A 288,358-nucleotide genomic window follows, 5' to 3' on the forward strand; every position below is an offset into this window, starting at 1 on the left:
CAGGAAGATCCCCTGGAGAAGGAAATGGCAACCCACTCCAGTATTCTTGCCTGGAGAATCCCATGGACAGAGCAGCCTGGTGGGCTACAGTCCATGGCGTCACAAGAGCTGGATGCAACTTAGTGACTAAACCACCACCAGATCTTATTTAATTATGATGCTATTATCATTTAACTTCTTATATATTTATAACCTATTTTGGGGACTTTCATTCATTGGTATGTCAACTCTTGAACTATTACCACAGTATTTTATAATTTGATTTTTATTTAGTGGAATAAATCCTTCCAGTTGTGCACAGAGCATCCCCAATCCCCAATGCACCAGGAATTTTCATTTTGCAACATTATCTTGGCTGATCTCATTTATTGTTTCTAGTCATCTTTAAGATCTTTCTCATTCTTAAAACGTTTATTGAGATAATTTTGAAAAACATAAAATACTACCTGTTTATTTTATAAAAATTAGGAAACAGAAAGTTAATAACATTTCATTTTATTGCCTCATGGTTTCATTCTTTGTGAATATGAGTAATCCAGTTGAACTCATATTGTAGCACATCTTGGTATCCTGCTTCCCTGCCACCCAGCAAGTTACTGTGTAAACATTTTCATATCCTATGCGAATTTGAAATCATAGGTTCTGCTATTGTTCAGTCACTGAGTCATGTCCAGCTCTTTGCAACACCGTGGACTGCAGCACCTCAGGCTTCCCTGTAACTATTGTCACATCCAATTCAATTTTGAAACCATAGGTTTTAATCATATGTAATTTTCACTGATATAAAAGCCTGAACCTATATTTAGGAATTCTCCTATTGGTGGATATCTAGGTTACAATTTTTTTTTGTTTTCTTTACGTAGTCACAATAAAAATTTATACAAACACGTTTTTGGTCACATTTGATCATTTCCTTAAGGTATCTTTCTAGATCTGGGTCAACAGTTATGAGCATTTTTAAGGCTCTAAATTGCTTTTTAAAAATATTGTGCAAATTTAAATTCCCACCAGCTTATGAAATGCCTGTTTCCACAGTATTCTTGCCAACACTTGAATATTATCTCATTGAGATTTTCATTGGGGTTATTTTAAATCTATAAATCAATTTAGAAAGAACTGTCTTCTTTACAATATTTATTCTTTTCCTTCAGGAAGATAGTGTGCATACATTTAATTAAATCTTGATATCTCTCAGAAAAGTTTTGCTGTTTTCTTAATGTAAATCCAACTGCTACTGCTGCTGCTAAGTCACTTCAGTTGTGTCTGACTCTGTGCGACCCCGTCCCTGGGATTCTCCAGGCAAGAACACTGGAGTGGGCTGCCATTTCCTTCCAGCGCATAAAAGTGAAAAGTGAAAGTGAAGTCGCTCAGTCGTGTCCGACTCTCAGCGACCCCATGGACTGCAGCCTACCAGGCTCCTCCGTCCATAGGATTTTCCAAGCAAGAGTACTGGAGTGGGTGCCATACATCCTACAGATTTATTATTAGAATTATTTTATTATTGTTGTTTTATTATTTTTGTTTTGTTATGTGAGTGCCACTTAAAAGTTTATATACACTTTCTAAGTTGAAGTAGAGTTGATTTACAATTTTTCAGGTGTAAATCAAAGTGAGTCAGTTACTTATATAATATATATATATAACATGTATATATCTGCACATACACACTCATATGTTCTCATGTACATCCTTCTCCATCATAGGTTATTGCAAGACGCTGAGCAGGCCCCCTGTGCCATGTGGTAGGCCCCTGCTGGTCCGCTGTTTTGTATAGAGTAGTGTGTATCTGTTTTGTACACAGTACTGAGTGTCTGTTAACCCCAGATTCTAATGTGCCCTCCCTGCTGCCCTTTTGGTAACCATGAGTTTGTTTTCTATGTCTTTGAGCCTATTTGTTTTGTAAAAAGTTCACTTGTATCATTTTCTTTAGGTTACAAATATAAATGATATCATGTGGTATTTGTCTTTCTCTTTCTGACATTCCACTTAGTGTGATAATCTACAGGCCCATCCTTGCTGCTGCAAAGGGCATTATTTCATTCTTTTTATGGTTGAGTAATATTTTATTGTATGTTCATTGTATGTATGTCCCCAGATCTTCATCATCTATTCATCTGTTGATAGACATTTAGGGTGTTTCCAGGTCTTGGTCATTGGAAATAGTGTTTCTATGAATATTGGGGTGTAAGCATCTTTCTGAATTAGAGTTTTGTCCAGATATATGTCCAGGAGGGGGATTGCTGGATCATATGGTAGCTCTATTTTTAGTTTTTTAAGGAACATTCATACTGTTCTCCATAGTGGCTGTCCCAGTATACATTCCCACCCGCAGTGTAAGGAGGGTTTCCTTTTCTCCCCACTTTCTCCAACATTTATTATTTGCAGCCATGCAGACTAGTATGAAGAGATACCTCATTGTTATATCTTCTTTTTTTCCCAAAGTGTGTCCTATAAGTATTTGATCCTCCTGATGCTCTGTGAAAAACAAAAGATTCTATATTCAAATTGGTGTGGGAAGGGCTATGAACTTAACTTGGAAATTTTCATGACACATCCAGGAAAGCTTAACACATCCTGTTGTAAAGAAACTTGTTTAACATTATTTATTACTCCACCCAGAACATCTCAGAATTTATTTGATTAGGGACTATCTTTTTATGTAAAAATAAAAATTTTAACACTAATTCTATTATCACTCAGTAGAGCTGATCTTCTGAGAAGCCTAATGTTGTAGAATGACAAATGGCCTCAGTTCTTCATTCCTCCCTGTAGCTATGCCCTTTGCCATGTAACTCTGGGGTACACTTCTACCCTGACCCTTAACTTGGCTGTGTGACTTGGCCCTTGGGACGTGAGCTAACACAGAGCACATAGAAGCTTTAAAAGGGTGGCTGGTAACTGTTTCATCTTCCGTATTTGTGATAAAGACACGACAAGTGTACCCAGGTAGAAAATGATATACTTGTGGCACAGCTGAGTTACACCATTTATCCCAGTTGAAACAACACAAGGTCACTCAAAAAACAGCCAGTTCTCTTTATGAAAGTGAGCCCAGGCAAGACCAGAAGAACCACTCAGTAAGACTTCAGACTTATCAGTTAAGTAATTTCTGGTTGTCTGAAAGCACTGAGATTTGGGGTTCCTTGTTACATAACATTATTATGGCAATAGATAACTGATCCATCAATCTTAAAGCAGGTATGATGAAGGCAGTTAGTTTAAGCTTGATAGTCTTTATTAAGAAATTCCCTTTCATTTCTATTTTTCTAAATGCTTCTAGTCAAAATTGTTGTTGAAAAACTTTTGGGCAGTCATTGAGATTATTTTAAGCTTTTCTAATTGAGCCTACTGATGTAGTTTTTATATTAATAGGCTTCCTATTAATAAGCTGTCCTGGCCTTCCTAGGATGAGTCATTCTTGGTAGCAGTTGATCATTCTTTAAATGTACTATTGAATTCCATATGCTAATATTCTCCTCAGGGATTTAGCATCTCTATTCATAAATGAAATTAGTTTGTAGTTTCCTATTTTGGCCCATCCTTTTCAGTTTTGGTATAAAGCATAAGCCAACTTTATAAAATGACTCAGTTAGTTTTTAGTCTTTGCCTATGTTCTGAATCAATTTGTATAATAGTCTGCCTAAGAATTCACCACTAAAGCCATCTGGTCATTGAATCTTTTTGATAATTTGTCATTTCTATGATAGCTTTTAATTTTAAGTTTTCCCCCTTATTATTGGTCTTTTCTTACTTATTTTTAATTACACTTTGGGAAATTCAAATTACTTTAATAATAGCCAATAATATACTGCCCACCTACAACTGCAGGAGACATAAGAGACATGGGTTCGATCCCTGAGTCAAGAAAATCCCCTGGAGGAGAGCATGGCAACACACTCCAGTGTTCTTGCCTGGAGAATCCCATGGACAAAGGAGCCTGGCAGGCTACAGACCATTGGGTTGCAGAGAAGATACTCAAGTATGCTTGCAATATATATCCTGTACTTTGTCTGTTTTTGGAAGCTGCCTTTCAATCATCTGGGAACACAGTCTGATATAATTAACTAAATAAATAAACACAGATCAGGCCATTTGTCTAAGTAGCTACAACTTAATATCAGACTTTAAGTGAGTTTGTATCTTAATGCAACCTAGTATTTCTGCATGCAATGGTATGGTTACATACATGTGTGGCCACCATATTTTCTAATTTTTTTTTGGTGGGGAGAACCTTTTGTCTACAGTTTGATGTACTTTTTTCTGGCTGGGAAAGCGGGGTTAGAAAAGTAATCTGGATTTATCAGTGTTAAAATTTTGAATGCTTGTCCATGATTTGTGTTCATCATGTTAGAAAATACCTGAAATTAGAACTCTTTGGAAAATCCTAGAATTTCACCATCATGTAGATTGGCCTAAGTTATTCATGGTTATTTGAGATTTAATAGACAATGTGTGGGAATACCTCTTGCTGACTTGGCCTATGTCCTCAATGGCCTCATGAGAAGATGAGGCAGGGCAGGCACTTACTAGCCACAGAGCATGATTGGCTCTGTGTTCTGGTTTCTCTGGATTCTGTTGTCTCTATGACATGCTCAACTCCCAGGTTTCAGGCACCTTATTTTATTAGCATCAAGAATAAATATTTATACAGTGCTTATTATGCACCAGGCACTCCTGATAACATTTGCCATCCCCATTTTGCAGTTTAGGAAAGGAAGGCACAAAAAGATTGCAAAATTTGCCCAGACTTGCCAGCATGTGAGTATTCATGTTCAGATTCAAACCCAGGTGGTACGTCTCCCTGGGCTGCACTGTAAGCCTCTATGCAATTCCCCCCACCCCGCCACCATTCTTTCTCATTTTGTCTTATTTTTCTACCTGTTCACCAGAGTGTTTGGCTCCATTGGACTTAATTAGTGTTGATCCTATAGATTTATTTCTAGATGAGGATAGAAAAGACAAACAGAAAAAAAAGTCAAAGTGGAAAGAGTAAATGGATGACAGAAAACAATTCATGGATCCTGATTTGAGACTGTGACTAACCCCAGCTCTAAAAACTGGACATAACAAAGTATCTATCTTAAGGTGTGATTCTGAAGATTTTCTGAGCAAAGGCTCTGATATATCACTAACATTCAATGGATACTAGTTAATCATAGAAAAGGATGATGATGGTGGTGATGAATGATGACCATAAAATCAAGCTTCTGGCACCATCTCTGTGACCTTGCTCAAGTCACTTTGCTTCTCTGGGTCCCTGTTTCTTCATTTGTTCTTTGGAAGATGGGACTTCTTGGTGGAGAAGCTGAGTGAGATTAAGAGTGGGAATGGTGTCCATAGTGACTTATACATACTGGTAAGTATAATCAGGGCCATCAGGGCTACGGTTGACAGATGGAACAATGAGAAAACAAAGCAAAATAAAATAGAATGTCTAGTCAAATCTGAATTTCAGATAAGCTATGAATGCTTACTTATCATAAGCATGTCCCAAACATTGAATAGGACATACTTACACTAAACAATTAACTGTTATTCGAACTCAGTTCTCCAGGTTTCCTGCCTGGTCTAGTGTCCAGATTTTCCAGATTAGAAAGTTGATGTAAATTGGTGCCAGGCCAAGTTGTTCCCTTAAGTCAAGGATCTGAGTTTGAGAATCTCCTTCTTCCCTACCCTATCTTCTTTCTTCTTTGGGCAAATGGGATAGAGCAACTAAATGGGGAAATTTGTTTGTCATAAATTAGCAAGAGAAGAACTTCTCCAGATTCAATAAGACAATTATTATATCTTGAGGAAAGAACAATCGATTGTTCCAAACAAATGCTCCAGTTTGTGATTTCACGGAAATCTGTGTCTCTAACCTGCTGTAGTTGTTAAGTCAGAAGTAAATATGTTCTTAATAACTAACTGGTATTTATTGAATGTACAATACCTTGCCTGCTAAGCTTAAATGGAATGCACTGTTAATTAAAACTATCTCTGTACCAAGTCCTCTTGGGAAAATACATTACAAACACTTTGACTTGAGAGTTTTTTTTCACCCTCACTTCCCAACTGAGCCCCTCTTGGTAAATTTTAATATGATCTGTTTGGAGGCCTGCAGGTGTTTTTACTGGGCAGTTTTCATCCTGCTTAGGGCTATGAAAACCTCACTTACTGATTCAGACTTGAGAACTCATCAGAGAGACCCCAAGCTGAAGCTATGCGCTTGATGCTTCAAAGCTTGCTCTGGCCACTTGGAATAGTTGGGGTTGCATCTGAATTTGCCAACTGGTTGGCTGTTCAGACCAAACCTTTCACTTTGCCTCTTGGAGTTTGAAGAATTTTCCAAACTGTGACATAAATGTCACCAATCAGATCTTTGGTGATAGGTCAGAAAAGAGGCTGGGCAAGATTCAGAAGCACAGGCTGACCTTGACTTGTTCAGTGGGTCTCAACAGGTGCCAGTCCTACTGCTGTATGAACCCCCAATTTGGTGCTGCTTAGAGACAGCTTTTGTTTATTTATCTGCTTATTTGTTTTCTCATTATTCCACAAGTATTTGGTGTCTGTGTGTCTAGTGGACCTGAAATCTCATGAATACCGTGACTGGGGAGATAAAGTCCCAGTCCCAGCTGTGTCACTTGCAGACGCACAAATTCACATTTATGCAATTCAAGCAGTCATTTCACTCCCTTGAGTTTGTTTCCTTTTCTGCAAAGTGAGGATAGTGTCTTCCCTACAAATCACTGAATGGTTGTGAAGTTCAAATGAGACGATGTATGCACAAACCCTTTCAAAGTCAAAAGAATCATCATAGAGATGTGTATTTTCCCCGATGGCTGGTCACCATGGTTCCTGCGAGTTCCCCAGCACCCATCAGATGTGCAGCGCTGCAGGGCACTGAGGACCAGGGAGTGAAAGCCTGTGAGGACCTGGGCAAGGTGGGTGGGCCACGAGGACGGGCAGCTCAGCCTCCCATAGTCCCCTCAGGGGGAGAGCCAGCCGAATAATTAATAAAGCCGGATTGTCTTTAGGGATATAGAGACTAGGAAACACTTGCAAAGACCTCAGCTCATTTGATTTGTGCAGCATTCCTAGGAGGATGGCAGGCAGGTTTTCCTTCTCATATTATGGCTCAGGAACTGAACTGCAGGAGAGGAACGTGACCAGTCCAAGGTCACGCTGTGTACAAGTACCCTGACCACGGCTAGCTGCACGTATTTCCTGTATATTCAAGACAGCAGTCTGTTCTCCAGGCTGAGAACCCTAGCATCTGTCTCACCCAGACTCTGGGGAATGTGTTTACTGGGGGTCAGGAGCCTCCGAACCAATCAGTCAGACCTGTTTTGTGGTGCGGAGCTTAGTGAGTGAGCCTGGCTGCATTTCAGCACCCGCAGGCCTTGGTGGGATGCTCTTGTGCAGGACATAAAGAGAATAAGAGTAAGTGGTGGTCTTAGGTGGGTGGGGACTGGCTAGGCTTGGTTGTCCCTGAGGCAGATCACTGGGGCCACTGACCTTCTTAGGACAATCTGAGATTTCCCTGATGGCATGTTTGTCTCCACAGTGCTCTCAGAGGGTGCAATAAAAAGTCAATAAACGATTGCAGTGGGAAGCTGTAAGCCAGCTCTAATGACTTGGGTGTGTGTATATTAAGGGTCAATGTAATTATAATTCCAAGATAATGGCAGGGGGGGAACACTCAGCAAGGTTTTGTGCTAATGTTGCTGATTTTCCCATTCATCACATAGATTCATCACTGCTGGACTCAAGAATACAACTTTCTCCACATTCCTCCTTACAGTAATGGGTGTTCCGAGGTAGGGCTGGAGGGTGGGGCTGGAGCATCTAAGTCTGCCCTGCATGTTACCAGGACCGCTGAGTTTTGCCTTTCCTGTCCCTGACCCTTCTTCTCCAGTGCTAGCTCTGTCACTACCAACACCAGGTCTCTGGCTGCCCTGCACTCTCTGGCCCTCAAATTCTCCATCTTGAAAATGAAATGGATAAGAGTGATTTCCAAGGGTCCCTGTAACTCTGAGCTTCTTAGAACTACTGTAGCATCCAAGAAATGCCAGATCCAGGCCTACAGGGTGGCCTAAGAGACAAAGACGAGATGCAAATTGAATGAAGAGTGTGGTTTTCAGTTTCGCTAGTTGCCTTTGCTTCAAGGGCTCAGTGGTGGTATCAGACTCCTGGCTCCTACATGGGGGAGCACTGACATGGAACATTTCTGTCATTGCAGAAAGTTCTACTGGGCAGCTCTCAGGATAGTCCTGGGAGGAAGCTAGCAGGTGACAGGGTGCCTGGGCACAGGATGGGGGAGAGCAAGGAGGTCTGACATCTGGTGAAGACTGGTTTATCATCCTGGAATTACCTTTTAAAGTTTGATGTTAGTTGCTCAGTTGTGTTCAACTGTCTGCGACCCCATGAACTTTAGCCCGCCAGGCTCCTCTGTCCATGGGATTCTCCAGGCAAGAATATGGGAGTGGGTTACCGTTTCCTTCTCCAGGGGATCTTCACGACCCAGGGATAGAACCCAGGACTCCTGCATTGCAGGCGGATTCTTATCCACTGAGACGCCAGGGAAAATGTTGCATGTTAGCAACAAACCAAAGTATTGTCTAAGTTCCTCTTTTTTCTCAAAGGGAGTTATGGATGGCCTATTTCTTCCTGCCCTCCCCTCCCCTTCCCACTCCCAAGCCTCTTACTCTACATAGGGATTGCCAAATTCAGCAAATAAAAATACAGGATTCCCATTTAAGTTGGAACTTTAGATAAGCAGTAAATCCTTTTCTTTATTATTATTAATTTTCATCAGAGTACAGTTGCTCATTGGTATCTGGCTACAGCAAAGTGACTCAGCCATACATGTACATATACCCCCGCTTTTTTGAATTTCCTTCCTATTTAGGTCACCCCAAAGCACTGAGTAGAGTTCCCTGTACTATACAGTCAGTTCTCATTAGTTATCTACTTAATACAGAGCAGTGTATATATATCAATCCCAGTCTCCCAGTTCATCCCACCCTTTTTCTCCCTTCGTTTCCATATGTTTGTTCTCTACATCTGTTTCTCTGTTTCTGCTTTGTAAATAAGTTCATCAGTACTATTTTTTCTAGATTCCAATAGAAGTTACATTATATGATTGAATCCTTTTTTTTTTTTTTTTTAGTATAAGTATGTTCCAGGTAATATTTAAGGCATACTAACACTAAAAATTTATTTGTTGTCTATCTGAAATTCTAATTTAATTGGTTGTCCTCCTGTGTGTATCTGGCCACCCAGCCCTCATCACTTCCCATGTGAGGCCTCATGGGATGTCAGGCCTAGGGTCACAGGCCTGGGGACAGGTGTGGATGTGCATCCACATTTTGCATATGTATTGGTGGGTGCCAATCATGTGACAGGGAGGGGTGTGAGCAGAGGAAACACAGACACCCGCCCAGGCCTAAAGGCTCTGCATCTGCGTACACTGGGTGGGCGGGGATAAGGGGCCAGCGCTGCGGGTCTCCTGCTGTGCTTCTGCCAGGGACCATGTGTCTTGATTCCCCCAAAGTGAGCAGAGGAGATTTACTGCTTGATTTGTCGGTTACGGAAGGTTTGACTGGATTGTTTTCCCCATGAGTGTGCCCAGCTGGCATATACATATATCTCACCATCCCTGAGGGCACACGGGAGGGTGTGGGAGGGTGCTCACCACTCAGGAAAAGCCGCCTCGGGGGCCCCTCTTCCTCCTTGAGTCCCCTGGGGGTCCTGCCACTGGAATCATCCAGCCCGGCTCCGTATGTTCTACTCTGATCTCCGTTCAGTCTCCTGGCTTTGCCTCGGGCTGTGTGTATGGGTCCACTTCCCAGGTGGCTCAGTGGTGAAGACTCTGCCTGCCAATGCAGCAGACACCAGAAATGTGGATTCGATCTCAGGGTGGGAAAGATCCCCTGGAGGAGGGCATAGCAAACCACTGCAGTATCCTTGCCTGGAGAGTCCCGTGGACAGAGGAGCCTGGAAGGCTACCAGTCCACGGGGTCCTGAAGAGTTGACATGACTGAGCATCTGAGCATGCGCATGCACGTGGTTATAGGGGCCGGGGGCTGCAGGCTGGAAAGCAGTAGACCAGGCTGAGCTGCCAGCAGCCACTCCTGGTCCTGAGTGTTCCCCTCTCCCTCTCCCCGACTCCCTTTTCTTCTCTCTGCCCCAGTCTGACGTTGGAAGGAGGTTGGGAACAGTTCAGTCCAACCTCGGTCACTCTTTCAGGTCCATCTGTCCTGCCTTCTGGTTTCCTTTGGCCCCATGGATGTTGAACTGACCCTGAAAATGATTCTCCCCGTGGTGCCCCACCACCCCTTTACTCCATTACAGGAATCTCTGCTTCCGCTTTCTGTATGTACTGCAGCCCAGATACCTGATATCCATCTTAGCCTTGCCTCCTTTCCTAGACACTGTCCCTTCCTGCCGTCACTTTCTCACTTGCCTTTCCACTTCCCTGATCACTTCCTGTTTGGTAGTTTCTGCTGCAGCCCCACAGCCTCCAGGAAGCCCTTGCTGGCCATGCGGCTGTCATATCCCTCCCGCCTCTGGACACCAGGAGCCCCTAAGACCTGAACCATGTCCACATGGTCAGCATTGGCTGCTTCAGCCTTCGCTACCAGTGTCAGCCTGCCCCCTCCTCAGCCACCTCAAGGACCCTGAAAGGACTCGTCTGATACCTTCCATATTTCTGGTACCAGGTCTAGTGTGCCTTCTGCCCAGAATTGGGTGGTGAAATAACCAAAGTCTGGGAAGACCCACACAGGGCCTTCTAGTCGTGCCAGGAAGATGGCTCTGCCCTCCCCTCCTGGGCCAGGGTGGGCAGGATGCTGCCACACTGGATCATCTCATAGGTCACAATTTTATTCAAGTCTGTTTAGTTGCTAAGTCGTGTCCGACTCTTTTGAAACCCCATGGACTGTAGCCTGCCGGGGTCCTCTGTTCATGGGATTCTCTAGACAAGAACACTGGAGTGGGTTGCTCTTTCCTTCTCCAGGGGATCGTCCCGATCCAGTGATTGAACCCACATATCCTGCATTGCAGGCTGACTCTTTAACACTGAGCCACCAATTTTAATTATCAATGTGTATACTTGTAGCTGAAGAGCATCATTTCCAGGTGAAACAATAGGCAGAACCGTGTCACTGACCAGCCGTCACTGGCACAGAGAAGAGGGAGGAGGACTGAGAGCCGGTCTGCCTCATCCCCTGCCTCCAAAAGGGTCCTGCAGAAGGGGGTTAGAGCCGCCTGTGGAGACAGCCAGTGCCCCTCTACCCTGTAATATTCGGGGATTTGTTCCTTGCCATCCTGGAAGTTTCTTTGTGCATGCTTGACAGTTTAGTTAAAATATGACATTGCCTGTTTGTGCTCTATTTCCCTTTCAGTGTCTTGTCCTAAATGATAATGTGGGGGTACTTATGACAACTCACGGGGGGCCCACCTCTCCTCTTCTTTCTTTCTCAGAGCCCCAGCTGCTGCCTCGGTGGAGGCTCCGGCCGTGACTGCGGCTGTCTTGTTTCATGTCGGCCCTGGGCCTCATCCTGGACTGTAAACATCAAACTCATCCTTGACAGGCTGTGACATCCTCCAAGGCTGGAGACATTTTTTAGCTGTCAGGGAGGACTGGCTGACAGGTCTGCATCTCAGAATGTTTGCTGGGCTCTGGCACATCTTTCTAGGGGCTGAGGAGACACCCCACCCACTCCAGGCCGTTGGTACCTGTGAATCTCTGCTTCACTGTTCTTTACTGGAGGCTGGGCTGTTCCCTGAAAGAGCTGGAGTTTGCAGGAGCCTTTGGGTAAAGCATAGCTAACAGCTCCCTTTCTCTCGGTGGCCTAATATATGCTTGTCCTCTGCAGAAAGTCTGAGAGCAGAATCTGGTCAGCAGCATGACCACATCAGATCCATCCCACCTGGGAACCAGTTCACAGTGCTTGGCAGCATGCAAAGCCTTTCTTGATGCATCAGTCTCTCTGTGTCTGCAGGAGGGTCTGGTGCCCTGCTAGATCTAGGCTGTATATAAAAGTTGGGACCAGGGACTTCCCTGATGGTCCATTGGTTAAGAATCCACCTGCCAATGCAGGGGACGGAGGTTTGATCCCTGGTCCAGGATAATCCTACATGCTACGGAGCGACTAAACCTGGTGCCATAACTACTGAAGCCCGCAGGCTCTAGAGCCCATGCTCCTCGACAGGGGAAGCCACTGCAGTGAGAAGCCCCTGCCCTGCAACTAGGGAGTGACCCCTGCTCTCTGCAGCTAGAGAAAGTCTAGAGCAGCAACAGAGACCCTGTGCAGTCAAAAAGAAATCAATAACTGCTACAAAACAGGGCTCCCCTGGTAACTCAGACAGTTGAGAATCTGCCTGCGAGGCAGGAGACCTGGGTTCAATCCCTGGTGTGGGAAGATCCCCTGGAGAAGGAAATGGCAACCCACTCCAGTATACTTGCCTAGAGAATTCCATGGACAGAGGGGCCTGGCGGGCTCCAGTCCATGGGTTACAAAAAGTCAGACATGGCTGAACGACTAATACTTTCAACTTTCAAGAATCAATAATACTGAAAATGATATTTTTTTCAGTTCTTGCAATCCAACAGGCTTGTAACTGTTTTCCACATGTCAACTCGTTTATTCCTGACAATAAACTGACAGTGCGGGCACTATATTGTGCCCATTTTAAGAGGAGGAATTGAAGGCACAGAGAAGTCAGCCCTTTGCCCAAGATCACTAGCTGGGAAGAGGCAGGACAGGGCTTTGAACTCAGGCAGCCTGGCTCCGGTGTATTCTATGGCCACCCCAGCAATTCTTGCCCCGTTATTTTGCCAAGTTGTCATGAAGTTCAAATGAGCTGATGGATGATAAAGCACTTGGAAAAGCATAGAATTATTATGCAAGCACAAGGTGTTTTATGAACAGCTGGCTCCTTCACCAGATACTGGAATGACAGTTGGATTTGACTTTTTAATTAATTTGAAGGCAAGTTTGTCAGGTGGAGGCAGAGAATACAGGTTCAATCAGACTTTAAGAACATCCTTGTCTTTCCCGATGCCTCCCGACTGCTTTGATTTCCTCCCTGCTAAATTCCTGAGCCCTGATCTATTAAGAATTTCCATTGGGTATAGAGTTAAACAGTGATGTGGAGTCATAGAATCATAGAGAGAAACAGCCTTTCAGACCACTGATCCATTCAGTCTAGGAAACAGCTAACCTGCCTTAAGAACTCTCTGTGCATCTGTCCTTCATGACTTTTCCTAAACTCTAGCAAAGTTTATTTTAGATGTATTATTTGTATAATATATATGTATATGTATATATCTTCCAGCAAAGATTGTCTACCCCCAAGCTCTCAGGGAGAACTAACAAGCAACTTCAGCATGAAAGTGGGTGAGTCAGGGGGTAGATCTGGTCTTCTTACTTTTTCAACAGTCCCATACTTTTCTTGAGTGCCTCCTGGATTCTGCTCCCAGGACGAAAGATGAAATATCCAGCAGTGTACACAAACTTTATCTTAGAATCATATCCTCTTTTGCAGGGGGAAAGAGGGTATGGTTGGCAGAATTAGAGATTGGCTTTCCTTGACTCCCTGGTTAACTTGACTTGTCCTTGGTCTGTTCTCACTGACTTTTGGATTTCTACACCTTGTCTGTTTCACTTTTCAAGAGCATCCTTTAAGTTTCACCTTAAGGGTGTTGCTCTGGGACCCTGTTCCTGCTTGCCTTTCTTCAGATTTATCATGTCTACTTGTCGAGTTTTCTTTGCTGTCCAAAAGTTGGTAATATGATGCTTTGCAAAAGACAGCAACAACAGCATGCGTGAATCAGCCAGAATGACCTTAAAGACAATATATTTGGCTCTATCTGTGATTTGTGATCATTCTTATCACCCACATGTTCTAAAATCTAAACACTTTGCTGGAAACCTGTGAGGTCATAGATATCTATTTTGCAAAAAAACATCTGTTCTTTTCCTTTTCAGCTCTGGAAAACTATGCTAAAGGCCACAAGGGAATATAAATCTTAAAATATATAAAGAGTCTTTTAATGTTTATAATAAATATATAAATATAATTTTGAAATGAAGACTACAAGCTGAGTTTCTACCATGTGCCAGACAGTGCTGGACATGTTATAGATTTCATTTAGTTTCATAACATAGAATTGATCAGAATGTAAGGATTACACAGATGTGCAGCTTAACAATCAAGAGTCAGTACTTTGGGTAAAATGACCATTCAGTGTTTGTCTGAGGACCACTGGCTTTGGCTTTTCTAGGAGTCATGTGTGGCTGTGAGAGTTGGGTCATAGAGGAGACTGAGTGCTGAAGAACTGATGCTTTCAAATCAATTCTGGAGAAGACTCTTGAGAGTCCCTTGGACATCAAGGAGATCAAACTGGTCAATCCCAAAGGATATCAGCCCTGAATATTCATTGGTAGGACTGATGCTGAAGCTGAAGCTCCAATACTTTGGCCACCTGATGTGAAGAGCTGACTCATTAGAAAAGCCCGTGATGCTGGGAAAGATTGAGGGCTGGAGGAGAAAGGAGTGACAGAAGATGAGATGGTTGGATGGCTTCACCAACTCAATGGACATGAGCTTGAGCAAACTCTGGGAAATAGTGAAGAACAGGGAAGCCTGGTGTGCTGTAATTCACGGGTTGCAAGGAGTTGGACGTGACTGAGTGACTGAACATCGGCTCCTTCTGATCAAACAGTGAACACAGACACGTCATCACACTGAAGGTGACGGAATCAGTGGGGTGTTGACATGTCTTACACAGTACCTGCCACTGATATGAAGTAGAACAAGCAATAAGAGGAGACCTGGAGCCTTGGAGAATCACATGTGTAATCCACACTTTCATTCAGCCCTAAACATTGTTTCAGGTCAGCAAGCATGATTGGAGAACTAGTGATTTGCTTGATTCTGTTTCAGCTACTAGAGAGACAGAGAAGGATCTAGAGTAAAGCAGAAGTCTTCATATCCCCGCTAAAGGGTTCTATAAGTATAGAAGAAACAATAGAAATATACATAAATTTTTAAATGTAGACAAGCAGAAGGGACAGATAAGTAGGACATAGAAAAAATGCTTTAGAATATGGACCATTCAAGAATATAAATAAAATTCAATGGATCAAGGTGGCCACATTTCAATGAATCAATGAATCAATGTTTCTAGCACTGTACTAAGTGCTATTGGAATTGCCAAAGCTATAACAGGAGGCCTTGTTCCTAAAAGAATTTGCATCTGGAGAGAGGGACAAAATGCACAGTGGACATCAAGTTGCAATCACCTGTGCAAGTGCTGGACTTGGGAGCACAGGCTGTAAAAGGCAAAAGGGCGTTATTTCAGGGTTGATGTCCCTTTAAATTCCTCCTCTGCTCCATTTCTGTGCATAGCTCCTTGACTGGCATGATATGCTCCTCCTGAGCACAACCAGGAAGTCATGGTAGGAGGCGTGCTCTCAGAGCCACCTGCCACATCCTAGGGGGACTCAGGGTGGCTGACGAGCTCCACCGCTCATCCTTAGTTAGAAAAGCCACTAAAAACGCCAGCAGAGAGCCCTGCCCCAGGGCTGCACTGCGCCTGTTTGCTAATGCGACTTGCTTGGGTTGATTGATACTTGTTTCGCAGTTCCTTCCGTCAGCTTTCTCTGGTACAGCCATCTGTTTTCTACCCAACGAGAGACACACTGGCTCTGATCCTTGCCTGATGTGCAGTGAAGATGACTTAATGGTGGGTTGGGGGTTTGAACTGGGGCTTGGAAGTGATGTACTTTTGGCATTGAGTCGCCCCCAGGGAGAAAGCAGCCATCATGGGCTGGCAAGACTTCTTGGACTTTGGGTTATATTATCTGAGATTCAGGGCTAAGGTTAGCAGAAACTGATCCAGAATCTCTCTTGATGCTCCTACAGCTTCTGGGATGCTCATCTTCTTTCCTTAGATATATTCATCAGGGCTTTTCACCCCATAGCCCATCTACCTGGGTGTTTTGATGTCTGTCCACTGGGAAAATTCACCCCTTTCTTCTTTGGCAATAATTGTGTAAAGAACATTATCCTGGGAAGAGGAAACAAGAAACTAAGGTATAACTGCATTCATAGAGCTTATAGTCTTGATTGGAAACATACACAAACATACTGTGTGTATGTATATGTATATAAGATCTGAGGAAAATGCAGGAAAGTTTATGATGAAATTAAGGTTTAAATTGTGTTACCAATAGTAGCCCCAGGAAAGAAAGCATTTAAAATGGTCAATAGAGTTTGAAATCGTCAGGAAAGTCTTTAAAAGGGAAGCAGCTCATGATGTGAGTCTTCAGGCCTGAATCGTATTTGGATAAACTAAGCCACAAGGGATGAGTGGAGAAAAATCAATTTAACACATACATTATTGTTGTTCAGTTGGTAAGTCATGCCTGACTCTTCTGTGAACCCATGGACTATAGCCTGCCAGGCTCCTCCTCTGTTCATGGGACTTACCAGGCAAGAATACTGGAGTGGGTTGTCATTTCCTTCTTCAGGGGTTCTTCCTGACTCAGGAATCGAACCCATGTCTTTTGCTTGGTTGGCAGATTATTTACCACTGAGCCACCAGGGAAACCCATTGAACACTTGTATACATAGGTAAACTACACATATGGGCAAAACTCTGCTTTGCAGTAACAGTCCAGGTATAAAAGAACGTCAGGCCAGAAAAACACTAAGTTTCTCATGTGTTTTTGCTAAGGTGTCTCCCCAGCATCAGTCTGAGGATGTTGCTAAATTCCACGGAGGGGGAGGACTCAGTCTCAGAGGGAAAGTGCAGAGCAGGGTGGGCAGGGTCAGCTGCAGGAGAGAAGCTGGGCTGGCTGAGCCTGGAGCCGCGAGTGGAGGGCGGCTGGGCAGGGGGCGGTCCAGGGGCGGCCGTGACCAGCGTCCTGAACTCTGGCTCCGTTCAACAGGATCCGACGTCCACGGGAGAGTCCAGCCACTGAAGGTCTGGGATGCCCTACAGCCGCCCACATCCAGCCACTGGCAGGGAATGTAGGAAGTTACAGGCTCTCAAGAATTGAGGTCCCTGAGATCCCAAGTAAGCCAGCTGGGGACCTTGCATGTCACTGGTGGTGGTAAGAAGTACGATTGATAAGGAAGGAGAGAGGGGGGCAGAAGGGCGGCCGTACACAGAGGATGGTTTGGGAGTGATGTGCATGGAGGAATCTGGCTTTGAGGAGCAGAGGGTTCCCCCCGGTGCTTGGCACATGGTCTCACGGCTGGGGACAGGTTTCAGGGCATCAGGGGCTGAGGCCTGGACACCTCACCCCTGCTCAGTAAGGCCTTGGCTACTTGGGCTACCAGTGTGTCCTGGGCTTCCCCAGTGGTTTCGTGGGAAGGAGTCCATCTGTCAATGCCGAAGACCCAGGAGACATGGGTTAGAACCCAGGGTCAGGAAGATCCCCTGGAGAAGGAAATGGCAGCCCACTCCAGTATTCTTGCCTGGAGAATCCCATGGACAGAAAAGCCTGGTGGGCTACAGTCCATGGGGTCACAAAGAGAGGACACGACTGAGCGACTAATCACACAGGCGCGCGCGCGCGCACACACACACACACACACACACACACACACACAAGCATACCAGTGCTTCCTGGTTTTGGGTAGGACTGGGCAGAAAAAGAGATGCAGGCAGAGACAGCAGTCAATTTCTCCTCTGGGGTTGGGGTAGGTAAAGCAAGAAGAGAGGTGGCTGAACAGAGTATTTCTTCATGTTTTTTCAGAAAGAAAACACACACGTACATAATTCATTCCATAGGCCAAGTGAGGTATACATGAAAACTTGTGACTTTGCAGGACTGAAATGTAAGGGGTATTGGCAGGAATTACCACTTGGAATTTATCTGCTTAAAAATGCTGACAATAGTAAAAGAAGAAAAATATTCTAGTGACACTCTAAGTTCAGTACTTAAAAGTCAAGAAAGAAAATGGCACTTTTTGAGTCCCCTTTGCTGTTGACCTGAAACTATCACAGCATTGATACACCCCAATACAAAATAAAAAGTAAAAAAAAGAAAAAAGAAAACAGTACTTTAAAAAACATTTTGTTGACTTATTTATTTCTGGCTGCACTGGATTATCATTTCTCTGCGGGCTTCCTGCGGGTGTGGCAAGGGGCTGCTCTCAAGTCCTGGGGCTCGGGCTGCTCATCGTGGTGGCTCCTGCCGTGGAGAACGGGCTCTCGTGTGCTCAGGCTGTGGCGCACGGGCTCCGTAGTCGTGGTCCCCAGGCTCTAGAGAACAGGCTCAATAGTTGCGGTGGCTCAGGCTTAGCTTCTCCGAGGAAGGTAGGATCTCCTTGAACTAGGAATTGAACCCATGTCTCCTGCATCGGCTCACAGATTCTTTACCACTGAGCCACCAGGGAATCCAGAAACACATCACTTTTCTTTCGTTTTTATTGATTTGTGTGGTTTTTTTTTTTTTTGCCGAAGATTTAATATTTCACTTACAAGTGAAAAAGTGTATTAACTGCTTTTAAAAGTTTAATACTAGTTAAATGATAGCTAACAAATTAACTACTAATTTATTTTAATATGAATGGTACAATCTATGTATCTATATATGCATGTGTACATATATGCATATTTATGTTATACACATATGATTTCTGTATTTAAATATGCAGGTCACGTATTTCCAGATCCTCTAGTCTTGGCTCACCCTTTCGTTTGTTTTGTAAATTAAATTATCTGAAGCTCCCATCCCTTGAACTGTTGGATATTTTGCATCAAACCTGCTGTTTCACATGGGGATGAGTGTGTATGAAAGGGAAGGAGGTGAAGTTTCTTCCGGTCAGCTTACACTCCAGGGGTCTGCTCTGCTGTGTTCTCAGTCTCTACCCGTATCCTGCCCAGTGCTGCTGCTCTTTAATTCACCCAGCCGTGTTGGTGGGAGGGGCTGTCAGCGTCCTTCCTTCATGGCCCCAGGGAGCAGCGTTGGTGTGAACACCTTAAGGCTCTTACTGAAGCCTTGCAGTTGACTCCAAGAGACTGACTGCAGACAAGCCCAACACAGGAAACACCCCTGAATTGAATATTATAATTCTTTCCCCAAAGTTCTTTTTGACTATTCCTGCCACTTTGCTATAACCTACTACCACCCTCACTCTCCTGCAGAGTGTGTATGCCCCCGACAGTGTTATTAGTGCTAAACACAATCTCCTCCCATTTTATCTATCAGAACAAATCAGATTGCCTTTTAAAAATTTCAAATTTATTTTTGGCTGCGTCGAGTCTTGGCTGCAGTGCATGAGATCTTTATTGTGGCTTCTGTCTGGCTGCCTCACTTGGATTCCAGAGAGTGTGGACAGGCTTACTTGCTTCACAGCATGTGGGGTTTTAGTTCCCTGACCAGGGATCAAACCTGAGTCTCCTGCAATGGGAGGTAGATTCCTAGATACTGAACTACTAGGGAAGTCCCTAAATTAGGTGTCTTTGTTTCAACATTTTTCTGCCCATTCTGGCCTGATCCTTATTATTTATTAGCAAAGATGCTGATTTTTTAAAAAATAGTCATAAAACTATTTACCCTATGTCCAATTTTGTATCATAAAGGACTAGCATAAGCTTTGAGATGCACTTTTCTTTAACTTGTCCTATTTCAAATTCTTAGGCCTGATTCTCTTTCTTGATAATAATTTTTATGTGCCCAAATGGGGGTAGTGAAGTAAGTATCTAGACCCAGATGGGAGGCATGTTTTGTTTTATTTCCTCATGGTAAGTATTTGCATGTGCTTGTCAGCTATGGAGTTCACATTTCAGATCAATCTATTTATTGAGGACCTACTATGTTCCAGGTAGTATGTCAGGTTCCAGGTATGCAGAAATGAGTAAGTAACAGTTCTTGCCCCATTTAAGGAGTGTAGCATCTGGGGATGAGACTGACTCAAACAGAAATGTTTAATATTATGCGGTCAATGCCATGCTCTAGATATGCAGAGGGTACAGTGGAAGCCCAGAATGGATTTAGAATATTTTCCACATTCAGGAAAGTCTTTTAGGAGGAAATGAGGCCTGAGCTGAATCTGGAAAAGGCATTAGTATCAGCCAGATGCAGAAGGAAGAAACAACCTTCTAGGCAAAGGAAGTTGTGTACGAAAGAGTGTGGAGACCTGGGACAGCCAAATGCTGCGGTCAAGTTTGCTGTCTTTAGAGCATAAATGGCAAAGCAGAATCTTGTGGGAGACAAGACTGGAAACGAGGCCTGGAACTAGTCCTTGTGATGTTCTTTATCCTGAAAAGGAGCTTGAACTATACCCTGTCTCCAGTGGGGGAGCTATTAAGCAGGAGACAGGCTGTGGCGAGCTGTGGGCCTTGGTTCGCTCTCATGGCAGTGAAATCAACAAAGCTGAGTTGGGGCAAGACTTGTAGGAAGATGATTAGCAAGCAATACAATCAATGTAATCCAAGCAAGAACAGTGTGACCCGGATGGGAAGATATTGAAAACAACTGAAGAGACTACTTGGCTTTGGCAATCCATGGGATGCTGGGTCTCCCATGAAAGGCAGTGCCCCCTCCTCCCCTGAGAACATTGGCATATCTATGGCAGCACATCTGATGTGGTATCAGCAAGTCTTCCCCCAGATTGATGAGCCTACAACCAGGGACTGAGGACACTCCATGGAAAATGGTGAAAGTTGGTGCATCTCGTTGAGCATTTCAGGCTACAGGTAAGAGGATATCCCAACTCCAAGGGATATAAACACTGATGCCATTATATCCCCATTGCTCTGGTGACTCAGTCAGTGAAGAATCTGCTTGCAGTGCAGGAGACCCAGGTTCAATCTCTGGGTCAGAAAGATCCCCTGGGGAAGGAAATGGCAACCCACTTCAGTATTCTTGCCTGGAGAATTCCATGGAGGGAGGAGCTTGGCAGGCTACAGACCATGGGAGCTGCAAAGAATCAAAGGTGACTGAGCATGCATGCATACAGATGTCCTCATGGCTGGGCATTATGTTCAAACCTGAAGACTTCCAAGGGCAGCTGGTCTCCTTACGTCTCTTTTTCAAAGTGAGAAAATGTTTCCCGGAGTCCATCAACAAATATCCTTCCATCTCTTGCTGGCCAGAATTTATATGTCTATGGTTCAACACTTAGAAAGGGGACTGGGACCACCATGATTGGCTTAAACCCATCAAGACAAACCCTGTGTACCTGAAGAACGTAACAGGTTTTTTATTTTTCCTCCTGAATCACCTGACTGAATGAAGGTGAGTGGAAAATCTAACCGCATCCTGACTTCTGTTAGGAAGGAGACAGGAAGACATCAAGTGTTGAGTAGACATCTAATTTGGTGGGGAAAGTTACAAAAGTGAAAGTGTTAGTCCCTAAGTTATGTCCGACTCTTTGTGACCCCATGGACTCTAGCCTGCTGGGCTCCTCTGTCCACGGGATTTCCCAGGCAAGAATGCTGGAGTAGGTGCTGTTCCCTTCTTCAGGGAATCTTCTCCACCCAGGGATCAAACCCTGGTCTCCTGCACTGCAGGAAGATTCTTTACCATTTGAGCTACCAGTGAAGCCTGGGGAAGGTAAGTAGGCGATTAATGCATGAAGAAACAGATCCCTCCATTTCAGAAGTTTTAGAGTTCAAAGCCTCATAATGCTTGAGGTTTGGAGGTACACAGTCAGCGGAGTGTGGAGATGGGAGATGTGGGAAGTGTACTTCTAGGAACCCATGGCACTTCTTCCTGAGATCTAGGGGAGCTTGGAGACAAGCAGCTGGTGAGTGGGCTCAGGAGAAGATCTCAAGCTTGCCAAAGTGAGAGCAAAAGGAAGTTGGATATGCTTTGTAGGTTTGTATCACAGTGACAACAAAAGACAAGGAAAATGCATTTCCTTACTATTCTAAAAACAGAAGCTCAGCAGGAAGGATGAAAGGATGTTAGTTATCAGTCCAGAGTTTTCCAAAGTCCTTTGGTTCCATCACCACCAGGGCTTCACCAGCCTAAAGTCATTTGAGTAAAGGGAACTGTGGAAAAGTTTTTAGGGCTACTGGAATTCTATGGAAATCCTTTATGTGTTATCTGACTTACTTCTAATGTCTCACTCGTACTTCTTGAAGAGGGAATACCTCAGACTCCCTCTTCCTCCTCCAGGTAAGGATTTGAGTCTTAGGAAGCAGCAGATGACTTTGCTAAAATCACACCACTGATAAATGGGCAGACAAGAGCTGGACTCAGGAGCCCTGGTGCATTTCTCTGCTGCTTCTGCTCATAGTATGACCATCTGTCCAAGAGCTCAGAAAAGTGCCAGAAATGGGTTTATTCACAAGGGAAAAAAAGAGAAGGAAGCGCTCAATCAGATGCATCAACTTCCACCATGTTCCATGGAGAGTGTCCTCAGTCCCCGATGGAAGGCTCTCTTTCCCTCTCCCCCCCAGAAATAGAGAGAAAGGGCGAACTGATCTACCTGTCTTCCAAAGACTCTCCTCTGTGCCCTGCCTTTCACACCACCTGCCTTGCCTCAGGTGTTCTGAGTGTTGAGCCCCTGTTCACCAGGGAATAAAGAGCTGGTCTGCACAGGGTAGAGGGGTGAATGCACAGCTGTCCGTCTCTTGGCTGTCCGTCCTAGAGACACTTTCACATTGCCGTTTGTTCTCCTTTTTCTCTGAAGAGGAAACACACAGCTCTAGTGTCTCTCTCTCCCAGCATCCCACCCCTGGGCTGCTTCCCCCCATTGCCTAGTCTCTTTCTTTATCCCTTCACACCAAACACTTTCAAAGTTAATTTCAAAAAGCTGGGTACACTTGATAGTTTTAATTAATCCTATGCCTGGGGAAATATGATTTTGTGCATGTGAGGCCTCTTAGCTTCTCTGGATAGATAGGTTGTTCTGGGGAATGCCAGCATTTTCAATTTAGTTGTGATTATACCAAAGACTATGTTTGTTTGTTACCTAAAAGAGAAGTTAATGTGGGTGCGTGTGTCCTCAGGAAGAAATTTCTAGCTTCCCTAATAATGCTACCTAGTAGAGCACCACTTCAGGGCTTGCCTGGTTCAGCATGAAGGACCACCATCCCCCAGGTGGACAGGGAGGAATAGAGGCACAGAGGGATTTGTCAGTTTGTACACAGGGGAGTGAGATCCAAACCAAAGCTAACTTACGGATGAGAATGTTTTCCATGACAACTCGTTTTCCTTTCTGTGAGAACTCCCGTGAGATAATATGCTGCCCGTTGCTAGGAGGACCAGTTGGAAAGGTGGCTTGTGGTCACCATGATGCTAACGGGTCTTTTACTGTTGGGGAAACACCCACTGCTGCCATGCTGAGCCTGTGAGGCTCAAACTGACGAGGCGCGAGGCCTTTGTCACAGATTCCATGCCCTCACCCATCCTCTCCAACCCTGGACACAGCAGGAAGGCATATGGCATTTTATTAAAGCATAAGAGATTCTTGGAATGTCACAAACACCAGTAAGTCAGTCTTAGATGGTTCTGTGCTCCTGGGAAGGTTATCAGTTTTAGTTACCCTTTGTGATGTGTGTGTGTGTTTGTGTGTGTGTGCTCAGTCATGTCCGACTCTTTACGACCTCATGAACTGTAGCCCACCAGGTTCCTCTGTCCATGGAATTTTCTAGACAAGAATACTGGAGTGAGTTGCCATTTCCTACTCCAGGGGATCTTCCAATAGGGTATTCAATTATTGTATATGAGCTAGGTCTCATTTAGTTTAAAGTGGTGGAAATCCAACTCAAACTGCTTTCACTAGAACCACAAAGTCCCATTTCTAAGTCTGGCATCAGATATAGTCATATCTGATATCTAGATGCAAGAGATCAATGTCAGCACAATTCAGTTTTTCTTCATCACGTGGCTTTCTTTGATGCTGACTCACTTCTCAGGTAAGGTCTCCCCCTGTGGATTAAAGATGACTGCAGTGGCTTCCATCAACTTCCAACTTTTGAGAATGAAGAAAGGCTATTCCTAATGTTTCCTATAGAAGCCCTGAAAATATTGCTGGTGGACTTGGTAAGGTCATATAACCATTCCGTACCAGTCTGTGATGAGCTGATTGGTCAAGTTATGGTCATGTGCTTCACACCTAGTGCTGAGGATGAACTTAACCCCAACCAATAGCTCATGGACCTAGAATGGAAAAGGGATGAGCCAGAAAAAAATCAGAATAAAGTCATCAGTGAAGGAGGAATGGGCAGAACCACCACCTCTCCCCAAAATAGTACACCCCACTTTCTGTTGTCATTTTTACATTTAAGCTAATGTGACTAGAATTCTTATACTCACCTCCTTTAATAATAGAGGGAGAAAAGTATTTTCTGATTGAGTCTTCAGTCCACAGGTGGCTTTAGATTCCCATTGTTAGTCTTTTTCCTGGATTCTTGCCACAGAATTTTTGTAAACTAAACATCCATTTTCTCCAGCTCTAGGATTAGAATTCTAAATTCTTCAGTTAAAAAGAAATTCTCATTCTCTAAAAACCTGTTCACCTATGATGTAGACTCTTCCTCCCCCACCATTTCCCCTGCTCCAAGCATCACAGGCTGCAGTGTTGCATCTTCCAACCTGTTTCAACTTGCTCTTGATTTCTTGGAAAGACTATTACATTAGAGTGGACATCTTTTGACCTTTCCTTCCCCAGGGAGTCAGTTTTTCCCTTCTTTCTCCATTGCTCCATACACGCATGCTGTCTTGGAAATAGAGACACATCCTAGGGCAATTAGAACAGGTCATTTTCAGCTTCTGCTGGAATGGAAAATAAACACAGAATGTCACCCACTCAACCAGTATGAATAGTGCATGCAATTATTATTGGGACTATGCCAACTACTTCAAATAAAATGAGTCTCAATCTTCCCTGTTTATGAAACCAGAAAATCAAAAGCCTGTTTAAGACTTCTTGGGAGATATGCCACTTTACTTTCCTGTCCATTTTGATTGACCAGTGGCAGGATTATGAAGGCGCCAGAATCCTGAGACATCCTCTGTAATGAGGACAGGCTTGTGAAGCCCATCCTGTAGGTCCTTTTTTTAATGACTTTTGTTGGAGAATAATTGTTTTGCGGTGCTGGGTTAGTTTCTGCTGAGCAGCAAAGTGACCCAGCCATGCACACATTCCCTATTTTTTGGATTTCCTCCACATTCAGGTCACCACAGGGAACTGGTTAGGGTTTCCTGAGCTACACAGTAGGTTCTTATTAGTTATCTATATTATGGAGTGAAAAAGTGAAAGTTTTATTATTTGCTCAGTTATGTCTGACTCTTTGTGATCCCATGGACTGTAGCCCACCAGGCTCCTCTGTACATGGGATTTTTAGGCAAGAATTCTGGAGGGAGTTACCATTTCCTTCTCCAGGGGATTTTCCTGACCCAGGAATTGAACCTGGATCTCCTGCATTGGCAGGCTGGTTCTTTACTGTCTGAGCCGCCAGGGAAGCCTATCTATTTTATACATAGCATTAGTAGTGTATATGTGTAATTTCTTAACAAGTAGAGAAATGAGTCCTCACTTATTTACTCATACATTCCTATGTCTAAACTTTATTAACTGACAGTGCTCTTTCTCATTGTTTTGATTATTTTCTCCTTGACTGAGGGGATCCTCTGACAGTAGGGAGGGTGTAGGTATGCATGGATTTGGCAAAAAATTTTAATAAAACCTCTTACTATAATGTGATTAAATGAAAAGTGAAAGTTTGTGGGCAAAGGCCAAGAGTAAAGGCAAGACAGTGATGAACCTATGTCCAATTGAAACAGGGGCCAGAATGTAGATTGACTGGAACAGAAGGGCTCTGGCTTTTGCATTATTGTTCTTGGTAAATGGACTGTAAATTTCATGATGGCAGGAACACCATCTTCTCCATCTTTGTATTTTCCCAAAGGACCACACACACATTGAGAGTTCAGCCGGTATTGATTCACGAATGAATGCTTTTACTGAATGCAGGGAAGAACAAATAAACAAGTGAATGTATAAACAAGTTACTGGAAAAATCTGGTGAGTGTGATAATTCACTGAATCTAGCCTGACTCCTGTTTTATTGATTACTTGTAAGTTAGGGACCTACGGACACTAGGAACCTTAATAGTTTCATGACACTTGAGTGTGTGCATGCTCAGTCACTTCAGTCATGTCCAGCTCTTTGTGACCTCATGGACTGTAGCCCACTAGGCACCTCTGTCTGTTCTCCAGGCAAGAATACTGGAGTGGGGTTTCCATGCCCTCCTCCAGTCATGACACTTAAAAGTAGTCAAATGTTACTTCCGGGAGTCTAAGGAAAGTGGGACCAGGTGCTGTGACTCTTTGCAGAATGATCCTGCCTTGATTCAGAGACCAAAGTGGCCATGACTGTGTTGTCAGCCAGTGGCTAATCTTCAGGAATTCTCTTATACCCATTTATGAGATGTCTGGTGGAAAACTGAGGATATGGTTCTGCTTGATGGCATATTCAGGAGTCCACTGTGTTACTCACTGAGTTAACAAGAACTTGCTTTTAACTGGAGCCACACTAGAATCTGGCCCAGGGGCCCTGACTTCTCAGACCCAGAGCCAGCCCCCAGCTGGCTTGGGGTTGTGCTGGGTGTTGTGCTGGGCCCTGCTCTGGGTCTTGAGCCTCCTCTTCATAAGAAAACAGGGGAAAGTGAGACATCCCCACAGTGCTCAGTGATTATAGTCTCGTAGTGTGATGTCTCTGGAGAGAGGGTCTCCCCTCACCCATTCCTCCTACTCTTCCTGCAGGCAGTTCACTCTGACAAACACATGGAGGCAGGGTAATGGGAAATGAAACCTTCAGGCAGTAGAACAGGAGGATGCTAATTGATAAATAAGTAATTGTTGAATGAAACCAGTGACTCGGGAAAACCATCAGGGGGCATGGAGTAATCATAAGTTCCAGACCATTCCTTGCCTGCAAATAGGTTCAAGGCCTGGTGCTCTGTGATGATCTAGAGGCGTGGGATGGGGGAAGGGAGGGAACCTCTAGAGGTAGGAGATTTACATATAATTATCGCTGATGCTCATTGCTGTACGGCTGAAACCAATGCAACATTATAAAACATACATTAAAAATAAATAAATAAAAGAACTTAAAAAACAAAAGTTCCAGACCTATTCTTGATGATGGAAGAGAGAAGGAGTGAGGCACGGGGACAGGGCAGGCTGGACCACTGGAAACTGTTCTAGAATCGGGAAAACCTAGATTTGAATTCTGGCTTTGCTTCTTATTAGCTATGTGACCCTAGACCACTCAGTCGACTTAACAGAGTGTGTGTTTCTTTATCTTAATGTAAGGATGATGCCTACCTTGCAGAGTAACTGAAACACCCCATCATTCATTCATTCATTTAGTAAAAGTATGTGTAGGGATACAAGATACTGAGAATAGTCAAATTCACAGTCAGAAAGTACATTGGTAGATGCCTGGGGATGAGGGGAGTTGGGAGGGGAGTGGAGAGTTACCGTTTAATGGGGAACAGAGTTTAGGTTTAGGAAGGTGAGAAATTCAGGAAACCGATGATGGTGAGAGTTGTATAACAATGTGAATTTACTCAGTGCCACTGAACTGTACAGTTAAATATGGTTGAAATAGTATGTTTTATCTTATGTGACTTTACCACAATAAAACATTTAATAAAGCAAATATAGGGTGAGCCGAGTACCTAGCAGATTTCCTGGCAGATTATTAGGCTCTCAAAATTATATATTTGACCTCTTTCTTGAGACTTCGGCTTTGTCCCAGAAACTACAAAGGATGGTGGTTTCTAAGGACCCTTCCAGCTCTAACATTTAATAGTACAGACATCCCCTTCCCAGTATAGTGACAGCCTGGCCATGGGAACCCGGGGTTTCAGGCTGAGTGCAAGCCATGTGCCTACTCCACACACAGACCTGTCCCCAGCAGCCAGCTATCCGTCCTTTGGGCCTGAGTGCTGCCATCAGCTGCTTTTGGGAAAACCACGCCTGTGCAGAGATTTGGAGCCAGTTAGCATCGGCTGGCATTTACCAGCGACATTTAAAGGTCACCTCCACCCTCCTGCCGGGCAATCGGGGAGGGAAGGTGCAGCAGAGAGTGTGGACTGGGGTTCAATCTAATGAGCTTGGACAAGAAGCTAGGAGGCTGCAAGCAGAGGAGCAGGATTCGGGGAGGGCTTCCTTCGCAGGAGTCATGGGAGAAGTTCAGAGGGTGAGAGATGCCCAGTAGGGGGGACATCTATTCAGCTCAGAGAAGAGAGGCGCCCTTGAACTCGTTGACTTCATCCCGACCAGCGGGGGAATATTCAGTGTCCTCTGAGAAGTGTGGTTGGAGAGGAAAAGGTTGGTGGAAAATGCGTGGACAAAATACCTCTAGGTCATTCCTTAGTAATCCTGTATTCTGCCCAGAGGACAAATCCACCATATGGCTGGAGAGGTTCATTAAGCATATTCTCTGAACCAACAATTAGGACATATTAGCATACAATCTGACCGGCTATACTCTATCACGTAATGCAAAGGTAATGGGCTTCCTCTTGGAAATTAGGCTGCCTTGGAAAATAGGAGACATTCAGAACCGGTGTAAACAGGTTATAGAATAAGAGTGTTGCCGTTCTGAGTCAGAGGGGACAATGCTAGAACGGCGGAAGCCGGAAGGACAAGGCCGTGAGAGAGCTCTTTGGCGTCCGGTGTGATGTGGCATCCAGGCCCTGTTGCCATTCTGCCGGCAGCTGACTGGCCACCAGCTTCTCTTCTCCTTATGCGTGCTCAGTTCTGTCCACCTCTTGTGACTCCACAGACTAGCTCGCCAGGCTCCTCTGTCCAAGGGATTTTTTTCAAGCAAGAATACTGGAGTGGATTGCCATTTTCTCCTCCAAGGGGTCCTCCCAACCCAAGGATCGAACTCTCATCTCCTGCATTGGCAGGTGGGTTCTTCACCACTGAGTCACCAGAGAAGCTCCCATGTACTTCCCACTTACTGTCAATCTCTGGTCTGCCACATAAACGTAGATGAATGTTGAGTATTAAATCAAAGACTACAAATCTTTCCCAGCTTTCCCTCTTTCCCCAATCTTCCAGTGCTTAGCAGATTGCCCAGTGGAGAGTGATGTCTTACTACATGTTTGAGGAAAGCTCAGAAATGGGTAGGTACCCAGCTGGGTGGTAGGATCTACGGAAGCCATGCTTCCCTCAAGCTTTTCCCTTGCTGTCTCCACGGCACACAAGCCTGCACCATTTCCATCTTTGAGGAACATCCTGCTGTGTCTGAAGGAATACCCTGATAAAAGGCTAGCATCCCGGGGAGGGCCTCAAACGCATTAAGCTAAAAGCACATTAAACTGCTGTCAGTTTTAGCCGGGACATTTTAGCGGGGATTAATTTATCAGGCCTCTTTCAGATGTGACACCTAGTTGAGAGGGATTTGGATTTAGGAGAGAAGGACTTTGATGGCAGGAAACACAAGGAAAGACAGACAGAAAAGTCCTAAGAGGAGAAGCAAGCTGTCTTGGGAAGCCAGCCTGCGTGGGGAGCTGATGAGATGATGGTGATGTGGCTGTGGGGCTGGATCTGACCACAGAGGAGGGAGCTGGATGTGCTCAGTCGCTCAGTCGTGTCCAACTCCCTGCGACCCCATGGACTGTAGTCCGCCAGGCTCCCCTGTCCATGGAATTCTTCAGGCTAGAATACTGGAGTGGGTTGCCATTTCCTTCTCCACAGTCTCTTCCTGACCCAGTGATCAAACCTGCATCTCTTACATCTCCTGCCCTGGCAGGCAAGTTCTTTACTGCTAGTGCCACCTGGGAAACCACCCCCCCCCCCAGGAGGGAAGATGAGTGAAATACACACCTGGAAGGACTTCCCTGGTGGCTCAGATGGTAAAGAATCTTCCTGCTATGTGGAAGACCGGGGTTTGATCCCTGGGTCAGGAAGATCCCCTGGAGGAGACAGGGCAACCCACTCCTGTATTCTTGCCTGGAGAATTTCATGGATATAGGAGCCTGGTGGGCTGTAGTCCATGAGATCGCAAACGGTCGGACATGACTGAGTGGCAAGCATACCCAGGAGAGAGGATGGAGGGTGGAGGAAGGAGCGTAGAAGTGCAGAGGCTGGGCTGACCCACAGTGGTGCGGCAGGCAGCCCTCCCACCCGTGTGAGTGGCCATGACACCTCCTACCTGGTGTCGTAGGGCCCAGAAGCCAGGGCAGCTCCAGGACTCTCAGGAGCCGCACCAACGGGCACTGATGGCAGTGGCAGGGAGTCCCCAGAGGCAGCCAGTTGCTTCGTGCACCATTATTTTTACGGGCTGCTCCCTAGAGGAACCTCAGCATCGTTTCCTGTTCACCTCCCTAATGCATGTCCCAATCCTCAGGTGGTAACCTCAGAGGAGAGATTTTTCAAAAACAGAAAGAGGCTTGAGCCTGTCTCTAGGTTCAGCCTCCTCGGGGCATAACAAGGCATCTGCAGCACTGGCACCATTGTGCTACTCAGAGCATCCGAGGCTGGAAACAGGCAGGTCTGTGCTTCAAAGAAAAGCCTTGTGTTTTTCTTTTTTTTTTTTTTTAAATGTAGGTGAGGGAGCCCAAAGACTGAGGTTGATGGAAAGGAAGGGAGAAAAGGAAAGTGGGTTTATGGACCATCTGCAAGATGCCACCCTTTACACACATCTCACTCCTGCCACACACATGAGGTAACATGAGTGTTCTAACTCACCAGCAGAGGTGACCTTCAGAGAGGTGACATGATGGGTCCAGCTGGGGAATGATGGACACCTGATTCAAAACCACACCTGTCTGACTTCAGAGGGAAGGGAATGCTGGGAAGAACAAAGAGGAAGGAGAAGAGACAGAAAGGATTCTCTTCCAGAGTTTAGTCCCTTGGTCACAGTCGCGATTCTGGCTGTGTTTACATGACAGTGTAGACAGGATGGTGTGGAGAGGATGGGGAGCCTCCAGATGAATGAATGGATCACTCCAGCCTGCAATCATGAGTCTGGACCTGGGCTTTGGTGAACTATCAATCAGTGGCTCTGACATTGACCAGAAATCAAATCAGGAGACCTGGACCATGTCTTCACATAGGAAGCCTGAAAGTCTACATGCAATATGGAATGGGGAGGCTGAAGATAATGGGGCGTGGGTCCCTCAGAGAGGTTCAGAGAGGGGTCTGGATTTGCTGATTGGATGAACCTTAGCACCAGCTTCATCCTTGGGCCCCTCCCAACTCTGATCCGTGGCTTTGTCAAATTTCTTCCTGATAGGCAAGATGAAGGCCTGTTAGGATGTCTGCTTAGAGAGATCTTTCTCTCTGGGTGGAGAAGCAGGAACCCCACTGCTCTGGTTGTCAAGTGATACAGAGTGGTCATACTGGAATCTGGAAGCAGAAATATATCTTGCTGGCCCCAGATGTCATCTACCTCCAGGATTTTGTAGTCTACCACATATGCCCATTTCTTCTCCCTTATTATTTCTGGAAAAAAAAAAAAAAGAAAATATTTTAAAATGGCAGTTTGCTGGGTCAAATTTAGCAATGGCTTGTTGAATTCAGTTGATGCTCTCAAGCATCTATACCACTGGAAGCCTGGGGTAACATGTAAGTATTCCCAGTAGAGGAAATAAAGGTGTGAGGAAGATAAAGCTATGCTAGAGAAACACGTCAACGGAGTCATAAGAACAGGGATCACCCTGCCTCCACCAGGTTGATTATTAACACTCAGATCCTTATCCCTTCATTAGGTTGACAAGCACTGTCTAGTGACAGGTTAATTATCAGTCCTGGGTAATTAGAAAGTAAATATATGTTAAGAGGACACCACTGTCGAGATAAAAACTGTCTACTAGAAAGCCCTCTTGCATGGCAAACTCCACCTCCATCTCCTCAACCTGGGGAGATTTTTTTCCTTTGTTGTTGCTTTGAGAAAAACCTCTGCTCTTCCCGAAGCTAAGACGTCTTTAGTTCCGGCTCTTGGCCTCCTCCTCTGCCCCCCGCGGGTAATGCGCCTTGCTGGCCCAGTTTGGAGCTCTGCTTCTATTCTTGGTAAATGTCTCTAGCGTCAAACCTCTTGCCTGTGAGGTTTCTATGGAGTGGCTTGGGAGAGATTCCTGATTTTCTGGGCCTGTTTGAGGCAGAGGGTAAAAATGTCACCTTTTCTGTAGCTGAGGGGCTGGGTAGAAATGGAAGACTCTCCGACACTGCTTTACTGGAAAGTGTGAAAGCTATTGAACCAGAGTGACCCCCTGGAGGGCCGGGAGCCACGCAGTCTGTCCCTCAAGTCAGTTGATCTCTGCAGGGTTTTTCTCCCACTTTCTCTCTGGAGGGTGGGAGAGGAACCCCCTTGCAGCCTCACAGGGAAAGACCCACGATGCAATCACAGGCTGTGGTTCTGCCCTCTTGCATCACCCCAGTCCCATCAATCCTGCCTGAGTATTTTGAGCAACAACAACAAAAATGGAAATTAGATTTATTTGCTATGGTATGTAATGAATGACCATCCAAGAGAAAACGGCATGTTATTTTTGCCCAGACATCCCTTGGCAGAAAATTGCTCCCAGTAGTGAAGATTTCTGTGTGGTTTTAAGTGATTTGGTTTGAGTTTTAGAATCAAGGTCTAGACTGACTAAAGTACCTTTCCTAGTGTGATGTAGAATAGGGAATACTTAGTAAGTTCTGCTAAGCTCTCAAATCTCCTCTATGAACTATAAATTGGAAACATGGACCCTTAGCTCTAAACATAAGTTTTCAGGAATTTCTGTGTCAACCTCCACCTTAACCTAGCAAGCACTGGAGAAGTAGCTGAAAACTCAAGTGATGTTAATCTTTATCTCCCTTTTTCTTGAACTCATTCATATGTTCAACCCATGCCTACTGAGCATCAATATATGCCAAGTGCTAAGCTAGACATTGGGGCTCCCCTGGTGGTTTGGTTGGTAAAGAATCTGCCTGCACTGCAGGAGACCCAGGTTTGATACCTGGGATCGATCCCAGGTTTGACTGGGTTGGGAAGATTAAAAAACAGAAAAAAACAGCTAGGCATTGGGTACACAACACTAAACTGACCAATACATTTGCTCAGAAGACTCATAACTGGGATGGAGAGAAAGATAGAGGTATAGGGAGCACTGCAGACTTATAGAAATAATGAGTGTTGAAGGGGCAGAGATGAAGGAGCACCTAATACCTCAAGGTCTGTGAAAGAGGTAGGGGCTGAGAACGCTTAAATGAGGAGATGATGTTTGTCTTGAGCCAATATCTGATCTGCTTAAGGTCACGATGACCTGTGGAACCCAGGTCTTCTGGTTGATTGGAACATGACACGTGGCACTTGGAGCAATGCTGGATCCCAGCAGGCACTGCACAGCTGGGAGGTAAACCCAAGTCTGAATTACGCATCGTGACCATCAGAGTGGTGAGCAGGTGACCAGAGCTCTACTGGGAGTGACGCCAGCTGGCAGTGAGAAGTGAGGGACAAGCAGGGAGAAGAAAAACCCGGGTACACTGGGAGATTGGGGTGGTTAGGGAGTGTGCAGTGAATCTAGGTCAGTGTACGGGGCATAAAGTGGGGAAACTAGACAGACTGAAGTTAGCCCCATGGCTGCTCTCCGAGGCCATCTGGTCAACCTCACTCAGTAAAACTTAAGTTTTGTTTTGTTTTCCCCTGAGATTTACCTACTTTTCAAAACAAACTTGGACAGAATGAGGGAGGGGTGGATCTGTGTTAGCTAACCCCTGGCACAGACATGGCCCCTACTTGGGGAGACCACTGCCCACTCTCACCGTGGGACAGCCCCCTGCCTCCCTTCCTCTGAGCCTGGTTCTTCTGTCAGCAAAAGTGACAGAGCTTAGCAGGCCCACTGTCTAACCCCAATAGCATCCTCCCAGTGGGACTCTCTTCTCCAGTCTCATCTGCCTGAGGACTGTCATGGGCCTTTCCAAATGGGAACTGATGCTCTGTTCGGCAGCCTGGCTTCCTGGTGACATCTCCTGACATGACATTAACAGAGAAAGCAGCAAAATGGGTCCCCCAGGCCATCAGACATTGATTTCTAGTTTAGACCCCTCAGTTGGGCTGTAGCAAGAGGTTTGATTAACTTCCTCCATGAGGGGATTGGGTGAGGGAGAAAGGAGTGCTCAGACTCAAGGGAACCAGGGAATCAGGGCAGAGTGGTTCTAATTCCCCAATTCATAGTTTTGAAATGGAAATGGGAGGTGAGCGAAGAAAAGAGGCTATAAAGATCTGATGAGAAGCCAGTTCTTTTCTCGATTTCCCATCGGGGAAAAACAAGGATTGAGGTCTCCTTCTGAAAGGCAAATACCTGTCAAAGCTTTGGTGAAGCCCAAGACCTAGAAGATCCGCCCCCAAAAGAGTTCCATAAACTCTTTTTTTGAGAAACTGATAAAATGTGTCTCTCTGGAGCTGCCCTCCCAAACTCCGTTGTTCTCATAGTCTGCAGTGCATGAAGGAGGTCAGGATGCTGATCCCCAATCTTCAGAGTCAATCCTTTATAAACAGCCAGGGCTAAATTCTCCTTTAACAAAAATTTTCCCTTTAAAAAAGAAAAGAAGATAACTAGGAAATATCCATTGGAGACTTCTACCCAATTAAAACTTTTTCTGCAGTTGGGCAGAGCTCAACTTGCTCTCTATCAAAAAACATCAATTACCATGAAATGCATTCCTTGCTCTGGCACCATAAATAAAGCATTTTCACAAAAGAATAATATTTATGTTATCACCAGGAATAAAAAGAGAAACACACCAAATGAAAGATGCTGGTAGTAATCAGCAATGCCATTTTCACTGTAGTCCTCAGACCTTTTAATGCTGCAGCACACCAGCCCCAGCCCCTAAGCTTGACTCTATTTAAATATATATATCTCGATGTGTGCATATATCTTACTCCCTGAATATATAGAGATAGATAGATATATATTATCTCTTTAAAATATTAAAATAAATTACATCTTTGCACAGAATACAGACATTAATTCTGTTTCCAGGAGATTTGTCAAATCAGTGGCCTGTGTTTGCATAACAAGCTCTTTGGTTACGCTGTGCAGAATATAAATTACCATGTTGTCAGCTCCAGATGAAAATCACCAGATTTTCAGCAATGTCGCTCCCATTGATTAAGATGAGCTTTATGCTATGTGTTCAGGTAACGTCTGCAGGCAGCTGATTCTTCCCGGAAGTGGTTGCAAGTGTACCTCCACCACCACCCTCCTATTTTTAGAGAGCACAGGATTCTTTTCTTTTATCTCTTTGATTGCATTTCACATACACGCCCCCCCACACACACACACTCTCTCTCACCCCTTCTGATATGGGTTTTGAATTATTTGGTGGAACTGTGGACTATTTCCTGCCAGACTGGGGACAAACTGTGGGGTTGCAGAAAAAACATTTTAATTCATCTGAATTATTCTGAGGTTTAAGGCATAGAAAACTCACAGGCAGGCTCACAAACTTTAGATTTCCAGGGAGCAGTATTTGTTCTGTCTCTAAGTGTTGTAAGTAAAGTTTCTATAATAATAGTTAATATTGGATGAATGCTTAGTAAGTGCCAGACACTGGGCTAGGAGCCCTAATTGCATCATGTCATTCATTTTAACAGCATCCCTATGATAGGTGGCATTATGATCTCCACTTTAGAGATCAGGAAATTAAAAGAAAGGTTAAGAATATTTCTGGGACTTCCCTAGTGGCTCAGGTGGTAAATAATCTGCCTCCAAGGCAGGAGATCGGGTTGATCTCTGGGTTGGAAAGATCCCTTGAAGAGAATGGCTACCCACTCCAGTATTCTTCCCTGGAGAAATCCATGGACAGAGAAGCCTGGTGGGCTACAGTCCAAGGGGTAGCAGAGAGTCAACAAGACCGCGCACACAAGGGACCACAGACAGGAAGCTGCTGATCTGGAATTTGAATTTAGGTCTGAGTCAAGAGTTCAGGCTTTTAGCAGGCTCAGAGCACTGTGCTGCCTTGATCCCCCAGGCATCTCTGGAGACTGCAAAAATCTCCTTACCTGGGGCCCCAGGGCAGAGAACTGAAACAATAGCTGTGCTTGTTTTTTCTTGTGAGATTGAATGAAGCTCTGGAGGACAGTTCTCAAACCCCGTCCCCCCTCCCACCTCCCTCTCCACCCGATCCCTCTGGGTCTTCCCAGTGCACCAGGCCCGAGCACTTGTCTCATGTCCCCAACCTGAGCTGGTTATCCGTTTCACCCTAGATAATATACATGCACCCCAATGTTCATCGCAGCACTGTTTATAATAGCCAGGACATGGAAGCAACCCAGATGCCCATCAGCAGACGAATGGATGAGGAAGCTGTGGTACATATACACCATGGAATACTACTCAGCCATTAAAAAGAATTCATTTGAATCAGTTCTAATGAGATGGATGAAACTGGAGCCCATTATACAGAGCGAAGTAAGCCAGAAAGATAAAGACCATTACAGTATACTAACACATATATATGGACTTTAGAAAGATGGTAACGATAACCCTATATGCAAAACAGAAAAAGAGACTCAGATGTATGGAACAGACTTGTGGACTCTGGGAGAAGGAGAGGGTGGGATGTTTCAGGAGAACAGCATTCAAACAGACTTACCTTTGTAGCGTTTGAATTTTAAAAGAACTAGAATGGCTCCCAGATAGCGCGAGTGGTAAAGAAAACCCCTTCCAATGCAAGAGAAGTAAGAGACATGGGTTTGATCTCCGGGTTGTGAAGATCCCCTGGAGGAGGGCATGGCAACCCACTCCAGTATTTTTGCCTGGAGAATCCCATGGACAGAGGAGCCTAGCGGGCCCCAGTCCATAGGGTTGCAAAGAGTCAGACACAGATGGAAGCAACTCAGCACACGCGCACAGAATGGTTATCACTTCCTGGTTCCCCCACCAAAGCTTATGCTACGACACAATTCAGTGTTCGTGAAATCTGGTGCTAATGGGACCTCTGGTTAACCGGTCTACTTGTCCATTTTATACACGAGGACATCTAGGTCCAGACAGGAGAAGGAACCTGTCCAGAGTGAGATGACTTGATTTGAGGTAGTTGGAAACGTCCCTAGTTTTCTGCCTCCTCATCTAACATCCAGAAAGAGCTCATCTAGATTGGCTTTGGAATGAAGGAAAATGGGGCAGAAGAAGCTTCTAGAGCCATGTGGAGGGATGCTGTGGGGGCTGGGCTGGACAAAACACCACCGTCCCAGACCCAACTGGATGCTGCAGCTCTGGAAATGATGCAGTGAGTGAACACAATGGGCATTATATTTTTTCGGTCTGGTTTCCAGAATGCTGGCCCCTTGTGATTGTAAGATGCTTTGTTGCAATTGTGGTATTTCTTCGTGATCATTTATATCTGCAAAATACACCTAGACCTGTTTTTGCAAAATGATAAAATTTGTCTGCTCTGTTTCCTTTTTGAAATGTTCACTTCAGCAAGCTTGAAAGCCAACAGATAGAACAAAATTTAACTTAGATTTTAGCCATTCTCTTTCCAGTCTTGGTATTTCTCTCTCCAAATTACATTTATATTGGAAGCATTTCTGACCATAATTTTCATGACCATACGTAAAAGTTGTATCTCGGTTGAACAGGCACAAGATAACTTCCTGGATTTCTCTTCAGTGTTCGCTGCACCCTTTGTTCCACTGAGGCCAATTGTCCCTTAAATAATAGCAATAGTAACAGCTATCAAGATATGCTGCTTTTATTTTCCCATCTAGCAGCAGGACTAGATTGAGCTGACACCACTAGTGTTCAAATGGGTCTGAGAATTCCTCAAATAGATACATTTTAGGGGTTTCCAAGCAGCACGCAGAGAAGGAGATGGCAAGACATTCCAGTGTTCTTGCCTGGGAAATCCCATGGACAGAGAAGCCTGGCTCCAGGAGGTTGCAAAACAGTTAGACGTTACATAGTGACTAAACAACAAGAAAAAACACAGGCTTTGGAATTAGGAAACTGTAGCATGGCAGATATTTCTAGTTGCATCCTGATATTCATAATCCCCTTTGTCTGGTAGAAGAACCAAATTTAATTGGACATATTGCTTCTCAGATAAAAGACTATGTTTTCCAGAATCCCCTGTGACTTAGAAGGCTATGTAGCTAAGTTCTAGTCAATGAAATGCAAGAGGACATCTAGTGTGGGACTTTCAAGAAGTCACTTAGAAAAGGAAGGAGAGTGTCTTTTTTCTCCGTTTTGTTCCTTGGATCATGGAGGTGATGGCCGAAGCTCTGGTAATCTTTTAGGACCATGAAGATGAGGATTATACCTTAGAGATAGTGAAGCAGAGACAGTAAGAGCCTGGTCCTTGATGACTGGATCTACCCTGACACTTCTTTTGCTATCTCTGGGTTTCTTTTATGTAAGAGAGAAATAAACCTTTATCATGAAACATCACTATTTTTCAAGTCTTTTTATTCTAGGGAAGGGAAGTATCAGCAGGCACTTGTTACAGGCTGTTGGCTATGAGTGTGTGCTAAGTTGCTGCAGTCAGGTCTGACTCTGTGGGTCCCTATGGACTGTAGCCCACCAGCCTCACTCATGGGATTCTCCAGGCAAGAATACCGGAGTGGGTTGCCATGCTCTCCTCCAGGGGATCCTCCCTACCCAGGGATTGAACCGACATCTCTTATGTCTCTTTCATTGGCAGGCAAGTTCTTTACCACTAGTGCCACCTGTTAGGTTGGGCCTAATTCTGGATTTAATTATCACATTTTATTGAGATATTACCCTCTGAGCTTTAGTTTCCTTAATTGTAAGACTCACAGGTTTCCAGTTTTATAATTTTCTAAGTTGTTCTGAGAACTGAACAACTTTTAATAGATGTCTAGTGATACAAAGCACACAGGACAATTCTTACTACTTTCTCCCCCTTAATATTTTCAAGGTGTTATATATACAAATAGTTGGGAATAAAAATCATGTAACAAGAATATTTAGAGCAACCAAGGGATGAACTACATGGATAGGTGACCAAATTACAAATACAATCTCATTGCTCAGTTCAGATTGACAAAGGTAAAACAATTAATTAGATTTTTAGGTTCTGTCTCACTCCAAGGTTTTTAGCTTCTATCCACAGTGTGAATATTTTTTCTCGGTTGCCCTGTTTACTGAGGAAATATGGGTCTGAATGTTTTTATTCAGGTATTATACCCGAAAAAAGGCTTAGCTTTGCTCCAGTCAAGTTCCCAATATTGTAATTCTGAAAGTCACACGGTCTTTACCTGTTGATGTCTGGCTGAATTTACATTTTCTCTCTTGGTTGGTCTACTTCTGCTTATCTAGATAATTCTTTACTTCCAAGCCCTTTCTAATACTCTATAACTGACTTTCTCATCAGAGTACCCTATGGGCAGACATGTAGTATCTCCAGCTAGAATCTTCCTAACTCAATTTCTTCCCTAACACTCAGCTCCTGTCCCACTCAGTCTGTTTAACATGTTATTCTTTTAAATCCAGGCACGTGCATGTGTGTGCACATGTGTGTGTATATGCAATCTTACTTGATTTTTACAGTAACCTCGTTTGGAAGACAACGTGATTATTATCCTCATGTTCGACATGAGAAACTTAGCCTCAGAGGAATTAGGGGCTTATATGAGACCACATGCATTGTTCCTGCTGGGGCTAGGATTTCTAGTCTCATTTTTTTCATTACACACCACAGTTCCCTTTCCAAATTTGAAAGCCACTCATGTAGACTGGCCATCAATCAGGACTCACATTTCTATTATGACTGCTGCTGCCTCCTCCAGACAGAGATTCATTCTGATCCACATATATTCCTGAGGATGAAGGATTTGTCACATTTCATATTTGAATAACATTTTTATACTTTTCCAAGTGCTTTCCTGTACATTATCTTATTTGATATTCACTGTGTGTCTGTAAGGTAGGTGAGGCAGGCTTTTCTTTTCCCCTCATTCTCCACATGGAAAAATGAATGCATGAATAATCTAAGTGATGGATTCAAGATCACAGAGAAAATTAGTGACAGAATTGGGACTGTGTCCTCTGATTGAGGAATTGCATTTTCAAAGGATGGATATGGAGAGTGGCCCCTTTTGAATACTTAGACCCAATTATATGGTGAGCACAAGGTCAGAACCTGTTAGTGATTCAGTATCTCTGGTTCTTCTTTTTAGGAGTCTTGTGAATCTTGTGATCCTCCATCTCTTTTTCTATCTGTCCCTCTTCCTATACCCAGATTAATCAATCAGTTACTGATTGAAACACAAGCGCTCCCTCTAAGTGATACAGGAACAGGAGTCAGTAGGGAAGGGCAGATGACTGCTAGACCAATTGACACTGTTCAGTGCTGAACACAGGCTTCAGTTAATTAGTGTTACAGAGTCTCAGAGGACTGAGGTACCAGGATGACTTCACCAGGCCTACGGGAGAGTGCCCTTCATGGAGAGTTGAAGCTGGTCTGGCTTTCTGGTCCCTAAACACAACATAGGATCTTAGAATGAGCCCTGGGATACACATTGGTACATAGAGGTTTGAGCCTCAGCTGACTTTTAACTAGTTCGGTGGCCTTGGGTAAGTCAATTGACTTTTCTTAGACCTCAGTTTCTGTATCTGTATCAGAAGGCTAAGCTATCTTTGAAATGCTTGTGTTGGTTTATCAGGGCTGCCACAAACAAGTGCAACAGACTGGTGGCTTAAATAACAGAAATGTATTTCCTCCCAGCTCTGGAAGCTGAAAGTCCAAGATCCAGGGTCAGCAGGTTGGTTTCTTCTGAGGCCTCTCTCCTTAACTTGTGGACAGCCATTTCTTCTTCCTCTGTCCTCACATGGTCTTTCCTCTGTATATGTGTGTCCTAATCTCTTCTTCTACTAAGAACATCAATTGTATTGGCCCACCAGGGCTTCCCCAATGCTCAGCAGGTAAAGAGCCCACCTGTAATGCGGGAGATACCAGAGACTCAGGTTTGATCCCTGGGTTGGGAAGATCTCCTGGAGAAGAAAATGGGATGCATGCATGCATGCTAAGTCGCTTCAGTCGTGTCTGACTCTATGCGGAGTGGGTTGCACTCCAGTATTCTTGCCTGAAAAATTCCATGGGCAGAAGAGCTTGGCAGGCTACAGCCCAATGGGTCTCAAAGAGTTGGACATGACTACAAATGACCTCATTTTAACTCAGTTATCTTTTAAAAGACATCATCTCTCAATATAGTCACATCTTCAGGTACTGGGGTTAAGACTTCAATATATGAATCTAGTGGGGACACAGTGCAGCCTATAACCACTGAATCTGCATAACCACCCAGCTCCTCTGATATTGTTGTCCCTAATATATTAAAGAGGAAACAAAGCCTCTGAAATACCAAGTGCCCCACCCTGTATCCCACGGTTGGTGAGTTGTAGAAAATAGGTCCGAATCAACTCAGCTTGCCTGAGAAGTCCAAGCTCTTTTTAACATACAGTGTTAGGTATGGTACATACCTAGTGGCTCCGTGGTAAAGAATCCACCTGCCAATTCCAGAGACCTGGGTTCAGTCTCTGAGTCAGGAAGATGCCCTGGAGGAGGAAATGGCAACCCACTCCAATATTCTTGCTGGGAAATTCCGTGGACACGGCTCAGTCAGACACGACTGAGCGACAATAGCAAGAAACCTTTTGCTCTCAAGGCTCTTGCTTTGTCAGAAGTCTGAACTCTTAGTAAGAATCTCCGCCTGTTGAACTCTGGTGTCTCTTCTCATCATTTCTGGGAATTTTCCCTGTGTTCAGTCATGTCCACCTCTTCATGACTCCATGGACTGTAGCTCACCAGGCTCCTCTGTCCATGGGATTCTCCAGGCAAGAATACTGGAGTGGGTTGCCATTTCCCCCTCCAGGGGATCTTCCTGACTCAGAGATTGAACCCAGGTCTCTGGAATTGGCAGGCAGATTCTTTATCACTAGCGCCATCTGGGAGGCCAAGCTAAGAATTTTTCGCCCAAATAATACTTGGGAGTGTCAGTCACTCTACGCAGGGAGGTTATGCAGACTCAGATCATGGTTATAAAATGCTTCATTCAATGTCTGGTTGTTAGGAGGCCTGATAATCAACCATGATTTGCTCTCCTAATTCTGGGCTTCCTCCTCTTTTTACTAGTTTGTATGTCCAGCTGATCACACAGTTAGAGAGAGAAAGAGAGAGAGAGACAGAGAAATATAGAGAGGCAAAGACAGAAAGAGACACGCACAGGTGGAGAGAGAGCGAGAGTGAGAGGGACACCCAGAGACACAGAGAGACAGACAGAGACACGGAGAGACACAGAGACACAGAGAGACAGACAGACACTCAGATACATGAAGAAACAAAGAAAGAGACGCCCAGAGAGAGACAGAGGAAGACACAGACAGAAAAGGACAGAGGCAGAGAAAGAAACTGATGCAGAGACAGAGCGAGGAGGAGGAAAGAATGCGGAGGAGCAGAGGAGAGCCCCCAGGCCTGCACCGCCTGCCGGGTCTGTAAGAGCGAGCCCGATTGAAGAGAGAGGAGTAAAGCCGAGCTGCTAGGGGCTCAGAGTCATTTTCTGGTTGTTAAGCCAAAGGTTTCTCCCTCAAAGAGTACATTTCACTTGGTATTAAGCACAAATATCAGGAATGGCCCAGTAGTCCAATTTCCACTCCACTTTTGATGTCACCTCTGACCCACCAATGCTAACAGCTAATATTTGCATTTCCAAAATCACTTTTAAAAGCCAATGAGTGATTTATTTGCAGAGTTAACTTGCAACGTGAAGAGCTGGGTTTCATGGGCATCTCCACTTTTTACATCAATCCTATTTTCCAGCTGGGAAACCCAGAGCCCTGAGGTTGCCACATGCCTTGCAAATATGGGCATCTCGCTGAGGATCCCTGAAATCAGGAGGAGATGGGGAAGGGAGTGAAGCAGGTTGTAGGGCTCAGGGAGAGTGCTCTGAATGGGTCTAAAAGTGGTTCTTGGGTAGTTTCCCACATCAGTCTTTTTCCTGTAACTGGGTCATCGGTTCCTTGAGGGCAGGCACCCTGCTGGGGACATCTGCACACCCGGGGGCACAGAGCACGTGACTGCATGTGCGAGTGTGTACTTGCCAGGCTGATCGGAAAGGAGGCAGCCGGGGGAGGAGCCGAGAGATGCCCGCAGCTTGGAGGCTGTGCCTGGGGTCCAGGTGGGCGGTCCGTCAGAGCCCTGCATCTGAGGGATGCGGATCCTTGCTAACCCTGTAACTTGGTCTTCTCTGCTACATAGAGCAGCGAACAATGGGATGAAGGAACCTAACGTGCTTCCTTCCCCCAGTCCTCTCCCTGCCACGTGAGCACTTCCAAGGAGCCCCAGGGAGCTGGTTACAGTTGAATTTTATTTCTTTTAATTTTATGAGCGAGAACCCCTGGGTTGATCAACATGAGAGAAAATGATAATTTGCAAAGCTTCTTTCCCTCCCTGCGCTTTCTTGCCAGTTGTTTACCCGAGGAGACAGTGTCTTCCTGGCAAGGTGCATTTTCCATTCAGCATGTCTTCTTCTGTTATTAATTTTGCTTTATTTATTTATTAACCTCTCTCCTTTAGGGTTTGTGCTTGGCTCTGAGATTGTGCTCTTCCTTGTCTCTCTATGGATTTAATCTCACTGTGAGCCATTGATTTTAGGGTGGGCTCATATCTGCTGGTAAATGGTGTCTTGCATTTATTTGTTCAGGCTCTGGCTGGAGTCACAAGCCTGACTCTCTAGCCCTAGTTTGTCGCAGATGGTGGTTTGTGTGTTTCCCTTTCTCACCCCAAGCCTGAAGCCTCCTCAGTGCCTTGTTCTGTTGACAGTCATGTGTTCAGGAAATGTGATGCCCTGGTGCCTTGCAGAAGGCCTCCACCCCCTCAGCATCTCCTTAGAAACAGTGCTCCCCTTTCCTTCTGTCCTCCTTATCCACCAAGGAAGAGAAAACAAGGGAAATGGGCTTTAGAATCAAGCAAACTTGAGACCCAACTCTGACTCCAAGGCACCTTTCCAGCCAAACTCTGTGCATTCCTTTGCAAAATAGGACATGTTTTTTGTGTGTTGTCATGGAGAAAGAACCAGAGAACATGGCAGACTTTCCTAGAACGTTGCATAACAAGTCTCAGAAATGTCACTTTTTTGCTCCCAGGCTTAGCATCCCATCCTTGCATTCTCTTTCTTCTCTTTCAGCACTCAGCCAGATGATCTCTTTTTTGTTTCCTCGCTTCCACTTGTGACCCAAAATATGGACCAGCTCACAGCAAAGGTACACACCTCGGATACAGTGCTAAGAATGGCACAACTCAACATGTAGGGGGGACACAGTGTCACCAACTCAATATGGGAACATCTGAGTCTGGAAGATGCTCCCAAAGCACCGCAGAACCTTATTCCTATCCCCCTCCTCTCTAATTAAATCCATTTTTGTTAAGTACTAGCATTTGAGATGAATCAGAAACACCACTCCTTATTCCATGGTATTGTTTTTGTTTTAATTACTGGTACTGCAACAGTATTTTTCCTGCCTTTTTTCTTTTCATGTTTGTGTTATTTCAGTTACATTGTGGTGTAAATGAGCTTTTGAGTGGGAGCCAGGGAACCTAACCATCATTTTCAATATGGTTTCTCTGGGAAAATGTAATACCCACTTCCAAACACCCTCTGAAACATGACACAGGCTGCTTTTGAGTTGAAGGGGGTCTATTTGGCTTTTGTTTTTACAAAACAGTTTCATATTATTTGCTATGTTCCCTTGAACTGATGTATTAGGCTGGCACGGCATTCTCCTGTCCCCCAGAGAAGTTAGGTCAGTTGAAATAGGTCACACAGCAGAGCAGGGCCTGGTCTTCAGTCTCTTGACTCCTAGGCTATTTGACCTGGGAATTTTCTAGATTAGTCCCATTGGAAAGGACTGTGCACTGTGCATACGAGTACATGCCTAGATTCAGGAGAAGATGACCACCTGTGTCTGATTCTAAGAGTGTCTCCTCCCCCAGGTTATCACCACTTCTCTGTTCCATCCACATTTCCTCTTTGGGGGATGTATGCCTGTTGGTCATGCCAAGGGGACCACCGGATCTGACGGCTGTATCTGGTGGAGAGAGGTGGTTAATCCTACCTCTCCTGCCAGGTCACATTAATGCACATGCCAATGATCTTGGTTCATTTCTTCCACAGATATTTGCCTAGGGCCTATCCCATTATTGTGCTAGGTGCTGAACAGATGCAGCCGGGAGTAAACACAGAAGGGAGCCCTCTGCTTTTGCAGAGTTTTCAGTCTGATGGGGAAGACACTTATACAAAACAGCCACAGAAAATGTGATATGTGTTTTCACAGGGGAAGAACCTGGCTGGTAGTGCAGGAGACCTGGGTTCGATCCTTGGATAGGGAAGATGCCCTGGAGGAGGGCATGGAAACCCATTCTTGCCTGGAGAATCCCATGGACAGAGGAGCCTGGCAGGCTGCAGTACTTGGAGTTGCAAAGAGTTGGACATGACTAAACGACTCAGCACAAACCACCTGATACATGGAGCTCACTCCTTGTAAAGGGCCCTGATGCTGGGAAGGATTGAGAGCAGGAGGAGAAGGGGCGACAGTGAGTGGAATGGTTGGATGGCATCACTGCATCAGTGGACATAAGTCTGAGTAAACTCCGGGAGACAGTGAAGGACAGGGAAGCCTGGTTTGTCCGTGAGGTTGCAAAGAGTTGGACACGACTTAGCAACTGAACAGTAACAACAAGGTTAAAGTTGAAATCACTGCTTTTGATTCCATCATGGTTTTCATCTTAAAAATACTAATCAGGAAGACTTTATGTGACCAGCATGGTGCTAGGCCCTGTACTCAGTGAATAAGGCATTGAAGTCACAACTGAGCAAGGACAGTGAACTTTTACTGTGTAGCAAACTATGCCAAAACTTTATGACTTCAAACAACAAGCATTTGTTATTTTTCACAATTCTGTAGGTTGGCTAGGGGATTCTTCTGCTCTGAGTTGGCTTGGCTGATCTCTGTGGTCAGCTGGGCGTTTGAATGGAACTGCATGATGGAGAATGAGCTCATCATGCATCAGGCAGGCTGGCTGGTGGAGGGAACTCAGGCAGGTGGCTTGTTGCTGATCCTCACAGACTTCTCAACCCCTAGTATGATAGAGTCTTCACAGGGTTGTCTCTGTGAACCTAAAGAACAGGAGACACTGCAAACTCCAATATACAAGCACTTTCTAAAACCTCTGCTTACAGAACATCGTGATTGAACATTTGCCAAATCATGCTCCACGTCCAAGCCCAGAGTCAGGAAGAGTTTGGACCACGCTAGGGTGAGTGTGCATGGAGTATGTGAATGTATTGGGGGCAGTCCTTCTGTGATCCAGTACTTCTGTAATCTACCTCAAACATAGCAATCAGAGCGTTAATATGCTGTGATAAGTGTAAGGGAATAAACAGAGCCCATGGGTAGAGGTGGGAGCAAGTAGCACAGGGAAAGTTTCTAAGCAGAGGCAGATTTCTGTCCAGTGGGTGAGAGTTTGGTAAAGAGATAAGAGGACACAGTGTTGCTGTTGTTCAGACACTCAGTCCTGTCAAACTCCTGTGACCCAGGCCAGGCTTCCCTGTCCTTCACGACTGAGCAACTACGCACACTCACAAACGTCCTTAAGGAAAGAAGCCTAACAGTCCAAGCCAAACGTGAGAAAAGACTATGACGCATTCATAAATGATATTTTTTTCTCTTTCCAACTTGCTTTGTGTGACAGACTCTAGGTCCATCCGCATCTCTACAAACGACCCCATTTCACTCCTTTTAGTGGCTGAGTATCATTGTACCACGTCTTCTCTACCATTTATCTGTCGCTGGACATTCAGGCTGTTTCCGTGACCTGGCTATTGTTAATAGTGCTGCAATGAACACTGGGGTACATGGGTCCCCTTATGGTTTCCTCAGGGTATATGCCCAGTAGTGGGATTAATACATATATGTGGAATCTAGAAAAATGGTACAGATGAACCTATTTCCAAGGCAAGAACAGAGATGCAGACATGGAGAACGGACATGTGGACACAGTGGGGGAAGGAGGGGGACACGCTTGGAGACCAGGCACACGGACATACATACACTAGCATGTGTGAAATACACAGCGAACGCAGCTTCTGCCGAGAAGCCGCTGTGCGGCGCTGGGAGCTTCGCCCAGTGCTCAGCGGCTGCGACCCAGAGGTGGGGATGGGGGTGCAGGGGAAGGAGGGCCAGGAGGGAAAGGCTATATGTATGCATACAGCTGATTTACTTCATTGTTTGGGAGAAACTAACACAACATTGCAAACCAATTTTACTCCAAAAAAAAAAAAAAGAACATGAAGCATTCACATAAAAAGAAATGCAAATATCCCTAGGTATGAAAATATGTCAAATCCTACATATTAAGAGAGAAAACCAAATGAGTTATAAGATGCCTATCGGACTGACAAAAGATGACACATATATTGGGTAGGTTTGGAGTGAAAGGAATTCTTAATCCTTATAGGTGGGAACTTGATTCAAACGCTCTCTACCAAAATTCCCTGTATATAACCTCCGATTCTTCAGTTCCACTTCTAGGAATTTATCCTGCAGCTGCATGTGTTCCTGCATTTCACTTGCACTTTGGCCTGCATCTGCATATGTTTTTTAAATGTATTTTGCGTGTATTAAGGAAAAATACTCAAATAACTTGAATGTCCATTGATAGGGGTCTAGTTAAAAATGATGATCATCATATAGTGAAACGGTCTGGGTATGTTCAGAGGGATGTGGAAATGCTCAGGGAATGACAAGAGATGAAATATCGAAATATAGTGGGTATAGTATGCCCACCACATATACGAGGGAACACTGTAGCTAATACTGTAGGTATTACACACTTTAAAATATGTTGAGAAGATGGCTCTCATGTGAATTGTTCTTACCAAAAATTACACAGAAGAGCACAAGGAAATTTTTGGAGGTGAAGCATAACTTTAGTGCCTTGGTTATGGTGATGGTATGGTGGGTGTAGGTATATGTCCAAACTCATCAAGTGATGTATATAAAATGTACCTAATTTTGCATATCAACTATATTTCAATACAGCTAAAAATAGAAAAATTTCCTAATGACATGTTATAAGTTGAAAAAATTAACAGATGGCCTTAAGTAAAACAGGAATAACCATCTAAGACAAAATGTAAACCGTCCCGGTGGGGAGAGTGTGTGCTCACATTGCAAGAGAGAGAGCCTTGTTCCTCCTGTGCGTGTGTGCACACTAGGAGATAACGGATGCGAAACGCTTCACGTGGCACCTATTTACTACACGAACCCACTAACCCAAGTAGAGTGCAGATTCAGTTTACAAAGAATTTTAAATTCCCCCTCATAGCTCCCTCTGAATTAGGGATTACCTCTTCTGGTTCACCATCGAGAATATTGAGACTGGTGTTTCATGGCCTAAGCTGCTTGGCATGTTGCTGGGCTGTTGTTAGACTCAGGGCTTCAACTCCACACCCTGTGCTCTTTCTCTCATTATTTTTTTTTAAACACATAAGGAAGCATTTATCTGAGGTTTAACATGAAGTCATACAAATAAACTTTGTAAAAACACAAAAATCCATTGAGTCATGGCACAGCTAGCAAACGGCAAAGTAAAAACAAAGAAAATGCATTGGTGGCTATATATAACTGGGCATAGTTGTGTCTTGTACACTGGAAAGTCTTTTTCAAGGTTGATCTTGGATCAACAGAGGACCAATCTCCAAAGGTGTTTTGCAAGATAGGCTGGGGATGGGTGGGCAGTAGTGGATCATGTTCAACTCAGTGAATGTCCCGTTGAATACGCCTGGCTCCTTGGATCTCTAGGTTAGGGAAATTTTGGTGGTGGTGGTTTAGTTGCTAAGTTGTGTCTGACTCTTCCGGCCCCATGGACTGTCAGGGGGCCTGCCAGCCCCCTTTGTCCATGGGATTTCCCAGGTAAAATACTGGAGTGTGTTGCCATGTCCTTCTCCAGGGGGTCTTCCCGACCCAGGGATCAAACTCAGGTCTCCTACATTGCAGGTGGATTCTTTACCAACTGAGCCACCAGGGAATCCCTGGGGAATTTTATTTCTACTAATTAACACAGTGAGAGAAAAGCAGGAGGAAGCTGAGGAGGGGGGTTGGGATCTCTCAAGTTCACAACACAAAGAGGATAAAAGCTTGTCAGACACTTAATCACTGTTTCTAAACAGTTGCCAAACACCTACACCATTAGACTAGGTTTCCTCAGGTCTGACAGGCACAATAAGTGCCTCGGCAAACATTCCTTGGACTAATCACTTTACATGGATTAGTTCAATTTATCCTCACGACAATCCTATGAAGCAGGTGTTCATATTAGCTACACTTCACCCAGGGAGAAAAACTCCCTGCTTTTATCCTTGTCATTGTTCTTTAATCACTTAGGGTTTACCTTGGTGAAAAGAAAGCTGGTTGTGCACATCTGCTCACATTCAACTCAGTGAATTTGAGTAATGCAAAGAATAGTGAATTTGGTAATGCAGAGATCACTTCTATTCAGCTTTGGGATGTGGTCCTTCAGTTCAGTTCAGTCGCTCAGTCGTGTCTGACTCTTTGTGATCCCATGGACTGCAGCATGCTAGGCCTCCCTGTCCATCACCAACTCCCAAAGCTTGCTCAAACTCTTGTCCATTGAGTCGGTGATGCCATCCAACCATCTCATCCTCTGTCTTCCCCTTCTCCTCCCGCCTTTAATCTTTCCCAGCATCAGGGTCTTTTCTAATGAGTCAGTTCTTTGCATCAAGTGGTCGTTGGCCTTGCTGTATGTGACATCTGGGGAATTTCCAGAGCAGTTCCTGGAAGCCGAATGAGCAAGCCACCTTGTGATGTTCTGATACCGAAGGGTAAGGGGTCACTAGCCTTCTTCCATGTAAACTTCCCTGATGAAGATGGTCCCAAGTGCCAACTTCTTCGGATTTCTCTGGTGACTGAGCTGGTAAAGAATCTGTCTGAGGATCCCCTGGAGATGGGAATGGCAACCCACTCCAGTACTCTTCCCTGCGAAATCCCCTGGACAGAGGAGCCCGGCGGGCTATAGTCCGTGGTGTTGCAAAGAGTCAGACACAACTGAGCGACTAACACTTTCACTTTCACCAACTTCTTTTTTCTCCTCCCTCCCACTTCCCCTTATTCTTCTTAATGTGGATAACTATCCGCAAAGCAGAGATTCCTCAGTGTCAGGCTTTGGTTGCACATGAGTCGTGACTTAATCTTCAAGACCACACTCTGTGAGACTTGCGGGTGTCCCGGAGTCGCCTCCTTCCTGCCAGTGCCTGAGAGCTAAATTGTTCCATTTTCAGAAATCCAGGGAGACTGTTGTTAAACAGAGCTGTTCCTAAAAATAAAATGATATAAACTTACAATTAAATAAATTACATTAAAAACAAAGGTAATAAACGCACTAAAGTAATTAAATATTTATCAGCACATTCTTGGAAGTACCATTCTCCCCAACAACAGTGCTGCAGATGACTGAGGTTTTGAAGGAAGCAGCAAAGTTGAGAGACGGACCCGAGGAGTGGGACACCTCAGAGATGTTAGCTCAAGCTGGGTTGCCTTTTTCCCAGAACGAAGCTACATTTTGGCTCCATACTGCATTGGAGATGGGGGCATTAAGGACGGTTCCTTGGTGGCTCAGACTGTAAAGAATCTACCTGCAGTAGAGGAGACCAGGGTTCGATCCCTGGGTTGGGAGAAGGGGATAGCAACCCACTCCAGTATTCCTGCCTGGAGAATTCCACAGACAGAGGAGCTGGTGGGCTAAAATCCATGGGGTCGCAAAGTGTTGGACATGACTGAGTGAGTAACACGTGCACTTTCACTGAGAAAGTTTGTAGAAACTCTTGCCTGATGGGAGAAGAACCACGACAACAATGAAAGGGGATCATGGCCACAGAGGGTCTACTTTCTGTACCTGATGCTATAAAAATGTGGCTAGATTTAAAAATGTACCTGATGCTATCAACTGCCCTGCCAAGAGAGAGAGCGATGGTCTGGTTCTCCTGTTTAGCATAAGCATCCGCTCGTTTCCTCTCACTGGGTAGTAAAATCCCAGAAAGGGTTGGGACCACAACGCCTCACTCCCAGAAAGGAGACTGATCCATGATGATGAAGGTGCCACACCCCAACTCTCCTATAAAGCACATGAACAAAAGATGACTGTCTCCAGAGGCCACAGACAACAGAGTTGGTACGTGGTGCTTCTTCACAGAAAGGCTCACGATCCATAAATATATCCACTGGAATGCAGGACAAAACATAATGTATAAAAGATTGAATAGAAGATATATTATGCTAGTGCATGGCAATCCTGTCGGCAGGAATTTATAGCTTCGATATATTCCCCATTAAAAGTGGTTCAGCTAGCTGGTAGAGAAGCTCAATTCATCTTGCATCTGTTGCGAACCATCAATATTATGGTTTACTCATTTAAACTGGAAATGGGACCAAATATTTGGGCTATTAATAATAAAAAAATATGAAAATCTTTGTATTGGTGTTCATCACCTGACTCCTTCACTTTAATCAGAAGTCTGTTTACGTAGGGTTCAGATAACATTCCTCACCTGTGATGATGCAAGTCCATGAGAGGCAGAAATGAGGAGGAAAATGATCGAATGTCCCTTTTCTCAAAGAGACAGGCGTGTGCCCCTCCCTTGCTGAGGCCGTCTGCCCACAGGAAAGGCAGAGTGGCACATGCAAGTCTTGTGCATTGTATGTAAAAAAGGAAGGGGGAGGTTGGAAAGTTGGAAACTGGTAAGAGTGTGAAGGTTGCTTGGGGCTTCTCAGGTGGTGCTAGTGGCAAAGAACCCACCTACCAACAGAAGCCGAGAAGGGAAAGGAACCCAAATCTTCCTGGGAGCCTCCAGGGAGAACAAGGGTCTGCTGACTCCTTGATTTATTCTGTGGCTTCCAGGACTGTGGGAGAATAAAATTCTATTATTTAAAAAAAAAAAAAGAACCCACTTACCAATGCAGGAGACACAAGAGGCAGAGGTTCAGTCCCCGGGTCAGAAAGATCCCCTGGAGGAGGGCAAGGCAACCCACTCCAGTATTCTTGCCTGGAGAATCCCACAGACAGAGAAGCCTGGCAGGCCACTGTCGTCGGGTTGAGAGAAGCCTGGCAGGCCACCGTCTGTGGGGTCACAAAGAGTCAGACATAACTGAAGCGACTTTGCTCAGAAAACAGGATAAGAGTCTGAAAAGCCATGGACTTCCTGGTAGTCCAGTGGTTGAGAGTTCACCTTCCAGTGTTGGGGGAGCAGGTTTGATCCCTGGCTGGGGAGCTAAGATCCCACAGTGCCTTGTGACCAAAGAACCAAAACGTAAAATAGAAGTCATAAAAAATTCAATAAAAACTTTAAAAATGATCAACATTTTTTTTAAAATCTAAAAAAAAAAAAAAAAAAAGAATGGAAGGCCAGCAAGCATTCAAGTGCAACCAGTGATGCTCGTGGATGCATCACAAGCTGGTTTGTGTTCCCAGGGAAAATGCCAACCCCAAGCTCTCCGTCAGTGGGGTTGACCTCACTGTCGTGAGGTGTGGTCATTCTATTGTCAGATTGCCCATGGCTTACACTGTGGATCCTCAGAGGAGGCCCTACTCTCCTCTAGAAATAATTTCTAAATGTGTCTGATGGATTTGCTTATGACAAGGCACCCAAAGGTGCAAGGCCAGAGACAGCCCACACAAACAGCAGGGCTCACCCCTGGTGGTTTCCTCGAAATATCTCTCCTCCTTGCTCACACCACCTGCAGCTCCCCACTCCCTCCTCCCCCGCTCTCCCACCTCCAGCCTTAGCCTCAGTCTCTAGTATCTGTCTTAGACTCACCTCCTTGATTTTGAGTCCCTTTGATGTATCCCATTTGACCCCTGTTCTCAGCTTGAGGGTCCTGAGTCTGGGCGCCTGGGTGCCTGCACACCTACAGCTCCCAGAGAGCATCCCGCTCAGCTGGTCTGGGCTTCACAGTGGCCCTGAGAGTCCCAGGCCCCGGGAGGGGATGGAAATAGAGGCTGATCTCTTTACTCACTGTGGCTTGGGTTAACTCCCCAGTGGAAACTCTGCCCTCCCTTGCTCTATCATCATTCTCCATGTCCTCCTGTGCCAAGTCAGTGGGCCTTCTTTCAGGGGCGGTGCCCAGGCCCCTCAGTGTCTGTTCGTCCAGGGCGGCCCCCTACGGGCACTGCACGCAGGACCTCTTGTCAGACGAGTGTTGGCGGAGGACCGCTTTGAGACCTCGAGCTCCACACTGTGGCCCTGGCGCTCCGGCAGCACCAGCGGGTGGGGGCGGGCCGCCCTGGCTCAGCCGTCTCCCTCTCCCAGACACGCAGAGTGGCGTTCTGCCCTCCCCATGTGTGCCTGGGGCTTTCCGGGCTGCTTTTAAAAACCTATAGCACTTCCTGTCTCTATCACTCATTTGGGCGGTTAATCATGACACTCTAGAAATGTCACCTCTGGACAGTGTGGTGTGTGTGTGTGGAGAAGTGTTGCAGGCAAGTGAAGGGACAGGACCGTCAGAGGGCCTGGGTGGAGGGACTTAGGCCGTGGGACCAGCACCTGGGACAGCAGAAGGAGCCCGGACTGGCCTGTTCCCCCAGGGCCGTGACCCAGGACGCGCGGTGCGGCGTGGCTGGGAGCGGGGTGTTGTAGCTGGGCAGCTGGGTTTTAGCAGTGACCTGGCCAGCATCGGCGTTGGACAACTGCCACGGCCCCTCTGAGTATCCCTCTCCACACCTTCAACACGGGGTCTATAGCTGCGCTTTCAGAGCAGAAGCCACTTATCAGCTCTCATGTTCCCTGGGAGGGAGCAGGACTGAAAGCGCACCTTGATTTTTTCTGTTTACACTGTCTGTTTCTTGGCTGGTGAGGTGAGGATAAAGATTCCTGATTCATGTGTGACTGACCTTCCTCTTCTGAGTCTAGCTTTCTCAGAAGGGGGGCCCTCTTTCATTTTTTAAAAAATTATTCTTTTATTTATTTTTGACTGTGCTGGGTCTTCATGGCTGCACGGGCTTTTCTCTAGTTGCAGTGAAGGGGGGCTGCTCTCCACTTGTGGTATTTAGGCTTCTCATTGCAGTGGCTTCTTTGTTGACGAGCATGAGTTCTAGGGCATGCAGGCTTCAGTAGATGGCTCCTGGGCTCAACTGTTAAATAAGGGTGATGCACGGGCTTAGTTGCTCTGAGACATCTGGGATCTTGTTGGGTCATGGATAGAACCTGTGCCCTTGCATTGGCAGGCAGATTCTTTACCACTGACCCAACAGGGAAGCCCCACTCTCATTTTTTTAAATTAATTAATTTTTATTGAAGGGTAATTGCTTTACAGAGGTTTGCTGTTTTCTGTCAAACCTCAACATGAATCAGCCATAGGTATACATATATCCCCTCCCTTTTGAAACTCTCTCCCATCTCCCTCCCCATCTCACCGCTCTAGGTTGATACAGAACCTCTGTTTGAGTTTCTTGAGCCATACAGCAAATCCCCATTGGCTGTCTATTTTACAAATGATAATGTAGGTTTCCATGTTACTCTTTCCATACGTCTCACCCTCTCCTCCCCTCTCCCCACGTCCATAAGTCTGTTCTCCATGTCTGTTTCTCCACTGTTGCCCTGTAAATAAATTCTTCAATACCATTTTTCTAGATTCCATATATATTTGTTAGAATATGGCATTTATCTTTCTCTTTCTGACTCACTTCACTCTGTATAATAGGTTCTAGGTTCATCCACCTCATTAGAAGTGACTCAAATGTGTTCCTTTTTATGGCTGAGTAATATTCCATTGTGTATATGTGCCACAACTTCTCTATCCATTCATCTGTCGGCGGACATCCAGGTTGCTTCCATGTTCTAGCTATTGTAAATAGTGCTGCAGTGAATAATGTCATACATGCATCTCTTTCAATCTTTGTTTCCTCAGGGTATATGCCTATAAGTGGGATTGCTGGTCATATGGTGGTTTTATTCCTAGTTTTTAAAGGAATCTCCATACTGTCTTCCATAGTGGCTGTACCAATTTGCATTCCCACCAACAATGCAAGTATGTTCCCTTTCCTCCACACCCTCTCCAGTATTTATTGTTTGTAGACTTTTTGATGAGGGCCATTCTGACCCGTGTGAGTTGATATCTTATTGTAGTTTCCATTTGCATTTCTCTAATAATGAGTGACAATATACAGCATTGACATACTCCTTTTCCTATTTGGAGCCAGTCTGTTGGCCCATGTCCAGTTCTAACTGTTGCTTCCTGACCTGCATACAGGTTTCTCAAGAGGCAGGTCAGGTGGTCTGGTATTCCCATCTCTTTCAGAATTTTCCAGTTTACTGTGATCCACACAGTCGAAGGTTTTGGCATAGTCGATGAAGCAGAAATAGATGTTTTTCTGGAAGTCTCTTGCTTTTTCGATGATCGAGTGGGTATTGGCAATTTGATCTCTGCTTCCTCTGCCTTTTCTAAAACCAGGTTGAACACCTGGAAGTTCACGGTTCACGTACTGTTGAAGCCTGGCTTGGAGAATTTTGAGCATTACTCTACTAGCATGTGAGATAAGTGCAATTGTGCGGTAGTTTGTTTCCAGTGGTCATGTATAGATGTGAGAGTGGGACTGTGAAGAAAGCTGAGTGCTGAAAAATTGATGCTTTTGAACTGTGGTGTTGGAGAAGACTCTTGAGAGTCCCTTGGACTGCAAGAAGATCCTAAAGGAGATCAGTCCTGGGTGTTCATTGGAAGGACTGATGCTGAAGCTGAAACTCCAGTACTTTGGCCAACTCGTGCGAAGAGTTGACTCATTGGAAAAGACCCTGATGCTGGGAGGGATTGGGGGCAGGAGAAGGGGATGACACAGGATGATATGGCTGGATGGCATCACTGACTCGATGGGCATGGGTTTGGGTAAACTCCGGGAGTTGGTGATGGACAGGGAGGCCTGGCGTGCTGTGATTCATGGGGTAGCAAAGAGTTGGACACGACTGAGCAACTGAACTGAAGTGAACTGAATAATGAGTGATGTTGAGCATCTTTTCATGTGTTAGCCATCTGTATGTCTTCTTTGGAGAAATGTCTGTTTAGGTCTTTTCCCCACATTTTTGTTGGGTTGTTTGTTATTCTGGTATTGAATTGTATGAGCTGCTTATATATTTTGAAAATTAATCCTTTGTCAGATGTTTCATTTGCTATTATTTTCTCCCTTTCTGAGGGTTGTCTTTTCACCTTGCTTATAGTTTTCTTTGCTGTGCAAAAGCTTTTAAGTTTAATCAGTTCCCCCTTGTTTACTTCTGTTTTTATTTCTGTTACTCTGGGGGTGGGTCATAGAGGATCTTGCTTTGATTTATATCATCAAGTGTTCTGCCTATGTTTTCCTCTAAGAGTTTTATAGTTCCTGGTCTTACATTTAGGCTTTAATCCACTTTGAGTTTATCTTTGTGTGTGGTGTTAGGAAGGGTTCTAATTTCATTCTTTTACATGTAGCTGTCTAGTTTTCCCAGCACTATTTATTGAAAAGGCTGTCTTTGCCCCATTGTATATTCTCCTTTGTGAAAAATAAGGTACCCATAGGTGCATGGGTTTATTTCTTAACTTTCTGTCTTGTTCCATTGGTCTATATTTCTGTTTTTGTGCCAGTACCATACTGTCTTGATGACTGCAGCTTTGTAGTATAACCTGAACTCAGGAAGTTTGATTCCTCCAGCTCCATTCTGCTTTCTCAAGACTGCTTTGGCTATTTGGGGTCTTTTGTGTTTCCATATGAATTGTGAAATTTTTTGTTCTAGTTCTGTGAAAGATGCCATTGGTAATTTGATAGGAATCACATCGAATCTGTAGACTGCATTTGGTAGTATAGTCATTTTCACAATATTGATTCCTCTTACCCAGGAACATGGAACATGGAATATCTCTCCATCTATTTATGTCATATTTGATTTCTTTCATCAGTGTCTTATAATTTTTGTATACAGTTCTTTCATATACTTAGGTAAGTTTATTCCTATTTAATTCTGTTTGTTGCAATAGTAAATGAGACTGATTCCTTAATTTCTCTTTCTTATTTTTCATTGTTAGTATATAGAAATGCAAGTGATTTCTGTGTACTGATTTTGCATTCTGCAACTTTGCTAAATTCACTGATTAGCTATAGTAATTTTCTGATACTATCTTTAGGGTTTTCTATGTACAGTATCATGTCATCTGCAAACAGTGAGGGCTTTACTTCTTTTCCAATCTGTATTCCTTTCATTTCTTTTTCTTCCCTGATTGCTGTAGCTAGGACTTCCAGAACTATATTGAATAATAGTGATTGAATAATAATAATTGTCTTGTTCCTGATCTTAGGGGGAATGCTTTCAGTTTTCACCATTGAGAATAATGTTTGTTGTAAGCTTATCATATATGGCCTTTATTTATGTTGAGGTAGGTTCCTTCTATGCCCATTTTTTGAAGAGTTTTAATCATAAATATGTGCTGAATTTTGTCAAAGGCTTTTTCTGCATCTATTGAGATGTTCATATGGTTTTTATTTGTTAATATGGTGTATCACATTGACTGATTTCCATATATTGAAGAATCCTGCATCTGTGGAATAAACACAACTTGATTATGGTGTTGCTGAATTCTGTTTGCTAAAATTTTGTTGAGAATTTTCGCATCTATGTTCATGAGTGATACTGGCCTGTGATTTTCTTTTTCTGTGTTGTCTTTGTCTGGTTTTGGTATCAGGGTGATGGTGGCCTTGTAGAATGAGTTTGGAAGTGTTTTTTCCTTTGCAATTTTTTGAGAGAGTTTTAGAAGGATAGGCTCTTCTCTAAATGTTTGATAGAATTAGCCTCTGAAGCTAAATGTTTGATAGAATTCTCCTGTGAAGCCATCTGGTCCTGGGCTTTTGTTTTTTGGGAGATTTTTGACCACAACTTCAATTTCAGTGTTTGTAATTGGGTTGTTAATAATTTCTATTTCTTCCTGGTTCAGTCTTGGAATATTGAACATTTCTAAGAATCTGTCCATTTTTTCCAGGTTATCTATTTTATTGCCATATAGTTGTTCATAATAGTCTCTTATAATCCTTCGTATTTCTACACTGTCTGTTATAACCTCTCTTTTTTCATTTCTAATTTTGTTGATTTGATTCTTCTCTCTTTTTTTCTTGATTAGTCTGGCTAAGGATTTGTCAATTTTGTTTATCTCCTCAAATAACCAGCTTTTAGTTTTATTAATCTTTACTATTATTTCCTTCATTTTTTTCATTTATTTCTGCTCAAATCTTTATGATTTCTTTCCTTCTACTAATTTTGGGGTTTTTTTCTTATTCTTTTTCCAGTTGCTTTAGGTGTGAAGTTAGGTAGCCTATTTGATGTTTTTCTTGTTTCTTGAGGTAGGATTGTATTGCTAAAAACTTCCCTCTTAGAATGGCTTTTGCCGCATCCCATAGGTTTTGAGTTGTGTTTTCATTGTCATTTTTTCTATAAGTTTTTGATTTCCTTTTGTATTTCTTCAGTAACCTGTTGGTTATTTAGAAACGTATTGTTTAATCTCCATGTGTTTGTGTTTCTTATAGTTTTTTCTTGTAATTGATATCTAGTCTCATAGTGCTGTAGTTGGAGAAAATGCCTGATACAATTTCATTTTTCTTAAATTTACTGAGGTTTGATTTGTGACCCAAGATGTGGTCTATCCTGGAGAATGTTCCATGTGCACTTGAGAAGGTGTGTTCTTCTGCATTTGGATGGAATGTCCTGAAGATATCAATGAGATCCATCTCATCTAATGTATCATTTAAGACTTGTGTTTCCTTATTAGTTTTCTGTTTTGATGATCTGTCCATTGGTTTGAGTGGGGTGTTAATGTCTCCTCCTACTATTGTGCTACTGTAAATGTCTTCTTTTACGTTTGTTAGTGTTCGTCTTATGTACTGAGGTGCTCCTATGTTGGGTGCATAGATATTTACAATTGCTTTGTCTTCCTCTTGGATTGATCCCTTGATCATTATGTAGTATCCTTCCTTATCTCTTGTAATCTTCTTTATTTTAAGGTCTATTTTTTCTTATATGAGGATTGCTACTCCAGCTTTCTTTTGCTTTCCATTTGCATGGAATATGTTTTTCCATTCTCTCACTTTGAGTCTATATGTGTCTTGAGGTCTGAAGTGGGTTTCTTGTAGACAGCATATATACAGGTCTTATTTTTTTATCCATTCAGCTAGTCTGTGTCTTTTGGTTGGAGCATTTAATCCATTTACATTTAAAGTAATTATTGATATATATGTTCTATTGCCATTTTCTAATTGCTTGGGGTTGATTTTGTAGATTTTATTTTCTGTTGTATTTCTTGACTGTATAAGTCTATTTAGCATTTGTTGTAAAGCTGGCTTGGTGGTACTGAATTCTCTAAAGTTTTGCTTGTCTGAAAAGCGTTTGCTTTCTCCATCAGTTATGAATGAGATCCTTGCTGGGTACAGTAAACTTGGTTGTAGATTTTTCGCTGTCAGTACTTTAAATATATCCTGCCATTCCCTTCTGGCCTGCAGTTGACTGCAGAGTTCCTGCTGAAAGATCAGCTGTTAAGAGTATGGGGTTTCCCTTGTATGTTACTTGTTGCTTCTCCCTTGCTGCTTTTGATATTCTTTGTGTTTAGTTTTGTTAGTTTGATTAGTATGTGTCTTGGCATGTTTCTCCTTCAGTTTATCCTGTATGGGACTCTGCACCTCTTGGACTTGACTGGCTATTTCCTTTTCCATGTTGGGGAGATTTTCAACTTTAATCTCTTCAATATTATTCTCATACCCTTTCTTTTTCTCTTCTTCTGGGACCCCTATAATTCAAATGTTGATGCATTTGATATGGTCCCAGAGGTCTCTGAGACTGTCCTCCGCTCTTTTCATTCTTTTTACTTTATTCTGCTCTTCAGAAGTTATTTCCACCATTTTAGCTTCCAGTTCACTGATTCATTTTTTTGCTTCAGATATTCTGCTATTGATTCCTTCTAGAGTATTTTTACTTTCAGTAATTGTATTGTTTGTCTCTGTATGTTTATTATTTAATTCTTCTAGGTCTTTGTTAATTGATTCCTGCATTTTCTCCATTTTATTTTCAAGGTTTTTGATCATCTTTACTAACATTATTCTGAATTCTTTTTCAGGTAATTTTCCTATTTTCTCTTCATTTATTTGGACTTCTGTGTTTCTAGTTTGTTGCTTCATTTGTGCAATATTTCTCTGCCTTTTCATTTTTTTAAAAAAAAGTTATTGTGTTTGAGGTCTCCTTTTCCCAAGCTTCAAGGAAAGTTGAATTCTTTCCTTGAAGCAGGTTGAGTTATTTCTTCCTTTTGGTTTTCTACGCTCCTAAAGTTGGTCCAGTGGTTTGTGTGAGTTTTGTATAGGGTGAGATTTGTGCTGAGTTTTTGTTTGTTGGTTTGTTTTTCCTCTGATGGGCAAAGTTGTGTGAGGTGGTACTCCTGTCTGATGATGATTGGGTTTGTATTTTTGTTTTGTTTGTTGTTTCAATGAGGCATCCTGCACAGGGTGCTACTGGTGGTTGAGTGATGCCGGGTCTTGTATTCAAGTGGTTTCCTTTATGCGTGTTCTCACTATTTGATACTCCCTAGGGTTAGTTCTCTGGTAGTCTACAGTCTTGGTTTCAGTGTCACCATTCCTAAGGCTCACTGTTTGATCTCTGTTCAGAAACAAAGATTCCACAAGTGGTTTGTTATGGCATGAAGGGACAGTAAAACAAATATCCCAAAACAAGAAACCAAAGATGAACCCCAGACAAATGGCAGTTACAAATCAGGCAAATAATAATTTAAATAATGGAATATACATATATACATGTACACCCATGAGCAAAGTGAAAACTGTCCAACAAAAATACAGTAGATTGATCCAGTGAATGAAGGAAGTCAAAAATTATATTTACAAGTTAAGAACAAAACTAACTTAAGCACAAACTGGAAAACAAAACTAAACCAAGGTGCCAAGTGGGGAATAAAGCAATGAAAACAAAAGTAGCAAATATGTTGAGAGGAAAGGAAAGGAGAAAAGAAACAAAGAATAGATATGCAAAGTTAAATAGAAATAGATACAGAATATTTATATACATTAAAGATTAACTGCAAGCAGAAAAGAACAGTAGGAAAGGCAAACAAAGGAATGAGTGTAGAAAAAATATAATAGGTTTAAAAAAATTAAAAATTAAAATTATAAAAAAAAGAGGAAAGGAAAAAAAATGGAAGAAGAAAGAAAAAAGAAAAACAAACAACAACACCACAAACAGGAAAACTCCTCAGAACTGCAAAAGCCCAACATAGAGGCAGAGGTTTATAGCAACAATTAAAAAATGTGGCTGAATATAAACACATACTTGTACACCCATAAGAAAAATCAAAGCAGTCCAACAAAAATAAAGTACAATGTGGATTTAATCTGCAGCTTGTACAGCTGGTGGGAAGGTTTTGGGTCTTCTTCCTTAGCCACATTGGCCCTGGGTTTCAACTGTGGTTTTCTTTCCACCTCTGCATGTGGGTCACCCCCTGGGGTTTGCTCCTGAGGCTGCCCTGGAGGATTTGGGTCTGCCCCTGTGAGGGCCAGGGGTGGAGGTGGGGCAGCTGCTTGGGTTGTAGGCGTTCTGGCAGCACCAGGTACTCAGGGGAGTTGGCAGCTAGGGCAGCAGGAAATACAGTGCTCTAGAAGGGTATCACAACCAGTATTGGCCAATACAGCCCAATACGGTCCAGTACTCTTGCCTGGAGAATCCCCCTCCCTGACAGGGAAGCCTGGCAGGCCACGGTCTACAGGGTCTCAGAGTTGGACAGGACTGAAGCGACCTGCGCTTATAGGTCCAAGACGTTTTTTGCCTGTGGCAGCTCTACCCCAGTGAGAGCTGAGCGTGAAGATAGCACAGCTTCTTGGCTTGTGGGGACCCTGGAAGCGCCCGGTGTGCAGGGACAAGGCCTGCCTCCGCTACAGGAGTTATGGCCCTGTTAGAGTCTTTTTGAGCCTCCTGTAGCTGGCGATCAGAAGGCCTCTTTGGCCAGTCTTTCTCCATAGCTCTGCCCATTCAGGCACATAGAGGGGCCCCCTTGGCTGGGGTCCTACTCTGTAGATTGGCGCGTCAGGCCCTTAAAGGGGTACTCTGGGTGGGGTCATAGTCTGTAGTTCAGCACATCAGTCACTTAACGGAGCACCCTGGGTGAGGTCTTATTCTGTAGCTCAGTGCATCAGGCATTTCATGGGCCAGCCTTCCTATTGTTCAGCTGGCGATGCTGGTGTGTGAGGAGTGAGAGGCTATGGTGATGGCTCCGCCCACTACTCATGACTCAGCAGTATCGTCTTGCTTCCATGGTAGCCTGGCTTTCCTCCACCGTCATTTCCCACTACGATCTCCTCCTTCACATCCCCTCAATCTGTCTCACTGCAGTCAACAGCAGCGCTTGCCCTGGGATTGCTCCACAATCCCTAAACTCCAACTCCCAGCTGCTGCGCCTTCCAGGGTACCAGCGTTCCTGTCTGAGGTATGTATGGCTGTGGCAAGGACTGATTCTCATTTCAATTAGTCTGCCACAATTCATTTATTTCACTCTCAGCCTTATATGTTTCTCCTTTGACTCAGACAATTGCCCCAATGTGGGGATCAGACCCCTTCTTCAGTTCCCCTACCTGCCTAAGGCAGGTCCAGTCTTACTAACATTTCTGTTTTCCTCCCTAGTTCCTTCATCCTACTGAGTTTTGCATGGGTCTGTATATTCTTTTCCACTGGTCAGGTACTCCTGTCTGCTTTCAGCTGGTGTTCTGCGTGCACTTCCGTGTCTGAAGGTGTATTCCTGATGTATCCCTGGAGAGAGATGTACTCCACATCCACCTACTCCTCCACCATCTTGCTCTCCCTATTCTGCAACTTTTTATTTAGGCATAAATGGAAAAGTCTCATACCCTTAAAAAGAACCTTGAGAACAGGCTGTCCTGTATATTTCAGGCTATAGGCAACATTCTTAACTGAAAGCAATAGAATACAAAAGTTAAACAAAAGAAACAGATCTAATATGGAGTCAGATTTGCTCTTCCCTGTTACAGTAAGGCTGACATTCTTATCTGTCACGACTACTCTTCAGCGTGTTCAGAGCCTAGGCCAATATGAAACTCAGTACATATCAACCTGGCAAGTGAATGGAACAATTCCTTCATAAGTAGTGTCCATTATTCAAGCATACAGACGTCAGGGTCCTGTGGTAGTCCCCACTTCCAAAAGGCAGGTGATCCCTCGAGTACCCGTGATCTGAGTTTAAGTAGCTACCATTCTTTTTTTTTTTTTTTGCCTAAATCTGCTCTCCTTACAGGATACACAATTTATTTATTTAAGCTGTGCTGACCTTCATTCTGGGGCATAGGCCTAGCTGCCCCACAGCATTCCCTAACCAGGGATCGAACCCACATCCTCTGCATTGGAAAGGGAATTCTTAACCACTGGACCACCAGAGAAGTCCCTAGAATTTATTATGTTATACATAATAAGTAGGTAGCCTTTACTGAGTGATTATTTCATGCCAGACATTTTCCAGATGATAAAACTGAAACCCAGAGAGAGTGTGCCACCAACCTAGAAAGAGGACTTTTCTCAAACCCAGATGAGTAGACCTCAATGTTAACAATCCTGCTGTCCCACCTACCAAGTCCTAAAGATTCTGAGGTTCAGAGAGATTATTGAAGATGCCCAAAATCTACAAAGGGGCTTCCCTGGTGGCTCAGTGGTAAAGAATCCACTTGCAATTCAGGAGATGCAGGAGACTCAGGTTCAATTCATGGGTCGGGAAGATTCGTTGGAGGAGGGAACGGCAGTCCACTCCAGTATTCTTGTATTCTTGCCTGAAAAATCCCATAGACAGAGGAGACTGTCAGGCTACAATCCCCAGGGTTGCAAAGAGTTGGACACAACTGAATATGCGTGCAGCACGTGTGCAAGATCTACAAAGTGATGAATGGTATAGACAGGCTTTGAACTCCAAAGCTTGCCAGTTCCTGGATATAGCCGGCTCCTTCCATCTCAGGCTGTGTCCATCTTGGTCCACAGTGATGGTCTCTCACTTCTGCCTGCCCTGGCATATACCCTGAGGCCTGCTGGGGCTCCTGTCCCCTCTCCTTGGAGACTGTAAGACTCTGCTTTTCTGTACACCAGGACAGAGGAAAGAGGAATGGGCTTTCATTTTTTTAAAACCAACATCTCCCACCCTCCAGCAGTCCCCGTGCCCTCCTCCTACATGGATGGAAATGAACTAGAAACTCAGTTTCTGGAGACTACAAGCTGCACATTTCTCCCCATAAACTGGTTATCAGCACTTTGAGCCAGCCAGAGATTAAGTATTTACTGGCTTTCTCTTCTGTACCTTCCCTCAAGAAAACCTGCACTGTAGTCCAGTCCCCAGGCTTGGCCCATCTGGGGGTAGTCAAACAGCTGATGGAGCTGGAGATGCAGGAAATGAAGATGAATAGACTTGTCTACTCTAGCCACGGGGGCTGAGCTGGCACGGAGGGGGGTGGGTGCCAAGTCTCCTCAGAGTGGCTGGCAGGGGTCTTCAGGGTTGGGTCATCAGCTTTAATAGTCTGTGGCTTGTGCAGTGAGCCTAGATCAGCGTGCAGATGTGCACGTGCATCTGAGCGCTGAGAGGGAAGGTCGGCTCTTGCCTCTGCACGACGTGTCTGTAAACCCAGGGACGCAGTCAGGGTGGCCAGACCTGTGAACCTGCAAATGTGCAAACAGGAGGCACGGGGTTGGATGCACTTTGACTTTCCTTTTCACCTGTCACTGCTGCTATAAGATCCTTGCATGCTGATCCTCCTGCTGCCTTGAGGAAGCTGGGGTGTGGGCTGAGGGTCTGGGGTGGAATCTCTTGGGGGGGGCACAGTGTGTAGAGAGGGGCTCAGCCCTGGAGCTCCTTATGTTCTCCTGTTTATTCATCTCTTTTCAGCTCTGCTCCCCTGCAAATCACAAAGTGACAGTGTTAGTCATTCAGTCATATCTGACTCTTTGTGACCCCAAGGACTGTAGCCCATCAGGCTCCTCTGTCCATGGAATTCTCCAGTAAGAATACTGAAGTGGGTAGCCATGTCCTTCTCCAGGGGATCTTCCCCACCCAGGGATCAAACCTGGATCTTATGCATTGCAAGCAGATTCTTTACATATGAGCCACCGGGGAAGCCCAAGTCTCAAAGAACATTTCAGAAGAAATACCATTCTTCAGGGCATGCAGACATCTACCCCGATCTGGCCATTCCCTGACTGTCCACTACAGTTCTGACTGTTCACAGGATGCCACTGGGTTCTGACCCTAGATATGTGAGCTCAGTCATGGTCCCTGCCTTGCTCCTGTCATTTCCCACTCCTGGAACCTTTTCTCTGTTCCTATCCTCAAGGCCATCTTGCAAAAGGAGAAGGGGGCAGCAGAAGATGAGATGGTTAGATGGCATCACTGACTCAATGGATGAGTTTGAGCAAACTCCAGGAGATAGTGAAGAACAGGGAAGCCTGACGGGCTGCATTTCATGGGGTCACAAAGAGTCGGACATGACTTAGCAACTAAACAATAACAACAACAGCATGGATGTCGGCCAATCAGAACAGTGGTCTAAACAACGGATGGAGAAGTTTCAGTGGCTGCTAGCTGAGTGCCAGCCCCAGGTTAGCTGAGGTTATCTGGGTGCCCAGAAGCTGGGACTGGGAGGGGTCTTCGAGCCTGAGAGAGCCATGGCCACCTTCACCTTGTAGGACAGGAAAGCAATAGCAAGGCACCGTGGCGGGGAAGGGAGGGGGACGAAAACAGCTTCATTTTTAAAGTCGGGCAGATGCAGCTGGAGCTCCTTTAGTGAAATACTGGATGGCTCCCAAAGATCACAGTGCTAACTGGTCATCAGCTGTTACACAGACCAGTGATTTAATAACAGTTTCTTTACTACATTGTCGACTGGAGAGAAAAAAGATTACAAGGTGGAAAAGCATCCCGTCGAACCATAATGATATGTATTCTCCGTGAATTCCATACGTCTCAGTTTCCTTGCCTGTGAGATGGGGCAATGATATCTCAAATGGGTGTGATGAGAGTTAACCAAGAGATTGCAAAATAATTGCCTATACATAGAATGGAAGTGAAAAGCTCGACACGGTGTGCTGTGATGGTGTGGGGTCCACCACAGCCATCTCGCCACTTCAGAACACCAGGAGCCCTTCCCGGGGGCAGCCCTCCACTCTCCATGGAGCGGATGCCCCCTTCCCCACTTTCCTAATGCATAAGAGTTTAGACAAGGAAATTTGAGGAAGGACAATAGTGGTCTCTTAGCAGAGAAGGGTAGGTGCTGGAAAGTGAAGACACCACTTCTAACTCTTAAAGCTCCACATGCTGGATTCCTGGGTGCCCTCAGCTATCTTCCCTTCCCCATCCCAGAGGGAGTGTGCAATGACAGTAACACCACAAGTTCCTAAAGAGACAACCTGAGCCAGCCCCTCATCTAACAGAGGGTGACACTGGGACCAGGAAGGAGAGCATCTTGCTCATGGTCAGACAGGGATGGTCAGGGCAAAGACCCTCTGACCTTTCAGGCAGAGACCCGACCTCCCATCCAGCACCTTCTGCACTGGGCTGGACCTCTGTCCTCCCCCAGCATGAGACTTGGGTTGATCCAATAGTAACGCGAAGTCAAATGAGCTCTCCCGTTGTCCAGAAACCGTGGCTCAGACCCAGAGCCGATGTAAAAGGCACCAAGCCCCCGCCTCTGAGCACAGAGAGCCCCTCATGGGCCAGCAGGATCCCCAACGGTGAGGATGCCATCACCCCCACTTTCCCCGTGAATTTAAGGGGAGGACCAGCCTAAAGGAAGCTAGTTTGGGGTGGGGAGGAGAACCCTTTCTCCCCTCCAAACCAAGAGAGGAAGCTCCAAGAGAGTCAGTCTTAAGACTGGGGTCTCTGCAAGACGGGAAGATGGGCACTTTGTTTCCGGTTGGTGCTCTGCCTGTCCAATAGGCTGGCTGATTGCCCCCATGTGATTGTCCTGAAGAGGCAGAAATAGAATGAGAGATGGACAGTGAAGGGCCAGCACTCTTCCTTTTGATAAGGATGAAGGATTCTCTGTGATGACCCACCTCAATGCATGTGGTTGGGGATGGGGACCTGTGGCAGGAAGAAAAAGTCTGATGCTCACCACACAGAGGGCAACAAAGCCAGGCAGTGATTGCCAGGGAAGCAACGGCAACTGTGGAAAAAGGCCTGGTGCCTATGTAGGTCACCAGGCAAAGGTGTGTCTGCCTTGCAGCTCTCCCTTCTCCTGCCTCACTCTGAAGGAGAGGACAGGGGCCCGAGCCACACCATGTACTCCAGGGCTGTCAGACAAAATATAGGACTCTCAGTTCTGCTAGCATTTCAGATGAACAGCAAATATTTTTCAGGATAAGTATGTCCCAAATATTGCATGGGAAATACTTAGACAATAGAACAGGAAAGACTAACTATCTCTTCAAGAAAATTAGAGATACCAAGGGAACATTTCATGCAAAGATGGGCTCAATAAAGGACAGAAATGGTATGGACCTAACAGAAGCAGAAGAAATTAAGAAGAGGTGGCAAGAATACACAGAAGAACTGTACAAAAAAGATCTTCGTGACCTAGATAATCACGGTGGTGTGATCACTAACCTAGAGCCAGACATCGTGGAATGTGAAGTCAAGTGGACTTAGGAAGTATCCCTATGAACAAAGCTAGTGGAGGTGATGGAATTCCAGTTGAGGTATTTCAAATCCTGAAAGATGATGCTATGAAAGTGCTGCACTCAATATGCCAGAAAATTTGGAAATTTAGCAGTGGCCACAGGACTGGAAAAGGTCAGTTATCATTCCAATTCCAAAGAAAGGCAATGCCAAAGAATGCTCAAACTACCTCACAATTGCACTCATCTCACACACTAGTAAAGTAATGCTCAAAATTCTTCAAGCCAGGATTCAGCAATACGTGAACTGTGAACTTCCAGATGTTCAAGCTGGTTTTAGAAAAGGCAGAGGAATCAGAGATTAAATTGCCAACATCTGCTGGATCATCGAAGAAGCAAGAGACTTCCAGAAAAACATCTATTTCTGCTTTATTGACTATACCAAAGTCTTTGACTGTGTGGATCACAATAAACTGTGGAAAATTCTGAAAGAGATGGGAATACCAAACCACCTGACCTGCCTCTTGAGAAACCTATATGCAGGTCAGGAAGCAACAGCTAGAACTGGACATGGAACAACAGAAATGGTTCCAAATAGGAAAAGGAGTACGTCAAGGCTGTATATTGTCACCCTGCTTATTTAACTGATATGCAGAGTACACCATGAGAAATGCTGGGCTGGAGGAAGCACAAGCTGGAATCAAGATTGCTGGGAGAAATATCAATATCATGCAGATGACACCACCCTTATGGCAGAAAGTGAAGAAGAACTAAGGAGCCTTTTGATGAAAGTGAAAGAGGAAAGTGAAAAAGTTGGCTTAAAGCTCAACATTCAGAAAGCTAAGATCATGGCATCCGGTTCCATCACTTCATGGCAAATAGATGGGGAAACAATGGAAACAGTGGCTGGCTTTATTGTTTGGGGCTCCAAAATCACTGCAGATGGTGATTGCAGCCATGAAATTAAAAGATGCTTACTCCTTGGAAGGAAATTTATGACCAACCTAGACAGCATATTACAAAGCAGAGACATTACTTTGTCAACAAAGGTCCATCTGGTCAAGGCTATGGTTTTTCCAGTGGTTATGTATGGATGTGAGAGTTGGACTAGAAAGCTGAGTGAAGAATAATTGATGCTTTTGAACTGTGGTGTTGCAGAAGACTCTTGAGATTCCCTTGGACTGCAAGGAGATCCATCCAGTCCATCCTAAAGGAAATCAGTCTCGGGTGTTCATTGGAAGGACTGATGTTGAAGCTGAAACTCCAATATTTTGGCCACCTGATTTGAAGAGCTGACTCATTTGAATAGACCCTGATGGTGGGAAAGATTGTAGGCAGGAGGAGAAGGGGATGACAGAGGATGAGATGGTTGGATGGCATCAGCGACTCAATGGACATGAGTTTGGGTAAACTCTGGGAACTGGTCACGGACAGGGAGGCCTGGCGTGCTGCGGATCATGGGGTGAAAAGTCGGACATGATTGAGTGACTGAACTGAACTGAATACTTAGACTTAAAAATATATTTACATATTTTCATTCAACATTCAAGATGAATATTCATCTGAAATTCAAATTGAAGCCTGCATTTTTCATTTGTTAAATCTGGTGACACAACCCTTTCTATACCCCACATGCTTGCACAGTTACACACACACACACACACACACACACACACACCCCTGGCTTTTATAGCCACAGGAGGGAAGCTTTGATGTGAGTTGGAGACTGAGGTTTTAAAATGAGCCGTACCGAGACTGAAGGACCAGGATGAAACTGTTGTAATAAATGAAAGTGCTTGGCAAGTGATAGAACTGGGTCAAGATGCCATTCAGGATACAGCTGCCCAGTGAGAATGTTGGGGCTCTGAGTGAGCTCAGCTGGGGGGCCCTTATTAGAAAGAGCTGTTCCCCTAGTTACACCCCAAAGTGGGGACTGGCTCCCCTATCCTGGGGTCGGTGCTGCTCCTCTCCATCCTCGTGGCTTCTCTGCAGCGCTCTCTTCTCTGGATCTGGGGTGTCTCTGCTGTCCTGCCGTTCCTGGTTCCCTTGAAGGATTGAGTCTCTAATGGTGGAGCTGGAGGGAGCAGGAAGGCTCACCCTAGGCCAACCAACGAAAAGGCAAACTTGCTGGTGGCAGAACATTCTTCCCTGGGAACAGCCACAGGCTTGGTGGTTTGAACTGAGGGTGGTGGCAGGAGAAGTAAGAGGTAGCGTCTCGGGGCTCTGATTCAGCTTGGGAGCCACAATGGGATTCCAGCTGCATGGGAATGCCCAGTGCCCAGGACTGGACCGGATCCTCCAGTTCCCCTGCTCCCCCTGCACAGCCAACATGACCCACACTTACCTTAGAACAGGGGCTGATGCTGTAGAAGAGGGACTGGAGGCTGTTAATGGCACAGGTGCTTGTCTTGACTATCATGCTCATGATGAACCTCACTCAAGGTTTAGATAGGAAAAATATGAAACTCACATGTGTCTCCTGATCCTAGACCAGAGAATTCAGCTGAGCCTCTTCTCTTCTCCTCTCTCCCCTTTGCCAGCTCTTCAGCCAGCCCTGCACTCTCTCTACACCCCCACTGACATCGCCCACAGCGTCCTGGTCCCATCATCATCTATGTCCTCCTTGCTCTGCTGGGCTGGCTCTCTTATTGCCGCTGATCCTCTCTACTGGAGCTCCTGTCGGGGCCCCTCCCCATTTCTTCTCACCTTTTTGCCCCAGCGCATAGGTGCACGCTCGTGCCTCTGCTTGGCCCCTGGACTTGGAACCGCTTCTCAGCCATTCCTTTTGCTGTGCCCCTGGTCACATCAGTGAGACCACAGTGCTGGTGGAATTGGCATATAGAAGGCAACCCCCTGGGAGGGCAGTCACCCAGAGCTGGACAGGGAGGCGCTGAGGGGACTGAGGGCTGGCTCCTCCTGGGCTGGAGTGGGTGTGAGCCTGGGGACCAGGGCTGGCAAGGAGCTCAGCAGGAAGAAGGATTCCCACAGAGAGAGAGGAGAAGGCATCCAGGAGGGGCTGTGGGTGGCACTGCATGGCCAGGAAGCATGCAACACAGAGGGGAGGAACTGGGTGTTTATGGAGGATGGAGGGAGCCTGAGAAAGAGGAATAAGCAGAGGGAGCGGACGGAGAAAACCCAGCTAGAAAAACTTCATTTTCAGAAAGCAGAGGTAATTTAGTCTGGGGCATTTTGAAGGGAGAACATTCTGGAAATGACTCCAGACTGGGCTTGAATGCATGCAGCGCGGCTATCAAGCCTGCATGCTTGACTGACTTCCACATCCGGAACCATCTCAGGGGGCAAGCGCTATTCGTCTGGCTCTCCACGCCCCAAACCCATCAGACGGCAGCATATGGACTTCCTGGTGTTCCCTGCCTGATGTTCCGGATGAGAAAGCACAGAGAATCTGCTCAATCCAGCTCCTCCTCATTACTTGTTTTCCCTGGGCCAGTTCTGGGGCTTCAGGCAGATCACCTGCAGGTGCCTTCCCTTCCCCTAGTGTGGATTCGGGCAGGACCAGCCCCACAGCCTGGCAGCCTCAGTGGGCGGAGCAGTGGAGGGGCGGGAAGGCAGGTGCCAGATCACGAAGGAGTCACTCTGCGCGTGTGTCTGGTGGGGGGCGGGGCACTTGTGGGTGCGGGGGGTGGTGGATTGGCATGATTAATGTGGTGATGCTAATTATCCACCTCTCGACTGCATCCTTTTCCCATGGCGACTGTGGAGCCGACAAAGTGCAACATTCCAAGGAATTACTGAGTTGTTCCCACTCTGGGGCTGTTTCTCCTCCCAGTCATGGAGTGTCTACAAAAAAAATGTGTCCGTCTCCTCCATTCCCAGCAGTTCAGCTGTCTCCCAGTGCTGGGGACTGAATCCTACTGGGATTCCTTCTACACTCTTGTGTGGATGTCCACTTTTGGATCAGGAGTCTGTATTGATGGTATAATTATGTATGATTATATACATAAAATCACAGGCTTCTTGGGGGCTCAGATGGTAAATAATCTGCCTGCCAATGCAGGAGATGCAGGAGACAGGTTCGATCCCTGGGTTGGGAAGATCCCCTGGAGAAGGCAATGGCAATCCAACCAGGATTCTTGCCTGGAGAAATCCATGGACAGAGGAGCCCGGTGGGCTACAGTCCGTGGGGTCACAAAGGGCTGGACAAGGCTGTGTGACTAACACTTCATATGTATATCATACAATGATGATGATGGTGGTGGCGGTGGGTGTGATGATGAGATCCCGTTTGATGAGAGCCACTGGGTATTAAGGCTCGCTGGGGGCACAGACGGTAAAGCGTCTGTCTGCAGTGCAGGAGACGGGGTTCAATCCCTGGGTCGGGAAGATCCCCTGGAGAAGGAAATGGCAGCCCACTTCAGTACTCTTGCCTGGAAAATCCCAGGGACGAAGGAGTCTGGTAGGCTACTGTCCATGGGGTCGCAAAGAGTCTGACATGACTGAGCGACTTGATTTTCACTGGGTACTAACTGCTTTATGTGTGACCTGCTGGGCCTCAGATATTCCTATAAGGTTAGTATTATCACGTGTGTGTGTGTGTGTGTGTGTGTGTGTGTTAGTTGCTCAGTCATGTCCGACTCTTTGTGACCCCATAGACTGTAGCCTGCCAGGCTCCTCTGTCCATGGGATTTCCCAGTCAAGAATGCTGAAGTGGGTTGCCATTCCCTTCTCTAGGGCATCTTCCCAACCCAGGGTTCGAACCCAAGTCTCCGGTGTTTTCTGCATTGGCAGGTAGGTTCTTTACCACTTAGCCACCTGGGATGCCTACTAGGGGAGGCAGCTAAATAAAATATCTACATCTTGAGCATCCTGGATGTGGCAGAGGGTTAGAGACAAAGACAAGATACCCTGGCCCTTGTGAGGTTGTAGAGCTGTTGGGTTTCTTGCTAACCGAGGTTGTGACATTTCCTCTTCTTTAAATCAGTTGAGGTGTATGACTGTTTTGTTGGTACTGAATTGATCTATAACTAGCTGCTTGATGTCTTTCAAAGAGTCATCACCCAAGTCCTGGGGAATCCTCATTGCTCTCAGGGCTTGACTTGGGAGCAAGTGGATGGGGGGAGGACTGAGCCACCTGCCTGGGGTCCCGCTCTTCAATGTTCACACACGGAAGCTCCCACCCCCACGTCAGAGTTTGAAGAGTTCTGCTGCTCAAACAAAGAAACAGCCTGAAAACCAGTGCAGTGGGTCATCCTGGCTCCTCCCGGGAGGCTGAAGAAACAACATCTGTGATTTCCTGAATACAGGTGTCTGCGCCTTCTTGAAAGAGAAATGGCAGCCAGGCTTTCTCATGGGAAGATGGACAGAAGGACTGCTTGCACTCCCAGACTGCAGGGAACTGCCCCTGGAGGAACTACTCCCCATCTTTCACCAGGATTTGACTCATTACCATCTTCCCAAGGCCACTGTCAGTTTTTCCTTCTTTCTCACCTCCATTCCCACATCTTAAGCAGGCAGCCCAAGCAAGTCCCTAGGAGTCTGCAGGAGATATGTGCAGACCCAACCTCTCACCTGCTACCCAGCAATGATGTTGGAGGTTCTCTAGGACCCTGTCTTAAAAACCCCATGCATCTACGTCTCTACAAGTGACCCAGTTTGTCCTCTTTTATGGCTGACTAATATTCCATGATATATATGTACCACATCTTCTTTATCCTTTCCTCTGTCAGTGGACATTTAGGTTGCTTCCATGTCTTTGCTATTGTAAACAGTGCTGCAATGAATATTGGGGTGCACTTCCATGTATAAAACAGATAGCTAGTGGGAACCTACTGTATAACAGAGATCTCAACGCAGTGCTCTGTGCTGACCTGGAGGGGTGGGCTGGGGAGGTGGGAGGGAGATCCCAGAGAGAGGAGATGTGTGGATGCATACAGCTGACTCACCTCACGTACAGCAGAAACTGACACAGCCGTGTAAAGCAGCTGTACCCCGGTTAACAATGAGAAAATCCCCGTGCATTGTAGCGCTCGGTGGGTGAGATGCCTGGGCAGCTGGGGAGGGTACAGGCAGGTTGCTTCCCCGTGGGCAGACCTGTGGTCTCTTAGGAATGTGTCAGGCATTCTCCTACAGCTGAGGTGGCTTCCCAGAGTCTCCTGTTTTATGCGGGAGAGAAAAGGAACTGGAATGTTCTCTGGGGCCTTTTAGTCCAACTCTCCAAAACTTGAATGAGAAAACAGAGGACAAAAGGGGAAACATTTTTCCAACCACTAGTATTGCCACCCTACACCCTTGCTGGGCAGAACTCACTCTTCCAGACTCAAACCCCCACTGTCGGCTTCTTCATCTCTTCTCTGCTTTTTCCACATCTGTGAAATGGGTGCTTTGATACTTGCTTAGAAGACTTGCTATGAAGATGAACTGAGATACATGCCCAGTTCAAAATCCTGTGCTTTACTGGGTTGGGAAGTTCCCTGGAAGAGGGCATGGCAACCCACTCCAGTTTTCCCGCCTGGAGAATCCCATGGACAGAGGAACCTGGTGGGCTACAGTTCATCAGGTCGCACAGAGTCAGACACAACTGCAGCGATTTAACACACACATACATGCTGCATATTTGACAGTTGCAAAGAGTAAATCTTAAAAATTCTCATCATAAAAAAATAAAATTTGGGGACTGTGTGATGATGGATAGCAACTAAACTTATTGTGGTAATCATTTCATAATATATTCATATTTCATTATGTTGTACACCTAAAACTAATACAGTGTTATCTGTCAATTAAATCACTTTAAATAAATAATAAAAAGAATTTCCTTTTTAAAGAAAAAAAGCTTGGGACAGGGAAGTTCTGTCTCCAACTTGTCCTGTCCCTCATCTAGACCACTGAGCAACTACTGTGTCTTTATTACTCAGCCATTAAAAAGAATTCATTTGAATCAGTTCTAATGAGATGGATGAAACTGGAGCCCATTATACAGAGCGAAGTAAGCCAGAAAGATAAAGACCATTACAGTATACTAACACATATATATGGACTTTAGAAAGATGGTAATGATAACCCTATATGCAAAACAGAAAAAGAGACTCAGATGTATGGAACAGACTTGTGGACTCTGGGAGAAGGCGAGGGTGGGATGTTTCAAGAGAACAGCATCAAAACATGTATATTATCTAGGGTTAAACAGATCACCAGCCCAGGTTGGGTGCATGAGACAAGTGCTCGGGCCTGGTGCACTGGGAAGACCCAGAGGGATCGGGTGGAGAGGGAGGTGGGAGGGGGGACTGGGATGGGGAATACATGTAAATCCATGGCTAATTCATTTCAATGTATGACAGAAACCACTGCAATGATGTAAAGTAATTAGCCTCCAACTAATAAAAATAAATGAAAAAAAAAAATAAGTGACTGCTATGTACTCAGGCAGTATTATGGGAACTATCTCGCAACAGATAAAAATAGGCAAAGACTTGTATGAGAGGAAGATGGGTGTATACTATCGTATCCAGAGTCTAGGGGCTTATGCTGGAGTAGACACAGGTCAGTTGCAATAGAGGCAGGCAGAAAGAAGCCTGACATCTGCCCCCTAGATTTTCTCTTGGAAAGAACAGGGTGAGGGAGTTCAACCTCACTGCCAAGCCTAGCATTCACTGACAAGTTTGTGTCTAGTTATTGACCAAGCAAGCAAACTTCTCCGGAGCATCTTTACCAAAGGAGGAAACTTAGAAACACTTTTCCGGGAAGGATGAAGCCTAGATAACCAACCTGCAGGCAAATAAACTCAGATACCCTCCTGAGTTGCCTGCAGGATATAGGGCTCTAGTCACCAGATGGGGGCTCAGACCTGGACCTCAGAGCCAGGATTAGATGAGGCACAAGGTACTTGGAGTCTTAAGAATCTGCAGAGACAAGTCAGTGTATCAGACGGCAACTGGTACAAGGATTGATGCAGGCATGGTGGTCAGGTCTAGGGCATGGTGGGGATGCGGTCAGGGACCAGGAAGGACTTGTCTTTCAGCAATGGGACCCGGCTTCCTCCCAGTAGTGAGAGTGAACGGATGTTCTGTGTAAGGTGGGAAGGAGGTGAAAGTCTTAGTCACTCAGTCGTGTCTGACTCTTGGTGACCCCATGGACTGCAGCCCGCCAGGCTCCGCTGTCCATGGGATTTCCCAGGTGAGGATACTGGAGTGGGTTGTCATTACTCCTCCAGGGGATCTTCGCATCCCAGGGATCTAACCTGCATCTCCTGCAACTGCTGCATTGGCAGGTGGATTCTTTAGTGCTGCACAACCTGGGAATCCCAAGGCAGGAGGAGGGACAGATACATTAAGAGTTTGGGATTAACAGATACATACTACTTAGTTACTGTAAAACTGTTTTCTATGTCTGTGCGTCTGTTTGCCTTGAGATGTTAAGTCTCCTAACAACTAACTTGTGTATGTTTTGCTCCTCTGCTTTTCCCAACCTCCCATAAATTTTCTTAAGATTCAGAAGTCCATTCAGACATCACTTCCAGTGGTGAGCCTTCCTCGCCTCTCTCAGCAGAGAGTGACACCCCTGAAAAGTGTTAGCCACTCAGTCGCCTATGGACATGACAGAAACTGTGTCCTCTATGCGTCATGCTCAAGCTGAGGCATGTCTGACTCTGTGTGACCCCATGGATGTAGCCCACCTCTGGCCATGGAATTCTCTACGTAAAGCTCCCCACTATCAGAGACACTTACAGCATGGATTTCACTCTTGTCCTTTGTCTGTTTTCCTGCAAGTCTGTGCTATTTATCTCTGCACCTGGGGCCTCACGCAGTGCCTGGAACTGGGAGGTCCTTAGCCAAAAGCAGATGAGTGAATATAAGAGTTCCCTGGGCATACTTTCATTCTGATGGCTCTGCTTGTCCTTGGCGGGCAAACAGGGAGGAGGATTCCCAGGTGTCTCCCTCGAGGAGGGTCCTAAGCACCAGGCATACCCTCCTTCCCCTGTGTTCCATGTACTGCTGCCCCTGGGGGGAAGGCATGGGGAACCTCATGCTGACTCCTCAGCCAGCTCACTCAGAGCACACACCTCCATCAGGCTCTGCTTGGGGAAAGGAATGGATTCTGGTCCCCGCCACTGCAGAAGAGGAGTGGGGAGGCAGGTCATACAGCTCCACAGGGAAAAAAGGTCAGCTTGTTGCTTCCAGATAAGAATTAATAGGTGCAACCCATAATCCTGTCTTGAAGGAGATGAAGGGGAAAGAAGCAAGGGGGACTCTGATGGTCAGTCCCCTCATCTTGCTGCCTGAGCGCCTCTTTGGTGTTTGAAGTTCAATGCATAGAGAATGAGCAGAAACGGAGTCTCAGGAGTCAGGGCTCTTGGGGGCTCCAGGTCTAGACTGACCTGCCTGCATATGGATGACCTCCCAGGAAGCACCATCTCACCCCTGCCAGCCAGTACAGGCCCAGCGGATGTTCTCAGCCTTTCTCTCATCTCACCCACTGGGCAGGCTGCCACTTGGGGTATTTTGCATGTTCTGGTACCTCTAACCAGAGGAAGCAGAAAGACAGCATTTCGGATCTGGAGGAAAAATATTAGAATGCTGAAGTGCAATCTCCATTTTCATAGATGAAGAAACAGAGGCCAAGAGAGGGGATGTGCTTGTCCTCTGGGGGGCACACAAGGAAGGATTGTTGGGTGGTGGGAGTGGGGTGACGGAGGAGGTCCAGGCATACAACTGAAACACTCTCCTCCCCATGTATCCACAGCCTGAAAAGGACCCCTCCCTGCTCACTACATCCCTGCCAGGGGTTTGCCCCTCTCTGAGAATGGAGCCAAGACTCTCACCCAGCTCCGTGGAGAGCACCTGGGGCAGGTGGGCTGTGCCTCTCACTTAATTAGAGGCTGATTCTGTGGCCCTTTTCCATGAAGGCTTCTTGTCTCCATCCAGCCCAGCAATCAGCCCTCTCATGCTCAGCATAGGGCTGGCCACAGGGAAAGTGCTCAGTAGGTGAGCAGAGATTATGTAGTTTCTGTTGATAATGATAGCTATTGTCACCATTTTTTTGGTTATTTACTATGAGCCTTTCCTTTGCATGGGCTTCCCTGGTATCTCAGCTGGTAAAAAATCTGCCTGCAATGCAGGAGATCCTGGTTTGATTCCTGGGTCAGGAAGATCCCCCGGAGAAGGGAATGGCTACCCACTCTAGTATTGTCACCTGGAGAATTCCATGGACAGAGGAGCCTGGCAAGCTAGAGTCCCTGGGTTCGCAAAGAGTTGGACATGACTACCAGACTTTCACTTCACTTTCCTTTGCACACATCATCTCATGTATTCTTCCTAGCAACTCACAACAGACTCCCATTCTTATATCACAGGGATTACAAAAGTACTTGCCTCAGTCAGCGTGAAGACCAGAGGAGTTAATTCATGCTGAGTGCTTACACAGTGCCTGACACCTCTCAGATGCTTAGTAAATACCTCTCATCCATCCATCCATTCAGCAAAGGCTCAATGTGTACTACCATATGCAAGACACTATTCTGATCTTTGGGGATACATTAATAAACACCACAAACTAAAACTGATACCCTCATTGAGATTAACTCAAGCAGAGAGAGACAGACAATGAACAAATAATTAACTTTAAACACGTTAAATGTCAGTAAGGGCCATGGACAGAGACAAAGTCAAGAAGACAGAGAGGAGTCCCAGGGCCTGGGGTTTAGGAAGGGTCTGGCTGAAAAAGTAACACTGATTGGGGCTATATTTTCCATATGTCTGCCTGGTGAAAAGTATTTCCAGGGAGAAGGTACAACAAACGCGAAAGCCTTGAGCCTGGGGTTGTTGTTCTGTCACCCAGTCATGTCCATCTTTGCAGCCCCACGGATTGCAGCACACCAGGCTTCCCTGTCTTTCACCATCTCCTGGAGTTGGTTCAGACTCATGTCCATTGAGTCAATGATGCCATCCAACCATCTCATCCTCTGTCGCCCCTTCTCCTTCTGCCCTCAATCTTGCCCAGCATCAGGGCCTTTTCCAATGAGATGACTCTTTGTGTCAGGTGGCCAAAGTATTGGAGCTTCAGCTTCAGCACCAGTCCTTCCAATGAATATTGAGTTGACTTTCTTTAGAATTGTTATTATTATTTTTAGGATTGACTGGTTTGATCTCCTTGCTGTCCAAGGGACTCTCAAGAGTCTTCTCTAGAACCACAGTTCGAAAGCATCAGAAGTGACTGGCAGTTTCCAGGAGCAGCAAGGAAGTTGGTAGATTCCCTCCTCCAGGGATCTTCCCGACCCAGGGCCTGAACGTCTTCCTCACTGACAGGTAGGTTCTTTACCACCAGCACTGCCTGGGAAGACCACTGACCTGGGAGAAGATCCCAGTTAGTCCATGTGCCTGACTTTGCCCTGAATCACTATCATCTTAAGACACACTTATTCTATGGAATGTCAGGGGATGGAGGGAATGCCTTTCTGATGTCTGGAGTCTCTCGCCTTGTGAGGCCACCAGAGATGCCCCTCTGGTGGATTCAGCATGGATGGGTCCACCCTCGTACAACTGATGGTTTCCTCTTCCAAGAGTCTGAACACTCTAAAGGGATGTCCAGTGAAGTCACCCCCTCAAAGTCCAAGCTCATGTTCCATGGGATTCTTGGTATGATTTGAAAGGGAGAGATTCACTCACATCCAGTTTTCCTAGGAACCTCGGCACCAGCCTGCTTCTGAGGCCTGTTAGTCCCCTATCACTGCTGCAGCCTGGGCCTTGAGCCTGGACCACACCAAAGTTCAGATCTCACCAACATGCACTGCATAAGATGCTGCTATTACTCTTTACTGCCTTGGCTTAAGGGGATTAGTTTAAGCAGCTGAGGGCAGGTGCTGTGAGGATGAAAGTGGAGAAGTTCCAGAGCAAGGCCAGTGGGGAGAAACTTGACTAAGTCCAAGGCTTAGGGCTTGCAGGAAGCAGGAGCAGCCTGGCCCAGTGATGGGTGATCTTTGGAGAAAGGACGTGTCCTAGGCTCCAGGGAAGGAATATCACAGAAGCTGCCGATGATCACATTTGCACAAATAAACTTGTCAGGTCTGACTCCGTGTGTGTGTGTTTGTGTGTGTGTGTATGTGGAGAGTGGGTGCATGGGTGGGAATGGGTGTGAGTATATGACTGTGTGTACATGAATGTGAATATGGGTGTGGATGAGTGAGTGTGCATGTGTTTGGAGAATGTGGATGGAAAGAGAGGCAAGTCTCCCTACCAGCGCATTACCAGTGGATCTAAACAATGCTCTTTAGGGATGGGTGGGAGGGATAACTGTTATCTCTTCAATCATTTTAAAGACTTGCATGGGCTTCTCTGGTGGCTCAGTGGTAAAGAACCTACCTGCCAAAGCAGGAGACGTAACAGATGTAAGAGTTTGATCCCTGGGTTGGGAAGATCCCCTGGAGAAGGAAATGGCAACCCACTCCAGTATTCTTGCCTGGGAGAGTCCATGGATGGAGAAGCCTGGTGGGCAACTGTCCATGGGGACATAGAGGGCTGGATACAACTTAGTCACTGAACAACAACAACAAAATGCTTACAGCCTCACTTCCCTTCCTCAGCCGCTTCACTCCACACCCTGGCAGAGGACTCCTCTGGCCCCAACAATGAAATAAAGACACCACAGAAGGTAAAAGCCTGTGCGGGGAGATCAAAGCTGCCCTCCTAGCCCAGACCGCCCCTCCCTCCCCCTCACCTCCTGCCAGCCCCTCCCTCCAGGGTCCCTGTCTTTATTCTGATCACTCGCCTTTTCTTCAAAGGCCTCCTTTCTGGAAGAGGGATTGCACACACTTTGTCTCAAACAAGTTACATTTTTTTTTGTTAACAGCAGCACTGCACCAGAACAGATCAAAAGAGGGGCAAGAAGAAAAGCGAAAAGAAGCCACCTCCCAAATGAATAATGGAGCCCTCGGAAGAGGAGAGGGCACGGAGCTCCTGTTCAGACCCCCTGGTGCCCTGGACACTGGCTGGATGAACCAGTGAGATTTTCTCTCCATCAGGAAGCCCAACCTTGTCCCCCTGTTATTTCACTGATGCTTTCTCATCTTCTCTGTCATCTCATTGTCAGTTTTTTGTAAGTCTGCTTTGAGATGGCAGAGGGGATAGTGATTAAGAAAGGAAAGGCATTACACCCAACCAGACTGCCAGACCTGGGTTCCCAGCCTTCAAACCCTGCTGTCTCCACACTCTTGATCTGGTAGAAATTGCATTTTGTTGTTCAAACTAACCTGTCAGATCTGGTTATACTGCTGGGCATGCATTGTTTTCTCCCATCTCTCCTCTGAATTCCCTTAAGTCCTGGAGGCTGAGAGTGGTGTATCTGGGATGCAGAGTAAAGGCACCAGAAGGGGTGATTTCCAGTTCTTATGGGGTGCAGAGCCTGAGCGACTGGGCTTCGTGGGATTCCTGGCTGAAGGAGGACAGGCGACATGGGTCCTGGAATGGGTCTTTGGAGCCATAAGAGGGGTCAGGCTGGAAGACACAGTTGACTTGCCAGTCAGCCCACTGGTCAAGTATGTTAAAGTGAGTCTTATGGTCCCTGTAGCATCTGGATCGTACCAGATCCTCAGAACTGTTGGCTGAGTGAGATGATCAGTGAGGGCAGTAGGAGCAAGCCATCAATCTCCTCTCTTTGGTTGAACACCTACTGCTTCTAAGTCACTGTGGGGCTACAGAGACAAGTAGGATAGGTCTGTGCTCTCAGGGCACCATGTAAAGTCAGGCAGGTGTAATTGGCGGCAGGAAAGATGGCAGGACGGGGTTATGGGTTCAGTAGAGGGATGTGTCCTGGAGCGTGAGGAGGGAGAGCCCCAGCGAGGCGGTGTGACTGTGTTTGGTGTTGAAGCTTGTGGCATTTGAAGGTGTGTGGGTAGGAGGGGAGATTTTCGAGGTCAAGGATTAGAACACCAGAGAAGGAACAGGATGGGGAAGAGACAAGGTGTGGAAGAAGCAGTGAACAGAGAGCTCTGTTTAGAGTGAGGTCCATGAAGATGAGCCATGGAACCACAAGGCTGATTACCAGTGCAGATGACATAGGCGAATGTTACACAAATGAATGCTCATCTGGGCAAAGGGAATCTATGGGCATTTAGTACTCTGAATCAAGGATACATGATTTGTTTGTATTCAATATATACATTGTATTCATTCAATACATACATTGTATTCATTCAATACATACATTGTATGTATTCAGTGCATCAACTGTTTGTATTCAATACTAGGATGTTCAAAACATAGAAGATGGTAGGAGGGAGATAGTGAATCCCATGTGAACCCTGTCTCCCCACGGCAAGCTTCCTCTCTCTAATGGGAACCTCTTTCACATTTCTTATGTGACTTAGAGCAACTTTGTGCATCTACAAGAACTTATAGACATTTGTCCTTTTTTTGTTTTTTGTAAATAAGTGGATGGAGCAGGTGGGTTGCTATGACCTTCTCCAGGGGATCTTCCCAACTCAGGGATCAAACCCAGGTCTCCCGCATTGCAGGCTGATTCTTTACCATCTGAACCACCAGGGAAGCCCAAGAATACTGGAGTGGGGAGCCTATCCCTTCTCCAGCGGGTCTTCCTGACCCAGGAATTGAACTGGGGTCTCCTGCATTTCAGGCAGATTCTTTACCAACTGAGCTATCAGGGAAGCCCTGAAAGTACGCTAATCATCTTGCTCTGCACCTTGGTTTTTAATTTTTTTTTTAATTAATTTTTATTGCAGTAGTGTTGCTTTGCAATGCTGTGTTAGTTTCTACTGGACTGAAAAGTGAGCCAGCCACACGTGTTCATACCTGCCTCCCTTCTGGGCTTCCTCCCCTTTCAGGCCGCCTCAGTGCATTGAGGAGCCTTCCCTGTGCTCCACAGTATGTTCTCACTAGTATCTGTTTTACACACAGCAGTGTATATGTGTTCATCCCAATCTCTCAGTTCCTCCTACCCTCGCTTCTACCCCTGGCATCCATATTTCGTTCTCTATGTCTGTGTCTCTATTTCTGCTTTGCAAGTAGGATGATCCATACCATTTTTCTAGATTCCACATATATACTTAAATATACAGTATATGTTTTTCTTTTTCTGAGTTACTTCACTCTGTATGACACTCTCTAAATCCATCCATGTCCCTAAAAATGACCCAATTTCATTCCTTTTTATGGCTGAGTAATATTCCATTGTATATATGTACCACATCTTCTTTATTCATTTTTTGTTGATGGACAGCATCTTTGAGTTTACTTTTCATATTAGTGTCTAGAAAGCTGCTTTATTCTTTTATGACTGCATATCTTCTACTGTAAATATATGGTATTATTTAATTAACCAGTACCCCTCTGATTAACATTTAGATTTCTTTCCCTGTTGCAAAAGATGCTGTAATGAATACCTTCTACATACATGTTGATTTTACATGAGCATGTTTATCTGCAGAAAGGTCTTAGTAAATGTATCGTTGGTTCAAAGGGTATATACATTTTGATTTCAACAGATATATAAAATTGCCCTTAAACCAAGTTATACAATGACTCACAATGAGTGGAAATAGCTGGTTTCTTATAGTCTTGTCAAATAGTATTGCTTGATGTTCCATTTATTGGCAATATGATATGTAAAACAGGATATGTTATTGAGATTCATTCCATCATATTGACATGGAGGTTGACATCTTTTTAAATGTCTAGAAGCCATTTGTACTTTTTCTCTGTGAATTGATTGCTCATGACCTTTGTTCATTTTTAAATTGACTTTTTGGTCTTTTTCTTACAACCCTGTAAGAATTCTTTAGATATTTGTTAGGATAAATATTGAAAATATTTTGTAGTTTTTCTTTAATTTTTATTTGAATTTTTATGACACTTTTATTATTGAGAAAAAATGGAAATTTCTGTAGCAAACTTTATCTTGATGAATAATAATAAATAAAAGTAATGAAGGTAATGAACAAAGGTAATGAAGTTTCAAAAATAGACTCTCAAAATTAAAATTATTAAAACAAAAAAAATTCTCATGTTTTCTTCTAGTACATTAGTGTTTCCATGTTACATATTTAAGGAGTCAATTAATCTATACAGTAGAAGGTACACATTTTAATTTCAAATTTCTCTTGATAGCTATCCTATCAGTACAATTTATTGAATATCATGTTTTTCCCACTGATACACAAAACCATATTTACCACCCACTAAATTTTATGTAGTAAATTTTTATATACTACATTTTTTATAGTATTTGGTTATATTTCTGGATAATCCACTCCATTTCATTGACATACTTTCTCTTGATTCAGTATGATACTCTATTAATTACTATATCCTTATAATATGTTCTAGTATCTGACAAAGTTCAGTTCAGTTCAATTCAGTTGCTCAGTTGTGTCCAACTCTTTGTGACCCCATGGACTGCAGCACGCCAGGCCTCCCAGTCCATCACCAACTCCCCTAGTTTACTCAAACTCATGTCCATTGAGTCAGTGATGCCATCCAACCATCTCATCTTCTGTCATTCCCTTCTCCTCCTGCCCTCAATCTTTCCCAGCATCGGGGTCCTTTCAAATGAGTCAGCTCTTTGCATCAGGTGGCCAAAGCATTGGAGTTTCAGCTTCAACATGAGTCCTTCCAATGAACAACCAGGACTGATCTCCTTTAGGATGGACTGGTTGGATCTCCTTGCAATTACATATATATAATTTGATTAAAAGACATATAGCATGCATATATATATATATATATGTATACATATATATATAAATATATATATTTAAACAAACTTTTTTCTTTGGTAATTGATCTATTCAAGTTGTCAATCTCTACTATGGTCAATTTCGGTAATTTACATTTTCCTAGAAAATTAGGTATTTTTTCAGATTTTCAAATATATATGATTGAGCAAAATTATATAATTTTTTCATGTATATGAGTTTTTCATAAAAGTAACTTTAAGAAATATTTTAAATGATTCATTAGGACATGTTTTGTGCAAAAAAGAAGAAAAGCTAGGATGTGGGGTATTTGGTAATCAAAAAGTCTGTGATTACAAAATGAAAGCCGTTGGATAGATCAGTAATACCACTTTTGGCAGGTTTGTGGGAGTCCATCAGGTTGAAGACTGAGAGTAAGGGGCAATGGTTTGTTTTACTATTTTAGGGAAATTCCCATCGACTTCAGGTTACCTCATTCCCCTTCTGTAGATGGTCAGGGAGTTAAATAAGGAAGTATTATGCCTTACCACTCAGACTCTCTTTTGAATGTTACTTACCCCTATGCCCAGTCTAGATTCTACCCAGTCCTTTATGGCTTTGGCCTAGTTATCCAGTCCTTCAAACTCAGTCCCAGGTATGAATACGAGAAATTCTATTCATAGGCTCTTTTCTTCTCCCCACTGTTGCCCAGTGACTCCAGGATGACCAGGTATGTCTGTATCAAAGAGCATCCATTCTAATTCCATCAAGGGAAGAGAAATGTGGAATGGCAGAGAATTCTTGTGTTCTTAGAATATACTAGGACCTTCTGGAAAACACAGCTGGACTCACTGTGAATTTTCTGAGTGGGGAGGCATTTCCTTCCCTGGCAGATTCATCTTCTCACACCATCAGGGACAATGCACAGAATGTCGTCCTGAATTCAAGTAGCATTTTGCCTGTGAGCTCCCAGGCAGACAGGACCAGACTTTCTACCTCTGTGGCTTGGCATAGTGAATTGAATATAATTGTGTCTGTTCTAATGTTTGGGCAGTCCTATATGTAAATATAATGTCTGTGCAGTGAGGAGTACTGAAGACAGAAGGTAACAGTTTCTAGGGAAATGAAACCCTCTCTTACCTGTACGTGGTGAATACATGATTATGATAAATAGTCTTAATAGCAATTGAGACCCTATTACATGCCAGACATTATACAAGGTGCTTTACCACTTGTTAGGTGTCCCTGACGTGAAAACATGTGAAGACTGTTAGGAGACCATTCATCTAGGAGGAGATGACAATTAGAAGTCAGAAGATTTTTAGGAAACTTGGGGTGGTTCCCAGACTGAAGCACTCTGGAGAAGGGCATGAGAGGCTGAAAAGGCATCATCACCAAGACTAGGTATTATATCTATTCAGGGTCCTTAGTTTCCTTCATCCTTAGTGACTAAAGCAAACAATGTTTCTAAAGCACTCGAGGAGCTTGAGTAGGCATTGGGTTAAAGTCCAAACATTGCAAATAACACAATGGGTATAAGACTGCTCCAGATTCAGTTGGTGACTAGAAAATAAGAGTTTCACCACTCCCACCATATAGCTATATACTAGAAATATACAGGAGAAGGTATAATGTATCTCAAGCCAGGCTTTCCCCTGAGATTTCATAATGGTTCCCCCAGTCGTATCCTTTGAGATTGCTATATGGTGGAAACTTTTTTGATTCCTTATCCTTTCTCTCTTCATTGAGGTGGTCATGCCCTCACTCAATTCTTACAAGCAACAGGCAAATGACCTCTGTTCTAGTGCCTACCCCAAGCTAGGCACAGCGTAGAGAGTAAAAGTTTGCTCAAGAAATGAATTAAACGACTTCACAATTAATTCTACATCTGAACACAGCTCTACCTGCAGGACTATCTCAGTGGTTTAGGCCATATCTTCAACACAGACCCCATTTGCAGAAATGTGATAAGTTCATAAAGGGTTAGCATTGCCTCTGTCTGTCCTACTTTCCTAGGATATGTTGAAGATCTCTGATAAAAACAGATGTGCCTGGCAGCTCCACCTCATGCTTTATTAGGGAAGCTGCTGTGTGAATCGGCTTGCAGATCAGGGAGTTTATTTTATGCGTGTCCGGGAGCTCTAGTCAGTTGCCTGGAATCCTTAATCAGGCTACAGGGAGAGAGATGGAGTGAGTGAGGCACGCCCTGAGCAGGTGACTCCAATTTGTAAATTAGATGAGCAACGTGGATTTAATTGTTTCAACATTCTCCGTCAGATATTTCCTTTTCCTCTAAGCTCTGGACACACATTCTTGGCTTTTGTTTTACAGCTGATGAAAACTTCTCTTTTAAATATGTTATGCCAAAAGACAAGAGCTGAGATGCTACAGACCTCAGGATTTATAACCTTCCTACAAGCCACTGGACTCATGGAGATCACCAAGCAGATTTAAAGAGTGTCTATTAGGTTATTATGCCGAGGTTGTGTATGTGTGTGTGGGGTGTCATCATGCTTTCTCTGTGGCTCCTCACACGGCTCACAGAGATCTCTGACCCCTGGAATCACTGACCCAGCTCTCCCTTCACTGGAGGAGTGGAGGAAGGCATCTCAATCATGGCTTTCTCCAGCACACAACGACCAGTGACAACCAACCACTGGGAAGATGGATGAAGCCAAAGTAACAGGGCTCGGGCATATCCTGATTATGAGAGCTGTTCCCATGGGCATTCAACGGGGCAAGGTGCTTGTCAAAATCAGTGAGCAGAGCTAGAGTGATGGGGACATTTAAAAAGCAGTGGGTGCATCGGGATGATCATGAAAACAACATACTGAGCAGCGGTACACTTGCATATGTTTTGGGGCATATTTCAGCTCAGTTCAGTCGCTCAGTCGTGTCTGACTCTTTTCTACCCCATGGGCCGCAGCACGACAGGCCTCCCTGTCCATCACCAACTCTTGGGGCTTACTCAAACTCATCTCCATTAAGTCAGTGATGCCATCCAAACATCTCATCATCTGTCATCCTCTTCTCCTCCTGCTTCAATCTTTTCCAGCATCAGGGTCTTTTCAAACGAGTCCGTTCCTCACATCAGATGGCCAAAGTATTGGAGTTTCAGCTTCAACATCAGTCCTTCCAATGAACACCCAGGACTGATCTCCTTTAGGATGGACTGGCTGGATCTCCTTGCAGTGCAAGGGACTTTCAAGAGTCTTCTCCAACACCACAGCTCAAAAGCATCAATTCTTAGACACTCAGATTTCTTTATAGTCCAACTCTCAAATCCATACATGACCACTGGAAAAACCATAGCCTTGACTAGATGGACCTTTGTTGACAAAGTAATGTCTCTGTTTTATAATATGCTGTCTAGGTTGGTCAGAGCTTTTCTTCCAAAGAGCAAACATCTTTTAATTTCATGACTGCAGTCACCACCTGCAGTGATTTTGGAGACCCCCAAAATAAAGTCAGCCACTATTTCCACTGTTTCCCCATCTATTTGCCATGAAGTGATGGGACTGGATGCCATGATCTTAGTTTTCTGAATGTTGAGCTTTAAGCCAACTTTTTCACTCTCCTCTTTCACTTTCATCAAAAGGCTCCTTAGTTCTTCTTCACTTTCTGCCATAAGGGTGGTGTCATCTGCTTATCTGAGGTTATTGATATTTTCCCCAGCAATCTTGATTCCAGCTTGCGCTTCTTCCAGCCCAGCGTTTCTCATGATGTACTCTGTATGTAAATTAAATAAGCAGGGTGACAATATACAGCCCTGATGTACTCCTTTTCCTATTTGGAACCAGTCTGTTGTTCCATGTCCAGTTCTAACTGTTGCTTCCTGACCTGCATACAGGTTTCTCCAGAGGCAGGTCAGATGGTCTGGTATTCTCATCTCTTTCAGAATTTTCTACACTATATTGTGATCCACACAATCAAAGGCTTTGGCATAGTCAATAAAGCAGAAATATATGTTTTACTGGAACTCTCTTGCTTTTTTGATGATCCAGCAGATGTTGGCAATTTGATCTCTGGTTCCTCTGCCTTTTCTAGAACCAGATTGAACATCTGGAAGTTCACGGCTCATGTATTGCTGAAGCCTGGCTTGGAGAATTTACTTTACTAGCTTTACTAGCATGTGAGATGAGTGCAATTGTGCGGTAGTTTGAGCATTCTTTGGCATTGCCTTTTTAGGGATTGGGATGAAAACTGACCTTTTCCATTCCTGTGGCCACTGCTGAATTTTACAAATTGGCTGGCATATTGAATGCAGCACTTTCACAACATCATCTTTTAGGATTTGAAATAGCTCAACTGGAATTCCATCACCTCCACTAGCTTTGTTCATAGTGATGCTTTCTAAGGCCCACTTGACTTCACATTCCAGGATATCTTGCTCTAGGTGAGTGATCACATCATCATGATTATCTAGGTCATGAAGATCTTTTTTGTACAGTTCTTCTGTGTATTCTTGCCACCTCTTCTTAATATCTTCTGCTTCTGTTAGGTCCAAACCATTTCTGTCCTTTATTGAGCCCATCTTTGCATGAAATGTTCCCTTGGTATCTCTAATTTTCTTGAAGAGATCTCTAGTCTTTCCCCTTCTATTGTTTTCCTCTTTTTCTTTGCACTGATCACAGAGGAAGGCTTTCTTATCTCTCCTTGCTATTCCTTGGAACTCTGCATTCAGATGGGTGTATTTTTCCTTTTCTCCTTTGCTTTTCTCTTCTCTTCTTTTCACAGCAATTTATAAGGCTTCCTCAGACATCCATTTTGCTTTTTTACATTTCTTTTTCTTGGGGATGGTGTTGATTCCTGTCTCTTGTACAATGTCACGAACCTCCATCCATCGTTCATCAGGAAGTCTATCTATCAGATCTAGTCCCTTAAATCTATTTCTCACTTCCACTGTATAGTCATAAGGGATTTGATTTAGTTCATACCTGAATGGTCTAGTGGTTTTCCCTACTTCCTTCAATTTTAGTCTGAATTTGGCAATAAGGAGTTCATGATCTGAGCCACAGTCAGTTCCCAGTCTTGTTTTTGCTGACTGTATAGAGCTTCTCCATCTTTGGCTGAAAAGAATATAATCAATCTGATTTTGGTGTTGGCCATCTGGTGATGTCCATGTGTGGAATCTTCTCTTGTGTTGTTGGAAGAGGGTTTGCTATAACCAGTGCCTTCTCTTGGCAAAACCCTATTAGCCTTTGCCCTGCTTCATTCTGTACTCCAAAGCCACATTTACCTGTTACTCCAGGTGTTTCTTGACTTCCTACTTTTGCATTCCAGTCCCCTAGAATGAAAAGGACATCTTTTTTGGGTGTTAGTTCTAAAAGGTCTTGTAGGTCTTCATAGAACCATTCAACTTCAGCATTACTAGTCAGGGCATAGAGTTGGATTACCATGATATTGAATGATTTGCCTTGGAAACGAACAGAGATCATTCTGTCATTTTTGAGATTGCATCCAAGTACTGCATTTTGGACTCTTTTGTTGACTATGATGGCTACTCCAATTCTTCTAAGGAATTCTTGTCCACAGTAGTAGATATAATGGTCATCTGAGTTAAATTCACCTACTCCAGTCCATGTTAGTTCTCTAATTCCTAAAACGTCGACGTTCACTCTTGCCATCTCCTATTTGACCACTTCCAATTTGCCTTGATTCATGAACGTAACATTCCAGGTTCCTATGCAATATTGCTCTTTACAGCATTGGACCTTGCTTCCATCACCAGTCACACCCACAACTGGGTGCTGTTTTTGCTTTGACTCTGTCTCTTCATTCTTTCTGGAGTTATTTCTCCACTGATCTCCAGTAGCATATTGGGCATCTACTGACCTGGGGAGTTCCTCTTTCAGTGTTCTATATTTTTGCCTTTTCATACTGTTCATGGGGCTCTCAAGGCAAGAATACCGGAGTGGTTTGCAATTCCCTTCTCCAGTGGACCATGTTTTGTCAGAAATCTCCACCATGACCCATCCATCTTGTGTGGCCCCCCATGGCATGGCTTAGTTTCATTGAGTTAGACAAGGCTGTGGTCCATGTGACTAGATTGGTTAGTTTTCTGTGATTGTGGTTTCAGTCTGTCTGCCCTCTGATGCTAGTAACTTAAGTGTGGGCAAAAATTTCCAAGATGGGAATGCAAGTATATGTTATCCTATTATGTATGGAGGCTAGGAGGAAGCAGGAGGCTTGAAAAACAAGACCCATCTCTGCCTAAATAAACAAGAGGTCTCTCTGAAAGGACTCTCAGAATCTTATTAATAGACACCTGAAAAGGGATGTGAAGAGGTGTCTTTGTCCTGTCTTCTCTCTCTAAGGAGATGATTGGCAAAGGGCTGAAGCCCAACAGAAATCAATAAAGAAAAGCTTCAAACGTGGACACTAATGACCCAAGAGCCAAGGTCTTTGCTCATTCTGGTAGAAGGAGTGAGTAACACTTTCTGAGAAACTCTGCCCAATGGACAGAGACCCCGGGTTTTACTTTCTTTATGTTTCTCTTCCTCTCAAAGTTAGAACACCTCCAGGAAACCACCCTGGTAAATCCTAACAATGTCAGGCTGCAAACCAAAGGTCTAGATGTGGAAAGCACAGATGTCAGCCTCTCCCAAGCTTAGACAGTCTCTGAGGTGAAAATTCTATCACTCATTATTAGGTAAATGACTTGTTCACTGGGGATAGTTCCCGTGATTATTTTGAGAAAATGTTATCTTCAGTAGCACGTTGCTCCGTCTAACACCCATGTTTTCTTTCATGTGCTGTGCTGTGCTTAGCCACTCAGTCACTCCACTCTCTGTGACCTCAGGGACTGTAGCCCTCCAGGCTTGTCTGTCCATGTGGATTCTCCAGGCAAAAATACTGGAGTGGGTTGCCAGCCCTCCTCCAGGGGATCTTCCCAACCCAGGGATTGAACCCAGGTCTCCCGCAGTTCAGGTGGATTCTTCACCATCTGAGCCACCACGGAAGCCCAAGAATACTGGAGTGGGTAGCTTATCCGTTCTCCAGGGGAACTCCCTGACTCAGGAATCAAACCGGAATCTCCAGTACTGCAGGCAGATTCTTTACCTGCTGAGCTACCAGGGAAGCCTATTCTTTTATATAGATATGTATGGGTTTCCCTGGGCTTCCCTGGTGGCTCAGAGGTTAAAAGCGTCTGCCTGCAATGTGGGAGACCCAGGTTTGATCCCAGGGTCGGGAAGATCCCCTAGAGAAGGAAATGGCAACCCACTCCAGTACTCTCACCTGGAGAATACCATGGATGGAGGAGCCTGGTGGGCTACAGTCCATGGGATTGCAAAGAGTCAGACACAACTGAAGTGACTGAGCGCACACGCATGTCTGACTTGCCAAGATGGTGCCCCCAATTTTATGTCTGTCAGCCTGGAATCCTCTCCAAGGTGGTAGCACTTCCTTCCACTCTTAAAGTTATTTCCATTTAGATGATAATTTTATGGTCCCCCCACCTACAGAGAGATGAAGGGGAAAAGGAGGGTGAGCAGTGTAGTTCTTTGACAAAACCCTCCTGGAGAAAGAGTCAGGCTTTGGGTCAGCTGTGATGATCAGTATCACCTTGGGCTAAAGATGTAACAACAGCTTTTTCTCAAAAATAAGGATGACTGAATGACAACCCAGTTGACTGCCTAAGGCCCTCAAACCCTTCTTCCTTTCCCTGGGTCAGGTGTACCCATCCCAGAGGTGGCCAGTGTGGGTCTGGAGAGCACTGAGGACTCTCTGGGCATGATGTGCCAACAGCAGTCACCAGCACGCTCTGCCCAGGCCAAGGCAGACCCTACCAGGTGGCCATGCATCGCAGCCATGGCTATTACAACCATGCACCTCTGTTGCCCTCCATCTCCTGCTAGGACACACCAGGAACCAAATGAAAGGCAAGGTGAGATGAGACCAACAGTTAGATGATTTGTATGTGTGCTCTGAATCTTTGTGACCCTATGGACTATAGCATGCCAGGCTCCCCTGTCCATGGGATGCTTCAGGCAAGAATACCGGAGCGGGTTGCCATTTCTCCTTCCAGGGGATCTTTATGACCCAGGGATTAAACTCGAATTTCTTGCGTCTCCAGAACTGGAGGCAGATTCTTTACTGCTGAGCTACCTGGGAAGCTCTCTAGATGGTTTGGTTGCCTGCTATTAGGGAAAGTCACTTACCTCCTAAAGACCTCAACTTCCTTCTCATCAATAAAATGGGATAACGTTACTAGTCCAGGTACTTTTGACAGTTGTTTGTAATGTTTGTGAAATTTTCTTTTTCAGTAGTCATGTACCTTTAAGAGTTAAGGGCTTGTTGTGGATGGGTTTCTACTAGGAGGCTTGGTGAATCCTGCCATGGCCTTGGACAGCTTGCTAATCACCTCCCTCCACCCGTGCTTCAGGTCAGCTTGGGAAAAGGATTCTATCAACAACCTCCCATGGGGCTGGGGCGGTCCTCTGCTTAGAAGTTGGGCTGACACCAGGCAGATCGGAAAAACCTGAAGCTCAACTTTCAAGCCTCAGTCTCAAAGGAGACCTGAGCAACATGAACATTTACTTTACTTGCTTTTATTTTTTGTTGTTTTGTGTTTTAAGCTAGTGTTTATTGTCCATGTCCACATGCCAGGCTGTGCTAAGAACTTGGCATGGCTTAGTGCATGGCATCCTCCTGTTTTTATCCCTAATTTACAGATGAAGGGCCACACCTCTAATGAGTGAAGCCAGGGTTCCAGCCCAGGTCCATCTGCTTAGCAAAACTGGCCTGCTTTTGAGGCCAGATAGTATTTTCAGGGGCATTTCTATAGCAGAGGGCTCCCTTCCCTGGTTCTTTTATGAACTTACTGCCCTTTCAAGCCCTGTGTCTCACCATTATGTGTAATTTTCCCCTGAGCACCTCTTGTGCCGGGCACATGGTCCGGAGGTCACCAGGAGCACACACCCAAATGGAAGATTCGGTTGCAGCCCCAGGGTCTAAATTCAGCTTGGAAAACCAGAAATGTAGCCTAAGGCAGTGCTCAACTGAAGCAATTTAGCATGCACGAGGAAGATGCTGAAGGTCCTAGTGATGGTGATGGGTCCTCACTCTCTTGCCTAGAACACTGAAGGCTGACCTTTCATCTGTGTGAGCTTAACTGTATACTGTAGTAAACTCCTGTTTAGCCTACCACCATGTGTAGTCATGATTGTTCCAAGAGTCCCTTACTTCCCCACCTGCCTGTCGAGTCTTTCTCATCCTTCAGATGTGAGTGACCAATGGCCGCCTCTCTGGAGGCCAGTCCACAGTGCGCTTGTCCCCTCTGTCAGCACGGTGAGTTTTCTCCTGTGTTACCGTCATTTGTGTCACCATGCAGAAGGAAAGCCCTTATTAGAAGGAATGTGTGTCTTTTATATATATATATTGTTGTGTATAGATACATCTTAACATTTTAGTTATTTTGAGTGTTTATTCTTTGCCAAGCACTGGGATGAAGGTTTTACATGCATATCTCACCTAATCCACAGAGCAACACTCAAATCCAGTTGTTAGAATCTCCTTTCCAGTGATGAAGTGCAGTGGTTGAAATAAGACAGGGGTCACAGAGCTGGGGCCATCTGTGCAACTCCACAGTTTATGACAGTACACCGTTAAGCTCACACAGATGAAAGGTCAGCCTTCGGTGTTCCAGGCAGGAGAGTGAGGACCCATCACCATCACTAGGTGGTGATCTAGTGCGTGCTAGATCATCGTCTTTCTTGTGCGTGCTAAATTGCTTCAGTTGTGTCTGACTGTTTGAGACTCTATCGGCCATACCCCCCAGGCCCCTTTCTCTCCCATGAGATTCTTCTGAAAAGACTACTGGAGTTCATTGCCATGCCCTCCTCCAGGTAATCTTCCCAACCCAGGGCTCGAAACTGCATCTCTTATGTCTCCTGCATTGGTAGGCAGGTTCTTTACTAGTAGCGCCATCTGGGAAGCCTACATCTTCTTCAAAATATCTAGGGAGTCACTAACCACCTTCGGGTGAATCACCTAGAGGTGACCCCTGTAATTATTTCAACCCTTGGAGAAAACCTGTTCAAAAGAGCAAGACTCTGATCCATTCAGTTTGAGACAGAAAAGTAGGGGCTATTTTGAAATTCAAAGGCTTTCTAGGGAAAGAAGAACCTGCAAACTGTCCTAGACTGCAGAAGATCTTTTCTCAAACCCTGAAAATTCAGTTATTAAGTCAGACTGAGTCCTGACTTGTCTTAACCTCTCCCACCGTATTTTGCTTTTTAAAATGTGTATGGGACGATAGTTGGTTTACAATGTTGTGTTATTTCTACTGTAGAGCAAAGTGAGTCAATCATACATACATCCCCTCTTTGTTGGATCTCCTTTCCGTTTGGGTCACCATGGAGCCCTGAGTCGAGCTTCTGTACCGTACAGTCAGTCCTCATTAGTTGTCTAATTTATACACAGTAGTGTATATATATCAATCCCAGTCTCCCAATTTATCCCATCTCCTTGCCCCTTGGTATCCATAAGTTTATTCTCTACATCTGTGTCTCTGTTTCTGTTTTGCAAATAAGTTCATCTGTACCATAATTCTCTCCTTCTCTACATACCAATTCCAGTCTCACCACTCACAGCTCCGGGTTCAGCTTCCAGCAGTTCTATGTCTAGCAGCCTCCTTGATTTCGGAGATGCTCTTCTTCCTCCCTCCCGCTTTTCACCAAATCTTACCTTTCCTTCAAGCCTCACTGCAGAGCTCCATTTCCTTTAAGTAGTGGAACTGACTCTGCTCCCCCTGATTACCCCCATCTCATCACTCCTCCCTTGGTGCTTGGCACCTGGAACTGTAACTTTCTCCTTTGTTAAACCGCGGGTTCTGCAAGGTTGCATTGTGCCCACATGTTTTGCTCAGGGTTTGGCAGCCGCTGGGTGCTGAGTCCATATCTGAAAGTGCATGGTTTCCTCCAGGGCCCCCACCCCACTGATTCCCCCAGGAGTACCCTCACTGCTATGGTATGAAGAGTTTTACTTCTCTTGGAAATACCTGCTTCTTCAAGAAGAGAATGAGGGAGAGAGCCCAATGTGACACAGAAGTTGTATTGCAAAGACTAATCTAATGGCGGCATTTTGGAAAATAATAGAGTAGGGGAATGGGTTGGGAGTTTGGAGGGCTCTGGAGAGACTGAGGCGGTGGATGAGGGATCCCTGCTCTGAACCTCTGACCCTTCATAGACCAGGCCCATGGCGAACGCACCCCCATCCTGTGTGCCCATCTCCCGTTCTGCAGATGAGGACATGGAGCTTCACTGTGCAGAGAGCTGAGGCTCGCCCTGCAGGCACGGCTTGGGTCTCAGACTCCCCCTCCCACACTCCCTCCCTGGGAGCCCATTTTTGCCCAGCTGGGACTCCTGCCTACTCTGCGTCCAGCCCTCCAGCCTCCTGCCTGCTTGCTTTGTCGTTGTTTAATCACTCAGTTGTGCCCTACTATTTGGTGATCCCATGGATTAGATCCTTCAAGTCTCCTCTGTCCGTGGAATTTCCCAGGCAAGAATACTTGAGTGGGTTGCCATCTCCTTCTCCAGGGGATCTTCCTGACCAAGGGATCAAACCCATATCTCCTGCATTGGCAGGCAGATTCTTTATGATCGAATCATCTGGGATGCCTGCCTCCTTGGCCCCTCTTTATTTATCCTTCCTTCCTCTCGCTCTCTCCCTGTCCTCTGAGGTTTAATTTCCATTTTGGGCATAGGGATGGGGGAGAATTTAGTGAAGAAAGTGGGCCTGAATAAGGGGTAGCCCTTTACTTGTGAGCCCAGCTTCTCCCCCTGAAACTCCGACTGCCCCTGTCTTGCCGCCCTGCCTCCAGGGCTGCCGGCTCGCCTGGGAGCAGTGTGTCTCCTGTTGGCCCCTGATTAGGTGGCGTGATCCAACCCTGCACCGCTGAGCCACTTCTTAAATCAGATGCTCACTTAGCACAATCACCTTATTACAAGATGTTTAGCGCTATTATAGTTTTACATACACTTTTACAATTGATTTTAGGTAGAGAAGAATTCAATTGTTGTGGGGTTGAGCTTGCATGCATATTCCATTTTTAGAAAATCAATTGCCAGCCATGGAGGCATTTATGAAGCCAGAGCTTTAATAAGAAACCCACAGTTGGTTCAGCAAGGTGGGAGGTTACGGAGGAGAACCAGAAGAGAGAGATTGGAGAAAGCACTAGAAAAGGAGTCCCCCTATTCCCCTTCTGTTTCTATCCCTGGGGTCTGATGCAAGGTTCCTAAGTGTGGGAAAGAATATTAGAGTTTTCATATGTCCCCATTTTACAGATGAAGCCAGGGAGGCTAAGCAAGTTGTGCTCAACCCTGCTGGGAGATATTTCCTCAAAATAAACAGAGGCTGACCCTTCCTGGATAAATTTCTTGGTTACTATTACTAGGATTTCCCTGGCAGGGATCTGTCTGGTGACAAGACCATGCTGACTTGCTACAGTAATGGATTTTAGAGCTGAGGACTCAGCCACACTCATCATGGTCTTTCTTTCCTCTCAGCACTTGCTCAGGGTTTTGATGGGAGCTCAGTTGTGTCCCACCTAGCTAGGCTCCATCACCACCACGCCAGTCCGTGCCCTATATAGGCAGCTGTCATTGACTCTCTTGGCCCATTTTTCTAATATCAGCCCCTGAGAGATGTTCCCCGTTGATTTTTACCTAGCACTGCTATTTCTTTGCAGGGCTCATCCTCCCCTCTGTCCCAGCCTGCCTTTCTGAGACCTCCTCCAGTTCCTCCCCTTCTCCTACTATCCCCGCCACTTACATTTTACCCACTCCAGGCCCCTAAGAAGTTTTACATACTATCCTAACTTTCACATGCATGGTAACTGGGGCAACCTTCTAATATAAGTGACCATGAGGTTTCTGGAGGGCTTCCCAAGTGGCGCTAGTGGTAAAGAATCAGCCTGCCAGTGCAGGAGAAAAAAGAGATGCAGTTTTGGTCCCTGGGTTGGGAAGATCCCCTGGAGAAGGGGATGGCAACCCACTGCAGTAATCTTGTCTGGACAATTCCATGGATAGAGGAGCCTGGTGGGCTGCCGTCCACGGGGTCGCAAAGAGTTGGAGATGACTGAAGCGACTTAGCACACAGGTGCATGGGGTTTCTGGAAGGCCAAGGACATAACAACAGCACGTCGTGATACCAGAAGAAAGGGTACATTTTCTTTTAGGATCTTATTATCCAACCAAACAAAACCATTTTCATGACCTCAGATGGAACCTGCTGTTCTTGTCAAGATTCTACAAATGCAGATCGTGAGTGCTTACAAGGGGTTTTGGGGAGGAGGGATGAATGGGGCGGTGGAAAATACCCATGATACTGTATGAAAACAACTTTAAAGCTATGGCAGGGTAGCAGCAAAATCCTGTGGTTACAATTGGCTGCAAGAGATGGTATCCTCTATGTGGTTCTAGGATTATAGAAGACTGATCACTTTTAGTCCCATTCCTTCAGGGATCAAATGGATAAAGGTACATAAAGAGGATAGATTGGACGGAATAGTGTATGCTAATCGCTCAGTTGTGTCCAACTCTTTGTGACCCCAAGGACTGTAGCCTGCCAGGTTCCTCTGTCCCTGAAATTCTCCAGGCAAGAATACTGGAGTAACATTGATGGAGTAGATGTCATTCCAAAGTGGGTCTCACATGATAGGTTATTGTTATGGGTTTAATTGTATTCCCCCAAAAGATACATTGAAGTTCTAATCTCTAGTGCCTCAGAAAGTGAACTTGTTTGGAAATAGGGCCGTTGAAAAATAATTTGTTAAGATGAAGTTATAGTGGAGTACTGTGCTATGCTTAGTTGCTCAGCCATGTCCGACTCTTTGCAGCCCCATGGACCGTAACCCTCCAGGCTCCTCTGTCCATGGGGATTCTTCAGGGAAGAATACTGGACTGGGTTGCCATGCCCTTCTTCAGGGAATTTTCCCATCCCAGGGATTGAACTCAGGTCTCCCACATTGCATGTGGATTCTTTGCCATCTGAGCCACTCGGGAATCCCAAGCATACTGGACTGGTTAGCCTACCCCTTCTCCAGGGGTTCTTCCTGACCCAGGAATCTCCCACATTGCAGGCAAATTCTCTACCAGCTGAGCTACCGGGGAAGTCCTAAAGTGGAGCAGGATGGCCTTTTAATCCAATGTGATTACAATGTGTCCTTCTAAGAGGAGAGAAGCAACAGTGAAAACACATGAAGATGAGACAGAGATTGAAGTGATGTACCTGAAATCTAAGGGACAATGCCAAGGCTCTGCCAGCCAATCACTAAAGCTAAGAAGGAGGCCTAGGGCAGATTTTTCTTCAGGGTGCTCAGAAAAAAGCAACCTGCTGACTCCTTGATTTCAGGCTTCCAGCTTCCAGAACTGTGAGAGAATACATTCCTATCATCTGAAGCCATCCAGTTTGTGGTATTTTGTCATGGCAGACCTAGAAATCTAATACAGTTATCAAAGGGAATTTGGATCTTATAAATCAGCACATGTTTCTTCCCCCCATGTTAAGGGAAGCCAGAAATATGAGGCAATGGATGAGACTGAAGACTGTATCCAAACAAGGCAGCTGTCAACCAAATGCCAGTTCTCATTCTGGTGCCAAACCGTATTGCCAGCATCACTGTTTCTGCTAAAACCAGAATAATAACTTTGATAACCACCGTGTGAGGAGTATGTTGCAAATATAGAGGAAAATACCAGAATAAGTTGGTCTTTCCTGCCTCATTTTCTCTTGTATGGTAAATAAAGATGTACAGTTGATGCCACTTTATGAAGTAAACACACACAATATAGTTTACATCCAATCAGAGTCTATAAATTTCCTATTTTAACTTTTCACACATATTTTGTAGAATATTAGTATAAAATTGCCAGTAATGCTTTCTTAGAAAGGACTGTTGTTTTTTTTTTTCTTCTCTGAAATGGTCTCTCTTAATGTTTAATTTTTATGTGTTTATTGATCCTTGAAATTCACACCTGGGGATTGCTATGTATATTCTTATCTGGACATTTTGAAGTCTACCTTCTATTTGCAACCTTCCCTGAGATCCCCAAACAGTGGTTCTCAGTGTGGGGTGACTGTGCCCTTCAGGGGATATTTGACAATGTTGTAATCACTTGGGGAGAAGGCTGTATTGACATCTAGTGGGTAGAGGTCAGGGATGCTTGTAACATCATCCTGCAACACACAGGACAGATTATCCCAAACGAAGAATTGTTGATGTTGTTGTTTAGCCCCTTAGTTGTGTCTGACTTTGTGACCCCAGGGCCTGTAGCCCACCAGGTTCCTCTTTCCATGTGATTCTCCAGGCAAGAAGACTGGAGTGGGTAGCCATCTCCTTCTCCAGGGGATTTCCCAACTCAGGGATTGAACCCATACCCCCTGCATTGGCAGGAGGATTCTTTACTACCATGCCACCTGGGAGTTATCCAGCCTCAAATGTCAGTGGTGCCAAGTTTGAGAAACCCTGCTCCAGACCAATCTGAGTTTTCTCCCTTATGGTATTTCCAGCATTTTCTGTGTGTTGTAATTCTGGACATGTACTTATCTTGCATCTGGTTTTGTATTGTTCTCTTGATTGTTTCCATCGCTGAGCAAATGTGAATTTTGATCCCAGGTCTTTCATTTATCCAGTTGTATAATTTTGGCTAAGTCTAATTTGGCTAAGGCTAAACTATTCTATGCTTCAACATCCCTATCTGTAACATGAGATAATAATATTTAATTTAGGGGTGGTTTTAATGATCAAAGTCAATGCACATAGATAATGCTAGTTGACATTTACTCAGTGTTTGCTGCAGGCCAAAGACTGTGCCAAATACTTTAGGTTTCTTATTTTTCACTTCTTCAATGCAACTCTGTAAGGTTAGTGTAACTATTACCCTTTTTCATTTCATATACATTTGGTAAACTCTAGCCATCTCTGTTATTACTGTTTCTTCTAGGTCGGGTGTTCTGTGCTGGGCTGAGGGTGGAAGGAAGACTGTCCTCTAGACCAGGGTGTCCAAAATCGCTGGGCAACTGACTAGTACCAGTCCATGGCCTGTTAGGAACCAGGCCACACAGCAGAAGGTGAACAATGAGCAAGCGAAGCTTCATCTATATTTAAAGCTGCCGCACATTGTTCTCATTACCTCTTGCCAGAGCAGCAGGGGCATTAGATTCTCATAGGAACATGGACCTGAACCCTAAAGTGAAGGCAGAATATCCTGAGATTGCCACAAAATAGAAATAAAGTGTAAAATAAATGTAATGCACTTAAATTATCTCAAAATCACAACCCATCTTGCAACCCCATCCCCACAATCCCATCCAAGGAAAAATTGTCTTCCATGAAACTGGTCCCTGGTGCCAAAAAGTTGGTGACTGCTTCTCTAGACTCTTGACCATGGGCATGTCAAGAGTCAAGGCATGTCAAGAGTTAAGAGTCTTGCATGTTAAGATTTGCCTTTCTTGGCCCATGTCTAGTTAGCAGGGAACTGGCTCCACTCCACATGTCTCCTCTACCTCCTAGAACCATCAAACTTGCCCAGGCATGTCCTTCTCATGAAGCAAGAGAACCAGCAAGTGCATTTAAAGCCTTTGCTTGCCTCCGGTCTGCTAACATCTCATTGGCCAAAGCAAGTCACATGGTCAAGTACTGAGTCAAGGCGTGGCGAAAGAGATGCCATCTGAGATGGGAGCCCACTGCAGAGAGAGATGGCAAAGGAAAGGCTGAAACCTCCAAGGCATCCTTGCATCTACTGCAGCTTTGCAATTATAAATCATTCTATCAGTCCCACTTGGAAGGAGCCCTGGGGCTCTCACCCCACCATAAAAATTGGTGTCAGCTTTGCAAGAAGTTCTCCTTCCCTCCTTCCTTCCATGGACTGTGCCACACACACTCCAGGACATCAGATGGTGAAGGTTCCCACCAGGGCCTGGTGATGCTGTCCTGCTCATGGGCTCTTGGCTGCAGGAGGCAGGCCTTCCAATTGTTTCCTGGGGAGCCAGAGAAAGGACAGTGCAGGTTTCCCCCTCACCCCCAACTATTAAAGCATTTGTAGACATAGCAAGAGATGTTAAACCAGGAGTGGGGAAAAGAGGCCACTTTGAAAAACCTTTAGAAAGCCTTCTCGCCCATCTGTTCAGCTCGTGGGAAGGCTCTGTTTCCCGTACTTAAAGGATTTGTAAATTCATTACCAACAAGTGAAATGTACAAAGCACACACAGAGACATCGAGGTCTGATTCACCATCTGCTGGGGAGTCGCATCCATGCAAACATAGCGGGGCTGTTCCCAGCCGGGCCCCAGACACTCCATGGGGCAGGGCAGGGCCCTTCCGTGTAGATCACTGCACCTGGGGAAGGGCTGCACTCTGGAGCAACTCTGCTGTCAACTCTGGAGCAACCGCCTCTTCCTCCCATTCAACCCTCTGGAGCTGGAGAAAACCAAAGGTTTGCCATAAAATGTAGAAAAACCTCATCATGGCTTTCCCAGACTCTTAGCAGAGATGGAGCAGAAAGTGAAAGTGTTAGTCGCTCAGTCGTGTCCAACTCTGCAGTCCCAAGGACTGTAAGCCTCCAGGCTCCTCTGTCCATGGGATTCTCTAGGCACAAATACTGGAGTGGGTAGCCAATTCCATTCTCCAGGGGATCTTCCCAATGCAAGGACTGAACCCAGGTCTCCTGAATTGCAGGCGGATTCTTTATTGTCTGAGCCACAGGGAAGCCCAAGAGATGGAGCAGAGTTTGCTGCATTTCCCTGGCCTCAGTGGGGCCAGCTTGGCTGGATGTCAGTGGGAAGAACCATTGGCATGGCTCTCTCTCTTGCTGAAGAGATCTTCCAAAGCCCTATCCCACCCTCTGTTATCGCTGGTTCCAGTGAAATCCATTCAGAGTTGGCCTTGGCAAAAGTGTGAAGGAGCAGAGTCTGTGCCTGGCCATTTCCCAGCTCCCTGCACCCCAGTGCTGCCTCCTAGCATCTACAGCTGTGACCTCATGACTACTTCATACAGGCTCCTACTTCCTCTCCCTCTGAGCCCAACAGGGGCTTCATGCTAAGCCCTCTTTGCTCTTTACCCTCCTCCCACCCCCCACCATCATGTCCTAGCTCGAACACCCCAGGTGCCCCATCCATGTGATTATACCAACTGCACTCCATGCAGATGGAGGCTTCTGCAGTGTTTCTCTGCTTGGGGGCCCCTGTTTCTTCAGGGTCAACCCTGACTCTCTCACCAGTCTTCCCAGGGAGAGGAGTGCTGACCCTAAGTCCAGGCTAGCTTCTCTGCACAGCTACCACCCCTGACATGGCCTGTCAGCCTCAGTCTTCCCCTTGTCGCCTTCCTCCCTTGTCAATAAGAAAGTCCTGTTAACCAGGATACACCTTCTGACCACCTGTCTGGACTCCACAATGATCCTGTCTTCTTCGTTGTAAGGCTGTTTGCTGAGCTTGCCTCCTTGGGCTCCCGCACACTGCCTGTAGGTGGACTATCCTCAGACACCTTTTCTGCCCCCTACATGTGCAGCGGGTCTCAGGGCCCACCATCCTGCCGTCCACTGGCTGCCTGGGTTTTCTTTCTGTGATGCATTTCCCAGGCATCCCCCTGTGGGAGTGCTCTGCATTTTCTGTGCCTGAGCAAAGATGCAAGACAGGGCTTAGGACCCCATAAATGCCCCAGCCTAATCACATACTAGCTGAGTCACCATTCACTCTTTCCACAAATATTTGTTGAGTACAGTGCCAGGCATATTTTAAACTGCTGGCTAAGTGAGCTAGGCAGGGTTCCTGCCATCTGGGAATTTATAATGAAATTGAAGGGAGACAGATGATAAAATCTAAATAAGAAAAAAATCCAAGTTGCAGTAAGTAGTTATATAAAGAGAAGGATGCAATAACCACATAGTAAGTCATTGAGATGGGGTGGTATTGACAGGGGAACATAGAGAATCTTGGTGAGTTCTATCTAAAGAGGTGCTTCTCACCAGGGACCTGTGTCAGAAGGATCCAAGAACCTAGTGAGCAGGGAAAAAAGAGTTCCAGGCAGAGGGAATGGCATGTGCAAATGTCCTGAGGCAAGAACGGGCCTGATGTGTCCCAGGAACAAGAAAGAAGACAAAGGTGAGTGTAGCCTAGCGAATAGCATGGGGAGTGATGCCTGGAGGGTGGAGAGGTAGGCAAGGGTCTGGACTACTGGGACATTAGGCTGTGGTAGATTTTATACCAAATGCAATGATAAACGTGTGTGAGGTTTTAGGCAGGAGAGAACTACAATCTGATTTACATTTTAGAAGAATGTTCTGGCTGCTGTAGGGAAAGTGGGAGAGAGATGCTGATGACTTGGGCTCCAGCAATAGCTGTGCAGATGATGAGAAACAGTCTGCTTGGGGGTGCACTTGAAGGTGGAGACAAGAGGATTCACTGACATATTAGATGTGAGCTAATGGAAGGAAGCATCAAAGCTAAGCATGAGAAAGTCTCCTCCCTGTGATGAACTCTGGTGTCCTCCCTATAAAAAGGCTACATATTTCAATGGGCATTAGACAGTAAAAAGACTGTATGATTAAATGTGAACCTGGCTCTGATTGAGATCTTATTTTGGCAACAAAACAAATAAGCAGAAACATACCACAATGCCCTAGCCTGCCAAGGACAGTACTTTGATGGAGATTGTTGGACTCACCATGTTCTTCTTCTCCTTTTCCCCTCTGTATGCGCAACCCTGGGACATCATTGTCCTTCTCACCCTCCTTGAGCTGGCTCACTCCTTACTGGTCCTTCAGGTCCCAGCTAGCTCTGGATGATCAGGACTTCTCAGACAAGACTGTTCCTCTCATCCTGCTACTGATACTGCTGGGCTGTTCGTCTATTTCCCTTTTTAGTTTATAGCTCTTTCATGACTGATCTAAATCCCCACTGTCTGGCAGAGTTTCCAGCTCCTGGTGGTTACCCCAGTTTGTCGACTTGGTTAAGAAGCTTTTTCCCTCCATTTCCCAACTTCCTAGCCACCTTGCTGCTGTCTCCTGGGATACGAGTCCTCTCTGCCTGCTCAAATCCCAATCAACCTTCAAGACCCAGAGCAACTGCCTTCTGCTCCATTGAGATGCCCAGCTCATGTTCATGCTTCTCTCCCTGGCACTGCTCACTTTTCCTCACTGCTCCGTACAGACGAGTTGACAGAGTAGATCTGATGCTGCTATTCTTAGAAAAGCCTGCTTGTAAGGTTGGCCCTTGGCTAGTAAGCAGGTCTCTATAGTCACAGAACCTTGCCCAAATGGTAAAAGTGGCTTGCTGTGTCTAGACTGTTTGTGCTGAATATGTGCTTTCCTTCCAGAAGACTGGAGTTTTGGTCCAGTCCACACGCATAGACATGTGCCTATGTGACCAGCCCCCATTAATAATCTCAGGTGCTGTGTTTCTGATGGGTTTCTCTGGGCAGAAAGGTCACAAATGTGTCTAGACTGTTTGTGCTGAATATGTGACTTCCTTCCAGAAGACTGGAGTTTTGGTCCAGTCCACATGCATAGACATGTGCCTATGTGACCAGCCCCCATTAATAATCTCAGGCTCTGTGTTTCTGTTGGGTTTCTCTGGGCAGAAAGGTCACAAATGTGTCATTGCAATTTTATTGCTGAGGGAAAAGTGTGTGCTGTGTGTTCAGTCTTGGGAAGGAGAGAACAAGAGGAAGCCTGCACATGGGTTCCCCCAGAAGCCCACTGAGCCCTTTTGCCTTATGATCCAGCTGCGTGTCTTTACGGTGTATGCATGCTAACTTGCTTCAGTTGTATCTGACTCTTCGTGACCCCGTGGGCTGTAGCCCACCAGGTTCCTCTGTCCATGGGATCCTCCAGAGAAGAATACTGAAGTGGGTTGCTGTGCCCCCCTCCAGGGGATCTTCCAAACCTAGGGTTTGAACATGCATCTCTTGTTTCTCCTGCATTGGCAGCTGCGTTCTTTACCAGTAGCACCACCATCATTGTAATAAACATTAGCCATGAGTACAATTATATGCTGTGTCCTGTAACTCCCTCTCGTGAACATCCAAACATAGTCCTGTGGGCCCCTGACACCTACTCATTTGGAATCTCAGCGTTACTGTACCATTATGTGACTGCTTTTTATTGTGACATAATGAATTCTTTGTATGTAGGCCTTGTATCCCCTCCCACAGGATCCTGAAAGACAGAAATATGCCTTATATGTACTTCTATCTTATACAAATCATTGCACAAAACACCCAGAAGAAACCCAAGAAATACCTGCTGAGATAATGAATGAATAAATGAAAGAAACATCAAGGCCACCAGTGGTTGGGGACATGGTTTCATGGCAGACTACGGGCAGGTAGCAGAGATGCTTTAATGCAGGTAGCGTTCAGTGTCCTAACTCCTGGGGCCACAGAAAACTGAATTGATTTGACTCCAGTAGAGTTTCCAGGTAATTCCTGGAATCATAAGGCAGCCAAGGAAGGTATTGCTACAACTCCAGGGAGATAGAGACTGCTTGGCACAGATGCAAGAAGAAATATCGATGCAGACCCAGAGCTGTTTGCAAACTGTATGTCTAGAGCCCAGAGACTCACGTCCTCAGCATTGTACCTTGTACCAGACGGTTTCAGAGCCTCTGTTTGTTTGTGTATTTGTAGCTCCAGAAGTATAGGGAGGTGGTCACGTTTGCATGTAAACATAGATGTGTGTTCAAGCATGCATGCTAAGTCGCTTCAGTCGTGTCTGACTCTGCGACTCTATGGACTATGGCACACCAGGCTCTTCTATCCAAGGGATTCTCCAGGCAAGAACACTGGAGAGGGTTGCCATGCCTTCCTCTAGGGGACTTTCCCAGTCCAGGGATTAAATCCAGGTCTCTTATGCCTCCTGCACTGGCAGGCTTTTTTTTTTTAACCACTAGTGTCACCTGGGAAGCCCTGTAAACATAGACACTTCACCACATTTACTTGCAAAATTATGTGAATAGGCATATGTGCTCATATATGCATGAACAGACATGTTTCATATATGCTTGTGTGTGTGAGCTCAAATGAGTTTGCACAGGTTTGCAAGCATAACAACATGAGTTCATGCACTTGGAGTATGTGGGCATGTATTTTTGCATGCACCCAGGCACGCTGGAGTGAGTCTGTGGACATGTGTGCACGTGCATACTGATCTTTTCTTATCTTTAATAACAGCTGCTTTAATAACATCTGCAGCTGAGCGACCACACTAACTGCTGCGGCCCCACCATGCTATCAGGATTGCTTCAGCCCTTTCAGGATTACCAGCGCGCAGTGCAGTTTAAATATATCTCCAGGCTTAATCCCTAAACAAAGATGCAATGATTTCTGCTAAATGTGTTGGATTATTTATTAAGATAAAGTCAAGGATACGAGAAGCCACATCTAGTGGGATGGTGATTACCATTCAAGATGGGAGGTCATCAAAGATGTACCCCCATCCTTCCCCACCTCCCCACCCAGGGAGGGAGGGAAGGAGGGAGGGAGGATGGGAGGAGGTCAAAAGAAAGGAAAAGTCAGTGAATGATTAAAATAGCCTGATTGCGAGAGGCAGAGGGGCCATCATCCTGGGCGACAGCAGGTCATGTACACACAAGCGCCAGCACACTCAGTAGCCGTGGGATAAGGCTCAGGCCACTTAGCAAGGGTCACGGACCAGGACTGGACCCTGAGTGAGAATCCACTGTGAGTGTACGAAGGACAATTAAGCAGCTTCTACTTTCAAGGAATTTCCAGCTGAGTGGTGGGCCAGGGGAATAGAGAGAGCCATCACTGACCCAGAGGAAACTTCTGGGCAAATTGGGAAGCTGCTCCCAACCCCATCTTCCAGGTGCACACAGTCATGGACCAGGAAGCATAGCTGGGTGGGTGAGCTAGGGGGGATTTCAGCTCATCAGGTACCCTTGCATACTGAGCCTGAATGATTCAGATATAGCACCTTGAGCCCATTGAGAGAAGGCCAGAGGGATGAATGTGGATGAAGCCTGGCCTGCTCCAGGGAGCAGGTGGGCCTAAGGAAGGATAATCAAAGAAACTGCTTCTCACCTTGATTCTGCCACATCTGGAGTCAGCGTGCTCCCTTCTCCTCTGACCCATATCCCCAGACTTCCTGCTGCTTTCAACAGGCAGTTCTTGGTGTACAGAAACAGCTCAGATTTGGAATCTGGAAATGGAGTTAAAGTCAGAAATAGCCACAGCTTTCTGTGTGAGCTTGGATGAGTAACTGAACTTCACACTTCAATCTCTTCAGTAAAATGGGATGACATGATTTTTTTTTAATGTGTTGAGGTACAACTGAGACAGAAATTATTCCACAAGCCAACGTGTGTAACCCATGTTACATGTCATACGGTGAAATGAGAAGTCACAGTCCTAACCTGAATGAAAAGGCAATTCATGTGTTTACTGATATGGTTGGATTAAATCTATCATTCTATTTTTTGTACTTACCTTCTCTGTTCTTTTTATAATTTCTTTTGTATTGACTGATTTTTAAAAAATTGTATTCCCCCTTTCTCTTTGGTAGCCATAAATTTATTTTCTGTCAGTTCGTCCATTTCTGCTTTGTTAAAAAGTTCATTTGCATCATTTTTTAGATTCCACATATAAGTGATATCATAGGATATTTTCTCTACCTGACTTCACTTAGTGTGATAATCTCTGGGTCCATCTATTTTACTGCAGATGGCATTGTTTCATTCTTTTTAATGGCTTAGTAGTATTCCATTGTATATATGTACCATTTCTTCTTTATTCGTCTTTTGGTGGACACTTACATTGTCTCCATATCTTGGCTGTTGTAAATAGTGTTGCTGTGAACATTGGGGTGCCTGTAGCTTTTCAAATTAGGATTTTCATCTTCGCCAGACATATGTTCAGGAGTGAAATTGCTAGGTTGTCTTGTAGCTCTGCTGTTAGTTTTCTAAGGAACCTCTATGCAGTTCTCCATAGAGAACATTAGTGGCTGCACTAGTTCATGTTCCCACCAGCAGTGTGGGAGAATTCCCTTTCTCTTCACATCCTCTCCATCATTCATTACTTGTAGACTTTTCAGTGATGGCCTTTCTGACTGGGGTGAGATGATACCTTGCTGTGGTCGGACTGATGAATTTTTATTATACTTTTTTATCCCTTTTGTTGACTTATTAACTACAATTCTTTGTTGTATTATTTTGATAATTTTTTTCAGGATTATAGGACACATTTTAACTTATCAGTCTACCTTCAAAGAACGTTGTGTCACTTCATGTACAGTATAAAACCTTACAATGATATATGTCCACTTGTTCTTCGTTCAATTGTTGTCAGACAATTTCCTTCTCTACATATGATAGAAACAACACCACACTTTTCTTTGAACAATGAATTACCTTTCAAAGAGATTTAAATAAAAAAGAAAAAATATATATATACATATACTTACTCACATAGTTATCATTTTCTACACTGTTCACTCCTGGATGTTGATATGTATTTTTATTTAGTTTCACTTTCTTTTTGCATTTCTTGTAGTGCCAGTTTGCTGGCACCTAATTCTTTCAGATTTTGCATGTCTTTATTGCCTTTGTTTTAAAAGGTATTTTTACTTGGTATAGAATGGGAGGTTGGGAGTGTTACTCTTTCAGTAATTAAAAGATGTTTTCCTACTATCTTCTTGTTTACATTGTTTCTGTTATCTTTTTTCAGAACTATGCTGTTATATTTATTCCTCTGTACATAATGTGTCTTTTCCTCTAGCTATCTAAAAGATAGGATTTTAACATTTATCACTCATTTTAAACAACTACGATAATGTTTTATTTAGCAAAATCCAATACACATTACTGAGAAAATATTTTAGCAAGTTAAAAAAAACTTTTTAATCTGATAATGGTAATCCACAAAATTCTACAGCTAACATTGTACTTAATGATTTTCCCTAAGATCAGGAATGTCCACCCAACTCCTTCTATTCAATATTGTGCTAGAGATGATAGCCAGTGCAATAAAATATGATAAAGAAAAGAATAAGTGAAATGTCTTTATATACGAACAATGTGTCTATATCAACATGAATATCTTTGTAGAAAATTCTATGAGATATTATATAAATAAAATATATAACATATGGTTTGGTTTAGTGGTGGTTTAGTTGCTAAGTCATGCCCAACTCTTTGTGACCCCATGGACTGTAGTCTGCCAGGCTCCTCTGTCCATGGGATTCTTCAGGCAAGAATAGTAGAGTGGGTTGCCATTTCCTTCTCCATATTATTTCTACCAGAACTAGTAAGTTTGACAAATTGCAAGATGAGATCTATGTATAAAGTCAATTTCATTTCTATATATTAACAAGAATCAAAAATTGAAATTTTAAAAAATAGCTCTTATAATATCTTTAAAGATAGAAAATACTTGACAAAAGATTTCCTGTTCACCGAAAACTAAAAAAAAAAAAAAATTGCTGACAAACTACGTAAGTCCTAAATAAATGAGAGTTAAACACCATGTTGGTAAATTGGCAGATTAATGTTGTTAGGTGACAAATCTTCACAAATAGATCTATAGATTCAGTGCAATCCCAATTAAAATCTTAATAAGATTTTAGGTAGAAATTGAAAAGTCAGTTCTAAGATTCACATGGACATATAGAGAATCTAGACTCCACAAAATAACTTTAATAAAGGTGAAGAACTAACACTGCTTAACTTAAAAACTTACTATAAAGCTGCAATAATCAACAAACAAGTATGATTTTGACATAAAGTTAGACAAATAATACAATTGCATAGAATTGAGAGTCCAGAAATAAACCCACACAAATATGCAGTACTGATTTTTTACAAAATTTCAGAGGACATTCTGTGTAACAAGAATTAAAAAAAAATTGCTGGAACAGTTGAATATTTATATGCAAGATCTATACTCCTCATCTGTTAATAAAGTAATTCAAATTGGATCATAGACCTAAGTATAAAGCTCTAATAAACTTCTATGGGAAAATTCTCATTGAACTCTAGGGAAAATTCTCGTTGACTTAGAGTTGAGCCAAGGTTTCTTAGGTATGACACCAAAAAGTTGTTCCATTAATAAACAAGAAAACAAAATAAATGATCAGTTGGACTTCATAAAAATGAAAGCTTCTGTTCTTTTCAAGTCTCTATTCAAGTAGTGAAAAGACAAACCATACTCTGAGAGAAAATATTTGCAAAGTATTTGTCTCACAAAGGATTTGTATTCAGATTATATTAAGTAATTCTCCAAACTCAATAGTAAGAAAACAAATAGCCAAATTTTAAAAAATGGGCAAGAGATTTGAACAGACACCTTCCAGTACTTGGATGCAATCTCAAAAATGACAGAATGATTTTTGTTCATTTCCAAGGCAAACCATTCAATATCACAGTAATCCAAGTCTATGCCCCAACCAGTAATGCTGAAGAAGCTGAACAGTTCTATGAAGACCTACAAGACCTTCTAGAACTAACACTGAAAAAAGATGTCCTTTTCATTATAGGGGACTAGAATGCAAAAATAGGAAGTCAAGAAACACCTGGAGTAACAGGCAAAGGTGGCCTTGGAATATGGAATGAAGCAGGGCAAAGGCTAATAGAGTTTTGCCAAGAGAACGCACTGGTCATAGCAAACACCCTCTTCCAACAACACAAGAGAAGACTCTATACACGGACATCACCAGATGTTTGACACAGAAATCAAATTGATTATATTCTTTTCAGCCAAAGATGGAGAAGCTCTATACAGTCAGCAAAAACAAGACCGGGAGCTGACTGTGGCTCAGATCATGAACTCTTTTTTTTTTTTTTTCATTTATTTTTATTAGTTGGAGGCTAATTACCTTACAATATTGTAGTGGGTTTTGCCATACATTGACATGAATCAGCCATGGAGTTACATGTATTCCCCATCCCAATCCCCCCTCCCACCTCCCTCTCCACCCAATTCCTCTGGGTCTTCCCAGTGCACCAGGCCCGAGCACTTGTCGCATGCATCCAACCTGGGCTGGTGATCTGTTTCACTATAGATAATATACATGTTTCGATGCTGTTCTCTCGATATATCCCACCCTCGCCTTCTCCCACATAGTCCAAAAGTCTGTTCTGTAGATCATGAACTCTTTATTGCCAAATTCAGACTTAAATTGAAGAAAGTGGAAAAAACCACTAGACCATTCAGGTATGACCTAAATCAAATCCCTTATGACTATATAGTGGAAGTGAGAAATACATTTAAGGGACTAGATCTGATAGACAGAGTGCCTGATGAACTATGGATGGAGGTACATTGTGCAGGAGACAGAACTAAACACCAATCCCAAGAAAAACAAATGCAAAAAATCAAAATGACTGTCCGAGGAGGACTTACAAATAACTGTGAAAACAAGGGAAGTGAAAAGCAAAGGAGAAAAGGAAAGATATATCCATTTCAATGCAGAGTTCCAAAGAATAGCAAGGAGAGATAAGAAAGCCTTCCTCTGTGATCAGTACAAAGAAATAGAGGAAAATGATAGAATGGGAAAAGACTAGAGATCTCTTCAAGAAAATTAGAGATACCAAGGGAACATTTCATGCAAAGATGGGCTCAATAAAAGACAGAAATGGTATGGGCCTAACAGAAGCAGAACATATTAAGAAGAGGTGGCAAGAATACACAGAAAAACTGTACGAAAAAGATCTTCATGACCCAGATAATCACGATGGTGTGATCATTCACCTAGAGCCAGACATCCTGGAATGTGAAGTCAAGTGGGCCTTAGAAAGCATCACTATGAACAAAGCTAGTGGAGGTGATGGAATTTCAGTTGAGCTATTTCAAATCCTAAAAGATGATGTTGTGAAAGTGCTGCACTCAATATGCCAGCAAATTTGGAAAATTCAGCAGTGGCCACAGGACTGGAAAAGGTCAGTTTTCATTCCAATCCCAAAGAAAGGCAATGCCAAAGAATACTCAAACTACCGCACAATTGCACTCATCTCACACGCTAGTAAATGATGTTTAAAATTCTCCAAGCCAGGCTTCAGCAATACGTGAACCACAAACTTCCATATGTTCAAGCTGGTTTTAGAAAAGGCAGAGGAACCAGAGATCAAATTGCCAACATTCTCTGGATCATTGAAAAATCAAGAGACAGAAAAACATCTATTTCTGCTTCATTGACTATGCCAAAGCCTTTGACTGGGTGGATCACAATAAACTGTGGAAAATTCTGAAAGAGATGTGAATACCAGACCACCTGACCTGCCTCCTGAGAAACCTGTAGGCAGGTCAGGAAGCAACAGTTAGAACTGGACATGGAACAACAGACTGGTTCCAAATAGGAAAAGGAGTACATCAAGGCTGTATATTGTCACCCTGCTTATTTAACTTATATGCAGAGTACATCATGAGAAATGCTGGGCTAGTGGAAGCACAAGCTGAAATCAAGATTGCAGGGAGAAATATCAATAACCTCAGATATGCAGATGACACCACCCTTATGACAGAAAGTGAAGAAGAACTAAAGAGCCTCTTGATGAAAGTGAAAGAGGAGAGTAAAAAAGTTGGCTTAAAGCTCAACATTCAGAAAACTAAGATCATGGCATCCAGTCCCATCACTTTTTGGCAGATAGATGGGTAAATAGTGGAAACAGTGACTGACTTTATTTTTCTGGGCTCCAAAATCACTGCAGATGGTGATTGCAGCCATGAGATTAAAAGATGCTTACTCCTTGGAAGGAAAGTTATGATGAACCTAGATAGCATATTACAAAGCGGAGACATTACTTTGTCAACAAAGGTCCATCTGGTCAAGGCTATGGTTTTTCCAGTGGTCATGTATGGATGTGAGAGTGGGACTGTGAAGAAAGCTGAGTGCCGAAAATTGATGCTTTTGAACTGTGGTGTTGGAGAAGACTCTTGAGAGTCCCTTGGACTGCAAGGAGATTCAACCAGTCCATCCTAAAGGAGATCAGTCCTGGGTGTTCATTGGAAGGACTGATGTTGAAGCTGAAACTCCAATACTTGGGCCACCTGAAATGAAGAGCTGACTCATCGGAAAAGACCCTAATAATGGGAAAGATTGAGGGCAGGAAAAGAAGGGGACGACAGAGGATGAGATGGTTGGATGGCAACACCGACTCATTGGACATGGGTTTGGGTGGACTCCGGGCGTTGGTGAAGGACAGAGAGGCCTGGCGTGCTGCGGTTCATGGGGTTGCAACGAGTCGGACACGACTGAGCGACTGAACTGAACTTACCAAAGAAATATGCAGATGGCAAAATAAGAAGGCAACTAAAAAGTTGTTGAGCAATATTAGCTTTTAGGAAATGCAAATTAAAGCAATAGAAAGCCACTACATGTCTACTGAAATGGCTAAAATTAAAAAGATTGATATTATGATGTATTGGAGGGGGTTATGGCAAAGCTGGAACTCTCATAACTTTTGTTGGGTTTGATGTTACAACTACTTGGGAAAACATTTGAATCTTTTTTTTTTGTTGTTCTCTTTTCTTTTTTTTTTCATTTATTTTATTAGTTGGAAGCTAATTACTTTACAATATTGTAGTGGTTTTTGCCATACATTGACATGAATCAGCCATGGATTTACACGTGTTCCCCATCCTGAACCCCCCCCCTTCCCTCCCCATCCCATCCCTCTGGTTTTAAATTAAACACAGAGATTTCCCTTGTGGGCCAGTGGTTGATAATCCATCTTCCAATACAAGGGCCATGGCTTCAATCCCTGATCAGGGAACTAAGATCCCACATGCTGTGAAGCAACTAAGCCTGAATACCATCAGCACTGAGTCCACGCACTCTAGAGCCCATGTGCCGCAGAAAGACAAGGCTGTGCCACAACTAAAGAAGCCCATACGCTGCCACCAAAAGAGCATGCATGCCAAGGCAAAGACCCAGTGCCGCCAAAAATAAAATAAAGTAAATTTTAAAAAATTATAAAAACAGAAAAAAGAAAAATTTTAAAAATTAAAAAATAAAAATACACATGTCATATGATCTAGTCATTTTATCCTTAAGTATGTAACCTATAAGAAAGGAAAGCTTAAGTCCATATAGAGGTTGTACTTCAGTGCTCCTAGCAGCTCTATTTGTAATACCCCCAAACTAGCAACTATATAAACATCCATCAACAGGTGAATGGTCAACTGTGGCATATCCATACAGTGGGATATGCCAGGATATAAAAGGGAATGATTTCTTGACTTTTTGCCATCTATGTTGACATTTATCAACATGGATGAATCTGAAAATAATTATGTTGAATAAAAATTTAAAAAACAGACCAAAAGAGGATGCATTCTGTCCAGTCCCATCTATGCAAGTTCATAGATTACACAATCACAATCTAGTATATAATGACAGATCATGAATTTCTTGGCAAGAGTAGGGTGGAGTGAGGAGAGCAGAAAGGAGGCCAAGCCGCAGGAGGAAAATTTGGGAGATGGAGCTTTATATTCATTATCTTGATTATGGTGATGGTTTCATGGGTATACCAGATGTCAAAACTTACCAAATGGTTCCTTTAAATATGTATAGTTTACCTTTCAATTGTCTTCATCCAATTACCCCTTCTAAGATAAAGAAATACTAAATATGTCATATACAACATGGTAAATGTAGTTAACACTGCTGTATATTATATATGCAAGTTAGAGTAAATCCTGAGTTCTCATCACAGGGATATTTTTTGTTCCATTTCTTTAATTGTATATCTATATAAGATGATGGATATTCACTAAATTTATTGTGATAATCACTTCAAGATGTATATAAGTCAGATTATTCTGCTATATCCATTAAATTTACACAGTGCTGCATGTCAATTGTATCTCAAAAAAAAAAACTGGAAGAAAAAAATATGGGTGGTTTATGGTATGTCAGTTATACTTCAATTAGACTGTTGAAGAAATTCAAAATAAAATAATAGATAGGTTTTGATTAATTGATGACAAAGACGGGGGCTTCATAATGGATATCTGGAGAAACATGCTATTCAGGTAAATCCATATTTGTTGATTCAATCCATATGATATTTATATAATTATCATTAAGCATGTAACAATAGCCTGATGCTAAAAAAAATTCATTGATCTGAACCACAGAGTGAATGCATTTATTGTCCATAAATTAAACATCTTGTGGGGCAAAAAGACAACCAGAAAGCTTTTAAGGTGAGATACAAGGATAACCGGAGCCATGGATGCTCATTGTAAGTCTAAGTAGATTTGACACATTGAAGACTTGCAAAAAATGATAAATTCACTCTTTGAAGAGACATCAAATACCTGTTCCAGTTACTCCTCTGCATTGAGCAAGGGCTGAACCCTGCCTTGCTCTCTCTGAATGGTCCATTATTCACAAGATGGACACAGGGAAACATGCATAATGAAAGGGCTATGAAGATCCACCTTTGTTGACGAAGGTCCATATAGTCAAAGCGATGTTTTATCCAGTACTCAGGTATGGATGTGAGAGTTGGATCATAAAGAAGGCTGAGGACCAAAGAATTGATCCTTTCAAAGTGTGGTACTGGAGAAGACTCTTGAGAGCCCCCTGGACAGCAAGATCAAACCAGTCCTTCCTAAAGGAAATCAGTGTTGAATTTTCATTGGAAGGACTGATGCTGAAGATGAAGCTCCAATAATTTGGCCACCTGATGTGAACAGCTGACTCATTGGAAGATTGATGCTGGGTAAGGTTGAGGGCAGGAGGAGAAGGGGATGACAGAGGATGAGATAGTTGAATAGCATCACAGACTTGATGCACAGGAGTTTGAGCAAATTCTGGGAGACAGTGAAGGACAGGGAAGCCTGGTGTGTTGCAGTCCATAAGGTCACAAAGAGTCTGACATGACTTAGTGACAGAACAGCAACAAAAATCACACCATTTGCCCACTCCACTGATTTTTCCAGGATCTCCAAGGTTTGGCTCTGGTCACCACTGCATCTCACTTCCTGGTCCTATTCTAGCAATTCTAACCTAAGCATGAATAATTCCCCTTTATTTTGGTTTATTGTATACAATTTTGGGGGTTTTGAGAAGGAACTTTACTAAAGGATGCAGAGAAAAATAGAATAAGCCAGACAGAAGTGTGAACAAAAAGAAATGATGAAATAACAGAGCAAAGAGTTTTTTCTTATAATCAGACTGGCTACTGTACTTTAATGGGCACTCAGGGTTCAACTCCTTCATTCAGTGGCACTGAACCCCAAAGCCTGGTCCAGCTTCTTAAACTCCAGACACAAGGCCAGTTTCTATTGGTGGTGACCGAGTCTGGAATGACCTCTTGAGATGTGAGCCCTGCAGCATCTCTATGAGCCCGAGGCTGAGGATGCTTCCTTTTAGAGCTCTCCAAAGGGCCTCCTAGAACTTTAGTGCTTATGTGCTAAGTCACTTCAGTTGTGTCTGACTCTTTGCAACCCCATGCCTGTAGCCTCGCAGGCTCCTCTGTCCATGGGATTCTCTAGGCAAGAATACTGGAGTGGGTTGTTGTGTCCTCTTCCAGCGGATTTTCCTGACTCAGGGATTGAAGCCAAGTCTCTTTCATCTCCTGTATTGGCAGGTGGGCTTTTTACCACTAGCTCCATCTAGGAAGCCCCCTAGAATTCTAGACATTTCTCTATTCCACCCTAGCTCTCCAAGGCAGAAATCACGTCTGTCTTGTCTGCAGCTCTGTTCCCAGCGCACCTCACAGCATTCAGCATCAGTAGGTTTAAGTATCTGTTAAATGAAAGTGTATTCTCTAGCCTTCAGCTACCTTCACTGACCTAGTCAGTCTGCCTGTTCACTTCTCTTGTAGTTATTAACAATTCTGGGTGCAAGAATGTCTGACCTGACTGTTTGTTACATTTTTTGAAACCCACTTTCAAAAATTGGTCAGAAATTTGTTTTGGATCCCAGTTCTATCATGTTGGGACCTGGTGACTGAGGTCAATTTACCTGCTATTTGTTGTTGTTCAGTTACTCAGTCCTGTCCAACTCTTGGCAACCCATGGACTGCAGCAGGCCAGGCTTCCTTGTCCTTCATCATTTCCTGGAGCTTGGTCAGAATCATGCCCGTTGGGTTGGCGATGCCGTCCAACTATCTCATCCTCTGTCATCCCCTTCTCCTCCTGCCTTCAATCTTTCCTAGCATCAGGGTCTTTTCTAATGAGTCAGCTGTTCTCATCAGGTGGCCAAAGTATTGGCGCTTCAGCTTCAGCATCAGTCCTTCCAATGAATATTCAGGACTGATTTTCTATAGGATGGACTGGTTTGATCTCCTTGTTGTCCAATGGACCCTCAAGAGTCTTCTTCAACACCACAGTTTAAAAGCATCAATTCTTCGGTGCTCAGCTTTCTTTATAGTCCAACTCTCACATCCATACATGACTACTGGAAAAACCATAGCTTTGACTATATGGACCTGCTATTTAGAACCCCATTTTTCTCATTGATAGAGCAGGTATGAAAATCATCATCTGGACCATGTGGAGGATTGCTATAATAAACTGTCTTCAGAATGGGCTGCAGTACTTTAATCTGTGAAGGACACATGCATGTTGGGAGTTGGGGGATGGGAGGCCTACTCCCTACATGTCCCTATCGTCTGTTCCAGGCACAGACCCTTCCTCCGGGAGAGCACTCTGGGCCTCTGTCCCTGTTCTCTGTCTGCTTTGATTAGTGAGCTTGAGAGAAAGAGCATAGACCACATGGATCCTTACTTTCCTCTTGCTTCCCTCTGTCTCTAGCCAGCCTGCCTGTAGGAAGGACATACTTTCAGCTCTTCCCCTCCGTGCATCTACAGGGGAAGGTCTGACTTTCAGAGCTCTCTGAGGCTGGGAGGATAATCAATATCAAGTGTGTCTAAGTCGCCCAGTTGTGTCCGACTCTGTGACCCCATGGACTGACTGTAGCCCATGAGACTCCTCTGTCCATGGGATTCTCCAGGCAAGAAACTGGAGTGGGTTGCCATTCCCTCCTCCAGGGAGTCTTCCTGACTCAGGGATCAGACCATATCTCCTGCATTGCAGACAGATTCTTTACTGTCTGAGACACCAGAGAAGCCCCAATCAACACTAAGGGTAGAGTTATATCAAGCCAACTGGTCTGACCCAGTTAAAATACAGTCTCCATCCTGGTCTTTATCGGGAATAACATCACTGCTCTGATACATCTCTCTGATAGGGCTTCCGCAGTGGCTCAGCTGTAAAGACTCTGCCTGCTATGCTGGAGACACAGGAGACATAGATTTGATCTCAGGGTGACCCATCTCAGGGTTCAACCACTGTCCTCTCTCTCATTCCAACATTACCCCTCCCTTCTCCTGCTCTCACCACATTGCAGACCTTGAGTTTAAGCTTCTCTTTAAATCTCCCCCAGGGAACCTTCCCTTTCTCTTGGCAACTGGAGATTGACTCTCTGGGTAAAGTGCACAGTGTTGATGTGTATGAAGGACGTTCTGGAGAAATAAATTTTGCAGAAGATGAGTGAAGGCTTAGAGAAGAAACGCTGGCTCTGGCAAAAGACAGGAACCCTGGAGGCTGTGCCACCCCCTCTGTGAGTGATGGACCTGTTCAGTCTGAGTTACTGCCACATGCCAGATTATCATTTTGAATTGTTCAATATGGCTGCAGGAGGAGCAGGCAGGAACTCACCGCAGCCATTTTAATCATCATCGGGGTTCGATTTTGACACGGGGTGCTTGCTGGCAGATAGATACCAGGAGACAGTTTTTTGCACCTGGGTGTCAGAAGTCCACAAAGTTTAGTAAAATTAATCATGTCTTGAGCCTGTTTGAGACCTTGTCAGTTGAGAGACCAAGGAGAAGCAGAGGAAGAAGGTCTCCAGGTCTGAAAGAGTCCCCCTTTAGGTCCCCAGACCTGGTAACCAGTTAATGGAATGCTGGTTAGACGCTAGATTTACAAGTCTAGATTTATGCTAGACTCACTTTGCCAGTGGAAAAACACATTCAGAGGCAGGATGTTGTGGAAATAAGACCATTAAGGGGTCAGAAGACTGGTTTGAAATCCTGGATTAGCTCCTAAAAAGCTGATTGACCCAAAGTAAGTTACCAGACATCCCTGAATCTAGATTTCCATATCTATGAAATGAAAGAAAATTGTACCTGCTTTCTCTTAACCCATAGTGGCATTATGAGAATCAAAAGGAAGAGTGCACTTCAGGTGACTTTATAAGCTGTGATACTATTTAACAAACACGAGACACTGCTGGCCTCTGGGGCAGTTTCTTACTTCCCTTCCCTCATCCTCCTGTCTCTTCAGCCTTTACTTCCTAAATCCTTCTTGCAGCTACTTACATTCTCCTAGCACGCCTTATAGAGGAGTCCTCTATACTCTGCTCATATCCTCTGTGCCCAAATTAAAATATTTCTATTCTGTTAATTTCCCCAGGGGCTGTAGTGTCCTCAGTCATCCAAAGTAGAGATTGTCTCTGGGCATGGCAGTAATAACATGATAGTCATCGTTGGAGGAAATGGATCTGTAGCAGGGGCATTTGAGGCAGGCAGCCTGAAAGGTCGTTACTCCTCAAGGCCTCTAAGCCTGCAGGTCAGGTTAGCTGAGAGGCAACAGATGGATGGAGAATCCACAAAGCTCACCTGTGCTGAAGCCTGTCTCCCAGCACTGACCCGCTGTGGGGATCCAAGGGAGTTGCCATGTGCATTATGCATTTTGATCCAGGAGCGTAGTCTTAGAGCAGCCTTCTAAATATTGCATTCAGGTTTGGTCTGCTTTTGAACTTGCTAGTGTTTCTTCGTACCTGGAATGCCAAACTGAAGGCTCAGAGCACAGTGCTAAAGCCCAAATGCAGCTTCTTTTACATGCCCCAAGCGGAAGTGCCTACAACAAAAACTAGTCAAATCCTATAGTTAACTGGTGCCTCATTCATACGTTAGTAGGTGTTGTGGATCGATCAGAACAGACAGGCTCTGGGGAAGCTCAGCCTGGACAGGAAAAAATGGCTTGGAATGCAAGAGAATCCGTCAAAGACTGCAAGAATTCCATCTTTTATTAATCTCTTTTTTCATTGATTGATTGAATCATTCATCTCTCACCAAAATACATTATGGTTTTCAGTGTTCTAGGCACATCCTAGCTGGGGGGAATCCAATATGTTTTCAAAGAAGAGGATGAAATACTTGAATGAGCCTAAAAGGAACAACAATATCTCAGTAGGGAGAGATGGGGAAGATAACACACACAAAGCAGCTATAAGATCACCACTAGTAAAGGTTAAGGAAATTGATGGAGTGGTAAGTTACTTGTAGGGAAGAAGTGAGGGATGAGACCAGAACTGTGGATAGAGTCAGAATTCAATTGTCCAGATATAGTGCATCAAGGAATCTAGACATCATGCTGAAGGCAATGAGAATCCACATGGTTTTTTTTAAACAAAAGACGTGCCCTGGAGAGGGGCTTCCCAGGTGGTGCTAGTGGTGAAGAACTCATCTGCCAGTGCAGGTAGACTTAAGAGATGTGGTTTCCATCTCTGTGTCGGGAAGATCCCCTGGAGGAGGGCACGGCAACCCACTCCAATATTCTTGCCTGGGAAATTCCACGGATGGAGAAGCCTGGTGGGCTACAGTCCATGTAGAGTCAGACATGACTTAGCAACTAAACCATACCCTGGAGAAGGAAACGGTAACCCACTCCAGTGTTCTTGCCTGGGAAATCCCATGGACAGATGAGCCTGGCAGGCTATAGTCCATGGGGTTGCAAAGAGTTGGATCCAACTTAGTGACTAAACAACAACAAAATGACTTGACAGTACTTTTGACATTAGGAAGCCTACCCTAGCCATAGCATCAAAGAAGTGGTAAAGGTGGTAGAGATGAGGATGAGGATGAATACAGGGAGAATAGTTAAGAGATAACTATCATAGACATAACAAGGGACCAAAATGGGCAATGATAGTGGGAGTGAAAACAATGGAATAAAATCAGGAGAAGCTCTGGAGTTAAGATTACTGCCAGATTAACCTGGCAGCAGCTTGGATTTGGGACTTGAGGTAGAAAAGGGGGACCAGCTTGAGTAACTGGAAGGATGGAAGTGAGAAAAAGCACACAGGAGCAGGAGCAGGAGCAGATGATGGGAAAGAAGATGGACTCCATTATGGCATTGGTGAGCTTGATGCTTAATCTTATGAGATAAGGGAAACTACAAAAGTAGGCAGTTGGATAGACAAGCTTGGATCCCAGAAGGGCAGCAAGGCTTCAGGATATATGTGTGCATCAAACATACAGTTGGATGATGCTCAAGTTTTCTGTCAACAACTGAAAACCCCAAGGTGTGGGGAAAAGAGAAGGACCAATTTCTTCCTTCTTTCTTTTCCTTTTCCTATTTGGCTTTTTCCTTCTGCATGCCAGTGTCTCCTTACTCTGATCAACCATGCCCATGCTGCTCACCCAGCTCCATCTATCTTCCTATCTTGGTGGAGTAAAAGATGAGAGGGAATGAGTTGGCTCAGTGGCCACGAGCTAGGAAGAAACCCTAAGGTAGGGGAGAAGAAAGAAAGATGATTCCTTACAGAAAACTGGCTGTGACTGAATGCAGAATCCTATCAATTAGTACCTATTTCAGATGACTTATATCATGGTTCCATGTGGGATTATGGACTGTAGATCTCTCGATCTTATTGTTGTTCCCAGTTCAACAACTTTCTGCTCCCTCTAAAAATCACGTGTTTCCCACCCCTGGGTCCAGAGACTGACATGCCCTGCCCACCTCTGCACTTTGTTAATGGCATCTGTCTCATGGCACTTGCTCCTTCTCCCTGTCACTTACATAAGTCTTATCTTCTTTGGGAGTTCAGCCAAAGCCCCAACTTCTCCATGCCCCCATACCCAGTTATTCCAGCCCACTCATTTGCTCACCTTTCTTTATTGGATGAACAGCACACACATTTGAGGACTTAATTATATACCTCCTGTATCATTTCTTAATGATTTCAGTAAATTGCAGTCTCCTTGCTGGAGAGCATGGGCTTCCCTGGTGGTTCAAATGATAAAGAAACTGTCCTCAATGCAGGAGACCTGGGTTTGATTCCTAGATCTGGAAGACCCTCTGGAGAAGGGAATGGCTACCCACTCCAGTATTCTTGCCTGGAGAATCCTATGCAGAGAGGAGCCTGGCGGGCTACAGTCCATGGGGTTACAAAGAGTCAGACATGGTTGAGTGACTAATGCTTTCATTTTTGGGAGAGCATAGTGCTAACCAGAGTTGAGAGCTGTAAAAGCTCTGAGAAACCATTGGCCATTGTTCCTGAGCATCCACAGTTCTCTCCTTGCATCTGCACCACCAGGTCTGTCCTTCTACGGGGTTAATCTAGGTAACTGGTAGAAAGAAGGATGACAAATCTTAGAAAGCTCAACATTGTTTTCAGTAGAAAAGACAAAGTGCTATTTGAGACAGAGAAAGAAGAAAAAATAACTCCAGAAATGTGGAGAAAGGGATGAGAGAACCAGAAAAGCCTGGGTTGACTTTGGTCAGAGGTTTAGGAAATTTGGGAAAACATGTCTGGTGAGTGACTGCTGTCCTGTGATGAGAAGGACTGGGGTGAAGAATGGGTCTAGATGACTTAGATATTTTTGCTCGTCATAAAATGCAAAGTGTTGGGGGATCTTAAACTATATAAACTGTTTTCTTTCTTTCCTTGTTATTACAAAGGAAATCAGTTTTAATTCTACTGCAATTAATAAAATATGAAAGAAGTTGCAAGTATCTGTGTGTCAAGAATATCTTAAAATCTTACTGCCTTTGAGAACAGTGAACACCCCCTGGGAAATTTTAGGAAAAACGTATCAATAAAACTTCTGATGAACATGGATTGTGTGCCTGCCTTGCTTATGCTATGTACTATGGGCAATTTCAAAAAACAAATCACTAAAGTATTATTTAAATTATTGGTTAAAAATTAGGGACATTTAAAAATATATAAAAGTACAAGGAAGAAGGTGACAGTCACCCGTATGCAACCCCTAAAGTTAATGCCTTAACATTTTCCCAAATTAAAATACACTCATACAGATGGTCAGCTGGCACATGACAAGATGATCAATATCACTAATCATCAGGGAAATGAAAATCAAAACCACAATGAGATATCACCTCACACCTATGGGAATGGCTATTATCAAAAATAACAAATAACAAGAGTTGGTGAGGATGTGGGGAAAAAAGAACTCTCCTGCACTGTTGGTGGGTAGTTAAATTGGTACAGCCACTATGGAAAACAATATAGAGATTCCTCAAAAAAATTAAAAATAGAACTACCATATGATCCAGCTCTTCTACTCCTGAGTATTTAACCAAAGAAAACAAAAAGACTAATTAAAAAAGATATGTGCACCCCAATATTCACTGTGGACTTCTCTGGTAGCTCAGTCAGTAAAGAATCTGCCTGCAGTGCAGGAGACCCAGGTTCAAACCCTGGGTCGGGAAGATCCTCTGAAGAAGGAAATGGCAAACTACTCCAGTATCTTTGCCTGGAGAATCCCGTGGACAGAGGAGCCTGGTGGGCTGCAGTCCATGGGGTCTCAAAGAGTCGGGCACGACTGAGAGACCAACACACATATACTCACTGCAGCACTATTTACAAAAGCTAAGAAAATACTCTGAGTGCTCATAAATAGATGAGAGGATATAGTATATATGCAATGGAATATTAGCCATAAAAATTGAATAAAATCTTGTCATTGCAAAAACATAGCTGGACTTAGAGCTTATCATGTTTAGTGAAACATGACTGAGAAAGACAGACACTGTGTGACTTCATTTAAATGTGGAATCTAAAAAACAAAGCAAATGGGCAGACGTAACAAAGCAGAAACAGAGTCACAGCCACAGAGGACAAAGAGGTGATTGCTAGAGGGGTAGGGGGTGGGAGGCTTAGAGAAACAGGGGAGGGAGATTAAGAGATACAAACTTCCGACTGCAAAATAAGTGTCGCGAGTATGAAATGAACAGTGTGCAGAACACTGTCAATAATCGTGTAATATATTCGTATGGTGACAGCTGGTAACTAGACTCATCATGGTAATCAGTTTGAGATGTATAGAAATATCAGATTGACATAGTGTTGTAGGTCAATTATTCTTCAAAAAACAAGCAAACAAACCAGCAAACTCATAGACAAAGAGATTAGATTTGTAGTTACTGAAGGCTGGGAGGGAAGGTGGGGTGAAGATAGGGACAGTTGAATGTAGCCAGTCAAAATGTACAAAGTTCCAGTTATAAGATACAAAAGAACTAGGGATGTAGTGTACAACGTGAATAAACTAATTAACATTGCTCTCTATGTTCTGTGGGCTTCTCTTGTAGCTCAGCTGGTAAAGAATCCGCCCGCAATGCGCAATGCGGGAGACCTGGGTTCAATCCCTGGGTTGGGAAGATTCCCTGGAGAAGGAAAAGGCTACCCACTCCAGTATTCTGGCCTGGAGAATTCCATGGACTGTATAGTCCATGGGGTCACAAAGAGTAGGACACGGCTGAGCGACTTTCACGTCACCTCACCTCTATGTTCTGTATGGAGGTTGTTAAGATAGCAAATCTAACTGGGATGGGGAATACATGTAAATCCATGGCTAATTCATATCAATGTATAACAAAAACTACTGTAATGATGTAAAGTAATTAGCCTCCAACTAATAAAAATTAAAAAAAAAAAAGTATTTCTTTTCTATTTCTTTAATTTTGTACCTACATGAGATGATGACTGTTACTAAACTTATTGCGGTAATAATTTCATGATGTATGTAAGTCAAATCATTTTGCTTCACATCTTAATTGTATGCAGTGCACTATGTAAAATATATCTCAATAAAACTGGAGGAAAAGAACATAACAGTTTAGCTATTGGCCTTCATTTTTTTTAAAGGAAGAATCTCTTTTTATAAAAAAGAATGAATTATTTAACTTTTTAAAACAAATAGAAGAAAATACAAAGATGACAGTAAAACATCACTACAAATCATACCATCCAGAAATGATCATTATTATAACTAGGTGAACATCATTCTGAACATGTTTTCCTGCAAATATACAGTTGAAAGGGGAGATATTAAGGATATTAAGGAAACAGAGTTTCATAAGAGATCCTATTTTTAAATAAATGTAATTAATTTAATATTACTTGAAGAAAAAGAATCTGATGTTAAATTATAAGAATCTCTGAACTTAAAATATCTCTGTCACCACAGGTGAGAGCTTTTCCTAAAAGATTCCTTTTTACTTTAAAATGGGAGATTTAAAAGCATTAAGAGGTGAGAGTTATGATTTTTAGGTGACATTTGCCCTCTGTCTCTCTTTTTAAAATTTAATGAAATTTTTTGCCTTAATATTCACAATGATTAGGCAACTTTTCTACAGCAGTAATTTGTTTCCCTACTTTCCAATGGATTTATCGGTTACAAGTCATGTTTCTGCACCAGCTTATTTCTTTTCATTAGGACTTCAGTCTCACATTCTATGCCATTTTGTGCTTTTATCATCTCATTCACAAGTTCTTGTTTTGCTGACGATATCTTATTAGGTTATTCTATAACAGAGGTTGGTAAATTTGTTATGGATGTAGCAAGACAGTAAATATATTAGGTTTTGCAGGCCATAGTTTAACTACCTAACTTTGCATTTAGCATGAAGGCAGCCTCATAGAATGCATCATTGAAAGGGTATGACTGTGTGCTAATAAAACTTTAATTACAAAAGCAGATGATGGGCCAGTTATGTGTCTGGTATCTGCCAGCCAGGGCTTCCCTGGAGAAGGGATAGTCTACCCACTCCAGTATTCTTGGACTTTGTTGGTGGCTCAGCTTGTAAAGAATCTGCCTGCAGTGTGGGAGACTGGGGTTTGAATTCCATGGACTGCAATGTGAGAAACCTGGAGAATTCTATGGAATGTATATCTATGGGGTCGCAGAGAGTCAGAGATGACTGAGTGACTATTTACTTTCATTTTTCAATGTGGGCAAAGGGAAGACAAGTTAAATATTAGTTGTTCAGTCATGTCTGACTCTTTGTAACCCCATGGGCTGTAGCCCACCATGTTCCTTTGTCCATAGGATTCTCCAGGAAAGAATACTGGAGTGGGTAGCCATTCTTTTCTCCAGGGGATCTACCCAACCCAGAGATCAAACCTGGGCCTTCTGCATTGCAGTTAGATTCTCTACTGTCTGACCCAAGGGGAGGTAGGTCTCTTTTAAAAAGTAATTTTGTTGCATAGTAGGAGAGAAATTCTTGCAGTTTCCAGTGGTCATCTTAAAAATCTTTTAAATATTTTTCTGTTCTCTTGGGACATTAATCTTGTGCTTCTATATATGTTATGGTGCTGAGACTGGCCACAAGGCAGACCAACTTTACCTGGGTTACATGTTGATGGGAAGACTTTGGCTCAGAGAAGTGAATCATCTTGCCCAAGGACATGTGAACTACTAGTCTTAGAAATGAAACTCAAAATAGGGGAATTTCTGGATATCTAGTGGTTAGGGTTCTGGACTTTCACTGCCATGCCTGGATTCAATCACTAACCAGGGAACTGAGATCCTCCAAGCCTCACAGTGCAGCTGGCAGCAATAACAAAGACAGAGGCTTGAACAGAGATCTTTACATTTTTTTTCTAAAGTTTTTATTGAGGTAAAGTTCATAAAATAAAGCATTCTGCATTTTGAAGTGAAAAATTCAGCGGCATTTAGTGCATTCATATGCTGCACAATCACCACCTCCATCTACCTCTAAAGCATGTTTATTTCCCCAAAAGGAAGCTATGTATTCACTGAGCAGTCACTTCTCAGTCTCCTCCGACTCCAGCCTTGACAACCAGCAATTTGCTTTCAGTTTCTGTGGATTTACCTGGTCTAGATATTTCATATAAATGGAATCACACTGTATAATCTTTAGGGTCTGACTTCTTTTATTAAGCACCCCATTTTGACATTCATCCATGCTGTAGCATGTATCAATACTTCATTCCTCTGTATACCTGAAAAATGGTTCACTCTTTGATTGTAACAGTTTATCCGTTCAACCACTAATGGGCTTTAGGGATGCTTCCATCTTTTAGCTATTATTGCTGATATGAATATGCATGTAGATGTCTTTATTTAAGTCCCTATTTTCAGTTTTTTCAGGTATTATATCCTAGGTGTGGATTTGTTGAATTACATAATTATAATTCTATTTTTAACTTGAAGAATTGCCAAACTTTCCCCTAGAAGCTGCCATTTTATATTCCTACCAACAAAGTATATGGGTTCCAATATCTCCTCATCCTTGTCAACACTTACTATTTTCCACTTTCTTGTGAACACTAAATTTTGACTTTCAATGTTCTCATCATAGGCGGTCACAGAATTTCTTACATTTTCATTGGTTTTATTCTTCTAATTTTGGGACTTCCCTGGTGGCTCAGCGGTAAAGACTCTGCCTGCCAATACAGAGACATAAGAGAGATGGGTTCAATCCGAGGGTTGGGAATATTCCCTGGAGAAGGAAATGGTAACCCACTGCAGTGTTCTTACCTGGGAAATCCCATAGAAGGAGGGGCCCAGTGGGCTACAGTCCACAGGATCACAAAGAGTCTGACACAACTGAGTGACTAAACCACAATGGTGCCTAATGGTGATACAGGACCTGTGTCGTTAAATACTTTATTGGTGTATTTTCTTCTGAAGTCTGAATTCCCTTGGAATGTTCATTGATCCTAATGACAACATTTTGAAATATTGTTTAAGCAAAGTGAACTGTGATTTATTTTAATGCTTGAGAAGCACAGTAGAGAAAACAGTTGAACCTCTTTGTGGCTCTCCTGCTAGGAGCACGAGGAAGGCCTGAGTGCCCATCTGCTAGGGTTGCTGTTGAGGTATTTACTTCCTTGGATAAGATTTTGGAAGCAAATGCTTGCTAACACCCTTTAGCAAGAATGTTAGCTCACTAACATCCTTTCCAACTACATTTTTAAAATTAGAATCTGAATATTTATGGAGGTCTTTCTGAGAATGTACAAAACCCTGAGAGTATTATAGTGCATAGTTTAAAAAATGCGCTTTGTTATCTTGCCACATTAGAGTAGCATGGGAACTGGTGTCCAAATATCCAAGCTAGTAGGGATGTTACAAGTCAAAATGCCAACTACTCTGTGCAGAGTTAGCACAATGGAAAGGGTAAGTGACTCTCCCAACTTGACTCCCCAGATCTGTAGCAGCCTTCCAGAGGACCTCTGGACTTTGGCAGCTGTTAGCTGGCCCAACTTCTTAAAATCTGCAACCTCGTAAATTTGCCAGCAAAACTGAACAGGCACATGTTGCCTGATCCTGACTTTACCACCGGCAAGGAGAGGCAAAAATCCCTTTATATCTTGTGCCTGCAGCGCTTTTGCACTTGGATCCTTTCTGAAAGTCACTATTGGCTTTTTGAAAGAAAATATCTTTTCTCCATGGTCTTCTCCATCTTTAATAAACATGTCATCCCGTGCACCTAGTGAAGATATTTTAGAAAAGAACCTTCTTCTTTGAGGTTGGCATTACCCCTGGGAAAAGGGGTCTCCTTAGAGGGTGTGACTATAGAAAAACTCCAATGTAAAATGGGTCTGGCACCTACCTCTCCTGATGAACAATGCTGCAAATCAGGCAGGTCTTTTGCAGAATATACATATGGAATGAGGCTTATTTATGAGTGGGAAGAAACCTATAAAGAAGAGTTATTAAGTCCAGGAGGAACTGATTTATGTAATAGTAAAATTCAGACTATAGTTCAGCCAGAGGAATGACAGTCTCTGACAGGTGTCCATGAATAAATTCCCCTTCTTCTAAAGCATTCCCTTCTCTTTGCTAGCCACTGGCCAAATTCTTTAGTTGACTTGAGGACTTTTCCCTTCCTGCCCTTCTCCTCATTTCCCTCTTCTTCGTGATCTTTATAGCTACAGGAGGTAAGAAGAAGAGGGTCACCTGACCAGCACGCTTGAGAAAGCCTTGGGTTTTTCATCACTGCATGCAGATTTTCAGAGCCTGAAAAGCAAGCTGTTTTCTCTTCAGGAATAGTGGAGTCTGGCTAGGAGATCTGAGGAAGCCCAGGGTAGGTGTCAGCATGGACACCTGGCTTCTGTCAGTAAACACATGGGATCAGAGCATTCCCTGGGGCTGCCGGGCATAGAGTCCTGCCTTTTAAGACTCTGTGGGTAAGAACAGTTTAATGAGATCCTAGCCTCCAGTGGCCATTGCCTCTAAAAAAGTTCAGCATACTCAGATCTTTGGCCAAGAGTTCTCTGTACCTGAGGGTGTAACAGTGGCTGTGCGTCCCTTGTGGATGCAGGTGACTGGGGCTCCTTTGGACACCAGACCTCATCTGCATTCAGGTGGGACATGATGTCCTTCTGGCATCCACTGCAGAGGTTTGTGTCTGAATGTGTAATTGTTCAGAAAGCACAGGCTGGCTTCTGTTAAATGGAGTTGGGATGCTGAATGCATAAATATAGCAAGGAGTCATCTGTAGACCATCTCTATCTATCTATCTATCTATCTATCTATCTATCTATCTATCTATCTCTATCCCTGCATTTATCTACCTTTATACCAGTGCCCATTTGTCTCTCTATTTGTCTATTAACTTGCATAGAAATACACAGAGTCCATGCCCAAAATCTCATTACAAAATCTGATCAAATGGAAACATTATGATGAACTACTTTTTCTCTTTTCTTAAAACAACCTCAAGTAGAAATGTTCATGAATAAAAGCAGGGATGACTATCATACCTATAGACACCCCTTGAGGGTTTTCAGCTTAATATGATATCAGCCATCTAAAGCCACCCATCAGCAATCCCAAAGTAAGAGGTTAAAAACACTTTCCTCCCATTATGCACTTGTGTCTCCAAGGATTTCGAGGGCAAGGATGAGAAGTGGCCTCCAGGACTCTGAGTTTCTCGACTCAGTACTTTTAGTCACCTGTCAAACAAAGCCCATACTTTCCAACCTGCTTTCTGATGTCTGCGGAGAGGAGTATGGATCCCAGGAGCCTGTCTTGGCCATAGTAGGGTACCTGTAAGATTCAACCATCCTACAGTCTCTTTTTCTCAATTCCAGGAATCTAGAAAACAAATCACTAAGAACACTGGTACTGTTACTGGTACCACCCAAAAGTGGAGAAAGCGGAGCCTTATTGTGTCCTCAGCTATAAGCTTGGCATTGGAGCAGAAACGTTTGTGGTTTCATGTGAGACATTCTTGCCTGAGGAGAGAGTAAGAGAGGGCCAGCTCCCCTGCATCAAACACAATGGACGGAGCCTCAGAATTCCACCCAGCTTCCAGTGCCACCTAGCTACTCAGTCTCTTTCCCACACATGAAGTGGAGTAATATCAAGCAAAATACACCTGATCTCTTTAGAACACTAGATAACTCTTTGCCTCTCTAAATCTGAACCATATTTGGATCAGCCTGAGTTGTCATTCTCCCATAAATCCCTTGCTGGTCTCCAGGGCAAGACTGAACTCTTCTGTTCTTCAGTGTCTATATCACTCATTATCTATTCTAGAACATATCATATAGATTTTGTGTTTTTCTGTTGAAATCTCATGTGTTTAAGTCTTAATACTCCAGCAAATTTGAGAGCAGATCCTTTGTTGTATATATGCTTGTCTTAGAGCTTCCCTGGTGGTTCAGATGGTAAAGAACCTCCTGGCAATTCAGGAGACACAGGTTCAGCCCTTGGGTCAGGAAGATACCCTGGAGAAGGGAGTGACACTCCAGTATTCTTGCCTGGAGGATCCCATGGACAGAGGAGGCTGCTGGGCTACAGTCCAAGGAGTCACAAAGAGTCAGACACGACTGAGTGACTGATACACACATGCTTATCTTAGAGTCCCCCAGGGATCCTAACTCAGTGCTGAGTGTGCAATCAGTGAGAACTCCAGAAACACATTCTGGCCATCATGGATCCTCTTCCTGTTTCAGATTGTAAGATGTCTGAAATTTATCAACCTGCACCTGTCACTCTCATGAAGGCCCTGGCTTTGTGGTGTAAATCTCCCCACAAAGATGGGACTAGCACAGATGTGTTTGCCCTGACACAGAGGCAGCCCAGCAAAGGTCTGTGCCTCGCTCACAGCAGAGCCTTGTGCATGTGGAGTGGCTCCTTTCTCATGTGTCTTGCAAGGAGTAACTGGGAATCTAATTCTCTCCTTTGTGACCCGTTGCCTCTGAAGACACCATAGGATGGGGATGAAGAGCAGAAGTATTGTGTGGATTTTTTAAGGGTTGAGACTACTCAGGACTTATAAATTCTGCTTATGCTTCTTCTTCAGAAGAGTTTCACAGCTCTCCATCTAATATACACAAGGTTGGGAAAGGTCATCTTCCTGTGTACCCAAGAGATGGGAACCATGTGAAAAGCCTCTAGCATCAGTTTTGCCACGGCCCCTGAGACAGGCTTTTGCTCTGCTGATAGCAAAGAGGCCAGTGGGGCTGAAAAGTCAAGAATGAGGGAGTTTCCAGACCTGGTTGGAAGGTTTGGGATTGGATTCTAAGTGGCTGAAAGCCCCTGGAAGCTTTTGAGCAGAGACATGACCTGATCAGACTTAGACTTTGAAAAAGACTCAGATGCTATACCCTTTGGCCCTTCCCAGCCTCTCTGGCTCTGACTGGTCCATGGAGGGCAGCTGCCCCTTCACCCTACAGTCCTTGCCCTCTCACTCTCCTGACATTGCAGTGAGTGGCCCACCAGCTACCAAAATGATGCTCTGTGCCTAGGTCAATCCCTGCAAAATCGGTGACTCAGTAATTTTTCCATCTCATTTTTTGTTTGTTGCATTTTATTTTTCAATCAGGACTCACCCATCCCTTCAAAGGTTCAGTGTCCTTGAACAGTTTTGGATGACTTCCTTTAGAAAGGTAAGATGTGATAAATTCATCCACACTCTATTACCAGAGACAACACATTTTACCTGCTAGATAGATGGAGGGTAGGATGATGGTGTGTGTGTGTATATTTGTGTGTGTGCGCGTGCATGCATGTGCACGCTAAGTCACTTCAGTCACACCAACTCTTTGTGATCCTATGGACTATAGCCTGCCAGGCTCCTCTGTCCATGAGATTCTCAGGCAAGAATACTGGAGTGGGTTGCCATTTTCAGATTTTACCAGTGGATGCTTGGAGAGGGCAGAAAAGAGTATAGGGAAATTTATCTTATCAGGAGCTCCAAGCAGCATCAGTGGTATTGCAGTTACACCTTCTGGTTCAGTGACCCTAAGGGGAGCTGAGAATGCTTGACATAAGCTTTTCAGCTCCAAGAAGGTGGACCACGAACAGACCTCCCCACCAGCCCCAACAGGAGTGCTTCTGTGCCCGACACCACTGTTCTCCACTCGCATCACTCGATAACCCAGGGGCCTGGCAATCTCTCCCCTTCAGTGCTGTCAGGAGCAACATTCTTCAGAGGTGAAAGTACAGTTTAATTTCTAGGTTCACCCAGGCGTGGACGGGGCTGCATAGGAGGCCGATAATGAAATATTGGTGGCGCATATTTGATAATGTGCCAGGCGTACCCAGCACACAGCTCAGGGTGAATGAACACCTTCCTCTGGGGGGTCTGCACCATTTCTGCCCAGAGCGGGCAGTGCTCAGAAAAGCCAGGACTTTGTTTCTGTGTGTTCTTCATATCCACTTCATAGTCCCTCCTCTAAGCAGGAGACCTACGCTCCTTCCCCGGCGCCCTCCCTTGAACAAAGGTGGACGGAGGGGAAGAAAAGAAAGAAAGAAAAAGCTCTACTTCTCTCCTGACTTGCTCTGCTGTAAACTGAGATCCGATAGAGAATGGTATTTCTCTCACTGCAGTTTCCCAGTGACAATGGGGTCAAAGAAAGCATTTTTCAAAAAGAGCTTCTTTTCTCAATTTATGGCAGAGCATCCAGTAGCAAGCAGCAAAATGAAATAGGTCTCTGTTATCTCTCCCCCAAAAAGAGACAGCCCGTACAAGGGAAGGAGATAATTCCCATCTGGCTTTTATACTCTTCGTAAAATGCATTGTGCAGGCATGTAAAATATATGGAACTGGGCAGACTTATGACGGGGGAAAGGCACAGACTCTGACTCTTCATGCTTTTGGAGGCTGGAGGACAGAAAGCAAAAAGCTTTCTTTCTCCTTTTTTTTTTTCTGAGAATAAGGACAACAACTGAGAAGTCCCCCCAGTCTAGCCTCTTTATTGACGGTTCCCATGACAGATGACAGCATAGAGGTTAAAGTTATAATAATAACAATAGTAGAAATGATATTTTAAAGCTTGCTTTTTTCACTTTGCCCATCTGTGACGCAGCGTTCAACTTGCTGGAACACAGGTTCCAATTTCTTGAGTTCTTAGGGGATGGGGTAACCTTAGAGTTTTATGGTGTTTGGTCAGTCCAACCATATATCTGCTCACAATGTTCAGCTCAAGTCATATATGCCAGTCTGTACATAATGTCCTTCCAGTCTGAGTCCTCTAGGAGCTGACAGATGCTTTGGCTGGGAGGTGACCTCATGAACATTCATGCCGTGTTCCAGGAGGGAGAATGTGGTGGCGTGTTGCAGGTACCTGGCTCCATGTTAAATGGATGCCCTTTCTTTAGAGTGTCTTCCATCATGTCTCTCCTCATCTTTTTGGTCAAAGTCGTTAAAGAAACTTAAATGGAGACACATGCCAAATTGTCCCTGAGCTTTAGCTGAGAAGCAGCTTGTGGACTAAGTGCTGGAGGAACAAGAGAATCTGTTTTCAGAAGAAAAGATAATTTGGAATTTGGGACTGAAATACGGTCCATTGCAAAATTAGAGTCTGGCTATGAGGATGTATGGGTTTGTGAGTCAATGGAATAGTGAGTGGAGAAAATAAAGGAGAGATAATCCTCCCTTCTTTTCTCCCTCTTTGTTTTCTGCTTCCTTCTATCCTCCACTAAGACTCTGAGAAATTCATATGCACAGAATACTAAGGTTTCAAGGCAGCATAGTCCAAGCCTCCTAGGATTCAATGTTCATTAATTCTCTAGACCAGTAGATCCCAAAGGTATGGGACTTTTAACAGTACAGATGTACATGCCCTACCCCAGACCAACAGAATCAGAACATAAAAGGGGCAGAGTCAAGAACTCTGTGCTTTAAAGTTGAAAGGACACTCTCATGAGCAGCCAGAGAGGACCCCTGCTTTCCTCCTGGGAAGGAATCAAGTGGCTGGATCCAATATTACAAAAGGGTGCAGGATCTGGGGTCTCACAGAGCTTGGTTGCACTCTATCACTATAATTTGCTGCTTGTGAGCTTTCTCAGACCTTAGGCTTTTTACCTCTAAAATGAAAGTTATGGGGAATTCCCAGTGGTCCAGTGGTCCAGTGGGTAAGACTCCATGCCAAAGGCCTGGTTTTCAATTCCTGGTTGGGGAATTACGATCTCACAAGCTGCACAAAGCAGCCAAAATAATAATAATAATAAAATAAAGAGTCCATTGCAGTCTTCTTTAAAAAGTAAAATGTAGGTTTTGGTAGCACAATGTACAGGGTTTTCGTGGGACTAAACATGGTGATGTAGACGAACATGCTTTCCAATCCATAAAGGACTGTGCAATATGACCGCCTTACCTTTGCCTTCTAAGAGTCCTCCTTCATCTTCTTTCCCTCCAGCTGTCCCACGCCTTGTACTTCATCTGTTCTAGTCCTGCCACTGCTCCATATCTCCCCTCTCCTTTATTCTCTGTGTCCCCACCCATCCCTTCCCTAGCTATACACACACTTAAACATTTCATCTTTAAACTCTCTTTTTTTTCAGTAGTGCTATTCTCTTAAGCTACAGTTTTATCTCCTTCCTTTCATTCTTCAACAGACTTTTGAAAATATAGGATACACTCTGTTCCCATTTTCTCTCTACACTTTTACACCACTCATTAATGGTTAAAACATCATGTCTACACCCTTGCTGCTCAATGAAAACTGTGCCTACAAAGCTAACAAATGGCTGCCAATTCTTTTTTACCACCTAGTTTCAAATATTGCCTCTATACGGATGTCCTCAGCTCAATTTTATATTGAGCTCCAGTTTTTCATTAATATTAATAACTGCTCACTGTGTATACCTGTCCTGTTAGCCATGGAAGAACCTCAAATCAGCATGCCTAGTTGGGAATATCATGCCCCTTTGCATATCAGTTAGGATGGCCTTGGCTGTAGATAGTGGAAACCCGAGCTAAAAACAGGTTAAAGGATAATTAAATTTTATTGCTTACATGTTGGTAAGTGTGGGAACATGATAGTTCTAGGACTGTTTGATTCTGTGGCATCAACAGATCAGCTTCTTTTCATTTGTTCATTTTTCCATCTTCAGTGTATTGGCTTGGTTTTTTGAACTGGTTCCCCTTTGGGTCCACAGATAGCCGCAGCAGTTTCAGATGATGTATGAGTATGCAAAATCAAAAGGCAGGAAAAGGGACTGTTTCTAATAGAACATCTCTTTTAAAGAACCATAAAAATCCATTCCAGTGGACCTTCAGAATAACTCATGTCTCATTGAGTAGGATCACATTATATGCTCTGTCTAAGCCACTTGTGGGAAAGAGAGATGGGAAGACTGTGGTTCCCTGTGCTTTGCCTAAATCACATGGAAGCTCTGTAACATTAGTGAGAATGAAATGGAAAAGAGGGATAGCTGTTGGATGGTCAAGCAACAGTGCTGCTCATTATTACCGCATCCTTAAACAATAACTCCTAATTTACTCATATGCATTATTGGTACCCATACAACCCTACTCCAACCCATGGCTGCTTATCCTCTTTCTCCCTCTATTTCAACCATGCCATACTCCTCCCATCCCCTAATCTCAACCCACATTATTATTCCTCTGGGCTCCTTTTCTTAAGTTGTTCTATAAACCTAGAATCTGGTTACTGGTTATCTGCTGACATTTTGCTGAGCTGGGTATTGGGGAGGAGAGCATACTGGTTTTCTCAACCTGATTTGTATCTAGTCACCCTTCTGGCATGGCTCCATTGCAGTTCTTACTGTGCTCTATGTTTCTTTGTTTTCTTTCTTTTTTTGTGTTTTCACTACCCTCTATATGGCCAGGACTTAGCACAGAGTTAGCACATCATAGGTTTCAATAGGCTTATGTTGGATCAAGAATTAAGTAAGCAGGTTGAGTTACAGGTTGTTGTTGTTTAGTTACTAAGTCATGTCCAGCTCTTTTGCGACCCCAGGGACTTTAGCCCACCAGGGTCCTCTGTCCACGTGATTTCCAAAGTAAGAAATCAGGACTGATTTGCCATTTCCTCCTCCAGGGGATCTTCCTGACCCAGGGATCGAACTTGTGTCTCCTGCATTGACAGGTGAATTCTTTACCGCTGAGTCACCTGGGAAGCCCATGAATTATAGGTAGCTGTACCTGAGATGCTCATGCCCCCTCTGTTCCAGTTAGTCTTCTCCATCTTTCAGTACATGCACAAAATTCTTCACTGATGCTTCAATGTTGTTCAGACCACATGGCCCAGGGAAGATGCCCAGGTATTCCAATGACTGTCTCAGGAACAAAATAGTATTTGGACCACATAGTGTTTGGAAGGAAGCTTATAAAAGAAAGATAGGGCAGAAGACGTCGTGTCTGACTCTTGGCGACCCCATGGACTGCAGCACACCAGGCTTCTCTACCCTTCACCATCTCCCAGAGCTTGCTCTAACTCATGTCCATTGAGTCGGTGATGCCATCCAACCATCTCATCCTCTGTCATCCCCTTCTCTTCCTGCCTTCAATCTTTCCTAACATCAGGGTCTTTCCCAATGAGTCGGCTCTTCTTATCAGGTGGCCAAAGTATTGGCGCTTCAGCTTCAGCATCAGTCCTTCCAATGTATATTCAGGGTTGGCCTAAGCAAGGCTATTTCCACACTGCCCCAAAGGAAACACCAATATTCTCCGAAGTCAGAATCCTTGAGATAATCCTACCAAATGCTGCAGTCAGTTGATGTACCCCATGGAATATTTTACCAATAAGGAAACTTGTGAGAATAAATGAGCTTTTTTTTTTCCCCCTAAGCAGCATTCATAATACAATGGTGATACTTGAGGGGAGGCGCTGCCTTGATGTGGGGCTGGATGCTGTCCAAGTTCCTGGGAAAGGTGGCCGTCTGTGTACACACATATGTATGTGGCTCATTGCCACCTGGAGGCTGAGCCCCTGACTGGAATATGAGCATTGTATTCCAGACAGGGCTGCAGCAGAATGTAAAGCGGCAAAGGAGGTTACTCAATAAGCCCAGCAGGAACACTGGTGTTTACTCACCCAGCGTGGCCAGAGTTCCCGCAGGTCAGGCTAAAGGCACTGGGTGGACCCCCTTGACCCCTGTGTGCCTGTCTTCAGCTGGCCTCCTGTGGCCTGGCCAGCCAGCCACGGTTACAGTGACAGGGCAGTTTGTATACTGAAGCACACTGCAGCTTATAGAGGGGGGACGGCTGTTGAGACCCTGTTTCCTTTAAAGTTAGTGGTGCCTTTGGCAGGGCACTTGAGGGTTTCCAGCACACCCTTCTTCCCTCAGCTTTGCTGATGCCCGTGCCTGGCTAAGGGCTCCCCCGATGGCTCAGATGGCAAAGAATCTGAATGAAATGTGGGAAACCCGGGTTACATCCCTGGGTCAGAAAGATCCCCTGGAGGAGGGAATGGTTACCCACCCCAGTAGTTTTGCCTGGAGAATCCCACGGACAGAGGAGCCTGGCGGGCTACAGTCATGGGGATCACAAAAGGGTCCGACACAACTGTACGAATAACACTGCCTGGCTAATGTGGTTTGGAAAATCTGAGAACCAGTCAGGAAGGAACAAAACAAATCTATAGGCAGGGAGTCATGTCCTCAAATGCCCTGTGCACACCTGCCACATTGGTGCTCTTTCCATTTCCTGAAACTCTGTCTCTCCTGTCCATCCCTCGGCACCCAGCTTTCCGTCCCTACACAGGGCTTTCAGGAAAAGATCTGATCTTTGTCATTGACAACTGAACACAGGTTTAAGCCCCTCCACTACATCTCCTAGGCTTCCCAGGTAGTGCTAATGGTAAAGAATCTACCTCCCAGGGCAGGAGACCACGGAGATGTGGGGTTGATTCCTGGATGGGGAAGATCCCCTGGAGGAGGGCGTGGCAACCCACTCCAGTATTCTTGCCTGGAAAATCCCATGGAGAGAGGAGCCTGGTGGATACAGTCCATGGGGTCACGTGGAGTTGGACATGACTGAAGCGACTTAGCAGGCACGCACATATTCCATCTCCCAGGAATGCTCGCCAGTGAAATCGGCTACTACCTGTAGAACGAAAGAAGTTGTTCTCTGTTCATTTCAAGCCTCCCTGACTAGATGTGCTGTGTGGGCACACGCAGAGGCACACGTCTGTTAAATGTTTAAATGCCAATGTTTCACAGCCTTTGATCCCTACGACAGGCACATGAGACAAAAGAGATATTCTTGGCAAATTCATTGACTAGAAAAGAAACTGTAATTGTGACTGAGCAGATAAGATCCCATTGGCAAAAGAGTCCCATGGCTGTTGGATGGCAAATGATCCCAGAGCGCCATCCTGAAGCCAGGATCCTCTAAGTCAGGGGTCCCCAACCTCTGATATCTATTGCCTGATGATCTGAGGTGAAGCTGATGCAATAGAAATAAAGTGCACAATAAAAGTAATGTGCTTGAATCATCTCGAAACCATCCTCCGCCGGGTCCATGGAAAAATGGTCTTCTGTGAAACCGATCCCTGATGCCACAAAGGTTGGGGACTGCTGCTTTAAGTGACAAAACCTCATGTGACCTTACCCTCCTCTGTGCCAGGTCCTGGTAGCTAGATGGCCAGGCCACCATATCATACCATATTCTGTGTACCAGGACACCTGACTAGCTTGGATACCACAGAGGATACTAGCAGTACTGTGAGTTGCAGTTCAGTTCATTTAAAATGATTGTTTCCCCTAAAGCAGTCAATCTCTTACCAGTGCTTTTGGGTTCGTGGCTTTCGCTTGCTCCTCTATATCCTTGAGTTCCTCCACATCAGATTCGACATCCCCACTTGCTCCCAGCTTAAAAGATGCTCTTCTCTTTGTTTCCTTTGTGTGGTCTCCCCAGACAGTAGGTGAGAGGGCTGTGGACCAGGGCGTCTCTCATCATCACTGGGCGTGAGTAATTTGTGTCTGCAAATTGCTGGAGATGAATGGGGGAAGGCAAAGAAAAAAGTCCTTTTGGAGGCAGAGACGAGCGCAGAAATACTGTGCTCTGTGAAATAGATAAGCAGAAGAGCTGTTTATTCCCTTGGTGGCGTGAGGCCCGGCTTTGAGGCAGATAAATCTTTGCTGGTAATACAGTACTTAAACCAGAACTGACACCTTTTTATATCAACTGCAGAGAATTGCTTTTGTGAGGCTCGGATACAAAGGCTGCCGCTGCTCTTTCTTGCATATCAATTCCAAGGCAGCCTGTTGCTTATCTCATGCCTGCCCTTTGGGTAGCTGCCCCTGGTCTCAATGTAGCAACAAGGTCTGAGAAGGGCAGAGGAGAGGAGGGATGGCCCTGAAATGTAAGGGACAAAGCAGGGAGACACTGGATAGAGTTAGGGGATGTCCTCTCTGCCCCCCCACCTCCTGATCCCTAAGCGGGAGCCACTGAAACCAGCTGGCAGGGGCACAGCAGATGGACATTCACTGTGCACACAGCCTTAGCCAGGCACTGCGGCCCCAGGGCAAATGGGCTCAGATTATTTTTAACTCTGTTCTTTAACTGACAATGAAAACATATTTGCTGAATACAAATTGGAAAATACTGATAAGCAAAAAGAAGAAATGTATTATACATACGTATTTTGTTATCTATGTGTCCAAGGATAAATATACATATATATAGTAATATATTTATGTATGTATATATATACATGTGTGTATGTAAATACATGTATATATGTATATATGCATGCACGCTCAGGTCTCTTCAGTAGCGTCTGACTCTCTGTGACCCCATGGACTGTAGCCTGCCAGGTTCCTCTGTCCATGAGATTGTCCAGGCAAGAGTACTGGAGTGAATTGCCATGCCCTCCTCCAGGGGATAGTGCCAGCCCAGGGGTCAAACCCGTGTCTTCTGGGTCTCCTGCACTGCAGTCCAATTCTTCACATGCTGAGCAACCCGGCAAGCCCCCTGGGGCCTCAGTGCCTGGCCAACCAACCTGTAATGGACCAAATGTCTGTGCCCCCTTCCATTCACACTGGAGATGGGTTTTTAAGGAGGTCATTAAGGTTAAATGAGGTCACAAGGGTGGGTTCTCATCCAGTAGGATTGGTGAACTTGTAAGAAGGAGTATCAGAGAACTTCCTCATTCTTTGTCAAATGAGGACATAGCAAGATGTGGTCAGGCATCTGCAAGCTGGGAAGAGAATCTCACCAGAAACTGAAAAGGCTGGCAAATTGATCTGGGACCTCCAGCCTCCAGAACTGTGAGAAATAATTTTCTGTTGCCCAAGCCACTAAGTCTATGGTCTCTTGTTATGGCAGCACTAGCAGACCAAGACGCATGCTCTACATAGAATTTTGCCTCCACGTTCAGATTGAATGCATCATGCACATCTCTCTAGCACACAGACTCCCATGACCTTGTGAAAGGAGCTAAGTTTGTCACTCTATTCTCGCACTAAGGAATCTCTGTGGCTCTTAATCACCTTTTCATTTCTCTGTTCGGCTGCGGGACTTCTTCATCTTGCCCTTTCAACCCAACTCAACTCTTTCCGATGGAGGTAAGGTGCAATCTGTAGACATGATTTTGGCATAATCAATTGTAGTTATGTGGCTTTTCCCAATGAATTTCTAACCCCCAAATCAGTGTGTTTTCTTATAAAGCAAGCTAATAATTTTGACATCTTATGAATAAAGTGAGAACTAAGTTGGAAAACACTAATCAGCATGGTGGCTGTTAAATGGTAGATCCTCAACTCAAACAAAAGTAGGTGTTTGTCCACACTAGTTTCTTTAGTCTCCCATGGTTTTCATGCTCAGAGAGCATCTCCTAGGGCCTTGACTGGTTAGGTGTCCAGTCCAGCCCATTTCTCCATCCCAGCTGGAGGTGGGTTTGGGTACAACTTTATTTGTTCTACCTGCCTTGATTCTTCTAAGCTGTCCCTGCCCTCTCTGATCTCAAAGGTTCTTCAACTTCCAAGACTGTCCTACAGGAAGGAGCTCTGTTCCTATGAACAGTTTACAGTTCCCTAAACAAATTTAAGGGCTGCCCAGGTGCCTCAATTGTAAAGAATATGCCTGCCAATGTGGAAGACTCGGGTTCAGTCCCTGGGTGGGGAAGATCCCCTGGAGAAGGAAGTGGCAACCCACACCAGTATTCTTGCCTGGGAAACCCCATGGATAGGGGACCTTGGGGGGCTACAGTCCATGAGGTCACAGAAGAGTCAGACTTGGCGACCCAACAACAACCGTGAAACAAATTCATAGGCCCCTTTTGATGTGGAGGGTCCATATCGAGATACTGGAAATGGATAATAGATAACATACTAGGGAAGTCACTTTGCGCTCTAAATCTAGGGTCTAGGGTCTATGGGTCTAGGATGGACCAGACCAAGGTCCTTACCTGGCCCTGTTTCGTGATGGTCCTTAGAAAAGATCACTTTGGCGATTGTCCCAGGAATTGATATTACTCTTTCCCAGCCCAGTCATGGGGCACACCTTCCAAAGCACTAGCTCCCTGCAGGGCCAGTGCATTACTTGTGGCGCAGAACCTGTAGCTGTGGGCACTTGGCAGTGCTGGAAGCTCAGGTCCCCTGCCAATCTGTAGCTTCCTTCCCAAGCAGCTGCCACCACACAATGGAATTAACATAAAACACAACTCGGCAGAGGCACATTTAATTTACAGTGATTATACTATCTATTATACAACACAGTTTTAAGTACTACAAGCTCCCTGGAGAACAGGGGGGAAAAAAACACGTGTGAAAAGAACCCAACCCTCTCCAAAATCACATAATAACAGAAGAATCTCGGTAACAAAATACAATTCATGGCACAATAAATAGTGCATTTTAAAGTACTTAGCATTTCTCAAGTCTCTATTTCCTTCCCATCATGATCTCAGTTTATTTCTAGTGGAGAAAAAATAAGTATATCAACAATTTAGAATTCTGAGAGACAATTAGAACTGAATGTGGGTTTTTTTTTTTTTTAAACAGGAGAACGAGTGTTCCAGGGTGAATGTTGGGTAGGTTTCCAACTGGATGGAATAACTGTGCTCTGTTGGTGCACCCCAGCTGGCCCTGGTATCCCACACCACGTCCTTGCCCTGGGAAAGCTCTAAGCCTTCCATACAGATGGTCTACAGGGATGGCACAGGATAAGAACTCTGATGTCTCTAGTCTTGATTCCACCACTCTCTAGTCATGTGACCCCTCTGACCCTCAGTTATCTCATCTGTAAAATGGGGATAATGCCAGCCCAATCAGATATATCATGAGAATTAGATAAGATCTCATAGTATAGCAGGAGTTCAGTAATCCTTTATTCCTTTCTTGCTATATTTCCACCTCCTACTCCCTTTCCTCCTAGAGTAACTGGAGAGGCCATGCTTTTCCTAAAGGAATGAGTCATGAAAAGTGAGCTCTGAGGTGACTCTGGGGAGATTTTAGAGACAAGAGGATGTTCAACAGCTTTCAAGCAGCCTCTGTGTCTTGCTGGTCTGCATGAGCCTGGAGGCGTGTGCAGGTATGAACCCCATCTGGAAGCCGAGGGTTGGACTGGGTGGGCTGTGATCCGAAACAGTCCCATCCCGCCTCCTCAAACCGCTGGAGTCTAAGGAGAGCTCTGTGTGTGTAAGCAGTGCAGGACAGCCCTAAGTTGGATGGGAGGACAGAATGCGGGGAGGACAGAATGCGGGGAGGGCATCGAGAAAGGAGTCAAACGCCCTCCCTCTCTGCCTGGTGGAAAGGAGTTACTGCCAGCCACGCCTGAGTTCACTGCCGCTGGCTCTAATCTGCACGGAAAGACACCTGGTCCCACTCTTCAGGGAGGGGGGAGTCTCAGCCTCTCCTCAGAGCTCCTTAGCAAGGTTTATTTTGCTAAGTCAGGATGACTTTTACATCACTCGACGCTACATCTGCGCCCTGGGCCCCTGTGCTGGGTTGAATGCCAGGCCAGACACAGAGCCATTACAAAGATGAACGAGATTGCCGTCTTTATTTCGGGGAGTAACATATACACACTACTATGTATAAAACATCTTTCCTGGTGGTTCAGATGGTAAGGAATCTGCCTGCAATGTGGGAGACCTGAGTTCAATTCCTGGGTTGGGAAGATCCCCTGGAGAAGGGAATGGCAACCCACTCCAGTAGTCTTGCCTGGAGATTCCCCTGAACAGAGGAGCCTGGTAGGTTATAGTCCATGGGGTCACAAAGAGTTGGACTCGACTGAGCAACTGACATATATCAAATAAACAAGAGGGACCTACTGTATAACATAAGGAACTATATTAAAGATTTTTAAATAACCTATATTGGAAAAGAACCTGAAAAAGAATATTTTATATATATAAAGAATTAATATGCCACACATAGAATTAAGACCATTATATATTATATATATTATTATATATTCTATAATATTATATACTATATTATATTATGTATATAATATAATAATATAGATAAATTCTGAATCACTTTGCTGTAAACCCCTGAAACTAACACACCATTGTAAATCGATTACACTTGAGTTAAAAAGGATCATTACCCTGCTTTGTGGGGGAAACATTCAAACCGTATGCCGTGCTGTGCTGTGTCAGTTGCTCAGGTGTTTCCGACTCTTTGCGACCCCATGGACAGCAGACCGCCAGGCTCTGTCCGTGGAGATTCTCCAGGCAAGAATACTGGAGTGGGTTGCCATGCCTTCCTCCAGAGGATCTTCTCAACCCAGGGATCAAACCTAGGTCTCTTGCATTGCACTTGGATTCTTCACCATCTGAGCCACCAGGAAGGCCCAAGAACACTGGAGTGGGTAGCCTATCCCTTCGCCAGGGGAACTTCCCAACCCAGAAATCTAGCTGGGGTCTCCTGCATTGCAGGAGGATCCTTTACCAGCTGAGCCACCTGGGGAGCCTTTCAGACAATATACAGGAGACTGAAACACTGCAGGGTAAGGTGTGTATCCTCAAGGAGCTAAAACAAACTGAGATATAAGCATTCAAGAGTTCAAGGTAGGGTGCCTCTTCTGATGCAGAGGAAGACAATCTCAGCTAAATGGGACAGGTCACATTTGGGACTGCTGAAGACAGTGATACACCCAGCCATAATCCTCATGCTGTTCTTTACACTGGTTTTCTTAGATCCACATTTCTGGGGGGAATGTGATATGACCTTCATAAACTAGAAACAGTTACTTAATCCATAACCATTCTCTTCTGTATTAAGTGAGAGAAGCAGATATCAGTCAGTCCACACATACTTATTTTGCAACTTAATACATGCCCAGCACCTGGAGAGTTGAGCTCTGTGGGGGATATAAAGCAATAACCAATGTGAATAATATTTAACAGTTCACAGAGCACTTTATCATATATTCTGTGACTCTCACAACAAACCGGTGCCATCAAGAAAAATACAGATATAAATATGGAAATAGAAAAGTCAAAGTATTAGTCACCTAGTTGTGTCCGACTCTTTGCGACCCTATGGACTATAGCTTGCCAGGCTACTTTGTCCATGGAATTCTCCAGACAAGAATACTGGAGTGAATCTCCATTCCCTTCTCCAGGGGATCTTTCTGACCCAGGGATTGAACTCTCGTCTCCTGGGTCTCCCTCATTGCAGGCAGATTCTTTACCAACTGAGCCACCTGGGAAGCCCAGATATGAATATTTTGTTATTTTAATCTTCATTATGACGATCTCCATCTTACAGAGAGAACCCCGAGGCACAGAAACATTATGCTCTGCTCCAGTTTGCGCAGCTGATACGTACTGATGTCCGGAAGCCAGGTCTCTGGATTCTAAATCCTCTGTGCTCTTTACACAGCTCCATGCTGCCTCTTACAAATACATGCTAGCAGAAGTATGGTGTTTGAAGATTATTGCTGAAATATCCAGAACTGTATGCAATATGAATTCCAAAACTCTTGCTGACCCTCGGGTTGCATATATACATGAAAGGAGAAATAAATCATCCATCCTGCTCGGAAAACTCCCAAGTCCAAATGTTTCCTCATCCTAATGAAGTGCCAACATGGTCTCATAGATTAGCTCATGCATTGGCCAGACTTCAGCCTTCTTTCTGGCTCTTCTGTTCCTCCATTGCTTCACTGAGTTAATAGCCTTTACATAAAAGTGAAAACTGGCCTCTTCTTTCAGATTTCTCTTAGTCCTATTTGACCTCTTTCTAAGCCACAAAATGCTGCTCTTGTACTCCTTATGAAGTTCCCATCAGGTCCCTACGGTATGTCTGGGGACAGGTCCAAAGATAGTTATATTATAGTCCACATTGTCCCTGTTGTTGCTCTAGACTGCAATAGATTGCATTTAAGATTATACCATTCAGCTTTGCATAATTATTAACACAACTACTTTTTATGGATTTTTCCTCAAAATAAAAAATACAAATAACGACATATCATTTAGCTCATGTTCACTGGACACAAAGAAGTCTTACCTTGTTAGAGTCTAGAAGCAGCCACTGGCTTTGACCATCAGGGCAATGCTGGGATTTGGGGCCCAGCAGAAATCTGCTCATGGATTAGAGAGAAGTTTGTTTTGTGAAAGTGAGGCTGAAGAAGTTCAGAACATTAGGAGGATTTCAAATGGAAAAAAAAAAAATATTGTAGTCTAGCTTGTTGACTATTTCCATCTAGGAAGAAAGGAAAAAAAGATTTGAACAAGTAAAGCCAATCCACAATGTCAGAATCACTTACTGAATAATCTAGCTGGAAAAGAAGCCAATTTATCAAAAAGATAGGAAGTTCAGAGGTGAAGTAGATCTGCCTTCATTTCATCATTTTCTATTTCATACCTGTATGTGCATGGTGTAGTTTAGGGATTTATTGAAAGGGAAGAAGGTGGGGAATAGGAAGGGAGGGAGAGAGGGAGGGAGACAGGGAGGGAGGGAAGAATGAAGGAAGGAGGGATCATCATGAAGACTTGGAGATCTCATGTTAGAGTAAAATCAGGAAGACATTGGCTAAAGTGGTATCAAAGAGAAAGAAAGCCCCACAGACAAGGATGCCTTCACCCCATTTTTCTTTTGCATAAGTGCATAAAGGGATATAAGAGTAAAAGACCAGATGTCTGTGGCTTTCTTGAAGCCAGGTCTTTACAGAAGAATTGTAAAAGCAGAGAAGAGAGTGGAGAGGGAGGAGAGGGATACTAAAAGAAGGAGAGAGAGCAAGGGAGTGAAAAGAGAAGATAGAAGAAAGGAGAGGAGGGAGGGTGTTGTTAGGAAAGAGAAAGAAATAGAGAAATTAAGAACAATAAAGAGACCTTTTTAAAAGAATGTGATTTAGGGAAGAAGGAAAAAAAAAAAAAGAAACACAAAGAGAAAATGTGGTTCCATTCCAAGGATGTTGTCACTGTAGGTATAGGGGTGTTTTGGGGGAAGAGGAGGGAGCCCAGGCCACTGTGCCACTATTATTATATAATTAAATCTAATAACAGTAATTCACTGGGAGAGGTCACTGCCTGCATTCTGGATAGACTCTGATTTGATGAGACTGACATTTCTTGTATTCATGCTGCCTGATGGGGGGCCAGGCTGGTGGGAGGGCTCAGTTAGGGGGAATGAAAGGAATAGAGGATGAGTTGACTTGTTCCCCCTCCAGCCTTCCTGAATAGAGGCTGCTCCAGACTCAATCACATTCTATTATTCTCATTTATAATTCTCCCAGTCATAGCCTAGTCTCTCCATTAATTATGGCGATTAGTTTGAACTATTGTTGACACTAATTAGACTGTGAGAAACGTGTTTGGGCTGCCCATTGGTTGGCATTCAGAAAGGAGAGAGACGGTGGGCAAAAAGTGCAGAAAGTTCCAGGGTTTAATCTGTCCAGACTTGGGCAGGCACAGAGAAACGAGTGGTGCTAGTTCAACCACAGCAAGAAGAAAGGCCACTGGATTTGACCCCACCTTCCTCAGGCTGCTCTTCTGCACCTATCCAACCTTTGCTTGCTGTTTGCTCTCACAACCTAGTGTTTCCACATAGACATTGTGCACATCCATGTCTGTGATATGTCCATGCTGTCTTCTCCCCCTGAAATGCTTGCCTCCTATCTTTCTATCGGATCAAACCCCAAAGATCTTCAGGACCCAGCTGATGACACCATATTCTCCACAAAATCTTCCCTAACTATTATAATTCCAATTACTTTCTTTCTGTTTTGAATTTTGTTGCTATTACAATAGGGTAGCTTCATTAAGAGTATGAGATTTGTAGTTAGCAAAACCTGCCTTTGAGTCCCAATTCTAATATTATTAAGACATATACAAGCTACTTAGCTTTAGTGACTTAACCAAAAATAATTTTGGAGATGGAGGAAATTGGAATACAAAAAAAAAAAATGTAGGCAATGCAAGAGGGGAATTGCTATTTAGAAATCCAGAAGTTGTTCCTCCGTTAAGATTATTGTCAACGTCTACCCAAGAGAAAAGAGTGATCCAGTAGTTAGAATAAGTTGTGTTGGAACCAGAAAGTGTTACTCAAGGTTGACCTTGGGTAGCCCCAAAACTGTTAGATTCTTGCTGCTTTTTGGACTCTGAATTTATTGTTGGGAAGAAAGAAAGGGATTATAAGAGAAAGAGAAGCTTACCTACACGTATGATGGGGAAAGGAAGATAAGCACTAAAATGATTATATTTAGGAGTTATGGTTCACAGAACATCTATGTATCTATTAACTGCACCGTGATGCTCTATGGAGGAAGCTTGAGAAGGACAGGTTGGCTTGATCTCCGTCCTGGGTTTATTTTTTTGTTTTCATTCGGTTCATTTGACAGACTCTTAACGGGTGTTGACTGTGCACCATTTGCTGGGCTTGAAAGGTTCAAAGTCACACTGGAACTCCTCCCTGTCCTCATGGGCTCAGAATCTACAGAGATCGAGTTCTCCTCACCGAGGTCTGCATGGGTAGGGAGCAGAATCTCTGGTGACTAAGGAGATCTATTTGCAAGGCAGGAATAGAGATGCAGACGTAGAGAACAAACTTGTGAATATGTGGAAGAGGAGGAGATGGTGGGAGAAATTGAGAGCGTAGCATTGACATATATACACTATCACGTGTAAAATAGATGGCTGGTGGGAAGCTGCTACATAGCACAAGGAGCTCAACTCAGTGCTCTGTGATGACCTAGAAGGGTGAGATGGGGGTGGGAGGGAGGGAGGGGCAGGAGGGAGGGAGTATCCATATGCAGAGCTGATTCACATTGTTGTATAGCAGAAACTCACACAGCATTGTAAAGCAAGGATGCTGCAATAAAAGTATATTTATAAATGTAATTAAAAAGAAGACTGGGAAAGTTGTTCCCTGGCCAGACTTGGTCTCAGGCTGATGAGAGATTTGTAGACAGTTCTGAAGGATTTCACTCACCTATGGAGTCAGGTCATTACGAGACAACAGCAGAGTCAGTTCTCCTGCTTGACAAGCAATTTGGGGAGCACAGAAGTCATGGTTTTCCTTGGTTCTTGCTCTTCTTCCTCAAGGAACACTGTTCATTCTCTGCCTCTGAGGTTTTTCTCTACTTTCTCTGGAAAGTGCTAGAGGAAAAGAAAAAGCAAAATCTTGCCTTGAGTTGGACAGAACACTAGAGTAATTAGCACATTAAGACAACTTACAGTGTGAGAGGTATAAATATTAAGCTGCAGCTGTTGGTGCTGGACGATGATGGATTTGGAAGAGGAAATACTGGCCTTCAATGTACAGGGAAAAAAGGACTTTGTGAATGGAAAAGCATTCACCTAGCTTTATTGTTCTTGTTGATGGTGTCAATGTTGACTGAGCCAAGACAGCCTGCACCACAACAGGAATCCAGGGCAGCAAAGAAACCCTAGACATCTTTGCTTCTCAAGACCTCTTCCAGTAATTAGATTTCTTCCCTTCTTTGATGTCTGGCTGGACCAAAGCAGGTGTGAAATGACATGCTAGTACCAGAGAACTCACTCCCAGAGGTATGAATAGTACACAGGGACTGGAGGAAGGAATAGACAGAGTGAAATGCAAGCAGCGTGTCTCACCTGTCTGAAATGAGTCCAGCGGCTGAGTGAATTCAATACACCAGTCTGTCTTCATACAACATCTTTCTTATTAATAATGTAAGCATGATGGAGGCTGTTATTGATCTTCGATACCTAAATCTTACTTCTCTATGAATAAAAAATGCAATAAGATCTCAGAAATAACCTAAAGACCATAGCCTGGGTCTAAATGACAGGGATAGATTACAGTACGCTGCACAAAACTGAGAAATGTTGATGGCTAGCAGCCCCAGTTTGCTTACTAACCATCTTAGAGCAGCTCAAAACTGGAGCTGCTGGGGATCCAGCCAAGAAGATCTCTGACCCCAGCCCTTCTGTGGCCTGCAGGCCAGCACCAGATCCATCACTGTCAAAGGCCCTGCACTGATAAGAGCCACACTTCTTTGGTCTGATGTACTTTCATGCTTCCACTTTTATTGATGTGTATGTGGGGGTTGGAGGGAGGGGATTTAGCTTTTTTATCTTCAGCGGGATTTAAGATGTTATATTAAATTAAGCATGATATAAAATGGGAAAATTAGACTGCAAAATATCAGTGGATTTGGAGAAGGAAATGGCAACCCACTCCAATATTCTTGCCTGGGAAATCCCATGGACAGAGGGATCTGGTGGGGTACAGTCTATGGTGTTGCAAAGAGTTGGACATGACTTAGGGACTAAAAAAAAACCAGCAAATACCTAAGATAAGTTATCTACTCTAGCTGGAGCGAGTTTAGTTCTGTGTTTCATTGCATCTAAATATATTTAGATGTGCTTCCCAAGTGGCTCAGTAGTAAAGAATTTGCTTGCCAAAGCTAGAGAACTGGGTCCAATCCCTGAGTTGGAAAAATCTGCTGGAGAAGGAAATGTCAACCCATTCCAGTATTCTTGCTTGGGAGAGCACATGGACAGAGGAGCATGGTGGGCTATAGACCATGGGGTTGCAAAAGAGTCAGACATGACTTAGCTACTAAACAACAACAACTATATATATGAAAGTGAAAGTTGCTCAGTTATGTCTGACTCTTTGCTACCCCATGGACTATACAGTTCATGGAATTCTCCAGGCCAGAATACTGGAGTGGGTAGCCTTTACCTTCTCTAGGGGATCTTCCCAACCCAGGGATTGAACCCAGGTCTCCTGCATTGCAGGTGGATTCTTTACCAGCTGAGCCACAAGGGAAGCCCATAAATATGTATTCTACTGAAGGCACTTTCTCTATTTTGGCCCTATTTTCAATCTGATCACTTACAAATAACTTGCCTTCTTCCAATGTCCCACTGTGGTGCAGTCCACAGGGTTTAGGTGCATTGCTTAGCTTTGATGCCAGAAGGATTTTTAGGATATCTGCTGCATGCAATGGAGACACGAAATGAATGTAATGAAGCAGTTCTATCAACTTAACTCTGCTTGACACCTCCCAGTGGTACCTCTGCTTCCACAAGAAGTGGACTTTTCTAGATACAGACTGTTTTTTTTTTGATACAGACTGTTTTCATGTTCCTTTCCTGGTCTTCCAATTCTAGCAAAACAACTGTTTAGCCTCCATTTTCATCTTGGATAAATGAGTTCTTTGGAGCCTTTTGATTTTTTGTCTCTGATCTAAAGTCTAGAAGACATGAACATCCCATGTATTCATTCTCTCTCTCTCTCTCTCTCTCTTTTTTTCTCATATTGCTTTACCCAGCTCCTTCAGAGATCCATGTCTATTGGATACCCCTTTTAATAGCTCTTTGTCGCTGCTTCTTTCTTTCCACTGGATGATTCCATCTGCTTCTTTTCTGTAGGCTTCATTCCTTCACTTCCGGTCTTATAGATACAAAGAACACTGAAGCAGGAGGTGGGCTCTGTGGTCTATTAACAACCTTGATGAGTCATTTCCCTGACCTCCTGGGCATTAACAGAAGACTTTGAACTAGATGATCTCTAAAGCTCTTCCCAGAGCTCAGAAATAGGCTTCTCCCTTAAGCATTTCCATGAAATTGTTCTTTTAAAGGTTAAAATTATTTTCTAATTGCAAATCCGATAACTTTTCTCAGTGATCAAACTACTTGACCTTTGGGGCAACATTTAATTATTGATTTAGTTTTCCTTCCTGGAACTTTCTGCTTCCTTTCCTTTCAGTGCCCTCGGTTCTCGTTTACTTAAGATTTCTCATCTGACACTCTTCACATATCCTCAGTTTTCTCTTCCACATCACCAAATATCAAAAAATCATAGAATGTCTCCAGAATATTAAAACCAAGAACAAAACATTAGAAAAAATGGAGCCCTAAGAATCTCATATCCTTAGGAGTTAGCATTCACATATGAGAGTCAGAAAAATTTATTTTTAGATGTGGTTCAGAAATTTAACCACTGATTTAGCTTTTATGAATTAAAATTACTCAGAGAATTGAAGATATAATGAATAATAATGATGGAAATGAATGAAACAATTAAACTGATAGTTGTTTAAAATAGAATTACTAATGATCAATAAAATTAAGTAAATATAGAATTATCAAATTAATTGTTATCATTGTAAAATGTAATGCAAATGTCAAAAAGTATATTTTTACAAGAGAAGACACATAATATGAATAGTAATTTTGTGAGAAAAGAAAAAATTAGGAGCAGGCTAAATTTTTAATGTAAGAGAAAATATTAGTTACTCAGTCACGTCCACTCTAAGGGACCTCATGAACTGTAGTCTACCAGGCCCCTCTGTTCATGGAATTCTCCAGACAAGATTACTGGAGTGAGTTGCCATGCCCTTATCTAGGGGTTCTTCACCCAAGGATTGAACCAGAGCCTCGCTCATTGCAGGCAGATTCTTTACCATCTGAGCCACCAGGTCTAAATTTTGAATAATCAAAGTTATTAGATTTAATTTCTTCATTAGCATTGATAATTAGGAAAATAGAGTCAATTATTTTACAGACTGAAATTATATAGCCTAAATGTAGTGCATATATTAGCTAAATCATAAGAGGAGAAAAAAAGGAGGAAAAAAATGTCAAAAGAACCCTTAAGGAATAAAGCACAAAGTAAGATGACAGTAGATAGTAAAATATATCGGTCTTTAAAATACATACCAAAAATCACAAATTTACATGTAAGGCACAAAATCTTAAAATTGCTAGAGTAAAACATAGGAGACAATCTTCAAGACTTAGGCCTAGGTAAATTCTTTAACAGTACACCAAAAATTTCCATTAAAAATGGACAAATTAGACCTCTCCAAATAAAAAGCTTTTGCTCCATGAAATGCCTTGTTGAAAAGATAAAAATAGCAAACTACAGATTGGGAGAAAATATTACCAAATTACTCATCTGACAATGGAGTTCTATCTAGAATATACATAAAGCACCCTCAGAAGTCAACAATAAAAAACCAACAACTGAAAAAACACAAAAGAAGAGGTGAATGGCAAATAAGGACTTGAAAAGATGTTCAATATTTCAAGCCACTAGAGAAATACAGATGAAAACCACAACGATATATCACTATGGACCCAGTAGAATGGCTAAAACTTTTTAAAAGATAAGATAAAATGCTGAAAAGGATCTGGTGTGAATTGCTGATGGAAATGTAACATGATACCACTACTCTGGACTATAGTTGGGTAGTTGCTGATAAAACCAAACATGCACTTATAATATGACTCTAGTAATTAAATTCTTGGATATTTATCCCAGAGAAATGAAGACTTGTGCTCACAAAAAACTGTACGTGAATATACATAGCAGCTTTATTTGCAATAGCCCCAAACTGGGAACAATCCAATATCCTTTGGAGGGTGAATGGTTAAACAAACCCTGGTATATCTTTGCCATGGAATACTACACAGCAACAAACAGGAAATACGTAGGTCATGAACACAGCTTGGAAAGATCTTAAAGGTATGACGCTTAGTGAAAAAGCCAATCTGAAAAGGTTAGCATTGCATGATTCTAAATATAACATCCTTACAATGACAAAACTATGTAAACAGAGGACAGATCAGTGGCTGTGCTGAAACAAGGGCGAGGTTGGGGGGGTGGCTATGACTATAGTTGGATAGTACAAGGGAGCTGCTTTGGGTGAGAAAACAGGTCTACATCCTGATTGTGGTGGTGGTTCTACAAACCTACATATGGGATCAAATTGCACAGAATTGTATATACATGCACATGAGTCCTTGCAATATACCAGTAAAATCTGAGTACAGTTTGTAGTCAACTTAGTCACAGACTAGCTTGTACTATAGTTACAGATGTTGACAGTTATAGAAGTTGAAGCAAGCTGGGCAAAGAATTCAAGGGACTCTAGATGCTGTTTTTGCAACTTCCTGTGAATCTATAATTATTTCAGAATTTAAGTTAAAAATAAATAAATGATATATATTTCCTTTCCTGTCTGATTGGAGGGTCTAGAATCCAGTTCTTGGACTTTAATAGCATGCTCCAGTAAAAAGAAGCAGGGCTCCTTAAGAAATGGTTGATTTTAGGACTAGGGCATGAAATATGTAAGATGAGTCTGGAGTATCTTTTTGTAAAGCAAGACTTAGAAATTCAATTTTTCTTAAAAAGAGTAAACATCAACTATAAAACTAATTAAATTCACTTTAATAATTTAAATGCTATTTATATATTTATAACTGACAGATAAACACTTCACATGTATAAAAAATATAAATAGAATAAATATATACTAAATACTTATATGACTATTTGAAATAGTACCAGTTCAATGGCTTATTTCATTTCTTTATTTGCTCTAGATTCATTTTAAACTCTCTTAAAACTATCATTAGGGCTTCCTAGGTGGCTCAGTGGTAAAGAATCCAACTGCCAATACAGGAGATGCAGGAGACTCAGGTTCAGTCCCTGGGTCAGGAAGATCTCCTGGAGAAGGAAATGGCAATCCACTCCAGTGTTCTTGCCTGGAGAATTCCGTGGATAGAGGAGCCTGGCGGGCTACAGTCCATGGGGTTGCAAAGAGCACATACACACACAAAAATATGGTAATTCTTATTCTGACCAACAAGTACTCTTATCAAACTGGAAAAAAAATACTGTTATGATCAAGTAGTTTAAAAAGTTCAAATGTATGATCAATTACTTTTTGGTCAGTGCATTTTAATTAGTTACATTTTATGAAATGATTCAAATTTGAGCTGTCTGTCATCAGGGTAATCTCATTTTTGTTGAAAAATGTAGCTGTCATATCTGTGGACTTTTAGATCCCTGCTTTTTACATAGGAGTCACATGAATGAGAAGAATTTCAGAAGTTAGGGGAGCAAAGCTAGATAAAGAATTTATAAAAAAATAAATTATAGGATCTGATTTATGTCAAAAGCATCTTAATTTATCTGAAAGTGAGAAAGTGCTAAAGTAACAAACAAACAAAATAGCAATAGCAGTTTGTCAAAAGGACACATGAGCCATCTGAAAGAACTCTAAATAGACAAAACTGAAAAGATTACACTAACAAAATAAACATGATACCATTGAATTTAACATGAATTATCAAATGATCTGAGTCCATACCAATATGAAAGAAAAAGTTGAATAAATATAGGGGTGAGAAGAGGCAAGTCACCTGTTCTGAATTCCAAATAATTTAGGTAAATATTCCACCCTTAAGGAAGTGAAGCATAGCTGATCCCCCCTTAAGAGTAGGGTGCACAGAGAGACTAACTTCCAAAGACTGCAGTGCCGAGGGGGTTCCTTAGTGGCCCAGTGGCTAAGACTCTGGGTTCCCAGTGCAGAGGGCCCAGTTTCAATCCGTGGTAAGAGAGCTAGATCCCATATGCTGCAACTGAGATCTCCCACATCGACTAAAGATCTCAAGTACTGCAACTAACACTTGACAGCCAAATTAAATATATAAATATATATATGTATGTATTAAAAACCAGACGAAGAGTGCAGTACTGAAAAGGAAGTCAAAGAGTAGCTTTACAGTGGAGAAAGCTAACAAATCAGATAAGCAAAGTTAGTATCAACAGTGGTAAGCCAAGTTAGTAGTATAAAACATTGACATAATGTGATGAGAATGGGATTTTAATTTTGTGCCCTTTCTCCTTAAAGCCCATACTTTCAGAAAAAAAAAAAAAAATCAAACAAATTCCAACTGAGAAACACTCTGCTATATATTTGACCAGTAGTCCTCAAAATGATCAGGGCCATCAAAAACCAGGAAAGTCTGAGACACTGTCCCAACCAAGAAGAGCTTAAGAAGACATGACAGTTTCATATAATGCAACGTCCTAGAGGAGATCTAGAACAGAAGAAAAAGTCAGGACATAAAACTAAGGAAATCTGAGAAAAACTCAATTTAACAAGGATGTACCAATATTGGTTAATTAGTTATGTATTATACTAATGAAAGGGCTTCCCTGTGGCTTAGATGGTAAAGAACCCACCTGCAATGCAGGAGACCTGGGTTTGATCGCTGGGTGGGGAAGATCCCCTGGAGAAGGAAACTGAAATCCACTCCAGTGTTCTCGCCTGGGAAATCCCATGGACAGAGGAGCCTGGCGGGCTACAGTCCATGAGGTCACAAAAAGTCAGACATGACTGAGCGACTAACACTTCACTTCATACCAATGTAAGATGCAAATAATAGGGAAACGGAGTAGGAAAAGTGGAAATTTGTTCTGTCTTCAAGATGTTCCTATAAGTCTGAAATTGTCTCAAAATAGAAATATTATTTAAGACTTCAATAATGTTAAGCATCCACATTAAAATGCCAGGGTTGATAGACTGTGTTAAAACACCACAAAAAACAAAACTGTAGAGCCCAATGAGATAGTCTTAGTTACATGAAAGTACAGCAAAATTCATAAAACTTTGAAAACAAAAGAATGTATAATGATTTATCATGTAAATACAAATGAGGAAGAGATGGTCCTATGAATTCAAGACAATAAGCTGTTCAAAGGAGAATGAGGTCATTCTCCATAACAAAGATATAATAATCATTAATATTTATGTTTAAATATCATACTAATTGAAATAAAGTGGACAGAGAAAGACAAGTAGCATATGAAATTACTTATGTGTAGACTCTAATAAAGAATGATACAAATGAGCTTATTTATAAAATAGAAAGAGACTCACAGATCTCAAAATAAATTTATGGTTACTAACGGGGAAATGAGTGAAGGGAAATGATAAATTAGGAGATTGAAATTAGCATATACAGCTATTTGTAAAATAGATGACTAACTAGGACTTACTGTATAGCACAAGTAACTGTAGTCATATTTTTAAATAACCTATATGGGAAAATAATCTGAAAAAGAATGGATATATACACACAGACACACACACAAAATTGATTACACAAAATTGATTACACAAAATTGATACACAAAATTGTATACATGAAAATAACACAACATTGTAAATCAACTATAAAAATAAAAACTTTTTTTTAAATGACTTTGACATTCATGAATAATTGCATCACACATAAAGGGAGACTAGCATAGCTCTCTCAGTCTTTACTAGATTAAATTGACTAGAACAAATGGAGGTAGAGAGGATTGAATAATGTAACAAGTAAGGTTAATTTTATAGATGAATATCAAAATGTGTAACTTGAGAGAATATATTTTTCCCAAGTAACCATGACATGTTTATAAAAAATTCATTATACCCTAGATCACAAAGAAAATTAAATTTCCTGAAAGAAGCATTTTCTGTTCATATTTTCTATTTGCCAAATAATAAAGGTAAATTAAAATCTCATGGTTTTTAATAAGTAAAAAGAATCATTTTTTAAAATTAAGTATTTAAGAAATCAGAAAAAATAACCAAAACAATAGGAAAAAATCAGAAATTATAAAAAATAACAGAACAGGAATTCTGTTGTTATTGTTTAGTCTCTAAGTAATGAATTAGAAATTGAAAAAGCAATAGGAATTTGAAATAAAAATCCAAGAGCCTTTTAAAATTTATCTGATAAATAGTTGGCAAGTATAATAAACAATAAAAAGTGAGATTAAACACAAAAGTCTTAAGATACAGCATGAAATCCTAAGAATATTTCTTGAAACTCAAAAAGATACACTTTTCAACTCTGTGTTATCTAGTTAGAAACTCTTACTAAAATGGATGATTTTCTAATAAAATGCAATGACCTAACTGAACTTAGATAAAAAACTCAACCTTCTATTTTGATTAAAACAAATGAAAGAAATTTAAATTGCTTTTCAAAATCATCTTACAGTCTCACTATAAATGGACCAAAGTCTTTTTGTTTCTGTTTCTTTTTATTCATCTCTTTCTGAATCTCCAGGAATTCCATCTGGATGGCTCCATTCTCCAGCAGCTGAAGCTTGGGCAGCCTTCCAGAACTAACACATCTCTTTCAGCATTTCCACAGCTGTGTTATTCTAAAAGTCTTCGGTGTGCCCAAAGTTTTAAAGTCATTACAACCTAAAATTATAACTCTAGAACACTTAAAAAACACAAGTGGAGAGGAATCTTGAACTCTACCAGAGTCCAAAACCATATTTTTATCCAATGAGTGAGTCTCATCCCCTAAATGAAATTTATCCTTTCTAAATCACTACTGACAGTGATTGCAGGCATGAAATTCAAAGACACTTGCTCCTTGAAAGGAAAGCTATGACAAACCTAGACAATGTATTAAAAAGCAGAGATATCACTTTCCTGACAAAGATCCATCTAGTCAAAGCTAGGTTTCCAGTAGTCATGTATGGATGTAAGAGCTGGACCATAAAGAAGGCTGAGTGCTAAAGAATTGATGCTACTGAACTGTGGTGCTGGAGAAGACTCTTGAGAGTCCCTTGGACAGCAAGGAGATCAAACTAGTCAATCCTAAAAGAAATCAACTCTGAATATTCATTGGAAGGACCGATGCTGAAACTGAAGCTCTAATACTTTGGCCACCTGATATGAAGAGCAACTCATTGGAAAAGATGCTGATGCTGGGAAATACTGAAGGCAAAAGGAGAAGGGGGTGGCAGAGGGCAAGATGATTAGATAGCATCACCGACTCAATGGACATGAATTTGAGCAAACTCCACAAGATAATGGAGGACAGAGGAGCCTGGCCAACTGCAGTGCATGGGGTAGCAAAGAGTGACTTTGCAACTGAACAACAAGCTTGTAAGACTCTTTCTATCCCTGATCCATCAGGTTGAGTGCATTTTGCAGGGTTAGAGACCAGAAGATACAGGCAGAGTGTATATGAATATGGAAACATAGAAAACCATACAAACAGAAAACAAAGCAAAACAAAACAGGCCATCATCTTTGTATAACTTACTCCAAACACGTTATTTCTTTCTATCCTTTATGATTCAAGCCTTACTAGTCAAGAGAAGACTCTTGAGAGTCCCTTGGACTGCAAGGAGATCCGACCAGTCCATCCTAAAGGAGATCAGTCCTGGGTGTTCATTGGAAGGACTGATGTTGAAGCTGAAACTCCAATGCTTTGGCCACCTGATGTGAAGGACTGACTCATTTGAAAAGACCCTGATGCTGGGAAAGATTGAAGGCAGGAGGAGAAGGGGACGACAGAGGATGAGATGGTTGGATGGCATCACCGACTCAATGGACATGGGTTTGGGTGGACTCTGGCAGTTGGTGATGGACAGGGAGGCCTGGCGTGCTGCAGTCCATGGGGTAGCAAAGAGTCAGACATGACTGAGCGACTGAACTGAACTGAGCTGATTCAAGCCTTGGATAATTATGGACAGATGCTAAAAGATATCCAAATTTAACATAAAGGAATCTGATTTAAAAACTAAACATAAGGATTCGGACCAATACAAGTCAAAACAAATAGGTCACAGAAATATCAGAAGGAAATGCAAGGAGAAAAAGTTTTATGGGGTAGAGATTTTCTCTCAAGTATATATTGATAAAATTCTCCATGAATCCTTAGTGATAAAAAAATTAAAGTCTGTATCAGACCAGCTCTAACATACAAACATACAGAAGTTCCCTGTAGAATATATGTAGTTAGCTTTATGTAATTTTATTAGATAAACTGGGTAATGGGCTTCCCAGCTGGCACTAGTGGCACTACTGCCAATGCAGGAGGCCCAGCCAGGTTCCATCCCTGGGTCGGGAAGACACCCTGGAGGAGGAAATGGCAACCCACCCCAGTACTCTTGCCTGGGAAATCCCGTGCACAGAGGAGCCTGGTGGGCTACAGTCCATGGGGTGGCAAAGAGTCAGACATGGCTGAGCGACTGAGCGCACGCACATACATACACAAAATGCACGTGTAGTTCTTATTGAAGAGCATGGGTTTAATCATTTTTTAACACTTTATTAACTCCTTAAGATTCAGGGAGGGCCTAAAGCAAAGCTTTCCAGATATTGTTATTGATTGTGATCTTGGCAAAGTTTATCCCCGATGAGAACAGCTGTCCTAATATAGACTTGTTTCAGAATGGGACCTAAATCATTTTGCACTAAGCCAATGAGATTTCAGAGTCTGTTCCTGCAGCTTACTTAGCCTATTTTGACTAAGGCATTTTCCTTCCAATCTGGCCATCACAACAATATCATTTGTCATTGAAAATGCATACTTCTGCTTTTTAAACAACACACTGTTATCACAGAAAATGTGAGAACTTCTATTATTCCATATTTGTCTTTCTATGTGCCTTATACCTCTATATATACTGTTATCCTGAACAATAATTCCAATAAACCATGATTATTTGGGAGTTGTGCTTAGTCACTCAGTCATGACTGACTCTTGCGACTTCATGGACTGTAGCCCGCCAGGTTCCCCTGTCCATGAGATTTCTCGGGCAAGAATACTGGAGTGGGTTGTCATTTCCTTCTCCAGGGGATCTTCCTGACCCAGGAATCGAACTCAGGTCTCCTGAATTGCAGGCAGACTCTTTACCTACTGAGCTACGAGAGAAGCCCGCCTAAGATATTATTCCCCCAGATATCTGCTTAGCTAGCTTTCTTATCTTCTTTAACTCTATGCTTAAGTTTCATCTTCTTAATGAGGTCCACCCTGACTACCCTAGTTAATACTACCAAGTGCATCTACACAAGCACACACATACATACACACACACACTGCAAATCCCTCTTGTTCTACTCCATTATTTATTTTTTCAGAACAAGTTGTACTTTATTATATACTATGCAATTTACTAATTTATATCTGTTGTTGTCTGTCTTATCTCAATCGCTTCCTTCATTGTAAATCCCACTGAGGTTAAGACATTTCAGATTTTGTTCACTGCCAAGTTGGTATCTAAGACATAGCAGAAAATTAATAAATATCTATTGAGTAAAAAATATATTCATTTAGAGTAAGACAAGATGCCAGTTGCTGTGAGGGATATAAAGATAATACAAGATGCCATTTCACATTTGGACTTGCTGAACTTAAAATCTAGAAGGAGAGATCTAGAAAGTACAGACAACATTAAATATAAAAAGTAGTGTGTGCAAGACATGATAAGATTATTTCTAGTTTGGTTGAAGACTGTGTGTGTGTGTACGTGAGAGTGTATGCACACACATGTGCAGAGTGGTTATAAAGTTTTAAAAGCAATCTCTTTCTTAAATTTGCCCTAATCCCTTTTACCTTGTTAAATTTATGGACATAGGCCACAATTAAATGTATGGATTGTCCATGACCTTAAGTTTAACAAAATAAGAATACTCCCAAACAGTTGAAAATATGTGTATAATACACAGCACTGTGATACTCATGGTTGAGTCTACACAAAGAAGCCCCTCGAGGGTACTGTTTATTACATTATAACATGTCTGTTCCCTGAGGTCTCCAGGGAGAAATATACAGTATTTCTTAGGGATCTGGAATAGTTTAGTATCTGCTGAACAATTCATCTGTTTTTGTTACAAGGATACTGTAAATTGTGTAATTAATCAGATTGTCCTTTTCAAACAGTTTGTGTGAAAGCTTGTGGCCAAATTAGTGGTTCATCTATTGCAAAGGCAAGGTCTTTTACGGCTTGTATTTTAAGAGTATTTTCCTCTTTTCTTGGTCTGGCTTTATGAATCCTGCCTTGTTTGGCTTTTTCTTTGTCGCCTTCTTTTTAAGCTTGTTTATTTATTTAGTTTATATCCTTATAACCCATTTAAAATCCTTTCATAGAGAAATTAGGGAAAATACAAAGAAAACAGCTATTATGTACCTATTACAGGCACATCACTGTGCTAGGTCTATGGAAAGGAAAATAAAGGAAGGAAGGAGGCAGGCAAGTAGGCAAGAAAGGGAAAAAAAAAGAGAAACAGAAGGAAAATAAAAAGATGACGTAGCCCCCGTCCTCAAGGACCATGAGTAGTGTTGACCCGGAGCTCTGGGTACAGCTTCAGAGCACATGGATTTCTCCCCTTTCTGAACTCTAACAACACTTAGATTCAATAACACACAATTTAGCACTTGATGATATACTGCCTGGTACTGTCTGCTTATTGTTTTATGTGGCTAAGTGTTGCCTTTTGAGCAGGGACCTTGTATTAACTCCTCATGTCTTCTCACAGTGAGTATTGAGTCTCACAGTGAGTATTGAAGTTGCTACACAGATTGATTGACTGAAAAGCCATCCTTACCAGGAGGATGGTGCAGACGCTTCCTAATATACAGGCTGGTAGAACTGAGCCCCTTAGACCTGCTAGTCACACAGTAGTATTGACAATTTGATTTCACCTTGCTGCCTGCAAGGATCTCTGAGGAAATGGACCCTTGCGTATAGTTCTCTGAGTTTGGTTTGTGTCTAAATGTGTTATTGTGAAGGGAAAATGAAATGGTTTAATAATAATTAATTCTTGCATTTAGCAGAGATTTGCTGAGGGCTTACTCTGTGCCAGGCACTGTTTCATGCTTTGATAATAAATCAGTAAAGAAAGCAAAGACCCAGAGACTTCCCTCATGTTCCAGTTGCTAAGACTCCATGCTCCCAATGCAGAGGGCCTGGGTTCAAACCCTGATCAAGAAATTAGATCACAGATGCCACAACTACAAGTTTGCATGCTGCAACTGAAGATCCAGCATGCTGCAAGGAAGATCAAAGAACCCGCACGCTGCAACTAAGACCCAGCACAGCCATGTATATAACTAAATAAATATTAAAAAAAAAACAAAACCAAAGACCCCTGTCCTGATGGTGTTTATAGGCAAGCAGGCTGTGGAGAGAGGGGAGGAAGGCAAATATTAAACACTAGATACAGATCTTTCTGACCCCATGAACTGTAGCCCACAGGCTCCTCTGTCCACGAACTTCTTCAGGCAAGAATACTGGAGTGGGTTGTCATTCCTTTCCTCCAAGTGATCTTCTCAACCCAGGAAATGAACCCAGGAAATGAACCCAGGTCTCCTTCATTGCAGGCAGATTCTTTACTCTCCAAGCCACCAAGGAAGCCCCATTAAAAAGTAGTATAGCATATTTAAAAAGAGAAGCAGTATAGAAAGTTTTTAAAAGATAGACATGTGTCAGGGCCAATGAAGTCTTTCACGAGGGTAGAGTTGTGCTTGGAATTAAGGTGGTTGAGCAGCGTCTCAGGAGCAGGAATATCTGAACAACGACTGAAAGGAACTGAGCGAGTTAGATATGCTCGCATCTGTTCTAGGTGGAGCCAGTGCAAAGGTCCTGAAGCAGAAATGTACTGGGAGAACTCAAACAGCAGCAAGAAGTTGAGGTGATTGGCATGGAGGAAGGCAGGAGAGGATGGGAAGAAATGACCTAAGAGTGCAGTAGGAATCCAGATCACATAGGACTCTAGGGCATATTGTGGGACTTTTTATTCCTGGTAGGATGGGAAACCAGAGGAAACTGACATGGACTAATTAGTTTTTAAGAGTTTTATCCTGTTGCTTTGTTGAGACTAGACAGAAGAGAGGGTGAAAGCTACAAAACAAGTTAGGAGCCAATGGCAATAATCTGAGTGAGAGGTGGTGGTGATTTAGGGCTGTAGCTTTATTTATAAATGGTGGCAAGTGGCCAGAGTCGAGAAATATTTTTAAAGGTGGGCCGTATAATTTTTCCTGATGATTTGGACACATGATGTAAATGAATGAGTGGAATCAAGGGTTTTGACAAAAGTTCTGACCTGAGTAAACTAAAGGATGGAGTTGCCATTTACTGAGCTGAAGAAGACTCCAGGAAGTACAGAGGTCTGGTGTTGGACTTGATACTTCTTGTTTTTCTACTAGATTTCCAAGTGGAACTTGACCATGATAGTCTGTTAGTGGAATGGTAATTTACAAGAGAGATCTGGAATAGAAATATAAACTTGAGGGCTAATGGGATAGAGACGTTATTTAAGGCTGTAAGACTTACAAGAGGCCACAAGAGATGAGCTTAGACAGAGGTAAGAGAGCTCAAGGAATGAGCCCCGTGACCCCCCCATGAAGTAGAAGTAAGGACAGAGGGCCTGCAAAGGAGCCTGAGGTGTGGCCAGTGAGGCAGACAGAATCAGGAGAGAGTGGTGGTCTGAAAGCCACGCTCAGAAAATGTATCAATGAAGAGAGTGTTGTCAACTGGGTCAGAGCTATTGAGGGGTCAGCTGAATGAAGACAAGTCCAGCAATGCAGAGGTCATCAATGACTGTGATAAGATCAGTTTTACTGGTCTGGTGTGGCCAAATGATTGATTGAATTGTGTTTAGGAGAGAATGGTAAAAGGGAAATTGGAGAAAATGAATAGAGATAATTCTTTCAAGGGTTTTGTTGCAAGGGGAGCCACCAGGTTAGTGGCTGGTAGGGAAGTGAGGATCACAAGAAGGGTCTTTTTAAGATGAGAAAAGAAGCGATAAAGCAATATTTTGTATGCTGATGGAGCTATTTCAGCAGAAAATGAAAAAATTCAGTAATGCAAGGGAGAGAATAGGGAAGAATTGCTGAAATAATGTCTTTGAATATGCAAGACAGGAGTGAAAGAAATGATGGAGGGCAGAATCTGGCTGAAGATGGGGGCACAGACCTGGGGACAGGACGATGGAACATGTGGAAATACAAGCTGCTGGTGAGTAGGACGCATGCATATGTGCTCAGTTGCTCAGCTGTGTCTGGCTCTTTGTAACCCTGTGGACTGGAGTCCACCAGGCTCCTCTGTCCATGGGATTTTCCAGGCAAGAATACTGAGGCAGGTTGCCATTTCCTACTCCAGGGGATCTTCCTGATCCAGGGATCGAATCCCTGTCTCCTGCATCTTCTGCATTAGCAGCAGATTCTCTCCTACTGAGCTACCTGGGAAGCCCAAGTGAGTAGAATGCAATGCTATAATAAGAGCCAGTTTTTACTATACACCTACGATGTGCTAGGCACTGAATATAGACAAAGGATTCACAAAAATCCACTGCGGTGGGAACTAACTTCCATTGTTTACAGATGATGAAACAGGTTTAGAGAGCGGAATAGCTTCAGAGAGTGGAATAACTTGACCAAGGTCATACTAAGGCTGGTAACTGGTAAAGTGGTTATGACAGCCTCCAAAACCATGTCTTCCTTATGCCAAAAGTCACAGTGATGATCACTATTCTCTGCTATTTCTCTAGAGGATGTCTGTGGTCTCTTGGGAATGGACCTCTGGGAGAATCACTGGGCACTTCCCCAGAGGCCATCAGATTCCAGCAGAAGCCATGAATGAAACAGGAGTCAAGAGGCCGCAGTCAGCACAATTTGTCACTTCTCCTCTCTTTCTGTCTAAATGTGGTTTCAAGTAACCACGAAATGGTGGTCCAAGGGAAAACTCTCCCCCAAGAGTGCCACTAATATTTAATATTCCTCTCCACAAAAGGAGGAAATAGGAACTTGCCTAGAACCCACTGAGTAGATCAGAGAAGGTGATCGGCAGATGTCGAGGGAGGTCTACCACAGTCTCTAGCACTAAGCCCTGTGCATCTGGATACCAGAGCTGAGGATAGTGCTGGAGCTGAGTACACTGCCTTCTGTCCCCTGTATCACGTTATATGGGTAGCTTGTCCTTCCCATAGAAGATTTGAAGATGCCTAAAACTGGAGACCATCGAGTCCAGCATCCCACCCAGTGGGGAATGCTCTCAGAAACGACCCCGCCAGATCCTCTTGGACAGCTTCACTGACGGGGATCTCACTATGCTATTGCTTCTCTGCTGGCTCAGCTGGTAAAGAATCTGCCTGCAATGTGAGAGACCCAGCTTCAGTCCCTGGGTCAGGAAGATCCTCTGGAGAAGGGATCTACTTCAGTCTTTTTGTGTGAAGAATCCCATGGGCAGAGCAGCCTGGCAGGCTACAGTCCATGGAGTCGCAAAGAATCAGACGTGACTGAGTGACTGACATTTTTACTTTCACTTTTCTGTGTTATTGGACAGGTGGCTCCATTGTAGTGGACAGCTACAATTGTTCGAGTTTTGCCTTAAATATTGCTAGAATCTGCTTTCTTTCATCCCTCTGCCCCAACTACAGCAGTGTAGTTATACCTGCTTGCTTTTCTGGTTAGACCATTTATCCTAAGCAGCTTCGGTGGAGGCAGAGATTTACTTTTATAAACGTATGGAAATAAACTTGGTGGTTGCAAGAGTTGAAGCGGCAGGAGACGAGGGAGCCTGCTTTACAGAACACCAGGTGGTGATACTTTTTGTTCCAGTGAGGCAGAGAAAGACCAGATTTGGTGTATTCCTGACACTACTCTGTGCTGGGTTATTTGGACCCCTTGGCTTCCCTCTTCCACTGGAATCTGCTCTGCTATGATTCTCCTAGCAATGCTTGTCTGGTAGAGAGTAAGTGAAAGAGTTTCCCCAGCCCCACTCCTCTCCCTTAGATCACCCTGATTTATCTGAGCAGTTTTTGCTCATAACGAGCCAACCTTGAGGGAGCCCTAGTGATATCACTCATCAGAGCAAGCACATAGCTTGAGAGAGAAGCTGTCACATCTGAAATGCCATATTTCTCCCAGAAAGAAGGAAATCTGTGAGATGCCAGGGGCAATGGTGGTGAATGGTGCAGATCTGGGTCCTAAGATGCTTCAGTTGTGTCTCACTCTTTGTGACTTCATTGACTGTAACCCGCTAGGCTCCTCTGTCCATGGGGATTCTCCAGGCAAGAATATTAGAGAGGGGTGGAATGCCCTCCTCCAAGGGATCTTCCCAACCCAGGGATTGAACCCACATCTCTTATGTCTCCTGCATTGGCAGGCAGGTTCTTCATCACTAGCGCCACCTTTCCTGCCTGTTGCAGAGCAGACGAGCGAAAGCCATTTTCTAAAGGCCTGCAGAAGTGGGTGCCACACCCAGGTCCGATGTCCTGTGACCACAGTTTGTTACATCGAGGTGAAAAGGTAACACGCTTCCCCCCCTTTTCTTACAATAATTTCTAAACTGCTTCTATACAATATATTTTATTCTTTCTAGGGACAGCTCTGTGAATACTTTGTGAATTTACAGAACATTCTGTTTTAAGGCCCATTCAGGGTGAACATAAAGTCCTGCCTTCAGAGGGGTACAGGATGGTGAGTGAAATTCAAGTTCTGCCCAGCTACCTGCCCATTTACCTGTTTCTGAAGCTTCAGCCCACTCTTCAGCAGAGAAGCATCAAGACGGAGGGAGGTCCTGAGAAACTAAATGGAGCTGGACTGCCAGCATCTGAAGCATGGTCAGCCTGATTCCAGAACTTAGAGGAAAGGGTCAGATGGGTGGACATGGAGTTGGGGAAGAAGTATTTTCTTTAGGGCCCATGGTGCTATCATGAATTAAAACATTTTGAGGTTGGTGAATCCCTTTGTACTTCTGAAAAGATGCGAGTAGTTATTCATCAGCTTTGACTCCTCTGCACAACACGGGACAGCCACCAGTGATGTGTGGAGTTCTTCCTGTGGTGACCAGTCACAAGCAAGAAAACACAAGGTGCAACAATCACCTACCACACCCAGAGATGGTGCTAAGAGCTTTCGCATATGCTACCACGTTCAATCCTCCACTCGGTTAGAAGCAAGATGTTATGAAATCTTACACAAAAGGAAACCAAGGCTTGGAAAAGTTATATAAACAGACAGTTCTCCAAAGAAGACATACAGATGGCTAACAAACACATGAAAAGATGCTCAACATCACTCATTACCAGAGAAATGCAAATCAAAACCACAATGAGGTTCCATCTCACACAAGTCAGAATGGCTACTATCCAAAAATATACAAACAATAAATGCTGGAGAGGGTGTGGAGACAAAGGAATCCTTTTACACTGTTGATGGGAATGCAAACTAGTACAGCCACTATGGAGAACAGTGTGGAGATTCCTTAAAAAACTGGAAATAGAACTGCCATATGACCCAGCAATCCCACTGCTGGGCATACACACCAAGGAAACCAGATCTGAAAGAGACACGTGCACCCCAATGTTCATCGCAGCACTGTTTATAATAGCCAGGACATGGAAGCAACCTAGATGTCCATCAGCAGACGAATGGATAAGGAAGCTGTGGTACATATACACCATGGAATATTACTCAGCCATTAAAAAGAATACATTTGAATCAGTTCTAATGAGGTGGATGAAACTGGAGCCTATTATACAGAATGAAGTAAGCCAGAAAGAAAAGCATCAATACAGTATACTAACACATATATATGGAATTTAGAAAGATGGTAATGATAACCTTGTATGCGAGACAGAAAAAGAGACACAGATGTATAGAACAGTCTTTGGACTCTGTGGGAGGAGGCGAGGGTGGGATGATCTGAGAGAATAGCATTGAAACATATATATTATCATATATGAAAGAGATCACCAGTCTAGGTTTGATGCGTGAGACAGGGTGCTCAGGGCTGGTGCACTGGGATGACCCAGAGGGATGGGATAGAGAGGGAGGTGGGAGGGAGGTTCAAGATGGGGAACACATATAAACCCATGGCTGATTCATGTCAATGTATGGCAAAAGCCACTACAATATTGTAAAGTAATTAGTCTCCAACTAAAATAAATAAATAAATACATAAAAAAAACAGTACAGGGCTGAGCTCTGGTTAATTTCAAGTTTACTGCACATTATCCTAGATTAAACTGTGAAATGTTTTCACCATCTACACCTATCCCATTATGACAAATTTTGGAGAATTGTCTTGATTCTCCTCTGGATTTTGATCGAGTCTCAAATTGTTTGAAATAAGTGGAACTTGAATTGCTTTTTGGTTAATAGGGACTTGGTACCTATAATTGGTTTTAGGAGTTACAGGATAGCATCAGTGCGAAATTTTGGAGGGCTCATGTAGAAGGTGCCAATAAATGCTGGTTTGAGAGAAAAGGCACATCCAAACTTTGCTTACAATTCAGCGTTGTGAGAACGTATTAGGCCCCTGTTGTGGTAGAATCCTCTACAAGACATCATGGGCGACCAAGTGGAAATATTTGTAAATTGCCTGAAAAGACACAGGACACAGCTGTACAACTATACCTAAAATGCAGGTAAATTATAACAAATATGCTCAAATATGCAATAAAGACAGTAAAAGCGCCAGGAAGTCAGAGGCCAGACGAGTGAGAGATGGAGCAGTTACAGTACTCCATGCAGGAAGGAAGCTTGGTCTGGGGTTGAGAGAGTGTAGAATTTGCCTGAGAAGAAATGGAGAACTTCTAAATGGGAGGAGGAGGGACTACTTAAGTGTGGAGGTGAGAATGCCTACAGTTTCAGGGGGAACGACGAGGTAATCAAGTTGGCAGGAAGTGCACAGGAAACAGTTGAAGATTTGATAAGAAAGGTCATTGGTCTGAATGCTAACTTCACATGTGAACCTTATTGCAGTGACCATGAAGAGCCAGAGCAATTTCTTGAGCAGAGGAAGGCTCTAATGAAAGGAGTTTTCAAGTTTGAGATTGTAGGAAGTGAGCTGACAGTGCCTTTGAAAGTTGAATCTTAGGCAAATCATTTCCATATGTTATAAAAATAATTACTTTAGACTTGTTGTTCAGTCACTAAGTCGTGTCTAACTCTGCAACCCCATGAACTGCAGCACACCAGGCTTCCCTGTCCTTCACTATCTCCTGGAGTTTGCTCAAATCCATGTCCATTGAGTCGGTGATACCATCCAACCATCTCATCCTCTGTCTTCCCCTTCTCCTCTTGCTCTCAATCTTTTCCAGCATCAGGGTCTTTTCTAATGAGTCAGCTCTTCACATCAGCTGGCCAAAGTATTAGAGCTTCAGTTTCAGCATCAATCCTCCCAATGAATATTCAAGGTTGATTTCCTTTAAGAAGTACTTTAGACTATATGGATATAAAATCTATTAACTTGTTGGCATTGACTGGACTATAGCTATCTTTATACTGTTCATGTAGAAAACTATGCATATAGGGGTCTTGTTAAGCTGACTTTTCTTGAAGTTTGGGCAAATTACTTATTGATGAAAGGATATGTCTAGTTAAAAATGAGTTTTCCTTATTAACTTGTGAGTCCTTTTAACAACAGTTTGTCAAGTTTCAATATTAGTATGTTACTATGTTCAGGATTAGTATTTGGTTTCAAAGTAAATTAATGCATTTCCTTTAAAAAATGGAAAAGGAGTTTTCAGAAACTGAATGTAGGTGTGGCATGCAGGTAAAGTGGTGGAACAAATTCTGAGGGGAAGGGAGACCATTTGGAAAGTTATTGTTATGGCCAAGGAGGGAGGTCACGGGCAGTTAACCAAGGTGAAGGTGGGAAAGCAAAGAAGGGCTGAATGGGGCTCGATTCAGGAAATAGTGCCTGGGAGTGCACAGGGGCCCGGGGGAAGTGGGAGGAAGGACTAAGGATGATTGAATGGTTTATGGGGCCTCCCAGCTGGCTCAGTGGTAACTAATCCACCTGCCAAGCAGGAGACTCTGGTTGGATCCCTGGGTTGGGAAGATCCCCTGGAGAAGGAAATGGCAACCCACTCCAGTCTTCTTGCCTGGGAAATCCCATGGACAGAGGAGCCTGGTGAGCTGGAGTCCATGGGGTCGCAAAAAAGTCAGACACGATCAAGCAACTAAAAATAACTATGGTTTAAGCCTAAGTAAAATGAGGGCACCATCCTCTTTTGGATGAGGCTCTAGGTGAAGGACTTTGCTATGGGTATGAGGCAGTGACCTAGGGGTCCAGAAGCCTTGCTCTGAAGTTTTATGTCCTTATTTGTTTTAGCCAGGTCACCCCTGCTCCACTTCCAGGCTCGAGGGCTGATAAAATGTGCTTGGAGGTCCATTCTAGGACCTTCATGCAAAACTCTCTGGAAAATGCTCATCTGTCTGCTTCCCCTGCCCCATCCCCCATACCTAGCATGAACATCTCTCCAAAAGGTTGGAGCCTCCAGGGGCCCCACTTCCACATGCAAGAGTCAGTGTACACCACTCCACACAATCGTGGGCATCCTGAGCCTTTGTGCTCGGGAACATTGAAGTTAGCTAACATTCCAAGGGTAGACTGCGCTGGGCAAGCCAAGCCTCATTAGCTGTGTGGTTGGGTCATGGTGCCCGCTCCGAGGATTTAAATAGCAGCATTGTCAAGATGAGACAAAGCAACTGTCCCCCTGCACTAAGAGCCCATCAATCCCTGCAGTCGCATGCACAGTCCCCTCAGCCAGCTGAAGGCTTCTTGGTGAGATAGCGTGCAGAGGAGGCAGCTGCCGGTGGACAAGGGACCATAACCTGTGCTGTTCTGGGCTTCTACTGATCAAAAGAGCAGAACAGACTGAAGAATGGGCTTCGCCCCCTGACAGGATCGGGCACTGCCCATGTTGTGAGCATAAATAAGCAAGCAACAAAAGGGACTCCAGATGGAACCTCATTTCTGCAGTCCTGAGCAGCCTCTTTTGTCATCTTAAGGGACAGAGTGACTGCGGGGAAGCAACAGGCAGGATGGGTCCCAATACATATGGAGATGATTGGCTAATATCACCTCGGTAAGATTTCAAGGCAACAGCGAGTGTCTGACCTGCTAAAATATAAATCCTCTCTGTTCTCAAGTGGAGCTTAAAATTCCCACCACCACACATCCATTGTGCTGAGAAATTGCAGTTTTGGTCACCAGGTGATAGGTGACCTCTTTTCAAGTTCCTCCAGGTGGGATAGCACATTAAAGCATTTAAAGGATCCTGTCTATATTTTTTGTTTGTTTGTTATTAGTTTAAAATATCATTTAATACTCACACCATCTTTCACATACACATGATAATTTTAATTAAAATATCCCAAGTGATATCAATAATTGTCTCAAGTTATAAAAAACAAACCAATAAAATGTTAAATATCATATTTTATTTCCTCAAGTGGAAAAATGCTTGTAGACATCAAAATTCATAAATCAAATGTGTCTTATAATTGTTGTTCATGTTACCAGTAATATAGTTTCTCTCTTGTCTTAAAGGAAAATGGTTACTGAATGGTTGATAACACTTTACAGTCTGAACAAGCTAGTTCACCTGCAATGCCTGGAAAGTGTGCACTTTGGCTAACCCTTGTTGATGAAATGGGAAAAAAACAAAGTTTCAGAGTGTGGAGTGCTGTGGAGTGGAGGTAATAACAGGCCAGGAACTAGAATCAATGACCCAAGCTAGCAGTTTGAAGACTCTTGGCCCCTTGAGAGGATTCTTGGCCCCTTGAGAGGATTCTTGGCCCCTTGAGAGTGGGGATAGAGAATACAAAAAGACATCTGAGTTTGCCAACAGTAAGCCCATGCATGTTTTTGTGATTGGGCCTTTATATGCATTACTTTATACATATTTTGTGAAACATTTTATCCATCTTCTTTTTTTATTTGATTTTTAAAAATTATTTATAGCTTCTTATTTGGCCATACCTCATGGCATAGAGAACTTCCCCAACCAGGCATAAAACCTATGCCCTCTACAGTGGAAGCATAGTCTTAACTATTGGATAGCTAAGGAAGCCCCTTTTTCCATCTTCTGTTTGATGTCAAGACCTCCGTCATCTATCTAGTAGTATCTTTGACTGATTCTATTTTACAATAGCTTATATTGACATTTCTCAAAGGTGTTTGACCACCAAGCACTTATTAATTGATGTAACATCAACAGGAGCACAATATATAATTTGTACATTTTCTTTGTATTTCCCTTTTGTGAAAACTCACTGTGAGGCATGTTTGAGTTGGATCCTAATTCTATCACTTGCATTATGCGTGACTCTAGATAAATAATGTTAACCTCCTTGGTTCCTCTCTTGTCTCCTGCTCTAACTAAAACTTGGCTGACTTTTATCAATTGAGATCTTTTGTCTCAAATTCACTGTAATCCTGCATTGGGATATTTGGTAACTGTTCTCTTTGCCTCCCACAGCCATTTCCAGACAGTTCCTCCCTCCCTTTTGTAAAAGCCCTCAGCCTTTGAGGCTCAAATCCCATGACCACAGCCCTTTCTCCCCTTTCCCTAATAATCATTTGAAGAGTTCATCATCATACTTCTTTATTTATTAAGATTTAACACTTGATTCACCATCTACTTTTCAACACTTGCCCTTCTTTGTCTTAGGCAAAGTCAACAACCACATGGACCACATGTTAGACATCAGGTTTCATGATTTCTTTGTTCAGTGACCTTTTTACTGAGACATTTGTTCCAGTACCAGATGGTGGGACACATCAGCACTGCAAACTTTGCCTCCAAAATACATGAACTTGAACATTCACTTTTATATTAAAATCTGCTATACTTCCACCTCAGACCTTCTCGGGTAACTCAGTGGTAAAGAATGTGCCTACCAAAGCAGGAGACCCAGGGATCAAACCTGGAAGATCCCGTGGAGAAGGAAATGGCAATCCCCTCCAGTACGCTTGCTGTCCATAGGAAATCCCATGGACACGGGAGCCTGGTGGGCTACAGGCCACGGGGCCACAGAGAGTCAGACATGACTGAACAACCAAACAGCATCCTTCCTCCCTAGTTACTCAAATTCTTCCATGTGTGGGTGCTCTGATCTCAAACGTTCATGTCTCTGAACCCCATTCTTATCCATCAGCCCCCCTTCATCTGAAAAGAAGCAACCCACCTTCTCTGTGCTAACATATGAGTGACTGAGCATAGTAGGAAAATATTATAGAAGTGGGTAGATTGATAATCATGAAATGATGAACACTAAGTTAGGTCAAGTTCCCTGGAAATTGATTCTGAGATGGAGATTCACGTTCGCCAAGTTTCTGACTGTTCTCATTTCCTCATGAAACCTATTTTGTCCCTACTTTATATATACTTTAGATTTCTCTAACCCTGAGCCAGCACCTTTGCTGGTCTATGAGACTTACAGACTGCAGTGACCCATTCATTTATCCTTGAGGGATTTAAACTTATGGTCATCAAACCCTTTTTGGGCTGTAACTGGAGCACATGTCCATTTATAGTCAAATGAGTGGAAAAGTGTCAAGAGAAACTCCTGTGGATCACTGAAGTGACAAATATATTTCCCTTTGCTTACACTGTATAGCAAGTGACCCTATCTCCTCTTGTGGTTGGTGTTAATTGACTTCCTGAGATGATGACCGCTTTCTCTGCCTGCTGCTTTCATGGTTACAAGCCCAAAGAAGTCACAAAGCAGCAATAGAATAAGTTTTAATGAAAGCTTGCTCAAAGTGTCACTTCCAGTGATGTTAAGCAGGGCTGTTCCAACTACCATTCTTCAGTTTCTGTACCCATTTCTGCAGTATAGAGAGAGATCTTATATAAATATATAATGAATATTGATTTAAGCAATAGAAAAGTATATTGTGCCATGGAAAATAGTCCCCATAAGCTCAGATTATCATAATAAAGCTGTGTTCTCCAAAGAGTATATTCTTGGCAGTTCTGAAGTATAATAATAGGCTGAGTAAGTCTCATGGTCATGTGTCCCTGCCTTCCCTCCTTGGCTATAAAGTGGGTGTGCTGTTCTGATAAGATATTTTGTAGGATCCCATGTCAATAGATTAAACGCTGATCCACTGTGCTGGTTAAGCACCTCCGGTCAAGGAAGGCACACTCATAACCAGAATACTTGTCAATGCCATCAAGATAATCTGCTCCTTCCAGGGTAGAAGACCTCAGTGTAACCCACTTACCACCAAGTGTCAAGTTGGGCTCCTCTAGGACTGATGCCATATTGCAGGCCCAGCATTTGTCTCTGTTGTAAACAGAGTAGACACTTTGCAGCTTCAAGAGTTAATTTAGCCTTGGTTAGTGGGAGCCCACGCTGTTGAAGCCCATGTATGGTATCCATTCCCGTCATGGTTACTATGTTTATAAACCCAGTGTGCAAGTTAGGGTGCCATGAACCAAGTTGGAGTGAAGTTATTGTTGGCTTTATTATTTTGGTTCTCTCTGAAGAGCATTGCCGTATAACATAATAATCTTCACATTTCGGGCCACTCATTTAAGTCAGTCTACAAGATTCTTCTCCACTTTCTCTTGTTTCAATCTTCCAATCTGTGTGTGTGTGTGTGTGTGTGTGTGTGTGTTTACAATCCCTTGACCAACTGGCCAAGCCTTTCATTATTGCCCATGAGACCATATGTAGTCTTATTTCAGGCCACTTTTCTTTCCACCCAAGGTAAATACCCAGATGGATTACTCAAAGTTCTTTCCTGCTGGCAGCATTTCTCCTCAAGGCCATCTTTCAGGACAAGTTCTGAATGGGGCTATACCCCAGCAAAAGTTTATTTTCAGTTTCCAGTCACATACCCAACCAGTCTATTCATGATCAAGTTCATCTTCTTCCTCCTCTATCAGCTGATCATTATGCCAGAGTGAGCTGAAAGGGAGGCGCCGTAAGTGTGAACTTACAGAGGGATGCTAGGATAACAATGGTGAAAAACAGGGCTATGACTGATCTGTTCTGCCTTGTGGCTCTGCTTATGCCTGACTTGGAGCTCTTTCAACCTTGCAATGGATTGTTGCTGAGTCTTCTACAGTTACTACTTGGGGGACCTGGTAGAATTCAGCTTATGAAGGGTAGTCCTCCTGCATAGCCACTTGGTGCCCCACAGACAGATGTTCAGTTTCTATCCGTGTCCTTTGGCAAAGCTAGTAGCTGGTTTTTGAATAGCTGTTGTTTTTCAGTTGCTCAGTATGTCTGACTCTTTGTGACCCCATGGACTGGAGCACGCCAGGCTTCCCTGCTCTTCACCACTTCTTGGGTTTGCTCAAACTCATGTGCACTGAGTTGGTGATGCCATCCAATCATCTCATCCTCTGTCACCCCCTTCTCCTCCTGTCCTCAACTTTTCCCAGCATCAGGGTCTTTTCAAATGAGTCAGTTCTTCTCATCAGGCGACCAAAGTATTAGAGCTTCAGCTTCAGCATCAGTCCTTCCAATGAAGATTCAGGGTTGATTTTCTTTAGAATTGACTGGTTTGATCTCCTTGCTGTCCAAGGGACTCTCAAGAATCTTCTCTAACATCACAGTTTGAAGGTATCAGTTCTTTGGTGATCAGCCTTTCTTATTGTTCAGCTCTCACATCTGTACATGATTACTGGAAAAACCGTAGCTTTGACTACACGGATCTTTGTAGGCAAAGTAATGTCCCTGCTTTTTAACACATTGTCTAGTTTTATCATACCTTTTCTTCCAAGAAGTAAATTTAATTTCATGGCTACAGTCACCATCCGTAGCGATTCTGGAGTCCAGGAAAATAAAGTCTATTACTGTTTCCATTGTTTCTCCTTTTATTTTCCATAAAGTGATAGGACCAGATGCCATGATATTTGTTTTTTGAGTATTGAGTTTTAAGCCAGCTTTTTCACTCTCCTCTTTCACCTTCATCAAGAGGCTCTTTAATTCCTCCTCACTTTCTGCCATTAGGGTGGTTTTTTAACAGTAGTATTAGCTTTCCTGGTGTTTCAGACAGTAAAGAATCTGCCTGCAATTCAGGAGACATGAGTTTGATCCCTGAGTTGGGAAGATACCCTGGAGAAGGGAACAGCTACCCACTCCAGTGTTCTTGCCTGGAGAATCCCATGGACTGAGGAGCCTGGCAGACTATAGTGCGGGGGTTTCCAAAGGGTCGGATGTGAGTGCATGATTCTCACTACCACCACTACTACTATCAGTTTCTGCTGTAGGTGGCCTTGCCCTGATACAGTTTGATTCTTCCACGAGGCCTTACTATAAATGCCACCTGGTGTCTTTTCTCTCTGTGGATACCTATAGTACCACAGGGTCTGTGAGGTGTGTGGCACATGTTTTAAGGCTGCTTGCACAGCAGTCTGACCTGCTACAGAGCCTGTTCCTGCTCTATGCCCCATTCAAAACTGGAAGCCTTCCATTTCAGCCACAACATGGATTGGCACCATATTCACCAGTGTAGCATATGCTTCCTCTAGCACAGAAGAGGCCAATTAAGCATTGTGCTTCCTTCTTATTGTTGCAATACGGGCAACACAATCATTTGCTCTTTACTTTGAAGGGAATATCCTGCCATGCCCCAGACACTGGCCTCAAAAAATTTTTACTAATATGACAAGTCCCTTAATCTTCACAGCTTTCTGCAGGTCAGACCTCTACCTGGCTGCGACACTGACCTTGTCAATCATTATGACATTGTACTCACCTTACTGTGGATGGTTAAATGCCACTCCTTGGCCTCTATTATTGCATGACTCTGTCATCTCTGTTCCTACTGGGGAGTTCAGTTCCATAACATACTCTTCTCTTAGAAGTTCCAGTCTGCAAAGATCAGCCAAGCCTTGAACTTTTCAAGAATTTTAGTATCTTTCTCTATTAGTAACCTCCAGGAAGCCATAACAAAATACCATTGACTGGGTGCTTGAAAAGAAATTTATTTTTCATATTTCTCAAGGTTAGAAATCCAAGATCAAATTTCTAGCCAATTCAGTTTCTGGTGAGAGCTTTCTGTCTGGCTTGCAGATGGCCACCTTTTTACTATGTCCCACATTTTCATGTGCTGTTTGCCAGTGTGTGCCCCATGGGGAGGGGGAGAGAGAGAGAATTTGCTTTCTAATCTTATAACCTTTGAGTCCCAACCTTATGACTTCAGTTAGCCTAAATTACTTCCAAAGACCTGACCTCCAAAATACAGACTCAGTAGACATGAGTTTGAGCAAACTCCAGGAGACAGTGAAGGACAGGGAAGCCTGGCATGCTATAGTCCATGGGGTTGCAAAGAGTCAGACATGACTGAGCGACTGAACAACAAGGATTTAGGGCATCAGTATACAAATTTTGGAGGGACACCTATGTTCTCACCTGCATATTCCTTACTGCTTTGATGAATGAAGTGTCCTTTAGGCTCTCACAGGGAACCCTGTCAGCTGAGACTATCATTCTTTTCATAGTGTATTCATTCTAGCATGACCACTCTCAGAATTTCTTCTATAATCTGCCACTACAGTTTTGGCATTTCTACCTCATTTAGCATGGGTCACTCCAGCATGTGTCCTAGAAGGTCTACCCATATGAATAAGCTCCCTTTTATCAAACTTTTTGATCCACCATCCTTGACCTAAGACTCTCAGGAGCCAGTCCTATCTCCTGCTGCCACACATAGATAGATCTCACGTCTCCTTTCACATGTGACCCCCTTTCTCCCTTGGTGGGCCCATAACTTCCCAATTATCTTATACAGAGACATGACCTTAACTATGGGGCTTGCACCAAGAACGCCAGGTGGGGTTATATCCTCAAGGAGGTGTGTGTTTGACAAATAAGAGGCCTTTGCAGCACTTTTAAGCAAGAGGAGGGAGAGAGTCATCTTCTAATAGGTAAGAGTGGGCCATTTCTAGGGTTCTGGAGAATATGGGGTTTCCAGGTTGAGTCTGTCAACACCAATGTCCCCATCCTAACTCTCAGGTTTCCACTCTTTCTCAGTCATATTTCTGACCTTGGTATAGCAGACTTGTTGAGGCTCAGAATTCAAACTTCTCTAATATCTTACTATCCTTATAATTTTTCCAGTGTCACATATGGATGTGAGAGTTGGATCATAAAGGAGGCTGAGCACTGAAGAATTGATGCTTTCTAATTGTAGTGCTGGAAGACTCTTGAGAGTCCCTTGAACTGCAAGATCAAACCAGTCAATCCTAAAGGAAATCAACCCTGACTAGTCACTGGAAGGACTGATGCTGAAACTGAAGTTCCAATATTTTGGCTCATGAGATGCAAAGAGCTGGCTCATTGGAAAAGACCGTGATGCTGGGAAGGATTGAAGGCAAAAGGAGAAGAGTGTGGCAGAAGATGAGATTATTAGATATCATCACTGACTCGATGGACAGGAATTTGAGCAAACTCTGGGAGATAGTGGAAGACAGGAAAAACTGGCATGCTACAGTTCATGGGATTGCCAAAAGTCAGAGACGACTTCGCAATTAAATGACAACAATAAGTCTTTAGAATAAAGTTTGTGGCCTGATCCATGACTTTTCCTGCCTCCTTCTGCAGGAGAGGGCCCTCGTTATACACTGCCAAGGAGTCCCTCTGACTTTTACACTTTGCCTTAAATTAGTGATTAATCACCCTCAGTCGTCATTGTCTCTCTCCAAGGCATTAATAGCACTCAGCAACAGCCGTTCAATCCCATAGGCTTGAAAGTGACTGCTTCCTGATACTTCTCAAATCCTTGAGATATTTCACCCTCCAGTGCTTCCCCTCCCACTGGTATCTCATCCCAGTTTACCACCTGGCAAAAACGGTAATAACTCTTACTACAGCACACTAGAACTCCAACTACCTCCCATGGCAGGCCTCATCTACAGCTGGGTCTATGCAGATATACTACTCCAAAATCCCATTTCAGAGTCTGCTCCTCCTGGTGGTCCAGTAGCTAAGAATCCATCTTGCAATGTAGGGGTGCGTATTGAGATTAAGTCACTCAGTCGTGTCCAGCTCTTTGAGACCCCATGGACTGTAGCCTGCCAGGTGTGAAAAGTCACCACAATGAGGAGCCAGTGCACAGTGACTAGAAAGTAGCTCCTACTCAATGCAACTAGAGAAAGTCCACTCACAGCAATGAAGATCCAACACAACCAAAGATTAAACAGATAAATAATTAAAAAATAAAATAAAGTCTGCTTCTTGATACCAGCTGTCTTAGTTCAGGCTCCTTGAAAGCAGACTTTGAGATGGAGATTTGTGTGCAGGAGGTTTAAGGGGAGTGCTCTCAGGAATGACTCCTAGAAAGGAGTAAAGGATGCAGGACTGGGCAGAGGGGGAAGGCAAATCATGATGTGGCAATAGCATTAGTCTCAGCCAGCCCACAGGAAGCTAGGAGCTGGGAGGGCCTTTCAGAGTTGTCCCAAATTAATTTTGTAGTAATATCCATCAGCTTTTCACCTTCTGGTTTTAGTGCTTTTGGGATTACAGTTAAGTAATCATCCCAAACCCAAAGCAACAAATTTATTTTCCAATTTTGTTTCTATTTGTTTATATGTTTGCTTTTCTCAGCTCCTGATAGGTAAACTTATTATAAATAAATAAATTATGACCAAAGTCTGAGTGATTTAAACATATGTAAACTTCCTGGACTTAGCACCTTACACTTCACAATTGTCTAACTCACATTTCTGAGGTTACTGGGATCTTCGAGGAGTCTTCAAGAACAGAGAATTGTCAGGAAACCAGAGAACCAATGTCAGGACAATTTTCAAAAAGGGAATGAGAAAACAAAACAAAATTGCAAAATGGGTTATAGAAAAGCAAAGTTTAAGAATATCCAGAAAAGGAAAGAGAGAATTCTACATTCCAGAGTGAGTTCTCCCAGAGCATGTCATGTCAGGCTTATCTTTTTTTTTTTTTGGTCTAAGTAAAGATTTTAGATTAGTAGATCTGGAAAATGCATTTCTGGATTTCATTAAGACATTTTGAAAAAGAAAATTACATTGCATTACATTCTATCTATCCTATTCTGCCTTAGTCTACTCTTGCTTAAGAAATAAAAAGAAAGGATAAAAGGATTTTAGACATAATAACTTAGTGAAGAATGCAAAAATTCACATTGGTGATAAATTAGAGGTTTTCGGTGACCTTTCTCAGGGCTCTTACTTACTTCAATGTTAGTCAAAATATTAATCTATGAAATCGGTTTTCTGCAAAATCTGTTTTCTATGAAAACAGAAGCAATAGTCATAAAATTTGTGGGTGACACAAATTTGGGATGGTTAGTAAATATGCTGGATGACAGAATCAGGTTCCCAAAGTTCTTGACAAGTTGGAAGAATGAAATGAATCTAAACTGATGAAATTTAACCAAGGAGAATGTAATATCCTGTATTGAGCTTAGGATTGGAGTTTAACAACTCCACAATCATAGGATGGGATGATTGTAACACTGCTGTTCAGTGGCTAAGTCTTGTCTGACTTTTTGCAACTCCATGGACTATAGCATGCCAGGCTCCTCTATCCTCCACTACTATCTCCTGGAGTTTGCTCCAATTTGTGTTCTTTGAGTCAGTGATGCTATCTAACCATCTCATCTTCTGCCCCCTTCTCCTCCTGCCTTCAATCTTTCCCAGCAGCAGGGTCTTTTCCAATGAGTAGTCAGCTCTTCACATCAAGTGGCCAAAGTTTTGGAGCTTCAGCTTTAGCAACATAGTAGCTGTAAAGGAAAGCACACAATGCCTGGGATTTAGTTGAGAGTAAATTCATTGAGGTCACCTAAAAGCAAACACGCTCTTGACTGCCAGAAAAATACTGTATTGCTTAAAGTAAGAGGTGACCGTTTTGTTACATCCTGTGTAAGTGAAGCCACAGATGGAGAAATGTTTTCTAGGCGCCATACTTTGCTAGACCAAGTCTGGAGGAGAGGACCCAGAAGGGCGGAGATCCACAAAGCCTTACATGTAGGCGATTATCTTGGAAACTGTTGCTGTCTAGTCTGTAAAGATAAAACAGAGAAATACACTGGCCCTGGCTGCAAATATTTCATAGAATACCATGGAGGGGAAAGGATTAGCATTTTCTTTTCCTTCCAAGTGTTAGAAATGTAGCTTTCAACAAGTTGCAAGCTAAAAAAACACATAGATTTAATACAAGGAAGAACTTCAATTCAGAGTTACCTTTATGCGTATTCCGTCATGACATGACTGGTAAAGCACAGATTTGATGATGACACAGAGTGAATATTTTAGGAAAGATTCAAGCATCCATTGAGTTGAAGGTTTGACTGGAAGACGATTAAGGTTCCTTTCAACCCTCAGGTTCTGTTCCCCTAAACCAAAGGCCAGAATTTCTGTTGACTTTGAGCAGATCATTATTGGAATGTGGTCTCTTGCTCAGGGCCCAGAAAAGTTAGACTGGTCAAGAGCGATCTTTTTAAAGAAGGCCTCTTTTGAAGGAATTTAAACTATTTATGTTCTGGGGCTCTATGTCCATAAAAATTTCTGAAACAGAAGCAAGAGAGCAGAACTATCCACTTTAAGCCATCCCTTCTTTGTCCTCTCTAAGCTGTCAAAATCTGCTTTTATGTCTTTTCCTCAAGTTCAATCATACAAGACTAAAAACAATTCAAAGTGTTCTCTCTCTAAGGAATAAGGTTCTTCAGGGGTTAATAATGAGTCTATTTGTTAAATATTTACTATATTCCAAGCACTGCACTAAGCACTTGATTATATTTATTCAGTCTTCAAACCAACCTTGTAAGTGGGTGTTGTCATTATTATCAATTTGCAGATGGGGAAACCAACGTTCAGAAAGTCAATAATCAGTCAGTAAGTAGCAGAGCTGAAACACAAACCCAAATTTTCAATCTAGGAATTAAAAAAATAACCACACCGGTAACCCCTATACAATACTGCCTCTCCGAGGCAAAGAGAGGATTCTAGTATATGTAAGAATTCAAATGGCAACATCCCCCATTGCGCCTTCAAGAACAGCTGAACAGACCCAAGCATAGAGCAAGCCAGACTGGAGAAGACAGTGTCTTTCCGACAATTGGAGAGATCATTGCTTGGTGATGACACTGTGTGTGTGTGTGTGTGTGTGTGTGTGTGTGTGCGCGCGCGCGCGCACTACCAACAACCAGTCTGCTCACATAAATTGAGTCTTATTTCAATTGGCTCATTTGCCGAGAAAAACAAGTCCACCTGCCAATGTGAATAAAGCCAGAAAGGCCACAGAGGAGAGAGGGGATGGAGAGATATTTTCTGGTATTTCAAGGAAAAAACAAAAAACAAAAAACCACACATTTATGGTGTTTTTTCCTCGTTACAAAAGTATTCTTTCCTCATTGTGAAATCAATTAGAAAATATATAAAAATATACAGAAGCTAACGTTTGCAATCATGACACAGCCCAGGTACTCAGATGACCACATGACCATTTATGGACAGATGCTTTTGGTCATGTAGGCATAAATTCACACTTTAAAAAAAAATTGCAAACTCTGTACACAATGTTTTGTAGACTCTTTTTTCAGTGAATGTATTGTTGTGAACATTTTTCCACCTCATTACATTTTCTTCTTACCCCATCATTTGGAATGGCTACATAGCATTCTGCTGCACGAATGTGCCATAATTAGAACCTCATTTCTCTGAAATAAATCAAGCACAGGAAGCATTCTTGCAGGTCAAGCACAAATGCTTTAAGAGGTGGTAGAGTGAGTGCTAAAATCAGGAGGAGAGGAAAGAAGGAGCATATGGAGCAAGGACACTCGTTGGCTGGGGTTTTGTTTGTGGATCTGCCTTGGGGCTTTAAGAAATGGAAGCAGAACAGACATTGAATGATGGTGATAGAAATTTAAAATGGGAAAAATTTCCCCAGAGAGAATGAGAAGAAGGGAGCCGACAGGCTGGAAAGGGTTGCTGAGATGGTGGAAGAGGAGGACTCCTAAGACTCTTCTGGGGAGAGAAAAGCTTTGTGAGGAGGCAAGCAAGAGTCCTGGTCTGAGTAAAGGGAGGAATTAGGATTTGGTGGGGAATCCAGACCATGGAGGAGATGCTCCAAGGGACAACTCAGAATCTAATCTGCCCTGTAAAAGGCCCAGGCTCAATAAAGGACAGAAATGGTAGGGACCTAACAGAAGCAGAAGATATTGAGAAGAGGTGGCAAGAGTACACAGGAGAACTGTAGAAAAAAGATCTTCATGACCCAGATAATAACGATGGTGTGATCACTTACCTAGAGCCAGACATCCTGGAATGTGAAGTCAAGTGGGCCTTAGGAAGCATCACTATGAACAAAGCTAGTGGAGGTGATGGAATTCCAGTTGAGCTATTTCAAATCCTGAAAGATGATGCTGTGAAAGGGCTGCACTCAATATGCCAGCAAATTCGGAATACTCAGCAGTGGCCACAGGACTGGAAAAGGTCAGATTTCATTCCAATCCCAAAGAAAGGCAATGCCAAAGAATGCTCAAACTATCACACAGTTGTGCTCATCTAATATGCTAGTAAAGTGATGCTTAAAATTCTCCAAGCCAGGCTTCAACAATACATGAACCATGAACTTCCATATGTTCAGATGGTTTTAGAAAATGCTGAGGAACTAGAGATCAAGTTGCCAACATCCGCTGGATCATTGAAAAAGCAAGAGAGTTCCAGTAAAACATATATTTCTGCTTTATTGACTATGCCAAAAGCCTTTGACTGTGTGGATCACAATAAACTGTGGAAAATTTTGAAAGAGATGGGAATACCAGACCACCTGACCTGCCTCTTGAGAAACCTGTATATAGGTCAGGAAGCAACAGTTAGAACTGGACATGGACCAACAGACTGGTTCCAAACAGGAAAAGGAGTACATCAATGCTGTATATTGTCATCCTGCTTATTTAACTTCTATGCAGAGTACATCATGAGAAACGCTGGGCTGGAAGAAGCACAAACTGGAATCAAGATTGCTGGGAGAAATATCAATAACCTCAGATATGCAGATGACACCACCCTTGTGGCAGAAAGTGAAGAACTAAAAAGCCTCTTGATGAAAGTGAAAGAGGAGAGTGGAAAAGTTGACTTGAAGCTCAACATTCAGAAAACTAAGATCATGGCATCTGGTCCCCTCACTTCATGGCAAATAGATGGGGAAACAGTAGCTGACTTTATTTTTCTGGGCTCCAAAATCACTGCAGATGGTGATTGTAGCCATGAAATTAAAAGATGCTTACTCCTTGGAAGGAAAGTTATGACAAACCTAGACAGCATGTTAAAAAACAGAGACTTTACTTTGCCAACAAAGGTCCAGGTAGTCAAGGCTATGGTTTTCCATATGCCCCTATGACCATACAGAGGTCATGTACGGATATGAGAGTTGGACTATAAAGGAGGCTGAGCACCAAAGAATTGATGCTTTTGAACTGTGGTGTTGGTGAAGACTCTTGAGAGTCCCTTGGACTGCAAGGAGATCCCACCAGTCCATCCTAAAGGAGATCAGCCCTGGGCATTTATCGGAGTGACTGATGTTGAAGCCGAAATGTCAATACTTTGGCCACATGATGCAAAGAGCTGACTCATTGGAAAAGACCCTGATGCTGGGAAAGTTTGAGGGCAGGAGGAGAAGGGGACGACAGAGGATCAGATGGTTTGATGGCATCACCGACTCAATGGACATGGGTTTGGGTGGACTCCGGGAGTCGGTGATGGCACAGGGAGGCCTGGTATGCTGCGTGCGGTTCATGGGGTCACAAAGAGTCAGACATGACTGAACGACTGAACTGAACTGAACTGAACTGCTGTCACCACCAGCTCATTAAGATGGCCCGTGACCCTGAGAAAGCTCGGATGTTGGAGGTGATCCTAAAGGCCTAATTATCCAAGAGCACAGCTATAGAGATTGTGGAGACAGGTGCCTCTGGGTTATATCTCCCCAGGAGACTGACCAGTGGATGTCTGGTAGCCATGACTAAGGATGGCCAATGGAGGAAGGAGGGGAGGGCAGGTCTGCTGCTCTGACCACCCGGCATTGCCTGACCCCACTGCATGCTGTTGTTCACTCATGGGCTCCAGGTCCATAGGTGACAGTGAGGGAATGCTGAAGGGACCAGCTCAGAGGGAGCTGACAGATCCCTCCTGGCCATGCCTCCTCGGCCTCAGCAAGAGGACCCCAATTGCTCAGGGTCTTGGGAATGAACCTGAGGACCCAGAAATGAGCCAGAGATTGAAACAGCCAGGACGTGGAACAGCAAGCAGAAGGGATGTTTTCAGAGTACCTCCTTTTGACCTCTGTTTTTACGAAGAAAATCTGATTGAGGGATTGACCCCCACTGGTCAGACCTTTTAACTAGTATTGTGGGGAGCCTTTGTCTGGGCTTTTCAAAAAGACTAGTGGGGATTTTGGAAATCATTTGTGACTCTTTCTATGATGTGAAGATCTCTGTACCAAGGGAGCCTCGTGGTGGTGTAAAGTCAAAACCCCACGTGCTTCGTGACCTTGAATGACCTCAGTGACTGAGCTTGGTTCCTCAGTGATACATAGGACAGGTAACAATAAGACCTCTGCCATACATGCAAGGATTAGAGAACCGATTGCTGCCTTTCTGAAAGAAGAGGCTGATTCAACACCTGTCTTTCCTTAAGAGCATGGACTGAGGAAACTGCCATTTTTCTTAGAAAATTGCCCTCTTCCTGGATTCCAGGTCTCATCAACTCGACCCTACTGGATGGATTCATGGTAACACATCTTCAGAGGCATCGGTAGAAATGGCTCTGGAATGGAGGGATTGAAGTTGTTCTGGCCTCTCCAGCCCATTCTTTCTCTTCCAGCAAGTTTATGGGCAAAAGAAAATTATCAGGAGGTTGTTTGAGGATCACGGAATCAGAAGCAGAAAAAATAATCCTATGACTCCAATGTTTACTGGCTGGAACAGACTGACACACCTGTCTCCACAGTCAGTATTCGCCTGTCAGTTGGATGGGCACTTATACCAGCCCGACAGGCCAGCCTTTGAAATGGTCCTTCTCCAAGGAGGCCACAGTAAAACTGACTAGGTTTCTTCTTCCCAAATTACAGTCTCACTCTCATTTTATCTCCCTGAGATTGCTCCCCAAGCCCAAAACCACCTTGACCAGAGTTTTGGGTATTCTCAAACACTTGAGTCCTACAATTACAGATAACCTCTTGACTTTCACAGTTGCCTAATCACTTCCATTGTGTGTGAATTTTACTAGGTTTAACTCTCAGAGGACAACTATATTCCCTCCATAACAAGTTCTTGGGGCTCTCAGCTTCTCAGTGTCACTCCTCTGTAGACTGTTAAATGCAGATGGAAAAGTTTTCAGAACCATCAGGGGTTATTCAAATTTAGGGTTATTCAATTTTGGGCTAAGTCAAAACTCTATGTTGTTAAGAGAACCACATCTCAGAGTTCAGCTTCCAGACTGGGACCTTGCTCACTGCAAATTTTGCAGGAAAAGGGACTCCTCCAGGGCCTGAGCATGGATTTTTGTCTAATGCTCAGAAATAAATTGTCCAAGGAGACACACGTGATGACAAAGCAAGAGATTTTACTGAGAAGAGATGCCTAGGCAGAGAGCAGCAGAGAAAAAGAGCCCAGGAGAAGTACTCTGCCACAATGCTTGCTGTCTCAGGTTTTTATGGTGATGGGATTAGTTTCTGGGTTGTCTCTAGACAATCATTCTGACTCAGGGTCCTTCCTGGTGGTGAATTCATCACTCAGGCAAGATGGATACCAGCAAGTTGGATTCTAGAGGGTGGTAGGACATATAGACTGGTGTCTCCTCTCTGCTTTCAACCTCTCCCAACTTCTTCAGGTTGGTGTTAGGTTGTTAGTTCTGCACGCCTTACCAGGACCTCCTTATGTAAGATAATTCATGTGAGAGGTTACTATGGTGCCTGGCCAGGGTGAGCAGTTTTGGTCAGTGTATCCCCTAATACAAAGACTGATCTTCCCTCTCCTGAGTACAAGGTCAGCAAACTATTTAGAAAAGTGCAGAGAACACTTACTTGATCATGTGTCCAATATTCTCCGTCTCATCTTTATTGGGCTTATGCAAGCTCCTTCTGCAACCAATTTCTGAAAATGTGTTAACTGTAGTTGCTTCTTGTATTAGTGCAGTGTGTTTATTGCAGCTGTCTTCTCCCCAGCTGGTGCAGAGCATTCATCAGTTAGTGCTATGAATATTTATTGATGTCTACTAATTAACCAAGTAAACAGAGAAGTCCATAGACCTAAGGTCATGGTCTTTGAAGAGAAAACCCCTGCCTGTTGGATCAGCAGAAATGACTGGTAATGCCCTGGAATCTCTTTGGGGGATTTGGAGGGAAGCTCTTTGGTTGTTGGGAACTGCCTCTATCTGTCTGCCTGATGGCCTCTAATTTCTGATAACTAGTTATCACTGTAAATCCCCCAAACAATGCAAACTCTTCAACTCATTTGTTATTGTGGATGGAGGCATTGAGGCTGGGCATGGATTGCAAGGCCCCTGAAGCAAGTCCTGCCAATGCTGCTGGCCTTACTTATCATCCCATGTTCAGCCCTGGCCAGTGCAGACCTCCTAGCTGGTGACTGTCCCAGATTTCCAGGAGATGGTGCATCGGTTCTTCCTTTCCACATCCTCACAGGGAAGTGTGACCCTTTCCCTAGTCCTTCCCACACTTGGACCTCCATTCCAACAGCCCACATTCCCTGATACCGCATTTGCCCTGTGCTTGGAAACTCCTGGGCACAGTCTGATGGAGAACCCTTCCATCCAGCGGACACTGGATGGACAATTGGTCCTCCTTGGACAACTTATGCTTTCCTCAAAGCTTAGAAACCAAGCAGGACCTTGGTTTCTGCGCAGGCTTCTGGGCAACTGTGTTTCCTTTCTTGAGTTCCAACGGGGAGGTTCAAACAAGTTGCTTATCAGAGAAGGGAGGGGATACAGAGACAAGGAAGGAGCAGCCAAGAAACAATAGCACATCCTTGAGGGCAGAGTCCTGGTTCTCCCTCAAGGGATGCATATAAAAATGTCTTTGAGCTCTTCTGCTGACTAACTTCTAAGTCACTTCAGCCGTGTCTGACTCTGTGCAACCCCATCCCTGGGATTCTCCAGGCAACAACACTGGAGTGGGTTGCCATTTCCTTCTCCAATGCATAAAAGTGAAAAGTGAAAGTGAAGTTGCTCAGTCATGTCTGACTCTTCGCGACCCTGTGGACTGCAGCCTACCAGGCTCCTCCGTCCATTGGATTTTCCAGGCAAGAGTACTGGAGTGGGGTGCAATTGCCTTCTCCGTCTGCTGAACTAAAAGTCCCACCAAATGTAAGATGTTAGCTATTTGGTGAGCACTCTTTATTCTAGAAAAGGTCACAGTTCTGCCCATCATCACCTGATGCCAGATGCTCTCTGGATCAAAGGAATGCTGGCCCTGCCTGCACCCCTATCCTTATCTATAACTCTGTCCCCTTGACTATAAAGCTCCTCATGACTCCCCTAGCCTACCGTTAGGTTGGAACACCCAGTTTTGAGGGCATTCGTCTGCAAGGACCCCCTTGCTGCCAAAGCAATAAAACTATTCTTTACTACTTCTCCCAGAATCATGTTCTCGAGGGTTAATTCAGAGTACAGAGGCTGTATTCCACTTCAGCCTTAACCAAAAGAGGTATCATTTTCCGCTGAGTGGAGGGAGGGCTGGGCCCTGTTTCCCTCACACACATTAAAATCAATGGTGTTTGCTCATCTGGCGGAGTGACAACTCATTGCTCTGGACAGGCTGGCTTCACAATTGTTCGTTCAAGGGGAAATCTGATAAGAAACAATAGTCTGGTCTTCGGGAGCATTAAACCATTGTATTCTGATTTAAACTTCAAGCCCGCTGACTGTCTGGTTTCTCTTCTCCTCCCGTTTCCTGGTTTGTTTGTTTGTTTGCATTATTGATTTTTTATTGTTCCCTTTTATAAGATGGCTATAAAAAGAAAGAGATCCTCAAAACCAACTGGCCAAAAGAAAAATCAGTGAGGTCTTCCCTGACTATCTGAAAGGGCAAGGTCTAATCCATTCAGTTTGGGCAGGGTTGTGTGCTTGTTGTTATTGTTGGTTGTTGTTTTAGCCATTTGAAATGTTTTATTCCAGTTTCTTAGTATGATCTGATAAACCAAGGTCTCAAGGATAATAAAAATGCTAGTCATGTGTGTGTGTGTGCTCCGTTGTGTCTGATTCTTTGTGACGCCATGGGGGTTGCAGCCCACCGGGCTCCTCTGTCCATGGGATTTCCCAGGCAAGAATACTGGAGTGAGCTGCCATTTCTTCCTCCAGAGGACCTTCCTGACCCAGGGATTAAATCCCAGTCTGTTTTATCTCCTGAATTGGCAGGCACATTTTTTTACCACTAGAGTCACATCAAAAGCCCAAAAAATGCTAGTTACAAGCCCATAAAATAGAATAAACAGTACTGAGTTTGTTTGGTCCATGTAATCTTAGCTAGTTATCTAACTAGTTGTTTGACAACAGTTGTCCTGATATTCAGATGTCAGCAGATAAAGGAGCTGTCACAAATTTCCGGAAACCCTTCTGAGAAGGGAGGAAGGAAGCTGGACCCACAGGTGCCTGTCGCAGTGCTGCTGCTGAATTCCGGGGGTGTGTGCCAAGTTGCTTCAGTCGTGTCCGACTCTGCAACCCTATGGACTGAAATCCTCCAGGTTCCTCAGTCCATGGGATTATCCAGGCATGCATACTGGAGTGGGTTACTGTGCCCTCTTCCAGGGGATATTCCCAATCCAGGATTGAACCCGTGTTGCTTATGTCTCATGCATTGGTAGGTGAGTTCTTTACCACTAGCACCATCTGGGAAGCCCTTTTGGGCAGTTGTGGGCAAGGCCAGTCTTTGGTCTCTTGGAAGAAGGCTGTATCTCTTCTGTGTGTGAGCTGCCAGGATACACAGCTCAGAAAACCATACAGAATAATAATAGTAATGTTAAACATTCCTTCTGTTGGTTGAAGTGTGATAGTTTCCCATGCTTTTTCAGTGAAATACCTTATTTAAGATCACAGAATTATAGATTATTGTGCAGAAAGAATAGTAGAGAACATCTAATTCAAGCTAAGCTTTTCACAGATGAGGACACTGAAACCAGGAGACATAAAGTGGCTGAAAGATTGCCTCTTGCTCGTCTTTATAGCCCAGGGAAGGTGGAAAGACTTATTTTGTGTATTTTCTGTAGGTACTAGGTGCTGACCACTCTGTAGTCCCTGAGGACACAGTAGTGAACAAGGCAGATGTGTTCTTAACTCTCAAAGAGCTTAGGGTTTGGCAAATGAGACTGATGGATGCTCAACTACATCCCAGTTTGAGGACTCTAATGGGATGCTCGGTGATCTCTGTGGGAGGGGAACTAACCCAGACTGGGTGTGACCAGGGAAAATTAAAGTGATTGACTGAGTTCCCTCTCCAAAACTTAGCATTTGAGGGGTAGAAAAGAGTCTGGTCCCTAGTGAGTGGCTCTCTCAGCACCGTGATCACATGAAGCAAGGTTGCTGTGGCTCACGGTGTGGCATCTTTCACTTCAGTGTCACAGTAGCTGTAGGGAGGGCTTGGGGCAGTTATCACCGAGAGGAACCTGAGGCACAGAGAGAGTTCAGCTGCATGTTCAAAGTCATGGTGGACTGATGAAAAAAAGAGAACTTGCTCTCTCTTTAGGAAGCCCTGGACAGACAAACAGAGGTACAGATGAGCTCTGAAATCCAGTTTGGGAGGAAAATGCCAGGCAAGCGAAGGTTAAATTCTGGGTTTTAGTTTGAGTATTAAGTAGATGTGTTTTGTGTCTCTGTGCCATTCCCAGAGAGAGTAAGGAGAGTTGGGAATTGACAGGATTTAGAATTTTAAAGTTGGAAAGAAAAAGATTTGTGATGATCTACAAGGAGTTGTACATGTGTTCCGTCCAGGATTCCAAGCGTTTTTGAACACATAGGTTGCAGTTATCCTAAGAAGCATTGTGAAACCTTTAAAATAAAGCAAAATGCAAATAAAATCGATTTCAATCAATCTTACTTTAAAAAATTCATAGGTAGAACTTTTAAGAAATGGGAAGATTGCAGAAATGAGCCCTCTGTAGACTCCCAGAGAAGCCATAAATCTCAGTCGCTTCCCATGGTCCAGGGTCCAAAGCGAGTAGCAGACTGGAAAGGTAAAAGAGGGTTTCCGCTGGTCTAGGAGTGGGGGTGTGGTGAGGGACCCATCCTATCACCCGCATCCACAGAAGCACGGGGTGAGGTGGGCGCTTCCACCCTCTGTGCCTCCAGGCTGTCTTTGCCTCGGGGAGCTGAAGGAGGAGGGCTAAGAAGAATTGCACGGATTACTGGGTCTAATTCTGGATGCTGGGTTCCTTCCAATGATGAGATCCTTTGTTTTTACATCAACTCATTTTTCTTAAAGGATGTTTAAATGAATGCTTAAAGCGTGTTAGGATATATTCTCTTACTTGACATCACGGTGTAGTGAAAGAGCTGAGGTTTGCATCCTTGCCCTGCACTGATTTACTGCCTGGGCAGCAGCTCCCTTAACCACTCTAGATTTCTGTTGTGACTAAGTAGGGAAAATGCCTGGTTCATGGGAGTGCTGCAAATCTAAACAGGCTAAAGGATGCACGACGCCTGATACAGTGTGTAGCACATACTAGGTACACAATACATGGCAAGTATTATTCTCATTCATCCATCCACTCACTCATCTTGTGATTTACCAAGGAAATTAGGATGACTAACAATCCACAGATGAAAAACCTGTGACTCAAAGAGGCAGACTGCCTTATGTGTCATCACACAGATACTAGGGACCAGAGCTAGGACTTGAAAATGGATTTTGTATAGCTCAGGCCAGTAGCCTTTCAACTCCACGTGTTAACAGTAATGTGAGGCATTGGCTGCTCTAGAAAGCCTTTCTGGTCTCTCCTGGAAGCAGCCATGTAGGCTTTTATTGACTCTCGGCTATCTACATTTTGGTTCCAAAATTGTTTTTAAGGTGGCATCAAGGTTTCCCAGGTGGTGCTAGTGGTAAAGAACCTACGCACCAATGCAGGAGACATAAGAGACACAGGTTCTATCCCTGAGTCGAGAAGATCCCCTGGAGGAGGGCATGGCAACCTACTTCAGTATTTTTGCCTGGAGAATCCTATGGATGGAGGAGCCTGGCAGGCTACAGCTCATAGGGTCACACGACTGAAGTGACTTAGCACATGTGCTAAGAACTATTTCTAGGGGACCTTCCTGGGGGGCCCCATGGTTAAGAATATGCTTTGCAACACAGGGAACGTGGGTTCAATCCCTGGTTGGGGGCACTAAGATGCCACATGCCTCAGGGCAGCTAAACCCTCTCTGAAACTACTGAGCCCACATGCTCCAGAGCCCACACACCACAACTAGAGAGCCTGTGCTCTGTGGCAAAATATTCCCCCCTGAGGAAATGAAGACCCTGCATGCTGCAACTGAAACCTGATGCAGCCAAAATAAATTAATTAATTCAATAAAATGTTTTTGAAAATGGAACTATTTCTAGGTGCCTGGGAGAGAGGTCATTTTCCAGATAATTTCTCTAAGCAAACACAAGTGCAGCCCTTGGAGGAAGCCTGCAATATGTGTGTGTAGACCCACAGGCTCCAGCAGCATTAGCTGGTGATGATAAGGAACCAGAACAGTAAGTCTCAACGCAGGCTCTGGACTCTGTCTTTTCATACCCCAGATGGTTGGGCTTCCAGGTCTGGGAAGGAGATGACGACCAGGCAGGGGACCCCTGTAATTGTGAATGATCATCTCCACCTTTGTCTAGGAGAGGGGGCCTGGGCTCCTTCAGAGGTTGTTAGGGAGAAGCTGCAGAAGCACCTGTAGCCTCCAGCTCCCCTATTTCAGACAGGATGGTGTGACAGACATTGAACTGGGCTCCTGGTCAGAGAAACCGAGATTCCATTATTTACCCCCTGGGACAAGCAACTTAACTTGTTTATGCTTCCACTCAGTTATACGGAAAACACATCTACTAATCATACCTTCTCTTCCAACCTCAGAAGCTCATTGCAGGAATGAGCCAGCAGTGAGAATGGAGAGGGAGGCCCATTTGAGAACCATCTGCTGTAGGAACAACAGGATTTAGGGGTGCTAGAAATAACTGAGTTTGATTCTCTTCCTTCTACAAATGGAGACTTTGAGGCAGAGGGATTCATTCAAAGTTAATGCAGCTTTTCGCTAAATTGTTAGATTGCCGATTGCAGGCAATAGAGACGCATTCACGGAAATAAGTATATGCGTTAAGACTTAGAGAAAGAATGAATCTTTGGAAGGTAGTGAAATCCCCTTAACCTGAAGTCATCAGTTACTAAAGGATTGTAGAGACCCTTTGCTGGTGCTCTCGGTTGAGTTAAGGTCCTCCTCTGGTGGCCCCTTTAGTGAAAGTGTTAGTTGCTCGGTTGTGTCCAGGTCTTTGTGACCCCATGGACTGTAGCCCACCAGGCTCCCCTGTCCCTGAAATTCTCCAGGCAAGAATACTGGAGTAGGTTGCCATTCCCTTCTCCAGGGGATCTTCCCCACCCAGGAACTGAGCGCAGATCTCCTGCACTGGAATCAGATTCTTTAGCGTCTGAACCACTGGGGAAGCCTCTTTATGCCTGTGTTGAACTTGACACATTGCAATAGAGTTAGGATGTTTCTCCTCCTACATTAGACATCAGCTCTTTCCAGGCAAGGCCTAGGCCTCTGCCATCCTGCGTCCCCAGTACCTGGCCCACAGGAGGAGCTCAGGGAGGCAACACTGAAGGGGCACTCAAGCCCCAGCTCAGTGAATGGACTAGATGACCTCCAAGGTTCATTTCAGAGAGCTGATGATTCTGAACTCCTGTGAGAAAGGCAGTTTGGCCTTGTGGTGTGGGGAGGATAAAAAGAATTTAGCAGGAGATGATGGCTGTGGTAAGGGAAAGGACACTCAGAGTTGGCCTCAGAGTCCATTTTTAGAACTTTTAATTGTATTCTTACCCTGACTTCTCATTAAGGGAAAAATGATAGTTCTATAATATCAATCGATACTGTGTTGCCTGAAGAAAGAAAGGACAACCTGGGACTGGGGCGAAGCCCAGGGGAGAGCTCTGAGGCCTTGCTGCCCAGACTCGGGTCCCCTGTGTATTGGGAGGAGGACAGGAGTGAGGAGTGGGTGCAAGTCAGCTGGCTCCAAGTAATAGCCCCCCAATACTCTCTTGGTGGGATGGGAGAGAAGCAGCAGAAACTGGGGTGGCCAGTGGTCCTGAGACCCAGTCTGAGGCTGAAAGAGCCAGTGACAGCTCTGGGACAAGGCAGGAGGCAGTTAATATGTATGTTAAACATATGGAAATGAGAGCAAATAGTGGAGCTAGGGAGACAAATATTGAACAGGGTCTGGGCCTGAGACTAAACCAACACAGGGAAATGAGAGGCTGCTGAAAGTAAATGAGCTGCCAGGGGAAGACGGGGAAGACTGCAGGAGAGAGGCTGAGGATGGAGCCCCCAGGAGCACCCTTCTGTCTCTGGACCAGCTGCCTTGCTTGGGTAGTGATGTCACAGACAGGCACCCATGCCAAGGTGGGGTCCAGGCAAGCTTTGGCTGAGTTTGTCATGTGTCCAAAGTTATGTTTCTTTGTACATTTCAACCCACCTCAGCTCCTTCTTCTCAATTTCTGGCAATGCTCTGTCCTCCACTCCAATCTCCACTCCCATCAACAAGCCTGTCTCAGTCAGGAGAGCTCCACCAGACTCACTGTCTTTGGTCAGAACCCTGGAGACGGCCAGCTCCAGAATGATGACTATAGAGATGACAGAGGGTCAGAGCAACAGGATGCTTGGACAGATTGGGAGGAGGTGAATAAGGGACTTGTCTTACTTGTCCTGAAGCTCAACAAACATACACTTTTTAAGTTGGAAGGTATTATTTCGGTGTTAGTTGCAGTTATTTGGGTTGCCTTTTCTGAAGAAAAGGCAGTGGGATTCATAATCAAATATGTTCTCTTCTAGAAGTCATAAAAGTGATGGCAATTGCAATGACAGACCTGCCCAAACCATGGGAGATGAGTTGGGGCAGTGAATCCACAAGTTTTATTCCTATCTCAGAGCACCAGGAGGCCTCAGCTCTTTGCTGGGACACTGTCAGGAAGGGCAAAATCCTCAAGTGGACAAGTTGGGGGAGTGGTGGAGAGGGGATCTCTGCCATTCAAATGCGAGGATTGTTCCCTCTTATGCTTCTCATCCAGCAGTTACTATGACCCATTGGGGAGATCTTGGAGGTGAGGAAAATTGTGGGAGGAGGCTAGATTCCCTCCAGGGCTCTTTCTGCCCACTGCCAGGATCAGGAGTATTATGTAAAGACAGTAGGTGCCTCTTGACTGGCTTCATTTGTCAGATCTAGTTCCATATAAAACAAAGCTCTCAGGAGATGCAAATCAGATAAGTAAGTTTTCAGTAGATTATTTAGGATCAGAGCAGATGGCAAGTTCCAGAGTTTGGGGCACTGGTAGGAAACCTTTTGAAGGGGGCACTAAAAGAGCAGGGGGTAGCATGGGATCCTGGAGGCAGGAAAATGGGCCCAGAAAGGGAGCTGAAGGCTCCTGGTGATAATAAGTCCATTTTGTTGTTTGTCCAAAGCCAACCTGGGATAGAGCATCCTTGGTTTTTGTTTTCTAGAAGGGCTAGTGGACTTGCCAAGACTCTCATCTTATTTACGAATCTGAGGCCATCCTGGCCCTGCTTCCACAGCCCCAGCACTTTCCGAAATGTTCTTTTCCTTGACTTCCAAGTCTGTGTTACATGTCCAGAGACATAGTGACTGATCACAATTAACTTCAGTTTCACAAACCTTTATTATGTCTTCTGCCAAGTTCTATGCTAAGAGAAGTGTGTGTGTGCTCATTCGTGTCTGACTCTTTGCAATCCCATGGATTGTAGCCTGCCAGGCTCCTCTGTCCATGGGATTCTTCAGGCAAATATATTGATGTGTGCAACCAGTCTTTTCTCCAGGGAAGCTTTCCAATCCAGGAATCAAATCCATATCTACCTGCATCTCCTGCATTAGCAGGTGGATTCTTTATCACTGAGCCACCTGGGAATCCCATGCTAAGAGGAAAGGGCAGCATAAAAGGATGAATAAGGTGTGATTTGCTCTATCTAGACAATGAGGGCAGGGTATGAGGGGCAGATTCACCCACAAATGGCTGAGCTAAGACCACATGTGATAAGGACTAACATGGAAGTTTCAAATAGATGAGTGGAACAGAAGAGGAAAAGGGTCACTGGGTTCTGGTCAAGAGCATCTGTGATGGCCCCATGAAAAACTCATCATTTAAGCAAGGCCTTGACTATGGAGAGAGATATTCAGGTAGAGAAAGAGAAGGGTCAATATGAACAGAGTAGTGGAGGTCAAGACAGTGTATACTCACTCCTGGAGCTTGGAGGGGGCTAAGAATGACCAGACAATCCAAACTAGATCAGGGTGGTCTTTGTGAGACAGAAGGAGGGACTCAGGTACGTGCTGAAGGCTATTTATCATGCAAGAAGGAAGTCATCTCCAAGCCAGAAGGAGGGTTCTCACAAGAAACTAAATCAACCAGCACCATGCTATTAGACCTCCAGCCTCAGAATTCAGCATCAAGATTACGTTGACTTTTTGCTATTGTTCAGAACCATTTTCAGATTTGTTTCCAAGGCCAGCCCTTTCTTGGGATACATGAGGTTGCCAGTGATTTCCCAAAGTCACAAGGAGAACAGTCTTCTGCTTGACCCTCACATCAAGCCTCATGGGATAGAATCAGATTTTCCAGGCCAACCCCTAAGGGACTGATCATTGCCTTGAGAACAAAAGACCTGCAGTTGTGCAGCTATTGCCTGATGGGCTCAGGTGCCAATTTCCAGTCCTTCCCAGGCAAAGAAAACTAAGGAAATGAAGCCCACAGTCTATTTGGACAAAATAATGGACCTAAGTGACTTAGTGCTCAGACCATGGTAGATGCTCAGTGGTTTTTGTTGTTACTATTATTAGTGAATCTTTATTAAAACATTGTGAGACATGTTTTGTTAGTTTTTATTATTCCCATTACCTATATGAATATACTGAAGCACAGAGAAATTAGATAATTGTTCCAACGTTTTATGGCTAATTGGTGGAGAGCCAGCATTGGAATCCCAGTTTGAGTCTAAAGTCAATGTTCTTCCCACCATGTCTACTGCCAGAAACAGTTCAGCTGCCAGGTGAAGACAAGGGTTCTTGGATCTCGGCCAAGGGACATTGAACCGTCAAGGTGCCAGGGCCAGAGAGGGTGGCAAAGACCTCATCCACTCATAGCTCACTCCTATAATTAGAACCTAATTGTATCTGTAACACCTTCATTGGAAAGTCATCAGTGTGTTGGCCAGGCAGTCTGCTGTGGGTTGGGAAGCTCCCTGAGAAGCCCAAGAAGAATCAAGCTGATCTGAGCATCTCCCTGCCTCCAGCCCACACTCTCTGGCCCTCTATAGTAGGTGTCTTCTGTGGTATCCTGGCCTGGCTCCCCATTCTTACCCCATAAATGGTATCTGCAGCCTCTCTGCTGTTTTTACAAATGCATGTCTCTTTGGGGAATAGAAGGCCCATGTCCTGGAATTATCTTACTTGGTAGAGTATCACTTGGATTGGCACCTTGGCCAAGCTTTCTTGACTGTCTGGTCCTAGCCATGGGGGACTCAGAATAGCTCACCAAAAACTATACTGAACTCTATCTTCATGTGGGAAGACAAGTGTTCCTTTTCTTTCTTCCTGAGATAATGCTCTTGCCTCTACTCGTCCCCCCTCCCTGGAGCTGAGGCCGCAAGTCTGCCACCAGGAGCCATCTGAGCCTGACTTACAGTGTAATGCCTGCAGTGGAGTCAGTTATGTCCCCTACAAACTCATATACTGAAGTCCTAACCTCTAGGATGATGGCATATGGCAATGTGGGCTTTGGGGAGGTAATTAGGGTTAGATGACAAGGTAGTGGGGGTTAGGTTTCCCATGATGGGATTAATGGCTTAATAAGATTGAAGACAAAAGGAGAAGAGGGTGGCAGAGGATGAGATGGTTAGATAGCATGACTGACTCAATGGACATGAATTTGGGCAAACTCTGGAAGATGGTGGAGGACAGAGGAGCCTGGTGTGCTGCAGGCCAAAGGGTCACAAAGAGTCAGACACAACTTAGCAAGTGAGCAACAATGACAAAGAAGAGACAGAGGCTATGTCTTCATTATGCAAGAAGGACGTTGTCACCAAGCCAGAAAGAGGGCTCTCACCATGGTGCTGCATTGACCAGCACCACAATACCAGACTTTCAGCCTCAGAATTCAGCATCAAGGTAACCTTGATCTTTTGCTATGGTTTAAAACCATTTTTAGCTTGCTTTCTGAGGCCGTGACTTTCCTGGTATACAGGAGCATTAGCTTTTGGACTGGAACCTTTACCTAGATGTCTCATCCAGTATTCCATTACCTCAAGGCTGGGTCCCTACCTTGCTTTCTTTATCAATCATTTGAGTTTCTTCACCTAAACCCCAGGGGCCCTTCTGTCTCCAGCCAGGCTTCTCTGACAATGAGCATGCATTTTTGTCTTCATCCTAATATTTGGCAGCCTCTGATCCCCATCACAGGCTGCCCCACCTCCTCTGCAGATCACTGCCCATTGACCCTGGCAGATCCTTCTTGATACTGAACACTGCCTGTCTCCTTTTACCATACTCTTCAGAATCAGACCCTTCCCTCCTTGCCTTCTTAATGCTAGAGTTTGAAATATGTCTGAACATGTGTACATGTGAGTGCTAAGTCGCTTCAGTTGTGTCCAACTCTTTGCAGCTCCATGGATTGTAGCACGCCAGCCTACTCTGTCCATGATGATTCTCCAGGCAAGAATATTAGAATGGGTTTCTATGTCCTCCTCCAGTGGATCTTCTCAACCCAGGGATGAAACCCTCATCTATTGTATCTCCTGCAATGGCAGGTGGGTTCTTTACTACTAGTGCCACCTAGGAAGCCCTCACAGTATGTCTACAGATCCCCAGTTCTCCCATTCTCAACTTCAACTGATGGCAGAGGCCTTTATGCCAGTGCTGGATGGGGCTTGGACAGGTGGGCATTGGCTGGTTTGAACCTCTAATAAGAATTTCCATTTCAAATCCCATGTGATCTAAACATACATTTTAGTGAAACTTGAGCAAACTTCATATTTCACCAATATTTGCAAAGTAAGAGAGAAAGTCAAGTCATTATGGAATGATATGCTATTAGCCTACATTAATGAAAGCAGCCTACCACAAAGCCATTCCTCGTGGTCCTGACTCTGCCCCAGCCTGTCTGGCAGAGCTGCCTGGTACCACAGGGCATCTTCAGCTCCTATCCTGTGCTTGGAGGCTGTGGAGACAGGGAGAGAAGGTCTTCTGAGAGATGCAGAGAAGAACTAACTCTCACAGGTTATAGGCAGAATCAGTCAAAGAGCTTGACCAGGCTGGAGGCTGGAAGAGGTGAGATGGCAGAGAAGGGCTATCTGGTTGTGGCTCTCAGCCACTGAGCTTCTAACACTGACCAGGGATGGTGGCTGAAGGTGAAGCATGTGGTGCCAAATACATTTGAGAGCTCTGGGCTCATCACTATCCCCCATCACAATGCAAAGTAGACAGAACCATGCTCTCCTTCCATACCCACTTCCTACACTCTAACACTGATGTCAACTTATAACAAACCCTCTCTTCTTTCTCATCAAGGATAAAGATGATGTCTGTTTTAACCTAATCTGATCTTAGAATGCATATGTTAGCAATCAAAGCTAACTGGGATAAGGGAAAATAGAACTCACCACCCTGTCATCCAACATGGCATAGGATTCTGTTTTCCTAAGAGGATGTGGGTATTTTCTAGCACTTTAAGAAACTTCTGCAGAGGACCCTGAAGGAATCTTTGGTGATCTAGCTAGAGAAAGTCTTGGTCCAGTTGAGACTGATAGGCAGCCGAGATGGGATTCAGTTGACACAACCAGTGGGATGCTGCCCCCAGGGGACTGAGTCTGGGGTAGTCCCTTCACCAGAGTCCCCCATGACCAACCCTTTGCTCTATTATTTTAGCAACAAAAAACCCATGTAAGAATAGCTCAGGGAGGCTCACAGATGCTAGTGACTACCTAAGACCACAGCTTTATTCAGCTTTCCAGGTGGCTCAGTGGTAAAGAACCTGCCTGCCAATGCAGGAGACACAGGCAACGCGGGTCTAATCCCTGAGTCAGGAAGATCCTTTGGAGGAGGAAACGGCAATCCACTCCAGTATTCTTGCTTGAAAAATTCCGTGGACAGAGGAGCATGAAGGGCCATAGTCCATGGGGTCGGAAAGAGTCAGACGTGACTGAAGCGACTTAGCACGCACACACACACACAGCTCTGTTCACTGCTGGACCTAAACGTTATGATTTGCACCTCCTGGAAAGCCCTTCTTTGGTCCTCATTTCCTCATCTGCCATGTCCTGAAATTCCTTCATTAGACAGCCACTCATCTGACTCAGAATGTCAGATCTGGAAATGACTTGAAGCTCATCTAGTACATTAATTTTCAAACTTTCTCTGTTCAGAGACCCCTTGGAAAATCTGATGGAAATTACCGACTACTTCCCAGGCATATGTACAAAATAACCATACATGTGAATCCTCTCATACAATTTGTAGAAAATTCCTGGATTCCCCAGACCCATTTATGGGCCCCAGGTTAAGACCTCTTGGTCTAAGTCCTATCTCTACATTTCTTAAATGAACCATAGAGGCAGAGAGAGTTAGCAACTTGCCCAGGGTCACTTCTCCAAATCTTCATTAAATCCTTGGGCTGGACCTTTTCTAGGCTTCCTGAGTTCCCTCTGAATGTGAGAATACTCTTAGAGGGTAACCACTTTACGATGGTAAAGAATAGGCATGCAATTCTATCCCTGGGTCGAGCAGATCCCCCGGGAGGAGGGTATGGCAACCCACTCCGGGATTTTTGCCTGGGAAATCTCAAGGACAGAGGAGCCTGGTGGGCTACAGTCCACGGGGTCGCGAAGAGTCAGACACGACTGAGCGACTAAACAACAAGAGCAAGCTGCTCTTTGAAGTCCAGTGTTATTCTGGGGAGACTGGTGGCCCAGGCCCCATACCTGTAACCTGACACCGCGTGCCAGAGGCAGGTTGTGCTAATTTTGTGCTTCCCTTTTATTGCTTCTCAACCAGGCTTCTTCCTGGCTGGCCCTGAGTCTTAGGGCTCGGAAACAGGATGCCGGCAGCAGAGAAGTTTGGGCCTTAAATAACTGCCTCCCCAGCACAAGGTGAGCCAGGGCCATTCTCCCGGCCTCCCTGCTGCCTCTCCCCGGCTCCTTTGCCAGCGGCTGTGAGGGCAGCTTGCCCCCTGCTGGCAGCCCAGCCTGGAAGAGCCAGCCTCCGGATGTGGGCCTGCAGAGTCAGGGGTCAGCCTTCAGCCAGGCCTGAAAAGAGGCCAGCCTAAGGCTTGCTGACTGTGGCAGGGCCATAGCCACTTTCTCCAGGCAACAGGCATTAGGGTGAATCAGAATTCGGTGGTGAAGAGGCAACCTCCTGTCCACACAGAAACACTCACACTGTTCTGCTGAACATGAACCTGGACGGCAGCTTGATAAACTGGGAAATGAGAAAGGGAAGGGGGTGGATGAAAGGGGTGAAGGAGGAGAGGCTGGTGAAGGCAAAAGTGTGCATCAAGGCACCTACACGAGGCTTGGTTTTGTGTCTGTGAGAGAGAAACAGGGATAAAGAGATGGAGAGACACAGAGGAAGGAGAGAAAGACAGACAAGAGAGGAAGAGAGATGCCTGGGACGATATAGAGGTATTTGCGTAGTGTCATACAGCCTCCTCCCTTTGGGATTAGAGTTCACTGGGATCTGAGATTCAGGGCCTGAGACCTTTGAAATCTCTCCTGCGCCCAAGGCGGAACACAAAGCCCAGACCAGCTGGGCAGGAAGCTGAAGCAGGTAAACTATAGAGACCACCAGGCCTGCTGCAGGCCTTGGAGTCAGAGCTCCCCAGTGAAGGGTGTGGAGCGGGCAAATCTCTTATCTTTCCAGAGCAGTTAAACTCCCCCACTCACCTCCCATATCCAGCACACGCAGAATCCAGCCCTTCCAGGTGGGGCTGCCCTGTCCCCATTTATAGCAGCTGCTCACCTTTCAATTGGGTCTTAAGATGCGATTGCGTCAAACTGCAAAGGTTTGGTCAGCTTTTGAGTGGAAGCAAATTTTGCAGCTGGGGGAGGGAATGCGGGAGGCAGGGGAGGGAGATGGGAGACAGAGGGGAAAAGCTGAAATAGAAAAATTGCTGAAAGGCCTCCTGCAGCCTGTCAGGAGTATTAACTTAGGATGATGTAGGAGAAACGGCTAAGTGGTTTCTGTGTCAGCTACACTGAATCAAACTTGTTCAAATATATTCATGGGAGTGTGCATGGTAGTAAGCCGAGCCCACCTCAGGAATGGAAAACAGCCTCTTAGTTTTAAGGGTTTTTTTTTTTTTATGTTTTGCAAATATGAGAAATGCTATGCATAAATTAGATTAGAAAGAGGGAGAGCTGTGGAGAAAGGGGTTGTCTGGCCCTCTGTTGGAAGCATAGGTGGGGAAGGGGCTGGGAAGCCAGGCCCTGGCTATCTCAGAAAGAAGAGGGAGGGAGGTGGAGGGCTGTGGCTGCAGGTCTGGAGGAGGCTGGTGGAGGGATGTGCTGAGTTCCCCATCCAGAGGGGGAGAGAGGATGCCAGGGCCCCGGAAGGAAGCGATATACTCTAACAACTGACCAAAAGGAGGAAAACCCCTGCACCTGCCTCCCTGCAGATCCCCAGGTTCCTCTACTCTCTGCTCCCCAAGACAGAGGGCAGCCCAGAGAGATAGAGCACCTGTCCAAGGGATGCCGGGCCCACTTTAGCAGAGCCTGCGGACCTCAGACTTAGCTCCTGTCCAAGGGATGCTGGGCCCACTTTAGCATAGCCTGTGGACCTCAGACTTAGCTCCTGTCCAAGGGATGCTGGGCCCACTTTTAGCCTGTGGACCTCAGACTTAGCTCCTGTCCAAGGGATGCTGGACCCACCTTAGCATAGCCTCAGAGCCTGTGGACCTCAGACTTAGCTCCTTTATTCTGAGTGCTTGCTGCATGACAGGTACTTTGGAGATTAGTTTATTTTTAAAACATTTAATAAGTATGTGTAGTACAAACAATGGACCAGGAATTTTCTTAATGCTTAAGGGATATCGATTCGTTGAACCATAGTGACTGCCTTATGGTGTCATTTTACAAAGGAGAAAAATGAGGCCCAAGAAGGTAGACTTGCCCAGAGACACAGCCTGTGGTGACAGCTAAGAGTCACATCTTTGTGTATAATCTGCTCTCCTTGGAGTCAGGGAGACATTCAGCTTTTTTCTTTTTGTTCGTTTTTGTCCTTGTTTTTAAATTAATTTTCATTGGAGTGTAGTTGATTTACAATGTTGCATTAGTTTCAGGTGTAGAGCAAAGTAAATCAGTTACACATATACATATATTCACACTTTTAGATTATTTTCCCATATAGATCATACAGAGTATTGAGTAAAGTTCCCTGTGCTATTCAGTAGGTCCTTATTAGTTATTTATTGTATATATAGTAATGTGTTTATGACAATCCCAATCTCCCAATGTATCTGCCCACCCCCCCACCCCCAACTTTCCCTGCTGGCAACCAGAAGTTTTTTTTCTACATCTGTGAGTCTATTTCTGTTTTGTAAATAAGTTCATGTGTGCTATTATTTAGATTCCACATATAAGTGATACCCTGTGATATCTGTCTTTCTCTGACGTCACTCAGTGTGACAGTCTCTAGGTTGTGAACTGTGGTGTTGGAGAGGACTCTTGAGAGTCCCTTGGACTGCAAGGAGCTCAAACCAGTCCATCCTAAAGGAGGTCAGTCCTGAATGTTCATTGGAAGGACTGATGTTGAAGCTGAAACTCCAATACTTTGGCCACCTGATGCAAAGAACTGACTCAGTGGAAAAGATCCTGATGCTGGGAATGATTGAAGGCAGGAGGAGAAGGGGACGACAGAGGATGAGATGGTTGGATGGAATCACCAACTCAATGGGCATGAGTTTGAGCAAGCTCTGGGAGTTGGTGATAGACAGGGAGGCCTGGCGTGCTGCAGTCCGTGAGGTCACAGAGAGTCGGACATGACTGAGCGACTGAACTGAGGTTTGTCCACATCACTGTAAATAGCATTATTTTGTCCTTTGATGGCTGAGTAACATTCCATTGTATATAAGTGTGTGTGCTTCGTCACTCAGTCATGTTCGACCCTTTGTGACCCCATGGACTGTGGCCCACCAGGCTCCTTCTATGTGGATTTTCCAGGCAAGAACACGGGAGTGGGTTGCTATGCCCTCTTTCAGGGTATCTTCCCAACTCAGGGATTGAAACTCCCACATTGGAGGCAGAGTCTTTGCTATCTGAGCCACCGGGGAAGTCCAGTGCATATAAGTACACCTTGTTTATCTGTCAATGGACATTTAGGTTGTTTCCCTAATGAGGAACATGCCAAGACTTGCTTCCAACCAATAAAATATAGCAAAGGTGATGGGATATCATTCCGTGATTATGCTGTGCAGATGGAAAACTCTATCTTAGGAGTCCTTCATGGCCCTATCATGGGTGGGGAGGGCCACATGGCTGGGAACTGAGGGTGGCTTCAAGGAACCGAGGGCCTCGGTCCTACAGCCAGAAGGAACTGAATTCTGCCAACATTCAGCAAGCTTGGGAGAGGGCCCCAGGCTCTGATGAGATTATAGCCTCAGCTGACATCATGACTGCTCCTGGAAGGACTCTGAACAGAGGACCCAGCTAAGTGGTGCCAGGGGCTCAGGCCCATGGAAACTGAGCTAATAAACATATGTGGTTTTAACACACTAGTTATGTGGCATTGGAAACATAAAACTTTGCCTGAGCTGACTTTGGAACCCCTTGCATTAGGGTTGTTCTGTGCTATTACTGATATAGCCATGATTTCTCACAATTTGCACAGTAACTTTTTAGGCTTTTCTACTTTCATCTTATGGCTAAAGAAACTGAGGATCAGGGAGGCTAGTGAATCGGGGCCCCACAGCTGTTAAGGGTCTCTGTGGGAATTCCAGCATCTGTGGTCTCTCCATCACAAAGCATTCTGCACGTACTCATTGTTTTAGGCTGTGGTTCCTTCTTTTGTCAGCTAAAGACTAGATCAGCTCACCTCTAAAGGCCTGCCCAATGTACCTCTTCTCTGACATTTTTTCAACTTCCTGCACAATTCCCTCTTGCTTTTCTTGCACTTTTTTCAACATGTCCTTCTTCTCTGGCTTCCTCCCTCTCCTCCCCTTTGCATCCTGAATTCAACCTCCTATAGTTTCCCTGATGTCCCCACTCACTGCTTTTTATCCTGACCCTCATTAAGAGTTTAATAACTGCCAGCAAAGGTGATGGGCATGGAAAGAACAAGGTTTTCCCGTACCTTCCATCTCTATTTCCTTCCTTCTTTCTTTATTCTTTTTTTTTTCCCTATGTATTTGGCTGCATCAGGTCTTAGTTGTGACATGCAGGTTCCTAGGTGAGGCATCGGGATCTAGTTCCCTGACCAGGGATTGAACACACACCCCCTGGAAAGGGAACACAGAGTCTTATCCACTGGACTTTAGGGCAAGTCTCTTCATTGCTTGTTCTGTAATTTGTTCTAGAGCTTAATTTTTATATGCTCATTGCTGGTCTTGATGGTCAGCAGTCTGGCATCTTCCATCCCATCCTGGCACTGATGTGGGAGAAGATATCTGATTCCAGGGTCTCAGGAGCAGGTGGGACACTTGACTGGTGAGCATGTCTCACGCTCTCTGTGGGCTTCCCTCTCAGAGATGCCCCTTCAGGCCCTTCCTTCCCACCTTGATGTGGCAGCTGACACCTGCTCCACAGCAAGGGATGGGCCCCTCCTCCCCTCCCCGGCTCACCGTCTCACCCCAGCATCTGACATCACCTCAGCTAAAGCATTCCTCCTTCCTCTGTGCTGATGGTTTAGGGCTGACAGCCTGAGGGACAGCTAAGGGAATGTCTGCCCCTCCACTGACCTCCTCCATCTGGCCTCTCTCTCAGACAGAAACTGGGAAGACAGGCAGTGAAGAAAGAACTCTTGGCACATTCAGCAGAAGGTGGGTAATCTCTGCCAGGATTGCTTGTGCCCTGGCCAGAGGAAGGGTGGCATGATGCCCGGGAGCTTTCAAAGGCCCTTGTTATGATAGCAAACAATGAAACCACTCTCAGCCCTGGGTTCTTTAGTTTACCTTCTCCATTCCCAGCCTGGACCTCTGAGAGAGCATTTCGGGTAGACCTCGGAACCTTTGTGCACACAAACATGCACGTGTACACACATATACAAGCACCCACTGCACACACACACACATGCACACACATTCATGTGAGCACATGTGTACATGTGAACACACATTTGCACATGAAAACATACACTCGTACACATGTACATGCAATGCACTCACACATACACATGCACTTGCAAACACACGCACACATGCACAGACATACATGTGCACACACATACACACATGCTGTGCACACACAATCATACATACTTATGCATATACATGCACACACAAATATACATATAGATACACATGCACACACATATTGATACATATACACATAAACATGCATACACACTTACACACATGTACACACACATGATCACATGCATATTTGGATATTTGGCCCAGGAATCAAACCCTTTATTCCCTTGATATTTCTGCCTAAGCTTTAGACACTTCCAGCTCTCATCTGGGAACTGTCCTTTCCACCTGAAGCTTAAACCTTCTTAATTTGATATGCTTTTCTAAGCTCCGAGCAGTGTACACAGGACAAAAACACCAATCTCTACATGGAGTTCCTCTAAGAATCAATTGAGATAATGTATGTGAGCATGTTTTCTGGGGTGGAAAGGGATAAACAAATTAACTGTAGCCGAACGTCCCAGCAGAGCACCGCTTCATTTGGTCTTTGTGCAAGCAGAAGGGTGAGGGTCCAGAGAGCCTACCTTTTGCATACTTGCTCTGTATTAGGACTTTTTATAAAATACTGAGAAAATAATTTTCTCCTCTTTATAGATACTAGGCTTGTTTTTCCTGCATCGCTTATTGTTACTGTGATGGGCCGGGGCATCAGAAGAGATGCAGACTCCCTGTGGTGAAAGAACAGTGGGGACAGGTTCATTTTCCTCCTGTTTATGCCCAGCGACTGACTTTCAGTAAGGGAGGAGGGGCCAGTTAGAGCCAGAGACTGGAGAGGCTGAACTTTGTCTATCTGGATCCCATAGTCCTGCTAAGAAGCCGGGCTGAAGTATGAGGCGTTCTTTCCGATACATCCAGCTGGCCCCCCAGACCACACACAGCCCAGAACCCCGCAGGCTCAGACAGGTGTCTCCCCTCAGCTTCACAGGGACACCAAGCACGTCCCCCTGGGAAAACAGCTCCTGTGTATGGTTCTCAGGTGCAATGAGAAGACTTTCCAGAACATGCCCATGGGGGACACCCTGCAGTCAGGGCCCGATTACCACGGCCTCTTGGGGACTGTTTCTGACAGGACATTCCCCCCTACACCCCAGGTGGTGAAGCCGCAGGTATTCAGTTGCAGACTGTTGTTTCTTTCATAGTGACCACCCCCAAAGAAAAGCGTACAACTTCCCAGTCTGAAGATACGGATTCTGTTCCCTCTCTAACATCTTGTGAGCTTCTTGCCTGTTATCCCCTCCATTTCTTATGATGCTAAAGGAACCCAAAAGCCCAAACTCAGAACTGATGGGCTTCATCTTCAAATACTTATGAAGTACCGTAAGTGTTCCTAAAATAGTCCACACTCATCACTCTTCTCATGTACGATGTTGGGTGTACATTAGAAGTGTCCCCTTGGGCCAGAAAAGTGATAAAATTTACCAGTAAATGACCCCTTCTTTGGACTGATAAATTAGAAAAAAGAGCTTGTGGTTTGAGAATTCCCATCCCTACTTTGCATACCATAAGTTAAAACCATATTCCTTCTACAGAGAACTCACAGCCAAATTAAAGAGACAAGACAGACAAAAAATGCATCTGATTACATATGGCTTTAAAAGGTTTTGTATGTGACAAGGGGAGGGTCATCCTGTAAGTCTTCTTGGAGGAGGTTGGAGGCTGAGAAAGTCCTGGAAGATAGGGAAAGAAAAACTAAGGGCTTGTCTTCCTGATCTCCTTTGCATCAGAGAGAAAACAGCACCACTTATAACAATTTCAGACATGCCAAAGTGGTTCAAATCTGTGACTGGAAAATCCCAAGATTCTATCATCTATAGAAACCAGTTTAGAAAATATGTGAAATATTAAGCAATTTGAAATCCATGAGACTGACATCAACAGATTGAGGTTATATCTTGAACTCCTCCAAGAATGATGGTCTAATGCCATCAAAACGATACTAATGTGATATTATTGCTGGTTAGTCTCTAAGTTGTATTCAACTCTTTTGTGACCCCATGGACTATAGTCCTCCAGGCTCCTCTGTCCATGGGATTTCCCAGGCAAGAATACTGGAATAGGTTGCCATTTCCTTTTCCAGGGTATCTTCCTGCCCCAGGGATTGATCCTGCCACTCCTGCATCCTGCATTGCAAGCAGATTTTTTTTTTTTTTTTTTTTTTTACCACTGAGCCACCAGGGAAGCCCACTATTGTGATAACAATCTGAATAATTACCATTTGTGAAATACTTGCTATCTGCTAAGCAGAGGATGAGATGGTTAGATAGCATCACCAATTATATGGACCTGAATCTGAACAAACTCTGAGAGACAGTGAAGAACAGGGGAGCCTGGCATGCTGCACTCCGTGGGGTCACAAAGAGCTGGACATGACTTAGCGACTGCATAGTAAAAACAAAGCACTATGCTGTGTGCTCTGACTGTAATATACCACCTAATGTTCATGACACTCTAACAAGCTATACATTAGATATTAAATAAGTAAACAGGCTCAGAGTAAACAATGATAAGAAGAACCCTTATGTTCCAGGCACCATTACATATATATATATAAATCTCCTCATGGTATATACTGGAAAAGACCTTGATGCCAGGAAAGATTGAAAGTAGCAGGAGAAGAGGTGACAGAGGATGAGATGGTTGAATGGCATCACCGACTCAGTGGATATGAGTTTGAGCAAACTCCGGGAGATAATGAAGGATGGTGAAGGATAGAGAAGTCTGGCATGCTGCAGTCCATGGGGTGGCAAAGAGTCAGACACGATTTAGTGACTGAACAACAATAACAAACCTTATAGTCACTTACTTAATCTTTACTTGATCCTCAGAGCAACTGTTTGAAGTAGTTGTACTATTTTTGCCAGGTCTTATTGATGAGGAAACTGAAGCCCAAAGAGGTTAAGTTGCCTAAGATTTTTTTAAACATTCAGGAACCCATGGTTGGCAAATGAGAATCAGCATTCAAGCCCAGGCTGATGGGTCTGCTAAGCCCAGCTTTGCCTGCCCTAATGTAGGGCAGCCCAGCTCCAAGTTTTCCAGGGAAGGAGTCCTAACAGCTGAGGCGTGAACACACCCCACCCCCAGGGTCCTGGGAATATTGCCTAAGGTAGTTAGCTGTCAGTGTGAAATATTCTTTGAAGCCATGTGTTTTTTCTTAGAAATTTTGGGTGAATTTTGCTTTCTACTCCATAATGTATATTTTAAGGTAAAAAAAGTAATGTTTTGATTTTTGCTGTTGTTCTCAAAACTTTGAGGAAAGAGAATGCTCCAGGAAGCTGTATTATGCTGACCCCATGGTTTTGCGGAGGTTCCCCAGGTGGCTCTAGTGGTAAAGAACCCTCCTACCAATGCAGGAGACGTTAGAGACGTTAGTTCGATCCCTGGGTCTGGAAGATCCCTTGGAGGAGGGCATGGCAACTCACTCCAGTATTCTTGCCTGGGGAATTTCTTGGACAGAGGAACCTGGTGGGCTACAGTCCATGGGGTTGCAAAGAGTCACAAAGGATTTGATACACACACATGATTTTGTTGACCTCCTGGTCCATATTTTGGTGCTCCTGGAATAGTTGAAATGAAAGGAATGTGGCTTTCAAAAGCAGAGAGATCAGAACTCAGATCCTGGCACCATCTTGTCCCCAAGTGCTGTGACCTATTGCTCCATGGCTCTGAGCAAATCTCTGTGTAAATCACAGATAATGTAACAGGTGCCTGTCTGAATGCCATTGCAGGATTGAGGTGAAGCATCAGCCACTTAGTAAGAGCTCTGTAAGTGGCACCATCTCACTTAACTACTTAGGGTTTGCCATGCCTTTATCACCCAGCATGGGGGAAGGGTACCACTTTGTTTAGCAGGTCGCCTCTATGCTCCTTCACTGCTTGTTTCTGGTTTTGGTGGTGGGAGAGATGCTATTTGTTTGTTGGTTTGTTTGTTTGTTTTTTCCTGGGGAGGAGCTCTGTATGTAATGTCTGTTCCCCACAAGCCTACCCCATCCATGGGGCTTACGTGGGAACTGGACACTTTCTGTTTCTTTCATCCACATCTAAACCACTTGCTGGCTGAGAAAAGGAGTTGTTTTCTATTGACTGGTGGTTCTTCTCAGACGAAAGACAAGCTTGAAATGTAAGGATAATATCCATACTGCCTGTGTGTGTGCATGCTAAGTTGCTTCAGTTGTGTCTGACGCTTTGTGACCCCATGGGCTGTAGCCCGCCAGGCTCCTCTGTCCATGGGATTCTCCAGGCAAGAATATGGAGTGGGTTGCCATGCCCTCCTCCAGGGGATCTTCCCCACCCAAGGACTGAACCTATCTATGTCTTTTATATCTCCTGCCTCGACAGGCAGATTCTTTACCACTAGCACCTCCTAGGAAGCAATATACATACTGTGTTCATATTATTGGGTTGGCCGGAGAAAGTTTTGGCCAACCCAATATATTCAAACCTCTCCTTTGAGCACTTTCTAAGACTTTCTAAATCTCTAACCAAGGCTTATGCAGAGAGGCATCTTACCAGCTTGGGTGGGCCCCTGGAGGGTCATAAAGAGCTCCTTTATCCTTTGGACAACTTGATGTTTGCAGGAAAGTCAGTTAATCTGCTGAACCATAATCTTCTCTTTTGTAAAATAAAGCTAGCATGTTAGATATGATTATTAAAAATGCTTTATCACACTGATTAGAATGACTTTTGTAAGAATTTAAAGAACAATGTGCTGGCAAGGATGCGGAAAAATTGGAAAGCTTCTGTACCATTGGTGGGAATGTAAATGGTGCAGCTGCTGTGAAAAGCAGTATGGCAGTTCCTTGAAAAGTTAAACACACATTTACAGCGTGACACCACAATCCCCTGTCTAGGTATGTGCCAAAAGATAGAGGCAGGGACACGAACAGATGTTCACACAACATTGCTCATAGCAGCATTATTCTCAATCAAAGGGTAGACCCTGCAAAGTGCTTCTGAGATCTTCGGACTGCGTTAATATCAATAGCAGTGTGACTATGGAAATCTGAAGACTAGAGACATGTACCTCTCTACCAATGAATGTCACTGTCATACATGATCGCTGAGAAAGCCTTCCATGTGTAATATATAGACCTTCAAGTATTCTTGCCTCCTCCTTTCAATGCCTTTGCTCAATTGCCACTACCGTTGAGCCAGGCCAGCAAAAGTTCATGCAGTAGGGAATAGTGGAGAAGGTGACAAGGATGGGATTGGAGGGGTACAGACCAATGTCCTACAAAAGAGGTGGAGACAGTAGGCCTTCCTGAACGACTTTTTCAGGCTGCTGGGAGAAGGGGAGAAGAAATGGAACATGACAAGACTGCAAGTAGATCAAACCAGTCCATCCTAAAGGAAACCAGTCCTGAATATTTATTAGAAGGACTGTTGCTGAAGCTGAAGATCCAATACTTAGGCCACCTGGTACAAAGAACCAACTCATTGAAAAAGACCCTGATGCTGGGAAAGATTGAAGGCAAAAGGAGAAGGGGGCCACAGAGGATGAGATGGTTAGATAGTATCACCGACTCAATGGACATGAATTTGAGCAAACTCCAGGAGATAGTGGAAGACAGGGAAGCCTGGTGTGCTGCAGTCCATGGGATCACAAAGAGTCAAACACGACTGAGACTGACTATACAACAGCAAGAAGACTATAAGCATTGTGAGGTCATCATGAGGCAGTGAAGGGACCTGGAGGTCTGTCCTTCCCAGGTCCCCAGCAAAATCTGGAGGCAGCAGGGTCCCATGAGGGTCCCGTAAGCCACCCAGAGATTGTCAGCCAGACTGCCCTCAGGGACCGGCTGTCCTCTCCTCAGGAGTCCTTGCATGGACGACCATTCCGAGCAGCTGGAGCTTCCTCTAATGGCCACACAGGGGAGTGACCACGGTCTCAGTTTGGCCTCAGACTCTGCTCATCCCCTGAATGAGTGATTCTGTGTGGGTACCTTCCCCCTGCTTCACGATACTGCAGGACACATTATCAGCCCCAGTCAATGGTCAGAGGGACATGGACTTCAAAGTGAGCGAGGTGGTGCCTGAATCAAGCCTGCTGGAGACCCTTTGAGGGAGAAAATGACGTCCCAGGATAATAATAATGATAATAATGGCATTAGTAATAATAACAAAAGCCAGCTAAGAGTGGTTGACAGAATTAAAAACTTCTACGCAGAAGGTCTTGACGCAGAACAGTTTTTCGGTGCATGTTAATTTCCTTTTCCTTCTCTCCCTCTGGGAGGGCACGTGACGATCAAACACCCCCTTCCCAGGCGCCCAGCTCGCTCCCTTCTCGCCCCTCCTCCTGCCTTGCTCTCCGTTCTGTCCTGCCTGTCTGTCATCCCCTTCTGCGTCCCTCCCGTCCCCCCCGTGCAGTTTGCAGAGCTCAGCTATAACTGTCTGCGTTTCCTTACCCGATTCCAAGTGCTCTAGGCACAACCCGACTCCCACCCAAGTGCTCACATTCAAGTAGACCCACTCCTGCTCCTACAGGTGGGAAGGTGGCCTTCTTCCTTATCCCCTTCATCTTCACGATTTTCTCTTTGTTATTAGAGAGAGACTTCTATGTGGCGGAAGAAAAATCATAAGGAAAAAAAAAATCCCGGCCGTCAGAAACATGTTTTCCTTGCTCTGCCAGCCCTCACACATTTCCATTTGGATTGATTGCCTACTACAGCCTGTGAGCTTTTGAACGTCAAATTTCAAAACGGCAACTTGAAAGAGTGAACATGAAATGAGCGGCTCGATGCTGCCCTCCATGCTGGGGGACATGTGTTCTTGAAGTGCAGGAGCAGCGGGGGGAGTCTTGTCTCTCCCGCCTACATTATCTCCTGAGGCTTTCTGACGCTAGCCCTTCCTGGGGCGCTGACAAGGCGGGGATTTAGAAAGCGTTTGCTACAGGCTGAACTGAACCTTGTTTGAGGCATCACGCGGTACCTGCAAGTAACGGATTTGGATTTGGGCTGAAACAGACGCGCTCTCCCCAAGATTCAGGAAGCACGTACATATGGGACCAAAACAAAGTGAAATGCAATTTAAAAACAAAGAACAGAATGAATCATACCCAGGTGCTAACAGAATAGAGATAATGATGGTTACCAGAGTGTGGACTTCAGGTGAGTCAGGGACAATGCAGTAACAAGTAGGAAGGCTTCCAGGCAGGAAAGTGTACCTTTTTTTTTTTTTTCTTATTTAACATTTTTTAAATTTAATTTTTTTATACTAAATCCTTTTTGGTTATCTATTTTAAATGTAGCAGTGCATATGTGTCAATGTTAAACTCCCATTCTATCCCTTCCCCTTCCCATACCCTCAGTAATGCCAATCAGAATGGCCATCATCCAAAAAATACCTGAAATTTAATACAGACACATCTGAACTCAATCTCTTCCACTGAAACTTGCTCTCTATTCTGTAACAATCCCTGTCTCTTAAAGGCAATGAAAGTGAAAAAGTGAAAGTGAAGTCGCTGAGTCGTGTCCAAGTCTTTGTGACCCCATGGAGAGTGTAGCCTACCAGGCCTCTCTGTCCGTGGGATTTTCCAGGCAAGAATACTAGAGTGGGTTGCCATTGCCTTCTCCAGGAGATCTTCCCAACCCAGGGATCGAACCTGGGCCTCCCACATTGTAGGCAGACGCTTTACCTTCTGAGCCACCAGGGAAGTCCTACCTATGTATCTAGTCACTTAGATAGAAAGCTGACTTCTCTCCTATCTCCTGCTGCAAGACTATTGGTCGTCACCATATCCTATTGATTCTCTCTCTTAAAAAAACTCTAAACGTAGATCCGTCTGCCTCAGTCTTTTACAAGAAATACTGTATCATGTTCATCTTCATCTATTTAGTACCTGACTCAGTGCCTAGTGCAGAACAGAGGCTTCATGAAGAAGGATGAGTGAATGACAGAAAGCAGAGTGACAAAAAAGTGAATGTGTGAATTTGACCTGAAATCTGAGAGCACCAGGATGAAAGAAGATCTTAGACATTTTCAAGTCCAACACTTTCATTCTGCCAGATGCCGCATTTGGAGGTAAGAAATGGGGAATTGCCTGCCCAAATTTACACAGGTAGAATTAACTCTAACAGGTGGCTTCTAATAGTACAGACTTGAAATCAAGAGGAACCAAAGTGGGTCATGGAAATGAAAATGAAAACTACAATGTTGAACTGATTAAGTGAGTAGGGATTTAAAAGGATACATGAGAAAATGAAGCTAAGGATGGGGAGAAAATGCAGAAACAGATCTAGTCCTAGTGGAGGAGCCAAAGTACTAAAGCTGGAAGACTCTATAGAACCAGGCAGTAAGTCCTACCTGGACCCAGGAGGCAAGAGGCAGCAGGACATGTTGTGAATGGGGTTGGAGAGATAGATAGATTCAGTGAGAGAAAAACTAGATTCCGCATCAGTTTTTGAGATGAGTCCTCTTGTAGGAGTCTTTCTTGATGGCCCAGTCTTTATCTTTTACATCTGAGTCCAATTCAATCTTCAGATGGTTATGCTTCATGATTGGCCTTGGAATGACCTTGATAGCAGCCTAAAGGTGGGATGAGCTTAGTGTCAGAGATAGAGAGTCTTGTCCAGTAGGGTCTGAAGAACTAGAATGGGGAGTTGAGAAAGTGAGACTGGATTGTTCTGGGAGACATGAGATGTTGGGTTGAATAATTTAGATCTGTTGTTATGAAGAACAGAGTACTGCGATACTCTCTCAACCTGGAGAATGGCTGCTTTCAACTCAGATCCTTTTTCTCTAGCATCATGCCTGGGCACTCTGTTTAAATTGCTATTCCCTTTGCCTGGAATGCTCTTCCCTTAGATGTTCTGTGGTTTGCTCTCTTACCTTCTCATGTCCTTGCTCAAAAGTCATGCTATGAGCAAAGCCAGGCCTTACTGTTCTTTTTAAATTTGCCACATCCTCCATGCCTTCTCTATCTGCCCCAAGGTGTGCATCTAGGTTGCTCTCATCACCTCTCATCCATTTTAAAGGTGAGTATCAAAACAGGTCATGGAAATGGAGACCACAGTATTGAACTGGTTAAGCAAGTCGAGATTAAAAAGCATACATGAGAAATGATGCAACTACTGAGGATGGGAAGAAAATGCAGAACCAGATCTAGTCCTAATTGAGGAGCCAGAAAGGTAGTGCTAGTGCTTTATTTGTTCATTTTTACCACCATCCATTAGAGTGGAAGCTCTGTGAGGGTGGACGTTGTTGTCTGTTTTGCTCACACCTGTATTTCCAGTGCCTACAATTTACTTGGCACATCTGGGATGCTCAAGAAGCATGTGTAGAATAAAAATAGGGCCATACACTTGGGAATTGTTGGGATGGTGAGACAGCTTACAACGCTCCCCTGACCTGCTCTATAATGGGAGTGTCAGAGGAGAACCTTGGATGCAATTGTGAGATTGCCATTGTGTTCAGCTAGACAATACCTACTTCATCTTGATTTCACCATCTCCCATCCTGGCTCTACCCCAACATTTAGAGCTGGCTTCTTTCCTATCTAATGTCCTATATTGGTCCCAACTAGGCAGAAATTGGCACTAGGGTGTTCTCCACCACAAATTATACCTCCTCAGATCCTCAGCCTCTGTTAAACTGGTGGGTAAGGCATCTCACCCCTGGTGGCTCAGATGGTGAAGAATCTGCCTGTAATGCAGGAGCCCAGGTTCAATCCCTGGGTTGGGAAGATCACCTGGAGAAAGGAATAGCAACTCCCTCCAGTATTCTTGCCTGGAGAATTTCATGGACAGAGGAGACTGGCGGGCTACAGTCCATGGAGTCACAAAGAGAGGACATGACTGAGCACCAACACTGTAACTTTCAAGGCACCAATGAGAGGAGAGATGCTGCTCTTCCCCTGCCTTTTCTGTAAATGATCTTCTTTTGGTAAGTTATCCTCTTTTTCCTGATGCAGAGGGGTTCTTTGGGCTTCCCCAGTGGCCCAATGGTAAAGAATCCACCTGCCAAAGCAGGAGACTTGGCTTCGATCCCTGGGTCTGTAAGATCCCCTGGAGGAGGAAATGGCAACCCACTCCAGTATTCTTGCTGAAATAATCTCTGGATAGAGGAGTCTGGCTACCAATAGCCCATGGGGTTACAGGGTCAGAAATGACTGAGAACACACACTAAGAGATTCTGGCTGGGTGAGGGTTTGTTGTAAACAACTGAAAAGCAGAGAACAAACCCCCCCCCCCGACTTTGTATCCTGCTATGTCTTACGGAACTGGGTCCCCCATGTGCTCACTTAATAAATACATATGTGTCCACATAAAGAAAAAGAGGTAGATGTGACTTGAGCAAAAGGGATCTTTGAAAGGTCGTTTGTCTCAGATGGTACTTTCTACATGGTACTTGCTCCCTCACCCAAACCGTGAAAAAACGAATCAGACTCTCTCCCTTTCTAGAAAATTTTTGTCAAGCTTTGGGTGATGTGTATCTAACACATCACTGGTGATCAAAGGTTGGTGATGTGCCAACCTTTCAGGTAGAAATTAGAATAGAGATTTCCTGGCTCTGGTCTTTTCTCTATTTTCTTTAGACCACTGTATGGTTTTTCCCCTTATAGTTGCTGTTAAGCTCCTGGAAATGTTTGATTATTCCTGAGAGTGCCAGCTGTGAAACCCAGCCTACAGAAGTCCCCTTCACACAAAGCTTCTATCCAAACACACAGCAGTCCTGAAGCTGTCTTTTCTCTCCCTGCCTCACCTGTTTGTGAGGACCTCTGCTCTCTGGCTACATGATCATTCACGGTGGTCACTCCCTGAATTCCTCTATCAATTTAACAAGCACTCATTGAATACCTCCAGTGTGCTGAGCACTGGAGATGTAAAGATCAATTAGCCTTGACCTCTACCCTCTGATGACCTGGTGGGCAAGTAGGCGTGGGGTCAGACATTCATAAAGGAGTGTGCTGAGCACTCTGCCCAGGCCGGGAGAAGCACTTTGGAAGCACACATGGTGGGATGACCATCTGCCTGGTGGTCCAGAAGGTGTCATAAAGCAGGTAACTTTTAAGAAGGGTCTCCAATAATCAAAGTTTCCTTTCTGTTTGACTACTGAGCCTGCCTTGGTCCTGAGAATCTCTAAATGTATTTCACAACTCCTGGAAGCGGTTCCAGCAGGCTCTCCCATGATTCTGTCTCCTTCTTTCAATTTCAGAGACTTAACAAGTCTCAGCTCTTCTTTTACCTCATTTCTTCCTGTGCTACTTCACTCCTCTCCGGATACACTCAGCCGGGCATTCACAAGCCTATTCATTTTCTCCCGAATCTCTGGAGAATTCAGGTTTCTCACTGGTTGGGTATGTGGCCATCTCCTCTACACTTCACCTTCGTTGGTTACCTTCTCTCTGAAGAAGCGAGCTGCATAGCAGACATGGATGAGTTTCACCACTTACGGATGGACTGGATACTACTTTCGAGAGTTTGTTACCCCTCCGCCAGTCTTCTGGTACGTTCAGAAATTCAGGACTCTGACTGCTGCTCCTCCTCAACGGACACACTGCTCCCTGATCCCTGATGGGAGTGTTGGGGTGAGACACGTTTCCTGCCTCTTACTTATCTCAGCTTATCCTCTTACTTATCCCTGGACAGCAGTCTTTGGTTGTTAGGGAGAATGGGATAACTTCCTCAGTCTACTCTAGAATGATCATTTTTAAAACTTTTTATGTTTGTATCGGGGTATAGCCAGTTAACAATTGTGTGATAGATTCAGCTGAACAGCAAAGGGACTCAGCCATGTAAATGCATGTAATCCATTCCCTGCCAAACTCCCCTTCTATCCAGGCTGGCCACATGAGGAAGTATTGTATATTCCCTATACAATAGGTCTTTATTGGTTGCCCATTTTAAATACAGCAGCGTGTGCATGTCCATCCCAAACTCCCCAACTATCTTTTTCCTCTATCCTTCCTTCTGGCAGCCATAAGTTCATTCTTTAAGTCTGTGAGCCTGCTTCTGTTTTGTAAGTAAGTTAAGTTCATGTGTATGGAATGATCATTTTTTTTCATTTATTTTTATTAGTTGTAGGCTAATTACTTTACAATATAGTAGTGGTTTTTGTCATACATTGACATGAATTAGCCATGGATTTACATGTGTTCCCCATCCCGATCCCCCCTCCCACCTCCCTCTCCACCCGATCCCTCTGGGTCTTCCTAGTGCACCAGCCCCGAGCACTTGTCTCATGCATCCAACCTGGGCTGGTGATCTGTTTCACCCTAGATAATATACATGTTTCAATGCTGTTCTCTTGAAACATCCCACCCTCGCCTTCTCCCAGAGTCCAAAAGTCTGTTCTATACATCTGTGTCTCTTTTTCTGTTTTGCATATAGGGTTATCATTACCATCTTTCTAAATTCCATATATATGTGTTAGTATACTGTAATGGTCTTTATCTTTCTGGCTTACTTCACTCTGTATAATGGGCTCCAGTTTCATCCATCTCATTAGAACTGATTCAAATGAATTCTTTTTAATGGCTGAGTAATATTCCATGGTGTATATGTACCACAGCTTCCTCATCCATTCGTCTGCTGATGGGCATCTAGGTTGCTTCCATGTCCTGGCTATTATAAACAGTGCTGCGATGAACATTGGGGTGAACGTGTCTCTTTCAGATCTGGTTTCCTCGGTGTGTATGGAATGATCATTTTTGATAGAGGAAGCAGAGTAGTGTGAGAATCATCTAGGCTGGGCTCCTGCAGGAGGCCTTCCTGTTGAAGAATGGACTCTCCAATGTGTTCATCTGAGCCTTTAGGAACCTCCCCTGGAAGAACAGTAGTCATCATGCCAAAGCCTCCTCTCCCAGCCAGTGGGGAAGGGCACATCCTAAAGGAGAGAGCTGATAAAGTGAGTCTTGGCAGCATAAAACCAAGGTTACTAGGGAATTGAAATAGGCCCCACTAGAATGGAGCCCGACTAGAATTTATATAGTTGAGTGTGAGGGTCTAGTTCATGAAGAACTCCTTGAAGCTTGATGAGAAGTGTTTAAGTCCAAGCTGCTCCTTGCCTTGGGCAGGTGGAGCCACCAAAGGCATTGCCTGTACTCTTTTCAGAATATCCAAATGTTCAAGGATCCAGGCAAAGATTCAGGTGCTTGATGGAAGGGTGCTAGATGCTGGATACCTGTTCCTCCAGCAGAACGCTCCCTGTCAGCAGTGTGGTGACCCACAAACCACGGCGACACACAGCTCAGAATCTCAGCTTATGCGTGAAGAGGGTCTAGCTCAGCTCTCTGTGCTTCCGCTGTTGCTGCTGCTGCTTAGTCACTTTCGTCATGTCCAACTCTGTGTGACCCTGTGGACTGTAGCCTGCCAGGCTCCTCTGTCCATGAGATTCTCCCAGGCTCCTCTGTCCATGAGATTCTCCAGGGAAGAATACTGGAGTGGGTTGCCGTTTCTTCCTCTAGGGGATCATCCCCATCCAGGGATCAAAACCATGTCTCTTACATCTCTTGCATTGGCAAGCGGGTTCTTTACCACTAGCACCACCTGGGAAGCCCCAGTTTATCTCTCTACGCAATGCTAAGTCAGGGAGTTTGGGAGTAAGACTGGATTATACTGGAGGAAGGAGAAAGGAAGTGTTGTAATTCTATGAGGATTCATGGACCCTGATGCATGAGGTTGGCCTGCTCTAAAGTCCCAGGGCAATGGGGGATGTTTGATCACTGTAGAGAAGAGCTCAGGGCTGTACCCTGCTATGGAATTACTGCAGAGAGGAAGTTAAGAGCTGGACTTTTAAAAGCAAAGGGAATCCTACATCTGGTGGAACAAAAACAGGTCTGAGAGTCAGGAGATGTGAAACCCAGCCCTGGTCTGACCCGAGGGGCTCTGTGGCTTCGAGCATGTTCCTTTGTGCCTCTGAGTCTGGTTTTCTATTTCACTGAGGATGAAGACTACTGTTTTATCCAAGTCACAGAGGGTCATCTAGATGAAATGGAATGCACCAGACAAATCAGCTCCCTGTGGGGAGATCTAATTGCTGATTTCTCGGGAATTTGACAGAAGCACCTAGACTCATACCACTCAAAGGGAGTAGATATAGTATACATAGAATAGTATAAGTACAACATATAGTATACGTGCAACAGAATATGACAAAAGCCCATATAGTCAAAGCTATGCTTTTTCCGGTAGTCATATACGGATGTGAGAGTTGAACCATAAAGAAGGCTGAGTGCTGAAGAATTGATGCTTTTGAACTGTGGTGTTGGAGAAGACTCTTGAGAGTCCCTTGAACAGCAAAGAGATCCAACCAATCCATCCTAAAGGAAACAAACCCTGAATATTCATTGGAAGGACTGATGCTGAAGCTGAAGCTCCAATACTTTGGCCACCTGATGCGAAGAGCCAACTCATTAGAAAAGACCCTGATGCTGGGAAAGATTGAGGGCAGGAGGTAAAGTGGGTGACAGAGGATGAGATGGTTGGATGGCATCACCGACTCAATGGACATGAGTTTGAGCAAACTCCAAGAGATAGTGAAGGACAGGGAAGCCTAGAGTGCTGCAGTCCATGTGGTCACAAAGAGTTGGGCCTAATTTTGAGACTGAGCAACAGCAACAAAGTCATTCTGCTACCCACCTGAAAGTAATACAACATGTAAATCAACTATACTGCAACATAAAATATAATTTAAAAACAGAAATATGGCATAACCTACAAATGTAGCTACCACCTATGTCCCTTTAAATTTTCAAGTAGCTACATTTTTAAAAAGTCAAAAGATACAAGTGAAATTAATTTTAATAATACATATTATTTGATACAAAATATCCAAAATATCAGTTCAATGTGTAATCAATATAGAAATGATTGATGTATTTCACATCCTTTTTCTCCCATGTGACTACTGTGTTGGATGGGCTTCCCAGGTGGCACTAGTGATGAAGAACTCACCCGCCAATGCAGGAGACATAAGAGATGTGGATTCAGGCCCTGGGTCAGGAAGATCCCCTGGAGGAGGGCATGGCAACCCACTCCAGTACTCTTCCCTGGAGACTCCCATGGACAGGGGAGCCTGGCGGGCTGCAGTCCACATGGTCACACAGAGTTGGACGCGACCGAAGTGACTAAGCAGCGGCAGCAACAGCGCGTAGCTTTGGTTACTATGCAGCACGTGGAGCGCTCCTGGACCAGAGATCGAACCCCTGTCTGCTGCATTGGCAGGCAGATTCTTAACCACTGGGCTACCAGGGAAGTCCTGGAGGTGTTTTTTGTGTTTTGTTTGCATGTTTGCTTTTCTCTCCCTAGCCAAATGTATACAGCTCCCCTGGGGCCCTACCTTCTGGTTAAGGCCTGGACGGTACTGGCTGTGTCTCTCCATGGGCCGCCCTGCCTCTCCCACTGCGTGCCTCCTTCTCTCCCTGTGAGGATGGAGCTAAGCCCGTTCATTCTCGACCCACACTGGCTCCAAGGAAAAGTGCAGAAATGAATGTAAATTAACATGTGTGAAAAAGTCTTGAAGCTTCAATGCCAAGTGATTAATTATTCATGTGGTTTCTCATATGCACACACTACCTGGAAGCGGTCTCTGACACAGGACTTCCAAGGGCCCTGTTGCACTGACCTGACAAATAATTTGCTGTGCTCTCATTTCATATGCACCTGCTCTGTGGAGAGAGACATACAAGGTGTAAACAGGGCAGGGCTGTATCTGGATGAGGTTGTACTGATTCCACCCCCAGCATCTCAAGACCCTCCAGGGCCTGTTCCATCCAAGTGCTTTCCACTCCCAGAATCGGAATGACCTGATGACCTTTAAGATTTCAGCCTCCTGGAAGAACTGTGTCTGTTCCCCTTAAAAGCCTTGGTGTGCTGAGCCTCTGCATGAACACCTGGAGCCATCACGTTTTAAAAAAGCAGAATTTCATAGAGTTGGCATGCTTTGTTCACAACAATTTCATTTCTAACCCAGCAGCTTAATTGTATTTTTGTTTAGTAACTTGCATGGGTCTTTTCTGGAGAGATGCAGAGGGTCCAACCCACTCCAGTACTCTTGCCTGGAAAATCCCATGGACAGAGGAGCCTGGTAGGCTGCAGCCCATGGGGTCAACAACAGTTGGACAAGACTGAGCGACTTCACTTTCACTTTCCTGCATTGGAGAAGGAAATGGCAACCCACTAGTGTTCTTGCCTGGAGAATCCCAGGGACGGGGGAGCCTGGTGGGCTGCCGTCTATGTGGTCGCACAGAGTCAGACATGACCGAAGTGACTTAGCAGCAGCATGGGTGTTTTCACTTGTAGACACCACCAGCTTCCAGGAAAAGGCAGGCAGGACTTCAAATGATGAAAACAGAGATGTGCAAGGGTTAGGGATCTCACTGGGGGCTTCCCTGGCAGCTCAGCAGTAAAGAATCTGCGTGCTGATGCAGGAGACACAGAGGATGTGGGTTCAAACCCTGGATTGAAAAGATCCCCCTGGAAGAGGACATGGAAACCCACTCCAGTATCTTGCCTGGAGAATCCCATGGGCAGAAGAGCCTGGTGGGCTACAGTCCAAGGGGTCACAAAGAGTCAGACATGACTGAGCAATTAAGCACACAGAGTGATCTTGTTATGGATAAGAATGGGTTTGGAGCCTCAGGGATGAGGAAATATCTCTCCTTTACTCCATACAAATACCTTTTCCTCCCTCGTTCATTTCTTTGTTGGGAGGAATGGCCCTTTGGGGTACAGATGAGGGAGAAGGGCTTTCCTGCGCAGTCTTTGTAGTTGTTCAGTCACTCGTTCGTTTCCGACTCTTTGCCACCCAACAGACTGCAGGACACCAGGCTCCCCTGTCCTTCACCATCTCCCAGAGCTTGCTCAAACTCAAGTCCATTGAGTCAATGATGCCATCCAACCATCTCATCCTCTGTTGTCCCCTTCTCCTCCTGCCTTCAATCTTTCCCATCATCAGCATCTTTTCCAATGAGCTGGCTCTTCACGTCAGGTGGCAAAGTATTGGAATTTCAGCTTCAGCTTCAGCATCAGTCCTTCCAATGAGTATTCAGAGTTGATTTCCTTTAGGACTGACTGGTTTGATCTTCTTACTTTCCAAGGGACTCTCAAGAGTCTTGTCCAGCACCACGATTTCAAGGCATCAATTTTTCGGTGATCAGCCTTTTTTTATTGTCTAGCTCTCACATTCATACGTGAATACTGGAAAAATCAGCTTTGACTATACGGACCTTTGTAGGCAAAATAATGTCTCTGCTTTTTAATAAGCTGTCTGGGTTTGTCATAGCTTTTCTTCCAAGGAGCAAACATCTTTTAATTTCATGGCTGCAGTCACTGTCCACAGTGATTTTGGATTTTTGGCTGCCTACTCTTAGGAAACAGAATCCCTGGCCGCTGATAGGAGGTCAGTAGATTCAGATGTCAGCTTTCTAATCTAGACACTTATAGAGACTGAGCGAGCTGAGGACTGGGGCTCTGTCTGGAGTGCCTGACACTGTGATTGAAACTTGCAGACGTGACTGAGAAATTGTTGGGGCTTGGGAGAAGATCTGTGAGACACACATGCAGGCAACTGGGCTGCACTTTCCTTGTGACTTAGAGCAAGCACAGTCTTGGGCATCTGATCATCACTACAGTCCTGCATGGTAAATACCCTCAGCCCCATGTTACAGATCAGGACATAGAAGCTAAAAAACATTAGGGAAATGTCCCAGGTGACATGGCTACTTGGTGGTTTCACTAGAATGAAAGATACTTCCTGAAAACTTAAAGGAGCTATTTGGGAAATTCATAAAATGACTGCTAACTTTACAAGGTGGAAAGTGGACATAGGAATCATTTGAACAATACATAGATCTAGAATCCAGGTCTTCCCATGCAGAACTGTTTTTCCTTGTTACACATGTCTGTGTTCTCACACATGCGCACACACACACACACACACACACACACACACACACACGCAGAAACAGAGTCTATCTCTTTATCCCCGAATCTAAGTGCTTTTGCAATATCTTGGTGCAATTGTCATTCAGGACGTCCTTACCCAAAGCTAGACTGCTGCTGCTGCTGCTGCTAAGTTACATCAGTCGTGTCCGACCCACCAGGCTCCTGTCCCTGGGATTCTCCAGGCAAGAATACTGGAGTGGGTTGTCATTTCCTTCTCCAAAAGCTAGACTAGGAGGACCTAGGAGGACCTAATTCTATAAAATAAATCAAAGTACCTCTTAAGCATTTTAGGTTGTGTTTGCACATCTTCCCTCAGCTGTCTCAGAAACTGTCCTAAGACCTCCAGATGAGCCTTAGTGGAGCCCTTGTCAGTTAAGATTCAGGCTAATGGCAAATATGCTCTGAGCTTGCCAAAGGGAGAGAACGTGACTGGTTGTAATGGTTTCTGCCTGGGATCCTCACTAGCATGAAGTCATCTCTTGGACACTTGAAGTGAGTAACTAGGATTAGTGAAAGAAGCATCAGCTATACAAGTTAGTGGGTATTAGGAGGTAGTTACCCTGCATGCGTGCTCGGTCACTAAGCCTTGTCTGACTCTTTTGCAAGCGCATGGACTGTAGCCCACTAGGATCCTCTGTCCATGGGATTTCCCAGCAAAAATATAGAAGTGGGTTGTTATTTCCTTCTCCAGGGGATCTTCCCAGCCTACGTATCCTCTGTCTCCTGCATTGGCAGGTGGGTTCTTTACCACTGAGAAACCTGGAGGCCCCTACATACTTACCCTCTGGAGGGCCATATGCAGGGGTGGGTGAGGGGTTTGAGCAGAGACCAGGTGAGTGATTGGAAGGCAGATTTGGAAGGGGACTGAGGGTGCATTCCCAGCCTTCTAATCATTGTACCGAAGTTAAAGCCACACCAGCCCCTGTTTGCTTGAAGCAGATCCTGTGGCTGGCAGCCTAGGGACTGTGAGATTCTTATGTCTCTTATATTTGGCTTTGAGGTTCCAATTTTTCTTCCATTTCTCTCTTGAACCTGACAGTGAGTCTGGGGGTCCCAGAGAGCCCATTTGCTGGATTTGTGCTACCGAGCTGAACACGGTCTCAGCGCTTTAGTCTGCTGAGAACCAACTGACTGGTTGAAAGCAGGATACAGGAGTGGACGTTAACCCTGGCCAACCAACTACTGCGTTCATCCTGGCAAAATCCTAGAAGGCTTCCCAAAAGCAGGGATAAGCAACATTACTTTATTTGCACTGTTGGAAAAGGAAACTTGAGAGCCCAAGGGATTTTTCTCTAAATATGTCATTCAGTAAATGGGCGAGTGATGTTGGCCCCATCCAGACACAGCCGAGGGAGGAGGGGAAACTCTGACTGCCACAGGACAAGGCGCTCTGGCCTCTGCACTGCCCACCCCCTGGAAACCTGACCTCACCACACAGCTGTGACCCTGGATACTCTTGCCTTAGTGGCCTCCATGCCCAGCAGGGCCTGTGCTGAAGGAGTGACCCAAGAGGCAAACTGACCCCAGTGAGGTCCTAGGAAGGCAAGGACTGTCACGCCATCCACCCGACTTGGTCCCAACACCGCGTTACCCAGCTTGCAATTCACTGTCCTCAGGACAAAACTCTTCTTTTCAACCAAGGCAGAAATGGCATCAAAATTCAAACCAGAGCCCTCACTCTATTTTCCTACAGGTGTTCGTAAGTGAGGAAAGGTGCAATTGAGGGCCTGTTTAACAGACACCCCTTACACCTGCCATATAATTCTAAATGGTAGAAAGAACTGCTGAAAGGTGTAGACCAACTTGAGATACATCCATCAGACACAATTTTGCTGGTCTATCATGTAATTCCTCGACTCCTCCTTCCATCATTCTTGTTACTGGCATGAGGAAGGAGAACTGGAAAGAGAGAGGTTACTTCTGCCAGTCAAGCTGAGTGGCTGTCTCATACTGGCCCCCCACCCGATGTGTCCAGACTATTGTCTACAGGAGATACATTGTTCAGGTCCCCACTTGCCCTTGGGAGTATCACATACGGTCCTCTCTTGATTTCCAGGCTTTGGAGCCAGGTTGCTGAGTGTCTTTCCTGGCAGGACCACTGACTCCCTATGTGTCCTTAGGCAAGCTACTTAAATTCTGTGTGTTTTTGGCTTCATCACGTGTAAACCAGAGACAGAATTAGAACACATGTGGCAGGACGGCGCGCTGATCAAGCTGTATCTGTAGCATCCTCGGTGCCATGCCTGGTACCCAGAACTGGCTATTTTTTTTAAATTATATTTATTTATTTGGCTGTGCTGGCTCTTAGTTGAGGTGTGTGGGGTCTAGTTCCCTGACCAGGGAATGAACCCAGAGCCCTGTATTGGGAGAGCAAAGTCTTAGCCACCAGGAAGTCCTCAGAAGTGGCAATTGAAGTGAGACCTGGATAAACGATGCTTTGACTTAGTGTGCCCTATTTTCACTGCTTCCTTCTCTGGACACTTGCTCTCATTTCCCGGGGAGACATTCCTTCTGGTCTCAGGCCTTTTCAAAGCCACATGCCTGGCTCCCTGGGGCTTCAGGGGGAGTGTGGAATGAACCCCTTGGCGGGCACAAAACTGGCTCAGGCTTGAGAGCACTGGCTTCCCTCTGGTCTCTCATCCACTCTGCCTTCCTCTGCTGGTTAGAGTTCGCCCTCTTCCCTCTCTCTGCTCCAGACTGGGGATGTTTTCTTTGTGCTTGTGTGATTCTTGGTAAATTTCTTCTCTAGACCTCATGCATCCACAAGCACAATCATTTCTATTTCCTTGCCTTCTGATCTCTGGATGTGTTCTGTCCTGGAGATGAAGGTCCCTGACACCTGAAGACCCACTGGATTACTGGTTCAACATCTCCCTGATCACATCGTCTCAGCCCTTGTCCCACTAGTGTGGCCCTGCCTCCACCCCACAGCTTGCTAACCAAGCACAAGATCATCAAAGATGCCCACAGACAAGGTGGATGAAAGACAGTCAGTAGAACCCGATTATTCAGGAGGCATCACTGTCCCTTTAAGGATACTCTGAGAAGGCTGGTCAGCAGAGGTTTGTATTCTGTCTGCTCTTAACAAAATTTCCTATTAATTAAGCAGAGGGGTATGGGCTGCAGCCTCACTCACATTATCTGTCCTTTTATTTTGTGGTTACATGGCAGTTGGAGCCCTAGAATTATACACTGGGCTCTAATATTTCAAGACCCAACAGGAACAAATATGCAATTACATAGTTCAGTGGTGCAGGGCACAGCAGTGTGGAGGGGGGACACCCTTTCCTGTGAAAGGAAACTTTAGGCCCTGGACTTGAGTGTCCTCTGAACCAGGGAATCCTCCCCCTGCAGCCAGCATGAGGCTCCAGCTGCCTCTGGCCAGAGCCTCAGGTGCGCGTCCCGATCCTTCAGGACATGCGGGGCACAGGGATGGCAGGGGACCACACTGTGTGCGGGGCCATGTTAGAGCCCGCGCGGGGATCGGCAGGTCGGGAGCAGGTGGTGCAGAGATGTGGCCTCTGACAGAGAGCCACCTCGGTCACGCCTGCCACTTTGTCGTGTGTTCGTTTCGTGTTCACCTTTCTGAGCTAGGTTTTTTTTTTTTCTTCTGTTAATTGACAGATGAGGCAGTTATGGTTCAGAGAGGTTAAGAAACTTGACCAAAATCACACAGCTATTAAGGGGAGGTAGTAAGGAGTTGCATCCCTAGCAGGTCCAGTCCCTCGTTTCCATATCCCTAAGTCCTCTGACAGAAGGTTAGCAGAGTCAGTCGTGCTACGTGTCCATATGAGGGTCCAGCTGTAGAACTCTGTGCCTGACTTTATTCGCAAAGGACAGCGTGCTTGAAACTGAAGGGACATACCCAGGATATCTTGCAAAAGTCACGAGATTCTTCCAGTCCTTGTGACTTCTCTGAGCCCCACATTCAAAGTGAGAGCAGGAAGACACAGCATCTCAGACCATTCTTTCCTGAAGGGTCTGACAGAACCATCTGTGTGGGTGTGTGTGAACGTGTGTGCGAGCATGTGACTATTTATGCGTGAGTGATTGTGTGTATGTGACCATGTGCGTGTGTAAGAGTGCGCACCTGTATATGTGTATATATGTGTGAGTATGTCCGCGTGTGCTGTGGCAGACAGGTGCCTGATGCGTCCAGGAAGGAATCACCCAGCCGGAGGTTTCCATGGTAGCTGAGATACCCGCTGGTCCTTAAATAATTAACCAGCCAGAGCTTTTAAATACATCTCAAAACAAATACTCATTTCCCTTTAATGCGATACTGATTTCCCCTTTTACGCACCGCCTGAGGCTATGTCAGCCTACTATAATTCTTGCTATGATGTGGTGGCAGCATCTTGGGTTGTCATGGAAGCCACGCCTGCTGTCAGAGGCCAGCCTCTGACTTCACCTTGTCCAGAGGAAGGAAAAAGTGTGAGCAGGAGGAATTTCTGTTTTTGCTCCTCTTCCCAAGGTGCCACTGGGACATCTCAGGCTCAGGGGCTAGCACTCACCTTAGTTGCTAGCTGTCTAACAGGCAGGTTTCTCGGAGTGATTTTCTCCTGCTAATAGCTTCAAAAGATAAGTATATCTTGGCACACAGCCTTTGGGATCACTTCTTTTCCTAGTGACAGGTTCTCCTGAGCACGGGTAGTGGACACAATCTACCATTCCCCTTGTGTCTCATCTATTTATGTCCATCCTCATGTCTGCAGGCGTAGGTACCACACTGAGGCAGCCTCTGCCTGAAACCCACATTCCCTTTGCCTTCTTAGGAGCCTAGAACCCCATGCAGCTGGGTTCTCTGTGTGTGGAGGTGGAACAAGGAGAGGGATTTCAAAATCCTTTATGTTTAGCCTGGTATGGGCCTGATGTCTGATCCTTTTTGGCCTCATTGTAATTTGGGTCAGTGAGTGACATTTGGGAATCTCAAAACCAGCATCAGTGGCAAGACCCCTGGGCCAGGGCTCTCACCTCTGGGAGGTGGACCAGGCTGTGATGGCCTCCTTTGGCGGGCCATCTGGGTCACCAGTCACCATCCCCAGCAGGATGTCCAGTCAAAGGAGACCGTGGTGATGCTTCTGGGCCATACATAAATGATAACAATACGAACGATGCAGTCAGCATCTCGTTTCTTCCCTGTCCTCTGCATCCTTTCACACACTCACTCAACAGATGGTTGTTGGACACCTACTATATTCCAGGCAAAAAAATACAGACATGAAAGTCAGCCTCTGCCTTCAAGGGACACACAGAGCCAGGCACCAAAGAGCAAGAACCGTACCATGTGGTCAGTCTTATGAGCTGGCAGAGAGGAAGCTGGGGGGAGGAGGAGCTGGGGCGAGCCTGGGAAGAAGCACAGGACTTGGTGTATCCTTGGTGAAGGAGGGGCGGGGATGGGCACCTGAGACACCTCTCCTGACCATCCTTCACCTTCACCCCCACAGGGGCACAGCTAGGCCTTCCACTGAGGATCGATTCCCTTAAGTACCTCTCCAAACTCACCACTTCTCTCCTGAAGGCATCTCTTTCTTCCCAGCCTACCCACCGAGCATCTCATATCTGGCATTTTGGTTCCCTTGGCAATGCCCTGAGGTCAAGGAGATCAGCAGCCACGTCTCACAGGCTGACCTGGCCTGGAGTCTAATCACAGTTTTGAGGAGGATGTACTTTGCCACAGTGCTCCAAAGCAGAAGTCCTAGCTTTATCCCTCTGGAACACGCATTTAGCTGGGGAAACAAGCATGCAGTGATCAGCAATATTTCCACATCACACATAGATCCAGGTCATCTGTGTACTCCAAACAGAGCTAAAGAGCTTTTAAAAGGGTTGTGAGAAGGATCTAAACATAAATGACCACAATCTGCATTTTCATAGCACACTGCAGTTTGTGAAGTCCTTTTTCTTTTAAAGAATTTTTTTTGACATGAACCATTTTTAAAGTCTTTATTGGATTTGTTACACCATAGCTTCTGTTTTATGTTTTGTCTTCTTGGCTATGAGGCTTGTGGGATTTTAGCTCCCTGACCAGGGATCAAACCCACACCCCCTGCATTGGAAGGTGAAGTCTTAACTGCTGGACTGCCAGGAAAGCCCCAGTTTGTGAAGTTCTTTTACATGCCTCCTTACTGGTTTCTCAAGGCAATCGGTTGTACTGTAGTTGTACAAGCACTTTTATTGAACAGTCAAGGAAACAGCTCCTCTCAGAGGGCCAGTGACTTGCTTAATCTGGACTCAGCGATGAAGCTCGGTCCAGAGTCCACAATCTAGGGTCAGAATCCTGCAGTGCTTTTCTCCATATTTTCATGGGTTGATGAGAAGAGAAGAAAGTCAAGCAAGGAAAGAAGTATGAAGACAACACCAAATGGGGTCTGACCGTGACTATGAGATGTCCTCAGGCAAGTCTCCCTCCAAGCCAAGCCAAGTTAGGTAGTGAGGCCCCTGCCCCAGCCAAGGGTTCCTTGAGGTTTAGCATATGGTTACATAGGATTTTAGATGGTAAAGTTAAAAAGGCAAGGGGGGGCAGGGGTGAACACACAACGGCCTGGGCTAACTGTCTTCCTGTAGTGTCTGCTGAACAAAACGAATGGGGAAAACATAAACAAGGAGTAGAATTTATAAATTTATAAAACATATTTATAAAACATCAGGAGTTTATAAAACATAAAGAGTAGAATTTATGTTAATTTCCCATCAATTTCTCAAGAATATTTTACTAGGAAGATGTCAAACGTATGTAAAAGCAGAGAGAGCCCCGTTGGTTTTCTTTTTAAACTTTTGTTCGTGTATCCGGCTCTGGCAGTGCTGGGCCTTCCCTGCTGTGCACAGGTTTTCTCTAGTTGCAGAGAGTGGTGGCTGCTGCTCCTTGTGGCGCTTGCGTCTCTCCTTTCTGTGGTTGTGGAGCACGGGCTCCAGGTGCTCGGATTTCAGCAGCTGCAGCTTGAGGACTCGAGAGCACAGGCTCGGTCGTTGCGGCGCTCGGGTTTGGTTGCCCCATGCCGCGTGGAATCTTTCTGGACCAAGGAGTGAACCTGCATTCCCTGCGTTGGCAGCTGAATTCTTAGCCACTGGACCACCAGGAAAGTCTGCCCCACTCATTTTCTTAACTTTTATTTCGAGACACACATGCCACTGTAAGAAATAAGACAGAGATGCAGTTTATCCTTCATCTGGTTTCTCTTAATGGGAATATCTTGCAAAACCATGAAACGATACGATGACTAAGAAATTAATGCTGATACAACCAGTCAAATTTACTCAGATTTCAGTTTCAAATACACTCACTTGTGTGTATGGGTGTGTATTTAGTTCTATGTCACTTGTAGTGTGTGTGAATTCTGCACGTATCAACTTGTGTGGATCCCTCCTCATCTGTCTATAGCCACAGCCACCTCCCTATCACATCCTCCTCCCTAACCCCTGGAAACCATAATCTGCTATCTTTCTCTGTGATTACATCATTTCAATAATTTTACATATGTTAATATTCTATACAAATATATATGTTATGTACATTTATTAGTGTGTTGTCTAAATTAATATATTGATATCAGGTAAGGTAGACTTCAGAGCAAAGAAAATTACTGGACAAAAGGTACATTTTGTTGTTTAGTCACTAAGTCATGTCCGACTGTTGCATCCCTGCCCTATAGCATGCCAGATTCCTCTGTCCATGGGATTTCCCAGGCAAGAATACTGGAGTGGGTTGCCATTTCCTTCTCCAGGGGATCTATAAAATGTACATTATATAAGGATAAAAGGATCAATCCACCAAAAAGACATAAAAATTCTAAGTGTATATGCATCAGGCAGCAGAGTTTCATAATACATGAAGCAAATACTCAATAGATAAGAAGGGAGATATAGACAATCTGCAATTACAGTTGGAGGCTGTACCATCCCCACTTTTAACAACTAATAAAACTACTAGTCAAAATATCAGCAAGGGTATAGAAGAAATTACCAAAATAGCATATAGAATATGCTAAGAATGCTATATGCTATAGACTGTTATAGAATAAACTGGCATATATAGAACACCATCTGTCAGCAGCAGAATACAGTTTTTGTTGAGGAGCCATGAAACATTCAACATGATAATTGTATCCTTACAAAACCTCAACATTTCAAAGAATTAAAATCACAAAATGTGCTTAACATCATCAGCCATTAGTAAAATAAAAATTGATACCACAGAAGATATTACTGCATAACTAACAGAATGACTAAAATAAAAAATAGTGACAATACCAAATGCTGATGATGATGCAAAGAAACAATTACTCACATATTAATGGTGAGAATGCAAAATTGTATAGCAACTCTGGAAAATAGCCATTTCTTGCAAAGCTAAACATGCTCTTATCATACAACTCAGAAATTAAACTCCAGGACATTTATCCCCCAAAATGCAAAACTTAATGTTCACATAAACACCTGTCCAGAAATGTTCACAGCAACTTTATTCATAGTTGCTGTAAATATTCAGAGGGCCCCAAACCCTCTGAAATATGCATATTCAGAGGGTCCAAATCTGGAGCCTCTCCAAATGTTCTTCAGTGGGTGAATGGTTAGATGTATATACTCCTTCCAAGGACTACTACTCAGCAACAAAAAGAAACTCACATTAATATAGGTAGGGCTTCCCTGGTGGTTCAATGGTAAAAGAATCTGCCTGCAATGCAGGAGACACAGGTTTGATCCCTGAATTGTGATGATCCCCTAGAGAAGGAAATGGCAACCCACTCCAGTATTCTTGCCTGCATAATCCCATGGACAGAGGGGCCTGGCAGGCTACAGCTCATGGTGTCACAGAGTGTCGGACATGACCGAAGCAACTTAGCACTCATATAGCCAATGTTAAGAAACAACACCAAAAAATATTTCTCTAATGCCAAAATTCCTGCTCAACTGTTTATATGGACTATAGTCCTGAAAAAGATGACATCCACTATTATACAATATGACTTCATGGCTCACCCTTCTGCCACCTTCTATTAGTGAGACATTTTTCCTTAAGGTAGAAATGGCTCTGGATCAAGGCTGATATATCTCAAGCAATTATAAAACAAATTAGAAAGTCATGAACTATTAGAGGGATAAGTTCAGCAGTCCACAACTATGGCTGAACAGCAGAAGAATCTGGGAGCTCTAAGGTAGATTGATGTCTGAGACTCACCCCTAGGGGTGATTCTACTTCATTTGGCTTGAGAAGGGACATAGGCATTGCTATTTTTTAAAATTTCCCCAAATGATGCTGAAGTGCAGCCAGGTTTGAGAAGCACCGATGAGTCTTGAGATCATTTTACAGATGAGGAAATTTTGAGCCCCCAGAAGTGAAATAAATAACCCAAGGTAAGTTACATGGCTGTATTTCTTAGAGTTGTCCCCCAAATCCTAGGACCTTTCCCCCTATTTATGTTTCTTTCAGATTCTTATCACCTTCATCCTCTTCCCCAAACTTTAAGGTATGAAGCACCATTTAACTGTTCCCATTGTAAGGATAACAAAACTGGGCCACCTGAAAACATAGTGAAGTTCTTATTTAGACTTCAAAGATTGTGGCAGAGGAAAACCACAGAGGTAAAAGTTTCAAACCAGTAAGAATTCTTCAAAGGAAAGTTGGGTGTTCATTGACCAACCCACGTTACTGAGAGACTCACTGTGCACTCAAGCGCTGGGAGGGCTACCGAGCTCTCTAAGATTTCCCTCCAGGCCAGCTTCTCTAGCATCTGTCTAACATAACTCAGTAAAGCATTTCCTAATTTCCATAGATTTTAATCTGTTACTTCCAGCACCTATTGGATCTCGATCTGCACCCAATTTGTCTCTGCTCTTACTAGGAATGAGAACAAACAGCCCCTGCCCTTCCCACTCTTAAAGTGGCTTATTTACAACTGCATTTTAGGGCAAATTGGTCCATTTATTCATTAATTTTGATGTGTCCCTTTCAATGCCTGGTTACCATCAGAGATGTTATCATTATTCACCAAGGCATTCTGGGGTGTCTACATTTTATTAAAAATGGTTTGTAACACAGTGAGGATGTGAAAATTGTAGATGTGAAGGAAAGGAGTGGTCATGAGAACAGCCAGAAACAGAAGCTAAACCAGCACCAGAGATCTTGGTCCCTTGAGGCTGTTGGCATTAAGGAGGTTCCTGAGTAGAGACTGGTAGAGGGCAGATGAGTAAGTAGTTAGGCCTTCTCTAAGCAGTTCTCGGAAGGGCAGCAGGAAAAGCCCAAATGTCCAAACAGAGTGAAAAATAAAACTCTTCTTCAGGCTTGTAGACTCTGGCATCTATCTTGGTGTCATCTCTGCTTGGAAAGTAAGTGCCTTCATTTTTGTTTCTCAGCCACATCATTTAATAACAAGGATCTGTGAATTTTAACAGATCCACATCAGAAAGTATCAGTGGTGTAATTTTTGGTGTTTATGTTGTCATTGCTTTGCTTTTATTTTTTTCTTTTTCAAGTTGAAATTGGTCTTTGTCTTTAAGCCAAGTCAAACGATGTATAGAATCAAGAGAAGAAAACTTTAGGAAGATGCGTCTCCCTAAAGGCAGTTTACAGTGATGAAAAGGCTCGGATTTGAGCAAGAATCCCTGGGCTTGGATCTGACACTTACTAGCCTGAGGGCTAATTCGCTTCATATGAGTTACTGATATACACAGAACTAGGCTGTGTGCATGCTAAGCCATTTCATCCATGTCCGACTCTGTGCAACCCTATGGACTGCAGCCTGCCAGGGTCCTCTGTCCATGGGATTCTCCAGGCAAGAATATTGGAGTGGGTTTCTATGCCCTCCTCCAGGGGATCTTCCCAACCCAGAGACTGAACCCACATCTTCTACTTCTAACCTGAATTGGCAGGCGAGTTCTTTACCACTAGTGCCACTTAGGAAGCCCATATATATATATATATATATATATATATATATATTTAAGTGCAAAGTAAATATATATTTAAATATGTATTAAATATATTTTATATGCAATTATATTTTACCACTGTGTTGATATAAAGACAAACAGCATCCAGCCTAGATTATATCCATTTTGTTTTTCCTATTTGAAAAAATATTAAAATATTTTTGTGGGCCCTTCAACATAGAGTGGGCCCCAGGCACCATGCCTACAACAATGGCTGAAAGAACAGACCTAACATTGCTCTCTGACCCCAGAACCAAACAGTGCTCTCCCTGAGGCAGCCTTCTAGTATTACTGCCTCTGTCTTGCTAGAGACTCTGAACTCAGGTGATTTCAGCTTGAAAACCAAAAATTCTGGTATTCTGGGTGAACGCAAGAATGTCTAGCCTAGGAAAATCCCCTTGGGAGCAGAAAGCCCAGTAAAACCCTCATAGAGTAAATGAATGGATAGGTGACTGCTTTAAATAGGAGGGTACATTTCACCCGTGCTTTAAGAGAAGATAATCTGGAAATTAGAATCAAAGGCTGTGTTTACTTGAAAAAATGCCAACTGATAGCTGCCTAATCAAACAAGGGCAGAAAATACCAGGACATTCAAATCCAAAGAAAGGATGAATGAGAACCTAAGGCCGAATGTCAGATGCTTTTATAGATACACATAGCAATTGAGTTAGGTTTAAAAACAATAATGAGCTAGTGCCACCACTTAATGGATCACCTGCCAAATGTAAGGCATTTAAACATATTATCTCTGACTCTCACCAGAGTAGGTATTTTAGCTCCATTTTGAGGAAATGGAGGGAGAGCAATTATAAGACCAGAGCACCTGTGATTTGACTGCTAGGTGGCCTCGGCTTACTTTCCAGCCTTGCTAGGATCTGGTTTCCCAAATGTTGAGTGTAGCTGGTGGTATACATGAGATAATAGGCAAATGCATGGGGTCTTAATGTTGTTTTAAATTATTTTGGGTTGGCCAAGTGTTGTTTTGGTTTTCCATAAGGTGTAATGGAAAGACCCAAGTGAACATTTTAGCCAACTCAATATTTTGGGAAGAAGTTGAGAATAATTTTATTCTTAAAACTCCAGTACTCAAAGCTTCATGGAATTTCCAAGCAAGCCATGGCAAGTAAGAGAATAGGATTTGGAACTGGGGTGCTACTTCATCAGCTTGCCAGTGGAGTGCCCCAAGGTGACACACACAGGGTGATCAACTCCTTCCAGTTTGCCCAGGACATTCCAGATTTTAGGCACTGAACATCCTGAGTCCCTGGAAACCCCTTGGTTCTGGGCAAACTGGGACAGTTGATCATCCTGGACACACTTTCCTAACCAGTCTCTAGTTCCTACTGAAACCAGAAGGGGACTTCTTAGGAGTCAGGTGATTAATCCTCATAATATCCTTCAGAGTGTGTCTGCAATTTTCTTGTTATGGGTAAGGACAGTGAGCCCAGACAGGCACAGACAAGGGCTCAAGGTGGCCCAATGGTGAAGTGAGACCTGAAGCCACATCTTGGTCTCAGGTGCATGAACTTCCCTTTACACCACGCTTCAGGAAACACCTCCTGGCCTGAGAAGACTGTAGTTAAGCAGCATCTGTTGTGCCAGACGCTGGTTTGGGCCCCGAGCTGTGAATTTCCCCATCTGAGGAGATCCCCAGCTGCCACTCCAGTAGTGACAGGATAAGGTTAATGTGGTGCCGACAGGACACGGTTAATGGGGAGGGTCTCCAGTCGCAGGAAGACACCATCATGGACTTTCATATCAGGGGAGGCGAGGGAAAGTTTGCCTGGAAGTGGGTGGGAGGAGAAGGTTTTTTGGGAGCCTGCCGGCCCTGCTTTATTATTAGGTTAATTGAAACCATAAAAGCAAACTCAGATTTGCATTAAAGCCCTGCATAGCAGATGGCGACAAGTTCCGAGCATCATAAAAAGAGGATTGAAAGTTATAAAGCATCTTGGGCTCCTCTGTGCTGGAGTGTTGAAATAAAGGCATTGTGGGAGGGGTGGCCTGCACCCCCACAGCCCTGCAAACCAGCCTCTGGGCCTGAATGACCTGGGTCCCGCACACCACCCACATCTCCTGCCAGCACCACACAGCTTCTCCAGCCGGAGTGGGTAGTTGTCACCCGGGGTTTCAAGGCCTAGAAGCAGTCACAGCCCCTTGCCCTGTGCTCTTTCTTAAGAGTATTTCACGTCAGCTTTCCGTGCGGTTGACCAGGGTCCCGCAGCCTGTCTCCATTTTATTTCTGTCACCTTGCTCTTTTCATCTGGAACTACCCTTGCACCCATCACAGTGCCCACCTTGTCTCTGCCATAGCTGCCTTTCTGGGAGGTGCTAGACTTCAAATGTACCTCTTCCTTCTTCCTGGTCCTTGAAATCTGCCACTCCTCATTGCTCACAGGGAAGCTGACCCACCGGGATGGGACATGATGAACTGATTCCCACTCTGTTTGTGGTGAATAGTTTTTCCTCAGTGCCCCTTCTCATCCTCACGAAGAGCAGATCACCCTGCCTCCTTTGCACCTGGAGAAAGAATTCTTTATATAACAAGCTCCAAGAACATCAGTGATCTCAGGGGAAAGGACACCCAAGTTGTCACACACATCTTCAGCCCCTCCTCAAGCCTCTCCGTGGAGCTGAAGTTTCCTGCAGCGTCTGCTTGCTCCTTGTCAGCGCTGCTTCACTGCAATGCCGTCTGCATCGCCCACTCTCAGTTCCCACCACTTCACTGCAATGCCGTCCGCGTCGCCCACTCTGAAGTCCCAGGAGCTATCGGCATGCCTGCTCTCTGCTGCTCCTTCAGCACCGTCTCTGTGAGTCTGAAGGACGCCTTTTCCCTTACGCAGTTCCAAGCGCATGCTCAGTCACTCAGTCACGTTCGACACTTTGGGGCCCCGTGGACCGTAGCCCACCAGGCTCCTCTGTCCATGGGATCTCCCAGGCAAGAACACTAGAGTCAGTTGCATTTCTCCTCCAGAGGGATCTTCCTGACCCAGGAATAGAGCCTGCATCTCCTGAATTGGCTGGTGGATTCCCTACCAGGAGTCCCCTGGGAAACACCAATAGAGTATTTCCCTTCCTGTGTGTGATTAACCATCTCCTAGAACCTGGTACTATAACGGTTACTAAAGTGTGCATCAACCCTCTTGTGTCCTTTGAAGGCAAGGGGTCATTTCCTGGTCATCCAGTATTCAGTTCCGGCAAGATAATAATTCTGAAATTGTATTGTGACTTCTTGGATAGAATAAGAGAATGACATTTTCATGATAATTTCCACGAGGAGGCGTCCGTCACGAGCATGAATAAAACCTTTGTGCCAGGTCTCACCCTCGTGTATGGTGAGGTTGCCTCCAGTAACCTGTCATCTAGGATGCCTGAATGGGTCGCTCCTTTAGCCTAAGTCACCAAAGGCCCGAGTGCACATTGGTTTATCTAAGAGGTGAAAGGAAGGAAAGGCAGAAATAGACATCCACTGGTCTCATATATGTCTGAGTCACCATACTAGTCAGACCAGCTGAGGAAAAAAGGTTTTAAAATACACCATTTTAGAGAAGAAGAAATTAACGCCAAGAAAAGTTAAACAATGTGCCCACTGGGAAGAGAGATAAAACAAGATTACCCATGTGTGAATAGTCATTGAAACATCACGGCTACTCATCTTCACATCAAGCAGATCACCCTGCCTCCTATGTACCTAGAAAGATAGAATCCTTTATACACCAAGCTCTAAGTGGGGCATGAGGCTTTCTTATACCATTCTATATTTTTAATATAGTTTAAGTTTTTCTATAATAAAATGAGAAAACAAAAATGTTGCCCAATGTCACTCAGCTAGTGTATTAGTTATCTACTGCCACATAACAAACTATCCCACATCTCCTTAGCTTAAAATAATGCACATTTATTACCTCAGTTTGGGGGCTACCTTGGTGGCTCAGGTGGTGAAGAATCTGCCTGCAACGCAAGAGACCCGGGTTCGATCCCTGGGTCGGGAAGACCCCTGCAGTAGGAAATGGCAGCCTACTCCAGTATTCCTTCCTGGAGAACCCCATGGACAGAGGAGCCTGGTGGGCTACAGTCCACGGGGTTGAAGAGAACCGGACATGACTGAGGCAACGGAGCGCACATGCGTCTTAATTTCCGGGGGTCAGGATCTGGGCACAGCTGGGCTGGGCGCTCCTGGTTCAAGGTCCCCACGAGGTTACAGCATTGCTCAGGGGGTCAGGATCTGGGCACAGCTGGGCTGGGTACCCCTGGTTCAAGGTCCCCACGAGGTTACAGCATTGCTCAGGGGGTCAGGATCTGGGCACAGCTGGGCTGGGCGCTCCTGGTTCAAGGTCCCCACAAGGTTACAGCGTTGCTCAGGGCTGGTCATCTCAAGGCTCAGCTGGGGTGGTGGTGACCCATCTCTAAGCTCGTGTACCTCAGGGTCTCTGAATGTGGGTGGAAATATAGATCTCTGACACACGGGAGTGCTCCTCAGCAGTCCAGCAGCTGCTTCCTCTAAATGGAAGAAAAGTGAGTGTCCGAGATGGAAGTTGCAGCCTTATCCTCACCTAATCTCGGAAGTGGTATCCCTTCACTTCTGCTCTGCTCTACTGAAACATACATGACCTGTGTAAAATAGTCGGCTAATGGGAAGTTGCTCTATACCACAGGGGCACGACCTGGTGCTCTGTGACAACCTAGAGGAGTGGGAGGGGGTGGGAGGTGGCAGGGAGGTTCAAGAGGAAGGGAACACAGGCATGCCTATGGCTGGTTCATGTTGGTGTGTGGCAGAAGCCAACACAGCATTGTAAAACAATTATCCTCCAATTAAAAATAGATTAAAACAGTACAACAAATGAGTCGATAACTCTAGTCCACTCTCCAGAGCAAGGGGTGTTTTACAATGGCATGAATACCAGGACGTGGGGTCGTGGGGCCCTCTTTGAGGCTGCCTATCTCAGCTAATAAGGAGCCTTGCCTACATGCATGCTAAGTCACTTCAGTTGTGCCTGACTCTTTGAAACTCCATGGACTGTAGCCCGCCAGGCTCCTGTCCATGGGATTTTCCAGGTAAGCATACTGGAGTGGATTGCCATGCCCTCCTCCAGGGGATCGAACCCACATCTCTTTTGTCTCCTGCACTGGCAGGCAGGTTCTTTACCACTAGCGCCACCTGAGAAGCCCCAGTAAGGAGACTTGCTAGGCTCCAAATCTGTTTCTATCAGGTTGGCCAAAAAGTAACGTTCAGGTTTTACTGTAATATCTTAGGGAAAACCTGAATGAACTTTTTGGCCAACCAATATCTGATGCCAAACATTGTGTTCCCCCACTGCTTCCAGCATCGACAGTTAACACCTTAGCTTCTCTAGGTGACCACACTGAGAAACCAAAAGTGAGTGTGACTCAGACTTATTACCATTTGGTCCTGCTGCGGGACGGGGCCCCGGAACTGCGTGATTACAGAGAGGTGCCATCCCACTGGGAAGGCGGAAGCTCAGAGGAGCAGCAGGAAGAGCCCTGGCGAGAAGTGGGCCAGTGAGCGCCCTGAGAGCCTCAGCAGGCAGCCTGGAGAGAAGCAGCACATGAACAACCAGAGCTTTCAGCGAAAGCGTGAGCTGAGGGCAGAGACGTGGGTTATCTTTTTAGCACCAGCCCCTCGCAGAGGGTCGAGCATGTAGAAGATGGTCCTTGGATGTTTGCAGGAGAAATGCATGAGGATGGACAGAGGGCTGGACCAGGCATTGACAGGAGGCTGAGTCACAGCAGTGTGGAGGGCGTGGCCTGCGGGAGCTGGTCGGAGACACCCCTCGAATGAGTCTCTGGGGGTGTGGCTGGCTCCCTGACCATTCACTCAGTGTTCCTGGTGGTGAGCAGATGTGTCTATTCTGCTGACTCTCAGCAGAACAGTGACTGACCCTGGGACACAGCTGGAGACACTGCTGACACGACCAGCAGAGCGCTTTTTATAGGGATTACAAGGTAATTTTGTTCTGAGATCCAGGATCTGTAGATGTGCCTCAGAGGCTGTCTTGGAAGGTGATGGGGTGGCTGAAAGAAAGGTCTCTGGGCCCCTTACTTTTCCTTCCACATGGGTGTCATACATCGGGTGAAGCCGTGGGTATGCTCACTCAGTTGTGTCTGACTCTTTGTGATCCCATGAACTGTAGCCCACCAGGCTCCTCTGTTCATGGGATTTCCCAGGCAAGAAAACTGGAGTGTGGGGCATTTCCTCCTCCCGGGGATCTTCCCAACTCAGGGATCGAACCTGCATCTCTTGCATCTTCTGCATTGGCAGGTGGATTTTTTTTTACCACTAGTGACACCTAGGAGCGAGGGTGAAAAGTGAAAGTGAAAGTCACTCAGTCGAGTCTGACTCTTTGCAACCACATGGAGTACACAGTCCACGGACTTCTCCAGGCCAGAATACTGGAGTGGGTAGCCTCTCCCTTCTCCAGGGGGTCTTCCCCATCCAGGGATTGAACCCAGGTCTCCTGCACTGCAGGCAGATTCTTTACCAGCTGAGCTAACAGGAAAGCCCAGGAGCAAGGGTACCTGGGTTCAAATCTCATTTCCATCACTAACCATCTGTATGACTTTGATCAAGTGGCTCAGTTCCTCTGTGCCTTAGTTCCTGGTATATATAAAAGAGGTGATAGTTATATGTATCACTTAGGCTTTTGTGCATGTGAAATAATTGATTCATGTCAAACAGAGTTACCCTTGGAACATAGTACTCATTCAACAAATGGTAGCTGTTTAACAACAACATTGTTATTTTATTATTACTATTAGCATTATTAGAATGATATAAGTGATTCACACTCTCAGGGTGTGTCTTACCCGGGTCCTCACATGGCTGCTACCCCATGCCCTCTCAGAGAAGCTTCCAGAAACCCTCTCTACCAAGCAACCCCGGGGGAGAGGTCCTTCTGCTTTCATCTCAGAGGAGAGGCAGGCACAATTCCAATCCCAGGAGGCTCTGGGGAGGGGGAGGAGGATGGATTTCTTCTTGTTTTTGTTGTTTTAATTTCTGAATGCATTTCTCCAAGGGCTGGGGGAGGCTGCGGAGCGCGGGGAATGCTGAACACCCAGGAGTCTGTGCGCCTCTGATTAGATGGCTTAGGCCCAGCAGCGGCAGCTGTTAATCCTGACTATTAATTAGAAGATATGGGAGAGAATACCAGCCTGTGAGCTCAGTTAAGCCTGAGTAGCAGCGCTCTGCCTTCTCTGGGAGCATAATCCCCTTTGAGACCTGAGCCAGCGTGCCCCCCCGGAGAAGTGCCAAGAGGGCCGGCTCCAGCGGACACCTGCCATCTGTCCGTGGCCCAGGTATCTTTGCTCCTCAAAGCTACCATCCCTCCCATGGGGACAGCACTTTACAGTTTCCTAAGCACTGTGGAGAGGCCCACGTGTTTATCCCTATTTGGAGACTAAGAGGGGAGCCTGGCAGAGCCCGGGGGGACTGTGACAATGAGTGTAGGGCCAGGGGCCCTCCCAGGCCTTGATGTCCAGCGCAGGTCTGCCTTGTGTGTCCTGATGATCTGTACTGCTCTCTGGCCTTGTGGGTCATGGGGTGGACCCCATACCATCGTCCCTGCTGGCAGAATTTGAACTGGCTACACCTAGACGAAACCTTTGCCTCTCCAGGTTCCTAGAGGTTCCTGTTCAGGCTCCACAGCCTGATTGTCAAGATTCCCCAAACTCATCTTCTGCTAACAGCAGTTCCATGTGTGGACCCATCTCTTCCCAGTTTGTAAGGAGAGCTCCAATTCTTATCTCATTCTTGCATTGCCACTGACCTAAGAAAGAGAGCAAGTATCTCATTTTGAAAATAGGAAAACTTACAGAGGTGAGGTCTGTTAGGAATCAGAGTGAACAGGGGCTCTAGGATTATGTCTGCTCAGTTTTCATCCACACATATTCCTCTCCTCCTCCATTCTATTGTTTAATTTGCTCTGTGGTCTGTGCGGTCTTTCCCACTCACCTCTACTTAGGGATGCACTCTGTTCATTCAGGACCCAAGGCAAGTCTTGCCCCATTGTGATGGTGTCCATCTCCTCTTCCCTGATCTGCCTGGCACATCATTGATACCAGCAGGTGCATTGTTCACCAGGAAAGGGTCACCATGAACCTATTTCCTAGTAGAGGCAGTGGACAGATTGAAAGGCCTGGGTTTAGTCTCTAATCAACTGTGTAATCTTCACCAGGCATCTCCTTTCCTCTGGTCTTTCTCTTTTTTTCACTATGGAGTGAGGGTATGCAACCGTGGTAGGGATGTGGGTCGGAGATGTAAGGGAGTGAGGTATGGGAAGACCTATGTGAAACTGCTGATTTCTAGGGTCTTACCATATGTGGGGTGGGTCAGAACAGCTGGTAGGAGCTGAGACGTGCAGAGCTAAGGTACTCTTTTCTCCCTTCTCCCTTTCCCATCTACCAGGAAGAGCTTCGTGGTGTTGCTGTGGGAGAATTCAGCTGTCAGGAATGAATATCAGAATGTGAACATTGCATCAGAATGCCCCAGCCTGGAGCTCCTGGGACAATGGCTCTGCCACTTGTTAGCTGAGATGATGATGATGGTAATCTTGATACATTTTGGAATGTTCATCATATATTAGATTTTATACTAAGGTTTCACGTGTGTGTGTGTGTGTGTGTGTGTGTGTGTACTCAGTCATATCTGACTCTTTGTGACCCCTTGGACTGTAGCCCACCAGGCTCCTCTATCCATGGGATTCCCAGTTTCTATTACGAATAAAACTGCTATAAACATTCATCTACAGATATTTGTGTCTGCATAAGTTTTAATTTTTCTGGGTAATGTAGCCAGGTAGATGCACGTTTGGTTTTATTTGAAGAAACTAACAAACTGTTTTCTAGAGTTACTATACCATTCATTTAGCATTCTCATCACCAGTGTATGAGTGATTCAGATTCTTTGCAGAGTCACTAACACTTGGTCCTGTCACTATTTTTCATTTTTACCACTCTGATAGGAGTAGATAATATCTCATTGTGGTTTTTAATTTCTATTTCCTAATGGCCAGTGCTGTTGGGTATCTTTACTTGTGCTTCTTTGCCATCTGTATATATCTTCAGTGAAATGTCTCTGCGTATGTGTTGACCATTTTCTAATTAGACTGTTTATTTTTCTCCACCAGTGAGGGTTTTCTGGGCAGGGGATAAACCACAACTGTGGTTCACTGTTTAAAATTATTTATTTGTCTGGCTACAGTGCGTTTTAGTTGTGGCACACGGGCCCTTTGAACTTGGTTTTGGCAGGCAGGATCTTTAGTTGTGGCATGTGAGACCTCATTCCCTGATCAGAGATCAACTTATGCCCCAATGCTGTGGGGCCGTGAAGTCAGCCACTGGGCCACAGGGAATTCCGTGCCACTGAGTTTTGAGAGTTCTTTATGTAATCTAGATACTAATCCTCATTGCTGGATGTGCCGCTTGCAAATATGTTCACCTGGAAGTGAAAGAGTTAGTCGCTCAGTCGTGTTCAGCTCTTTGCAACTCCGTGAACTGTCACCTGCCAGGCCCCTCTGTCCATGACGTTCTCCAGGCATGAATACTGGAGTGGGGAGCTGTTCCCTTCTCCAGGGGAACTTCCAGACCCAGGGATCGATCCTGGGTCTCCCATATTGCAGGCGGATTCTTCACCGTGTCAGCCGCCAGGGAAGCCTGTGTTCGCCTATTTTATAGCTTATCTTTCATTTTCCTAACAGGACGTGTTGAAGAAGGAACGGTTTCCTTATTGACGAGATAAAATTCATTAATTTTCCTTCTCACATGTTGTCCATTTGGTGTCATGCCTCAGAAATGTTGCTTAGCCTTAGATACAAAATTTTTAATGTTTTCTAAAAATTTTATAGTTTTAGTTTTACTTTTATGTCTATGACCTTTTTCGAGTTAATTTTCTCTAACTTTTGTGGTAAAATACACAAAATATAAATTTTGTTATTTTAATCATTTTTAAGTGTATATATCGTTCAGTGGTATTGGGTGTATTCACATTGTGCAACCATCATTAGGATCTATCTCCAAATTCTTTTCATCTTGCAAAACTGAAATTCCGTACCCATTAAGTAATAACGCACCATTCTGCCTCCCCACAGCAATCAAGGTTGGACTTTCTGTTTCTTTGGTTTGGCTGTCTAAACATCTCACATGAATGGAATTATACAGCATTTGTTTTGCAGGGTTTTTGCGTGTGTGTGTGCATTTCACTTAGCATAATGTCCTCAAGGCTTATCCATTTTGTAACACGTGTCAAAATCTCTTTCCTTTGTAAAGGAAAAGTGCACGTGTTACTTGTTCAGTCCTGTCTGACTCTTGGTGATCCCTTGGAGTGTAGCTGGCCGGGCTCCTCCGTCCATGGGATTCTCTAGGCAAGCATACTGGAGTGGGTAGCCATTCCCTTTTCCAGGGAATCTTCCCAACCCGGGTCTCCTGCATTGCAGGCAGGTTCCTTACCATCTGAGCCACCAAGGAAGCCTATCCTGAGTAATATTTTATTTTATGTACTTCGTTTATCTCTTTACCTATGAATGAACACTTGGGTTGCTTCCACATCTTAACTATTGTGAATAATGCTGCTATAAACATGAGTGTACAAATATCTCCCTGAATCCCTGCTTTCCATTTTGGGGGAATATTCTCAACAGCAGAATTCCTGGGTCATATAGCAATTCTATTTTTAATTTTTTTAGGAATTTTTTTTTCAGCAAGTTGTAGCATTTTATTTTTCTACCAGTAGTGCACAAGGGTTTTGATTTCTCCACATTCTTGCCAACACTTATTTTCTTTCTTTCTTTCTTTTTTTTTTTTTTACTAATAATCATCCTGATAGGTGTGAGGTGTTATTGCAATTTTAACTTGCATTTCCCTAATGATTACTAATGTTGAGAATCTTTTTATTTGCTTATTGGCCATTAGTATGTTTCTCTTTTTTTGGAGGATTGTCTGTTCAAGTTATTTGCTCAGTTTTAAATTCATTAGTTGTTTTTGTTGTTGAGTTTTAAGAGTTCTCGGCATAGTCTGGATATTAACCCCTTATCAGATATATGATTTTCAAATATTTTCTCTCATTCTGTAGGTTGCCTTTTTACCCCTCTTAATAGTGTCTTTTGAGACACAAAATTTTAAAATTTTCATGAAGCCTAATTTCTCTATTGTTCTTTTCTCTCTTTACTTACTCAGTTTTTCTTATTCTTTCTATGCCTCTAGAAGCATATGTAAGAAATTATTAACAAGTCGGAGTTTTGTCCAATGTTTTCTTCCAGGAGTGCTATAGTTTTAAGTCTTATAATTAGGTGTGGATCTTATTGAGTTAATTTTTGTATAAAAGTTGAGCTTTCATTCTTTTGCATGTAGATACCAAGATTTCCCATCATTTGTGAAAAACTATCTTTTCCCCATTGAATGGGCTTGGCACTCTATTGACAATCATTTGACCATATATATAATGGTTTACTTATGTACTGCCTATTCTAGCATGCCAGTCTGTGTGTGGAATGTAGTTCCACACTGTTTTCTTTACCTTAGCTTTGTATTAAGTTTTGAAATCAGAAAGCCTCTGTCCTCCAACTTTGTTCTTTTTCAAGATTGTTGAGATTATTCAGGGTCCTTTGAAATTCCATGTGGATTTTAAGATGAGTTTTTCCTATTTCTGCTAGAAAATAGCACTGAAATTTGGATATGGGTTGGATTAAATCTGTAGATAACATTGGGTAGTGCTGATATTTGACATAACTTATATTTTTCACCCTCTTAACAGGGTTTTCTTGCTGTTGTTTAGTCACTAAGTTGCCTCTGACTCTTCTGTAACTCCATGGAATGTAGCCTGCTGGGCTCCTTTGTCCATGGGATTTCCCAGGGAAGAATATGGAAGTAGGTTGCCATTTCCTTCCCTAAGAAATCTTCCTGACCCAAGTGTCAAACTCATACCTCCTGCATTGACAGGCAGATTCTTCACCACTGAGCCACCAGGAAGCCCAACAGGATCTGCTACTGAGCAAAAGTTTTTCATTTTAATGATATCTAGTTTATTAATTTTTCTTTTTATGCACTGTGCATTTGGTGTCAAGCCTAAGAACTTTTGCCTAGATTTAGATCTCAAAGATTTTTAAAATGTTATTTCTAAAGGTTTTATAGTTTTAGTTTCATGTTTAGTTTATGATACATTAAATTATTTTTGTGTAAGATTTGAAACTTTGGTAAAAGTTTATTTATTTGCTCATGGAAATCCAATTGCTTCAGCACCATTTGTTGAAAAAGTGATCATTCCTCCAGTGAATTTCTTTTATGCCTTTGTTAAAAATCAGTTGGCTATATTTATGTAGGTCTCTTTCTGCATTCTCTATTCTGTTTCATTTATTTATGTGTCTCTATCCCACCACACAATCTTGATTTACTATAGCTATATAATTAAGTCTTCAAATTGAGTAGACTGATTCCTCTCAATGTACTGTTCTTTATCAAATTGTTTTAGCTAATGTGGCTCTTTCACCTTCCCATATACATTTTAGAATAATCTTACCTATATATAGTAAAAAAATCTTCCTAGAATTTCTATGCAGATTGTGTTAAATCTGTATATCAATTCAGGGAAAATTTTTTCTGTGTAGAGTCTTCTAACCCATAAACACTGTCTCTCCATTTATTTAAGACTTTAAAAATGTATTTCATTAGCATTTCATAGTTTTCTGCATACAAGTTCCACACATATTTTTTTTTAGATTTATACTCATTTCATGTTTTTTGAGTGACTTTAAATTATACTGTATTTTTAATTTTGGAATTCATATTTTTATTGCTAGTATATTGAAGTACAATTAATTTTTGTTTGTTCATCTTGCATCATGGAAGCTTTTCTGAACTCAGTTCTTTGAGGTATTCTTATATGTTCATTTGTTTATTTGATTTAGTCTGGTGATTTACTATGTAGATAATTATGCCACATGAAAGTAGGGCCAGTTTTATTTTTTCTCTTCTGATCTGTGTGTCTTTGCTTTCCTTTTTTGCCTATTGCATGACTAGACTATGTGCTATGTTGAATATGAGTGATAAGCATAAATATCTTTGCCTTGTTTCCAGTCTTAGGGAGACAACTTTCAGTCTTTCACCATTAAATATAATATCACCTCTAGGTTTTTATAGATACTCATTATGAAAGTTGGGAAAGTTTCCTTCTATTCCTATTTTCCTGATTTTGTCAAATGCTTTCCCTACATCTATTTACATGACTTTTCCTCTTTAGATAATTAATAAAGTATGATCAGGGCTTCCCAGGTGGCTCAGTGGTAAAGTATCTGTCTGCCAATGCAGGAATCACAGGAGACACAGCTTTGATCCCTGGGTCTGAAAGATCCCCTGGAGAAGGAAGTGGAAGCCCACTGCAGTATTCTTGCCTGGAGAACCCCGTGGACAGGGAAGCGTGGTGGGGTAGAGCCCACGTGGTCACAAAGGGTCAGACAAAACTGAGCACACACACAAGGTATGTTACATTAACGTTTTAATGAGCCAAATTACATCCTTGGAATAAACCCTACTTGGCCATGGTGCAGAGTTCTTTTTTACATATTCCTGAATTATATATGTTAACATTTTAAAAATAATTTTAGCACCTATATTACTAGAAATAGACATTTGTAGTTTTTTTCTTTTCCTCTTTCATTTGTCTTTTCTTTCTTTCATCTCATATTTCTGAGCCTGGTTTAGATATCAGTGTAATGTAATATTACTTAATAAGATAAAATCAGATGCCTTCCCTCCTTTCCTTTATTTCTGGAATAAATTAATGTTAATTCTTCTTTAAACATTTGGTAGAAATCTCCAGTAAAGCCACCTGGGTCTGGAGATTTCTTTTTCAAGAGTTTTAAAATTATGATTATAATTTCTCTAATAGCTACAGACCATTTAAATTTTCTATTTTATGTTTTGTGTTGTCTGTGTTTCTTGAGTAAATCAGTCCATTTTATCTAAATTATTATATTGGTGCATACAGAGTTGTTCATAGAATCCCCTTATTATTATTTTCTATGTGTGTGTTTACAGGGCCTGTAATGATAGTTCCATATTTAATTCCTGAAGTAGTACTCTTTTTTACTTTGCCTATGTTGCTAGAGATTAGTCAATTTATTAATTGCAAAGAATCAGCTCTTTGTTTTATTGATTTTCTTTAATTTTTTCCTGGCCTTAATTTCATTAATTTCTGCTCTTTGCTATTTTCTTCCTTCTGTTTGCTTTGAGTTTATTTTGCTTTCTATCTTCTATTAATTTTAACATGGGAGCTTAGATTATTGAGATTTTTTCCTTTTTTCTAATATATGTATTCAGTAATATAATTTTTTTGTTTTTATTTAGCTCATTGTATTTTTTAAAATGTCCTTTGACTGATCACTATTTGGAAGTGTATTGCGCCTTTTCCATGTGTTTGGAGACTTTCTGGTCATCTTTTTGCTACTTATTGCTAGTTAGTTGTATTGTGGTAGGAGAACACACTCTCTGCTTCCAGTTCTTTAAAATTTGAAGTTAAATGTTCAGTCATGTCTGACTCTTTGCAACCCCATAAACTATAGCCCACCAGGATTCTCTATCCATAGAATTCTCCAGGCAAGAACACTGGAGTGGTTTGCCATTTTCTTCTCCAGGGGATTTTCTCAACTCACCTATCAAACCCGTCTCCTGCATTGCAGGTGGATTCTTTACTATCCGAACCACCTGAGAAGCCCACATTTATCTATACAGGGAATAAATTTTTGATGCATTCGCAAAGGGTATATGAGAAATGTGTGCATCCTCACATTTAAGACCCTGTTCTATGAAGTCTAAATGTTAGCTTTTGCTCAGAAGACCATCAAAATGCTTCATTGAGACCACTTTGCTTTTCCTCTACTGTTTGGCACTATGCCATTGAGAGGTTCAGATTAATAGTCCAAAAAATGCCATTTTGGGAATTATTGCCAAGAATGTTTCCTTCTGCAGCACAATGTCTTCTTCACGAAGACCCAGGGGAGACATTCCTCTTGGGTCTCATCATCAGGAAAACCTGTTCTGCTTTTCTGCTTACAACTGGCATTCTTCTGTTTATTTATTTCTTTTTACCATTAAGGGCAGTTTGCTTCTTATAACTTTTGGCGGCCAGGAAGCCCAGTCATACCTAGGAACTGTCTATTGCAACAAATCTTATGGTCTGTACCTGATGGTCAGTATATTCACTTTTACTTTTCCACCGTATTTTTCCTTTCATAGGCTCCTCAGCCCAGTAACTCCCTTGAGTATTTCTTTTATATCATGAGAATTTTATCAGTAGCCTCAAATATGTATCATAAGAAGCAGAGGTATATAGGCGGATGACAGATGGATAGACAGGTAGGAACACAGATACTTCACCTCCACCAGTGCTAGGGTCCACTCTGTCTAAGTGCCACGGCTTCAGCAGTGTTCAGGCTGATCACGGTCTCCATCACTCTCCAGTCGCCTTTTCACTGCTGCATATGGATGTAAGGGAAGGGTTTTCATCTCGAGTCCTGGCCTGCACAGCAAATCCCAAGTGGGCTGGTATGAGGCTGCTGGGGAAGAGAGAGCCTCCTTAGTGAGACAATATGAGTGAAACTCCTGGAGTCTTTCCCCATCTTTTCCCATCGGCACTACCTGATTGCTGGTCACTACTTTGTATCCTTTGGAAATGGGTCCTAAGTATACAGATGGAAGGGAGAAAGCCTTCCAGGTCCTATGTTCCCTCCATCCTAGGGCTGTCTCAAGGACCCATTTCCAATGACTCCTTCATCTTCTCCCTTCTCCTATGTCAGCCCAGAGACGAGCAGGCAGAGCTATGGTGCTGCACGGGATACATGAGATGAGGTGGTTCTCACAACTGCGCTTTCTGGTTGCCCCCCAAAACCTTGGAGACTTTGACAACTTGCACATGCTCTTTCTAATATCTAGACTTTGTGTCTTACCCTGTGTTAAGAGAATAAAATAGGAACTTCCACATAGGGTTACAGGTAACCCATAACCTCACCTGTAATCCTGACAGGTGAGGATTTAATGGAAGACAGTGGAAGTAAAATTGCAGCATAAGCTACAAAGTGTTATACAATGCTGATTGGGGTTCTTCTTATTATTATCATTACCTCCAAACACACCTGTTGCTTTCCTACTTTAGAGTCTTGGCTCATAGTCTTCCCCTGAAGCACCTCAGTCTCCTGGTCTCACTTCAGTCTGCCCTTGCCCCCAGGACTCTCTCCCCTAACCTGTCAGTAGAGTGTTTATTTCTATACTATTTTATTTTTGTTGTATAAGACTTTAAACTAAATAGTAGTTCTCAAACTATAGTGCCCATAATAATCACCGGAGGAATTTATAAAAAGAGAAAATGATGTAGATGTGAGTAGTCCAATTGCTAAGCCCCTTACTGAGAGAGGATAAGATGCCATGGGAAGGAAATACAGATCTGTGTGTTAGGCAGCCAGAGCTGCCATAACAATGGACCACAGACTGAGTGATTTCAAAAGCAGAACTGTATTCTGGTAACTCGGGAGGCTGGAAGCCTGAGATCAAAGGGTCTGCAGGTTTGGCTTCTTCTGAGGGCTTCGAGGGAAGAATCTGTCCCAACTGTCTGTCCTTGGCTTGTGGATGGCCTTGTCCCCAGATCTCATTCACCTTCCCTCTGTGGATATGTCTGTGTTCAGATCCCCCCCCCCCCTTTTCATAAGGACACCAATAATGCTGAATTAGGGTCCACTCTAAGACCTCATTTTAACTTAATTACTTCTTTAAAGACCTTGTGTCCAAATATGGTCACATTCTGAGTTAACGGGGCTAGGACCTCAACATATGAATTTGGCGAGGGGTGGGAGAGGTTGGCAGGGGGCGGGGTGTGTTATAATTCAGCCCATAGTATTAGACACCTGAGGCAAGGTGTCTGACAAATCCTGGGAGCAAAGAGATAGGGCTTCGGTATCCATTAGAAATGAGTTTGGCTGAAAAGTAACAGAAAACCGACAGGTGTAGCTTAACAAAATAGAGACTATTTTTCACCTGACAAGAAATCAAGGAGTGGCAGTCGAGTTCAGGTTTGGTAGCTCCACAGTGCCACATAAGAGCCTGGTGTATTTTCTCATTCTGCCCTGCCATCCTTCTCATGTGACTTTCTTCAAATGCCACACCATGAATGCTACATCCCTAGGCATCTCTTGTCCACTGTGGTCAGGAAGAAGGGTAAGAGTGATGCCAAAAGTATTTGTCAGAGTGTTACCAAGTCCAAGCTCATACTGTTTGCTGTGTGCGTGCATGCTAAGGCACTTCAGTCGTGTCCAACTCTTTGTAATCCCATGGACTGTAGCCTGCCAGGCTCCTTTGTCCATAGGATTCTCCAGGCAAGAATACTGGAGTATGTTGCCACGCCCCCCGTCCCGGGGATCTTCCCGACACAGGGCTCGAACCCGTGTCTCCTGCATCAGCAGGTGGGTTCTTTACCACTAGTGACACCTAGGAAGCCCCTTTAATCAACTTCATGCTGTGCTTAGTCGCTCAGTCGTGTCCGACTCTTTGCAATGCCACGGACTGTAGCCTGCCAGGCTCCTCTGTCCTTGGGATTCTCCAGGCAAGAATATTGGAGTGGGTTTCCATGCCCTCCTCCAGGCGGTCTTCGCCACCCAGGGATTGAACCCAAGTCTCCTGCATTGCATGCAGGCTATGCTCCAATATAAAAGTTTTTTAAAAAGAAACATGTCAGGGGAATCTATAAGGGAAGGGGAAACAGGTGATAACAAAGTCGAATGTTAGAAATCAGAAAAAGGGAGAAACAAACAGGCCAACTAGGAGATGGATGGGAGAGATTGAGGCCCCAGATAAGAGGTGTGGGCAACCAGGAGTAAGAATGCCTTTTTTCATTGTGGGGCAGCCATTCTACAGACTCCAACCTGGAACCAGGATTCACCTTAGTATGGATCTGGATTTGTGTTTCCAGGTATAAGAAATTAGCTGTCCTTGGCCAGGATGTAGTTGTCAGTACTAACTCCACCTACTTCTTGAATTGTCCTATGGTTTATGCTCCCCTGGGCCTCCAGACGGATGCCACACCTGCTGGGTGGGAGACATATCTGCAACAGTGTGTCTGGATTAGTCTCTGGAAGTGCTGCTCATGATGAAATGGTGCCAGCCAGGAAGAGGCAGGGACGCCCACTCGCAGCACAGATTCCTTCCCACAGTGCTCCAGGCTGAGACAAGTGAGAAGCTATGTCTTGACAGGTTTCTTTCTCAAAATATCCTATGATGACTCTGTGGTGCCCAGCCTCCACTTTGGCAGTCATGGCAGCTGCCACTGGTGTCTGCCATGACGTTTGGGTGGGAACAGAAAGCCCAGTTAAGGAGGTGACTCAGCCTAGAGGTGCCTCACTGTGGCATCCCCAGGAACTGAGCATACCTGTCCTTCCAGATCACATCTCTTTGGGCTTCAGGTTCAGAATCTTTACCACTCAGAGGAAGACTGTCTTTTGGTGTCTAAACATGTGGCTTCCCTGGTGGCTCAAATGGTATTAAAAAAAAAAAATTCTGCCTGCAAGGAGGGAGACCCGTTTTCAAATCCTGGATCAGGTAGATCCCCCGGAAGAGGGCATGGCAACCCACTCCAGTATTCTTGCCTGGAAAATCCCATGAACAGAGGAGCCTGGAAGGCTATGGTCCATGGAGTTGCAAAGAGTCAGACGTGACTGAGCGACTTTCACTTTCAAGCATTTTAGTTTATCCACCTGCTCCTTGAAAGATGCAAAAAGTGGGAACATACAGGTCAACACACTGGTTCCTCATAAGCACTCTGAGTCTGGTGAAATGTGGACCTGCCCTGGATTTCATCCATTTCTCTAGCACAAGAGCCTTGTTAACCAGGCGGGCCCTGTAATGTAAGTCTCAAAGGCAGCATATGGCCTTTTTGGAAATGCTTATTCATGTTGTTTATATGAACAAAAAGAGATGCCAGGTGGTGGACAGACCAGAACTTCTCAGCCCACCTGTGAAAGGCCCCCCACCAGTTACTCCCCTTGTCTGAGTTGATTATGACACTTAGTTCAAGCTCTAGGACATAGCCCTTCGTTTCCCCAATGGGTTTCAGCCCCTCATCTTTTTTTAGGGTAATGCGCAGAAGTAGTGGGTGGAGGATATGCAGTGAGCTCAGACAAGCGAGGAGGTTGGAGAGACGGTGGAACTCAGGAACGATCCAGGTTAGAGACACACCTGCTTGTGCGCTCAGCCGTGTCTGACTCTTTGCAGCCCCATAGACCACAGACCCCAGGCTCCTCCGTCCATGGGACTTCCCAGACAAGAATTCTGGAGTGGGCTGCCATTTCCTCCTCCAGGGGATCTTCCCGACCTGGGGATCAAACTCACATCTCCTTCACTGCTGGTAAATTCTCTATCACTTGAGCCATCTGAGAAGTTTCTTATAGGTTCGCAGGAGTCTCTAATAGGAAGTGAGAGGTGCCATTCAGAAGGCATCACCATGACACTTGGGAGTGAACCCCGCAAGCTGTTACCTCTGAAGGGTCCCTCTATAGCGAGTGGGATCCCAGCTCTTAAACTGATAGCTAGCATTGAACTTCAGGACTTTACAGAAGTGAGAGGTGCTGGAGCAGACTGTGAGCAACAGAAGACAGGATCCCAGCTCCTGGCTTTGGAAGGGCGTCTAACTCTGAGCACCCCTAGGGGAGGGAGCTGTGTCAGTGTGAGGGGACTTGCTTCATGTCAGGGTTTTGCTAAAAATCTCTAAGGCTGAGATGTGAGTCAAGGGTCTCAAATTCAAATGCTTCCAGGGTCCAAGGCAAGTATCAAAATCAAATAAGGCAGGCCAGGCTTAAGAAAAATCTGTTAAAGCACTCCCTTTGGAAAATAAGCAGAAATATAGTTTTACCTGCTCTAAGAAATATGTTCTTCCCTTTTATTGAAATATTAGGTCTCCAGGTCTATTTTTATTCTCCTCCTTTTAATAGATTTTGTAGTAGAGAGATATATTTCTCTCCCACAAGAAAAACAAGAAGCATATGTGTGATTTTTTTAAAAAATGGCAAATGGTGTTGGGCCTCCATCCAGAAGTCACCAGTACTAAGGATGATGGAAAATTGTTGAGTGTACCCCGATCTGTTTCAAGGGAGCTACTTCCCAATACCCCTAAATTGCTATCAGGTTTAATGTCAACTCAGTGCTGTCAGACCTTCAGACGTTTTGAAGGAAGTCAAAATCTGGATTTTGCTTTGTGACATCTCCAAATAGTGAGATGTTTGCTATATGTATATATGTATATATGAAACCCAAACAAAACAGACAAGGAGACTGTCAGTCTATGGTTTCTGCTCCTGGTGGAGGCAGTGATACCAGCTTTAAGGAACTGGGTAATGGCCAGGCTGGAGGCTGACACTGATTTCTGATTTTCCCTAAAATAACAGATTACATAAAATATCTAGATCCGAAGGTATCCATCACTTAATGTATTCAAAAGGCATAGCTTTCTGCAGACACCCCTCCACTTCACTAAGCTGTCTAGACAGGTGCCTGCAGAGATCAGTTGCCTGGAGTCCACAAGAATTTCCCAAGTGTGTGTGTGAGGCCTGGGTGGGAGAAGGTAAAACATTTTGACATTAGACTGAGCTTCTCTATTTTCCAATATGCTCTGCATGCTATTCCCCCTAGGAATCAATGCTCATGAATTCATTAAGTCCCAGAGACTGATATTTGCCAGAATACAAAAAAAAAAAAAAAAAAAAAACAATTGGCTCCAACCAGAACATAAATTGCAACACAGAAAACTTTTATAATTTAATTTTCCAGTGAATATAAAGAAGATCTACGTGACTGTAGCTTCAATGCTCTAATAATTGGATGCAAATGAGATAGAAACATATTCATCCTTAAGAGGTGGGTGGGTGGGAGACAGTTTGTTGGCTGGAAGAAAGGACACCACTTTCCAATCTGAACCTATGATAAAACCAATAAAAGCAAAGTGAACTAAGTGCCTTGGCTATTAATTGCTAACTTAATATTAAAATGTAGATTTTCCCATAGCTGAGATCCAACTTGATTAATTCAATAGTGAGAGACTATGTGGGTGTGTATGTGTGTGTGCTCATGAGCGCCCACATGCTCTTGTGCCCACACACTTGGACACTGTGCTTTGTGAGGGCATCCAGGCCCCTTTGCAGGCTGCTGAGCAACGAACTATCCTTTGCTGGCTAAGCCTATATCTACATGGGCAACCAGCTTTCTCATTTGTATCGAAGACTCAGTCTTTGATACAAACGATTCAGAATCCTTTTTTCCCCTGAGCAACTGGACTGCGGTTGGTAAATCAAATCTCTATTTGGACTCAATCCAAGATTAGCCATCCCTTCTCTTAAGGACTATCTCTGAATTTGCCCCCAGGAGGACGTGATACTCTGGTCCTTTGAAGAACTACTTGGTGTCCCACCAGTCTGGCAGGTTGTTTTGAGGAGTGGATGCACCAGGACATGGCTTCCAACCCTGCCCTCCTGGGACAGCTCCACATCTCAGGCACCAGGCTGCTGGTGGCCCTGGGGGCAGGGAGAGGGGCAGGAAGTTATGTCACAGAAACACAAGCTAGGCAGAGGCCTCGAGGGCCATGCTCTCATCTTCTGTTGCAGAAAAGTGAGGTCTAGTGAGAAAGCTTGTCCAACACCATCTACGTGACCCCAAGGCTTCTGATTTCCACTGTTTTTCATGAAGTCTCTCATTGAAGATTCTGTCTTTGCCTTACTCCACCTAGGTTCCCAGGGGCCAGGTCCTCTCCAGGTTGAAGTATGTGGATTTTTTGTCCTTTCTGGGCTCTTCTTGTCTTATCCATGAGGATGACTGCCTGTCCAGCAGCTTGAGTCAGAATGCAGAGACACTTGGAGTGTGTGAGGGGCAGGCTGCATCCCAACACGGGACTCAGTAACACAACAGAGGGAGCACTCCCAGAGTCTTTTAGAAAAGACAGGCTGGCTATTGTTGGAGAAAGGGACCATTTTCTCTATCTCTGTCCAACAACTCCTTCTGGACCACCTCACAGCTCTACCACTAACCTCCCAGCCACCTCAGCTCCCCTTCTTTCTGGAACAGTTCAGTGCTTTCTTCTTTGCACAAAAACACATGCAATTAAGACATCAGGAACCTAGCAAGAGTATATGTGTATATGTGTGTGTGTGTGTATGGAATTATATATGGACAGAGAGAATAAGAAATAGTTATTAGAATCATATCTGGTTTGAGTCCTAGCTCCAGTGTGTGCTTAGTCACTCAGTAATGTCCAACTCTTTGCAACTCTTTGGATTGTAGTCTGCCAGGCTCCTCTGCCCATGGGATTTTTAAGGCAAGAATGCTGGAGTGGGCTGCCATTTCCTCCTCCAGGGGATCTTCCTGAGTCAGAGATCGAACCTGCATCTCCAGCTCTGCAGGTGGATTCTTTACTGCTGAGCTATTGAGGAAGCCCCTCCAGCTCCAGTTCTTACTAGCTCTGTGACCTCAAGCAAGGTACTTAGTATCTCCGTGTCTCTGTTTCCTTATACATATATTTGGGAATAATAATAATCTCAGTGGCTGTGAGGATTAAACGAGCTAATGCATATAAAATATTTAGAATAATTCCTGACACATTTTAAGTGTTCTGTAAACACTGGTTACCAATACTATTAGCGTATTTTTCCTTCTGAAGACTCCTGCCTTTTAAAAATGACCCGGCTGTGAAAGCGCCACACTTAATCCAAAAGAATGCTTAACCTGATTGTGAACCCTTGGAGATCAGGGACCATCAAGAGGTATTTATTTTTTTAGGATAGACCTTCTAGAGCACCCCCAAAGTCCTCCCATACTGGATCCTGGCCACGTCATCTGCACATAAAGCCAGTCAATGCCCAGGCAGAAGATATCTAGAATGGATCAGCTTTGACCACCTTTGTGAACCACAAACCAAAGGGCCCAAGAGGCAGCAGCCACAGCAGGAGCGAACTTGGCTGTCAGTAGGGACAGAGTTAGAAGCTGCCAAGGTCTTCATGCTCCTGGAGCTTCTCCCCCCTCCCCAGACTTTTTCCAGCCCTAAGCATTTCTATTTTTCAGCTTTGGCTCTAGCCTGACATTTGAAGGATGAGCTATTAACGATACTAAATTAATAACGATTATAGAGTATATTTGAGAAGATCATAAAAAAATCAGTAATGTCATCATGTCAAGCAAAGTTTCTGATAGTTTTTTTAAATTATGCATGTCTTTTATTATTTTTTTTTTTCCCCTTCCAACATTGATCCGGAGCTTTCAGAGGGACATTAATCTACCTGACCACATCAGACTCCTTAATTATTCACGTCCAGCAATAATATATCTAATTCCACAGAAATTCCCTGTGGATTTCCCGTTGTTGACGTAGACTTTAGCAGCTCAACTCTGCTCTCGCTGTCCAGCCCAGCCCAGCCCTGCACACTCCTCAGTGATGCAAAGCCACCTCTCTGACCTCTACTTCACTTTTATACACAGACGCCCAGGTTTATTGTTCAGATAAGTGTAATTTTTCCCAGTGTGACAAGTGAGTGAAAACTCTTAGGTGATAACTACTGAGGAGGCTCCTCTTTGGGGAAGGACAAGAGGGACTGAAGAGATTATAGTAACCTTGGAGGATGTGTGAGCTCCTGTGCAAGACCTAGGAGCTGGGTGACACTGAACAGGTCATGTAAACTTGGCTTCCCCTGTGCCCTGGGAATATGAACTCCACAAAGCTTTCACTGAGTGATAGGCTGAAGATGAGCAATTACTGTCATGAAAAACCCCTTATAGGTCAGCAGAGCCCCCAAAGTGCAAGGTGACAAAGAAGATACGAATGCTGGCCACATCAGTCATGATGAGGCGGACTCACTAGGCGCTAGTGAGTGCTCTGGTGAGAGACCAGCGGTGAACCCTTCCAAATGCTGAAAGGAGCTGAGTAGGTTTTTTAATGGAGAAAGGAGCTACAATGTGTGTGCTTTAAATAAAGCCTTGAGAGGGACGGCTGGGGGTGAGACAGGGAAGGGGTAACTTCTGAGTGTTCTCAAGGGGACAGGGAGGGAGCCTGGGACAGCAGAGTTCAATTCTGCAATGGCGTAGGCTCCAACGTCCTCGCCCTGACTTCCTTGCCTTTCCGCAGGCAGGAAAGCAAGACCTCAGAGTTTCCTCCACTCAGGGTCTCTTTGGTTCTCTTTGGGGACTATCCTGGAGAGTCTCAATTGCAAATAGGTGCTCTTTCCCTCCGTACAAAGTGTAACTCGTCATAAGCATGTTCCTCTTCCCTGGGGCCTACAGCCAGACCGTGTTTCCCAGCAGCCCTTGCAGGGGATGTGGTCATGTGATTGATGTTCAGCTGGTGGCGTGCGGGTGGAAGAGCTGCCCATCACTGCAGCCTCTCTGTGGAAACTCCCATGTGCAACTCCCTGCTTCATCCTCAGCTGTCACCTGAATGTTAACAGCCAGTGTACCTTGAAAGTCATGTGTAGAAAATGGAAAAGCCCTGCTGTGTCTGGGAAAGGAACCTCAGCTTTGTTAAGACCGTGAAACTTTAGGGTTTGCTTGTTACAACCATTAACAGAACCACAGTATGACTTTCTTGGGTTGTATAGTCACTTTTGCCTTCATAAGTTCCTTGCTCTATAAAATAATATTAAGAACCATATTTTGCTACTGTGTTGGTGTGTGAATATGATTCATGCTTTTGTTCTGATTTTAAAAGGAATGAAAACATTTCCATAGGCCATTAAAAGTACCATAATACTAGGCCCCAAACACTGTGTATGTAGTGTCCAACATCTAAGTTGAGCCAGGTTATTAGCTAGAGTTAACTGCTGACACTTCTGATCCATAAATACACACCAATATCGACCTACATATCCTCATGTTAGGTTTCCAGAAAATGATCGTGTCTGGCAGAAATGCCTGATCTGTGGGATGGGAATCAGTGAATTCCCACAGATTCTTGGACCCTCAGTTTCCTGGGGGGAACAGGGGGTCCTGCAGGGTGGCCCCGTGACGGTGATTTGCACAGTGTCTGACCCTCTCCTGGCCTTGCCCTCTTCTCTGCCTCCCAATCCCACTCCTCTCTTCCTGGGAGTGTTGCAGGAAGGTGGTGGGGGGGGGGCTTCCAGGACCTGAGAGTGGGCTCTGGACTAATGCTCAGAAATGAATTGTCTGAGGAGACACACATGCTGACACATGAACAGACTTTATTGGGAAGGGTGCCAATCAGAGAGCAGGAAGGTAAGGGAATCCAGGAGGGCTGCTCTGCCACGTGGCTCCCAGTCTCGGGTTTTATGGTGATGGGATTAGCTTCCAGGTTATCTCTGGCCAATCACTCTGACTCAGGGTCCTTCCTGGTGGCCCACACATTGCTTAGCCAAGATGGATTCCGGCGATGAGGATTCTGGGAGGCTGGTAGAACAAGTGGCGTCTCCTTTTGACCTTTCCCAAATTCTTCCGGTTGGTGGTGACTTGTAAGTTTCATGTTCTTTACCAGGACCACCTGTCGTAAAACAGCTCATGCACATGGTCACTATGGTGCCTGGCCAGGGTGGGCAGTGTCAGTCAGTGTTTCCCGTAACAGGAGCATCTCTCTAACAAACTCCATTTCCCAATCCTTGTCTGCCTTTGGAGGCATTCAGGCCAGGATCCACACCCCCATTACTGCGTCACCTCCACCAGGAATCCCCTTGACTGGCCTCGTTCAGGATTCCTTTCCTACACCGCACACCATCTCTCACCTCAATCTGACACTGAAAGGAGGGTAGTTTAGTTCCCCCACATCCCACCTGCCGGTTACCTTGGGGGCTGTTCTCCGGTTGGGAGGGGCCCACATCTTCTCCTCCTTTGTAGGCCCCAGGAAGGGCACTGGTAGGATGTGGTGGAGGCTAGGAGCACCTGGATGATAGGTATTCACGCTACACAATGTCCCCTTTAGAAGAGAGTCAATGATGTTTCTTTCCATTTGAATAGGACTTCATAGTTTAGTAGCATGTTTCTTTCACTTGTTAATTCCTTTGATTCAAGCAAGGCATCTGTTTGCTACTTTTCCTTTCCGAAAAAGAGGATGCTGGGCTCTGGAGAAATTCTGTCTTTCAGATGATCACATATCTGAGTGTTTAGAGGCTTGAAAATAGGGGTCTTCATCCCAAACCCTATCTACTCCTCGAGGCAGACTTCTCTCATGTCACACGGGTGGTAGGTTTCCCTCTCATACAGACTCTGTAAGTCTGATATTATTACACTCATTTGACAGATGAGGAAAGTATTGCTAGAGAATAATTTTTCCCAAAACACAATCAAGAGTCAGCAGATTAAACTCTGAACCTGTGTTCCTATGTGGGAGGCAGGGTCAGAGGCACCCTCCCTCCGATTCCATCAGAATTCTGCTTGCTGCTGCCTGCTGTCAACTAAAGGATGCACAACATAAGAGTTGCAAGTTAGCTTTATTGGGGGCAAAACGAGGACTGCAGCCCAGGAGACAACACCTTTGCTCCAAAGAGACACTGGGGGAAGGTCAATATATAACATTTCGGTGAAGGGGGAGTTCAATGCAATCAAGTGCTTACTTTACAAAAGGTTTTCTGCTAGTCACGAGGAGCTGATGTCACCGTGAAGGGATCTAGTGCTTTTCTAGATATAAGAAGATGCAAGGATTGAGATCATGAAATCAGTTCCTGAGAATATCTAACTGTCTAAAGACCTGTTCCACCCGTTTCCCTGGAGCACAGAGTGCCTTACTCTCCGCTCTGAATTCCATTCAGGGGGTGTCAAAAGTCAACAGCTGCAGCACCACAGGCAGATGGCAAATACCCTTGTTGTTCTGCGGCTACTGCTGCTGCGTCACTTCAGTCGTGTCCGACTCTGTGTGACCCATAGACAGCAGCCCACCAGGCTCCACCGTCCCTGGGATTCTCCAGGCAAGAACACTGGAGTGGGTTGCCATTTCCTTCTCCAATGCATGAAAGTGAAAAGTGAAAGTGAAGTCGCTCAGTCGTGTCCGACTCTTAGCGAGCCCATGGACTGCAGCCCACCAGGCTCCTCCCCCATGGGATTTTCCAGGCAGGAGCACCGGAGTGGGTGTCATTGCCTCCTCCGTGTTGTTGTTTAGTTGCTGCAAATGCTCTTGTCAAGTGCCAATTTGTAGTTGACACTGCTTTCCTAGTAATTTCCTCATCCACGCTCCTGGGAAGAGTGATGGAGAAGGAGCTAATGTGACAGCATCATCACCATTAATCCCCAAAGTCTGATTTCTCTATCTGGATTTCTGATGTCACTGCACTCAAAATCTTCTACCTTTTGCTTCCAACACACCATGGAGTATGGGTTTTGCATTACTCCCCTCCCCTCACATTTCCACCATGCTTAAGACTGAGCTGGTGCTTTCCATTTGAGCTGACTGAATAAACAGACCTTCACTATGAGTCCAGCAACAGACATGATTTCAGCCTTACCCCTGCTTACCATTCCCATCCATGAGTGGGGTAGCATTTGAAGCTATTTTTTTTTTTCTTTTATACTTCTGTGTAATATTAGAGCCTTGCTTGGAAAGGGAGATAGGAGTAGGCATTGAAAAAAAAGACAGAGTGCTTGAATTCATGTTCTTGTTTGGTTTTTGGTTTCAAGCAGGCTAGATATTCAAGGAATGGAATTTGCCAATGAATTCTTTGATTTAACTGCTTAACCATTATTTGCTTTGCATGCCCAAGGTTTATCCCATCTTTATTTGTACTCCCAAATGAATTAACCCAAAGACCACTGAATTCTGGTGTTTTCCAGTCTGGTCTAAAGTCAGGTCTACTGACTTAAGCCCTATGATTTATCCATTTACTCTATCACTATCTCAGTATGCCACCCAAGGTAGGTAACTAAATCTTTCTGAGGCTCAATTTCCTCATTCAAAGAATGAAAGTATCCATCCTGTTTAGTTGCTCCGTCGTGTGCACCTCTTTGCGACCCCATGGACTAGCCCGTCAGGCTCCTCCGTCCATGGGATTCTCCAGACAAGAATACTAGAGTGGGTTGCCATTTCCTCCCCCAGGGGATCTTCCTAATCCAGAGGTAGAACCTGAGTCTCTTGAATCTGGAGGATTGGCAGGCATATTCTTGACCTCTGGCTCCACCTGGTTATGCCTGTTATATATTTGGTTTTTGGGACACATGATTTTTGGATGAATAAATGAATGCCCCGCAAGTTTGTTGAGAAGACTGAATGAGACAAACCTAGACAAAATGTTGTAGACAAGTGATTTGCCAATGTTTCTCATTCAGATCTGGAAAGATACGTGAATACGTATCTGAGGAAGGTGTTTATGTGAAAAGAGGGTGGGTGTGGATTGAAAGGGCTAAACTGTGGAAGAAGTGGCCAGATGCAAAAACACCTCTCAAGGCCTTTCATGGCCTCTTCAGCCAATGTCCCCAGCTCCGGCTGTCAATTCCTGCCTGCCCAAGCAATCCCAGGGGAATGGTGGTTTCCATGGCAACACTCCATCTCAAGTAAGAGATCCAGAAGTCACTTCTCTCCTTTTCTCCCCCATGAAACATAGAGTGTGGAGACAATGGGTTTTTGTTTTCTTCCTCCCAAGAGGCAGCGAGGTGATACGGGAAAGAGAGAGAAGGGACTCAGACACCCCGAGTGAAGGTGTTGCTTTGTGCTATTGACATCCTGATTCTGCCTAGCAGGAGGCATGGACAGAAACCCACATTTCTTCCCTGGGCCAATCCCACTGTACAGATGTAGATGGAGGAAGGGACCCATATTAGGAGTTGACAGTCTCCAAATGACTCTGCCACTCACTCACTTGCATAAGCTCCTTTAATTCTTAACTCCCTCTTAAGAACATTAGACTAAACTGGTGCAATGCTGTAAAACATGAAAGTGGAAGGTATTACCAGTACAGAATAAAAGTTTCCTCATTGTGTCTCTTTCCATCCACTCTTCAGGATCAATCTGCAGCTAAAATCAATGAGCATGTATTGCACATTTATAATGGCCCAGGCACTGTGCTAAATGTTTTATGTGCATCAAACTCACAATGACCATGAGAGGTAGGTCTTCCAGGTTAAAGGTGAAGCAGCCAGGGCTTGGAGAGATTAAGCAGGTTTCTCTAGTTTAAATACTTAGGAAGTATTGAAGCTGGGGTTTGAATCACACTCCTGTGCTCTTATCCTTTCTGGTGGCTCAGTTGGTAAAGAATCTGCCTGTAATGCAGGAGACTGTCTACAACACAGGAGACACAAGCTCAACACCTGGGTCAGGAAGATCCCCTGGAGAAGGAAATGGCAACCCACTCCAGTATTCTTGCCTGGAGAATTCCATGGACACAGGAGCCTGGCAGGTTACAGTCCATGGGGTTGCAAAGAGTTGGACACAACTGAGCACACCCACCCATGCTCTCAGGGTCTCAGAGACCCTGCAAGAGTCAAGACAGGGCAATTCTCCAGCCCTGTCCCACCAGCTATTAACTTTCCTGGAGATTTTCACTCTTCAGAATAACAATGACCCAGGCTGCCTTCTGAGTATCTTCACTGGCTCTGCTTCTGTTCAAAGCAAGATTTATTGGTGGAGCTAATCAATTAAGCAATCGTTGTTTATCGAGTTCCTCTTCAATTATTCAATACTTATTGAGCACTTTCCATGTAGCCAGCACTTGTGCAGTGAGCTGTAGAGAATACAAGTGAGGTATACGATTCCGCCTTCATCTTCAGGGAGCTTGGAATCTAGCAGTGGATTGGAGATGGGGTGGTTGGCAATATTAAACCACATAAGGAAACAAGTACACAAATCTTAAATTGATCAGTACAAGCAGCACCCTGAAAGGCAGAGTAGAAACAGAGTTTCTATGTTATTCAGTATCGGTAAGATTCGTGAAGAGGGTGAGGTTTAATACCTTTCAAAAGCAGGGAGGTATGGGCTAGGTAAAGGGTGGAGAAGAAGGCATCCCAAATAGAGAAAAATAGCAATTGGCAAAAACACAGAGCAAGCGTTTGATGTTTCAGCTCTAGTAAAGACTGATCTAACTAGAATGGAGGCGCTGGCTGGAGAGTCACTCTTATCATCCTAACATGAAATACAAGAATCCCAGGATTGCTCCCTAGCACTCAGCACAGTGCTGAGCTTGAACTAAGCCTTCATTGTGTGTTTGTTAAACTGAACACATGCAGAGATAAATATGACAGCCCATGACTTGCACGGAGCTTAGCATCCAGTAGAATGGAAAGCATCTTTATCTATGTATCTATGGCACAAAATCAAACTTACCAAGTGCTGTTAGTACTATGATAGAGAATTTTATTTCTTTCAATAAAGCAAACCAGACTTTATAACTCCCCTTTTATAAATTGCCTGGAAATTCTGATATAATTAAGAAAATAAACCATAGATTTAAATACATCCACTGAGTTATCAAAGAATTAAGTGACATTCTCAGAAGAAAAAGCAAACAAACAAAAAAAAAAGAAGTGAAAATGCAAATTTGGAAATGTGACTTTGCTGAAACCAGGTGCAGAAGCTACCTCTCATTGATTTGGGGCCTGTATTTCCACAGTTGTATAGGAGTAAGAGATACAATCTGGACCCATAAAAGGGACCACAGGGAGTTGAATTAGAAATTCCCATATAAGCCAAGTTCCTATTTGATCTCATCCTCAATTAAAGATGGTTTAGACTCACTGTGTTGGGGCCCACTGGGAGTTCACATAAGCCCTTACTCTTATTGGCGCATTATAATGTTGTTCCCTGATGCTTGGAAAGATTGAGGGCAGGAGGAAGAAGGGAGATAGAGATGAGATGGTTGGATGGCATCACTGACTCAATGGATATGAGTATGAGCAAGCTCCGGGAGATGGTGAAGAACAGGGAAGCCTGATGTGCTCCAGTCCATGGGGTCGCAAAGTCAGACACGGCTTAGTGACTAAACAACAACCCACAGTGATGTTTAGGCTTTACAGTGATGTTCCTACTCTTGATATCTAGTGATGCCCCAAAGTCTGGAGTCTAGTTCCTCTTCCCCCGAACAGAGACACCATGATAAATGGCTGTATGTCTCTGTGTGAAGTCTGGATAAAAAGATTTGCAGTGTATACTTGTAGAAAGGGTGAAGAGTCTTTCCTTAGGGACAACTGGTCTTGCTTTTAATCAAAAGGCTCTGAGTGATCTCAGACCTTGGAATTGGGTAAAAAAATATGATTTTTGGTTCACAGATTTGGTGCACCAAGCTTGAATTTTTTTCAATTACCCATATCAAGAAAAGCATCTCTTTCAATTCTTGAGAATTTATAATGAATTAGTTTTCACCAAAGACCCCTATGTGTCTAGGATATGACTGTCATTCTGACTGTTTTGCATTTTTTGAGTAAACATGTGCATTGTGCATACTACTCACACTGGTATTCCTGCCTGGAGAATCCCCATGGACAGAGGATTGACTAAGCACAGCACTGATTTCAGGTTGCTGTCCATCTACCAAGCACAGAGTTAGAGCAATTTTCCCAGCTGTTCGAGCTAACACATTAAATCTAGAATATCTATTGAATGGGCTCATATCAATACATTTGACACAATCTTATTTTGTGTTACTTTTATCCTGATCTAGTACCTATAGAGTTTATTTCCACACATACTCATCTGGTTTCCTTTGATGAAAATTTGCCCAATCCTGCAATTCTTTTAGCATGTGAAATAATAATATGCATGCATTCCTTGAATCCTATAGGTAATGAGACGTGATGAAGGTGAGTCTTAAAGAAAATCAATATTCTCAGGCAAGGTAGAATCTTCAGGTGAGAACTTGGTTTTTAAGCAAGAATAAGCTTGTGTTTTTGAAAAGAAGTGGCTGTTTCTGAAGACAAGGATATTTTGGAGAGGGAATCATCATTGTAATTACATATGTCCAAATTGTCCAAAATGCCCCATTCCAATTCTCAGACTTCAGTTTTTCTCCATCAGTACCCTCACTTTTATGTATGAGCTCTCAGAAAGCCATGATTTCAATTTGTGTTGTATTTCTGCATACATTTCTTACCTACAAGATAAGATTTGCAGCTGATTATTAGGTACATTGGTTATACAGCTATGGTAGATATTATTTTAGTGCAACTGTAGGTATATCAAATTTTATAACATTAGCTTGAGTGAGAATTAAAAGGACTAAGCCTCTCATTTTCTTTCTCTACATGTTCCAGGGCAGTCATATGTATTCAGTTTGCCCTGCTGTTCTTGATATTCTCACTTATGCAGCCAGCTACTTGGCAGTTTATATCCTTGCTTTAATAGTAATTCATTGTAAGAGTTTTAGGTGAAACATTTCATAAACCCTTTGCCACTTTGGGCTGTGAACTAGCAACAATTTCTACCATTTTCTATCAATAGAGAAACTAACACTGCCGTTGCATGTAACCAGATCACAAAATAAGTCCAGTTACCATCATTCAAGATCTGTTTCTTGGAAACACTTTTGATACAAAATAATGTAATCAGTCAGAGTTTGACCAATAAGAACAGCTCTAGGTATTTCAAGTAGAAAGTCATTTCATTTCACTTCAGTTCAGTTGTTCAGTCGTGTCTGACTGTTTGCAACCCCATGGACTGCAGCATGCCAGGCTTCCCTGTCCATCACTAACTCCCAGAGCTTACTCAAACTCATGTCCATTGAGTCTGTGATGCCATCCAACCATCTCATCCCCTGTCATCTCCTTCTCCTCCCACCTTCAATCTTTCCCACCATCAGGGTCTTTTCAAATGAGTTGGTTCTTCGCATCAGGTGGCCGAAGTATTGGAGTTGCAGCTGCAGCATCAGTCCTTCCAATGAACACTCAGGACTGATTTCCTTTAGGATGGGGCAAAGAAGAATCCCCAAGAAGACGGTAGGAGGGGCAAACTCACATTTAGAATAAAACCCCATACCCGCCAGAGATGCTCAGAGGGCTCAAACAAACCTTGTGTGCACCAAGACCCAGAGACCCCACAGAGACTGAGACAGAACAGTGTTTGAGGGTCTCCTATGGAGATATGCATCAGCGGTGGACTGCTGCAGGGGCAGGGCCTCTGGATGCAGCAGACCCTGGGTGTGGCATAAGCCCTCTTGGAGGAGGTCGCCATTAACCCCACCACAGAGCCGCCAGAACTTACACAGGACTGGGGAAACAGACTCTCAGAGGGCACAAACATAGCCTTGTGTGCACCAGGACCCAGAAGAAAGGAGCAGTGACCCTACAAGAGACCCCTCAGGTCAAATAACAGGGAGGGAACACAGCCCTGCCCATCAGCAAAAAGTTGGATTAAAGATTTACTGAGCATGGCCCCGCCCATCAAAACAAGACCCAGTTTCCCCCTCAGTTGGTCTCTCCCATCAGGAAGCTTCCATAAGCCTCTTATCCTTCTCCATCAGAGGGCAGACAGAATGAAAACCACAATCACAGAAAACTAACCAATCCAATCAAACAGGCCACAGCCTTGTCTAACTCAGTGAAACTATGAGCCATGCCTTGTAGGGCCACTCAAGATGGACAGGTCATGGTGGAGAGTTCTGATAAAACGTGGCTCACTGGAGAAGGGAATGGCAAACCACTTCAGTATTCTTGCCTTGAGAACCCCATGAACAGTATGAAAAGGAAGTCATTTAAGTACTTTAAAATATTGGAAGGGCTAGAGAAAGGTTAAGGAAGGCACTAGAACTCAGTGGCAGGCAGATAGCTTCCAGGGAGTTGCAAAAAAAATCCAAGAAGTTATTTACTGATCACACTCATCTAGTCCTAAAGTGAATGATTTGTAGGAAGCTCATATGAAATCTCTGCTGGCTTAGGCAGCAAAGAATCTGCCTGCAATGCAGGAGACCTGGGTTTGATCCCTAGGTCAGAAAGATCCCTTGGAGAAGGAAATGGCTACCCACTCCAATATTCTTGCCTGGAGAATTCCTTGGACAGAGGAGCCTGGTGGGCTACACAGGCCATGGGGTTGCAGAGTTGGACATGACTAACACTTTCACTTTTTTTTTCACATGAAATCTCACCCTGGCAAAGCTCATAACTGTGCCTGCTGCAATCGGAAGAATATTGATTTAGCTCATGCCTCTCTTACAGCTTATGAACTTTATATAAGTGTTTCTCAATGGTGGAACCTAGTTGAAAACTCTTGATGGTAGAGATTCTGATAAACATAATTTTCAGGTTTCTAACTCTAGTGATAGAGTGCAGAAAAAGGGAAATGATTTGTATTGCTGAAAAACAGTCCAAAACATGAAAGAGAACCATTATTGTTCAAGGACTGACTACATTATCTTCATAGAAGATGTAAAAGAAACTATAAATTGTTTAAAGAATATTCAATTTAGCAAGGTGGCTGGATAAAATATTAATATGCAAGTTAAAATTTATTTTTATATACTAGCAAAAATGAGAAAAAACATTTACATTGCCATATTATTATTATTTATCTAGCCAAGAATCTGCCAAAAATGTCCCAAATCTTTATGGAGAAAATTTTAAAACATTATTAAAATACATTCAGTTAGATCTAAATAAATAGATATATTATGTTCATTAATGGGAGACTGAACTTCAAAATAATTTCAATTGTCTTCAGATTGATCTATCCTTTTGACGCAATGTCTATAAAAATACTGAGATGTTTCTAATAGGAACATGACAATAAACAAGGAAGAACAAAGGGTCAAGATAGATAAGATACTTCTAAGAAAAAAAAAAGAACAAATATTTTCTCTACTAGATACTAACAGTTACTATTAAATGTATAGCAATTAGCATAGTGTGTCATTAATTCTGGTACAGATTAACATATCTGTGGAGCACAGTGAAGAACATAAAAATAGATTGGTGCACTTCAAAAGTTGATATTTTACAGAGATAACTTTGCAAATAATGGGGAAAAATAAAATTTTTGAATAATGCACTCTGAGATGTTTGTTCACAAATATAAAATTTTAAAATTTGAAATCTTAAACCATAATAAACAAAAACAAACAAAAAATCAAGTCCAGATGGATAAAATTTCTAAACATAAAAGATAAAACTACTCATTTTCAAGAAAATGTCAGAGAATGTTTTGACCTGAAAGTGGGGAGGATTTTCTTAAAATGTGAAATCATATATTACCTAAATTTGATATATTTATCAGCATTATAACTAAGATATTCCATTCATCAAAAAGCATGAAAAAATGAGAGGAAAAAAGCACAAAACTTTGAGAAGATATTTGCTGCCCTTATTGATGAAGGATTAGTATTAATAACACAAAAAGAATTTTTATGAGTCAATAAGAATAAGATCCAAAAAAGTAGACATAAAGAAGGTGGACAAAGACATGGCAATGCATACCAGATAAAAAATAAAACAAAACCGCTGCAGCTATGAAAAAAGTTATTTAATTTTATTAATCATCAGAAAAACACAAATCAAACTTATCCATCCTTTTATGCCGTTTGGACACAAAGATATTTTTGATTCTGACAAGGTCAAGCGTTAGAAAGGCAATGAGATTTTCATAGTTTGTTTATGAGAGTGTGAATTTTTACAAATACTGGGGTAAACAAGTTGGCTTTCTCCCTGCAAGCCAGCCATTCCACTTCTGGAGAAACACCTACATATTGAAGTGTGTCTATAACACAAACATTTATAGTAACAAAGATTTGGGGGGAAGATACATGTGATCTACTAACAGAAGACAATATAAATAAACTGTGGTACAGTCACTGAAGTAAAAACCATTATTAACCAGAGCTCCATCTATCAACATAAATGACCAACTCTATGTATTCTATATATTTGAGTGATAAAGAATACACAAAGTCTGATTCAATTTATAAAATGTTTGTAGACATACAAAGCTGAACAATATAGACTTTTAAAATAAATAGTTTTTGATACCTTAGGTTTTGATGATTATGGGTCACATTCAGAGCATCAGTCCTGAGCCATACACATCAGTTCATATAATCCCCCATTGGAATGATGATAACACCTACAAAGGTAGTGTTAGTGTCTCTCATATGAGTAAGAGACATTCATAGCTCACCAAGACTGTGCAGTAGGTGGTAGTTAGGACTGAGACCCAGAATATTTGTCTCCAAAGGCGTGGTTCATTCTTCCTCACCATCACATGCTGCTGTCTGATAACTCAGCACCTCACTCAAGTCTCCTCTTCTGACAACTTGTCTGGATCTCACCAACTGACTTCACTGCTGGCTTTCACTCTCGGCCCCTCACTGTGTGTCTGGTCGTTAAGCCCAGGTCTTCAGGTCTATGCGGGCAACATTATGCCTTAAGTATAGTCTACAATGGTATCTAGGACTGGTTTAGATACCAAAGAGATTTTCTATTAATCAATCAATCAATCTATTCATGAGCTGGAGAGTGGCTCATAGAGAACACTCCAGGACTGGAAGGGATAGGGTGGGACATTAAATTTCAGAATTGAGGGGACAACAGAAGGGGCCAAATCACACTGTGAAGGCAGTTCAATTACTTAGATGGAAGGCAACAAAGTTCCCTTTAAGATCTGATAAAATCTAAAAAAAAAAAAAAAAAAAAGATCTGATAAAATCTACGAAACATCTGCCTTAAAGAACACACATCTGCAAGCACACAGAAACAAAGTTTCGTGTATACATGAACCTCAGGACAGGAATCTTGAGATAAAAAAATGGCCCAGATTTAGAGTCAAAGTGTCTAGTGACATCATATGGCTTTATGAACCAGCTCTATCCCAAGAAAAGAAGATCATTAAATTCCCCACTGGCCTCTGATAGTCTTTATTCTTTGCTTGTCTCGTTTCCTTTTTGTTTTAGCTTCTCTTCCAATCATTCCTTCTTCTGTGCCATTCCACCTTTGATTTGTCCTTCTGACTCTGCTTTCCAATCACAGATTTTGCACTTAGCTCCCTGTAGGTGGGCACTTGAACAGGCCCAGTTGGTATTGCATGTTCTCAGTTTCCTTCCCTGATCTCAGCCTGATCCTGCTCCCATGGAACTTCAGTGAGTGCTCCAGAATCAGCACTTTCTCATTCTCTGATCAATTTTCCTACACGAGAATGGGGAAAATGACAGCTCACAGCATTATTGATTAAATGTAGAAATTGTGTTTTGTAAACTTTCATTTCAGGCAAACATTAGCTGTTATCAAGAAGCAAGAGTACTGTGTGTGTGTGTGTGTGTGTGTGTGTGTGTGTTGGAGGTGGAGATTTACATACTGTGCTATGTATGTATGTGGGGAGGGAGGCGGGGCTCCAAGAGAAAAGAACAGACGGCAGAACACATGTGCTGATTGAATTGATTATTTTTGTTTGCAACATATACTGGATGAAAGTGCTATAAAATTGCTATTATTATTACCATTATCATCAATAATGAAAATGTCTGTGGGTGCCAGGATTTTTCTCAACACATGGCAATGGATAAGCTTTTTTTTTACTGCAACTCATGCTAAGGAGGTGCAAAGATTCTGAGGAGTACAGACCCAGAGTTTTCTCCCATTCTAGCTGGCACAAGCAAGAGCAAACAGCCATCTCCTAAGCACATCCTACCTTGGAGGAGCCAAAGAGAAAGCCTGAATCTCATGAGGATTGTCTATAGGTAACCTTTGAACAGCTCAGCATCCCATCTGACAAGTGTCACAACTCCAAAGCCTAGAAGGACAAGTGCTGGCAATGCCCAGCAAGTCCTGCCTTTACTCCATCACACTCTATGAGATTTTAACAAAGGCAAGTTTTGTGCACTGGCTTTGGATGGCCTATTTTAGGATAATTACAATGCTACTTTTCTTGGAGTTCTTGGATCAAAGATATGGGAGTGAAGGAGAAGAAAAATGGGAAGGATATCTCACAACTTGCCAGCCAGAACTAGTCCTGTGTCCCACTCAACAAAGAGATGTTAAAGCTTCATGCCACATGTATCCTGGAAGAAGGAACTGGATATCTGTGGGCAGCCCTAATGATCACTGCAAAATCAAAATGAATTTGCAGATCAAATACATACAAAATTACAGAACCCAAACAATTCAAATTTACAAAATTAATCCAATGTTACGTTGATATTGCATGCTCAGACTGAGTCACCCTCCCACCCCTTAAGGATAGGAATACATTCAACAGATCCTTTGAGTTTGGCTTGCCTGTTCCCTGTGATGATTCAAACCTCCCACTAACACACCAACATCCATGAAGTCATTTGGCTTTCACCTGGCAGAAGTGTGCCGTTTACATTGTAATTTCCCCTCTGTCCTTTTCTCACTAGACCACATCAATTATTGCAGTGCTAATTTTTACTAACACAATCCCAGTGCAAAGGCAAATGTGGACAATGAAATCGGCATTTTTGTTATAAGGTAATAATCTGTATGATCTGGAAAATGCTTATGTTAATTTTTCATATTATAATTGCATTGAAAACTAAGTCAAGCAATTGTCACGGAGAAATCAAAGACCCCTTAGCAAGGCAGCTTCTACTTGCGCTGTTTATTTCCAACTTTGCACTCCCTGGAGGGTGACCGGACAGGTAGAGGAGGTGATGCCCCACTCCATCTGGAAGGCATGTCTCACTCTTCCAGCTCTTGCTCCCCAGCTCTCTCATTTTCTCCACGTCCCAGTGCTGTCATCTGTCTTCTTCTATTCAGGATTTCTGGCTGTTCTGTATTTCCCGCAAGCGGTTTCTGGATCTAGGCTAATCCAGAAAGCCTTCTCTATCCTTTGCCCATGAGCCCTGCAGCTTTGGTTGCTCCATTCTTTCCTGCCCCAGCTCTTTGAGGTGACACCTGAGTCACATGCTGAAAAAAATCCGACACACAACGCTGAAGTTTTCAAGAACATTTTTTCTGACTATACAGCTGTCATCTGATATAATTGTCTCATATCTAGGTGACCCAAAAGTTCAGGTCACTCAACTTCATAGTGTGTGACCAACCTGGGGACCTCTGGATAGGCCTCAAGGGGTCTCAATCTCCTAAAAATTGTAGGCAAAACTTTATGTTGAGTAGGTATTCAAGTACATCTTTTTCTGACAAGAGGGTGTCCAGAATTTCATCAGATTCTCAGGTAGGCCTGGGACATAACAGATGCTGCTGTCTTCAGTAGTTTTACATGATCCAGTTAAAACTTCATAATATTCATTTTCATTTAATATACAACTTGTCTTTACTTGTGTTAAAATTAAATATGCTGTATCTAAGAGCCTACACTGATGTGTTTGTTCCAGAGAGTACTGCAGCATGGGGCTTTGCCACCTGTTTTTATAGAATATTGTTTATGATAAAGACTGTCCTTAGTGTATTGATAGCCAGGCATCACATAGTCCTTCCTGGCAGAGCCTGATTTTGATTGGTTCTTCAGTCTCAGCCACCTGAGATTGAAGATAAGCTGGCTTAGAAAACCACTGGAAGTCAGATAAGTTGGCTTCCTTCTACTTCCAGTGGTTATCCACGATGGATTTAAGCTCTATTGGTATTCTGTTGCTGCACAATAAGTGACTACAAACTTAGAGGCTTCAAATAACACATGTCTATTGTGTCATAGTTTTTTGGTTCAGGAGTCCAGACATGAGTGCCTTAGCCGAGTCTTCTGCTCTGGGTCTCACAAGGCTGCAATTAAAACATCAGGCAGGCTCCTTTCTTATCTGGAGGCTTGACTGGAGAAGGCTGTGCCTCCGAACTTACTCAGGTGGTTGGCGGAATTCATTTCCTTTCAGTTGTAAAATACAGCACTTCCATTCCTTGTTAGCTGCTGACCCAAGGCTGCTCATGGATTCTTTCCATGTGGCTTCCTTAGCAGGGAGGCTTTCTTCATCAAACCAGCAAGGACGATCTCTAGACAGTTGTTCAGTCACTAAATTGTTTCTGACCCTTTGCAAGCCCTAGACTGCAGCACACCAGGGTCCTCTGTCCTCTACTATCTCCCAGAGTTTGCTGAAATTCATGTCCATTGAGTCTGTGATGCTATCTAACCATCTCATCCTCTGCTTCTTTGTTCTCCTTTTGCCTTTAATCTTTCCCAGCATCAGGGTCTTTTCCAATGAGTCAGCTCTTCATATCAGGTGGCCAAATATTGGAGCTTCAACTTTAGCATCAGTCCTTCCAATGAATATTCAGGTTTGATTTCCTTTAGGATTGACTGGTTTGATCTCCCTGATGTCCAAAGGACTCTCAAGAGTCTTCTCCAGCATCTTATACTAATATAATGCGATCTGATGTACTTATAACTGTGACAATATATGACCTTTTCCATATAAAAGTGACATCACATATTTTGGCCATATTGTGTTGGTAGAAGAAGGTCACATATCCCACCCACACTCAAGGGGAGGGGATTATACGGGGATAAGAATATAAGGTGGGGAGCACTGGGGATCACCTGACAATTTGGACATCATATAAGCCAACTGGATCATTCTCATTCCCTTTGACAGTGGATAGTTTAGTCATGAGCATGGCTCATGCTCCTGGTCAATGGGAAGTGAGAGGATATCTGATAGGGTATGTGGCAGAGACTGATGGTACTTACCGTATGCACATTCCCCTCTTCTTCCAGGGCACAGAATTAGACTGCATTTCCTAGCCTTTTTACATCTTAGCAGGGCTGTATAACTAACGGAGTTTCACTAATGCAATATGAATAGAAATGAGGTATATTACTTTCTGCACCTTCTCCTTACCATCTCTTCTTTCACTCACAGATTCTAAGATCCAGAGAACATTCTGAGGCCTTGATGGATGCTGGAGCCATTAGCTAGAACGACTCTGGTCCTTGAGTGTCTGCATGAAGCAGAGCATTCTCCCTACCCCAATTGACTTGAATCAGATTATGGATATGAGCAATAAATAAACATTTGTTGTCCATGGCCATCGGAATTTTGAGGGTATGTGTTATGGCAGTAAGGCCATGTTGATGAATAAAGAGATAAAGTTTTTTAATCTCTACTGGCAAAAGATGCATGGTGAATGAAAGTAGAGATCCTTCTTCCAGTTTCTTTAATGAATGTCATATTTGCACAATACATAGAGTAGCTTTAACCACCTTGCAATCAAATGGAGTACAAAAGAAAGAGGGGATTATTATAGCTGCTGAATTAGCAAACTCTGGAATTCTTGTGATATAATGTAATAAAATTTCCTCATCTTTCTGTCACATTTCATTGTATACTTTGTTATTTTTAGTTAAAACATCACATACAATTCAGAATCCAGGTTCAATTCTTAATAGCCTGTACCCATTCTATACCTACTGCATCCCATATCATCTAATACTTAACAGCCTGGTTTCTTCTTTAACAAGTGGTGCTGGGAAAACTGGTCAACCACCTGTAAAAGAATGAAACTAGAACACTTTCTAACACCATACACAAAAATAAACTCAAAATGGATTAAAGATCTAAATGTAAGACCAGAAACTATAAAACTCCTAGAGGAGAACATAGGCAAAACACTCTCCGACATAAATCACAGCAGGATCCTCTATGACCCACATCCCAGAATTTTAGAAACAAAAGCAAAAATAAACAAATGGGACCTAATGAAACTTAAAAGCTTTTGCACAACAAAGGAAACTATAAGCAAGTTGAAAAGACAGCCCTCAGATTGGGAGAAAATAATAGCAAACGAAGCAACAGATAAAGGATTAATCTCAAAAATATACAAGCAACTCCTCCAGCTCAACTCCAGAAAAATAAATGACCCAATCAAAAAATGGGCCAAAGAACTAATCAGACATTTCTCCAAGGAAGACATACAGATGGCAAAAAAACACATGAAAAGATAGATGCTCAATATCACTCATTATCAGAGAAATGCAAATCAAAACCACAATGAGGTACCATTAAACGCCAGTCAGGATGGCTGCTATCCAAAAGTCTCCAAGCAATAAATGCTGGAGAGGGTGTGGAGAAAAGGGAACCCTCTTACACTGTTGGTGGGAATGCAAATTAGTACAGCCACTATGGAAAACAGTGTGGAGATTTCTTAAAAGCTGGAAATAGAACTGCCATATGACCCAGCAATCCCACTTCTGGGCATACACACCGAGGAAACCAGATCTGAAAGAGACACATGCACCCCAATGTTCATCGCAGCACTGTTTATAATAGCCAGGACATGGAAGCAACCTAGATGCCCATCAGCAGACGAATGGATGAGGAAGCTGTGGTACATATACACCATGGAATATTACTCAGCCATTAAAAAGAATTCATTTGAATCAGTTCTAATGAGATGGATGAAACTGGAGCCCATTATACAGAGCAAAGTAAGCCAGAAAGATAAAGACCATTACAGTATACTAACACATATATATGGAATTTAGAAAGATGGTAACGATAACCCTATATGCAAAGCAGAAAAAGAGACTCAGATGTATAGAACAGACTTGAGGACTCTGGGAGAAGGCGAGGGTGGGATGTTTCAAGAGAACAGCATCGAAACATGTATATTATCTAGGGTGAAACAGATCACCAGCCCAGGTTGGGTGCATGAGACAAGTGCTCGGGGCTGGTGCACTGGGAAGACCCAGAGGGATCGGGTGGAGAGGGAGGTGGGAGGGGGGACCGGGATGGGGAATACATGTAAATCCATGGCTAATTCATTTCAATGTATGACAAAAACCACTGCAATGATGTAAAGTAATTAGCCTCCAACTAATAAAAATAAATGGAAAAAAAAAAAACCACCTGGTTTCTAAGATCCACTTATATCAAACACGTTCATGTTCATAAAATTGAGCCTGAGTCCACTGCCTTATTAGCTGATGTTTAACAACTTACTTTCTCTGTGCTCTATAATAATGCAAATCTGCTTGGAAAGATAACACCTTAAGGGATTATCAGACCCTACAACCTTGATACAGGTTGGGTTTATTAGATCTCACATTAACCCCCCTTTTGAATCCCTTTTCAGTTCACTACATTTCATGAGAAATTAGTGTAGCCGGTTCAGGAGATGGTCAGGTATCTTCAGGGCATGGTCAGGTATGGAGAAGAAGGTAGATCTGGGCACCTAAGACAGAGCACCTCTTTTGGGGGAAAATGCACATGGAAAGTAGGCTTCCCAGGTGGTATTAGTGGTAAAGAACCTGCCTACCAATGCGGGAGACTTCAGAGACGCTGGTTCAGTCCTTGGGTCAGGAAGATCCCCTGGAGGAGGGCATGGCAACCCACTCCAGTATTCCTGCCTGGAATCCCATGGACTGAGGAGCCAGACAGGCTACAGTCCGTGGGGTTGCAAAGAGTCAGACACGACTGAAGCGACTTAGCATGCATGCACCAGAACATGGGAAAACAGATGGAGGCTATGAGCAGTAAAATGACTGTTTCATTAACATTTATAATCAGTTTGTTTTGGGTATAATCAACCAATTGACTGGACAACCAATCTCCTTCAGAGAATGGAGCGGAGAAAGGACCAGGTCTCATCCTATTGCGAGCTTGACAGACAGGACCAGTCTGAGGGTGATGCTGCTGCTGTTGAGGCTGTCTGTAGTGTCCATCCAGAATCGGAAATCTTTTCTGTTATATAACCGAACCACAAGCGAGGGAGCAGCTGGTCCCTTCTCTCCCACACCCGATACATCTCCACTTCCACTCTTGGGAGGGAGAAGAGAGATTGGAGAGAGAGGGGAAAAGAGTGAGAAGGGGATCCAGTTCTCCCTCCCTCCCTTCTTCCCTCACTTCCCTTCTGACTTTATATTTTCCTCTTTGAACTACTCTTAGAAACTTAGGGGAAAAAAAAAAAAAACTGCGTCTGGATTTTACCCCTGACTCTGCAACTGATCAGCTACGAAGCCAAGTCACTTCTTGTTCTCTCTCTCTCTCATCCTCCGTCTCTCTCTCACTCTCATACCCCCACCCTCTTAATCATCAAATGCTCTCTGGGTTCTTACTCTGACAAGCCAAGCATTGTGCTAGTCACTAGAGATAATCTGCAAAGGAAATAATTCCTCCTTAGGAAATTAAACCAGACCATAAGATCTCACCAGTCTGTTTCACCTACTGATCCGGCCCCACTAGCTTTGCCCACACACCCCTCTCCGTCACATCTGGAGCCCTGACCTGCCTTCTCAACGCCCTCCTGCTGCTCCCTGTCACTTTAAAGTCCCTTTTGACCTAGCATCAAAGGGCATTCCAGTCTTTTTCCTTTCCTCCTCTCCACTCACATCAAAAGCAGGCTGCTATGATGAACACTTCTCCTTTATTCCTTCAGTCAGCATGCACTTACTAATCCAGCAGTATAACTTGAATAGACGTATAAATAACTGCTTGATAATCTCTTAGTATTTGATCATCCCAAATAACATTTGCATTTTCATTAGGGTCTTAAATGATCTGGTGGCTTTCTTTTTTAAAAAAAATTACTAAGTAATTTAATTTTTATATCAGTAATTTCAAATATATGCATATATCTTTAAGTTGAACAGGATGGAGGTGTAGATTTATATTTCCACAGAACTGCATAAAAGTTATCATGTTGTACACAGCTTTTGTATGAATTGTGATTTTACCCCCCCCCCCTTTTTTCCTTAGTTCCTTTTGGTCTCTGCAACCCATTCCATATTAATAATCCTCAGCCACAAGCCCTTCTCCACAAAACCTCATAACCTATTTTCAACCTAAAACGTGTCTTTCACATTTTTCTCTATTTGTGCGTGTTCATACCAGTGTATGAGAATATACATAAAAAGATGTTTATTGGCATATCGTGGTTAGTGGCAAAAACACTAGAAACAGAGCATCGATCAGTGGAGAATGGTTGAATAAATTCTGGTGCAGCAACATGTTTCCTTTAAGCTAGGCTGGGTGTTGATGTGGAATGAGCAATTCCAAAATCACAGTGGCTTAAAACAGTAGAAAGGATTTTCTTGCTCTTCCTGTATGTCCAGTTCAAGTCAAAAAAGGACTCTGCTCCTCATGGTCCGTCAGAGATCCCGGTTGAGGCAGCAACCACTACCTTGAATATTGTCAACTGCTTTGACGGAGGGAAAAAGCGTTCTGGAGAGTCTTGCACCAGCTGAGTAAATGTTTCAGCCATTCAGCCATTCATAGGTAAGCCGTAAAGTACAGTCCTACTATGTGCTACAAAGGGAAGGCTACTTAAAGTGTTGGTGAGTAGCACTAAGGACTACCAAACTGCCTGTGTTCTATTATGTATATTATTAATAACAAACAAAAAAAGATGTATACCTATGGCTAATCATGCTGATGTGTGGCAGAAACCATCATAACACTGTAATTATCCTCTCCAATTAAAAAAAAGTACAAATTAAAATAAGTATAGTATGTACTTCTACAGTTTTTTTTTAATAGAAAAGTAATATTTCTCTTATACCAAGTGACTTGGAGGTGCTTCCACAAGGGATTGCTGAGTAAAAAAAAAAAAAAACACACAATGCAGATAAGTGAGGAAAATATGATCCCATTTTTTGAAACCAACAATGGCCAAATATTTCTACAGATAGATTTACTTGTGTTTATGGGACTATGTGCACATGTGCTCACCTAGCTATTTCCATAAATCTTAAGCATCAGAATTACCCTGGGGCTCTTGTTAAATGTTAGGATTTCTGGACCTCAACCCAGGCCTACTGAATGAGAACTGGTTTGTGCACTAGTGAAAGAGCCAGGACGTGAGATCCAAAGCTGGTCCTTTATCTACCATATGCTGCCCCACTGTAGTGCTTCACTCATTCCAGATGACTTCCTCCCTGAGAAAAAAGTACTGATTCAGTGATTTATCCATCAAATATTTATGAACGTCTGTTACGTGCCAGGGACTTTGCTAGATGCTAGAGATTCAGTAGTGAGTAGAGCATACGAGGCTTTATTTTGATTTTATAGTCTAGACGGACTCTACAGTCTCCTTAAGAAGGAGACACCATATTAATTCACAGAAACAAATTATGATAAGGACTAAGTGGGAAAAGAATATCATGAGCAAAGATAATCAGGGGACCACATTTAATGGGAGAGTAAAGGAAGTCTTCTCATGAGAAAGTAAACGCTTATAGGAAACTGCTTGGGGTGGGGCCAGATGGTAGGGGACATATAGCTGCTCAGAGAGCATTTCAGGCAGAAGTGATTACCCATGGGAAGGTCCCTGGTGGGAAACGACAGCAGGCAAGTAAGCCTGGAGGACAGTGAGCTTGGGGACAGTGGTGAGAGATGGCACCAGTTCATGCAGGGCCTTGTAGAACTTGATAGGGAGTTTGGACTGTATTATAAGCACATTGGGAGACATTATGGTTTATGGTTATTAGCAAGCTGGTGAGAGAAGATTGGATATATGCAGTCTTTTAGCAAATGTATTAAGGTATGAGTTATACACTATAAAAATGCACTCATTTCACATTTCAGTTTGATAAGTAAAACATAAATATTTACAGATACACATGAATATATCTGCATAATCATCAAGATATACACTGTTTCTATCATCCCAAAAGGTTGTTCCTTTTTGTCCCACCATGAACAGTAAGCAGCCCTAATCTGCTGTCACTATTGATGGGTGGTTTTCCAGAGTTTGATATAAATGGAATTTTACCATGTATACAATTTAATGTCTGGCTTGTTTCACCCAGCAGAATATGGTGAGATCCACTCCTATTGTCATATGGATCATTATCTCATTTCTTTTATTGCTGAATATATCATACAGCACAAGTATACCGCAGTTTGTTTAATGTTCACCCATTGATTGACATTTGTGTTGTTTCCTGTTTGGATCTATTATCAATAAAGCTACTATGAACATCCTCATGTCCTCATGTGGACCTGTGTCTTCATTTAATTTGGGTAAATACCCAAGTGTGAAGTTGGTGTCTCTGATGGTTAGTATATGTTTAACTTTATAAGAAACTGTCAAACTATTTGCCAAAATAGTTGTACTGTTTTGTGTTCCTACCAACATTATACAAGAGATTGTTGATCCAGATCCTTGTCAACACTTGGTATTATCACTCTTTATTTTTAAATTTATTTTTATTATGTTAATTTTAGCCATTAGAATGAATTGTGATGGTTGTTGATGAATGAGTTGTAGTTTTATTTTTTATTTTTTTTTAAGTTATATTTATTCTTTTTTTTAATTTTTATTTTTTATTAGTTGGAGGCTAATTACTTTACAATATTATAGTGGTTTTTGTCATACATTGACAAGAATCAGCCCTGGTTTTGAGTTATAGTTTTAATTTACACTCTCCTGTTGGGTATCAGTCTTCCCAAGTGCTTACTGCACTTTCATGCGTTCACTCTAGAACAGTGTCTGTGTAATCTTTTGCTGTTTTTAATTTAGTTATCTTATTATTAAGTTGCTAGAGTTCTTTATATATTTATGATACAATTTCTTTGTCAGATATATGTATTGTAAACATTTTCCTTCTTACCTATGACTTATTTCTATTTAAAAGTACTTTGAAATGCAATTTAAATTTTTAAATTTTTATTTTTCTGGCCATGCAATGTGGCATGTGGGATCTTATATTCTTGACCAAGGATTGAACTTTCACCCCTGAACTGAAAGCACAAAGTCTTAACCACAACCTTCAGAGAAGTCTCACTTAATAGTATTTTTCAAAGAGCAAAAACTGGTAAAATTTAATTTACTGTGTTATGTCTCCACTACTGTATGTTTTTTGTGTCCTAAGAAACACTTGCCTAATCCAAGGTTTTGAAGCCCTTCTTCAATGAATTTTTGTAAAATTGTATAGTTTTAGCTCTTACATTTAGGTTCATAATCCGTTTCAGGTTAATTTTCTGAATAGCATGAGGTAAGGATGAAGGATCATTTCTTTTTCCTCTTCAGTAGTTCTAGTTGTTCTAACACAGTTTGTTGAAAGATTTTTCTTTCATTCATCAAGTTGCCTTGCCACCTCTGTGGAAAATAAATTGGACATATAAGTATGAGTATATTTCTTGACTGTCTATTCTGTTTCATTGATATATAGCCATCCTTACTCAGTATTATGCAGTGTAGAGTATCACAGTTGTGTAGTAAGTCTTGAAATCAGGTAAGTAAGTCCTCCAACTTGCTTCTTTTTCAAAACTATTCTGGCTGTGTTAGATCCTTTGAAATTCTGTATCAATTTAGAACCAGTCTGTCAAATTCTGATATGTTGTTGTTGTTTTTTTTTAAAGCCCGCTTGTATTTCATTGTAAACATGTTGAATCTGTAAATCAGTTGGAAAAAATTTATATCTTAACAATATTGATCACTCAATCCTGGATTTGCTTAATAGCTTTAACAAGACTGCCCTTCTACTGACCTGCATGGCCCACAACACCTTGAAGAACTAAAAGGATTCTTGTCTCTGAGGTTGAAAGGAGTCTTTGGTTAATTTTTTCCCTTCATAACTGACTTTATTTAACTGAATAAATTAACCATCAGTGGGAGAAGGAGAGGATGGGGTGATTTGAGAGAATAGCACTGAAATATATACATTACCATATGTAAAATAGATAGCCAGTGGGAGTTTGATGTTTGACGCAGGGCACTCAAAGCTGGTGCTCTGTGAACACCTGGAGGGAGGGGGTAGAGAGGGCGGTCGGAGGGGTGTTCAGGATGAAGGGGATACGTGGGTGTCTATGGCCAACTCATGTTCATGTATGGCAAAAACCATCACATTATTGTAAAGTAATTATTCTCCAATTAAAATTTAAAAATAAAAGAGGAATATATGAAAAAAAATAATACTTGATACTGAAATGAAAATCTTCACTTTGACTTAAATCCACCAATTAGAGCAAAATCAGTTATGAATGCAGGCAACACAAGTACTTCAAATATTTTCATTCTCTTGGGTTTCTCTTACCATCCCTGGTCGGAAAAGACACTCTTCATAGTAGTGCTTGCTGCTTCCATCTACAACCAGTGGGTATCCAGGGTAGATCCTTATCTTGACAACCCTTTGTACTTGTTCCTTTCCAAACTCTCCTTTCTGCGCTACCACCGTCCCTCGACTACTGCTGACCCCCTGGCCCCCACATAAGTCTATCACCCATGGAGGCTGTGTGACCCAGTTTTGTGTGTTTCACTTCCTGGGAGCCACTGAATACATCCTCTTAGCTCTAATGTCCTTGCAAGGCCATCTGCAAGCCTTTCAGGTACCCAGCTATCATGCATCAGCAACTTTGTTATCTTCCTAGTGGTCACAGCAGCTAAGTGTTTTGGCTAACTCCTAGCTCCAGCCATCACTCACTGTCCAGCTGCCACTTTGTGGCAACTACAAGGTAGACGATTTCCTATGTGAGATCCTAGCGATGATCAAGATGTCATGTGCTGACTCTACATTCAGCATAGCTATGCTCTCCATTGTGGGGACTTTCTATTCCCTGTTTCCCTTGTCACTTATCCTTGTCTCCTACGGGTTTGCTGAAGCTACAATGCTTAGAATCCAGTCTTTAGAGGGAAAGAAGAAAGCATTTAACACATGTAGTTCTCATGTTATTGTTATATCTCTCTTCTATGAGCCAGTAATTAGCATGTATGTGCAACCTTCTGCTACTAACTCCCAGGATAAGAACAAATTCATGTCCCTTTGCAACAGCTTGGTGAAGGAGTCCATGATTATTGATATCACAGTTCCTGGAAGTCCACACACAGAAATGGTTCCTCCTGTCTTGATTCATGTAGTCTCCTGAGATTTGGGTAACAGAGACAAGTTAAGGTAAGCTGGGGGCTTCCCACACTGCAGGTCTCCCACAGGCAGAGGTTGCTGAGTGGCATTTACAGATCTGAACATCTTCACTTCTTACTCTGGTAGATGCAAAGGTCTGCTGGTGAGAGCAGGGCCAGCTTTACCTGTAAACAATATGTTATCAAAGCAAAGTGAGTGACAAGTGTGAGACCTGGGCAGAGATCTGGAAGGATAAATTTAGATGAGGCCCCATAGGAGGACCTCCCCGGCTGTTTAGTGCGGGTGGATTACGTGTACTGCAGGAACCACCGGGCTAGTCTTCTTGTCAAGAAATGGGTGTTCACCATCCTAACTCTGATCTTTCCAGGTAGCGTGCTTTTTGACAAGTTATCTAAGTTCCCTGAGGCTGTTTCCTTATTTTCTCAAGGAAATGAACATCTCAACATCACGCAGTCATTGTGAGGAATAAAAAGATGGCAGAGGGAAGGCTGAGTCTGCTTGCTGAGGCTGGGAAATTTAGAGGTAGGGAGAAAAAGTGGGAACAGAAGAAAGTCCCTCTGCTTCTCAGCTAGAAATACCAGGACAGTGGTGGACGGCCTGGACTGGGGCTACACAAAAGGAGAAGAGGAGATGGTAGAACATTGCTAGCCTCAGCCCTGTGCTTACTTTGTCCTTCTCCTTTCCATTCCCCCTGCTCAATTTTTCTCAGGGAGCTCCATCATGGTGCTCACTGAAGGAATGGAGCCCAGAGAGGATGGCTAGACCCCACTTTGTGGACGCTGCCTGCAGCCAACACAGCTTTCAACAAAAGCTTTCCAGCTGCCATCCTCCTCTCAGACTGATCAGTCCCCTCTGTCTCAAGGGCTCTGCATAACATTGCTGGATGTTGGTGAATCTAACTTGGAAAGTAAATATGTTTTTCCTGGGAGATGCCTCCTTGCCATATCCTTGACTGTGCATCTGTGTCTTCCATGTGGGGGAGAGGAGAGCTTCTCTTTGTCTTCAAACACATCCAGCTTTGCATAACTTGGAGCTATGGAATGTGGTGTTGGGTACAAAACTGTCATCTGAATCGGAGAAGCTGGTTTCTACCTGATGGAGAAGGGACATTTCCTGGAAGCCTGGAGCCAGAGCAAGCTATTCTTGTCTGGGGATAAGACTGGGCCTGCTCTTTAGGGAAGGGCCATGAGCATTAGACTTGGGTAATGGGGTGGGAGATGGACTGGATGCACTCCTTTCACAGGAAGGATTCTCTCTTCTATAAGAGTCTTCCTAGGATTCCTTCCCCTACATAACTCCTCCAGATGATTCCATTTACAAACATTTATTTTCACAGCTCTTTGTGGGGACAGGGAGTGGAACGCCTGGTGCTGTCACCTAGCAGTGGTGAGAGGTAGGAAGAGAAGGAACTGTTCATCCTAGTTCACTCGCCAGAAACAGGGCAGCAGCCCAAATCGGACTGGCTCTGAAAACCGCTTTACAAGAGCTCATGGGAATTCTCATCTATGTCCCCATTTTTCCCTTCTTCTTTTTCCTTCTCTCTTGCGCTTCTCCTTCTGGGGCATCACTCAGGCATCTGGGCAGGATGAAAAGGGAGCCTGAGGGTGATCATGGCATACTCCTCCGTCTTCCCAATCCTCTTGGGTTGGTGACTTGCAGCCCCCCACCTTCCTTGACCCCTGATCATTCACTCCTCTGAGGACCCATTTCTTCAATCAAGGAACTTCCCAGGTGGCACTAGTGGTAAGGAACCCACCTGCCAATGCAGGAGACGTAAGAGACGTGAATTCCTTCCTGACGTGAGTCAGGAGGATTCTCCGGAGAAGGGCAGGCAATCTACTCCAGTGTTCTTGCCTGGAGAGTCCCATGGGCACAGGGCTGTGGCAGGCTATAATCCACGGGGTCACAAAGAGTCAGACACAACTGAAGCGACTCAGCACACGTCACCCCTGCTCTGAACAACTTTCTTTACAGAAGACATAGTGAGTTAATACATTACTTTTCTCAGGAGTATGCACTCTTTGAAAGAGAAGCTCAGAGGTGTCCTGTGCTTAATCAAAGCCATGATGCACTCCTGCAGAAGTTCCAGGGATCCATGAGGACAATCCTTGCCGAGGTCCCCTCGGGTGATACCTGAGTGACTTTTTCCCTGGACAGGTCAAATATTGCTAGCTCTGCATGCCACAGAGCTCAGGGACATCAAGATGAAAGCAGCACACCATGCCTGTCACTAAATGCTCAGCTCAGCCTCTCCCCGTCTTTCCCCATATGTGGTCCAACCACGAGCATGAACTTACATTGACAGCAGCCAGGGTCCTCACACTGAGGCTGGGAGAAACCCTGGGCCACTGGCCCTGAGATGCACTGCCTTCTCTCCGAAAGCTGGAAGACTCTCAGAAGTCAGATTCTATAGTTGTCTGCCTTCCTCCCCCAGAGCCTGTTCCAAATGCTTAATTAACAAATCTCCAGTATCAGGAAGTTGTTTACTTGGCTTCCTCAGGAACCATTCTCTAAGGAACTCAAAGCACCACTAATAGATTTTTTTTCTCATTGCCTCCATCCATCAAACAACTTCCCCTCATTCCAAACTTTGCTTCATCCCTCACCCCTGGGAATCTGACTCTCATGCAGAGAACCAGAGAGAGCCTTTCCAGCTTCTCTAAGCATCTCTGCTCACCTCCTCCGCAAGGCTGTGCTCCATTCTAATTAAAGAGTGGATGGGGAGAGGCTTTTGAGAATATAGATTTGCAGGCAGAATCAGGCCTTCTCTGTTTTTGGAGAATGCTCAGTCACCCACATTGACTTGCTTTGCATTTTCTTCTGTGGCCCCTTCCCTGAAGAGAAATAATCACAGCATCTGGGAACATGTGGCAATCAGGAGCAGAGTTCACCTGCTGGTCTCTTATTCATCTCCCCTTGGCCACAATCAACACTCGAGGACCAACTGCAGGGTACATTCAGTTGTACTACTCTTTCAACTGCCGCAGGATCCTGGACCCTGCCTGGCCCTGCACCCTCTGAACCACTTGTCTGATGTCCCTGCAGGGCCCTCCTCTGGGACTCTAGTTGGTTGGCTAGATGCCTGA

This window comes from Odocoileus virginianus, chromosome 31 (genome assembly GCF_023699985.2).
Source record: "Odocoileus virginianus isolate 20LAN1187 ecotype Illinois chromosome 31, Ovbor_1.2, whole genome shotgun sequence".
Lineage (NCBI taxonomy): Eukaryota > Metazoa > Chordata > Mammalia > Artiodactyla > Cervidae > Odocoileus > Odocoileus virginianus.